The sequence below is a fragment of the Hyperolius riggenbachi genome, chromosome 10 (assembly GCF_040937935.1).
Source record: "Hyperolius riggenbachi isolate aHypRig1 chromosome 10, aHypRig1.pri, whole genome shotgun sequence".
In the NCBI taxonomy this organism is placed as follows: domain Eukaryota; kingdom Metazoa; phylum Chordata; class Amphibia; order Anura; family Hyperoliidae; genus Hyperolius; species Hyperolius riggenbachi.
In genome coordinates, this window is record NC_090655.1 from 104,821,177 (window position 1) to 105,109,534 (window position 288,358).

The 288,358-nt window shown below is 44.4% G+C and overlaps 3 protein-coding genes across 4 annotated transcripts in view; 1 reads left to right on the forward strand and 2 right to left on the reverse strand.

The window, feature by feature from the left end:
• Window positions 1–18,218: 18,218 nt before the first annotated feature.
• PDZD7 (PDZ domain containing 7) lies at window positions 18,219–177,650 on the reverse strand. The gene is made up of 16 exons (XM_068255441.1): window positions 177,578–177,650; window positions 136,889–137,297; window positions 132,315–132,455; window positions 127,110–127,284; window positions 114,512–114,688; window positions 112,318–112,465; window positions 109,176–109,236; window positions 102,288–102,785; window positions 97,991–98,182; window positions 87,112–87,275; window positions 68,211–68,302; window positions 57,635–57,726; window positions 41,597–41,668; window positions 35,893–36,513; window positions 33,901–34,001; window positions 18,219–18,639 (listed from the first exon to the last, which is right to left on the reverse strand). Exons 2-16 carry the CDS (start codon window positions 137,079–137,081, stop codon window positions 18,484–18,486), a joined length of 2,883 nt encoding a protein of 960 aa, XP_068111542.1. The 5' UTR covers window positions 137,082–137,297; window positions 177,578–177,650; the 3' UTR covers window positions 18,219–18,483.
• A 36,983-nt stretch (window positions 177,651–214,633) lies between these two features.
• LOC137534094 (proton channel OTOP1-like) overlaps window positions 214,634–288,358 on the reverse strand; it is a 666,091-nt gene continuing 592,366 nt past the window's right edge. Inside the window, exons 10-15 of the mRNA XM_068255447.1 lie at window positions 268,621–268,674; window positions 267,099–267,200; window positions 223,715–224,128; window positions 222,115–222,310; window positions 220,065–220,189; window positions 214,634–215,199 (exon numbers count right to left, since the gene is read on the reverse strand). Of these exons, the coding sequence (XP_068111548.1) occupies window positions 215,147–215,199; window positions 220,065–220,189; window positions 222,115–222,310; window positions 223,715–224,128; window positions 267,099–267,200; window positions 268,621–268,651 (921 nt within the window). The 5' untranslated portion in view covers window positions 268,652–268,674 and the 3' untranslated portion in view covers window positions 214,634–215,146. The remainder of the gene's footprint in view (window positions 215,200–220,064; window positions 220,190–222,114; window positions 222,311–223,714; window positions 224,129–267,098; window positions 267,201–268,620; window positions 268,675–288,358) is intronic.
• On the forward strand, window positions 237,968–272,168 carry SFXN3 (sideroflexin 3). Of its 2 annotated transcripts, XM_068255442.1 has the most exons (13): window positions 237,968–238,113; window positions 239,386–239,537; window positions 239,650–239,741; window positions 246,758–246,924; window positions 247,556–247,726; window positions 248,833–248,931; window positions 251,383–251,458; window positions 255,432–255,517; window positions 256,711–256,838; window positions 261,338–261,387; window positions 263,852–263,901; window positions 264,974–265,021; window positions 266,007–272,168. In XM_068255442.1, exons 3-13 carry the CDS (start codon window positions 239,721–239,723, stop codon window positions 266,101–266,103), a joined length of 993 nt encoding a protein of 330 aa, XP_068111543.1. In that variant the 5' UTR covers window positions 237,968–238,113; window positions 239,386–239,537; window positions 239,650–239,720; the 3' UTR covers window positions 266,104–272,168. The 2 variants fall into 2 exon arrangements, with proteins under 2 accessions (XP_068111543.1, XP_068111544.1); XM_068255443.1 differs by lacking the exons at window positions 239,386–239,537; window positions 239,650–239,741 and having other exon boundaries at window positions 237,970–238,113.

Below are 288,358 nucleotides of genomic sequence, written 5' to 3' on the forward strand. Positions count from 1 at the left end.
AATTATTCAGGATACCTACTTTTATGTTAATTTTCCTGGTTTCAGCATCAGAAACACCTTCCTTTAGCTATATATTCCAGTGTATTGTATGTAACCTTGCCTTCCCATGATGCTTAGCCTAGGCTGATTAGCTATGCAGAATTCTCACCCTCACAGTATTCTGAGAGACCAGGTATATTTTAAATTCTCAGAAACAAACATTTTGCAGAGATCACCTGGCAGAACTGAAGATGTTACCACCCTATAATCAATTCCAGAGTATAAATCAGGGAGAGGACAGCTATTACAGTGGGCAAAGACTGACTAAATAAATAATAATATAATATTGTTAAAAAAAAAAAAAAAAAAAGCAATTTTATTCGATATGTTATTTTGACCAGAGTTCCTCTTTGTAATTGGTAAAACTGTCACTGCTATTGTTACTCACAGAGCAGAAGATGGTTAACAAGACAGGGGAAGGTACTTTACTGACATTTTTTTTTTCTTTTAATCCTTGTTCAAGTTCACTTAAAATAAAAATGTCTTTTGCTCTGAATCAGACAGAGTAACCAAGCAGCTCAGGGTGACCCAAACTACTAGGAATGTGTAGGGGGATAAAAGGGGTCCCTTTTATCCCCCTACACATTCCTAGTAGTTTGGGTCACCCTGAGCTGCTTGGTTACTCTGTTGTACTCCTCCAAGCCCTATTTCATACAGCCTTATCAATCCCTGCCATGTACTGATGAGGACCAAAAGTCTGAAACAGGCTGTCTACATGTGGGTTTGATATGGCTGTGTAAAACTTAAAGCTATAGGCTTGCTATATACCAGCGGTTCTGGATGCTTGCTTGGCTTAACAAGGGCGAAAAGTGATAATTTGCATATTTAGTGGTAGTGCATTGTGGGAAACCACAAATGTTCATTTATAACTGAATTATTGCAAATTTCCTTCTGTTTTAAGAAGGCAATTACACCAAGCTCTGAATCAGGAAACGTGTGTTGCAGTATGTCTCCTCAGTAGCAATTACTGTATATTTTTGTTGCTTAACCTGTGACATTTTCCATATTCTCCCAGCTCAGAGATCTGCTGGTCAGAGCTACTGTTGTTGCAGTGAAGATTTAATGACGTAACATCCCATATCTGTAATTTATGACTGTTTTCTGCAGAGTCTGTATCACATCAAAGACCTGATTATCCCCCAGGGACTCTCCGGTTACTGGGGTAAGCTATTTCGCCTTATGGAATTATTGATCTCAGGTTGTAGTCACACGCTGGCAGGGAATGAAAGTGATGAGGTCATTGTAGTGAGATTACCTGTCAAGAATCTTTGGTAAACATTGCTGGGAAGTCTCAGCAATGCAGTGGGAATTCTTACTGTGCAGCATAATGCTCGGTTCCCACTTGTGTAAAAAAACATACCCATTCGGTACATTTTTACACCATCACTCAACACAGGAAGCCGATCCTAATGTTAAAAATAGCATCTGCTTCCACTTGCTAAAAAAGGAAGAGTCCAGACCGGATACGTTTTTCCAGATAAGCGGATGCGTTGCCCAGCCCATCCGTCCACGTGAAAACAGAATTGGTCCGCTTCAATCCAACCGAGCCAAAGCCGAGCTGCGCTGCAGATGGGAACCAAGCCTTATAGATACACTATGTAAAAGATGGGTTCAGTTCAACCAGGATTGTTAAAGGGAATCTGAAGTAAGAGGTATATGGACGCTGCCATATTTATTTCCTTTTAAACAATACTAGAAGTATGAGGACAGCGGAAGGTAAAGTATAACTGAACAGGGCATGGGGGGGAGGCATAAAACATTAGGGAAACAGCAGCCTGGGGCAGCGTGGTGGCACCACATGGCCGGTTCCTGCAAGATTTCATGCTGAAGTTTAAAGGGAATCGTCCTGCAGTTTATGGCGGCCAACAGATCTCTCTCCAATCGGAGAGAAATCTGTCTTAGTCGACCGGCAGCCAAAATCACTAGGTGTATGGTTACCTTAAAGCCTCATCTACACGGGTAGATGAGGCTCCGATGATCCTTATCAATCGAGCCGCTGATGCGGCTCGATTGATAAGATCCGACAGGATGGATCTTGCTTCCGCCGATTCCCTGCTCGCTCCCCGCTAGGGGACAATGGCAGGGAATCGAGCAGAAGATAAGCGGGGACGAGCGGGCACGAGCGGGGAATCGAATGCGGCGCGGCGAGTGGGGACGCGGCAGGCACGCGGAAGAGGCGATCCGGCGGCTAATCGAGCCGCCGGATCGCTGCAATCTCTAATGGTGTAGATGGGGCTTTAGACATACAGGATCTGCAGGGTGACGGGCAACTTGCATTGTTAAATTGTCACATTCCGTATTCCTTTCATCTCAGATTCCCTTGAAGGGTATGTTTGCTTTCACTAAGAAAAAAGTTCTCACTTTACACATGTTTAAGTTCGATATGCGTCTGATAGGTTTGGTAGTCTACAGCCATTCATGAAAGTTTGGCTCACCTCAGGGACTCTTGAGAGTTAGTAATTTGGAATTCACTTTAAGATCTTTGCTGACCGTGTACTACGGTGGCCACACCTACAATAAAATGATCTGATTTTATGGCAATTCGATAAAAATGATCCGATTTCCCAAAAAATCCAAAGCTTTTTTTTATTCAAGCAAGAAATCTGATCTGATTTCCCATTTGTATTCGATAGTCGATCAGGAATGGTTGATTTTTTCTTTCAATTTTTATGAAAATTAAATAGTGTAGGGTAGATTTTTAATTTCCTTGTATAATCCCAAGCAATTTTCTCAAGAGTTTTCAATCAATTTGTTTTTCCATAATTGGGGAAAAATTGAACACACGTGTGGTACATTGGTCAGATGTTTTAAATGTTCCAATCAATCAGAAAAATTGATTGTGAACCTTGAATTGAAAATAAATGTAAAAAATGGTATCGTGTATGTGTGTGGCCACCTTTACAGAGATTATCAATACAGTCTGCAATGGGACCAGTATGGATATACCCAGATGAAATTGTTTTAGCAGGACCCATCAATCCATGGAATAAATTGACAAAAACTGAAATGGCTACCTTATATTGTAGTCACCTGCTGTTGAGATAGAAGTTATTACTCCAGTGACGTATTGTATTGTATTGACCACTGCAATTTCTGAATGCACCTGCACTTTTTTGTATACAGGTAGTCCCCGGCTTACGAACGACCCGTCGATACAAACGCCCGTCAATCCGCCGCAATGACGTCATGAATCCGGGGACTACCTCTTGTGCCCCCTTTCCTAAAGCAGAATATGTCTCACCTCTTCCATGGCGGCTCCGGGCTCTCCCCTCAACGTTCCTCCCAGTGGCTTCACTAGCATCGAGTAATAACGCAATCAAAAAGAGCCCCTGCGGCTCCTTCTGATTGCGTCATTAGGCGACGCTAGGGAAGCCGCTGGGAGGAATGGTGAAGAGAAAGAGGACATCGCTGATTGGCCCAGAGCCGCCATAGATGAGGTAAGATTTGTTGCAGCTTCTGCTGCGCATACTCTGCTTTAGGAAAGGGGGCATGAGAGGCATGAAGGTGGAACAAGGAGACACAGGGGGCAGAGATGACACAGAGGGGGACACTGGAAGCACGGGACAGAGAAGGCACAGCGTTCTGGCTTAAGAACTGATTCAGGTTAAGAACGAACCTACAGTCCCTATCTCGTTCTTTAACCGGGGACTACCTGTACTGCAATTTTGTCGTTAAGCTGCATAATGCCAGATTTTTTTCGCTTTCTCCTTGTGTTCACACTATTATACAAGTTCTAAGAATATTTTTTTTTTATTTAGAAAAAGTGTCTGAAAGTGTTGTACTGTCATTCATTAGGTTTACTGGCATTTTTTCTGTGAGCCTCATCCATCACTGAGCTGTGCCTTACTGAGCTATCCAGGTTGCCATTTATCTTTTATCTTTGAGAGCTAGAGATAAAGCTGGAGAGAGCTTCTGTGTGCACTCTACAAAGACAGAAATGCGTTCAGTCTCAAAATCTGCTTACGTTTTGAACTAGATATTACATTATAATGCAAGATGGCAGTTTCCAGTACTATCTGAATGTGACAGCTGATATTGTAATTTTTACATGAATTGCATTAATTTGGGCCAAAGGAAGGTAGCATTACTATATAGTTAATAAGGATTTGTGAGACAGGAATTCCATGTTACTCAGGTTAATACTCAGGTATTTGATGGACAGCCATAGAGGCAGCTTACATGATATAAAGCCATTAGAGGCACAGATTAGGCTGTTACCAACATTTCAAAGCCAATGACAAGGATGGTTAAAAAGTATTTCAAATAAATTGGCGTTAAGCTCTTCCCCTCCTTTCTTGTGCTCTCTATTAGATTCTCAGCATGCTCTGTTTTGCATATGATGCTTATAACAGATTGAATAATGCAACCTGGATGCTGCACTGACTGAGTATCTTATATCTCAGACATGAGTCTTTTTCCTCTATAGTAAACTGACAATGCTGCATCTGGTGTTGCAAAATTGGATATCAAGCTGGATGGGAACCCATAATGCTGTATTTACACAGCATCTATACCAGTATGTAATTATTATGTGATGATTTGGGTTCTTATCTATGCAGTAGTTACAGGCTTGAACGGTCTAGACCATACAAGTCAAACTCTGGCCCGCAAAGCCATCACATTTGGTTTGCAAGTGGTCTCCCCACTTTGCATAATGTTTGGCCCACTCTAGACCACCAGGGAACCTATATTGGAGGTTAAGCCCTAGATCACCAGGAACTGTTGAAGTCATATGGAAGAGGGAAGCACTAGACACCAGGGAACTGTATATGGGAAGGGGTGGGGTCACTAGACACCAGGGGACTGTATAGAGGAGGGAGGGGAAGCCACTAGATGCCAGGGAACTGTATAGGGGAAGGGGGGGGGTCACTAGACACCTGAGAACTGTATAGTGGAAGTAGGGGAGCTACTAGGAACTTTATGGGGGTAGGGATTCAACACCATGGAACTTTGAAGGGAGGCGGTTAAAATTAGGCTCACTTTGTTCTTGAGTTTGACACCCCTTTTTTGTCCCCAGTCCGTTGTTCCAAGAAAGAGACAAGCAAAGTGTATTCCATTCTGCCCCGATTCACAAGCATGTAAACTGGGTGATTTGATTAGATCATAGGCCATCCACACGTTCCCAGTCATCCAATGCAAAGGCCTTTTCATCATTATTACTGTAAAGTAAACCAAATTGTTGTACAGCTTTCAAAGCAATGTAAACATGCAGCCAGGCCAGCTTGTTGCTGAATGAGGCGGCATTACTGTCCCTGCGTGAGTCCACCCAGGACAAGAGACTAATGATCTGTGGTAACCATAGTGCATTGTTGTTGCTTACCAGCTGCAAGATTACATTCAGGGGAGAACACAACTTCCCTATCATGCCAAGTTATCTGCCAGCGTCTGCTAGTCCCTCATATAACAAGACGTGTGGCCTTTCATCTGCTTTTGTGAAGACTTTATCTGGTTTTGGTCAATATTTTCTTTTTCTTTTTAGCCCTTACACACTTATTGATTATCTTTTGTGACAGATATGGCTGCAGATTATGAAAACAATTCCAAAATCTGGGCTCACAGCAGTAGTTACAGGCTTGTCTTCACAAAACTTCTCAAACTTTTCCCCTATATTTCACTCAATTCTACATCAGAAATGTGCTTAATAAGTTAAATGCAGGCACACCTATATTGTGTAGTGCTAAAGACTTGCTCACTGTCTGCTTTCTTTTTTAAGGTGTGCAAGTTTTTAATTTCATGTTTAAAATCCGCCTCCTTTTGCATCTGACTTCTTAATGATAAACCTTTTACCCTTCATGTCAGAAAGTTGCCTTCTTAAAACCAGGGCTGTGGAGTCGGAGCAATTTTGGGTACCTGGAGTCTGAGTCAGTGGTTTCAGTAAACTGATGAGTCGGATGATTTTTGTACCAAATCCATAGCCTTTGTAAAGGTTAGACTAAGGAGTCGGAGCAATTTTGGGTACCTGGGGTCGGTTGATTCATAAACAAGGAGTCGGGAGTCAGATGATTTTTGTACCGACTCCACAGCCCTGCTTAAAACAGAAGGTATTTGTAATAATTTAGGTTGGAGTGGGCATATGATGTCCTCCACAGTGCATCACTGCTGAATATGCATAGGGACCTTTTGTTGTCCCTAAAAGCTAAACACACCTCCAGAACCGCTGGAATGCAATGATGTCAGCTTGTGAATTGTACATTGCCACAATAATGCAACATACTTATGCTTGTCGCGGACTAGTTGATCCTCATCAGTGCATGGTGTAAATTAATATGTCTCTATGAGGTAGGGCTTGAAACACCCAGAGTTACAGATTGCCCAGCAAGCTCATGGTGAACCAGAACTCCTAGGAGCTAAAAGGACCAAAAAGTTCTAAAACATTTATCCTGCCTCTGAGGATAACATTAGTTCTAAAACATTTATTCTGCCCCTGTAATTCTTATAATGCTGGGTTGAGAATTAAAAAAAAAAAAAAAAAAAAAGGATTAATTGCTCTTGGTGACAAGCATAGATACTTCACACATATGACTTTTATTCACTTCACGGAGAGCTGGGGTAATTGTACCCTTTGGGTATAAGGTGGCCATTTTACCCAGTCATGAAAAAATGAATCTCTATTTGGAGAGCCCATGTGTGGGATTTTGTATCTAGCCTATTTATATTTTTCCTGGAGAAGACTTTCGAGTCTTCCTTGGACTGCAAGAACATCCAGTCAGTCAATCCTTTAAGAAATTAACCCTGACGGTTCATTGGAAAGAGTAATAAATAGTTAGAAAGATGCTGAAATACTTAGGACTTATATTGAGAAGGCAGGATTTATTGAAGACCCTGATGCTGGGAAAGATCGGACGCAAAAAGAGGGGACAGCAGAGAATGAGATGGCTAGATACTATCATGGAAGCAACAAACACGAGCTTTGACAAGCTTAGATAAAGGATAGAGGGGCCTGTCATGCTGTGGTTCATGGGATCGCAAAGGACATGACTGAATAGCGACTGAACAACAACAATTTGTATTTTTTACAAATGTGTATAAGAAACACTGGTTGATATAGTTTTGGGTACAGAAAGATGATGCTATTAATTATATTGATAATGCATCACAAGAATTGAGGCTATTTTCAGTAGAAAAAAAATGCTGAAAAAATGCTGAATATGCATTAGTTATAATATAGGTGTATTATTTAATATTTTCATTTGAGTTTGCATATAGCCTACATATATTTCAAGCATATGTAAGCATTTTAGCTTACATATATTTTAAGCATGCTAGGAATTCCTGCTAGGGCTTATTCTCATGGATTGCATTGTCTATTATTCCTAAGGAGATGAGACATATGGGGGGGGGAGGAAGGCGAAGGTTCAGCAGTGATGAGCCAGTTCTTCATGGAAACCTGCGGTGATGGCTGACACTGCTGAGGATCCTGATTGCTGGCATCTGGCAGTGCTTGCCAAGGTGTTCCAGTTCAAGAGGTTTGGTAGTGTTCATTTCTGTGGTGGGTCCCAACTCCAGGGCAGAATTTGGCAGGGTTTGCGTTCAGGAGACTGTGATGGCTACTCCAGAACCTTTTACTTTTTTCTGTTTTTGGGACAATTTTGCCTTGTGTTTAGCATCATTGTCCTGTTGGAAACGCTAAGTGCGTCCCGTGCGCAGCTTCTGAGCTGATCAGTGCAGAGCTGATAACTTGCTACATTGGTCTTGCCATCAACTCGGACCAAACCCCCTGTACCTTTCACCCCCCCCCCAAAAAAAAAACACCAGTGATGTACCTCCATGCTTCACAGTAGGGATGGTGTACTTTTCCTCATGGGTTGTTGACTCCTCTCCAAACATAGCATTTATGATAAAGATTAATTTAGGACTCCACACAAATTACTTTTTTTCCAGAAGTTTTGATGCTTGTATAGGTGCTGTTTTGCATGTTTTTAGTGGGCTATTTTGTGACCTTGGCACAGTAATAACTTTCTTCTGACAATATGACCAAACATTCCATTTCTATTTAATTGCCTCTTTATTGTGCATCTTGAAACATCCACACCACTTTCCCGTAGAGAAGGTAACCGAAAGTAACAGTCTTTAAAACTATCCTTGGTCTAAATATGTTTAAATTTTAGCTGGGGTGTAAAACCACAATCATGTCCTGTTATGCTATAATGTGACCCTGGAACTATTGAGTAAGTTGATTTTCCAGAAACTGCTTGTCTTCTGTGACTGGGGCTCCTCGTGCTGGACTCCTCCAGGCTGCTCTGTCTCTGGCCTGATGGAACTATTTATGGAAACTCTGGCACATGCTTACTGCTATGTATTTGTCTCCTCTGGAAAGTTCCCTTATTCAGTTTGCTACACTTAAGTCTGTTCAAGGGAAATACGCCCGGATAGTCCTGGGCGCAGCCATATGAGCTGGAAGTGTAAACCAGTTTAAGAAAAATATGTAAATTTCTACTGACACCCATTAAATCTTCTGGGCTTTTATTAGAACTGGTGATGGTTTTAGATAAACCTTTTTACTCTGCTTATTTTTCAGAGAGCCATGAAGTCTGGATAGTGAGCTGAACTCTGATAGTTGAACAAACAATGCCCCATGAAAGCGTGCAGAAGCTGGCCCTCTCAGTGGCAGAACATCATGCAGAAGCAGGGCCTCTCTGTGGTAGAACGTCACACAGAAGCTGGGCCTCTCTCTGGTAGAACTTCACACAGAAGCTGGGCCTCTGTATGGTAGAATGTCATGCAGAAGCTGGCCCTCTCTGTGGTAGAACGTCATACAGAAGCTGTGCCTCTGTATGGTAGAACGTCACGCAGTTGCTGGCCCTCTCAGTGGCAGAACGTCGTGCAGAAGCTGAACCTCTGTGGCAGAACGTCACGTAGAAGCTGGGCCTCTCTGTCGTAGAACAGCACGCTAAAGCAGGGCGTCTCTGTGGTGGAATGTCAAGCAAAAGCTGGGCCTCTGAAGTAGAACGTCACGCAGAAGCTTGGCCTCTGTGTGGCAGAACGTCACGCAGAAGCTGGGCATCTCTATGGTATAACGTCACGCAGAAGCTGGGCCTCTCTGTGGCAGAATATCACGCAGAAGCTGGGCCTCTCTGTGGCAGAACGTCACGCAGAAGCTGGGCCTCTCTGTGGCAGAATATCACGCAGAAGCTGGGCCTCTCTGTGGCAGAACCTCACGCAGAAGCTGGGCCTCTCTGTGGCAAAATATCACGCAGAAGCTGGGCCTCTCTGTGGCAGAATATCACGCAGAAGCTGGGCCTCTCTGTGGCAGAACCTCACGCAGAAGCTGGGCCTCTCTGTGGCAGAACCTCACGCAGAAGCTGGGTCTCTCTATTGCAGAACGTCATGGTGGAACGTCACATCTGAGCTGCGGTGGAGAGGGCAAGAAATGTGAGCTCAGTTTTATTTCCTCTAGGAGACCGTTAATAAAGGCTCAATCATCTAAATATGTCAGTTTTTAGGTATTTGTTATCCTTGCCTCCTGTGTATTGTAATCTACAGCAGAAATGTCTGTGGGCCTGAGTTCCATCATCCTGATATCTGCTCCAACTATGAAGAGGGCGTCTTCTCTCTGTGTTTGAGGACCAAGATTCACTAAAGCCCCTTGCATACTTAAAGCGTCATGTCACTGTACTCTCCACTGCTGCCGCTCATTGCAATGGCCATGGAAGTCTGAGACAGGCCACAATACTTGCGGTGCAACGCAATGCGACGGAAGTGGTTGGGCAACGCAGGGGCTGCGGTACCGCACAGCACTCGACTATATGGGAGACAATGGCAATGCGAACCAGCTTTAAAGATGTTAGCAGTGCAGTGATAATCAGGGGAATTGTGACATGTATAGAGCCGAGTTCTGGAATCTGCCACTGCTACCAGTAAGTGTCATAACGGCTGCAGCACTTCAACAGCAACATTGCCGGTATCTACCTACTACTCTTTAGCACCTTTCTGAATGTACCTGAAATGCTGCCCTGATAACTGATGTTATTGTACAGCTCAGAGATGCCTAAATATGTCTGTGTTCTGTATTGCATTTGGGTTATGATGGAATGAGGAGATTTGCTATTCCAAAAGGAAAAAATGCAAATGTTCCCCATGCCAAACAGCAAGTTCTATTTATACAAGATTTCCTGACATGGTCATTTATTTGTGGGAAAATGTCAGCAGCGTGAAGCCTTGTGTAGCAGTGCTGTGTAGAAATGTGCTTTGCTTTCATCAGTTACTGAGCGACTGTGGAACTTAATATCAGATGAAAGCCTTATTTATATCGGACCAGTGACAGTCTCCTACATATGGATACCATCAGCTTGGCTGGCCAAGTGACCTGAAACTGCAGCATGTGATCCAAACAGCAGAAAGGATCACTGGTTGCAGTCTGCCTCTCCCTCCTCAGGACTTCTACAACTACAGGTGCAATAAGAGAGCCAATGAGATTGCTACTGACCCCAATCAACTGCCCACTCCTTTTTGCCAGCTCCTTCTTTCATGTATAACTAACATTTCCAGGCAAAAGATTAGATTGTGGCCCTGCTTAAAGTGATCCTGTAGGAACTCGTTCCCTTCCTGTCTGGCTGTAAGGCTGTGTAGAACTGTGTACACTCCCTTACTACCTCAGCAGCACTGTCAATTTCCTGCCTGCCCATTAACCCCTGCCTGGCTTCCATACTGGTGCACACGCCAGCTGATGTCAGCTGGAAAAGAAATCGAACAGGAAGTGCCTTTATGGGCGGGGGAGAAGGTGTGTCCATTTAACACCTGCACCCACCAACTAACCAAGACTCGTCTGGGCGCATAGTGTTAACAGCCAGTGTTGCAGTGGTAGTAAGCCTTTACAGTATAGCAGATAGGAAGGTAGTGACCCTCTACAAGGTTACGTTAATCATGAATTGCACAGATCTCATCAGCACTAACAGTACTGTGGCAATATGGGTTAGTGCATTGCAAAGCCATCCTCTATAATAAGCCCTGTGTCCCTGCGTCCTTCCCTGTCCCTGTGTCTGTGCGTTTGCACTACTGCGCATGTGTGGCCTGCAGGCAGACGTTGGAGAGCAGGAGGACGGTGCAGGCCGCGCACGGCAGGGAGCATGGCTTGCAAGGTGGTGGTGGGGGGGTCGCCGCTGAGCCCAAGCGCCCGGTTTAAACGTGTGGGCTTAATGCCTAGTGTACATACAAAATGGACACTTTACACATTGTTTAACTTTGTCGAGCAATTGTGATGGTCAATAAGATTAAAAATTCTATGCAAATGTCTACAGCTTGGACATGGACCAATCGCATACAACAGCTGGCTTTATTGCATATACGCATAAAATCTGCATCAGCTGAGTTATTAGCATCTCATTGATTATCTCTGTTGAGCTATAGGGATAGTCAGTGAGAAGCAAATTGTTCCGAGATGATACAGAATTTTATGAATTTATACATCTCGAAAATGAACCAATTAGCCTCCGTATGATATGATTGGTCCATTTTCAAACTGAATACGTTTACATACCACATTCAAATGATCCTGCATCTTGGAATGATTTACATCTCATTGACCATCCCTATTGAGGATCTGCCAGGCCAGACTCTTAAGCCCAATCTACACGATGCGATTCTTTGTGCGATTCAATTACGATTCTATTTACGATCGGATTAAATCCGACATGTCCGATCGGGATTCAATTTGATTTGCCATTGCAAAACAATGGCAAATCGAATTGAATCACGATGTTTGTGTTAAGAGTTAATACTGGTTGAGAAGTTACCAGTTGACCATCTTTAGGTCACAAATAAATTCTTGATATTCGCATTTACCTGTGCAGAACACAGTGGATAAATCGGGTTACACACCTACCACTGATTAATTAGTTGTCAGCTTCTTGCTAATTGGTCAGTCGCTAGGTACTTCCAGTTCCTGGATCAGTGGAGACTTGCATGTTAGGAGAATTTTCTACTTTTTCCATTTGTATGTTCATGTATTCTTTAACTAGTTGCCGGCCGTGTCATGCCGATGGGCGTGGGCGCAGCGGCAGCCCCAGGACCGCCTAACGCCGATCGGCGTAAAGTCCTGGGGCTCTTTTTTGCAGGAGATGGCGCGCAGGCTGCATCTCCCGCCGCTCGGGAGACTGTTAGATGTCAAAACCGCCGTCTAATTAACATGTACAGCGCTGTGATCTACAGCAGCACTGTACAGGGGTTCCTGTGTCACACGGCTGTCCCTCTGGGGGACTCGGAAGCGATCGGCTGTACTAGGCTGAAGCCTATCACAGCCGATCGATGTGATAGGCAGACGGGGGAGGGAGGGTAATTTAAATAATTAAAAAAACTGAAATTAAATTAAAAAAATACAATAAATATTAAAAAAAACAAAAAACCTGAGGGCGATCAGACCCCACCAACAGAGAGCTCTGTCGGTGGGGGAGAAAAGGGTGGGGGGGAGATCACTTGTGTGTTGTGTCATGCGGCCCTGCAGCTTGGCCTTAAAGCTGCAGTGGCCTATTTAACAAAAAAATGTCCTGGCCTTTGGGGAGGGAGGGGGGGAGGTAAAGCCTGTGGTCCTGAAGAGGTTAAGGGCTCGTTTCCACTAGCGCGGAAATCGGGCCAAATTCGCAGAGTTTCCCCACAGGCAAATCACACGGGAAACACTGCCATAGGAAATAATGGCGCAGTCGGCTGAATCACTTGCCCTAGCGATTCGGCCAACATTGCCAACTGTTTCCATGTGGGAGGTAGCGAATCCCAAAGCCGCGCATGGCATGGCTTCTGGGATTCGTCTGCGTCAGTGCTGCTCGGATACCCCTTTTCACTGTCACTTTGCACGTGGCCCTTGGCACTTTGCACGTGGCACTTGGCCCTTTGCACTTGGCCCGTGGCCCTTTGCACTTGGCCCTTGGCACTTTGCATTTGGCACGTGGCACTTGGCCCTTTGCACTTGGCACTTTGCACATGGCCCTTGGCACTTTGCACGTGGCACTTGGCCCTTTGCATGTGGCCCTTGGCATGTGGCCCTTTGCACGTGGCACTTGGCCCTTTGCACTTGGCACGTGGCCCTTGGCACTTTGCTTGTGGCACTTGGCCCTTTGCACTTGGCACGTGGCCCTTGGCACTTTGTACGTGGCACTTGATCCTTTGCACGTGGCACTTGGCACTTTGCACGTGGCCCTTGGCACTTTGCACGTGGCCCTTGGCACTTTGCACATGGCCCTTTACACATGGCACTTGGCCCTTTGCACTTGGCCCGTGGCTTTTTGCACGTGGCACTTGGCCCTTGGCACTTTGCATGTGGCACTTGGCCCTTTGCACGTGGCCCTTTACACGTGGCACTTGGCCCTTTGCACGTGGCACTTGGCCCTTTGCACGTTGGCCCTTTGCACGTGGCACTTGGCCCTTTGCACGTGGCACTTGGCACTTTGCACGTGGCACTTGGCCCTTTGCACTTGGCACTTGGCACGTGGCCCTTGGCACTTTGCATGTGGCACTTGGCCCTTTGCACTTGGCCTTTGGCACGTGGCACTTGGCCCTTTGCACGTGGCCCTTGGCCCTTTGCACGTAGCCCTTTTCACGTGGCACTTGGCCCTTTGTACGTGGCACTTGGCCCTTTGCACGTGGCACTTGGCATGTGGCCCTTTGCATGTGGCACTTGGCCCTTTGCACTTGGCCTTTGGCACGTGGCCCTTTGCATGTGACACTTGGCCCTTGGCACGTGGCATTTTGCACGTCGCACTTTGTACGTGGCCCTTGGCACGTGGCAGTGCGTGGCTATTTGCACGTGGCACTTTGCACATGACACCTGCCACGGGCCACACAGCAGAGATACTAACTGTCACACTGGCACTGCTCAGCAGCACAGCAGTTCTGTAGTAAGCTAACACAGTACAAACACAGAACATTTATATTGCGCTTTTCTCCTGGCGGACTCAAAGCGACAGAACTGCAGCCACTAGGACGCGCTCTATAGGCAGTAGCAGTGTTAGGGAGTCTTGTCCAAGGTCTCCTACTGAATAGGTGCTGGCTTACTGAACAGGCAGAGCCGAGATTCGAACCCAGGTTGCCTGTGTCAGAGGCAGAGCCCTTAACCATCACGCTATCCAGCCAACCAGTAGTACTACTACTCTAACTACTACTAGCACTGACTGCAGTACTACAGTACTAACTACACAATAACACAGTAATCCTATGCCCTAATCCCTAACCTAACCTATACTGTAGCTAGCTAAGACACATAGCAGCCCTGCAGCACACACTCTGACTGTCACACAATGAAATCAAGCTAATCAACAATACAACAATAGTGTAGTGATAGTGAAGGGGTTAATCACTGAACAGCTTTAGGTTTATCACTCTGTACAGCACTTGCTAGGCCAGCAACACCGGAGCCTGTCTCTCAGTGGGTATTCACAAGCAAGGACGATATTTCTCATCATGGCAGCCCTCCTTATTATACAGGGGGGCTGGCCAGGGTTCCTTTCTGTGATTGGGTGCCAGGGCTTAGGCTGGGAGCCATCTGATTGGCTCAATGATGTCATCTCCTTAGTTACAGTATCTCAATAGTCTGATTTCTGCGGATATCCGGATTGCCTGCCAACTATCTGCAGATAGCTATCTGGGTTTGGGTCCAGGTATCCGGAATCCGGTCGGATAGCTGAAAAAAGTTTGGATATGCGGGTTATCTGGAATCCGGATGTGCAGCACTGGTCTGCGTACCTGCAGACCAGGAAGTGCCACCGCACTTCTCGCAGCCGAGAGTGGCGGCTAGAGAAACGTAGCCTAAAACAGAGGTTACAGCATGACGTATTTACATAAGATCACCTAGGTCCAGTATGATAGCCTGGGTTGGGGTGTTTTATACAAGGAAAAAGCCGCTACCACTCTTGTACACACTCTGTATATTAGAGTTGTATAAAACAAAAATCTATGCTTGATGTGTAAGTAAATTTACAGGTAGTGGACAAGGCCTGCAGGTAGCCTGATCATAGCAAATTAGGTAGGCCTCCCAGTGACAGGGTTAATTACAGAGCGTTATTTCCTGTTGACAACATCCCACTGCAGTCAGTGCAGGAAGTGAAGAGGGGGAAGCTTTTTATACCCTATACCTCCAGTTTACTCAGCTGCCATGCTCTGTGAGGTCATGCCAACCAGTCAGCAAATTTACAGATCCAAAGAGGTGTCAAATTCTGCAGTGGAGACATTGCTTGGGGTAGGTATTTTGTCTTTTATCTAGTCTTTTAAACTTTTGTCTAGGTTGACTTTAAAACAAAAACGGAGCGCTCCATGGTGCATTAACATAAAAACTTGTTTATTTCGCATTAAAAGTTATACTCACAATGTGCTAGTATAAAGTTCGCCTATCAGCGGTAAGCCCTTCTGCTTAAAGAGACACTGAAGCGAAAAAAAATATATGATATAGTGAATTGGTTGTGTACTATGAATAATTACTAGAAGATTAGCAGCAGAGAAAAAAAATTTCTCATACTTTTATTTTCAGGTATATAGTGTTTTTTCTAACATTGCATCATTCTATAATATGTGCAGATTACACAACACTCAGCATTCAAAATTAGTCTTTCAGAGCAGTCTGTGAAGTAATGACCTCTCCTCTAGCAGAGCAAAAGTAAACAGTTCACTTACAGTTGAGATAATAAAAGTCAGATAACAGCCCTCTCCACGACTAACTTAGTCGGAGAGCTTAATGGCTTGTTTGCATAGAGATAACAACTGGAGTTTCTCAACTCTTCCTGTACTGGAAACAATTAGACTGATGTATCTGATCTTAATGTTTTATTTCTTAGCTGTACTACACATACAAATCATAATATCATCATTTTTTTTCCCGCTTCAGTGTCTCTTTAACTCCCCGGCAGCTATGGCGCTCATATAGAGCGGTTCTGATTCTGATCATAGGTATTGCATAGTGGGTTGCTTAGTTACAACAAAAACCACCCACCCCCTATCCGCGTCAGACAAATATTTCTATCACCGCTGCAACTGGTTTCTGCACCATGGCGAGTCTCCCTATCGCTGCAGTAACTGTTGCTATGACTACGGTGAAAGGCTGCCAAATAAAGGGCGTGCTTAAAGGGACTCCGAGCAGTGCAGAAACTATGGAAAGAGGCATATCATTTTAAAGCTCTCTTTCTCCTCTTTCCAATGATATATAAACTGCCGCCCTACGCCTTTTAGTTTTTGCTATTTTCGTGATTGAAATTGCCGCGGCCGCGAAAATAGAGAAAACTAAAAGGCATAGGGTGTCGATTTAGGTGTCGCCAGAAAGAGGAGAAAGAGAGCTTTAAAATGATATCCATCTTTCCATAGTTACATTGTATTACACAGGGCGACTTTTTCCTAAAGTCAGCAGTTCCATTCTGCTGAATGGAGCTGCTGACACTGAATGGAGCTGCTGACACTGGGGAAAGTGTCGCCCTGTGTAATACAAGTAACTATGGAAAGATGGATATCATTTTAAAGCTCTCTTTCTCCTCTTTCTGGCGACACCTAAATCGTCACCCTACGCCTTTTAGTTTTCTCTATTTTCACGATTGAAATCGCGGCCGCGGCAATTTCAATAGCGAAAACTAAAAGGCGTAGGGCGGCGGTTTATATATCATTGGAAAGAGGAGAAAGAGAGCTTTAAAATGATATGCATCTTTCCATAGTTTCTGCACTGCTCGGAGTCCCTTTAAGCTTGCAGCGTCATCTGACGAAGGCGCAGAGCGCCGAAACGCGTAATGACGCAGCAAGCACGTTCGGACTAAGCCACGCCCACCCCCGAGAGACGAGCTACGGATCACATCAGGACCACGCTGCTGGCCACAGCGTGAGCGCCATAGCTGCTGGGGAGTTAAGCAGAAGGGCTTACCGCTGATAGGCGAACTTTATACTAGCACATTGTGAGTATAACTTTTAATGCGAAATAAACAAGTTTTTATGTTAATGCACCATGGAGCGCTCCCTGTTTTTGTTTTAAAGTTGCACATACCCCGGAGCTGTTTGGAGCTGAGCCAGGCATTGGGAACATAAAGACTGCAGAGGTTGTTTTTGAACGGCTGTTTGAGACCAGGATTGAAGCGTAGGGGTCGTTTGGATTTTTTGTCTAGGTTGCCTTAACTAGATGATAGGGTTACTTTACTTTCCCATGTGATTTCCATATTTTGCAGAGATGTCTGCCTATGAAATGTTTGTGGACATAAATTGGTATAGATTTATTGGACAGAGTAAATCTCACCTGGGATCCCCACCTTGCTGATCATAAACACCCAAAGTATTTGGGGCACTTTGAAAGTATAATTAGGAGTGACAGTAAATGTACAGATAGCTAGTTGATTGGTGCATATTACAAAACTTTGCAGTCTATTTTTCATAGATTTCAAAGCTAGTCTGGTTAAGGTGACCCAGTGGGAAATTTCATAGAAAAAAAGAAGATTCTCCTATCGCGGTACCCTCTACAACCTGAAGTGTTGTAACTGGGTGAATAGTGTGGGTGTAGTTATTACTATCTATCCAAAGCCTAAACGTTGTAGAGGGTATTGTCATTGGAGAACGGTTAAAACAGGAACCAATCACGTAAATGGAGTTTGCCGCTGGGTTCCTCAACCATACTATCGCCCATATATCTGCGAAGGCCTGACAGACAATGCATAGCAGTCCATGCACAACATTAAAGCACTTTCCTATTGATTGGTGAATAATCAATTGTTTGGATTCTAGTTATTAACATGTGTAGGGCTAATTAAATAAAGTGGTACACAGGATATCAGAGATATGTAAATGCATGTCAATAGAAGGATATCTTAGTCCTTACTAGATTCTGAACTTGACACTCCATGTATGTGGAGAGGTGTGCATAGGCTTACTGCACCTCCCCATGGCCTGGCATCTGCCACCATTGTAAATGGCCCCATTCTAAAGCACGGGTCGGGGCAGTATATTCGCGGTAGTACACGCGCACTCCTGCGAAAAGACGTAGCCGTTGCGTGCGGTCACCTGACCTGGACATACTAAGCGTCCGCATGGATACCTGGTGACCATGCGTGCCAGCTACATCTTACAGTGAGAGTGCGGGCGTACTACCGCGGACATACTGCGTCATTCCAGGCTTTAGAAAAGTGCAGTAAGCCTATGCGCATCTCCCCCCCAACAAACACACACACGTCAATTTCAGAATTTAGGACTAAGGTTTCCTTTAAGCAAATTGAACTGAGCTATTTTGCATAGAGTTTTATGGTGCAATAAAAACTTTATTGGTAGTCTAAAAAAAGAACATTACATATTATTTACACAAGTTACAAAAATAAAAGCATGGTCTTTCTTGTGGTCTGTTCCTATGTACAATTGATCATCATTGCGAGACAGTTCAGGAAGCACAGGAAAGGCTGAAGGAAATCCATTAGGCACTTGCAGTGAGAAGAGACAGCGCTGATTCCCGGCAGAGGCTGAACACTTGGTGAGTGCCAGTGGCAAAAATGACTGTGACACAGTCTGTTATTGCTGTTTTTCACTTTTCTTTGGAATTTTCACAACCAGTTCCATTGGTTCCTTTTGTTTATTGCTGTAGGACTGACGAATGACATCTACGGCCCGCTGGTGCGTAACATTCTGCAGCGTCTCCCCATCAATGGAGACCAGTTCATAGCCAGCCTAGACAGGTAAAAAACAGCCGTCATCACCATAGTCACCATGATTTCCGTATTCTGTTGCAGATATGCTTTCCTTCAAGTCCACTAAAGCCAAAAGCTCAGCATGGCTGGAAGGATACTATTTGCCAGGAAATCGCTTCAGGTTCCACTTAACTTTATTCATAGGCAACAACTAACCCCATTTACCCCTAATAAAATGCCCTCCCATAAAAGAGACAGAAAGGAGGATGCAAGAGAAGTGTGTGTGTGTGTGTGGGAGGGGGGGGGGGGGGGGGAGTGTCAAGATGCAGATGAGTGGTTGCAAAGGCTGGAGGTTACTAGTGAATACAGTAGGCTGACGTCCAATTTATATGTGAAGGGGAAAAAAATCGGAGGCTGTGAACTGCACACCCGAATCGCTACAGCCATGCATGGCACAACAAGAGGGATTCAGATGTGTTCTTGAATCACAGCAAGTTCCAGCATGCGTCTCACAACACACGCTGCCACAGTGGAAATGGGCCCTAAGGCCCCTTTTATACTTAATCAGTTGCTCTCTCTAATACCAATGATTTCCTATGGAACCTTTCACACTTAACTCGTTTTAACTGAAATCTTTTTCACAATGTACTGCTATGAAAAAACACTAACGCGTAATAACACATACTAACGCTGCGCACACCAACTGATTAAGTGTAAATGGGCCGTTAGAGTTTTGGAGACGAGCATCCACATTCACTTGTGCTGAAAGGGGCAAAGTGCTCCATACTCCATCAATGGACCTTTGTGGATTACGGAACAGTATTGCACCATTCAACCAAAAATTGTGCAGACTCACTACACTGTGCCACAGGAGGTGTGAAGGGGGGTGGAGTAGAGCCAGGGTTTATTTTTTCATTTACTGACCCAGTATAGCTGGCTCTTTGTAAACATTGTATTTGCACAACTGAAACAAATGTTTCTAACATGTAATGTTTAGATTTCAAGCTGAAATGATCACGGGAGAATTAAAACAGTTGAAATGGACGACCATCTTCCCAACGTCCTGGTCCTTGTAAAAATAGTTTTTTAATTTCTACTGGATTAAAGCGGACCTAAACTCAGAACTTCCTCTCTGCTCTAAAAGATACGCAACAGCATAACCTTTAAAGAGAAACATTTCTTTGTTACAGCTGCTAGAAATACTACAATAAATCTGCACTGTTTCTACTTCCTGCTTTCATGAAAGCAGATATATGGTTAACTTCCTGTGCTTTCAAATGAGCTTATCTGCTAGCAGTCAGGTGACCCAGGGGAGAGATCAAATTACAATTTTTGATTAGACACAGATGAGGGGAAATTAGACAGGCAAAACTCTCTAAATTCATACTGGGTGCATTTCTATAGGTTTTCCTTCTGTCCTGTGCAAGAGTTCAGGTCCGTTTTAATGTGGGATAAATCTCTGACAACATTCAATAATAATGTTTTCCTACTTTTTATTACACACACAGTTATCATATTTGCTTTTGTGCACAAGTAATATTGTCTGTTGACAAATTACAAGTTCCCAAAGTACAGTTTATCTGCTCTGAAAGCTGCCATTGTATTTTTAATTGCATAACTGCTGCATTTATATATTAACATCTATTAGTGACCACTTCACAGCTCTTTCTGCTTCTCAGTTCAGTACAGCTTAATTTTGAAAGTTTGCTAATGTTTACTGCATGTATCTGACAAAGGAATGTAAACAAAAGATAGCTCTTCAGATGCTGCCAAAAGCTGCCCACTGAAGCAAAGAGCTTTCCACTAAAGAAAGTGCTGTGTTTAACTGTTTGAATGCTGTTCTGCTACGTTTTTTGTGGTAGTAGATTTTATGCTGTATATAAACTTTTAGAACAAAGAGTAAATGCTGAGTTTCATACCATTTTAATGAGGTTTTACAGAGTAGCCAAGATAGCTCATGCTTACCTATAACCAGCGCTGTGTAATATGTTGGCGCTTTATAAATACAATAAATAATAAATAAAATAACCAGTAAGATATTTTAAAAGGCTTTAAAGTGACTCTGTAACAAAAATTACGTTTTTTCTACCATCCTACAAGTTCCTAAACCTATTCTAATGTGATCTGGCTTGCTGCAGCTCTTTCTACTATAACCATCTCTGTAATAAATCAATGTATCTTTCCCCTGTCAGACTTGTCGGCCTGTGTCTGGAAGGCTGCCAAGTTCTTCAGTGTTGAACTGTTCCTCTATGCACACTCCGGTGTGTGTTTTATTTACATAAGCCAGCAGCTTCTCTGCTATCTTATCAGTGATAGAAGAGAGCTGGATAAAAATCCTCCTCTGGAGGCTGTGAAAGGAGCTGGTCTGTCACATACTAAGGAATTAACGACATAGGCAGAGCTGTCTGCAGGAAGCCTGTAATGTTCAGTGCATGAGAGAAGCTGGGGACAGAAGGTAAACACACACAAGTGATCTCTTGAGATTCAGAAGTAAGGCTGTATACAGCCTGCTTGTGTATGGATGTATTTTCTATGTGTGGACATGCTGTACATCAACCTACTTCCTGTTTTGGTGGCCATTTTGTTTGTTTATAAACAAACTTTTTAAAACAGTTTTTGACTACTTTTAATGCGGCGGGGAGCGGTGAAATTGTGACAGAGGGTAATAGGAGATGTCCCCTAACGCACTGGTATGTTTACTTTTGTGCGATTTTAACAATACAGATTCTCTTTAAGAGACTAAAAAGCCCTCCTACTAAAATCATAGGTCTGTGGTCCTTTTAAGTCCCTTAACCACTTCAGCCTTCAGTCGTTTTCACTTTATGCATCCGAGCAATGTTCACCTCCCATTCATTAGCCTGTAACTTCATCACTACTTATCACAATGAACTGATCTGATCTGATCTTGTTTTTTCCACCACCAATTAGGCTTTCTTTGGGTGGTACATTATTCTAAGAGCCACTTTACTGTAAATGCATTTTAACAGAAAGGATAAGAAAAAAACGGAAAAAAAATCATTATTTCTCAGTTTTCAGCCATTGTAGTTTCAAAATAATACATGCCTCCATAATTAAAACTCACGTATTGTATTTGCCCATTTGTCCCGGTTATTACACCGTTTAAATTATGTCCCTATCACAATGTATGGCGACAATATTTTATTTGGAAATAAAGGTGCATTTTTTTCCGTTTTGCATCCATCACTATTTACAAGTTTAAAATAAAAAAAAAATAGAAATATTTAATCTTTACATTGATATTTAAAAAGTTTAGACATTTAGGTAAATATTTACATTTTTTTTTTTATTGTATTTTTTTTTTTTTATATTAAACATTTTATTTGGGTATTTTTGGGAGGGTGGGATGTAAACAGTAATTTTTTTTATGTCAATATGTGTTGATTTTTTTTTTTTTACATTTAGTTGTAGTCTTACTTTTTGGCCACAAGATGGCAGCCATGAGTGTTTACATGACGTCACTCTAATGGTGGCCATACATGATACAATTTTTTCATACAATCTTACCATTTCTATGTAATATAAGGGAACTGCCTAAATTATCCTTTCAGTATTCACTTAATTTTCCCCTCTACTACATAGAAATGGTAAGATTATACGAAAAAATTGTACCATGTATGGCCACCATAAGCGTAACATATACGCTTAGAGGGACTGCGGTGGAGAGGAATCAATCATCGGGCACCATGGCCCGATTGATTCCTGGGCTAACGATCCGCGGCCGGGAGCGCGCGTGCACACGCACGATCGTCCGCAGGAGCGCACATGGCTGCTACTTCCAGGAAGCTTAAATGGTTAATATCCCAGTGGTTCTGGGTCACAAGAAGTTTTCTGGTTACAGCATACCATTGGTAGCAATTGTGGTAAAGAAGCGTTGCTGCTACAGATTTGTATGTACGGTAATGCCTGGTACGCACCATTCAATTTGCCATCAGATTGATGGTCGAATTGATGATTTTAGGCAATTCCATTCGTTTTTCTGATTAGTTTTGCATGGAAGTGATTGGAAAATCTATCGGAATTCAGATCTAACCTGTCAGAAATTATCGATTCAACCATCAGTCTGACAGGAAATTACATAGTGTGTACCAGGCATTTGACATTAGCCAGTGAACCATTTAATGTTATAACTTATTAAGACATTGGCCTCAATTCTGGTAGAGGTTTCAAACAAATTACCTCATGTATGATAATTTACCTCATGAGGTAATGACATTTAGCAATTCTGGTAGGTTTTACTCATGTTTTACCTCATGTGTTAAATTGTGAGGTAATTCATGAGGTAATATGCATTGATTTTACTGAAAATAGCTATTCTCATGGAAATTAGTGGGCACATTAGCACATACATTACCTCCAGGTACAGGCATAAACTGATCAGTAAGTAAAATTTGTATGCATTTTGCAGTTTTTAGTGGAGTTCCTATTCAGGCTGAGTAATAGAAAAGAGTAAGCAAGCTTTCGGCCTTGCAGCCTTCGTCGGTGATGGCTAACACGGTACAATACCCTACTGCTACGAATAGAAAAGAATAGTAGAAATAAAACTCCAAATATTTATTGGATTTTTTTTTTATAGGGGATGACACACACACACACACACACACACACACACACACACACACACACACACACACACACACACACACACACACACACACACACACACACGCACACACACGCAAAAAGCATGGACCCAGCTACACAGAGACAGTGAACGCAGGCACACATACTTTTCATAGGTTGCTACATAATCAAATACACCTTCACCCTCAAAAAAAAAAATCTTCCAAAGACTATCCTAACTTATGGAAGACGATTAAAAGCTACTATTATTTATTTACTGCATGCTTACCGCTGAAATACTGCACGTTTTACCGCACTTTATGCATTTACCGCACGTTTGGAAATCCAGAAAAATCTTTCAGAATTAAAAAAAAAAAAAAAAAAAGTAAAATACCGCATGAGGTATTTTACCTACAAAAAATATTTACCTCACATAGCTACCAGAATTGATGCCAAATGCCAATTATGTTTTTTTCTGCAGGCTTCAGCCCTGCCTGTAATGCAGAAGAAATACAGCAAGGAAGTGGTGTTGGTACATAGCTGTCCTGCAGCCGTGTCTCTGGCCATCATATCCTTCCCCTGTCCATCCCCAAGTTTCAGTGTGTAACACCATCTGATGAACAGCAGTCAAGTAATGGCATAGGCGGGATAGATATGTAGGTTGGGGAAATCAGGACATAGTTACATGTCCTGCACCTACAACCATATAGCGGTTCTGGTTCCCTGCTGTTACTCTGCATTATGGGAGGGAGGGGGAACCCTGGAAATATGGCTTAGCAACATTTCCTCTCGCAAGAATTTCTTTCATCCTGATGGTTCCGTGAATTTTCGTAGAACCAGTTCTATGAACTGCATTAAAATGAATCATGGCCCTTATTCCCAGGTTGGGAGGAGCAGGTGAGGATATTTAAGTTAAAGCTTGTTAACACCTTTTTAGTTAGCCAATAAATGGTATCATCCTGATTTAAAACTAAATCTCAACATGTATCAGGCTGATTCTGCTTACCAAACTTTTTTGCTTTATTGCAGGGCAATTTCGGACTAAATTTCACATTTTACATTGAATGCCACCAAGATGTACCTATTGTCCTGCCGCCAGTGAGTTAATCACAGGGTGAGACCTGGGAATAAGGGGCCAGGAATCAATGCAATTTTGTAGATAAGGCAGTAAAGTTTGTTTAAGCAACTTCGTTTGCTTGGAGCACCATCTGCTGGTTACAAATATAATCCATGAAATAATATTTAACATAATGTACTTAAAACACTAAACCAGGGCAGTTTCTAGGCTAAATTGCACCCAATTCGAGGGTGTAAAAATTGGTTATCCAGGTATAGGTGCCCGCAGTATCTATTAGCCAGGTATAGGTCCCCCCAGTATAGGTAGTAGCTAGGCATAGGTGCTTCCAGTATAGGTAGCCAGGCATAGGTGCAGCCAATATAGGTAGGGAGGAATAGGTGTTCCCAGTATAGGTAGCTAGGCATAGGTGCATCCAGTATAGCCAGGCATAGGTGCTCCCAGTTGCATAGAGCTTAATAACTCACCTTCCGGCCGGGATCCACGCTTCTTCAAACTCCTTCCTCCCAGGTATACGTCGCTATGTTCGTAACAGCGCCCCCTGTGATGACATGCGTTTACGTCATCTGGGGGCGGTGTTACCAACGAGACAGACGCCTGGAAGGAGATTGAAGAAGCTTAGAAGAAGATTACGAAAGGCTGAGTTGTTATGCGATATGCCCGCTCTCCGCTGCCGATGTGTGCCCCTTGCCGCTCCCCCAGCGTGGTCACCCGGTCTGCCTGGCCCTGGAAACGGGCCTGCACTATACAATCTTGTTAAGAGAATACAGTATAGATGCTGTTGGGTACATCTGCTGCTGCTGCTGGTATTTAGACTCTGCAGGGCATTTGCCAATGACTTACCACTTACACATACTTGTGGAACAGACACTAGCAAGAGAAAGTGGTATTACAATAAAGTCTACTGCAGAGCCAGAAGCGATCATCTGGATTACTGCAGTTTCATGGATTTTGGTCTGCCTAAATCTGTTGACAATGAAAGTTATTTTGTAAGTTGTGCCCCAGAGATTTCCTATTGGTCAGTACAGCTGCAGTCAAGGCTGAATAGGGAGGTTCGAGGCTAAAGTTAGGCCATTTTTTCCAAGCAATTTTGAAGGAATGTGTGACTTTGCAGCATGCCTTCAAGCACAATTCCCCAGTAAGGCCCAGTGCACACCAAAACCGCTAGCGGATCCACAAAACGCTAGCGGTTTTTGGAGCTGATTTCAGAGCGATTCTAGGTATGTTTAGAGACGTTTTCTAAACACACCTAGCGGTTTTGGGTGCGTTTTTGGGTAGCAGATTACACATATTGTTACAGTAAAAGCTGTTACTGAACAGCTTCTGTAACAAACGAAGTAGCGTTTTTCAGAGCGGTTTGCGTTTTTCCTATACTTTACATTGAACGAAACGCTTCCGAAAACTGCAAACGTGCAGCAGGAGGCGCGTTTGCGGCTTGGCAAAAACCTCAAACCGCCGGTGTGCACTATCCCATTGCAATACATTAGCCAAGCGTTTTTACAGGCGGATGCGGCCGGCGGATCGCTCCAAAAACCGCTCGGTGTGCACTAGGCCTTAATGCTGCATAAAGCACACTTGTGATCTTATACGAATCCTAATGTTGCAGTGAGAACACTAAGGGCTCAAACCCACTAGCAGTGTTTCTTGCCAGCGGATTGCATTTTGAAAAGGCTTTCCCAATCACTTGAATGAAAATCGCTGCAATATCGCCACAATTCTCATTCAAGTGAATGGAAGAGCGTTTTCCAAACGCTGGCAAAAATGCTGCTCGTGGGTTTGGGCCCTTAGATTTTATTACATTGTCACAGTGCTGAGAATTTACAAAAAAGCTCAGCAGTGTGAACTAGCACATTGCAAGACCAGTCACAATTTGCACAATATTTCAGGATTGCTCTGACTTGCGGTCTCCACTGTGGGTAACCTCTGATTTTGTGTTGCTGTAAAGAAAAATGGTACATTTAATATGTTTAGGAAAACCTGCTTTTATCCAATTAAAGACGTAACTCACTTCGTTAGTGAATTTAATATAAAGAGTGTCCCACCTTTCCATGAAGATTTCATAGTAGTGTTATGGCTCCAGGGTCCCCCGTTCCCCCAGCCTTTAGTCTCCCGCCTGAAAGCGCCTTCTGCCATGAATGGCGCCTCTGAATCGGGCAATGGGCATTCCTGACCCAGGTACAAGGGAGGGTTTATAACAGTGGTCCTCGAACTAAGGCCCGCGGGACGACTGCGGCCCCATGAGGCTTTTTTACCGCCCCCCCCCCCCCCCACACACAAAATGTATTACTTATAGATGAGGTCAGCTAATAATAATGGTGGTCCACATATAGAATAGCAGTGCTGGCACCACCCATCCACATGGAAGCCAGAAAGCAGTCATTCAGTGGTTTCCAATAAAATTCCACATCAGGTGACACTGCTGTCCAATTGGACTGCAGGTTGTCACATGGGTATGCTTCACTGTCTGGCCCGCAAAGACTTCTACATCATTTTATGTATGCTACGGCCCCCCAGCTGTCTGAAATATGTTGACCGGGCCCTCCACCCAAAATGTTTGGGGACCCCTGGCTTATAATCTTGCACATGCCTGGTTCCAATGCAGTCATTTCTGGCAATGGGTGCTTCTGGCTGATTGGTTCCCAGGGCTGGTGGAATGGAGGACCCTACAGCCAAAATAGTGCTAAGAGACCTTCATGGAAAGGTGAAAAATAATGGGCAATCCGGTTGTAAAGTTACAGTTGTTATCATAAATAGAGGCTTCATTTTTGTCTTGATGCAACGTCAGATTTCATAACCGCTGCTTTTATCACATATCACAGCCCCAGACAGATTCCCCTGCAGAGGAGAGTACAGGAGTGCAGCGACTATCTTCATGCCCTCTTTCCTTCATGCTTCTGGCACTCCAAGCAGCAGTCTACTCGCCTCACCTAAAAGGGTCTTGTGAGTATCTGTGCATGCCAGCTGCTGTGATGTCAGAACGGCAAGACTACCAGCTAATCGTATGCAGCCTGGAATTGGGCAAGCCAGTATCAACAGATTTTGCATTATTGACCAAATTATGCAAAAACTTAGTAAAGATGATAAAGTTAGATAATTTTCTGTCTCAGGTCTCTTCCAATGCAATAAGCATGGGCAGAATTTTGCAACTGATGTCTCCACAACAACAGCTCAGCAGCTGTGTGCATTGATAGCCAGAGCCCTTGCTGGTTAGATGGCGTTTGGAGAAAGCCACAGAGGTACAACAGCAGATGGCTGGAGTCACGCAAACATGAGCAGAGGTGGCATGATCCACTGCCCAGAGTGGGAGATGGCACAGCATTTAAAGGACGACTGAAGTGAGGAGAATAAGGAGGCTGCCATATTTATTTCCTTTTAAATCCATTCCACTTGCCTGGCAGCCCTGCTGATCCATTTGGCTGCCAGGCAGCTGGTATTGCTGAAAGAGACTTTGTAATAATAATTTTAAAAAAAACCTCTGGGGATACTTAACTCGGGAGGGGGAAGCCTCAGGGTCCCAATAAGACTCCCCCTCCCCTGTAGCATCGGGGAATCCAGCGCTGGCTCACCCGAAAGGCACTCAACAAGGCTTGACAAGAGGGTGCAGGCAATATTTACCTACCGCAGTCCTGCACAGGCGCACTAGCGGTTTTTCACTCGGGTTAAGGCAGAAATAGCCGAACCCGATCAGATCTACTACTGCGCAAGAGCAAAGGACTCACTCCTGCGCAGTAGAGCCGACCGATTAGACCCGAACAAAGTGCAGCTAGTGTGCCTGCGCAGGATTGCGTTAGGTAAAGATTGCCCATGCCTGCACCCTCTTGTCAAGCCTCTTGTCGAGGGCCTTTCAGGTGAGCCAGCGCTGGATTCCCCAAAGCTACAGGGGAGGAGGAAGCAGGATCGCGGTAGGTAAATATTTACTTCGGGGTCCTGGCACTGCAACCGGGATGGAAGAGGACGGTGGAAGCCTCGTTAGGCTTCCCCCTTCAGAGCGAAGTATACACCAGGGGCCTTTTTTTGATACAGGTTTTCTTTGAAGAGTAACTGTTGGGCATACAATCAAAAATCACATTCATTATTTTTATCTGGTAAACAAGTAAGGATGCTAACTGGTCAATCCAAAAGTAAAAATCGCTCTTATTTTTCTTCTCCATAAAACATAATTCCCCAGTTTCCCTGGCTCTTATTTGGTACATCTCCTGCACAAAGGAAGTTGTAGGGCATGCTGGGTTTTCCTTTTTTCTTCTTTACTGTCCTCTTCAGACTTAACTAATGCAGCCTAATTGGCTGAAGCCTCTTTCTCTCCTGTTTTCCCCTCCCACACCTCTGTTCCTCTCTGATTGGCCTATAGTTCCCAATGCACTTTCTACTGCAGACCTGGGTGGGAGTGTCTGAAGATTGGGAGGGGACGGGCAATGATACACAGACAGAGTAAGGCCTGGAACCCACTAGAAGCGCTTTTCTGAGCGCTTTATGATTTGAAAAGCTCTTGCTAATGTAATGCTATGGGTGTGATCCCACTTGAGTGATGTGTTTTTATAAAAATCTCCCATAGCATTTGCAAGAGCTTTTTTTCAAATCACTAGCGTTTAGAAAAGGATGCTAGTGGGTCTGAGCCCTAAGGGAGGAAATTATGTCAGGGTTGGCTTCAAGATAGACAGACAATTCTCTTTTTTTCTATAGAAAAATCACTAAAATCAAAATGTGGACAGTGCAAAACATATTTTATGTAAGTAGAGCAAGTATTTATCTACTTATACAGGTCCTTCTCAAAAAAATTAGCATATTGTGATAAAGTTCATTATTTTCTGTAATGTACTGATAAACATTAGACTTTCATATATTTTAGATTCAAATATACACAACTGAAGTAGTTCAAGCCTTTTATTGTTTTAATATTGATGATTTTGGTATACAGCTCATGAAAACCCAAAATTCCTATCTCAAAAAATTAGCATATTTCATCCGACCAATAAAAGAAAAGTCAACCTTCAAATAATTATGTTCAGTTATGCACTCGGTCCAGCCCAGATGTTAGTGGGTGCGGATGTGTACACATGGACGTTTTATTGTGGATTCACATGTGGGTACCGATATGTAAAAATTTCTTTGTATAATTGATGAATCAATGAATTTGTGAATAGGGTGGGGTAATCTGGGGGTTCTGTAATTGCATTGTGTTCTTTAAATTTAAATAGCCCCTTGGAGAAGCGCAATGCGTGGAAAACTTTTGGTGTAATGACTATACACACAATGGTGTTTCTATACGTTCTATTATTGGCTCTTTACTCTGGATCTTTTCTCTATTCACTGGGTGTTCGATCCCTATTTTTCAGAATCCTGATAATTGTGTGATCCTTGGGAGTTTTTCTTCCCCTCTAGTAAGGGTGATAAGGTAACTCTGTCTATTAGGATCATTATGATCCCTCTAAGTCCTCCCCTGGAAAATGCTGATTGGCTGTATTCTAATGACAGATGATGATGTATGTTATATAAGGAGCTGTTTTTTATATGTGAACATATGACTTGAAAAAGCGGAGGATGTCCTTCCGCGAAACGCGTTGTCTTTTTATGCCCTTTTATTAAAAAATTCTTAATTTCTTCTAAGTCCTCTATGTGTCTGTGCTATTGCATCTTAACCTTCACTTCCGCATACTGTCTGCCTCCGTGCGGAGAATCAGACGCCGCTCACCACACCTTCTAGCGTGTGTTAGAGCTAGCGTCTTGATCTCCATAGAAACAGCCGCAAGGAGCCCTGGGACAAGTGACGTCACATCCGCCCCGCCAATACGGAAAGCCCGGTCCCCGGCTAGGCAAGAGTGGGACACAAGCTCACCGCGGCTGAGTACGCTGTGCCAGCCATACAAATACTAGGTGAGGCCTGTCCTATTGCAACTTTCTTCCTTGTTACTGAAAATCTCAGAGCGCTCCCTGTTCTCTTTTTTTGCATAATGTTTATCAGGACATTAGCATATTGTGATAAAGTTCATTATTTTCTGTAATTTGTTGAGAAGGACCTGCATATGTTGGGTTTTTTTCTGAGATAGTATGGCTGACAGTTCCACTTTAAAAGGAAATAAATATGGTAGCCTCCACATACCTCTCACTTCAGTTGTCCTTTAAAGGACACCTAAAGTGAGAAACATATGGTAACTGCCATATTTATTTTCTTTTAACCTATTTTGGTTCCTGGACGTAAAAACTACGTCCAGGAACCAGGCGCGCTACCGCGGCCGATCGCGCGCGTGCACGCGCACTTCCGGCCGCGGATTCGGTAGCCACGGAATCAATGTATCGGGCTATGGTGCCCGATCACTGATTCCTCTCCCCCGCTGAAAAAGCGACAGCTTCTCTCGGAAGCTGCGCTTTTTCTGGCCGTTCCCTCCCTGATGAGTCACTCTAAGCGTGTGTTACGCTTAGAGTGACGTCATGTAAACAAACTCATGGCCGCCATCTTGTGGCCAAAAAGTAAAACTACAACTAAAATTTAAAAAAAATTAAAAATAAAACACAATTACATTATAAATCTATTGTTTACCTCCCCACCCTCCCAAAACTACCCAAATAAAATGTTTACTATAAAAAACAAACAAACATTACAATAAAAAAAAAAACATGTAAATATTTACCTAAGGGTCTAAACTTTTTAAATATCAATGTAAAGATGAATTATCTCTAAATTTTTTTTATTTCAAACTTGTAAATAGTGATAGATGCAAAATGGAAAAAATGCACCTTTATTTCCAAATAAAATATTGTCGCCATACATTGTGATAGGGACATAATTTTAACGGTGTAATAACCAGGACATATGGTCAAATACAATACGTGAGTTTTAATTATGGAGGCATGTATTATTTTAAAACTATAATGGCTGAAAACTGAGAAATAATGAATTTTTAAATTTTTTTCTTATTCTTCCTGTTAAAATGCATTTACAGTAAAGTGGCTCTTAGCAAAATGTACCCCCCAAAGAAAGCCTAATTGGTGGCGGAAAAAACAAGATATAGATCAGTTCATTGTGATAAGTAGTGATAAAGTTATAGGCTAATGAATGGGAGGTGAACATTTCTCACATGAAAACGACGGAACGCGAATGGGTTAAAGAGGAGTGGTCAGCCATACTATCTTAGAAAAAAAACCAAAACACATATATAAGTAGATAAATACTTGCTCTACTTAAATAACATACGTATTGCACTGTTTTATTTGAGTGATTTTTCTACAGTAAAAAAAAAACAGAAAATCCTTCTTAGCATTTTCCATTATAAGTGTGGCTATTTTGAGGCCAATCCTGATGTCATTTCCTCCCTTACTCCCCTCTGCCTGATTTGCCCGCCCTTCACTATAGAAAGTGCATTGTCTAAGCATGAGAAATACTGGCCAGTCAGAGAGGAAAACAGGAGGGAAAAAGGCTTCAGCCAATCAAGCTGTATTAGTTATGTCTGAGGGGAAGTAGAGAAGCAAAAGAGGACAACCCAGCATGCCCTGCAACTTCCTTTTTGTGTACCAAATAAGAGTCAGGTAAACTGGGGAATGATCATTTATCAACAAGAAATGTAATAGTAATTTTAACTTTTGGATTGCATGGTGTATGGCCACCTTAAGGTTTTGCAGCAGATTCGACCATCAGATAGATTTCTGTCAGCTGCCTGTCTGGTCGAACCTGACAGGAATCTATCTGATGTGCGCAACACACTAGGAACAGATTTCCAATAGATTTCAGAATGAAATCTATTGGAAATCAATCTAAATGCATTATTGGACCATTAGATCCAATGCAACTCTATGGGCCATCAATCTGTTGCCAGCAGCAGATAGACCTAGATTTTCCATCCTGTCAGATAGATCAAATCGATTGCAAATCGATCAATTGGCTGATTTGAAAGAATCCATTTCTGATCGATTAATTCTATAGAATCGATCGATGGCTGAAATCGACCAGTGTATGGGCCCCTTTAGTGATGTAGCTTTCCACAATCTCACCATCTGCTAATAAATGACCCTGCGTGAAAAAGTAGTGTTTTTGTAGGGTGCGTTTGCAATTTTCAATTACGGTTTTGCATTTCTTTACGTAGATGCGTTTTCATGCGTTTTGCGTGTGTTTGCTGTTCGCTAATGTAAAATGCATATGCATTTTTTCTTTTAAATTTATGCAAATCGCTAGAAAGAGAACTGGAAGAGGAAAGACATCAGAGGTCTTCAATTTTTAATTTAAAAAAAGCATGAAAACTGCAATGCATATGCGTTACCATATACTTTTATTATGTGCGTGTTGGCAGCCAGCCTGCATATTATGCAACACTACCAGCATCTGCAGAACGCTTACCGTACAAACGCAGTGAAGCAGCTTCTTCTGCATCCCATAGACTAACATTGCTGCATAAAGCTAGCGGTTCTGCCATGTGTGTACCCGGCCTCAAGGCGTTTTCTGTGGTTTCACCAGCATGCGCATGAAAGTTGCTGCTGTCAAGAAGCCCAACAGTCTAGCCTGTTACCTGTACCTGAATGTGCTGTATGGTTTGCACCAGGGGCGTTGCTAGGATCCTAAGAGATCCCGGCACTTTTAGGCACTCCGGCTGGAAAGTGGGGGTGGCCATGCACCAGAATGTGGGTGTGGTCATGGGTGGGACCAAATTTACATGAACTTAACAGTAGTCTAAGTAGGCCTGCCCAGCAAAATGTTGGGTGAAGTTCCCCTCTCCATTAATACAAAAAAATGTAGCATATCACAAAAATAGGTGCCAGTTAAACATAACTAGGCAGAGATACCTGGCTTCTGTGCTGGCTGGTCTGACTTTCTACTGGTAGCATTCCTTGACCTTCTAGTGAACCCGCCTCCCATGCGCCCATGAGCCTCCCATTGAGGCACCACAACTCCCAGCATGCCCCATAGAGGAACCACAGCTCCCTACATGCCCCCACAAGGGCATCACAGCACCCAGCATAGCACCACAGCACCCAGTATGCCCACACAGAGGCACCCAACATAACCCTGATTGATGCACCACAGGTCTCAGCATGCCCACCATTGAGGCACCACAGCTGACTCTGCCTAGAGGACATCCGGGGCACGGGCCACTGATCTTTAGGGCTAGCAATGCCCCTGGTTTGCACTACCTATTCATTACACTGTGTGCATGTACATCTTCTCAATATACTTTTTTTACAAGAGTAAGTTTTGTTAGGTTTCTAAAATTTCCCTTTAAAAGACTACTTTAACTATAATTTTTCCCATATTTTAATGAAGTATAATCTGGTTTTGGTCACTTCCCTAATGTAAAAATCCCAATGTAGGGACTTTTTAGTCTTAAAGGGGACGGGGCAAACAACTGCTTCTACTCTCCACTATATTAATTAGCCACAAGTGTGTATTTGAGTTGTGACAAGTGCATTATATCTTCTAGGGGCAGAGCAGATTAGAATGAAAGGCCGGCAGGAAAGGGCAGCTGGCATCTGCAGCAGACAGTAGTTCAGACATCCAGTTGGGTACATAGTACAATGTGTAGGGTTCTTACTGTCAGGGTTACCCACAATGCATTGAGAGTGCTACAGACTAATGGCACCCAAGTGACTAATGAGATCATCAATTTTCTACTCATTTCTCCCCAGGAAGGTGTCTCCTACAAGTCAGTATAAGAGGAATACCTGGAGTTCACCGCTGAGAGAGGCAGCTCCGCCTGGGAAGATTTTCTCTATTTTCACCATGGGTTGTATTTTGGATTCAATTCCCCCAGAAATGCTGATTCCTGTAACCAATAGGAACACGTGAACAATATTTATTCTGAATAAACCTTTATCATGCCACTAATGTACAAGATGAATAATAACTCTCAGCATTGGTGCAGACCTCAGAGAACTGCCGTACAGTAGCTCATGTCAGTCAATTTGGCCAGAAACTGATTGCCAATTGGTTGCTTTCAGTTTCCATTTGCTACTTAATGCATTGTTTTGTATTTTTAAATAAATGTGAATATCCAAATATTTTCTGGATTTTAGTACATCTTGGGAGCTGCTACTGTAACTTTTACAACTATGTATACTGATATGCACTTGCAAAAAATATACTTACGTTTATATCCACATACCACGATTTCCGAAACTCAATGTGACGCACTGTGTGATGTCCCCATCTGTGCATTGTGACTCCAACTGGTCTCCAGCCCTGGCCGTGGGGGGGGTTCGCTGAGCTGGAAGGGGCATCCAGGAAGGGGGGGGGGGGTCAGACCCCCCTCTCTCACCTGGGTCCCTGCTTCCATGCTCCCCCTCCAGCTAGTTTCCTTAAAAGAATCAATCAGCTTGCGGCGAGCGGGGAACTCACTCACTTCCTTCTTCCACCGCTCGCCTGAAGTACAAAGTGTGGCGTTGCAGGAAGTCACGCGGCGAGTGGTAGAATGAAAGGAAGTGAATGAGTTTCCCGCTCGCCACAAGCCGATGATTTAAACTAAACTAGCTGGAGGGAGAGCGCGGAAGGTGAGGGGGGGTCTGACCCCCCTTCCTGCCGCTGTGTCCGCTGCCCCCTTCCTGGCTGCTACCCCTCCAGGCAAGGCTCCCTCCGTTTTTGTGTGCAAAGTTGCCTGTGAAGAGGGAGATCCGTTTTTGTATTGCCTTTCATTACCCCTCCGTGTATTCGGGGTCCGTGAAAATCTGCAAAATCCGGACTCTCCACAACGTTTTTTAAAACGGATCCCAAGGATCTGTTTTTTTGAAGTGTGTGAAGACCGCTGCTATTTTTAACATTCATATCTGTGACTCCAGTTTTGATCCGAGCCAAAAAACGGAACCACGGATACATTTTTTAAAAAAGTGTGAACCAACCCTAAGCCAAGGTTTCCCAAAACTGTTCTTAGTTCCCTCAAATGGTTGCGTATACTCTGGACATCGGCACATGCCACATTGCAAGTATCTCACATCTGCAAAACACGCAGTTGAGTCCAGTGTGCAGCCATGCATAATGTGTCTATGCCTTCTATGGACACATTCACACATCTGTTTTATCACTGCCCACTGGGTTACAACACATCAGTGCAAATTTTCCAAACAGCGGAATGCATGGTCATTTTTGAAATGAACAGCATGCCACTGGCCCTGCAATGGACCCACAACAGATACATGTATACATTCTGTTAAATGCTTGCATTAGGACAACACCTGTACATTAAAGGGAACCTGAGATATTGAAATATTGTGTATTTATACTTACCTGGGGCTTCCTCCAGCCTCATGAGGACCGTGGCCTCCCGCTGTGTCCTTTTCGGCCCCTCCGTTCTTGTGCTATGCTTTCCGGTAATGTGGCAGGCCACTCTCTTCTGCACATGTGCGGCTTAGCCGCGCCTGCAACCCTGGTCGCACTCCTGTGGCCAGGAGCATTCTGCGTGTACGCTCCCAGGGACGGGGGCAAGCTGCAAATGTACAAAAGCCCATGACTGGCTGCGACTGACTGGATTATTGTGAGTCATATCGGCAGAATGGAGGGGCTGAACAGGACAGCAAGGGAGGCCATGGTCCTCATGGGGCTGAAGGGAAGTCCCAGGTAAGTATAAATAAGCCACAGTGTACCATCATAGGTACACTTAGTTTACGGGGTCCCCAGAGACCGGTTTGGAAAATGCAGCTCTATGAGTACGAATTGCAGATTACCTAAAGACTGTTTCATTTTGGAGATGGCCACAGTTACCAGTTCATATTCTTCGTCTTTGCTTTCACTGAAGCCATTTTGTGAAATCTGCTCAGGTTCTTGATGACTGGTGTCTGGTTTTATAGGCTTTAGCTTAATCTCCGTGTTGGATGGATTCAGAGACACACCACCAAATATCTGTGACAAGATTGGCCTGGATTTCTTAGGCTTGCCAACTACGGAATACACCTCATAGTTTCTCTCTTTGGATTTGCTGCGTGTAGTTCTTGATACTTTTGTGTCTTCGCTTGTATCTTTCTGGTCCTTCCGTCTCCTTGTAGACTTTTTGTCACTGGTCCCTGAAGTGGAACCATCACTAGAGCCTTGAGACAAATCAGACAGCCTCTTAGGAGGTTCTGTAAGAAGCCAGTTTGATGGTAGTGGCCTGGAAGAGGACCTCTTTGCACTGGTACTCTGGGCATCAAAGGAATCGACTGGCACATCTTCAAGTGGGGTAAAGTTTCTAGAATGCGTTCCTTTGACATCTCTTGTGTCGGAGACTTGTAGCATCTCCATCTCTTCATGCAGCGACTTGCCACCATTCAAATCATCTGCCGGCTTCAGTTGGAAGGTTCCTCTGTGATCTTTAAATATATCAGTAAAATACTAAAATGTATTTATAATGTAAATATTCACCACAAGCTCTTTAGTTATCTAAAATTATATCACAAATACAAATTCAGAACATCTGGCAAAACACAAACCTGAACTGAAAATAAATTTATGAAAACATTGGCGTAAATTCACCAGAGAGGATTTACTAAGAGAAAAAAGGTAGGTAGTTTATCTCATGAGGTATTTTAACACTCTGGAGTCAATTCACCAGTGTGAGAGGACAGAGAGAAAAGTGTTCGATAGCAGGGGATAATGGAGAGATATGCATGAGGAAAGTGTGAGAAAGCAGAGAGTTAGGTAATCGGTATTAATGATTTACATGGGATACTTTTCCTCTCTGTAAGCTTGAAAGTGAAGCATTGTGGGTAGGAGGCGGAGTTTTACCACTACCTGACTAGAGTATTCCCGCCTTTTACTGCCGGATCATATCATAAATCATATCACGAGTGAGTCTGAACTTCTTCACCACCTCTGTCTCAGTAAAATTATCAAGAACTGTTCTCTCACGAAAAATACGAGGGGCGATTAAACAGACCCTCCTCCTGCGCCTTCGTCTCCTCATAATAGAAGCAAGCTCTAAGGCCTAGAGCACACTAGAGCGGTTCGGCTGCGTTTTGCGATCCGCTTGCGGCTGCGGATACGCTTGGGTAATGTATTTCAACGGGCTGGTGCACACCAGAGCGGGAGGCGTTTTGCAGAAACGCATACTCCCGGGCTGCTGCAGATTTTGGATTGCGGAGGCGTTTCTGCCTCAATGTTAAGTATAGGAAAAACGCAAACCGCTCTGAAAAACGGCACTTCAGAGCGGTTTGCCAGGAGGTTTTTGTTACAGTAGCTGTTCAGTAACAGCTTTACTGTAACAATACATGAAATCTACTACACCAAAAACGCTTCACAAAACCGCAAAATGCTAGCTGAAACGCTACAGAAAAATAAGAAAAAGCGTTTCAAAATCTGCTAGCATTTTGCGGATCTGCTAGCGGTTTTTGGTGTGCACCAGGCCTAACAGAGCAAGCTTAAAAGGCTCCATCTTCCACAGCAGCAGCTGCTGTGTGAAAACCACGATATCTCCAGGTTCATTCAGGGGATAAAGAGATGAAAAAAATAACGAATGGCCACACCCCCTTTCTTCCCTGGTGAATTGTGATTTGGAGAAAAACTAACTAACTATCACTTATTTATCTCATACTTATCTCACATTTATCTCTTGCATTTCTCTCTGTCGATATTTTCCCCTATACTTCTGGAGAATTGCTATTTGGAGATATCACAGGAGGTAAATTACCTCCCAAGAGATGAATAGGTTGGTAACCTCTGGTGAATTGACGCCATTATTTATGTATAGTATTAATGGTAAATAATAATAATAAAGAAAAATGTGCACTTAAACTGAAACTAAAAATGAGACTGTTCTGTAATGTTTTAAGACTAAATTTCTAAACAGCACCCAGGACAGTGTGATATAAAATCTGCTACATTCAGCTGAAAAACAAACAGAAGTAGAAAGGCACCTTGAACTTCCCCACACTAAAATCTTATCAACATTGTTTACAGATAAAAGTGGTTTACCTTATTTCTTTTTAAGAGGGCTGGCTGAGTTCAACTTGCTGCTCACCTAGTCACCTGCCTCATTTGCATAAATAACCACACTTTTTTTTTTAAATACTTGCAATGCAGGAAAAGAGAAAGAGCCCTTAATGCCTGGTACACAAAATGGAATTTTCGGAAAAGATTTACTATCAGATCGATTATTACAAACATGTCCGATCTGATTTCCAATCGGTTTTTCTATTCATTTTCTGATCACTTCTATAAAAAATCGTTCGAAAAATTGATCTGAAATCAAATTGGACATGTTGGAAATAATCGATCTCACAGTAAATCTGCCACAAAAATGTGTTGTGTATATCTAGCATAAGACAAGTTCTTAGCAGGACTAGTACTATATGTACCTATGTGTATCTAATCATATCACATGTCAGTTCAAGAACCTATTAAAGAGTCAGCACATCAAACTCCTATTTCAGTCACAGGTGGCGTTAGTGCTGAAGCACCCTCCTCCAAACCTTGGCACCACATGCCTATTGGGTATAGTAACAGTAAAGGTAGTCGTACTTCTAGCAATTCTGATTCAATCGACAAAGCAATTGACTTTATTAAGGAATCAACTTCAGTATGGTTGACCAAAAGTCGATCGACCAGTGGCCCACACACACTGCAGGCGATATCCTAAGCGATTCATCTTCACTAATTGAAATAAACGATGTGTCTCCATGCTCTGAATACAAAAATTGATTCAGAGTCTATCGAATGACATACGAACAGTAGCCGATTCCTGTGTGATCGGCCGATATCTTGCATCCTGCTCGATTGATTAAGCTGGTCGATTTGACATGTCATCGGCCACTTTTCATCGATTGGGAATTATAGAACACACTAGATTCTCTCTCGATTCTATAAAATAATCAAATTGAGTGGTCAATCGTACAGCCAAAGCGCTAGATGTATGACCCCTTTAGACCTTCCCATAGTTGCTACCTCTGTTCCCATCTATCTCAGATAATCCACTCTCCTACTACAAACATCATTGTTCTGGATCACATTTTTGCAATTACTGTATTGAATTGTAATCAGGAATGCAAGTGGAAAATGGGAATACACTGTCATAGCTACAACAGGTGTGCAGACTTAGCACTGCGAGCGCATAGAATTCATTACAATTGCTCTCTGAGAAAACTGAAACCAAGAGGCGGTTAAAGTTACCCGCATCTATTGAAACATTACAACTGGTTTTTGTTAGTCCATCCTTAATGGTTAATATACCTTTGTGACAATGCTGTGAAGGCAATAAAGCCAGACTCAGGTAAGCCATGTAAAAAAAGACATTTAGAGATGAACACCCCTCACACGTCATTCTGTGCAGAATCACCACAGTCACAGCTTTTTTTTTTTTTTTTTTTTGAAAGTGCAAGTGCTCCTCAAAACTCAAATTTTCTGACACGCATACACTCAAACTTGGGTCATGCCCTTTAAGTTGTAACTAAATCTAACCTAAAACCCCACTGCCTCTAGGGATACATAGGCCTCAATTCACTAAGCTTTATCAAACACTTTTCCGAATGTTTGATAATTTACCCCATGGGTAAAATCTCATTTTGAATTCACTAAGGTGTTATATATTTATCGAATGTTTTATCGATAAAATGTTCAATAAATCTATAATACCTTAGTGAATTCAAAATGAGATTTTACCCATGAGGTAAATTATCAAACGTTCGGTAAAGTGTTTGATAAAGCTTAGTGCATTGAGGTCATAGTGTATACTACCTCCAGTCCTCAATCTCGTTTCCTACCCATTCTTTAGATTGTAAGCTTGCAAGGGCAGGGCTCTCTCACCCTTTTGTGTCTTGGAATTAATTATACATTTTATTCATCATTTTACATTTGTCATTGTAATTACTATGTCTACCAATTCTGTATTTTTGAATCAGTGTCCATATTTGAAGTATACCATTGTCTGTATTATTATGTACCCTATAATTGTATCTTACTTTGCATGTTGCCATGGAATATTTTGGCACTATAATAATACTAACAGTTGTGACTATAGCCATATTCTCCCTCTATTCCACCGCACTGGATTAGACTGTGCACTGAAGGGGAGCCAGCTATGAGGTCAGGAGAGGTGGGAGCTCTGACACAATTTACACCCTGACGAAGAAAAAGGAACAGCAGTAATTCAGCGCCACGGAATATGTTGGTCCTTTATAAATAATAATAAAAGAAGGAATATACTGTAGGGTTCTTATGTAAAAATATTTTGGTTTATCATACAGAATCTCCTGGTGTAGAGGGAACACCTAAACTCAATGCAAGGTACAGTGCTTCCTAAGCTGTGGGCCACATTGTCATACTGTGCTAGGCTCAGGATTTCTCTGCAGAGTAGCATATATGGGGGGGGGGGGGGAGAGTTTAGCCTCTTTCTCATGGGAGGCTGAAGGCCAGGAACTTGGCCTCTGTCAGCTATTCCTGATTGCCGGTGGAGGGGAAACCCCTACAGAGTGACAACTGTGCTCAGATGCTGCATGTCTTGGTTTCTTGCCATCGGGCAATGCTACCGCATGGAAAATGCTGACATCAGGTGTTACATACCCAGCCATGCGGCTTCATGAATTTGCAACCAACATGTGTTCAAGCTGATAGATGGGTGGCTGAACTGCCCAACAAGCGTTTTGTTTTTCAGTAAACAGGATAGAATAAACATGAAGGAAAGGCATCTGTGTGCTCAACGGAACAGACAATAAAGTCTAAATCGGCCCTAGACAGGATAGCAGCCTATATTTGGTAAGATGAGGTGGGGCAGCCAGCAGACAATAGTTACATAGTTATTTGGGTTTAAAAAAGACATATGTCCAAGTTCAACCAGAGAACAAAGTAGGTAGGTATCTGCCCAGGCTACCATGTGGGGAATTTGGCTCTGCACAAGACCAGTCCTGTGTACACAAATTCACTGACAGTGTGGGCAGCAGTGCGGGTGGATGGCATTCCATACAGTCTAAGCTCACACAATTAGCCAGAAGGTGGAAGTGAAATGGGCTGGTGCTGAGGAAGAGTATATGAGGAAATCCATAGTTTGTCACAATGTGTAACACTTCCCCATCCTGTCCACCCGGAAGTCTGCAGAAAGAAAGATGACTATCTGATCAATACTGTCCTGAGAGTCCCCACCGCTGCTCTCTTTAGTCTATCCACATTCCATATTAACATCCAGTAATAGCGAAAATAAACATGAAATAAATACAACTAACTGTGGGATAAACTGTACTGGATATTGCTATCAACCAGCTTCCATAAGGTAAATTCCTGCATTTCCCCCACTGTCCCACAGGTAAGAGCATTCTGCAACTCACAATCAAGTGAGACCTCTACTGGCCAATCTTTATATTGCTCTACATTTGAACCGTGAAGATCATTTAGCAGCTAAACCCATAATTCAGAGACCTTTACCAATTTATAAGAAAAACGGCAGATACTAGATGTAATCTTACTGACCTGGAATGGGTGTGACGAGGTGTTTCTTCGGAAGCGTGTCATATCTGGCAGGTCTCAGAGCAGGAGAGGTTACTGGTATACAGAAACACAATGTATTATTAATGACATATCAAATGACTTACATACTGTTGTATGGTGTCACATGCCAACATTGTTAGGCTTTATTCTTACAGGTATTGCATTATGGGACTTTTTAATATTCAGTTCAAGAAAAGGACAAACCACAAAACCAAATTATTGTGCGATACCTGCAACAAATACAGCTATGTGTGGTAAATCTGGCATTTTTACAGTTAATAATAAGAATACGCCACTACCCAGGATGCATGTATAGGTGTGACATTTCCTGGTACAGTAATTCCCACAGTTTCCCAGTAGGGGGCCTCTAGACTATCCAGGCCCATCCTCTAGATTTTGGTTCTGTATCGCATTCTCACATTACCAATCTAACCATAGTGATGCCACAAACTGACAATCTGTCCAAGTTAGTTGTACCCTGAAGGTGGCCATACATACATCTATGAACTTGGCAGCCGATCGACCATCTGATCCGATAATTATTATCAGAAGAAAACCCAACCGATGATGCAACCAATTTCAGGCTGGAATTTGTCGCATGTATTGATCGGACATGCTGCAAGAAGTCGGCCAGTCATGGTCGATCGGGTGCATGGCAGTAACGGTGAGCGATATTCGGACAACTGACAAAACCTCTGCCGCTGTCCCCCCAATGTAAAATGTGACTGCCCGGTGCAGTATACTTTACCTGTCCGTATCCACAGCTGGCTCCGTCTGCAATCCACATAAACACGCCCCCACGTGGTTGCTGGAGTAACGTGGCCATGTGCGTGACTGATGGTCTGTGACTGACTGTGGGCTGATTGTTCCCCTCTCAGCTGCAGATGAGCCTTGTTTTATGAAACTGAATACTCTCAGGGTCTGACCAGTGTACCACCAAGTGGGGGTGGATGGTTAAGGGTTAATTGACATGGGGGGGGGGGCTTTGAAGGGGGTTAAAGGACCACTCCAGCAAAAAAAAAAAAGTAAGCAGAACTGACAGGTTTTGGGCTAGTTTTCCCCTCATGGGAGATTCTCAGGGTTTTCTTTGTTTTCAACAGCATTTCCAGAAAGACAGTTTAACTACCAAAATAGTAAAACACCAGCCAGCCACCCTACTCACTCACGCACTATTTTGTCAGTGAGACTTAGCAACTGCCATTCAGGAAATGCTTGTGAAAACAAAGTCCATGAGGAAATGGAATAGTCTAAAACCTGTCAGTTTTTCGCTGGTGTGGTCCTTTAAGGGTTAGGCATAGGTAGTTCAGTGTGAGAGTAGGGTTAGGTTTAGTCATAGTAAAATCTTGGTAAAGAAAGATTACTGTGATTTTACTATTGGAATTCAGTAGTAGAATATCGCTAATATTAACTATATTCTACTAGCCGCAATCTAATTCCAGGTGCCATTTATTTATGTATGCCTACAAACAAACAGCAACTGAAAACCGCCGCAGTAAAGGCCTGGCAGAACATTAAAAAGGAGGAAACCCAACATTGTAAGCAGAACTGACAGGTTTTGGGCTAGTGTTCCCCTCATGGGGGATTCTCAAGGTCTGAAATAGCAAGAAAGGGTCTGAAATAGCAAGCAGAAAACAAAGCCTTGCATAAATGTTGCCTGAATAGAACAATATATATTAAAAAAACTACATTGCTCACCAATCAAGTGCATAATGAAAACATTTAGGTCTGGTGCACACCGAGCGGCTTTTTCAGCGTTTCTGCAGCCGCTTGCGGATACGCTTGGTCAATGTATCTCAATGGGGTGGTTCACACCAGAGCGGGAGGCGTTTTGCAGAAACGCATACTCCCAGGGTGAGGCATTTTTTTGGATTGTGGATGCGTTTCTGCCTCAATGTTAAGTATAGGAAAAACGCAAACCGCTCTGAAAAACGGCAGTTCAGAGCGGTTTTGCAGGCGTTTTTGTTACAGAAGCTGTTCAGTAACAGCTTTACTGTAACAATATCTGAAATCTACTACACCAAAAACGCTTCACAAAACCACAAAAATGCTAGGTGAAACGCTACAGAAAAATAAGAAAAAGCGTTTCAAAATCTGCTAGCATTTTGCGGATCTGCTAGCGTGTTTTGGTGTGCACCAGGCCTTAAAGGGGAACTTCAGCCTAAACAAACATACTGTCATCAAGTTACATTAGTTATGTTAATTAGAATAGATAGGTAATATAATCTCTTACCCACCCTGTTTTAAAAGAACAGGTAAATGTTTGTGATTCATGGGGGCTGCCATCTTTGTCATGGGGGCAGCCATCTTTTTGGTTGAAAGGAGGTGACAAGGAGCAGGAGACACAGTTCCAACTGTCCTGTGTCCTGATTACCCCTCCCAGCTGCACACGCTAGGCTTCAAATGTCAAATTCAAAATGTAAAAAATAAAAAAAATAAAAAAATTGCACCAAAATAGCAGAACAAGAACAACAAAATTCGAAATCCCATCATGCTTTGCACAGCATCAGGGGAAAAAAGCCCGGGCAGTTTTCTTCTGTGCAGCTAAAAATGAGGCTTGTATAAGAGAAACAAAGTTCTGATACTGTGAAACTGTTAAAGAAACACAAAGCCTTTTCAGTGCTGCTGCTGCTGAGTCGATTTTTAGTCCGGAGGTTCACTTTAAAAGCAAAAATAGTTCTCTGCTTGAGTTTGTACAGTTCACAGTGTTAGCAATGAGGCTGCAATCACTGTGGTTAGGGGCAATGGGCTCTATTCACAAAACTTCTCATAAATGACTTCATCACTTAATTGATAAAAATAACCTTTCAGCACATTTACAAGCAAAATGATCACTCAAAGTAAGTTGTTACTGATTAACATTCATTATTCATTGCAATGTTACTTTTCTTATATTTTTTATTATATATTATATATTTTGGAAGCTTAAAAATGTAGCCTAGATAAGGTGTAAAACCGGTAAAAAAGCTTTGTGAATCATGCTTATTTGTGTTCCCTGTAAAAACAGGAAAAGGGAAAAAGCTGTGGATACGGCTAATGCTGACCAGACACCTGTACCAATGCTATGGTTTTACCCTTTCCAATCTAATTTTTAGATCACACACATCCCCAGCATTCAGGCTAAGTTCATGGTGGGGCGTTGCAATGCAACGTAATGGAGGCATTTTAATGCAGAAAGTCATACTTCAATAGTAAGTCTATGCGACAATCAGAGGGAATCCGGTGTGATGCAATCCAATTGATTACAATATCCCACAACACAGTGCATTAACAGGGCAGTTAAGCAGGCTTTCCATTCACTGCATGCAATGCAATGGTCGCATAATGTGCAATGTAACTTCTCCATATGTGTTTTTCTATATAAGGAACCCAACACAGTATCTACTGTGAATCTAGCCTTAATTCTACTCCACTGTGTGGGATGGGGGGGGGGGGGGGGGGGAGGAGGGAGAAGTCATTTTGGTTATCCCACGGTGCTGCAGCACGGGAGACAGTGGGGTCGCTATCATCTCTCTTCTAGAGCCATCAATCAGCAGGGGAGGGGCGGTGCCAGTACATATGCTGTCGCTGCGCCACGCGTTGCACGCACGCCAGCGTAATTATGCAGAGCAGCTTGGTGCCGCAGGGGATCAAAGTGTCGAAACTTTAATCTAAGTAACCTGACACTGGTCAGGTGGCAGAATCTCAAATGTGCCCATGTAATATTTATTTTATGAAGTGTAGTGTGGTCAGTAGTCTGAAGGGGCTGACGCAGTGTTGGATTATTTCCAACAACAGCACCCCCTATCTGCAGCCATTATGCTCCTTGTCGGATTATGTCCCACACTAGAGCTGAAGGGAGAAAATCCACTGTCGGAACGAGTCTTACACTGGATTGGAAAGGGTTAAGCATCATAAACTGCTCAAGTATGGAGTATTGTCGTGGCAACCACTGTGCAGTGCTGTTGTCATACACAACCTGACAGTAAATACTACAAAATGCTGAGGATTATACAAAATGGAAGATTATGACTGGATTCACAGTGGTCAGTCATAGTGCATGTGTTATGTGTGTGTGCTCCAAAAGAGGCTGGGCATAGACTTCAATACAAAGCCTGCATGCAGCGAGTTACAGTAACATGATCAGTTACAAAGCAGTATTGTGAACAGCCCCATAGAATGGGTAATGCGTTGACATGCAGAATTATTCTGTATCGCTATTAAGCACTATGAACTAGGCCTATGTGAAAATGTTGAATGTTTGCTGCAGTTTCGCTCCCTGAGGGCTCATTCACACTAAGGGCATTTTTGCCTTTTTTTCAAATGCGGGTGATTTTTAAAATCGCCCGTGTTTGATTCTCTATGACAGAGTTCACATCTGAGCGGTTTGTTTCCGATCCGCTCAGGGAAGCGCTGCATGGGCCATTTTTGAGGTGATTCCGCTTCAATGGAAGGTGCGGGGAAACCGCAAAACGCTAACAAAATTGTTTTGTGCAGTGATTGCGTTTGCATTTTTAGGAATAAATACATTGGACTCTATTCATAAAGCATTCCCGCATGCGGTAATGCTCAAAACAGCTGACTTTACCAACCGTTTAGCAAAGTGTCCATTCATAAAAGCTGTTTCCGCATGAAAAGCTACAATTCCTGAGCAGTGCGAGAAATGACTGCCTTATGCGGAGTTTATCACAACACATGTCAATACATAAAGATTAGAGCAAGCGGAATTGGGACGGAGAATACCAACTGTTTAGAAAAGGAGATAAGCCAGCGATAACGGGCAAGCTAATGGAGACAGACCTCCCAGGCAGCAGCAGTGAGAGCATAACAAAAAAAGGCTTTCTGGAATACCCAGGCTGTGTTTTTTAACCCCTTGGGTACCTGGTTTCAGATAAATTACACATCAGAAAGCCTGCATGTGCAACATTTCTTGTAGTTCTTCTAAGCTGCGGCAATTAAATAGATTGTTTAGAAAGACTAATAGACAGATTCAGAGAAGAATCAGGGCAAGGAGAGGCAGTTTTAAAAAAAAAATGCACATCTAAAGGGATGCTGGGGCTGCCTCCTTTATACAAACTCTGTCTCTGCACAGAGAAAATGTATCAACCCAGCTAGTACCGCTAGTTTAGTGCGGGAATTCCCCGACCTTTCATCGCAAGTGTAAACTTTTTTATGAATTAGCACACAAAAGTCTAAAATACCGATGCAGTGTTTTCCCTCCAAGATTTTTTTTCTGCAAATGTTTTATGAATAGAGCCCATAGTATTTAATCTTTTCCAGGTCAAAGAGTTCACTTCCTGACTTGCGTCAGGGAGTGAATTACAAAACCGCTCAGGAAAAACGCTTAGAAGACCGCTTAGCACAAAAACGAATCGCCCACCCAAGCGCCGGGAATTGGAAAAAAAAGACTCGTCAAAAACCACAAAACGCGTACGTCCACGCAAACGGAATGCAACGTGAACAAGGCCTGAATAAGTCAATTATTAAAACAATTTTCCACCTCTCCATTGACCATTAGAAGACATGTCCTGCTTATTGCCGTTTCATATCCAAACAGCTTTCATTTTTAACCACTTGCCGACCGCGCACTCATACCGCGCGTCGGCAAAGTGGCAGCTGCAGGACCAGCGACACAGTTCTGCGTCGCCGGCTGCAGGCTAATTAATCAGGAAGCAGCCGCTCGCGCGAGCGGCTGCTTCCTGTCAATTCACGGCGGGGGCTCCGTGAATAGCCTGCGGGACGCCGATCGCGGCTCGCAGGCTAAATGTAAACACAAGCAGAAATAATCCGCTTTGTTTACATTGTACGGCGCTGCTGCGCAGCAGCGCCGTAAGGCAGATCGGCGATCCCCGGCCAATCAGCGGCCGGGGATCGCCGCCATGTGACAGGGGACAGCCTGTCACTGGCTGCACAGGACAGATAGCGTCCTGTGCAGCCCAGATTGCCAGGGGGGACAGGGATGAGAGGGAGGGGGGGAATTTCACCGCGGAGGGGGGCTTTGAGGTGCCCCCCCCCCCGCAACACCCAGGCAGACAGGAGCGATCAGACCCCCCCCAGCACATCATCCCCCTAGTGGGGAAAAAAGGGGGGCGATCTGGTCGCTCTGCCTGCACCCTGATCTGTGCTGGGGGCTGCACAGCCCACCCAGCACAGATCAGCTAAAACAGCGCTGGTCCTTAAGGGGGGGTAAAGGGTGGGTCCTCAAGTGGTTAAGGGAGCTCATCATGAAATATTTCATAAAGGACATTTGAAAAGCGAGCAATATGGAGGCTGCCAGCTTTACTTTCCTTAGAAAATGTCAGGTGTTTGTCTTCCACATTGATCTGTTATTTCAGTTGTATCCAAATCATACACCTACAGTCAATATAAAATCTGTATACATGGTTTTCACTCTCATCCAGTCATTCACTGCGGCTTGTCCTCAATGCTCTGCCTCCACCCATCCGGTGCTGCCGCGACACATAAATGTGTTGCGGAACACCGGTTAGGAACCTCTGCATAGAAAGTTAGAGGCAGAGGAATAACTAGACAACCAGGCAATCAGAATTGAGAAGCAGGAATCTGCAATATCTTTTCTCATATACCTCATTTCAAGTTAGCAGTAATCCAGTAGAGAAGACACACACTGACCCGAAGAACAGGTTTGATTATTAGAGCCAGGGCTGTGGAGTTGGAGTCGGATTGGGAGTTGGAGGCGAGGAATTGGAGCAATGGGTACTTGGAGTCGAAGTCGGAGGTTTCATGAACTAAGGAGTCGGATGATTTTTGTACAAAATCCATAGCCCTGGTAAGTATAATACTAAGGAGTCGCAGTCGAGGAATTGGAGCCATTTCGGGTACCTGGAGTCAGAGTTGGAGTCTGATGAATTTTGTACCAACTCCACAGCCCTGATTATGGCTACATCCTTTAGGCCCCTTGCACACTGTGCGTCACAATGCCGTACTCTCCCCCGCAGCAGCTCGTTGAAAGGGACTTGCAAAGTGGACGAAACGCAACAGATATATTAAAATCGCCATAATACCGTGTCAAAGTTACGTGTTTCCGTATGAACCGTATCTCATGGATCATGCAGTATTGCAAGTCAATGGTCGACGCAGTGTGTGTGAACGGGAGCGCAGTACGCATGTGCAGACCGACAGAATCCCAGTGACATAATTCCTGCCCAGCAGGGAGTATGTCACTGAGTGGGAGGCGGGCATATGAATATGACCCTGACACCGCACTGTAGTGCTGGGTCATATGAAGCCGGATTTATGCAGTGTGGTGATAGGCTCCCCTGCCTCACGTTCACTGCACCTTTTAGGTGTGCAACCAGTCTTAGGCCTGGAACCCACTAGCAGCACTTTTCTAAGCCTTTTGTTAGCGCTTGTAATTTGAAAAGCTCTTGCTAATGTAATGCTATGTGTGTGATCCCACTTGAGGGTTTGTTTTTTTTAAATCCCCCATAGCATTGCATTTAGCAAGAGCTTTTCAAATCACTAGCGCTTAGAGAAAACTGCTAGTGGGCCCCAGGCCTTAAAGTCATTGGTTTTTTAGATTGCACTAGGATTAGCTATTTAAATTTCCCCCCCCCCCAAAAAAACTACCGTCAACAGCTTGTCAGTAGACTATTACTGGAAGGGACATCCCTTGCAAGAGAGGCACGCCTGGAAAATGTCCATTCGCCACATCTCCTCGCCTCTATTACGCTCCATTGTGCCTTTCCCAGCCTCTATACCGCCTATATCATGCCTCTCTGCTCTGTGATGGGAAGCAGAGAGGTGAGCTGCAGCATTGTGACCTCAGGGTGCAAAACTTGACACAGCAGCAGAGAGTGGCGATAATGGATGCTACCAGCTGGCCCCTGGATCAAGTAGTATGTTTTTTTTTTCTTTCATTTGATAAAATCATGCCGGCTAAGGTTCTCTTATAGGCTAGGTTTACAGTGGGAGCTGCATTGGGTTCCCTTTAAAAACAGAAACACTGTGGTATGAAAAGGTCACATTTCTGATCTCTGTGTCGCATAAAGTCAATGAAATGCATGCTTCGCTGCCACTGTTAATGCACGTTATGTGATCATTTACTGCCCATGGATACTGTTGTCTGCTGGAAAGCACTGGACTGGTTGCAATCCGAACATCACAGACTTACTACTGCAGGGTGACTTTCTGCGTTAAGATGCCTCCATAAAGTCATACTGTAACACCCCCACTACAGGACCTAATACAATCTAAAACGGAGCCAATCGAAATCAGCAACAACTGACTGAGTCACAACGGTAGTATATCTGACTAGTGCGGATGCACCGTACCGCTCATGTGGCCCTTCCCAGTCTCCTCTGCAATGCTGAAACACCACAAACCTGAGCGAATATAAATGTTGAAATATAGCTTGCATTATTATATAATGCATACAGACATTAAAATCCTAATACGTACATGGCTCTACACACTCAAAAACAAGCTATCCTACCAATAATAAGGGAGTGAGCGCCATTTCACAGCACCTGAGTAACCCTACAGCGCTACATTTTATGTATAAGCTGGCTGGAACAGATGTCACAGCTTTCCACATGGTTTCCAAGCCTACAGTTGGCCATTAGACTGCTTCAACTCATGTGTCATGAATGTTTGGTGTTTGGGCCTTTTGCTAGCAGAGACAAGCCTACAGTTCATAAACTGAAAGAGAATGCTGGTTGTTAGCTGGAGTGGTGGGCTGGTGGGTAAAGCTCTATGCCTTTCTGTAATTTGATGTTGTCATACCTTAATCTACGGGTCAAAAAAACCCAAACAATGCAGATCATCCAAAGGGTTAGCATGGAGGTAATGCTCACAGATTATGGCACTGGACTTCAGGAAGCTTGCTTGGCAACCTGGTTCAATTCCTAACTTGGGATCTTTCAAAGCAGTTGTGCTAGTGAAGCAGCAACAGCTTTGGGAGGTTGGATATGTATTACCTGAACAAGAAATGTTATTAATTCAATCCATGTACTGATTGGTAGCAGGAGCACATTCAATCTTAATAGCGTAATCAACAAGCTGCAAAGCCAGCCAAAGTGTTAGCATGGAGGTAAAGCTCTGGGATTGTAGAACCAGACCTCAGTGCATGCTTCACAGCTTCCCTGGTTTGAACCCTGGCTTGGGATGTTTCATGGCAGAATGGTGGCAAGGAGGTAAGAAAATAAAGCAAGACATTAATAAAGTAAACCTGCGGTGGAAAGAAAGGGTATGTATTGTGATCGCGGTCGCACGCATGTTAAGAATCTTATAGATCTAGGCGCGGCTGTGTTTTATGTATGTTTGAAGATTAACATGTGCAATATGCACTTATAGGAGGACAGATTGATGAGGCCTAGTAGAGCAGTGGCTGGGACAGAAGGTGATAAAGTGACTTGTCCAAGGTCACAAGGAGCTGACGTGAGGCTCAGACCCCACATCTTTCAGGAAGTCTTTCAGGGTACGCTGGCTGTCAGAGTACGTAACCTGCAAGGAGTGGCTCCTTCACCGGTGATAGCCGACATGGGATTAGAACCCACGTCGTTCAGGAAGTCTCACTGGCTACACTGGCCGTCAGAGTACTTAACCTGCGAGCTATGGCTGGATCACCAGTGAGTTTGTTATTATTTCTGGATCATGACTGTCTTAACTTCTTACTAGCAGCTACTGTTAATCTATGTACTGATTGGTGGCAAGAGCATACTCAACCTTAATAGCGCAATCAACAAACTTTAATGTCAGCCAAAGTGACAGCATGGAGGTAAAGCTCTGGGATTAAATAGCAAGACCTCAGTGCATGCTTCACAACATCCCTGGTTCAAACCCTGGCTTGGGATGCTTCATGGCAAAAATATAAAGTAGTAGTGCAAGAAATAAGGAAAACAAACCTGCGGTGGCAAGAAAGAGTATGCATTGTGATGCCAAACATTTTAAGAATCTTATAAATATAGCCTCACCTGGCAGCTCTATATTATATATGTCAGAAGATTAACTTATTTTAGCAATATGCACTTATAGGAAGACAGATTGATGAGGCCTAGTAGAGCAGTGGCTGGGACAGAAGGTGATAAAGTGACTTGTTCAAGGTCACAAGCAGCCGACATGAGAATCAGACCCCACATGTTTCAGGCTGAGCTGGTCCCCATAGTACTTGACCTGCAAGGGGTGGCTCCTTCACTGGTGATAGAACATGGCATTAGAACCCACGTCCTTCAGGAAGTCTCACTGGCTACAATGGCCTTCCTGCGAGCTATGGCTGAATTACCAGAAGATAACCAGATACACTGGCCTTCCTGCGAGCTATGGCTGAATTACCAGAAGATAACCAGATACACTGGCCTTCCTGCGAGCTATGGCTGGATCACCAGCGGATAACCTGTTTTTTCAGATTATGAATATTTGGATCTGCTACCAGTGTTTTCTGCTTTATAAACTAATGGTGAAGCTGCAAAGATGGTCTGGTGCTTAGAATCTCCAGGCACTGGACTCCGGTATCTCACAAGTATAGGAGTTCAAACTATATCCTTTATTATACTTGCTTTTAAAACATTTCTTGAAACACTGGCCTTTAGAGTACCTAACTTATGATTATGCTGTTGTTTTTTTAGTTCACAAATATTTGGGTCTGCTACCAGCACAGTTTCAGCTTCATCAACTAATGGTGAAAAAGACAGTAGCTATAAATATGGTCTTGTGATTAGAAACTCTAGGCAGTGGTCTCAGGTATCTCACTAGTATGGGAGTTCAAACCATATCCTTTCTTATACTTGCTATTAAAAGATTTTATTGCTTCAACGAATTACAGAATTCAAAACTCCATCTTCAATAACCATTCAGGTCAGGCTATTTAACCTCCAAGCCTCCCTTGTTAACAAATCCCCAACATTTTGATTTCTTCATACTATCTGGAGTTAGAAGACTCTTATACATGTGAAATACCAAAAGAAAAAAGTCAGCCAGGGTTGGCTTTATAATGTAATATAACCTTTTGGAGATGCTCAGCGATGATCCTGATTTGAATCCTGCTACTTCAATGCTTTTTATTTATTTATTTTTTATTTTCACGTGTGGAGCAATGGAGAGGTGGCATGTAAGCATTGCTTGGTAAAACATCAAGAACATTTTTAAAAGTCACTTCTATTTAAAAAAAATTCTGTAATAAACAAAAAATTCCTCTGGGGATACCTACTTTGGGAGGGGGAAATCTCTGGATCCTAAGGAGCCTTCTCATCTTCCTCTGTTGCTCCGTTAGCTTGCCCAGGTCCTCCGAAGTGTGGCGATGTAAATATTTACCTCGCCGAGATCCAGCGCAGGCGTACTAGCGGCTTTTCATTCAGGTAAGGCGGAAATAGCCAAACCCGATGGACCCGCTCAACTGCGCAGGCATGAGTCCTTTTGCTCCTGCGCAGTAGAGCGGATATGATCGGGTTCGGCTATTTCCGCCTAGCCCGAAGGAAGAGCCCCTACTGCGCTTGCGCTGCATTCTGGAGAGGTAAATATATCAAGCCTTGTCAGGCTTGTCGGGGGACTTGGGGGGAGGATCACAGGATGCTTTGGAGGAGCCAACACTGGATTGCCTGCAGCTACAGGGATGGGGGGAGAAGTCTCATTGGGACCCTGAGACTTCCCCCTCCCGAGGTAAGTACCTCCTAGGGCAGTGTTCCCCAACCCTGTCCTCAAGGCCCACCAACAGTGCATGTTTTGTGGAAATCCACTGAGGTAGATAATCAGCTCTGCTGAGACACTAATTACCCCACCTGTGATTGTGTGTAGTTTTCTGCAAAACATGCACTGTTGGTGGGCCTTAAGGACCGGGTTGGGGAACTCTGTCCTAGGGGACGTTTTTTTTTATTACAGAGTCTCTTTAATGTGTTCAGAAATCAGGCAGAGTTCCTATTAGGGTTGCCGCGATTTACCGGTATTACGGTATATCACGGTTTTACAATGCACGGTAATCACGGTAAGCACTTTTAGGAAATACCGTTTTTTGCTGTATTTCCGCATCCCCGCCACTGCTCCGGCATTGCCCTGCTCTGTGTCTCCCTTCCTAACAAAGGCAAGCTCCCAAAGCTTGTTCTTGATTGCGGGAGGCTTGCCGATATGAGTGCAGGAGCTGGGCGGTGATGCGCGTCCTGTAATGACGCGGCCACGGCTGGAGCGCACACGGCGAATGATTTTCCCGGCAATGTATCTGCTTGTGTTTTTTTTTTTTTTATTATTATTGTGGACTGTACCACAAAGGCAGAGGGGGAGTCACCAGGTCATTCCTGCAAAATAAATAGGCAAATGAGAAAAGGCTACAGCCCGTTCTCCCTTCTGCTAGATGCATGCAGCCCCCTGCCTCCCCCCCGACTGCAGAGCTGACATAAACACTGATACAGATCAGTGTTCAAAGGAATGTCCAGCGCTCCTCCCCCATGAAAATGATGAGTATGCCGCCCGCCTGGGAGAAGGAGCGAGAGACACACTGCACGTGGGGAGCTGAAGCTTGCGACACCAGATAAGCAGTGTTGCTGTGTGAGAGGTGCTGTGTTTGTATGAATGCAGCTAGTGTGTATATGTATGGCATGTGTGTGTGATGTCTGCCTGATGTATGTGTGTGTGGTGTGTGTGCTGTGTGTGCTGTGTGTGCGTGCGTGCGTGCGTGCGTGCGTGTGTGTGTGCTCATGCCCAACGCTCCCCCCTGTTCTACTCTGTCCCCCTACTTTTTAATGAAATCGCCCGCAGTGGCTTAGCACAGGACTTCACCTAATTCATGTCCGCTCCACCCATTTGCATTTTATTTTTCAGCTCTGGTATCCTTTAAAGGAAACCAGAGACGCAGCATAGTGAAAGTTTTATACATAACTGCGGCTTCCTCCAACCCATTATGCGCACAGATCCCTCCCTCGCCGCCATCCTCAGCCTCTTCTATCGCTGTTACTGAGTCCCGTAACTTTGGCCAGTCGCGGCCAGTTTTACGCATGCGCAGTGCACTCCCTCCATCTCTGGCAGAAAATAGGACTACGCCTGCGTAGTATTATTCTCTGCTGTAGAGAACGCACTACGCATGCTCAGACTGGCCGCGACTGGCTCAAGTTACCGGACTCAATACCAGCGATAGAAAAGGCTGAGGATGGCGGCGTGGGAGGGATCTGTGCGCATGATGGGTTGGAGGAAGCCGCAGTTATGTATAAAACTTTCACTATGCTTCACCAACATTTTTGAAGTGGACCTGAATTCAAAACGTCCTCTCTGCTCAAAGATATGCAACAGCAATTTCTTTCTTTGTTGCAGCCGATACAAATCCTAAAATAAATCTGCACAGTTTCTACTTCCTGTTTCATGGAAGCAGACATATTAACCTACTGTGCTTTCCAATGGCCTTATTATCTGCCCTCTCTGCCATAGGCAGTCATGTGACACGAGAGATTGAGATTTACTTTTGGTATTGTTTTTTTGACATGTAGAAGAGTAAATATTTCAAGCATGACAGGAGGACCCTAACCATTAAGAGTTTAATAAAGAAGAGTTTGCTCAACTTTGACATTTTCTCATTTTTATAAGGGTAATTGTAATGAGAATAATTGAGTAATACCGTATACCGTAATACCGTCATACCGTGGTATTTTTTTTGACGGTTATCATACCGTGAATTTTCATACCGTTGCAACCCTAGTTCCTATCACTACATGCAAAAGCGTAGACAAAGACTTTAACTAAGTAATGCTTTGTACACACCTTGGTAGATACGTGTGGAGGTAGATTTGGGTGTCATCTGCATACAGATGATAGTTAAAACCCATGGAGGAGATAACCTTGCCAATGGAGGATGTGTATAGGGAGAACAGTACAGGGCCAAGGACCGAGCCTTGGGGGACTCCCACTGAGAGGTGGTTGGGGGCAGACGAGGACTCATTGAAGGAGGTTGTGAAGAAGCGGTTGGAGAGGTAGGATGAAAGCCAGGTCAGGGCGAGATCGTGAATGCCCATGGACTGGAGGAGTAGGGGATGATCTACTGTGTCAAAAGCTGCTAGAAGGTCAAGGAGGAGGAGAATGGAGTATTTACCTTCAGCTATAGCTAAGGCAAGGTCATTGACCACTTTGGTGAGAGACGTTTCGGTTGAGTGGGCAGGCCGAAATCCAGATTGCAGTGGGTCTAGTAGTGAGTTGGCATTGAAGTACAGGGTCAGGCGTTTGTGAACCAGACGCTCAAGGAGTTTTGAGGCAAAGGGGAGGAGGGAGATAGGGCGGTAGTTGGAGGGTAGCGAAGGGTCGAGGGAGGGTTTCTTGAGCAGGGGCAGTATTGTGGCCTGCTTGAAGTCTGAGGGGAAGGTGCCTGTGGATAGGGAGAGGATTAAACAGGGTAGTGAGGACTGGGGCCAAATCCGTGAAGTGAGGCTGAAGTAGATCAGAAGGGACAGGGTCAAGGGGGAAGGTAGTGGTAAGGGAAGTCTGCAGTAGGTGGTTGACTTCCTCAATGGTAGTAGGAGTGAAGGAGGTGATGGGAGGATAGGGAGGAGGAGGAGTTGGTTGTGAGGGGGTGGGAGGTGAAGATTGAAGATTGGATATTTCCTGACGGATTGAGACTATTTTGTTGGTGAAGTGGGTGGCTAAATCTGTGGCAGAGAGGGAGGAAACGGAAGGTGGGGGGTGGGTTTAAGCAGGGAGCAGGGAATTGACATGTACATGCCTTTTTTTGTGTTGCAGCCACTGTGTAGCACCAGAGGCCAGAAAATTTGGCTTGTACACATGCCAGAAAAAAGGGGGCAGTAGTGGTCGGATAATAGATAATGCCAGTAGTGTTTCACTCAGCTGTTTTTCTTGCTTTCTTTTTTGTAAAGTGAATGTCACTCCACACAGATCAGGTGACAGATGGGTTTATATACTATTTGCAACAATAACTTCACAATAAAGGCCCTATACAGGGGGCAGAAGTGGTCGGATGCAAGAAAATGCCAGTAGTGGTGGTGAAGGATTATTGGGTTATGTAGTCGGTGCACTACTATGACCATCAGCAGACCAGTTTTCAACCACTAATGTGTGCACTGGACACAGAGAATTGCTAAATAACAATATCAAGAGAGGGGAAAAAACACTTATTGTGCAAGGTACTGTACCACCACTAACAGCAGTGTGTGCTCCCCTGTGTAAAACAGCTTAAGTGGTGCACTGTGCACAGTCAGACACACAGAACTTCAATATAATAATATTAAGAATACCAATGTACCAGCCCTTATAAGGGCTCTTGGGTGCTCAAGCCACTGTACAAACAGCAAGAAACTCAGTGGGGACACAGAACAGAGGCCTAACTAATGTTTTCCCTATCAGCAGCACAGCTCTGTCTAGTCTCCTTCACAGCAGCTGCAGGCAGACTGTAAAATGGCTGGCGTGCTGGCATTTTTATAGAGGGAAGGGGTGTTGGTCCAGGAGGGAGGGATAGCTTATTTGCTGTCATGTGCCTGCTGACTCTGGAGGGAGGGGTGAAAGTTTGGTTCCATGATGATGTATAAGGGGGTGGTCGAACGTGCCATGTGTTCACCTGTCTGATGCGAGCGAGAACACGTGTTCTTCGCTGGGAATTGTCTGCCAGCAAACAGTTTGGGCCATCTCTATTGTTTGAAAGGATACAAATATGGCAGCTTCCATATCCCTCTAATTCCATATGTTCTTTACAGAACAGGTCAATTGATATGATAGATTTTTAGATAGATATATTTCAACTGGTTTTAATAGTGAGAATAATTGAATTATTTAATGCTCTTTGCAAGAAGTTTTGAAATATTCTACTGTTACTTAATGTACTTTCTTTCCCTTCAAGTTGGCACAATTAGGTAAAACTTATAACCCTTCCTCCAGTGTCAGCACCCATAGAAACACCATGGTACCCATCAGTTTGAAACCAGTGCTTTGCAAGTGTCAACCTTAAACCACCCCTCCATACTGAAGGGCATGCACTGTCAGGCAAGCAGGACAAAGAGCCACACTCACTGTATTCTACTTTGAGGATACCAGTCTAGTCTATTATGGATACAAGCAGCCAGTGGGTGCCCAAACTCTGAAAAGCATCCAACGTAGAAGTAGTCTTACCTGACCTCATCTTGAGGGCATCATAAGCTTCCATCTCCAGAGAAATGACCATACTGTCAAAGCGTCCCAGATCTGTGAGTGCAATCAAGCCCCTGCGTAACATACAACAAAATAAGAACTATATGGCAGCATATAACAAGTACAGCTATAACAAATAATGGCATGTTAAAAGAAATCTTTAATTCCATGTCATGGCACTGTAGGTTTTAAATAAGCCCCTTACCAAGTTCAGTGCCAGAAGCTGGAAATGGCTCCTGTTTGGGTATGTTATAGCATGGATAATTATAGATATTTTTTTGAATTATAATTGACAACTCTTGCTTTGAACAACAGATTTGGATATACTCCAGCTGGGGAACAATTTTTAAACACACCAGTAAAATGTTCCTTGGGATGGCAGACTAGTTCCTGGTCCCATCACAAGTGTCCCTTTGTAAAGAGAGTATTTAGATATGCTGATACAATTTAATCCTTTGTATGAAATTATACTTCAGTTTAAAATGTAAACTTATCAGATCATTCCAGGCTTGGGTGGCCTTTTTTGTATTTTATTCACTTCAGTCACTCCAGGAAGTGTTTGAAGGTCCATTTAGCAATGTTTATATATGTCCTTTCCTTCCCTAGCTGGGATCGAGGTAAACGCTAAAGGCTGGTCAATAACTAAAGTGGGTTTGAAGGGAAGATTTAGCGATTCATCAGGTGGAATAAAACTTTCTCAGTTAGAGAAAAAGTAAAGTGAAATTCCATTTAAAGGGCATCCGAGGTGAAAATAAATTGATGAAATATTGTATCTACCCTTCTCCTTAAAATATCTTTTTTAGATATCCCGCAGTTTTTTTTTAAATTTGAATCTACTTTTTAAGATACACTGTTTCTTTGGCCCTGCTCAATGACACATTCATTGAAGAATGCTAGAGCTAAAATCTATGAACTATTGACCCTTTGTATCTCTTTCCTGCTCTCAGAAGCCATTTTCTGCCAGGAAAATGTTTTAAGGCTGCAATTCCCTATCAGTGAGGGCTACGCTATAGTCCGACCAGGATCTGACCAGACAGAAATAGTCACTTGCATACCTGATGTTAAAGGGACTCTGAGCCAGATGACTTCCAACAAAGTTGTGCTATGACCCCTCTGGAGGAGCCTCTTGCAATGGCCAGACGTGTCACTTCCTCTTCTTGCTTCATTCAGTGATGCACTTCTCTAACAGAGAAGACAGGGGTGACTCGGAAGTTATAACATAGCTAAGATGGCAGCCGCAATTTTTAAATTGAAATAGAACAAAAACTATTTGGTGTAGAAGGCGATTCAGGCATCATATGAAAGAAGAGAGCACAAGCTACAGAAAGGTATGCATCTTTAAGTACTTTGCAGGATTGGTCAGAGTCTTAAAGGCATACCCATGAGAGGTGCTCAGAGTCCCTTTAAACGGTTTCAGGCAAAGAGGGAAATAAAGGAATTTGTGTGCTTGGCACTGTACATACACGTCTATCTCATCATGTCACCTCGGATGTCCTTTAAGGTGGGGTCCCCAATTTTTTTCGGCCCGAGGACTTATTCCCAGTCCAAACATTTTTTACGAGAACTGGGGGAGGGATGAGCACGGTTTACCGAAGGGTGGGTGGGGGACTGGGTTGTCTGCGGTGCTTGAAACAGGTGGAAGGTGGTGCTAGGCACATGGAAAGCTATTGTGCCTCCTATACCTCCCACAATTTAAGTAGGGAAGGGTCTCCCCCCAAATTCACACCCCTCTCCAACATAGTGTCCCCTGTATTTCTTCAAAACTTGTCCCCCACAGCAAACTGTGGCCGGACTCCCCTCAACCAGCCCTTCAACCCTACTACCAGCAAGAGGTGGCCAGTTATCCAGCTCCAGCACCCCACAGGGAGAACATACCACAAAAATAGGTAGTATACAACCAATGTACTGTAGGCAGGTGTCAAATAATAGCCTAATCAAGCTAGAATAATATCTGTGTGTAGTACCCCTAGGTAAGACAGATGGCAATAACAAAGTGCATAGCGCCTGTGCAAAGGTCTTGCTGCAATATTAGACTATCCTGCGTAAAAAAAAAAAAAAGTGTTGAGTGCATGAAAGAAAAACTGGGCAAAATAATCAAGAGACAAGTGCATCTGTGCAACAAACCGGAAGCCCTCAACCATAGGACAATACATATAAAAAGGCTGTGTAGAAAACTAGGCTAACACAATAGTGTAGCAGTGAATTAAAAACATCAGTATCAGTTTAACAGACCGAGAAATCAGTGGAGTAGTGATAGGGTGAATAACCGGGTCAGTGAAAAATGGCACCCAGCACCGTTAGCAGGGGCGCCTCTAGCCATTTTGTCACTCCAAGCAAGAAAACCTGTGGCGTCCCCCCCCCTCCCGTGGTGGCCCCCCATGACAATCTTAAAGTACCCCTGACCCAGACCTTGGTCCTGAAATTTTTACTATCGATTACGTTATTGTAGCGGTGCGACTAGCACACAGCACCATCCGCCCCCTGTAGACCCAATTCTGCTCAGTCGTAATCTTCGACTGAGCAGAACGTCGAATATGGACGGGGAGGAAGTGGCAGTTCCTCGTCCCCTCTGCCCATCCATAATGCAGTCCCTCCACCTGACGCTCTAGTTCCGCTCATGAACCACTGCAAACAGCGGGCCACAGAGCTGCGCTGTGTGCGGACTTGTGATTATTGAGGTCGGATATCCTTCCAACCTCAATCACCACAAGACCGCACACAGCGCGCTGTGTACAGCAGATCATAACGGGAATTGAAGCGGCAGGTGGAAGGGGCTGAGTTGAGGACGGGCACAAGGAGGAAGAACTGCCACTTCCTCCCTGCCCATGTGTGATGTCAGATGGGGGCCGCAGGGAGTGCTGGAGGTGGGAGGATGACGCTGTTTTAGTCACACAGCACCAGGGAGGAAAACATTAAAAATACTGGCGTCAGGGGTACATTAATGCAGCAATGTTTCACCATTAAATAATCATAATGCTGCAATGTTTCACCATAAAATAATCATAATGCTGCAATGTTTCATCAGAAAATAATCTTAATGCAGCAATCTTTCACCAGAAAATAATCGTAACGTGCAGTATACGTTACCTGTCTGTGTCCGTCAATGGCTTTGTCTCCACACTGCCTCACATACACATGCCCCGCGTGGTTACCAGCGTATATGTGCGTGCCTGTGTGATGTCACATACACACCCACATATACACCGGCAACCACGTAGGGCACATGTATGTGAGGCAGAGCAGAGATGGACACTGCCAGGTAACCTCTACTGCACAGGGAACCTGGGGACACAATTTACATTAGGGGATAGCGTCGGGCAGTCAGATGCGGCGTCACAAGACCAATTCCTGATCAGTTTCAGCATGAAATTGATCGGGAATCAGCCTGTAGTGTATGGGCAGCTGCCAGATCTCTCTCTGATCAGATTCGTTCAGAGAGAAATCTGTCTCTTGGTTGATCTACCTATCATGGCTAGATGTATGGGCACCCAGAGCAAAGTCCTAGTTAGTTGCTCTAAGGGGCATAGCAACAGGGGGTGCAGAGGTAGCGACCTTATCGAGGCCCTTGGGCCAGGGGGGCCCTGAAGGGTCCACTCGCTATCACAGTATTAGCTCTCTGTTGGTCCTGTGCTGGTAATAATCACTTCTATAGATACTATGAATAGTGATAATCATTAACAAACTGCTTCCCATTTCCTTCTTGCACCTCTGACACTGTAGTTGCCATTGGCAGGTTTGGTGCGCCATATCAATTGTTATGTATAAAGTGCTTGGGGGGGCCCATGTAAAACTTGCACCTAGGCCCACAGCTCCTTAGCTACTTCACTGCTCTAATGTTGTGTGATGTTTAACTTCCCCACTGTTAGCATGTATGCTGCTTTTTATTGCTTCCCCTCCCCCCTCCCCAGCAGGTGACGGTCAGTGAGGGTTTTTATCAGGAGTGACGATCTCCTGGCAGCACACTGATTAGAGCAGGGGATGTGTGAGTCTACGGACAGGCAGCTGTGCACTGTGAGCTGCTCAGAGCTGTGTATATCAGCATCGGACAGCTCACATGCTACATGCCGATATACACAGCTCTGGGCTCACACAGTGCACAGCTGCCTTGTCCTCCTGTCTCTTCTGCACTGATCAGCATTGCTGCGCTGATCCCAGTCTCCCCCCTGCAGCTCATCTCACCTCTGCCTGCTCGTCACACAGGGGGCACAGGAGAAGCATAGTGGATTGGTCAGATAGCGGCAAGCCTAGGGGACCCGAACTTCTGGCTGGCGGGGGGCGGAGTTGGAGGCGGGGCCGCACGCAGCAGTAAACAAATCGTGCGGCTGCTGCTAGGGAGAGGGGCGGGACAGGGGATGAGGAGGAGGTGGAGTGCGTGGGACTCTAGTGAGAGGATCCTGGCAAAAAGTATATTGGCTGGGCCTGGGCGGGGGGGCGTGCATACAGGCGGCAGAGTCACGATCGGACACAAGCGCAGCTGCAGCTGACTGCAAAAGCGGCGATTAGCCGCAGTTTCCCCCCGCAGCAGCGCGCCCCCCCCCCCCCCCTCATGCCGCTCCAAGCAGCTGCCCTTAGTGCCAGTGGCTTTAGGCGCCCCTGACCGTTAGATAAAAATGGCGCCCCATTCACTTACATTATCAAACGATATTTATCGTTTTAAAAGGTTAAAAAATGGCGCCGACCTTTTGAACGAAATTTATCGTTTTAAAACTTTTTTTTTTGTCCTGCCTGAACGATATTTATCGTTTTAACCCCTGCTTTGCTGCCGTTTGGAAAATATCTGCCCGCCGGCTTTAATGTTTAATAGCAAAGCCCCCTTAAAAGCTAAGAACACCAAATTCGCAGGGAATGTTAAGAAGAAAATTGTGAACAAGAGGAAATTTTTTTTTTCAAAAAGACCTTATAGTTTTTGAGAAAATCGATTTTGAATATTCTTCTTCTGACCGTGGGAAAATTAAACGCCCGTCGACTTTAGCGGTTAATAGCAAAGCCCCTTTAAATGCCAGAAACACCAAATGTGTAGGGAATGTTGAGAAGAATAGTGGGAACACAAAGAAAAAAATTGTATAAAAAGACCTTATAGTTTTTGAGAAAATCGATTTTAAATCTTCAAAGAGGAAAATGTATCTATTTAAATCGCGCAATGACATTTCAGTGGAAACAATTCCCGCCGACTTTAGCAGTTAATAGCAAAGTCCCCTTAAATCCTAGCAACACCAAATTGGCAGGTTTTAAACATATATCGGACAGAAGGGGGCGCCATTTTTTTGCCGGCGCCATTTTTCACTAGACGCTGAATAACTGCCAGGATGGGAGACTCCTACAGTGAGCAGAACGGAAGAGAGCAGTGCAACAGACCACCTGGAGTGAGTAGCTAACCAGAAACGGCTGTAAGGAGAGGACATCGCCACCTGGTGACCAGAGCCGGGACAAGGTCCTCCAGCACCCAAGGCTGAGACACCAAAGTGCGCCCCTCCATCCCTGCCACCCGAGCCATCAAACACTGATTGCTATTAGATTAAGAGGCGCAACAGGGCCCACAACCTCCCCAGCACCTTAATATCTAGTTATCTGGCTTGCAGTCACTGCTATGTATCTCCTTTTCTTATTTCTTTCTGCTTCAAACACAATTAGGAATGACAGCTGAATGAATTCTGCGCCCCCTCTTACACTGCGCCCTGAGGCTGGAGCCTCTCCAGCCTATGCCTCGGCCCGGCCCTGCTGGTGACACTCTGCTGCAGGCAGCTCTGCATCAGTGAAATACAGTAAGAGAAAAAGATAGAGGCCAGGCCCACGGACCAACTCAAGACAGACTGTGGTCCGGCATTGGACCGCAGACTGGGGGTTGGTGACCCCTGCTTTAAGAGACGTATTTTAGTAGAGTTCTCTGAGGCTGGAAGGTCACTGTGGGATGAAAGCAATTATTATTCTTATTTAGTATTCATATAGCACTGACATCCTCTGCAGCACTTTATAGAATACTAGCAGACCCAAGCCTGTTTAAAAAAGGGCTCTAGGGTCTGTGTTTCTCACCGCCCACTCACACGCCCGCCTGGCTCCCTGGCCCCATCCTCCTGTCTGTGTGAGGCTGGGTCCGTGCTGCGCACATGCGCAGTAGCAAAAAGCACGGACCCAGCTACACAGAGACTGCACACGCAGGGACACAGGGGTTTTATTATAGAGGATATAGTCTTGTCACTAACTGTCCCTCAGAGGAGCTCACAATCTAATCCCTGCAATGTCCCTTGCAGTCTAGGGCCAATTTAACCACTTGATGACCCACCCTTTACCCCCCCTTAAGGACCAGCGCTGTGTTTAGTGATCTGTGCTGGGTGGGCTCTGCAGCCCCCAGCACAGATCAGGTAGCAGGCAGAGAGATCAGATTGCCCCCCTTTTTTTCCCACTAGGGGGATGATGTGCTGGGGGGGTCCGATCTCTCCTGCCTGCGTGTGGCTGGCGGGGGGCACCTCAAAGCCCCCCTCTGCGGCTAAATTCCCTCTCCTACCTGCTCCCCCCCCCGGAGATCGGGGCTGCACAGGACGCTATCCGTCCTGTGCAGCCAGTGACAGGCTGTCCCCTGTCACATGGCGGCGATCCCCGGCCGCTGATTGGCCGGGGATCGCCGATCTGCCTTACGCCGCTGCTGCGCAGCAGCGCCGTACAATGTAAACAAAGTGGATTATTTCCGCTTGTGTTTACATTTAGCCTGTGAGCCGCCATCGGCGGTAATCCCCAAGTAATGTAAACAAACCAATTTCCTGGGCTTCCTGCAGTAGTGGCTTTGACGTTTAGGAAGTGAAGTGACAATGGGGTTGACTGACTAAATGTCAGTAAAATTATCATATGCACATAGACACTGGTAAAATGGCTGTGCGCTATGTAATGTAATGCATGAAGTGCACATGGCGCAACTTGCATTATGTATGCAACCTGCAGTTTATTGTCACGGTACCCATTTATAGGTATATTAAAGTGACACTGAAGTGGAAAAAACGTATGATATAATATAATGAAAACAGAGCAGGGCTAATGACCATTTAAACTTCACTGCAATAAAAATATTATCTGAAGCTACCTGTCACTGTTTCTTTGAAGTATAAGTGCCTCAGAAAACCGCACTGTAGCCGACTAAACTGGTTGTAGAGCTCAAAGAAGCTCTTTTGCATAGATAATAAGTAAAGTTTCTTAACTCTTCCTGTACTGCAAACAATACTGGTTTCTACTAATGTTCCATTTCTTAGCTGTACTTCACATACAATGCATTATTTCATAAGTTTATTTTCACTTCATATTCCCTATAAGGCCCCAGGGTATTGGGAGGGGTGACTTATATCCTTATTGTACTCCTCCCTTATTACTGCTAAGAGAGCACCTGATACAGACCAGTTGATAGCTAAATGGTTTAGTGAACAAATGGATATGGACAAGGAGGAATGAGAGAATACGCCTCTATATCTGCTACTGGCAAACGCATATAATTTTATATTCTACAACAAGCACCATTAACTTCTAAACACCTAGCTGGGATTAAGCGTATATATCTGACACCTTCTGTCCAAAATGTATGTCTGTGAATGCGGATTACTAGCATCTTATATATTCTTGCTACATGAAATCTTGAACCAACCCTTGGCTTGTCACCCCAAGCACTGTCTTCTGGATATTTTTATAGAGAACTACTTTACAAAATTTGAGAGTACATTTCTCATGGAGACTTTGTTCCTAGCCCGGAGAACTACTACTTTAAAATGGCTGGCCCCAACGTCGCCCCAGTTAGTATGGTCTAAGTGGCAAAATTCTCCTCTCACCGCACAGAATGAGGCTCAGGTATAATTTATATGTTTATAATATGTTGATAATGTATAGAATTCTCACAGTGACTTGTTGGCGTTTAGATGTGCTATGGTTGTATGTAGTTATAGTTTTTGTTTCTGCTGTTGTAACCCTCTAAAAGAGGGTCACAAGATTTTGCCAATGTATTTCTATGTGTGAGGTAACTTTAGCATCTAAGGCTAAATTTCTCCTTAGATGTTAGCCTAATGGAACCAAAACGGTGCATGGGAGAGGAGTGGAGGCGCTGTAATGGTTGCATAGACTGTTGCTAAGCGACCAAAGCACACAGAGCAGTGGAACTTTCCAGAAGCCCCGCACAGCCTGTCATACATTACAGCACAGGCGCGGAGGGGCAGGGCGGGAGAGGTGTAGCCGGAGGGAACTGGCTAGAACCAGCCAGAGCGCGCCAAAGAGCCAGGAGAGCGAAACTTAGGTGTGCTACAGTGAGAAGTGAACTGACTTCTGACCAAGATACAGAGTCAACTTACCTTGGAGTACAAGTTTTGCAACAACTCTAAATTAGAGCTTATTCAACCTAAAAGTCAAAGTGCACTAAAAGAAGGTTATATTGTGGGAAAGTGATTTGGGTGGCATAGCTGGGTGCATTGGTCACTTTATATTTTATTTTGTTTACTTTTATTTACCTAACCCTTTTTGATTATTTGATTTATATTTTATTTGGTTTGTTGTTTTGGGAGGAGGCCCTATCCAGAAAGGTGGTGCGCGCCTGTGGGTTTGGTGGGATATTACCAAGGGTAAAGAGTTTGAGAGATCATCTGAGCAAAGTGAACGTCCTTTTGGGATCACCCAATGAACTGTGAAACTGTACAGTAACATCTTGAAGACTGCCACGAGTTCCCCCAGGTTTTGCTGAGCAATATAGCTTGGACTTGGTTACAAGGGACTGAGAACGGTTTAGGAACTGAATTGCTCAGTAGACTATCCCCTTCCCCAGCCCATTCCCCACTCAATGGTACTGTGATGTAAACATGCTGTGAAGTGGTTTATTATTGTACAAGAAGACCTTTGTAATTCAACTTTCATATATAATTTGTATGCAACTTAACCTTTTTATTCTGCAGTATTTACCGGTGCACCGCCTGTGAAGACTAGAAGATTGTGTATTTTGACCTGTGATGTGCAAGGGAGGTGTATTGTGTTGTTTAAGTGTTACGGGCCGGGCCGGCCCGCTCATGAGGCGGGGTGAAACTTTTGCCTCAGGCGGCAAATTTCCAGGGGCGGCACCCGCCCGTCCGTGGGTGCGGGGAGCCGGCCGCCGAGCTGGAGGGGTAGCTGGCAGGACGGGGGTATTGGGCCAGCGGCGGGGAGGGGGGTCAGACCCCCCCTCCCTCGCCTGGGTCCCCCGTCCTCCGCTCCCCTCCAGCCTTAAATAGAAGCAGCCGCTATGTGTTAGAGGAACGGGCGGGGAGGACTCACCTCTTCCTCGTTCCAGCGTGCGCTCCACTGACGTCACTTCCTGCAACGCTGCAGGAAGTGACGTCAGTGGAGCGCACGCTGGGAAGAGGTGAGTGTCCTCCCCGCCCGTTCCTCTTACACATAGCGGCTGCTTCTATTTAAGGCTGGAGGGGAGCGGAGGACGGGGGACCCAGGCGAGGGAGGGGGGGGGTCCGACCCCCCTCCCCACCGCTGGCCCAATACCCCCGTCCTGCCAGCTACCCCTCCAGCTCGGCGGCCCCCCAGAGCGGGGGGGGGGGGGGGCGGCGGCGGCGGCAATTTTTTAAAAATTTGCCTCAGGCGGCAAAAAGTCTAGGGCCGGCCCTGGTTACGGGTTGATTGAAGCTACAGTGACCACCGTTAGGTCACGAATAAATCTTTGATAATTTCATCTGAGTCAGTGTCTGGTGGATTCCTCTCAGCCGGAGCCCAGAGCTAACGGATAAAACGGGTTACACTATCATTACTGTCCTACAGCATACGACAATCATTCCTATAATGATATGCACATTGATAATAATTTTATTGTGTTTAATCAACTCACTGGATGTACAGTTATAGGTTGGTCGCTCATGACTATATATATTACTGTGTGACTTTTGCATGCCAGTTAAGACTGACAAACTGTTGTATGCTTTATACACTATGCTAATAAAAGTGTTTAAAAAGATATTGAAGTTTCTATTAGTTATTTAGGTTACAAGTGCAGCAAGATGAATACATAGTTATGGGCAGGCCTGGATTTACCTCACAGGAGCCTATAGGCACGGATGTCCTGGCACCTGGCAGACTTTCCCTCCATGAACCTAAAAACACCCGCCGAACCACAACACAAGTGTGCTGGCCGGCCCAGCTGTCACTTCTACCTTACCCATCATAGGTAGCTACAGGTGCTCCTTAGTATTAGGAAGCCAAAGGTACCCTCAATATTAAGTAGCTACAGGTGCCCCCAAATAATAGGTAGTCAGAGGAACCCTCAGTATTAAGTAGCTAGAGGTGCGCCTGACTGAAGGGAGATCTCGTCAGTGGAATGCTGGAAACAGGGTGAGTAACCTCTCATTTTACACTCTCATCAGGACTCTGCATAGGGAAGGAGGGAGGGAGGTGCTCGGGGAGGGGAATGACCTGCCTTTCCATCATCAGGTGCCTGTAGGCACATGTCTACAGTGCCTTATGGTAAATCCGGCCCTGATTATGGGTAAGTAGTTGCCATTATAACTGCATAATAAAAAGTTTGTGTGTGATTTGACTGGAGCGCCATTTATGCTCTTACCGTATATCTCTTAAGAGAAGAAGCTTCTCAGGACGATCCAAAATGGCAAGCAACGGTCTGACCAGATCTTCAATCCCCCCTTCCCGAATATACTGTAAAGGGTAGAAAACATAGGAAGCAGTTTTTTAAATAGGAAATCCCATTTTCATTCTAAAATTGTCAATCATTTCCAAAACTAGTGCCTGGTACACACAATGCAATTTCCCATCAGATTTGTGGTCAAATCGATAATTACCCACAGGTCAGATCTAAATTTCTGATTGTTTTTCAGATCATTTTTGTATAGAAGTAATCGGAAAAGTCAATCAGAAATAACAATCACATCCCCGTCTGTCCGTTTGTGTTAGACATGCTGTGGAATAGCTGGGCTGTAATCAAGCTGAAATAATGGCCACAATTCACTAAGCTTATCTCCTATCTTTAACTCCTCAGTGACCGCCTAACGCCAATTGGCTCCTCCAGTTCCCTGCCAAGTTATGGAGAGGGGATCTGTCAACAGCCTGCCAGCCGTGATCGGAGCTGGCAGGCGGTAGGAAGAATCAAAAAACGGTAAAATCAATTGTACATCGCTACGATCTACTGCAGCGCTGTACCGGGGACTTACCTGTCACCAAATTGTCCCCAGCTGATGCCTATGAGAGGCAATTGTAGTGGTTGGATCTTGAGGGGAGGGAGGAAATTAAAAAAAAGCTTTTTTGATAAAAAAAAAAAATAGTAAATAAAAAAAAATGACATCGCAGCAGCACTCTGATACCACCAATAGAAAGCTCCCGTGGCCAGGAGTGTCCTGCGCAGTAGCACTGTACAGGCGCAGAACTCTCACAGCAAAGTAAGCGCATTGGGGGGCACACGGGCAGCTGGGCCACACATGCATTGTAAGCCCTGACTGTCTGAATTACTGGGCCACCTAGAGGAGGATCCAGGTGGTGTGGGAACTGGAAGACAGCAAGGGACCAATCAGCTTGAAGGGGGCTGGAGGAAGCCTCAGGTAGGTATACATTTTTTCTTTCCCTTAGTCTCAGGTTACCAATAAATGCCAGAATTCTAAACTTTAACCATATCTGCTATTATCTCTTACCTCTACCGTATACAGAGCCAACCAAATCACTAAGGCTTTTTGCAATAAAAGTGGATTTTCCCTTTAACTAACAACATTCAGGGAGAGCTCACACATCTGTGAAAATCAATTATGATTTTCTACAAACAATTTTGAGTTTATAATATGCAGTCAGCTGACAGGAGCCGGCTATGGGAGATTGCACACAATGTGCAATTTTATGCTGCAGGCAGCACATTTTCTTCAGCATGGGGGAAACCCATTTATATGTGAACTAACCCATTGATTAACATGGGCTGCCACATCTGATGCAATTCCGCATGTGGAGAAATCGCACACAATCTCCTCAAGTGTGACCCCTGCCTTAGACAAAGCACTAGATTAAAGGCTTAGGTACTGAATGACCTGGGTGTCAAGTAAATAATGTGCAAAGCCACACGCGTGTCACGTTATATATGATCTAACCAATTCAATTTCAGTTCCCAGCTCCATTCACCAAACACGTGTCACATTATATATGGTCTAATCAACACGGATTCAGATCAGTTCAGATGGGATCACATGCAGTGGGAACAAAACCTTAAGGCAGAGTTCCCCAACCCTGTCCTCAAGGCCCACCAACAGTACAAGTTTTGCAGGAAACCACAAACATGCACAGCTGAGGTAATTAGTGTCTCAGCAGAGCTGATTAACTACCTGTGTGTATTTCCACAAAACATGTACGTTGGTGGGCCTTGAGGACAGGGTTGGGGAACTCTGCCTTAAGGTGGTCACCAATAACACAATCTTAATTGTTCAACCTTAAAGGATACACAAGGTGAGTAAATAAATCGATCTTTACTTACGCAGCCCCTGCAAGTCATGTGTGTCCCTCGCCGAAGCTCCGATCTTCTCCCACTGGCAGCCTCTAAAGATCGCTGACCCCTGGATTGGTGGACGGGCTTGCACCCGCACCACACGCAAACTTGTCCCCAGGAGTGTAATGCGCCTGTGCAGTACTACTACACAAACACAGTACGCTCCCGATGTTGCTGGTGCACGCTCACGCATGCGCATAAGATGCCGACCCAATGAAGTAAAATTGATAAAAATAATAAAATAGCCACTTGTAAGACATTTTGCCACACTCCCTTTGTTCTATACAATTATTCGTATAAGACTAGTTCTCTTCTCTCACATGGTTTCATGGGTTTGGAATGTGCTACTATGAACAATTTGTGCTGTCTTGCAGATAAGGGATGGCACCGTGTTATTCTAATCAGTCGAACTAACTTTAAATTAAACAAGCTACTATTGAAGCAAATACTTCAAATACTAAAATAATAATTAACAACTAACTGACTTTATCTATTTAAGCATGTATATGAATTCATGTATTAATTTATGCAGTATTCTGTGTTCCAATAGTTAGCTCAGATATTTTGTATGTATCCAATCATTGTCGGAGTAGGAAGAATGACTGTAATGTGGGAGTATATAACTTCTGTTCCGAGCTTTCCTACTAAGACATTGGCGTCAATTCACCAGAGGTTACCAACCTATTTATCTCTTGGGAGGTAATTTACCTCCTGTGATATCTCCAAATAGCAATTCTCTAGAAGTATAGGGGAAAATATCGACAGAGAGAAATGCAAGAGATAAATGTGAGATAAGTATGAGATAAATAAGTGATAGTTAGTAGTTAGTTTTTCTCCAAATCACAATTCACCAGGGAAGAAAGGGTGTGTGGCCATTTGTTATTTTTTTCATCTCTTTATCCCCTGAATGAACCTGGAGATATCGTGGTTTTCACACAGCAGCTGCTGCTGTGGAAGATGGAGCCTTTTGAGCTTACTCTGTTAGGCCTGGTGCACACCAAAAACCGCTAGCAGATCCGCAAAATGCTAGCAGATTTTGAAACGCGTTTTCTTATTTTTCTGTAGCGTTTCAGCTAGCATTCTGCGGTTTTGTGAAGCGTTTTTGGTGTAGTAGATTTCATGTATTGTTACAGTTAAGCTGTTACTGAACAGCTACTGTAACAAAAACTGCCTGGCAAACCGCCGTTTTTCAGAGCGGTTTGCGTTTTTCCTATACTTAACATTGAGGCAGAAACGCCTCCGCAATCCAAAATCTGCAGCAGCCCGGGGGTATGCGTTTCTGCAAAACGCCTCCCGCTCTGGTGTGCACCAGCCCATTGAAATACATTACCCAAGTGTATCCGCAGCCGCAAGCGGATCGCAAAACGCAGCCGAACCGCTCTGGTGTGCACTAGGCCTTAGAGCTTGCTTCTAATATGAGGAGACGAAGGCGCAGGAGGAGGGTCTGTTTAATCGCCCCTCGTATTTTTCGTGAGAGAACAGTTCTTGATAATTTTACTGAGACAGAGGTGGTGAAGAAGTTCAGACTCACTCGTGATATGATTTATGACATGATCCGGCAGTAAAAGGCGGGAATACTGTGGTCACGTAGTGGTAAAACTCCGCCTCCTACCCACAATGCTTCACTTTCAAGCTTACAGAGAGGAAAAGTATCCCATGTAAATCATTAATACCGATTACCTAACTCTCTGCTTTCTCACACTTTCCTCTTGCATATCTCTCCATTATCCCCTGCTATCGAACACTTTTCTCTCTGTCCTCTCACACTGGTGAATTGACTCCAGAGTGTTAAAATACCTCATGAGATAAACTACCTACCTTTTTTCTCTTAGTAAATCCTCTCTGGTGAATTGACGCCAATGCTATGATTTAGTGCATGTCTCCTGTACAGTAAACAAACCAATACTTTACTTCCAAGAGATCGATTTGTGGTATTTAACAATACCATCAAGGGGTTGGTGATCTTCAGAGGCTGCCAGCGGGAGACAGGAGAAGACTGTTGCTACGGCGAGGGGCACACGTGACTTGTAGGGGTTGATAGAAGCCCCAGGTAAGTAAAAATAGTTTTATTTACTCAGTTCATGTATCCTTTAACCACTTCCCTACCCTGGTCGTTTTCCCTGTTCAGCTCAGCTCTTATTACTTTGGCAATAACTTAATCCATAATTATCACAACTTTTTTTCAGGACAAATTAGGCTTTTTGTGGCTATTTGTTTTTAGTAATTACTTTATTTTCCATGCAATTTAAAAGGTAAAGAAAAAAAGTGAAAAAATACACAATTAATCCACTTTCCTACATTATAGCTTAAATGTAAACAATTCTATTGTACATTAACCTCCTGAGCGGTATGCCCGACACTGTGTCAGGCATGCCGCTCAAGAGGTTTTGCTGGCCTCAGGAGTCCCCCCCTATAAAACTATTAGGTTATCCAGCTGTATAAGGTGTTGGCTAGCACTAGGCTAGCTAGTACAGGTGGCCACAACCCCCTGATTGCCTCAGATCCCCCCCCCCCCCCCCGATCCATCCGCTTACACATTACCCAGTCTGGTTCCAGCAATTTGCGCAGCCTCCCCACACAGCTCTGGTCTTCTCTATGGGGAGGATCGGGTCTGCGCATGATGTCATAAAGTCATGTACGATCCTCCCCAAAGAGAAGACAGGAGCTGTGCGGGAGGCTGTGGCGCTAGCTAACATCTTATACAGCCAGATAACCTAATAGTTTTACAGGGGGAGACTCAGGCTAGCAAAACCTCCTGAGCAGTGTAATGTTCAGAAAGTTAAACCCACACATTTTATTTGTTTATCCCTCCTGTTTATTTAAACAGTTCATTTTGTTTTGATAATGCATTAGATGTAACAATTAAGTAATGCATACAAACTGCTACTGACTGCTCCTGGAATGTGTATTTTAAACTCGTTTACTAATTATCTCTGCCTTTGAATTCCCTAGGAGGAGGGGGGGGGGGGGGTTGCTGTAATTCCTTTTCAACTCTGTAGTGATGTTATCAGGTCAGAGATAAATAAACAGTGTTATCCATGATTTTGTAGGGAGGAGAGCGCAGAGACTTATTTTCATGTCATAGGGACAGAAGGTGGTTAACAAATATCAATGTAGTAGGTAAATCTTTGTATTATATGGAAGTGATAAGATTGTACAATCAAGATTGTATCAATAATGGACGTATTGTCTCATTGTTTTGGTGAACAGCAACCTTAGCAGAAAGATTTCATTACTGAAATTCTTGAAAAACTAGAGGGAAAAGTGATCTACCAGAACAATACACATCTAAAACATTAGCTGAATTGACATAACTGATCCAATCAGGTGATCTGATTCAAGTCTCATACTCAGCTCATTGGCTTCATCCTCATACAGTGGATCCTTGGTTTGCGAGTATAATTCGTTACAGAATCATGTTTGTAATACAAAGCACTCTTATATCAAAGCAGATTTTGCCATAAGGATTAATGGAAACTTGGATGATTCGTTCTAAAACCCAAAACATTTATAGAAATATATTTAATACAAAGTACTGTACTGTTTAAAATAAAAATGTAAAAAACGAGTTTCACTGTAACTAGCAGAATCCTTCCTGTTTGTTGGCTCGACACAACCTTGCAACCCAATGGAGCTCCCCGACCACCGGCTGTTTAGAAGGGACCAAGCAGCAGAGATGGCTGGCAGGACACGTGAGTACGACGTCATAGTGGCGATGTGGATGTGGGTGAAGTGGATGCAGCAACTAGACTAGAACGGTTACGTTTTTAAGCAAGTGTGAACCAGCCCTTAGTACAATTAAATACAATCTGAAGCGTCAAAGGGAAAAGAACCATTGGCTCAGTTGTGATGACATAACGTGCATATACAATAAGTACTGTGCCTGTATATCAGTACGTTGCTTATATATTAAGTCAAAATTTCATAAAAGAAGTCTTGGAAAGCGCTCTTAAACCCAGTTACCTGCAAGTCAAGGTTTTACTGTAAACTATTTCACTCACTGAATTTCTCCTGTAATGTATGCATAGAATTGATATGCAAGAACTATGGCTGTGCTCTGGCACCACCTGCTGGCAGAAAATGAATAGAACAAAATCTGATTTCAAAGGATTTCTGGCTCCCCTTAAATGTCTACATAAAGTTCCATCGTGGCTCCCCTTATTTGTGTATATAAAGTCTCTATTCTTGTTTAAGGCAGATGTCAGTGGTAAATCATACCACAAAACTCAGACTAGAAAATACTGCCATAAGACGGCAGGGGCAAGCAGGATCCAGGCATTACCCAAACAAGAACCCTAAGACCTATACAAATGCTCCTTCTGACACGTGGCTACAACCACAATCCAAAAGTAGTTTGCTACTATATTCTGCACAAGAGCCACAATGAGAGAAACCAGGAAGGCTCATCATGTCAGACCAGGGCCGGTTCTCTCATTAAGCAAGGTAAAACATTTGCATCAGGCACAAAGATTGCAGGGGCAGCATATTTGTAGTGTGTTTACACTAGCAGCATGCAGTCAGAGTAGGAGGAGAAGTGAGAGGAGAGTGAGCGAGGTGAAGAGGTCATCATTGGGAAAAAGCAACTTGTGCTGTGAAATGGCCCATACTCACGGGCAACTTTTTGGGCCTGTCGCCAGCACACGTGAGCGTGTGGGCGACAGGCCGGCGACAGCTCCTCGCCAGGTCCCTCCGCGTACACACGCGGAAGAGGGACCAGCGGCGCAACGGAAGCTGTCGCTGACGTTCCTCCTCCCCCCGCCGGAAGCTCCGCATTCCTCAATGGAGGTTGCTGTCGCTAGTCCGCGTACTCACACGGACTAGCGACAGTTGCGGCGGAATTGCGGCGGCAACTGTCGCCAGGCGATTGAGCAGTTCAATCACCTGGCGACATCAGCGACGAGCGACAGTTCGGGGTGCGCGCCTGTGCAACGGCGCATACTCACGGGCGACCTGTCGCCGCAACACGCGCGCGCCGCGTGTTGCAGCGACAATTGTAGCCCATGGGTATGGGCCATTAGGAGTCTGACAGTGAATGAAGAGGGGGGAGGCAGGAGAGCGGCAGTATTTCATTTGACTTGAACAGCAGAAGGGAGGAGGAGGCACTGCTGTCCTGACTCAGGAGAAATGGAGTGGCAGAGCGTGAGCAGTTTGTTTGTCACAGATTCACATCCAGACATTGTGTTGAGTTGCGCATGTCATGTGAGATAATTAAATGAAGAAGAGTAAATTGTTGGGTGCTGTGCGATCATTCCAAATTGGGGGGGGGGGGCTTGGGGGCTCCATCCTCAAGTTTGCTTCAGGCAGCAAAAAGTCTAGAACCAGCCCTGTGTCGGACAGAAGACTGAGCACTGAAATCCCTGTGATGAACTCCTTAGTTATGTTTAAAATTCTACTCCGCTCAAACAACCTCACAACTCCAAGCACTTTGCATGAAGACGCCTCACAGGCCACTGCAAATGTCACAAGCACCATGATTATGGAATTCCAAATATACCTACAAAACCTTGCCCTACCCGCAGAACTACTAGAATACATAGCAAATCCAAGAATTCCCATACCCCAACTCATGTTGCAGCAAAGCCTTGTTAAAAGTTTCTTTAATTATAAAGGTCTTTGGCTACAGATGAAAACAGCACAGAATGTGTGAATTCTTACCCGCTATTACTTCCCACAAGGAGACCTAGAGTCTGAGAGGTCAATATTATATACTACCAACCAGGGGCGTAACTAGAAATCACTGGGCCCCCCTGCGAAAATTTGGATAGGGCCCCCCTATAGGTGCCAAAAAAATCGTAATGAGGCAGCGTTTCGCCATAAAATAATCGCAATGCACCAGAAATTAATCGTAAAGTGGGCATCATTTCACCAGAAATTAATCGTAAAGTGGGCAGCATTTCACCATAAAATAATCGTAAAGTGGGCAGCATTTCACCATAAAATCGTAACATGGAGGGCAGTCACCAGAAAATCGTACAATGGGCAGCAGTCACCAGATAATCGGACAATGTGCAGCAGTCACCAGAAAATCGTAATGTGGGCAGCGTTCACCAGATAATCGTACAGTGTGCAGCAGTCACCAGAAAATCGTACAGTGGGCAGCAGTTATTACAATAAAATCCACCTGTAAAAAAAACCATTCAATCACCTGGCAGAAGTCTCCTTGCCTGGCCTTTGGCGCGCAGCTCCCCCAACGATCCTCCTGCAGCACATCACCCGCGCTGACAGGCAGAGAGCAGGGCTATGACAAGATGGCGCCCTAAGCCCTGTACTAGAGACACAAATAGTCTCCAGTGCAGGGCTTCGGCAGCCATCTTTCCGTAGCCCTGCTCTGCCTCCCGGGAAACTGCGGGCTGCGGGGAATGAACTGTCGCGGCGTCTATAAGACGCCGCGGCCAGTTTCAACACCTGGCTGGGGGGTCCCAGAATTGGGCGGGCGGCAGCACTCCCCCCGCACACGGCTGGCGGGCCCCCCTGCGGCTGATGGGGTCGCATCCCCGGTAGTTATGACGGTGCTACCAACGGTATTATTATATTTATTTAGTCTGTACAAAGAAAGTTTAGAACTCTTCCTCGGGCATAATGCAATACAAAACCCATACATTTCACTGTCTAAAAGTGTGTAAATATTGCAATGTTAACTCAAGCTTGGTGCACACTATGTCCACAGCCCTACACTGTGGCACGGATCAAACACAATTGTTAACTGCCAGCTAAAGCAATTTCCTACCTTTATCTGGCCAGCAGACGCCAGTCAGCCAATCAGGTGTACTGGCACACACCCTTTCCCTGCTGTACCAAATCTAGCAGGAATTGCATAAATTGGGTAGCATTCAGGTGGAAGGCTTCAGGTGGAAGCAATCGTTGATTGCATCTGTTACAGGGACGCCCCTTGTAGGCACATCTCCCACACGGTCCCCTCCCTAACCATTCACCTGTCAAACGCATCCCGGAAGCTGCAAAAAAACAAAACTTAAAATCACAAACACTGGTCCGCACGACAGCCGGGGGCCCCAGTCTCTCTCACTGACACGGATCAAAGACTGCAGTGATTTTTCACAAGTCAGTTATCAATGACCCATTCTGTTTTAAGGCTGGTGTACACCTAAAAGCATTAGCTTAATCGCAAACGATTAGGCGTTTTTAGAAGTGATTTTTCCAAGCATGTGACTAGTGATTTTCTAGTTATGGCTAACGATTTTGGAGCATTTTGGTGTAGCAATTTTTTTTTTTCACAGTAAAGCTGAAAGTGTACAGCTTTTGTTAAAAAGGGCTTGGAAAAAAGCTTTCTTTAGAGCGATTTTCGACTTTCTTATACAGGTAGTCTCCGGTTAACGAACAAGATAGGGATTGTAGGTTCATTCTTAACCTGAATCTGTACTTAAGTCGGAACATTGTGCCATCTCTGTCCCCTGTACCTCCTCTGTGCCCCCCTGTGCCTCCAGTGTCCCCCTCTGTGTCACTTCTGCCCTTTTACAAGTTTAAAAGCCATTTTTTCTGTGATTTTTTAAAAATCGATTTTCTCAAAAACTACAAGTCCAATTTGAAATTTTGTTTTTACTTGTTCCCATGGAAACAGAGAATCCATGTCATTCATATCGGCGGGTCGTTCATAAGTCGTGTGTTCGTAAGTCGGGGACTACCTGTACTTAACATTGAGGCTAAATTGCCTCAGAAATACTACAGGACCCGCATTTGCATTTGGGAAGAAAAAAAAAATCACATCGCACTGGTGTGATTTATCTCATACATATACATTAGCCAAGCGCTTTTCAAAGCACTAGCGTTTTAAGAAGCACTCAAGGTGTGCACCAGCCCTTAGTCTGTTGCGGTCCACTGCAGAAACATCTCACCGCAAAGTGAGATTGGCTTGCTGTTCATTTGATGAATGGTACAACTCCACTCTGAAATGCAAGCTGACACTGCATTGGAACCGGCTTACGGTACGGTACGTGTCAAAATGGATGTGGTATGGTCCAACACAATGTGAACCAATAAAACACTTCAGTTAACCCTCATTTTTCCTTTTTTCCTATCAGAGAAGTGAGAAAATAAAATGTACCCAGATACCTCATGGTGACCTAGACCTAACCCTTACTTTAAGCTATGCTTAACCACTTTGTCCTTTGCTACAGTATATCTACGTCAGCTGTGGCTCTCTCCAAGCCACAGCGACGTAGATATACTGACCTGCTTTCAGCCCTGTTGTGCAGGAACAGGTGCGCTTCAGAGCGCACCTCCTGGCACTAACAGCTGCAATACTAATTGGTGAAAGGGAAAATGTTCCCTTGTAGCCAATTATTGACCCCCCCGCGGATGAACGTTCACTGCTGTAGCAAACAGTGTGATCATTCATCTCTCCCCCTCCGTGGTCGGATCTGCTAAAAAAAATGATAAGAAAGCAGTCTGACTCACCTTTTCCTGTTCCAGCGACCAGCCTGCAGCCCGAGCCTCCGATCCCCGCTCTGCACGCAGCCCTGTGATGCTGAATAGCCGAGTCCCGGCTTGATGACGTCATCAAGCCGGGACCCGGTAACCGGCATCACAGGGCTGCGTGCAGAGCGGCGATCGGAGGCTTGGGCTGCAGGCTGATCGCTGGAACGAGATAAGGTGAGTCAGGCTGCTTTCTTATCATTTTTTATAGCGATCTGGCCACCGAGGGGGCTGCCTGGGGGAGGGGGGGGACATCTGGCTGGGTCATATGGGGGTGTGTGGACCCCTGGTGGGGGGTGGGGGGTAAAATGTGCAGCTGGGGGGGATAAAGTATGAGGGGCCACATATTTTTTTTTTCAAATGTAGAATTTTATACTGGGGGCAGATCTGGCTATAATGGTGGGGGGCCCTAATCCTGGGTGCACCTGCAAATCCTGAGGGCGCATCTGGCTATAATGGGGGACCACTATTCCTGGGGACACATATGGACACATGAGGGGCAGCAATCCTGGGGATACATCTATCTATCTATGCTGGGAGGTGCCAAACACAGAGGACACATTGGGCTATACTGGGGGGACTGATATTGGGGACACATCTGGCTATAAGGGGGGGTCTGATACTTGGGACACATTTTGCTTTCAATACTGGGAGACATAATACTAGTGACATGTTTTTATCTCCTGTGGTACTTTTTATTTTTAAACTGGAATTGATAAAAACTGAGAAAAAATGCATTTTTTTCATTTTCTCCCTCTTTTTCCCATTAAAATGCATATAAATTTTTTTTGGTCTAGGGATAAAATACCCACCAATGAAAGTCTAGTTTGTCCTGAAAAAACGATACCTAGATCATTTAGGTGTCATGAGTAAGGATAAAGTTATGGCTGATTAAAAAGGGACACCGCTAAAGTGTCAAAACTGCTCTGGTCAGTAAGGGGAAAACAAGGTCTGGATGGGAAGTGGTTAAAGGACCATCATGAAAAATCTTACAATTTGAAATTTCACGGATATGCATGCATCTAAAGCTACTTCTTACCATAAATGGACATGGCTTCTCTCAAGCCTAATACCTCCCTACTCACAAGAGATGCCACACCTTGGACCTCATATTTCATTTAAGACTCAATATCCATTGTGGAAATTAACCCTGTAGTTTATTCAGACCACCACACTATCCAGTTCTCCCTGATAGCACCAGCTGTAAAACACAGTAAAGGATCTTACAAAATATTGTTCCTTGAAAGGTCTGTCACCCCAACATCTTAAGAACAACCTTAATCTGGATGGCCTGATAGAACACAGCTTAGACCTCGACTCCACGGTCCTTAGATATAACTGCTATGTATCATAAGTCTGTCTCTATTGCTTCAGTGCTTAAAAGAAAAACATTCCCTAATTCTTCACTAAAAATATTACCAGGCAATGATCAACAAGAAAAAGCCCTCTTTTTTTTAATCAAAGGAAATTGCAAAAGCAGCCAACAAACCTGCCCAGCTATTCCACACAGCTGACATTCTATGCAATACATCTTGCCAGAACCCCAACATCACGTCCTCAAATGACCTATGTGAAAATTTGCCCTCTTCTTCACAAAGTCTCAACTATTTGGTCTACCATTAAATCCACAGCACCAAGAATTGATGCAAAGCCTCATCATGAATGCAAAAACAGCCTACCGCCATGGTCTGAATTTAAAGGTATTTAACACAGAAGACATCTCTAACATCCTTCTAAACCTCCGCCAGACTACCTGTGACCTGGACCCTGGCCCAACACAGTTTATGTTGGAAATCCCTGATCTGTTCAGGCAAGCATTTAAAAAAATAGTAAACTGTTCCTTGCAAGCAGAGAAGTTTCCTATCTGCTTGAAGGAAGCAATCATTAGACCACTAAAGAAAACAGACATGTCTCCAACCTCTCTCTTCTGGGAAAAATGTATTGAAAAGGCTGCGTATCTCCAACTTGAAGCCAGGCTTTCAAAAAACAAAATCTTTGACGCTCTGCAATCTGTCTTCAAGAAGCACCACAGCTGCAAAACAGCCCTTGCCCTTATATTCAATGATCTGCTCATGGGCAGACAGAGGCGAGTGTTCCATTCTGATACTACTTGATCTCTCAGCTGCTTTTGATACAGTCAGGGCCGGCCCGCTCATGAGGCGGGGTGAAACTTTTGCCTCAGGCGGCAAACTTCTATTTTTTTCTAAATTTTCCTCAGGCGGCAAAAAGTCTAGGGCCGGCCCTGGATACAGTTGATCATGAAATCTTGCTTAACAGGCTGCAAAAGTAATGTGGCATTAATGGTTTAGTTCTTCAATGGTTCTCCTCCTTCCTGGCTGGCAGAGCTCAAAGGGGAGACTTGGGGCCTTTCCAGTCAAACCCAGTACCATTAAAATATGGTGTGCCCCAGGGCTCAATACTAGCCTTTTTGTTGTTCACTATATACATGCTGCCACTTAGAAAAATCTTCCAAAAACACGGTCTGACATACCAATTCTATGCTGCTGACACCCAGCTATATTTTTCCTTCAAACCTGACATGAGAGACCCCATTCCAAATATAAACACATGCTTAGCTGAGCTGCAGGAGTGGATGAATGACAACTGACTTATACTAAATGCAGCAAGGTTGAAATCAGCTCACCCTTTGTCATTAGGGCAGTGCAGAACGTCATTGTGCGGAACCTTTTCCCTTAAAGAGGAACTCCAGTGTAAATAATGCAATAAAAAAAGTGCTTCATTTTTACAATAATTATGTATAAATGATTTAGTCAGTGTTTGCTCATTGTAAAATCTTTCCTCTCCCCGATTTACATTCTGATATTTATTACATGGTAACATTTTTACTGTGGGCAGGTTATGTAGCTGCTGCTAGCTGTTTTGGCTGTTAGAGACAGCTGTAAACAGCTACCGTATTTTCCGCCGTATAAGACGCACTTTTTCTCCCCAAAAAATGGGGAGAAAAAGTCACTGCGTCTTATACGGCAAAGGCAGGGAATACCCCGAGTTACGATCGCCCGCCGTTACAAACCGCCGACCCGCCGCATCAGATGACGTCATCTCCACAAGCGCCGGTCACTAGAGCAAGAAGTGAGGACATCGGCGATCCCCGGGCAGCGTGGATGTAGTAAGATACGCTGTCTAGAACTACTTTTAACAGGCACGGGGAGACACCGACCGGGTAGGGGGGGGGGCGGGACAAAGCGGGTGGAGCCACACGACGCAAGGAAAGACTTTATACGCATAAGCTGATGCACATATACTGGGCTTGTCAGAGCGGCCTCATAGGTAAAAGAAGGGGGGACACGGCACACCAGCGGAGACAGAGAGACCACATAGGGAGGCGAGGGGACATGTAATACGCAGGGAAATACAGGGGGCTGGACAGAGGCTACACAGGGGTCAGGAGGAGGGGGGGCAGTCACATAACAAGACAACACCACAGAGGACACCTGGGGAACAGAAGCTGCACAGAGCAGCCACACAGTGGGCAGAAGGGGAAGGGGGGCACCCAGCGACAGAAGAAGACACCTGGGGGCACAGGGGACACCTGGGTGCAGAAGGGGACACACAGGAGGTCAAAGAGGACAGAATGGGACTTCTGGGGACAGAAGGGGACACCATTATAAGACGCTCCTGGAATATGGACACACCAGGATTAGTATATATTTTTTCCCTGGATTTTGCCCTCTAAACCTGGGTGCGTCTTATATTCCGGAGCGTCTTATACGGCGCGAAATACGGTAATTCCTGTCTGTGAACCTTGTTACATTGTAACAAACTGCCAAAAATACCGCGGTCCCAGAGCTTCTTGTGGGAGGGGTTTCAGCACAAAATCAGTCATACAGCGCCCCCTGATGGTCTGTTTGTGAAAAGCAATAGATTTCTCATGTAAAAGGGGGTATCAGCTACTGATTGGGATAAAGTTCAATTCTTGGTTGGAGTTTCTCTTTAAAATAAATGGTGATGATAAAACAGGTTTTTATTATCGGAGGCCAGCGCCTAACAGCAAAGCAGCACCCAGTCACCCCCAGTGAGGTTAGGCAACTCAGAAGTTAGTAGCTTCAACACCGTGTGCAGTTTGAGTGTACTGATTGACAGAGAATAAAATGAATCACATTTCAGCTATTGTGAAACATTCCTTTTTATTCACCTAAAGAATCTTGCAAACATTAAGCATCTCATTCCTTCAGAGTATCTTCCAACCCTAGTTCATGCCTTTATCACATCACGGCTGGACTACTGCAATGCCCTCTACATACAAATACCTGAAGCATTTATGGAACTGCTTCACACCTCCCACAACCTCAGATCACCATCATCTACTAACGACCACCCCCAGGGTCAACTAAAAGCCTCTGGAGCCAGAGCCTTCATCATGCTGCCCCTACTCTTTGGAATGCTTTGCCACACCCAATCCAGACCGCTCCAACCCTGGATGTGTTTAAACAAAAACTGAAAAGCCCTTTGTTTAGTCTGCCATTCATGATCACATAACTTTTCCCCGGTAACACATCACTATAAACTGATCTGAGACAAGTTTATGCACTTTGGGTTCTACGTGATAAAATTGCTTTACAAATATTTTGTTGTTGTTGTAAGATGTACATTTGTTCTATAGTAAAATGCACCATAAACTACTTTATCCCTACGTTACTGTCACTTACAGTAGGTCATAAAAACCTGACAAGTTTTGGACAACCCCATCTGCTCACGAGGGATTCTCAGCATTTCCTTTACAGGGTATTATTTAAAAAAAAAGACTCCCTCGAAATAAAGAAAACACAAGAAGTCCCATGAGTAGATTAGTCAAAAACCTGTCGAATCTGACAGTTTTTTTTATTACCTACTGTAAGTGACAGCTGATAGAGAAAAATGTATAGCACACTTTACTCTGAGACAAATGCACATTTTATAAGCATCCATCCATATAGATCATGGTTCTTTGATATAAATTTGTCGTATTTATCCATGCCATCCACTTAAAAGGAGCAGAAACTTTGAAATGGCTTGAATATGGGATTGGCATGGCTCTGTAAAGGATCACACGCTGTGCACCAGAAGTTCAGTGTGCGCGGCTCTGTAAAGGATCACACGCTGTGCACCAGCAGTTCAGTGTGTGCGGCTCTGTAAAGGATCACACGCTGTGCACCAGCAGTTCAGTGTGTGCGGCTCTGTAAAGGATTACACGTTGTGCACCAGCAGTTCACTGTGTGCGGCTCTGTAAAGGATCACACGCTGTGCACCAGAAGTTCAGTGTGTGCGGCTCTGTAAAGGATCACACGCTGTGCACCAGCAGTTCAGTGTGTGCGGCTCTGTAAAGGATCACACGTTGTGCACCAGCAGTTCAGTGTGTGCGGCTCTGTAAAGGATTACGCGCAGTGCACCAGAAGTTCAGTGTGTGCGGCTCTGTAAAGGATCACACGCTGTGCACCAGCAGTTCAGTGTGTGCGGCTCTGTAAAGGATCACACGTTGTGCACCAGCAGTTCAGTGTGTGCGGCTCTGTAAAGGATCACACGCTGTGCACCAGCAGTTCAGTGTGTGCGGCTCTGTAAAGGATCACACGCTGTGCACCAGCAGTTCAGTGTGTGCGGCTCTGTAAAGGATCAAACGCTGCGCACCAGCAGTTCAGTGTGTGCGGCTCTGTAAAGGATCACACGCTGTGCACCAGAAGTTCAGTGTGTGCGGCTCTGTAAAGGTTCACCACGCTGTGCACCAGCAGTTCAGTGTGTGCGGCTCTGTAAAGGTTCACACGCTGTGCACCAGCAGTTCAGTGTGTGCGGCTCTGTAAAAGTTCACCACGCTGTGCACCAGCAGTTCAGTGTGTGCGGCTCTGTAAAAGTTCACACGCTGTGCACCAGCAGTTCAGTGTGTGCGGCTCTGTAAAGGATCACACGCTGTGCACCAGCAGTTCAGTGTGTTGCGGCTCTGTAAAGGATCACACGCTGTGCACCAGCAGTTCAGTGTGTGCGGCTCTGTAAAGGATTACACGCTGCGCACCAGCAGTTCAGTGTGTGCGGCCTCTGTAAAGGATCACACGCTGTGCACCAGAAGTTCAGTGTGTGCGGCTCTGTACAGGTTCACATGCTGTGCACCAGCAGTTCAGTGTGTGCGGCTCTGTAAAGGATCACACGCTGTGCACCAGCAGTTCAGTGTGTGCGGCTCTGTAAAGGATCACACGCTGTGCACCAGCAGTTCAGTGTGTGCGGCTCTGTAAAGGATCACACGCTGTGCACCAGCAGTTCAGTGTGTGCGGCTCTGTACAGGTTCACACGCTGTGCACCAGCAGTTCAGTGTGTGCGGCTCTGTAAAGGATCACACGCAGTGCACCAGCAGTTCAGTGTGGCGGCTCTGTAAAGGATCCACGCTGTGCCCCAGCAGTTCAGTGTGTGCGGCTCTGTAAAGGATTACACGCTGTGCACCAGCAGTTCAGTGTGTGCGGCTCTGTAAGGATTACGCGCAGTGCACCAGAAGTTCAGTGTGGTGCGGCTCTGTAAAGGATCACCGCTGTGCACCAGCAGTTCAGTGTGTGCGGCCTCTGTACAGGTTCACACGCTGTGCACCAGCAGTTCAGTGTGTGCGGCTCTGTAAAGGATCACACGCTGTGCACCAGCAGTTCAGTGTGTGCGGCTCTGTAAAATCACACGCTGTGCACCAGCAGTTCAGTGTGTGCGGCTCTGTAAAGGATCACACGCTGTGCACCAGCAGTTCAGTGTGTGCGGCTCTGTAAAGGATCACACGCTGTGCACCAGCAGTTCAGTGTGTGCGGCTCTGTAAAGAATCACATGCTGTGCACCAGCAGTTCAGTGTGTGCGGCTCTGTAAAGGATCACGCGCAGTCCACCAGAAGTTCAGTGTGTGCGGCTCTGTAAAGGATCACACGCTGTGCACCAGCAGTTCAGTGTGTGCGGCTCTGTAAAGGATCACACGCTGTGCACCAGCAGTTCAGTGTGTGCGGCTCTGTAAAGGATCACACGCTGTGCACCAGCAGTTCAGTGTGTGCGGCTCTGTAAAAGTTCACACGCTGTGCACCAGCAGTTCAGTGTGTGCGGCTCTGTAAAGGATTACACGCTGTGCACCAGAAGTTCAGTGTGTGCGGCTCTGTAAAGGATCACGCGCAGTGCACCAGAAGTTCAGTGTGTGCGGCTCTGTAAAGGATCACACGCTGTGCACCAGCAGTTCAGTGTGTGCGGCTCTGTAAAGGATCACACGCTGTGCACCAGCAGTTCAGTGTGTGCGGCTCTGTAAAGGATCACACGCTGTGCACCAGCAGTTCAGTGTGTGCGGCTCTGTAAAAGTTCACACGCTGTGCACCAGCAGTTCAGTGTGTGCGGCTCTGTAAAGGATTACACGCTGTGCACCAGAAGTTCAGTGTGTGCGGCTCTGTAAAGGATCACGCGCAGTGCACCAGAAGTTCAGTGTGTGCGGCTCTGTAAAGGATCACACGCTGTGCACCAGCAGTTCAGTGTGTGCGGCTCTGTAAAGGATCACACGCTGTGCACCAGCAGTTCAGTGTGTGCGGCTCTGTAAAGGATCACACGTTGTGCACCAGCAGTTCAGTGTGTGCGGCTCTGTAAAGGATCACACGCTGTGCACCAGCAGTTCAGTGTGTGCGGCTCTGTAAAGGATCACACGCTGTGCACCAGCAGTTCAGTGTGTGCAGCTCTGTAAAGGATCACACGCTGTGCACCAGCAGTTCAGTGTGTGCAGCTCTGTAAAGGATCACACGCTGTGCACCAGCAGTTCAGTGTGTGCAGCTCTGTAAAGGATCACACGCTGTGCACCAGAAGTTCAGTTTGTGCCGTTCTGGCTTTCAGAGGCATAAAGAGAATATTTGCATATTCAGCACTGATCAGGGGCAGAACTACAAATCACAGGAACCCCCAGCAAAACGTTGATGCCCCCCAAAATGAATACCCTTTTCCTTGCCGACCCCTGGTGACCCTCACAGCCTGGGGCCCATCTTGCAAAGGTCATCATAATCATCACACCCATAACAATTATAACCACAAAAACACCTGATCTGAAGGATGGACCCCTTTATCAGAGGGAGAGAAGTGGTAGTTGGGGCCCCCTTACAGCTCTGGGCCCCCCTGCAGTTGCAGGGGCTGCTCCCCATAGATACGCCGCTGGCACTGATGCAACATGGAAGATCTTACCTGCTAACCTAAAGGACAACTGAAAAGCGAGAAACATGGAGGCTGCCATATTTATTTCCTTTTAAACAATGCACATTGCCTGGCTGTCTGGCTGATCCTCTGCCTTTAACACGTTTAGCCCTAGACCCTGAACAAGCATGCAGCAGATTAGGCGTTTCTGACATTATTGCCAGATCTGACAAAATTAGCTGCATGCTTGTTTCTGGTGTAATTTAGACACTACTGCAGCCACATAGATCAGCAGGACTGCCAAGCAACTGGTATTGTTTAAAAGGAAATAAATACGGCAGCCGCCATATCTCTCTCGCTTCAGGTTCCCTTTAAAGCTGAATTATTGCAAATACTTTATGTTTTAAGATGGCAAATGTACATTTAGAAGTGAGACATAAAATACCCACCCTTCTACAGTGCCGCAATACAGCTGCTACCTCATCTTCATTGAGAAGTTTTCGAGCCATGTCCTCCATCACAGCCAGCCTGTCCTCCAAAGTCATGTCCCCATTGTAGATGGCACTCAAATCTCTCTGTGCCCCAGAGAAAAATGGCCGACTACGCGCTTTACCTAATTAAGAAAAGAAATTCTCAGAATACATAAGGTGTTCAAAGAGAGGGAAGCTACTACCAGGCCTTAGAGGCTGCATGAGGTTTGTGCGTTAGTGTGGATTTTCTGTATTTGTGTAGACTATGATTGACCTTTACATAGGGATGAGCGTAATGACCTAATTACGAATTTCCGCGAAATTACTACAATTACGATTTTAACAGTAATCGGAATTTCGTAATTTTCCTCTCTCTCTCCCTCTCCCTCTCCTCTCCCTCTCCCTCTCCCTCTCCCTCTCTCCCTCTCCCTCTCCTCTCCCTCTCCCTCTCCCTCTCCCTCTCCCTCTCCCTCTCCCTCTCCCTCTCCCTCTCCCTCCTCCCTCTCCCTCTCCCTCTCCCTCTCCCTCTCCCTCTCCCTCCCCTCTCCCTCTCCCTCTCTCTCTCTCTCTCTCTCTCTCTCTCTCTCTCTCTCTCTCTCTCTCTCTCTCTCCAGAGATCTGTAGTATTTCAAAACCATACTCACATTCATGACATGTCCAGGGATCAAACCCAGGCCAACCACATGGAAGACAGCTATGCTCACCACCATACCACCAAACACACACTAAATAGACTGCTAACCTAAATCTTACTTGTAGACAGTCATATGAGACACATGCTGGGTGCAGGGCTTTGTGATTGGACCATGGACCATGCGATAGAGTGAGGTGCAAAAATGAAATCATGCCTAGCAGAGGATGGTTTCACAATGCTAAATGCTAGGCTGGCTGTGGTGCAATTGGTTAGTGCATCTGGCTGGTAACAGCAAGGTTACAGGTTCAATTCCATCCAGGCATGTCTTTTCCTTTTGCGTTCAACAGTTGTCCAAACAGAGCCAACAGAGCCCCAGATAGCCATGTAGAGTTAGGTCACAGCTAGCCTGGCTGTGGTGCAATTGGTTAGTGTGTCTGGCTGGTAACAGCAAGGTTACAGGTTCGATTCCATCCAGGCATGTCTTTTCCTTTTGCGTGCGCGCGCTGCGCCATTGAACCCCATGGGGTATTTTGCGTGCGTAAAACTTTACGCATGCAAAACTTTGTGCTCGGTGTTTGGACAACTGTTGAACTCAAAAGGAAAAGACATGCCTGGATGGAATCGAACCTGTAACCTTGCTGTTACCAGCCAGATGCACTAACCAATTGCACCACAGCCAGCCTAGCATTTAGCATTGTGAAACCATCCTCTGCTAGGCATGATTTCATTTTTGCACCTCACTCTATCGCATGGTCCATGGTCCAATCACAAAGCCCTGCACCCAGCATGTGTCTCATATGACTGTCTACAAGTAAGATTTAGGTTAGCAGTCTATTTAGTGTGTGTTTGGTGGTATGGTGGTGAGCATAGCTGTCTTCCATGTGGTTGGCCTGGGTTTGATCCCTGGACATGTCATGAATGTGAGTATGGTTTTGAAATACTACAGATCTCTGGAGAGAGAGGAGGAGGAGGAGGAGGAGGCTGCTGGCTGTGCTATTCATTTTAGGCATCTAGAGGGATACAAACCCTTACAAACGTGAAAAAGTAAAATTTCGGTTGGAGACACGAAATTCGTAATTACGGGAGTGAAATTTCGATTACGAAATTGTAAATTACGATTTGAAAATTAATTACGAAATTACGAATTTGGGTCGTAATGTTAAATTTCGCATTCGTAATAAAAGCAGTTCGAAATTTCGAAAATTTCAGCTCATCTCTACCTTTACAGTAACCATGGCCCTAATGGACGGCTCTCCCTACTGAGGTGTACAGATGCTAAATACAAATGCCAAACACTATGATCCTCATCCTAACTATGATTGTGCTGGCATTATACCAGGGCCATGTTCTTTTGAATACTGGTTCATACTGACATGTACTATACTGCTTTGCTACTTGCTCCATTCTTGATGCTGAGAATGGCTTCCTTCAGTTGATTCTGGGTTATTCACAAGTTGATTGAAATCAACTAGTCTGGCTATCTTCATGACGACCAAGGATGTGACAGCTGCTAACAATCACAATTTTCCCCTACAGAAGAGATCACTGATTAGATTTCAGAACTGGAGAATTTTCAGAAACGTTACACCCAGGGCCAGATTTACCATAAGGCACAGTAGGCACGTGCCTACAGAGGCCTGATGATGAAAAGGTGGCTCACTCCCCTCCCCGAGCGCCTCCGTCCCTCCTTCTCTATGCAGAGTCCTGATGAGAGTATAAATGAGAGGTTACTCACCCGCCTCTCAGCATTCCACTTACAAGATCTCCATTCAGTCAGGGGCACCACCTCTAGCTACTTCATACTGAGGTTCCTCTAGCTACCTAATACTTGGGGGCACCTCTAGCTACTTAATACAGAGGTTCCTCTAGCTACCTAATACTTGGGGGCACCTCTAGCTACTTCATACTGAGGTTCCTCTAGCTATCTAATACTTGGGGGCACCTCTAGCTACTTAATACAGAGGTTCCTCTAGCTACCTAATACTTGGGGGCACCTCTAGCTACTTCATACTGAGGTTCCTCTAGCTATCTAATACTTGGGGGCACCTCTAGCTACTTCATACTGAGGTTCCTCTAGCTACCTAATACTTGGGGGCACCACTAGCTACTTAATACAGAGGTTCCTCTAGCTACCTAATACTTGGGGGCACCTCTAGCTACTTAATACAGAGGTTCCTCTAGCTATCTAATACTTGGGGGCACCTCTAGCTACTTCATACTGAGGTTCCTCTAGCTACCTAATACTTGGGGGCACCTCTAGCTACTTAATACGGAGGTTCCTCTAGCTACCTAATACTTGGGGGCACCTCTAGCTACTTCATACTGAGGTTCCTCTAGCTATCTAATACTTGGGGGCACCTCTAGCTACTTCATACTGAGGTTCCTCTAGCTACCTAATACTTGGGGGCACCACTAGCTACTTAATACAGAGGTTCCTCTAGCTACCTAATACTTGGGGGCACCTCTAGCTACTTAATACAGAGGTTCCTCTAGCTACCTAATACTTGGGGGCACCTCTAGCTACTTCATACTGAGGTTCCTCTAGCTATCTAATACTTGGGGGCACCTCTAGCTACTTAATACAGAGGTTCCTCTAGCTACCTAATACTTGGGGGCACCTCTAGCTACTTCATACTGAGGTTCCTCTAGCTATCTAATACTTGGGGGCACCTCTAGCTACTTCATACTGAGGTTCCTCTAGCTACCTAATACTTGGGGGCACCACTAGCTACTTAATACAGAGGTTCCTCTAGCTACCTAATACTTGGGGGCACCTCTAGCTACTTAATACAGAGGTTCCTCTAGCTACCTAATACTTGGGGGCACCTCTAGCTACTTCATACTGAGGTTCCTCTAGCTACCTAATACTTGGGGGCACCACTAGCTACTTAATACAGAGGTTCCTCTAGCTACCTAATACTTGGGGGCACCTCTAGCTACTTAATACAGAGGTTCCTCTAGCTATCTAATACTTGGGGGCACCTCTAGCTACTTCATACTGAGGTTCCTCTAGCTACCTAATACTTGGGGGCACCTCTAGCTACTTAATACGGAGGTTCCTCTAGCTACCTAATACTTGGGGGCACCTCTAGCTACTTCATACTGAGGTTCCTCTAGCTATCTAATACTTGGGGGCACCTCTAGCTACTTCATACTGAGGTTCCTCTAGCTACCTAATACTTGGGGGCACCACTAGCTACTTAATACAGAGGTTCCTCTAGCTACCTAATACTTGGGGGCACCTCTAGCTACTTAATACAGAGGTTCCTCTAGCTACCTAATACTTGGGGGCACCTCTAGCTACTTCATACTGAGGTTCCTCTAGCTACCTAATACTTGGGGGCACCTCTAGCTACTTCATACTGAGGTTCCTCTAGCTACCTAATACTTGGGGGCACCTCTACCTACTTAATACAGAGGTTCCTCTAGCTATCTAATACTTGGGGGCACCTCTAGCTACTTCATACTGAGGTTCCTCTAGCTACCTAATACTTGGGGGCACCTCTAGCTACTTAATACGGAGGTTCCTCTAGCTATCTAATACTTGGGGGCACCTATACTTGGGGGCACCTATAGCTACTTACTATTGAGGGTACTTCTGGCTACCAAATACTTGTAGCTACCTATGATAGGCAATGAAAGTAAGGAAGGAGTGACAACTGGGACACTTGCAGTGTGCTTTGGTGGGGTTTGTAGGTTCATAGAGGGCAAAGTCTAGGGTGCTAGGACATCTGTGCCTATAGGCTCCGGTGAGGTAAATTCGGGCCTGGTTACACCTCACACTTCATAACACACTGCACAACTGAATCATGCAGCTTTCACACCTATCCCTGCAATTTTCAGTCGCATTTTTTCAGTTTTGCAATTCTGCGTTTTGGGATTTTTTTTCAGTTCTGAATCTTTTATTTGTTTGCATTCTTATGTGATTTTTCCACGCACACCAATTAAGTTAATGTACATGAGAAAGTATCTAATTATTTCCAAAACTGAATGTAATTTCCATGTATCTAATGCAATTTTTCTGCATTTCCACTGACTTGCATTGATGCATGAATCACATTTCTGTTACCAAAAAAAGCCTACATTTTCTGCAGAAAAAACACATTCTGAAACATCACAGAACAAAGCAAGTCTAACGTGATTCTGTTATGTGTGAAAAGGGCATAAAGAAGAAAAACATTACAATTAGTTAGCATGCATGACACAAAAGTAACTTAAAGGGAACCTTAACTGTTGTTTAAAAAAAACTAACTTATTTGGGGCCTCTACCGGCCTCCTGCAGACATCCTGTGCCTGCCCCGGGACAAACCAATCCTCCGGCCCCCCGCAGTGAGCTAGTTTTGTTTCTGGCCAGTCGTTGGCCACTGCACATGCGTGCCCCTGATCACGCTCCAGACACCGGCCTGCGCATGCAGCGGCCCGCCGACTGGTCAGTGGCCGGAAGCAAAACTGGCTCACTACGGGGGACTGGATGATTGGTTTGCCCCGGTGCAGGGCACAGGATGTCTGCAGGGGGCCAGTAGAGGCCCCAGGTAAGTTAAAACAATTTTTTAACAACAGTTAAGGATCCCTTTAATGATAAAAACATGCGGTACCATCACATATAAAGATGCATCACTGCTAATCATTAAATATCAGCCAACAGCTGAAATAGACAGTACACAGAGGCAGCAAATACACTCTGGCCAGTACTAATTAACAGAGTCATTTGGAACATGTCTAAAAGTAATAATACCTGTTAAACAGCTGAAAAGTCTGATGTAGTTTTAACATCAAACTCTTGGAAATCCGAAGGCTTTCCATAATGGCCACTGTGGTTTTATACCTCCAACTTTAAAGCCTCCCACATATGCATATTATAGTAAATCTGTATTAATTAGCAATGCACAAATTAATATTATTCGTCTGTACTCCTTGGAATAAATATGTTTAGAGCTCCTGTCTGGTTGATGTCAGACAGCAATGAGTAGCTTCTTATGGGTAGGGAAGGAGGAGTTCCTTTCTCAGAATAGACCAGATCACCTGATCCAGCCCCCCTCCTCCCACTGCACTCTTTGGGGCCAGCACTGCAACCAGAGATCCACCCAGTTTAGTGTGTAATGAATCGTTTAACTTTTTCCACACCCTCCCCATAGTCTTTATAAAAGCCTTGCATGCCTCTTATTTCTTGCTCTGCCTTCAATAATAAAACGTTTCCCACTTTTTAATAAACATACTGGGGCAGGTTAGGGAAGGGTAAATGCATTATTGCACACGTCAAGGGGAAATTATGCAGGAAATTAGACTGTTTATTATTTTTTTCTTAGCAGCACAGGGGTAGCTCCATGTTCACAGTGGAGGACAAGATGGTCTCAGCTCCTCCCCATCTCCTGTGAGTTATGATGGGATGGTGAAGGAGTTTGGGCAGTTCACAGACTATTACTTAATGTCCGTACACACGCCTGATCAAAGGCAACGACGGGTCCGTCGTCACCTCCTGCTGGGCGTGTTTTCAGCAGACAGTACAGCGTGTGTACAGTCTGTCGCTGGACTGATAAGGCTGTTTCTGAGCGATCTGCTGGCCTAGTATAACCAAGCTGCATCTGATATTAACATAGAAAGTGGGTTTTAGAAACCCAGGTAATTAAAACATGAATAATGCAAATATGGTTTACATGCAAACTCACAAGTCTTTGTGCATTGAACATTATGACATATTCCACAAAATATGCAATCAAAATGAATTTAATATCAAGGAATATGACTGGGTAGATTACCCCAGCAACCCAAAATGCATCAGTTAAATACACAAAAGATTTATTTTGTGGAGGGGTTCAAAATATGAATATAGATATACAAACTACACTTTTTTTAAATGTTTCTTAGAAAAACCTAAACAATATTCTATGGTCCTAGCAAGAGCCAGCAGTGTCATATCATCCACAAGATTAACAGGGATGATGCCAACAGCCTGGTGGAGGCTCGCCTGCCTGGCTGAAAAACCCTCTAAGCACATGTACCCACCTCATTAAAATGGCCAAGTGCACAGCAGGGGGAGAAAACACTTTACTATGTCTAGGATCTTAGCTCACCCTTGGCAAGAGAGTACTTACCAATATACATGGCACAGACTACTCAGCAAGCTCATGGTGAACCAGAACCAGAGCCAGATGAATGCTAAATGGGGCCCTAAGCAAAGTAACTGATTTGGGCCCCCCACCCCCCATATTAGAATGAGAAGATGCAGCTGCTGTGTGCACAGTAACATGCCGGACACACCGGGCAGCCGCTCTACTGGTTGCTGTGGGCAACAGCCCGCTTTCCTCTGCGGGTGCACAATGCACGGAATAGCAGTGCCAACATGCAGAGGGATAGATGAATGGCCGGGACGTTGTCACTCGGGGCACCCCTGTAAAGAGGGTGCCAGATATCACAGCAGCAGCACTTTCCCCCTGCATCTCCAGCCTGGCAATAACAGAAAGCTCTGGACACCGCCAACCCGGAAGCCGCCCCCCCCCAGACAGAATTACATTACCCCCCCCACCACCGAACAACCAATTTCCTCCCAAACTAGACAGCCACATCCACCATGCAGCCTCCACCCCTGTGAATACGGTAGTCCTGCGGGGAAGGCAGCCACAGTGGGGAAAATGACAGCACCAGATGACTCGCATTCACCTATTGCGATCCAAGCAATAGAGGTCCCATCATCCGGAGCCCATCTGTCTCCACTAGAGTGCCGCTGCTCTGTTACTACTACTATTACTACTTCCTACTTCCTGTCTGATCTGAGAATCAGGAAGTTCAGAGCAATCGGTGGCACCGTAGAGGAGACAGATGGGTTTCAGATGATGGGCTATCGCTTGAATTATGAATAGGTGAGTAGGCGTTTGTCATCTGCTGCTATCATTCCTGCCTGCTGCAGCTGTGGTTCTCTGTGGGAAGGAAGGGAGGAGTGGGCAGCGGCAGAGCGCACAGTAGCAGGAGAGGGACCCAGGAGGAGAGCCCGGCTCTGAAGACAGTCAGCAGCGGGCAGCGTCCTTTGACAGGATGGCGAGGACTGGATTATGTGCTGATGGGGCCCCTTTGACTCTGAATGGGGCCCCAAGCGACTGCTTCTGTTGCCTGGTTGGTAATCCGGCCCTGACCAGAACTCATTGGAGTGTGTCCTTACACACTCCAATTAGTTCTGGTTCACCATGAGCTTGCTGGGTAGTCTGTGAAATGTATATTGGTAAGTACTCTCTTGCCAAGGATGGGCTACACAGGACCCAAAAGCCCTCCTACTAAAATGCTATGAAAAACAAACGTTTTCCTTCTTAAAAAAGCATGTTGGATTATTGTGACTCTGTACAATTAACAAGCAGACACATCACTGCATTCCAGTGGTTCTCGAGGTGCGGTTAGCTTACAGGGAAAACAAAGGATAATTTGCATATTCAGCAGTGATGCATCGTGGGAGACATAATATGCGCACTCCAACCTGAATTATCACAAATACCTTCTGTTTTAAGAAGGCAAACTTTTGTTTTTCATATAGATGTTAGAAGCGTACATTTGGCTAAGGTCAGAAACTCTAAATTCACAGTTTCTTTATAGACACCAGTATAGACACCAATACATTTAGGTTACCGTATGTGAAAGGCACTGATGACTGATGCTATAGCCACCAGTGCTGTGATACTATCCAATGGTCCAGGGTAAGGATACTCTTGTACGCTCCGGATCTCTGCCAATTTTTGCAGAATTACCCATAGAAATCCGTGTGATAAGAAATTCCTTCTTCACAGATTATTGCTCTCTCCATGTGAAGTACCAGATCTCTGAATCAGGGAGAAATGCTCCAAATGGCAAAACAAGGCGAAAGCAATTGGATAAATACAGGGGCTGCCATTGGTGATCTCCAGATAATTGCTGCTTTTCTGGCTGTCATGCTGATCCTCTGCTTCACTTTACCAGACCTCCTATACAGATCAGGTGTTCAACTTTCTTATTCTGCCTAGTCTTACAAATGCTGCTACTTCCCGAGCATGCTTATAACCAGGCTGAGGGCGACACCCAGATCAGGAACCAGAAAAAAACAGAAAACACAAATAGACACTCCAGGTCGCCCCCAGCTGGCTGAAAAATAGGCATGAGATCACTAGATTGCAGATCACTGTTTAAGGATCAGCATTACAGCCAGGCAAGAACTGCCTTTCAGAAGGAAGTCAGAAGTGGCTGCCTGCATTTGATTCTAATGACAAGCTTCCTTTTAATGGTTTAGTAAAAAAAATTCCTTGTCTGGTTCTTATTTGCTTTTTATTTGGTGCCCTAAGAACTCAGTTTCAATGTAGTTGTGATATGCATCTTTATATGACTGCTGGGCAAAACCACAAACAAGTCTCCAGAAACCGCAGGACTGAATTACCCTTCTTCAGACTTCTGATCATAAATTTCTGAACAATGTTAACTAAAAGAAAAGGGAACACGATTACAGCTTTGAATCATGAAAATAAAGCATAGTAATGTCTGAACACAAAACATTAATTTGGCTGGCTAAGACTCTGTCCTTGCATACACCTCTAGTGAGACACTTGTACCAAATATGCTTAAAATACCCCCAGTGTTAGATTGTACCAAATATGCTTAAAATACCCCCACAGTGTTAAGCCCCATCTACACGATGCAATTCTTTGCGCGATTTGATTACGATTCTATGTACGATCCGATTAAATCCGACATGTCCGATCGGGATACGATTCGATTCAATTTGTTTTGCCATTGTTTTGCAATGGCAAATCGAATTAAATCGAATCGAACCCCGATCGAACATGTCAGATTTAATCGGATCGTAAATAGAATCGTAATCGAATCGCACAAAGAATCGTATTGCGTAGATTGGGCTTTAGATTTTTTTTATGAACCCGCACTGGAGGTGTAGACCACAGTTTGCTCCCGGTGGCCAGCGCTATTGGTCAATTAAAGTCAATAAAGCTGCATACCAGCATGTTAGGGTTATTACAGCAGGTGATCAAAGTGCTTTACAATACACGACATACATACAGAAGATAGGATAAAAATGGTTTTGTCTTATCAGCTGAATGATCGTTTGTACACACGTCTGACTTGACGTCCAAACGACCGGTCTAAAACACCGGTTGTTTGGAAAAATCAGACGTGTGTATGTAGAAATTGGATACACTCTGAACCGTACTTTGGTTAACAGATTTCAAAAGGAAAAAAAAAAATCTGTGCTTTCCATTCTGAGCGGAACATTGGCTAACTAAAAGCACACCTAACAGCATAGGGGAAAACCAAATATAGGATCAGGAAGGGAGAGAGCTAAATTGGATTGGTCAGTAATCCTTCTTACCAGTGATAGCTTAACACTGTGCAAAGTGTCTCAGTGCAGTACACAGGCCTGCTCACAATGCTGCTGAATAGGAAAAGTGTTCAAACAAGACTGAGGACATTTACCTAATGTATAGCACGTAATATGCTGTGTGTAGTATGTAAGAAGTTTCAGGTCGTGCGTGTGTGCGTGTGTGTGTGTGTGTGTGTGTGTGTGCGTGCGTGTGTGCGTGTGTGTGTTTTAGACAAGCTTGTAAACTACGCCCCTATTTTATATACTGTACTGTGTGAAACCCACAATGTCTTTTCTAAAAGCATTTAAACAAGTGTTACTTTAGTGGCTGGCTAGTGTAATGGTTTATGGCTCTGCCTCTGACATAGGAGACCTGGGTTAAAATCTTGGCTCTTCCTAGTATTCAGCAAGCCAGCACCTATTCAGTAAGGAGTTCTTGGGCCACACCTAACTTTGTTAACATTGTTACTGCCTACTGAGTGCGCTCTAGCGGTTGCCTCACAAGCGCTTTGAGTCCAACAGGGTAAAAGCACTATATAATTATTATTATTTTTATATACCTAGAGCCTGTTTTCAAAAGGGCTTAGGTCACTAGTAACATTATATTATGAGACCCTTTGAAGGACACTTTCCATGTGAATCGCTCAGTGTTTCCTGTAAAGAGCTGCATTGTATGTCAATGCTCCATACTTAACAGGAAAATAAATGCTATTACATAAAACATGCAGCACATCACATATATCTTGTGACCAAAAAAAAAAAAGGTGTATCATATAGCCCAAATTTAGCGCCAAGACACCCACACCTAAATACCTCAGCTGTGAAGGACATACAGTAACCCTATAATTTGGCTCCCTGCATTCAGGCTGATGAAGAGGAACTGGTGGAAAACTTCATACCTTTCTCGGATTCTCCACGTCCCGGAGATCCAGCTCTCCTCTTTGAATCAGGGGTAGAAGCTGCTCTGCTGCTCTCTCCATTTTGTTTCCCACGACTGCCCTTAAAAAATAGGTTCATAAAAGTTTTGGATCGCTGTAGGCCAATATCTTCTGGTGCAACTTTTTTCTCTTTTTTCTTCTTCTTTCGAGCTTCTGTATAAAAGCACATATTGAATAGTGGAATTAGGAAGCTGCCTTTAGCACAGAGAAGTCTGAGTGATGTTTCTGCCAGCGTCCCCATGCAAGGAGACAGGATTGTCCTGAACACTAGGAAGACTCGCCATTTCTTGGTGAGCATTATCACTGCTTAAAGTGAACCAGAAACGAAGCACCCTCATGTATTTTACCATATATATCAGTGGGAACATTAGAGAAAACACCTACCCTGCTCTATGTTTCATTCTTCACTGTTCAGCTTGCTTCTTATCAGCCCTGATAAAATTCCCGACTGAGCATTCAGTCTGGCTTTGTTCAGGAATCTTTATATTATAGATGAGTCATTATAGCAGAGCCACAAGGGGGCAGGCTTGGGCTTGAAAGACACCAGAGAAGACAGACTCAGCTATGATGATTCCTGAGCAAAGCCAGACTGAATGCTCAGTCAGGGATTTTATCAGGGCTGATAACAAGCAGGCTGAGCATTGAAGGATGAAGCAGAGAGCAGGGTAGGTGTTTTCTCTAATGTTCCCACTGATATATATGGTAAATACATGAGGGTGCTTCATCTCTGGTTCACTTTAACTTTCTGAAAAATCTACACCCCTAGACTATTAATTCCAACTTCCAAGATAACCTATCTTAATAGCACTCAAGATTAGTAACAGACAGGACATTTCCACAGAAATGTAGAAATATAGCCAATGAAAGCCTAATTATGCCTATTGACTAATCGACTGAAAGTTCATTAATTAATTGCTGACTTTGATAAGCTGAGGGCTCGTTTCCACTATCGCGAATCCGCATGCGTCCAAAGCAAGCGGATTCGCACATGCAATGCAAGTGGATGGGCCTGTTTCCACTGTAGCGTTGTTGAGGTGCGTTTTTTTCAGCGGTGAAAAAACGCACAAAAGAGCAGCAGAATTCGCCTGCGAGTGGAATGCATGCGAATCGCATGCAATGTATTTAATAGGAAAATCGCATGCGGTTTCCCCATGCATTTTTTGCCTCGAATTCGCATGCGAATTCGCATAGGTACGAATGTAAATTCACGCAGGCAGTGACATGGTTAAAATCGCATAAACCATCACCTATGCGAATTCGCATGCGAATTCGCGGCAAAAAACGCATTGGGAATCGCATTCACATGCGACTTCATCAGCGGTGGAATCCAGGCGATTCCGCACCGCAATAGTGGAAACGAGCCCTCAATTTCTTTCCCTCCCTGGCTCTGTGGAAATGCATTTACAGGGAATTTTCTTTTTTTTTTTGCTCATCAATAACATTATTAAAACCACAAACTAAAATTACAAATACATTTTCATTTGAATTATTAATAACAAGTGTACAACAAAAGAGTTCCTAACTAAAATAGGAAACCCAGTTTCCTAAAAAGATATCATAAACACTTATATAGAATTATATCCTAAACACCTTTATAGAATTATGGTCATTTTATATATTAAAAAATTGCAGATACCTTGACATTTTTTTTAATCTGTCACTTACTTTCTAGGGTTAGAATGATGATGTAAGTGACAGATAAAAAAAAAATGATCTGCAAGTTTTATTTTATTTTTAATATAGCAGTGACTGCACAATACTATTACCAGTGCCATGGCTAAAACCAGCTGGATTGGGCGGGAACCTATACTCCTCCTGTGCCATATGCTGAACTTGGTATGTACATAGGTTCTGAAAATACAAGAGATTATAGAAGAGCAAATGTACAACAATTTATTATATCTGAGAACACATTGTGGTCTTTATAGTGTTCTTCCTCTGTACCACAATTTACCTATTGACCAATTATTGGTCTGAGCCATGCTTATGCTCTTCGAGTCCTACAGGACAAAATCACTTTACAAATGTTATTTTTTGTTGTTAATTATGGGAGTGGCAAATGCTAAAATAGGCAACAACAATGCAAAGTAATTTATAATATATAATAGAAAAAGAGGGGTTTAAAGATCTGACCACTGCTCGCAATTTAATGAACAGGGAATAATTAGTAACTGGAACATATTTATGCACAAATATGTACTTAAAGAAAACCTGAACTAAAAATTAAAAGTCAAAACAAGCATACACAAGTCATACTTACCTTCCGTATAGTCTACTCCTCAGTGTCTTTCTCCTGTCCCGCATCCTGTTTGTTCACTGTGATCAAGGGAATTTTCTGTCCTCCATTTTGAAAATGGCCATTACCCTTAACAGCTTTCTGGTCAGCACACAGTTAAACTGTAACATCGCCCACTTGAGCCATAGGGAAACATGGACATTACCTGGTACATCAGTTTTCCTCTCAGCTATAACTGACAGCAACTGATATTTTATTGACAGCAACTGATATATTTCAGATCTGACAAAATATTGTCAGAACTGGAAGGGATCACTGTCAGAAGAAAATGGTGAGCTTCTGAGAGGAACTGATGGCAAGGTAACTATGTAATGTTCATTTAAAGTTACCTCATGTGTTTATTTTAAATATTTTTACTCAGTACAGGTTCTCTTTAAGAACATGGATCTACCCACTCCTAACACACTAAAATCCAAAAAGATCACACGATTATCAAATAGACTTGTAATCTCTCTGATTAATGTAAATGGATGAGATAACATGCAGATTTATCATTACACCACCATCTAATAATAGTAACAATAGAAACTATATTGCAAGCGAACAAATCTCACAGCTAAATCAGGCAGTTGCAATGTAAAAAAGATTAAACAACAGATTTCTTACATCATTCTAGTTGTGTGTTAAAGAACACAGGGATGAACACTGGAATGGAATTAAAAGTAGATGCTCAGATACAGCTAAGGAAGGACTTGTAAAAAATAAGACAGACAAAGAAAGAAGCGGTTTTGTAACCACAAATCCCAAGACCTAAGGGAGGGAATAATAATAAACAGGGCAGTTTCTAGGCCATACAGCTCCCAAGGTGGGGATGTAATACACGATAGAGATGCGGTAGCCAGAGATGCCTCCCAGTGTTAGGTAGACCCCAGTATAGCTAGCTAGAGGTGGCCCCCAGTATTAGTTAGCCAGAGGTAGCCTCCCACCCTGTATAGGTAGCAACAGAAGCAGGCCCGTTTCTATGGGCGGGTGGGGCGGGTTACCGCCTGGGATGCTGTGAGGGAAGGGGGCGCAGTAAAGGAGGAGAAAGCAGCGGCACAATGGAACTCAGCTGTGGTTGAAGGAGTCCCGCTTCCTCCCTCCCTCTCCTCTTGTCTCTCTCCGTGCAGCCCCCTCCACTGCTGAAATATCCAGTGGTAGCTGCTGGGTTCCTCTCCACATCGCCGCTCACAGGAAGTAGTGTAACTACTACTTCCTGTGAGCAGCGATGTAGAGAGCAGTCCAGCTCATGAACATCGCCTGGAGACCGGAATCTGAGGTATTACACACACTCCGCCGCTGGACATTTCAGTAATGGAGGAGGACAACCTTTACCTGGCTGACCTATACTTGGGCACCTATGCCTTGATAACCTATACTGGATGCACCTTTGGCTGGCCAACCTATGCTGAGGGCACTTATGGCTGGCTAACCTATACACAGGCACCTACGGCTTGCTAACCTATACTGGGTGCACCTATGGCTGGCTAACCTTTACTGGGGCACCTATGGCTGGCTAACCTATACTGGGGCATTTCACAAGCATCTGACTGGAGTTCTGTAGTAGTCTGAAGAATTTCATTGCAAAACTCATGAGCAGAACTTTTTCTACAGTGTGCCCTGAAGGAGGGCTGACAACTGTGGAGAGCAACATAACTAGGAAATTATAGTTCTGTGTTAACTGCCAGGGACTTCAGCATAAAAACAATGTTAGTGGTTGTGTGTGTGTCACTAAATATGGATGAGGAAAACCACTCAGTTCCTGTGAGGGAGTAACCTGACATAGGAGAGTATCAGGTAATGAATTGGAATATTTTCTGTCTCACGTTGCACAGAAAGTACAAATGTATGCTTGGTATATAGTGATTCCAGTAGCTCCTTGGGGTCATTCTGTGCTCTCATGTCAGTGGGTTAGTGGTTGCATATTACAAGTGACCTGCCATATAACTTACAGTAAATACTATACTGTTACTATAAACTCACCCCAAAGAGTAATGTAACTCTGAGATCTTTTTATAGGCTTCCGAGGTTTGCTAAGTGCCAAAAGTAATGCAGTTTTTGGAGATTCTGAGCTTGGGAAGTCTCCGGATGGCTTCTTCTGCCTTCTCTTTAGTGGGGACTCCAGCAGGCTCTCTGAGCGTATGGCGGTGTCTTTTAGAAGAACAGGAGGATGGACTGTCCTTTGAGTCTCACTTGTTACCATCCCTGGTTTCTGAGCTCCTTCAGGATCAGACAATGCAGATGTAGATCGATGAAGGTCTGTCTGAATAGCGGCCTCTGTTCTGCCCAAAAGATATGCATCAAGTGAAGTTTCTGTAGAAATGCCAACATCCATCAATCCCGGTTCAAACATGGTAGGACTGGATATAAGTGCTTGATGATAACCATTAACAATTCCTTGATGGACTCCAGAGGAATAAGAAGAGATAGAAGAGCTGGTTTCAGAGGCTTGAGATAGCTGCTGCAATTGGCCATTGGTTACTGGTACAAAACAAAAGGAAAATGACACATTAAACTTCATAGATAAATATATGATATTTAAGATATCAGAAACATCTGTCTAAGGCCTCTTGCACACTGCAAGCAAATCAGATTCAGATTCAGATTTTTAATCTGTTTTTACATCCGATTCCGATTCAGATTTTTAATCTTAACTGCATGCTGCGTTTTTTGATCCGTTTTTCTGTTGAATGTATTCAAGGAAAATCGGAAACGGAATCGGAATCGGAATCGGAAACGGAATCGGAATCGGAAAACGGATTTGCAGTGTGCAGGGAGCCTTAGAAGAACAAATATCCATCAAATTCTGCATAAGCAAACGTATAGTTTGGTTGAAATAAAACTTTTAAAATATACTTTTTTTTTAGTTTAAGACAAACATATCTATCTATCGGAATTTTTGTCAGTGGGCTGCGTCCGTGTCAGATGCCAAGTGCACAGGCATGGAGCTATGACTATCACCACTTGTGCAGGTGGATATGGGCAGACATGCGCGCTGGATGCCATTCTCGTGCCCTTTTTTGAACCAGGCCTGAATTACTAGTTTATATATAAAGCATTTGGAAAAATAGCCAAATTTAAAGCAGGACATACATATTTAATATCAGTAGGGGCACTCATTTAAAACTCACACTGAAAAGTTGTCCATGTACTGTTGTCTCCAAATAAGAATCATCTCACAAAATAAGTCCTTCCCTTGTTCCTTCTTCAAAACAGAACTAAAATCAGTAGAGCTCATGGTTTCACGAACTTAATTCACAGGAACCCCGTCTCTGCCTATATCAGTTCCAACTTCCAGCTAGACATTAGTCTAAAGGTAAGCATATGCTTAAGATTTTCCTCAACCAAGAAATGTCTCAAATGTTGTAAAATATTTCAAAATTCAGGTTTGTCTTCGGTGAAACTCTACACTTTCTACAGGTGTGCTTCCGGCACTGACCTGTCCTTCAATGATCCCATAAGATGGATCACCCTCGCCTAGGGATGATCAATGATATGCAAATGTTTCCATGCTTATGCAATAGTATATGCAAATATATGCAGTTTGAAAATGGATCAATCAATTTAAACCCAGCTTTAATTTGATTGGTCCATTTTCAAACTGCATATATTTGCATAAAAATGTACATAGATTTGCATAAACTCAGGTAAAAGTTGCATATCATTGATCGTCCCTACTCTCGAATGCCTTTGAAGTCTAAACAGCAAGACACCTCCCATTGATTCTACCTCCTCCCCTTTCCATAAATTAGAATACGCCTGTCTATATAGTGCTCATTCCTAAATGGTCACCCAAGATGATCAGAAATGATGGTTTCAAGCAAAGATTTGTAGCTTTGGACTGAAGTGTCAGATTTGAAAGAAATGGAGGACTGCAGCTACATGGGCTCACCTATGGGTTAGGAACAGCCATATGGCAATAATTCTTTTGGGATGGGTGGCACCCTGGGCTTCAGGTGGGCATTCAAGCCAACCATATTATGCTCCATAATGAAACATCTCCAGAAAGTGGTACCCAGTGTAGAACTTTCCCCCGACCCCTCTCAGTACACTAATGGACTAACAGAAAAATATGTGAAGAAGCCAGGACCCTCCTGGCATCACATGGAGAAAATGATCTCTAATCATTAAAGGGTCATTACAGCGAAAAACTGTACACTTTAAAATATGTGCAAACATATACAAATAAGAAGTACATTTTTTCCAGAGTAAAATGAGCCATAATTTACTTTTCTCCTATGTTGCTGTCACTTACAGTAGGCAGTAGAAATCTGACAGAAGTGACAGGTTTTGGACTAGTCCATCTCTTCATAGGGGATTCTCAGCAAGGCTTTTATTCTTTATAAAGATATTCCTGAAAAAGGATTTAAACAATAATGCTGGCCAGCTTCCCTGCTCGCTACACAGTTTTTTGGCAATTGGACGGAGCAACTGCCATTCACTAAGTGCTTTTGAAAACAAATATATCCCCGAGAATCCCCTATAAAGAGATGGACTAGTCCAGGGCTGCCCAATAGGTCGATCGCGATCTACCGGTAGATCGCGACCACCTCCTCGGTAGATCGCAGCCTCTTGGCCGCATCTCATTAAATTTTGCGGCCAGCAGCTCATCATGTTTAGCTGCTGGCCAACAAGAATGCACTGGAGACGGGGAGAGAAGACGCGGCGAGCAGAGAGGGAGGAGAGAGGCGGCGCGGCCGCTACGTCATGGCTGGGGGCGGCGCCGGGCAGCCTGCAACGTGCGTGCTGGTAACATGCCCGGCGCCGCCCCCAGCCATGACGTAGCGGCCGCGCCGCCTCTCTCCTCGCCGCATCTTGCCGTCTTCTCCCCGACATTCATATTGGCCAGCGGCCTGCCTGCCGGAGGTTCCAGGAGTCCAGAGGACCCTGGCTAACCTACGCTGCAGGTACCTATACCTGCAGAGCCTGCCTTTGGGGGGGGGGCACTGGGGCGGTCGCCCCAGGCCCCGCGTCTGAAGGAGGCCCCGCATCTGCAAGGGATTCGGATTCTCTCCGTGAAAGTATTTTGTCACGGAGAAGCAAGCAGGAGAAGACTGGCCAATTACAGCAGCAGCTTCCCATTAGCCAATGCTGGAGCTGCTTTGGCCATCCAATCATAGAGGAGTGAGGGAGGGACAATATTTTAAAGAAGCGCTGCCGCTCAGCTGATAGGCTGCCTGTCTGCCTCTTTCATCCCTGCAATCATTGTCATCCGTAGCCAGCAAACTTCAGCCCAAAATTTTGTCCCTCTCAGCCTCCCTTTTATTTCCCCCTCTCTGCAGCTCACAACAACCTGCTGTGAGATCTTCATGCAGGGGATTTCAGGAGGAGCGTGGTGGGATCTGATCCAATTCATGCAGGTAGACCATACTTCAGTAATTGATTTGCTGCCCCATGATTGTACTGTTGTCTGTCACTGACATGTGCACTCCTCCCCAGCTCGGGCTCCTGCAGCAGGATGACTGATGACAGACTCTGTGTGCTGTCTCCAGGCCCCCCTCTCTCTCTCTTGCTGGGCTGGCTCTCCCCCTCCTCCTCACCATGGCTGGGTGCTCCTAGCAGCCTCTTTCTCTTCTGTCGCTGCCCCACACTACAAGCACAGTGTCTGGCTGCTAGCTGTGTGTAATGGCCCATACTCACGAGGGACTTTTGTCGCCTCAACACGCGGCGCGCGCGTGTTGCGGCGACAGGTCGCCCGTGAGTATGGGCCGTTGCACGCGCGCGCACCCCGAACTGTCGCCCGTCGCTCTTGTCGCCATGCGATTGAAAGTTTCAATCGCATGGCAACAGTCGCCGCCGCACCTCCGCCGCAACTGTCGCTAGTCCGCGTGAGTACGCGGACTAGCGACAGCAACCTCCATAGAGGTAAATGGAGCTTCCGGCGGGGGGAGGAGGAACGTCGGCGACAGCTTCCGTCTCGCCGCTGGTCCCTCTTCCGCGTGTGTACGCGGAGGGACCTGGAGAGAAGCTGTCGCCGGCCTGTCGCTAGCACGCTCACGTGTGCTGGCGACAGGCCACTTCTGCAGCCCGTGAGTACGGGCCATTAGACCACAGCTAGCAGACTCTGTGCATGAGATCAGGGGTGTCCAGCGTCTATCTAGCACAATCCCTGCAGCCAACTGTCAGCTGGAGCTTCCTCACTTGCACAGCATTTTCCGTTGCTGTAGCTGCAGGAGAATGTTAATGAATGTGGTGAAAGAGCATGAACTGGTCACACACAGCTGCTGGCTGCTAGTAGTTGCACTCCCCCCATGTTGGCGAGAAGTTCCCTTTCCCCTTTTCACTCTGCCTGCGACAAAGTTTCCTCACATCACTGATTACAGGAGGTGCAGGAAGGTCCCATGGGGTCAGTATGCCTCTCTTCTGAATACACTGCCACTTTAGGCTTATTAACCTGAATAGCCTTATTTTAGCTTGATGTTATCTGTCTGCTTGTATTCCCAGCAGTCAGGAGCTTCTCTGCCTGTTGCAGGTCCCCTTCTCTGCCTGTTGCAGACTTGATCAGAGAGGAGAGTCCTCACATATATGTGCACATTGGTTTGACATTGCAGCCCAATCAATCACCTAGCAATTGTTCTGATCAATTCCTCCAACATGCCAGCCCAAAAGTCATCTCATGTGTACATAGCATATTCTGTACTTTGTGTATACTGTAATTTCAGTGTTAGCCATAGGAACCATTTTACCTAACTACGCCACTATGTGTGTGTGGATGTATCCACGGCATATGTGTGTATGTGTATTTACAGCATATCTGTGCGTGTGTAACCACAGCGTGTGTTGTATCTACAGCATATCTAGGCCCCGCATATGACACCTGCACCAGGCCCCGCATACTCTAAGGCCGCCTCTGTATACCTGGCTAAGCTAAACTGAGGGCACCAATACCTGGCTAAGCTACACTGGGGGCACCAATACCTGGCTAAGCTACACTGGGGGCCCATATACCTGGCTAACCTAAATTGGGGGCCCATATACCTGGCAAACCTACACTGGGGGCCCATATACCTGGCTAACCTACACTGGGGGCCCATATACCTGGCTAACCTACACTGGGGGCCCATATACCCGGCTGACCTACACTGAGGGCCCATATACCTGGCCGACCTACACTGAGGGCCCATATACCTGGCTGACCTACACTGAGAGCCCATATACCTGGCTGACCTACACTGAGGGCCCAAATACCAGGCTAACCTATACTGAGGGCACGTAACCTATGCTGCAGGCACATATACATGGCTAACACGGGCGGGGGGGGGGGGGGGGGGGAACGCGTGCTTAGCATTTGGGACGTTGGTAGATCTCCTGGCCTCGGCAAATTTTAAAGTAGCTCGCGAGCCGAAAAAGTGTGGGCACCCCTGGACTAGTCCAAAGCCTGTCACTTCTGTCAGATTTCTACTACCTACTGTAAGTGACAGCAACATAGGAGAAAAGTAATGTATGGCTCATTTTACTCTGGAAAAAAATGTACTTCTTATTTGTCTATGTTTGCACATATTTTAAATGTTACAGTTTTTCGCTGTAGTGCCCCTTTAAATATATGCATGCCATTTCTGTCATGCTAGCAGTTTTTCTTTTAAAGGAATACTGTAGGGGGGTCAGGGGAAAATGAGTTGAACTTACTGGTCCCCCGCAGACATCCTGTGCCCGGGCAGCCACTCACCGATGCTCCGGACCCACCTCCGGTTCACTTCTGGAATTTCAAACTTAAAAGTCTGAAAACCTCTGCCTCTGTTGCCGTGTCCTCTCTTCCGCTGATGTCACCAGGAGCGTACGGCGCAGGCACAGTATGGTCTGTGCTTGTGCAGTACGCTCCTGGTGGCATCAGCTGGAGCGAGGTCACGGCAACGCAGGCGCAGAGGTTTTCAGACTTTAACTACTCTAAGACCGCTCCATGCCAATGGGCGTGGCCGCAGCGTCAGCACCAGGCCCGCCTAATGCCAATTGGCGTCATGTCCTGGAGTCAGCTACTAAAGGAGATTACGCGCATCTCCTTCTCGGGGGCGGAGCTCCGCCCTGCCTTCAGCGACTGTTAGACGGCGTGATCACCGTCTATTTACACGTACAGCGCTGTCAACAGCAGCAGCGTTGTACTGGGGACAGCCGTGTGACATGGCTGTCCCCTCTTGACTGTCGGCGGTGATCGGCTGTCATTCGTTGAAGCCTATGACAGCTGATCACATGGATTGGCCAGCGGGGGGAGGGAAGGAGGGGGAAATATATATATAAATTAGCAGAATATATATATATATATATATATATATATATATATATATATATATATATCTCAAAATGTATTAATAAAACAATTGATTACAAATAAACAAAAATAAACATCCAAGGGGGTGATCTGACCCCACCAACAGAGAGCTCTGTTGGTGGGGAGAAAAGGAGGGGGGAATCACTTGTGTGCTGTGTTGTGCAGCCCTGCAGCTTGGCCTTAAAGCTGCAGTGGCTATTTTCATAAAAATTAGCCTGGTCTTTAGTGGGGGTGGTCCACTGTGGTCCTCAAGTGGTTAAAGTCTGAAATTCCAGAAGTGAACCGGAGGCGGGGCCGGAGCATTGCTGAGTGGTTGCGCGGACACAGGATGTCTGCGGGGGACTATTAGAAGCCCTGGGTAAGTTCAACTAATTTTCCCCCGACCCCCTACAGTTTTCCTTTAATTAAAGACAACTTGCATTGCCAGAGAAATTAAGAATGGGCATGTTGTAACTTTATCAGGGGCTCTAAATATTCAAGAGTGCTATATATAGCCAGATGCCAGAAATCCTTATATCTAAAGGTAACCAGTTACTTCAGAGAGAGATCTGTGGGTAGGGAATCCCCAGCAACATCATCACTCACTGGCTCTGCTGCCCGGTACTTACATCGATTAAACCAACAATACTCTGCGATCATCTCTTTGTAGGCTGGGTACATTCCCATCTCCTGAAAAATACAGCCAAGAATTAGAAAGAAAAGGAACACACACCTGTCAAAACAAAATAGACTGCAGAAAGTAAAACCTGATAGCCCTGTGTGATGAATAATGCATGCCTCTTCACAGATGAAACTCAATATGCAGAGCCTTAAGTAAGTGACCCTGCAATGCCTTGAGATGCGGCTGCATGATGCTCAATGATTCCCTTCCGTTCAGTGTGGAGGTAATTAGTGGCAAGTCATTTACCTGGGAACATGCTCTGTTTTTCACTAATGTCACTGCCCGGCCGGCATACAGCTCACTCTAAACAGGGCTTTCTACTTTAAAGAATTACAAAGTCTGCACTTTTACCAGTGTCTCCGGAGAGATGTGGATGTGGCCACTGCTGAACTTCTGCTACAAAAATGCCAGTTTCCTGCTGATGTCATTTATTAGGCAAAAGCAATATCTACCGTAAAGCTAAATACTCACCTAATGATGCAGGAAGATGGATCACAGCAATGCCCCCCGATCCATCTTCCTGCCAGCGGGTACACGCGGCGGAACTCAATGGATGTGAACATGAGTTCAAGTGATTCTGTAACACTTCTGTAACACTTCCATGACTTCAAATTTTCCTGTTTAATTTAATGTCTTGTCTTGAATCTTCCTCAAAGGTCTACACCATTCATGGGGTGCATTTTAAGCAGTGCAGTGGTCCTCTCAGTACACAACAAGGAGGGGGGGGGGGGGGGTACATGAGCAAGGGGAAGCTAATTCTGTACATGCTAATCAATCCCACTTGCCACTCCCTGACAGACATTATTGCAATATATAACATGTTGTGCTCCAAAGAGCAAGCCAGAATGTCTGTAAGATGCAGCATGCAGATGTATATGCAATATATTTAACTAATCAGGCAAGGATTGTTTTATTGTTAGTGACAGGGCGGACTGACAACTCATGGGGCCCCCGGGCAATAGGAGATTATGGGGCCCCCATACCAGTGTTTCCCACCTTTCACGTTATATTTTTACAGACTAAGATATAATAATTTATTGACAACAGTAAATATGTTATATTGAGATATTACACAGTGACAAAAACCGCGGCGCGCCAAAAAATGGGTGTGGTCACGCAACAGAATGTGGGCGTGGTCATGGGTGGGGCAAAATATACATGACCTTAGCAGTGGTGTAAAAGGTCTGCTGGGGAAGTTTGAACTCTGCCATAGTGCTTCCCCCCAAAATACATGTAATCTGACAGCATTTCACCAAAAATCCATGCAATTTGGCAGAGGTTCCTCCAAAATACAGATAATATGGCAGTCGTTCCCCCAAAATAGACGTTATCTGGCAGCAGCGGTTCCCCCAAATATACATAATTTGGCAGCGGATCACCAAAAATACATGTAGCAGCAGTGGTTCCCCCAAAATACACAGAATCTGGAAGCAGCAGTTCCCCCATTATACACAATCTGGCAGCGGTTCCCCAAAAATACACATAATCTGGCAGCTGTTTCTCAAAATACACTTAATCTGGCAGCAGCAGTTCCCCAAAAATAGTTAATCTGGCAGCAGTTCCCCCAAAATAGGTGCCCCCAGTATAGGTAACCAGGTCAAAGGGTATCCCCAGTGGAAGTATCCAGGTCTATAAGTTTTCCCAGTGCAGGTATCCAGGTCTATAGGTGTCCCCAGTATAAGTAGCCTAATCTACAGGTGTCCTCAGAATAGATAACCAGGTCTATAGATGTCCCCATTTAAGATAGCCAGGTCTATAGATGTCCCCAGTTAAGATAGCCAGGTCTATAGCTGTCCCCAGTATAGGTAGCCAGGTCTACAGGTGTCTCCAGAATAGGTAGCCAGGCCTATAGGTGTCCCCAGTACAGATAGCCAGGTCTATAGGTGTCTCCTGTATAGATAGCCAGGTCTTTAGGTGTCCCCAAAAATATGTAGCCAGGTGTATAGGTGTCCCCAGTATAGCCAGGTCTATAGGTGCCCCCAGTATATGTAGTCAGGTGTATAGGTGCCCCCAGTATATGCAGTCAGATGTATAGGTCTCCCCAGTATAGCCAGGTGTATAGGTCTCCCCAGTATAGCCAGGTGTATAGGTGCCCCCAGTATATGCAGCCAGGTGTATAGGTGTCCCCAGTATAGCCAGGTTTATAGGTGCCCCCAGTATATGTAGCTAGGTCTATAAGTGCCCCCAGTATATGTAGTCAGGTGTATAAGTGCCCCCAGTATATGTAGTCAGGTGTATAGGTGCCCCCAGTATATGTAGCCAGATGTATAGGTGTCCCCAGTATAGCCAGGTTTATAGGTGCCCCCAGTATATGTAGCTAGGTCTATAAGTGCCCCCAGTATATGTAGCCAGGTGTATAGGTGCCCCCAGTATATGCAGCCAGGTGTATAGGTCTCCCCAGTATAGCCAGGTCTATAGGTGCCCCCAGTATATGCAGCCAGGTGTATAGGTCTCCCCAGTATATGCAGCCAGGCTTGAAGGTGTCTCCAGGAGGGGAGACAGCCAGTGAAGGAGGGCGATGGGCATAGCAGCGGAGAAGGGGGGAAGTTTCCCCCCCCCTCCTCTCACCTTGGGGCCCCCCTTCCTGGCTCTCCCCTCCGTAATCTGTAAGACAGCTGGAAGCGGCTGACAGCGGGCGGAGACTTACCGCTGTTCAGCCACCGGAGGCATCGCTGATCTGTGTGCAGCTAGTCTGGGCTTCTCAAGCCCAGACTAGCTGCACACAGATCAGCGATCCCTCCGGTGGCTGAACAGCGTCTCCGCCCGCTGTCAGCCGCTTCCAGCTGTCTTACAGATTACGGAGGGGAGAGCCAGGAAGGGGGGCCCCAAGGTGAGAGGAGGGGGGGAAACTTCCCCCCTTCTCCGCTGCTATGCCCATCGCTCTCCTTCACTGGCTGCCTCCCCTCCTGGCTGCTCAGGGTTCTATGGCGGGTGGCGGGCCCCCCCTGACCACGGGCCCTCGGTCCGTGCCCGAGTGCCCTAATGGTCAGTCCGCCCCTGGAGGTTACTCTTTAAATCTGCTAGACTAGCATTGGTAGTGCTTCATGATAGTAAATAAGTCTTTCCAAAACAGTGTCAGCTGAAAATACCTTGATTGTGAGCATGATGTGAGTTAACCCCTTTAGCACTTCGACTGCCTTGCTATGGCTTATGTCCTCAAAGTTGACTCCATTGGCTGCAAGAACTTGGTCACCAACTTTTATGCCCCTCTCCTCTGCTATTCCACCTGGGTCAACCCTGAAAACAAAAAAGAAATAGAATGAACACCAAAAAAGAAACACCAAAAAAGACAGTCAATTACTGCCTTGAAGTCTATATAAGAGTCTGTGAAGCTAAAGAGTAAGTGTGTGTGTGTGTGTGTGTGTGTGTGTGTGTGTGTGTGTGTGTGTGTGTGTGTGTGTGTGTGTGTGTGTGTGTGTGTGTGTGTGTGTGTGTGTGTGTGTGTGTGTGTGTGTGTGTGTGTGTGTGTGTGTGTGTGTGTGTGTGTGTGTGTGTGTGTGTGTGTGTGTGTGTGTGTGTGTGTGTGTGTACACAATACGTATGTATGTATGTAGTTGAGAGATGAAGCCGGCACCATCAATGAAGTATCATGCTCTTTTATTTTTCATAGTAATCCGTCACACTGATATGCGACGTTTCGGGGGGGATCCCCCTTTCTCAAGCGAGTGACAGGATATACAAGTACAAATATACATCTCAATTTATATATAACCACCATGTGTATCACCAATCATTGGTCAAAGATTTTAGACCAATCGCACAGTCAGATAGGTTGTGCGGACCTGATAGAGAACTGACAGATAGAGAGGGAGCCAATAGAGAAAGAGACACTCACCCGTATGTCAAAGCCTAGGACGGGCCAGTCACGCCGCTTCCATGTATGGAGGACACCTTCTGTGGCCAAGGTCCGCCTCCGGAAGGCGGGCGGATCTCCCACATTGGTGCGCGGCCGGGGGAGCGCCACGTACATGCACGTACATGCGTCACTGCATGCGGCGCGCCGCTTCCGCGTTCCACTCTGGCCTCGCTTGTGCTCAGCTCTTCCGGAGTTGGACGCGTGGCGCTCCCCCGGCCGCGCACCAATGTGGGAGATCCGCCCGCCTTCCGGAGGCGGACCTTGGCCACAGATGGCGTCCTCCATACATGGAAGCGGCGTGACTGGCCCATCCTAGGCTTTGACATACGAGTGAGTGTCTCTTTCTCTATTGGCTCCCTCTCTACCTGTCAGTTCTCTATCAGGTCCGCACAACCTATCTGACTGTGCGATTGGTCTAAAATCTTTGACCAATGATTGGTGATACACATGGTGGTTATATATAAATTGAGATGTATATTTGTACTTGTATATCCTGTCACTCGCTTGAGAAAGGGGGATCCCCCCGAAACGTCGCATATCAGTGTGACGGATTACTATGAAAAATAAAAGAGCATGATACTTCATTGATGGTGCCGGCTTCATCTCTCAACCACTGCACATCCGTTTGGTATACGGACAGCCAGGCACATCACACTTGTCCTAGGAAGGAGTGCCTCCTTTTCGCACGTTTATCTGTATGTATGTATGTATGTATGCACATACAGTAGTGTCCAAAAGGAGGGCACAGTGGAGGCGCAAAGGGACAGAGGGAGACACAGATGGCTCAGTGGCAGCACAGGGGGACACTGTGGAGATTAGGGATGGTCGGAAATGCCATTACTGATTACCGCTACCACTTTCCGCATTCCGATGCAGATTTCTGCCATAAATCATGGAAATTTCCGCCTACTTTAACATTGATTTTCTCAAAAACTTTTTGAAAACCTTTTGTTCACAGTCTTCTGTTTAATAAACCCTGAACATTTGGTGTGTCTAGGACCTATGGGGGCTTTGCTATTAACCACTAAAGCCGGCGGCTTTTGACTGTAATGAAGAATGCAGAAAATCTGCATTATCCGATATGCGGTAATTTTAAGCCAATCAGAAGACTCAGAATTAATAAGCTAATCAGAGAATGTGGAAATTTCTGCCTAAATACCCATTCTCTGATTGGCTTATTCATTCTGAGCCTTCTGATTAGCTTAAAATTACGGCTTAAAAAAAAGATTCCAAAAGACCTTATAGTTTTTGATAAAATCAAGGTTAAAGTTGACGAAAATCAGCGAAAATCCGCCGACCGCACTTTTATTACCGGTTTCCACATTCAGATGCGGAAATGCAATTTCCGATCGGAAATTTCCGAATGAGCATCCCTAGTGGAGATAGTGCTTTCCCCTCCCGCTCCTCACTCATTAAAGCACACTTACTTGGAAACAAAGATTCCAAGACCATACTCCTTCCCCCCTCGAATGTTAAATCCCCAGCAAGTGTCGTCAGACGAGGTATAGAGGTGAATAATCCTTCTCATCCCATCTTCAGAGCTGCTGTCTGATGGTGTGGAGCTGCCTTTCTCTACGATAAGCCTCTTCTTCAGCACATCAACCCTGAAATAACGCATTGTAACAATGTTATAGCACAGATAATAACCTAAAGAACAGCAGTCTCCTCTAGCTATACATTTGAAAGACGTAGAATATTAAATCACGTCCAGGCTCATTCCATTATCAACACAAATAGTATCTTTATTCCATATAAATCTTTGGGTACATCCAGTATCATATAAAACCCATGAAAAATCACACACTGCATACTGGAATGAGCCTGGATGGTCACACACTGCATACTGGAATGAGCCTTGATGGTCACACACTGCATACTAGAATGAGCCTGGATGGTCACACACTGTATACTAGAATGAGCCTGGATGGTCACACACTGCATACTGGAATGAGCCTTGATGGTCACACACTGCATACTAGAATGAGCCTGGATGGTCACACACTGCATACTAGAATGAGCCTGGATGGTCACACACTGTATACTAGAATGAGCCTGGATGGTCACACACTGTATACTAGAATGAGCCTGGATGGTCACACACTGCATACTGGAATGAGCCTTGATGGTCACACACTGCATACTAGAATGAGCCTGGATGGTCACACACTGTATACTAGAATGAGCCTGGATGGTCACACACTGCATACTGGAATGAGCCTGGATGGTCACACACTGTATACTAGAATGAGCCTGGATGGTCACACACTGTATACTAGAATGAGCCTGGATGGTCACACACTGCATACTAGAATGAGCCTGGATGGTCACACACTGCATACTAGAATGAGCCTGGATGGTCACACACTGCATACTGGAATGAGCCTGGATGGTCACACACTGTATACTAGAATGAGCCTGGATGGTCACACACTGCATACTGGAATGAGCCTTGATGGTCACACACTGCATACTAGAATGAGCCTGGATGGTCACACACTGTATACTAGAATGAGCCTGGATGGTCACACACTGCATACTGGAATGAGCCTGGATGGTCACACACTGTATACTAGAATGAGCCTGGATGGTCACACACTGTATACTAGAATGAGCCTGGATGGTCACACACTGCATACTAGAATGAGCCTGGATGGTCACACACTGCATACTAGAATGAGCCTGGATGGTCACACACTGCATACTGGAATGAGCCTGGATGTTCACACACTGCATACTAGAATGAGCCTGGATGGTCACACACTGTATACTAGAATGAGCCTGGATGGTCACACACTGTATACTAGAATGAGCCTGGATGGTCACACACTGTATACTAGAATGAGCCTGGATGGTCACACACTGCATACTGGAATGAGCCTTGATGGTCACACACTGCATACTAGAATGAGCCTGGATGGTCACACACTGTATACTAGAATGAGCCTGGATGGTCACACACTGCATACTGGAATGAGCCTGGATGGTCACACACTGCATACTGGAATGAGCCTGGATGTAATTTACCATCATTCTTTAGGAGGTTAAAATGTAATGAAAATCACCCATGCTCTCCATTCATTTGGGTAACCATTGCACTTTGAAAAATACCCCTAGTTCTACAGCAGAATTAGTGTTAGATTTGTGTGTGTGTGTGCTTTTTGTTATTATTTCTTAATTTGAATGAAATTGTTTAAAGTATACATCTAACAAGCAAAATAAATAAATACAAAAATCAGATTTACTTACGTGGAGCTTCCTCCAGCCCTTGGAAGCAGCGCCAAACCACCCATCTTCCAAGGAGGGGCATCCCATCTCTCACCTCCAATGGCCACTGAGTGCATCCCCGTACTGTCCGGCGCGCAGGCAGTACTACACTCTGCAGACTAGGGTGACCCACGCACTGAACACAGGAGAGCGGTGTGTGTTCCTGCCTGCTAGCACATATACAGGAAGCTCTCCTGCGATTAGTGCAGGGGTTAGGCTGGTCTGCAGAGTGAAGTACTGCTGTCGTCCGCAGTACTGAACAGAGCGAGGATGTGGACTCTGTGGCTAGGGGAGATGAGGGAGCGGGGGGGGGGGGGGGGAGCTGGCTTCCTAATACTGGAGCACCTATGCCTTGCTACTTATACTGGGGGCGCCTATGCCTGGCTATCTATACTGGGGGACCTATGCCTGGCTACCTCTACTGGGGGCACCTATACTTGGCTACCTATACTACGGTACCTATCTTTTTCTTGGGTCGCACTGCAGCTATACCTCACACATTTGCCTCAGGCAGCAAAGTCTGGACCTGGCCCTGCCTGGAACCCTATGTGTCCCTCGCCGCAGCTCCGCTCTCAGGGGAGGGACACATAGGCTTCCAGGGGCTGGAGAAAGCCCCAGGTAAGTAAATCTGATTTTTTTTTATTTGTCAGATGTATCCTTTAAGGCAGAGGTCACACTTGCTCAAAATGTAAATGTACATAATGCTTCCCAATGCATTGTCACAGTGCAGTGAGAGCAATGTGTGGTTTACCACGTCAGTAAAAAAAAAAAAAAAATACAATATATCAGCACTGCTGCGTTTTTTCGCTCATGCAATTCCCTTTTGCCATTGCCAATAGTCAGCTGCTCTCAGTTGGTGGTCATTTTTTTTGCCGACTTAAGTGTGACCCCTGCCTCAGATTATTTTTTACTTCCCAGAGTATGGTCACACACGACCAAATTAGAGAAAATATTTTTGTTTTCCTACCAGACAATACATTGTGCAGGTAACTTTTTTGTTTCCTCCTTGAGTCTTTCTGAGATGACTGCTATTTGCATCAGAAGAATATGTCTATTTTTTAAGTAATATTCTTGAGTTTCCCACGCATGCATAATAACTTTACATCTTATGTGCCATTGATTAAAAATGACAATGTTTGCATGGCTACTGCTTCATATGCTTTTTGCATCATAAGCGTTTTGCTGCACAATAAGGGCCGGTTCAAACTAGAGATGGCCCGAACCAAACTGCGTTCGCGAACTTCCGCAAACGTTTGCGAACATGCGAACGTTCGCGAACCGCAATAAACTTCAATGGGGAGGCGAACTTTGAAAACTAGAAACATTTATGCTGGCCACAAAAGTGATGGAAAAGATGTTTCAAGGGGTCTAACACCTGGAGGGGGGCATGGCGGAGTGGGATACACTCCAAAAGTCACCGGGAAAAATCAGGATTTGACGCACAGCAGCGTTTTAAGGGCAGAACTCACATTGCATGCTAAATTGGAGGCCTAAAGTGCTTTAAAACATCTTGCATGTGTATACATCAATCAGGGAGTGTAATTAGTGTACTGCTTCTCACTGACAGACCAAACTCACTGTGTAACGCACCGCACACAGCTGTTTGTGTAGTGATGGCCGTGCTGGACTGGTGGGCACCATGACCAGAGTGCAGGCCATGATGGTTTTCAAGCACATATGGTCAGGCTGAGGTAGCTGAATGACAGAACAACAGTGACCGTATCCAGCTGATCGAATTTGGTCTGTCCACAATGAAGCAACAACCTTATTATCTATTTTCTTGGGTCAGGTGTGCCCCCCAACCCCAACACACTCACATAGCCGTCAGTCATTGCTTCATTGTGATACGCAAGCCCCTTCACCGCCGCAAGGTAACAATCACGAAGGGGAATCTACACATGGACATGCCTTTTGTTTTGTTGTTGCAGCTGCAGTGCAGCCAGAAACATTAGGCAGGCATGTACACGCACCAGAAAAATTATTATAACAGCCACTGCTAGCATTAAAAATTCAGGAATCCGTCTGGAGTCCTGGTGAACCCTGTTGGTGGTGGCAGTCAAGCGGCCTGCAGGCAGAGATGCTGTGTGGGGACCAACTTAGTCTTGGGGCAGGCAGCCAGGCATGCAGGCAGAGATGCTGTGTGCGGTGACTGACTTTGGGCGGGCAGTAACCCTCCGGGATCCATGCCTCATTCATTTTGATAAAGGTGAGGTACTGAACACTTTTGTGACCTAGGCGACTTCTCTTCTCAGTGACAATGCCTCCAGCTGCGCTGAAGGTCCTTTCTGACAGACAGGACGCTTGAGGCAGGGCAAGACAGAAGTTGGATGGAAATTGTGACAGCTCTGGCCACAGGTCAATCCTGCGCACCCAGTAGTCCAAGGGTTCATCGCTGCTCACAGTGTCTACATCCACACTTAAGGCCAGGTAGTCGGCTACCTGCCAGTCGAGGCGTTGGTGGAGAATGGATCCGGAAGCACTAAGGCGAGGCGTTGGACTAAAGAATGTCCGCATGTCCGACATCACGGTGAGATCGCTAGAGCGTCCTGTCCTTGCCTGCGTGGACATGGGAGAAGGTTTACTGGCAGTGGTACCTTTATTCCGTTGTGCTGTGACTTCATCCTTAAACGCACTGCATAGCATAGTTGCCAGCTTGTTCTGCATGTGCTGCATCCTTTCTGCCTTCAGGGGAATTGGTAACATGTCCGCCACTTTGTGCCTATACCGAAGGTCTAGTAGCGTGGCCACCCAGTACAGCTCATTCCCCTTGACTTTTTTTCCCCTCTTGAAGGTGTCCCTCAACAGGCTGGACAGCATGAAAGACGCCATCTGCACAGTTGGATCCAGACGTACTATCCAACTTCTCTTGCTCTACCTCAGTGATGTCAGGTAAGTTCTCCTCCTCCCCCCAGCCACGAACAATACCACGGGAGCGTTGAGCAGCACAAGCCCCCTGCAACGCCTGCTGCGGTTGTTCTTCTGCTGCCTCCTTCTCCTCCTCAAAAAAACAAAAAAAAAAACACCTTCCTCATCATCTGACTCCTCTTCCCAATCCCCACACAACTCTTCCTCCTCCTCCTCCCCTGTGCTGCCGCAGGTGTTAAGGAAACATTGATTCTAATGAGAATTGATCCCACAATGCTTCCTCCTGTAACTGTTCCAATTCACGCTCATCCACAGCTTGATCCACCACTCTACGCACGGCACGAAGAAGGCATACGGGATCAAGTCGCTGATGGCGCCTTCACTGCGACTCACCATGTTTATCACCGCCTGCAAGCATTTCGCATGAGTGTCCAGTACTTCGGCCAGAACATCCCCATCTCCCAAGACTGTGTCCTTTGCCTGTAGTTGTAGAGATACTGTTGACGGCTTTCTCCTGTTGTACCAGGCGGCCGAACATCAGGAGGGTCGAATTCCAGCGAGTCGGGCTATAGCAAATCAAGCGCCTCACCGCCAAGTGTGTCATGGCCGTGTAAGGCCGCCACACAACTTCCTGGCCTGCTTTAGGATGTCCTGTAAGCCTGTGTACTTAGACACAAATCTCTGGATTATGAAATTGAGCACATGTGCCATGCAGGGTACATGTGTCAACTTTCCCAAATTCAAAGCCGAAATGAGATTGCTGCCGTTGTCACACACCAAGTTGCCAGTTGGTGCGGGGTCAGCCACTGATCCACTTGTTAAGAGCAGCCAGGAGAACTGCTCCAGTGTTACTCTCTGCTTTGAGGCAAGACATGTCTAAGATGGCGTGACACCATCGTACCTGGCATGCAGCATAGGCCCTGGGGAGCTGGGGCTGTGTAGCTAGAGAGGAGATCGCAGCACCAGTAGAGTTGCGCTGCCACTCAGCCAAGGAGGAGGAGGACGACGACAGAAGAGAATGTAGCAGGAGGAGAAGGAGAGGAGGTGGCAGCATCCCTGCCTGCAAGCCGTGGAGGTGTCACAAGTTGGTCTGCTGCACAGCCACGTACTCCCTGCTTGCAATCGGTCACCAGGTTGACCCAATGGGCTGTGTAAGTAGAGTTGAGCCGAAATTTTCGTAATTTCGCATTACTATAATTACGCATGAGAAATTTGCGATTGCGATGCGAAATTACAGTAGCGTAATTGCCATTAAAATCGTAATTGAAAATACCGTAAGCGTAATTTTCAACACGTAATTTCGCGTTTCGTTCATGCCGTAATTTCGCATTAAACGCTACCGTAATTTCGCGTTAAACCGTAACGCTCCGTATAATGTAAAAAAGCCGCCGAATTTAAGGGTTAATAGCAAAGCCCCCTTAAATGCCAAGAGCCTCAAATTTGGAGAATATATTAAGGAGATCAGGAGGAATAAGAGGAAATTTTTTTTTTCAAAAAGACCTTATAGTTTTTGAGAAAATCGATGTTAAAGTTTCAAAGTAAAAATGTATACATTTAAAAACCCGCCGACTTTAACGGTTAATAGCAAAGCCTGCTTAAAGTTTAGGAACACCAAATTCCCAGGGTATATTAAGGGGATCAGTGGGAATAAGAGGAAAAAATTTTTTTTTCAAAAAGACCTTATAGTTTTTGAGAAAATCGATTTTTAAGTTTCAAGGGCAAAAATGTCTTTTAAATGCGGAAAATGTCAGTTTTTTTTGCACAGGTAACAATAGTGTATTATTTTCATAGATTCCCCCAAGTGGGAAGAGTTTTACTTACTTCGTTCTGAGTGTGGGAAATATAAAAAAAAACGACGTGGGGTCCCCCCTCCCAGACCTCTTTAACCCCTTGTCCCCCATGCAGGCTGGGATAGCCAGAATGCTCCGCACCGGCCGCGTGGGGCTCCGCACCCTGACTATACCAGCCCGCATGGTCCATGGATTGGGGGGTCTCTGAAGGGGAGGGGCAGCCAAGCTTTCCCCTCCCCCTCCGAGCCCTTGTCCAATCCAAGGACAAGGGGCTCTTCTCCACCTCCGATGGGCGGTGGAGGTGGAGGCCGCGATTTCCTGGGGGGGGGTTCATGGTGGAATCTGGGAGTCCCCTTTAAAAAGGGGTCCCCCAGATGCCCACCCCCCCTCCCAGGAGAAATGAGTATAGAGGTACTTGTACCCCTTACCCATTTCCTTTAAGAGTTAAAAGTAAATAAACACACAAACACTTAGAAAAAGTATTTTAATTGAACAAAAAACATAACCACGAAAAAAGTCCTTTAATATTCTTAATTAACCATTAATACTTACCTGTCCCTTTAAATAAATGATCCCTCGAAATAGCCTCGGAAATGTTCTATCAGTTACAATGTAACAAAGTTATTACAATGTAACAACTTTGTTACATTGTAACTACGCCGCACCCGACGTCACTCGCCGCTCAGCCGCCGCATACGCGTCTGCGCTGCACAGACCCGACAGAGCTCTGAGCTATATAGCTCAGAGCTCTCTAAGCATCTTTGAATTTGGGCTCCAAGGAGCCCCATTGATCCTTAGCAGACCAATGGGGTTCCTTCTGATTTGGGAGAAAGCGGCTGAAGATGATGCAGCTGAAGGAGGAAGAGGAGAAGGAGGGTGGCTTTGCTTTTGTGTGCTGCTTTTTCTCAGGTGGTCTTCCCATTGCAGTTTGTGCCTTTTCTGCATTTGCCTTCGTAAGGCAGTTGTCCCTACGTGGGTGTTGGCCTTTCCACGGCTCAATATTTGGTGGCAGAGAGTACAGATGGCATTGATCTGATAAAAGATCAGAGCAATGCCACCCTGCTGAGCCACCCTGGGGTGTGGACACTATGGTGGCGTCAGCAGCTGATGTTGAAGGGCATGTTGGCTGGCTGTCCATAAGTGGCGATACATGGCGCCGGACACTGCCACCAGCTGTTTCTGACGACAAGCTCCCCCTGCTTCTTTCAGCAAATCGTCTCCTCCTACTCCTCTCTGACTCCCCCTCTGAACTGTCCCCCTGTTCATCTCCTCTATTGGGAACCCACGTGGCATCCGTATCATCATAATCATCATAATCATCCTCCACAGCTTCGCTTATATCAAACACCTCCAAAACTGCAGCAACAGCAGGTACTTCATCATACTCCTCCTCACACGTTACGTCCATAGTGTTGCCTAACTCAGACATATGAGGTTGTGTAACTTGCTTAGTGCCTTCATCTTGTTGTAACAATAATGGCTGTGAATCAGTAATTTCCCCACCAAATAACTCCAGTGATGTGTCAAATGTAGCGAATGTGGTACTTGGAGTAGCGCTGGTGGCTGCGGAAGATGAGGTGTTCTGTGTTAAATAGTCAACCACGTCCTGACAATCTTGGGAGTTTATGGGACGTGCCTTCTTCTGAGCACTGTACCTTGGGCCAGGGCCGCACAAAATCACTTCAGCACGACCTCGAACAGACCTGCCGGGTGGCCTGCTTCTGGGTCTGCCTCTGCCTGTTTTGTCCATATCGGGGAGGATGAAGTGAAAGGTATGCACTGACTTGACTAATACAATGTGCAGTCACACAGGTGCAGTAAAAGGTATACAGTGACTGGTATTACAATACAATGTGCGGCTGTCACACAGGTGCAGTTAACAGGTATGCACGGACTGGTATACTAAACAGCGTGCGGTCACACAGGTGCAATGAACAGGTATGCAGGGATTGGTATTACAAATGTGCAGCTGTCACACACAGGTACCGTGAACAGGTGCAGTGACTGGTGGTATATTACACTGCTTGCGCTCACGTAGGTGCACTGAACAGGTTACAGGTATGCACTGCAGTGATTGGTATTACAAATGGGCAGCTGTCACACACAGGTACCGTGAACAGGTGCAGTGACTGGGATTACAAATGTGCAGCTGCCTGTCACACACACACACAGGTACCGTGAACAGGTGCAATGACTGGTGGTATTAACAATGCGTGCACTCACGTAGGTAGGTAGGTAGGTGCACTGAACAGTGAACAGGTGCAGTGATTGGGATTACAAATGTGCAGCTGCCGGTCACACACACACACACACACACACACACACACACACACACACACACACACACACACACACACACACACACACACAGGTACTGTGAACAAATGCAATGAATGGTGGTATTAACAATGCGTGCGCTCACGTAGGTAGGTAGGTGCACTGAACAGTGAACAGGTGTAGTGATTGGGATTACAAATGTGCAGCTGCCTGTCACACACACAGGTAGTCACTAAATGTGCTGGGCCTGGCAGTGGCACAGTAGGAATTACCACCTAGGGGCCAAAGGCCAGCTGCGACTGACTGACAGGGCTGTATATAATGCAAATGGGCCACAAAAAAAATAAAAAAATAGATCACAAGAACAAGATTAGCTCTCAGAAGAGCTGTTGCGGGGTGTTTTTTTAGCAATAAGAATCAGCAAGGAGCATCCAACCAGATCCATGGTCGGCTTTGTTCCATAGGCCTCATTCTCAACTTTCCAAATCTCAGAACAAACTACTGGGACAAATTTGTAATGCTGCAAAGGCTCTACTCGCTAAGACTTGGAAATCACTTCCCCCTTCCAGAAGCGAACTTATAAATAGAATTCAAAGTATATATGTGATGGAAAGAATCACTGCAACAATTCGAGAGCCCACTCCCCAATTTGACCTGATATGGGATCCTTGGGCAGCATGGTTGACTTCACAGAATCTCCAGTAACCCCACCCCCTTCCAAATCTGATCGCTTTAAAGCTATTATATTGGTATATGATATTCTGTTTTATCACTGCTGTTGTCACCCTCTGGACAATGTTATTCAAGTTTGTTTACTGCTGTTGTATTCCTGATACTGTTGTTATATGTTCTTTATTCTTTTTGAATAATAAAAAGATAATTGCAAAAAAAGAATCGGCAAGGAGCAAGCTAACAAGCCTACAAGAGCCTAACTAAGCTTTCCCTTTCTCCGCGATCGCGAACCACCGAAGTTCATCGGATCCCGTTCGCTGGCGAACCATTTGGACCATCTCTAGTTCAAACTTGTTTTAAAAACGCATCCGTGGGATATGTTTTTAAAGCTCTGCACAAATGCAGGAAGTGGATTCTATGTTAAAAATAGGACCCGCTTCCACTTGTGCAGAAACACGGATCGCACACGGATCCACGTGGCATAGAAGGAAAACCTAACGGAGAGTCCGGATTTGACACTTTTTTTCTGGACTGGAGGGGAAAACATGTTCAATGCAAGCCTATGAGAATGGACACTGTCCCCTCTCACTAGGCTAGTCGCCGCATCCGTTTCACACATTTCTGCTGCATCCCGTCGCCCAGCAGACCTGGGAAACTTAACAGAGTCTAAATTACTCCTGATCTATCCCGTTCGATCGGGAGCAGATTGGACATTTAGGAAAGAATAGTCAGATCCCGTCAGTCGGACAGGAAATTGCATTATGTGCATGATGCCCTACCATATTAATATACTGTATTATATACAGTGGTGTGAAAAACTATTTGCCCCCTTCCTGATTTCTTATTCTTTTGCATGTTTGTCACACTTAAATGTTTCTGCTCATCAAAAACCGTTAACTATTAGTCAAAGATAACCTAATTGAACACAAAATGCAGTTTTAAATGATGTTTTTTATTATTTAGTGAGAAAAAAACCTACAAGGCCCTGTGTGAAAAAGAAATTGCCCCCTGAGCCTAATAATTGGTTGGGCCACCCTTAGCAGCAATAATTGCAATCAAGCATTTGTGATAACTTGCAACGAGTCTTTTACAGCGCTCTGGAGGAATTTTGTCCCACTCATCTTTGCAGAATTGTTGTAATTCAGCTTTATTTGAGTGTTTTCTAGCATGAACCGCCTTTTTAAGGTCATGCCACAACATCTCAATAGGATTCAGGTCAGGACTTTGACTAGGCCACTCCAAAGTCTTAATTTTGTTTTTCTTCAGCCATTCAGGGCAGCACGGTGGCGTAGTGGTTAGCTCTCTCGCCTTGCAGCGCTGGGTCCCTGGTTCGAATCCCAGCCAGGGCACTATCTGCAAAGAGTTTGTATGTTCTCTCCGTGTCTGCGTGGGTTTCCTCCGGGCACTCCGGTTTCCTCCCACATTCCAAAAACATACAGATAAGTGAATTGGTTCCCTCTAAAAATTGGCCCTAGACTACAGTACTTACACTACATAATATAGACATATGGCAATGGTAGGGATTAGATTGTGAGCTCCTTTGAGGGACAGTTAGTGACAAGATATATATATATACTGTACAGCGCTGCGTAATATGTCGGTGCTATATAAATACTAATAATATTAATATATATATTAATATATTCAGACGTGGATTTGCTGGTGTGTTTTGGGTCATTGTCCTGCTGCAGCACCCAAGATCGCTTCAGCTTGAGTTGACGAACAGATGGCCGGACATTCTCCTTCAGGATTTATTGGTAGGCAGTAGAATTCATGGTTCCATCTATCACAGCAAGCCTTCCAGGCCCTGAAGCAGCAAAACAACCCCAGACCATCACACTACCACCACCATATTTTACTGTTGGTATGATGTTCTTCTGCTGAAATGCTGTGTTACTTCTACGCCAGATGTAACGGGACACGCACCTTCCAAAAAGTTCAACTTTTGTCTTGTCGGTCCACAAGGTATTTTCCCAAAAGTCTTGGCAATCATTGAGATGTTTTTTTAGCAAAATTGAGACGAGCCTTAATGTTCTTTTTGCTTAGAAGTGGTTTGCGCCTTGGATATCTTCCATGCAGGCTGTTTTTGCCCAGTCTCTTTCTTATGGTGGAGTCGTGAACACTGACCTTAATTGAGGCAAGTGAGGCCTGCAGTTCTTTAGATGTTGTCCTGGGGTCTTTTGTGGCCTCTCGGATGAGTTTTCTCTGCGCTCTTGGGGTAATTTTGGTCGGCCGGCCACTCCTGGGAAGGTTCATCACTGTTCCATGTGTTTGCCATTTGTGGATAATGGCTCTCACTGTGGTTTGCTGGAGTCCCAAAGCTTTAGAAATGGCTTTATAACCTTTACCAGACTGATAGATTTCAATTACAGTACTTTTGTTCTCATTTGTTCCTGAATTTCTTTGGATCTTGGCATGATGTCTAGCTTTTGAGGTGCTTTTGGTCTACTACTCTGTGTCAGATAGCTCCTATTTAAGTGATTTCTTGATTGAAGCAGGTGTGGCAGTAATCAGGCCTGGGGGTGACTACAGAAATTGAACTCAGGTGTAATAAACCACCTTTAAGTTATTTTTTAACAAGGGGGGCAATCACTTTTTCGCACAGGGCCATGTAGATTTGGAGTATTTTTTTTCTTACTAAATAATAAAAACCATCATTTAAAACTGCATTTTGTGTTCAATTAGGTTATCTTTGACTAATAGTTAACGGTTTTTGATGAGCAGAAACATTTAAGTGTGACAAACATGCAAAAGAATAAGAAATCAGGAAGGGGGCAAATAGTTTTTCACACCACTGTATGTAGCTGAGGGATACCTTTCAGGAATCCCACCCTTTGAAAATCCTGGGTTTGCCCCTGTAATGCTATGCTATATGAGGACTGGTTGCTAGGTGTAACTTGTGAGCAGCTGTTAAGTAATAATCATGTGTGCTGGGAAGATCCCCAGTGAGGCAGTGAAGTGTATAGGAGCTGCATGTCTCCGGTCAGAGTTCACACAGACCTGAGCCCTGTACTATGCGGAAACCCTATACTGTGTTCCTCTAATGAACCTGACACGCTCTCTTTGGTCCATAGAGGTGACACATTGTGATTTTTGGTTACCTGGAATGGCTGACAATAGCCCAGGGAAGGTGAATGAAGAGGACGGCTCTGCTTACCATGTGGTCTTTTCTCTGGAGAACTTAATCCCTGGCACTTTTCCCATCCGTCTCACCATCATACGTAGACGGTTGTTCCCGGTCAGCACTTTGACTGCACTTCCCATGGTGATGCTCTCTAGACTGATACCATTCACCTCTGCGATCTTATCTCCAACACACAGCCCTGACAGATCTGCATGCAGATAGAAGGAGGTTACATGCGAGGCACAACCGGACTCACTGTCACCTTATTCTCTATTCAAATAACAATACCACAATGCATTTATATCAGCCTTTAAAGTTATTTTATAATAATCTATTTTCATGCTCAAGCTCAATAAAAACAACCTATTTTGTATTTGCAAACTGTCTGCTTTGACCAGTGTTAAATTGGAACACTCAATAAGATGCAAATAATTCTGAGTTGATGCTATTTTTATGCTAACCACTTAAGCCATCGGTCGTTTTCACTTTATGCATCCGAGCAATGTTCACCTCCCAATCATTGGCCTATAACTTTATCACTACTTATCACAATGAACTGATCTATATCTTGTTTTTTCCGCCACCAATTAGGCTTTCTTTGGGTGGTACATTTTGCTAAGAGCTACCTTACTGTAAATGCATTTTAACAGCAAGAATAAGAAAAAAACTGAAAAAAATTCATTATTTCTCAGTTTTCGGCCATTATAGTTTTAAAATAATACATGCCTCCATAATTAAACCCCACGTATTGTATTTGCCCATTTGTCCTGGTTATTTCACCTTTTAAATTATGTCCCTATCACAATGTATGGGGACAATATTTTATTTGGAAATAAAAGAAAATTTTTTCCGTTTTGCATCCATCACTATTTACAAGCTTATATATATATATATATATATATATATATATATATATATATATATATATATATAAAATATTTCATCTTTACATAGATATTTAAAAAGTTTAGACCCTTAGGTAAATATTTATGTGGTTTTTTATTTTTATTGCAATTTTTTTTTCTATTAAACATTTTATGTGGGTATTTTTGGGAGGGTGGGATGTAAATAGTGTTTGATTTGGGGAAATATCCGTATATTTTTTTTTTTACTTTTAGATGTAGTTTTACTTTTTTCTTGAGTTTGTTTACATGACGTCACTCTAAGCGTACAATGTACACTTAGAAGGACATAGGAATCAGAAAAAGCGAAGCTTCCGAGAGAAGCTGTCGCTTTTTCTGCGGTGGAGAGGAATCAGTGATCGGGCACCTTGGCCCAATTCATTGATTCCTGGGCTAACGAATCCGTGGCCAGGAGCGCGTGTGCACGCACGTGATCGGCCGCGGGAGCACACATGTCCTCCTTGACGTACAACTACGTCAAGGAGGACAAAGTGGTTGGACACCTGAATTAAAAGGGATTTGGAGGCTGCCATATTTCCTTTTAAACAATACCAGTTGCATGGCAGTACTGATGATCTTTTAGGCATCAGTAATGTCTGAATCACACACCTAAAACAAGCATGCAGCAAATCTAGTCAGTCTTCAGTCAAACTCCTAAGTTGCATGCATTTTCAGGGTCTATAGTTAAAAGTATTAGAGGCAGAGAATCAGCATGACAGCCAGGCAATTTGCATTAAAAGAAAATACGGAAAATATGGCAGCCTCCATATCCCTCTCAGTTCAGGTGTCCTTTAAACAAATTTCTGCAGCTTGAAACGACCAAATGTTACATTTGATTGGCCCATCTGTGTAAATTAGAATACAATTTTCATTTTGCATGAATTCAGAATTATTTGCATCTAATTTAGCATCAAAGCTTCTTTCAGGAAGCATGGTCTACCCCTCCTACCAGTTATCAAAGGTCAACAGTGTCTTCCCAGGAAGAATCCACCCACTAAACTGATCAGCAAGGCAACTGTTACCTGTGGATTGGCCAATCTTGTAATCAGTTTCTTTAGTTATTGTTCTTACTTAATACCAGACAATAATGAAAATAATGACCAGTGGAAGGGTTTGAAAAATAGTGTAAAACAAAAAAAATAATAAATAAAAAGTTGCTGCTGACTACTTTTCAAGGATGAATACGAAAAATGAATATAAAAAAAGAAAAAAAGAAAAAAGAGGAACACCCAAAAAATTAAATATGTAAAAAACATTTTAAAATGGGAGGTAGTGGTGGACTCACCTCCCAACATGACACAATTGGTCTATTATGAGAAAGCACAAAACTTTTTTTTGCCATAAACTCCACTTTGAAACGTGTTTCTCAGGTTAGTACCAACTTCAAGCAACAAAAACTAGGTATACATGACAAATGCCCCACATGCTGGGATGGATTCTATCAGATAGCTGACCTAAATACATGGCATGATAAGCTAACAACTTTAGCATTTCAAAGGGAAAAAAAACACAAAAAAAGCTGTTGGCACCAGCTCCTGCTAAGCAAAGTATCTGCAATGCAATTACTGATACTAATGATAAATCAACCTTCTTGACACCTAACACTAACCTCTACCCCAACACCAAATCTCCTTCCATGCCTACCCCTAAATCCCCCCACATAAACACATTCCTGACACCTATCCCTAATCTTCCCCATGGCAACACCTACTTTATTGCTGCATTAACAACTCTCCTCCATGTAAACCCTATCATGATGCCCAACTCCCCCCCCCCCCCCCCCCCCACCCCATAGAAACCCTCATCGTGATGCCTAACCCCAACCGGGGCAGTTTTTTGGCTAAATTGCACCCAGGGCGAGGGTGTAGAAATTGCACCCTCTGTGCACTCTCGAACTCTTACCAGGGCCGGATTTCTGGCAAGGCCACATAGGCCATGGCCTAGGGCACCAGAAGTTTAGGGGTGGCTCAGTGAGGGGCAGTAAAGCTATTCTGTGCAGCCATCCCTATCTACAATGACAGCTTTAACCTTTGAACTCTCTGTCCTGTATTTGTGATGGCCCTGCAAGACCTGTAAGCGCTATCCTGCAGGTACACATCAGCCTAACTCTCATGATGACACAATGGGTCCATCATTAATGAGATGGCAAACATACCATAAAAGTTCTTAAGGAAGACATAACTTATGTTAACTTAAGTAGAATTCTCATGGGGGCACGCAGAGATAACAACCATACAGACAGTATAGTTGGCCTTGGGCGGTAAAAAGTACAAATCCGGCCCTGACTCTTACTCTTTAGGTACAGTCACACAGCCACAGGTCACAAGTAGATCTGCTACTTACTAGTGACCAGCCGCTCATCCAGGAGGAAGAAGGGACCAGAAAAACACACAGGCGAAGAGAGCCCAGAAAGCCGACTCCTCCATTGGCGCCACGCACTGAAAGCCTGCAGTACTGCTACAGGACATCAGGTGTCATGATGATGACTTGACGTCTGACGCAGCAGCCTAGGAGGAGTCAAGTGAGGTGATTGGGCAGGTAATCTTCTTTCTACTTTTTTTTGGCTGGACTGCGTGTCACCAGCTCCCTAGCGGTTATGTCCATGTGCTTGCACCCCCCTTCTCCTACTTGCCGGTCTGCGCCCAGGGCGGTCGCCCTGCCCAAGCAACGGCCCTGACCCCAACATTCCTCCTAATGTTCTTATGTGATCCCTTCATGACACGGAGTTGAAACTTTCCATCTGACATGTCTGGACGAGGCACTGCTGTCCACCATACTGATGCTCACTGGCTGTATTAGTTAGATATTGATACCCATAAGAACTACCAGTGGTCAGCAGTTACTAAAATACATAAAGCAGCTCCCCTGGCACCAACAGTCATGGTCAAAAATCCCTGAAATGCCATTTTTTCTTGTCATCTTACCATTAACTGAAGCTCCTGACCTACATCTGCATGTGTCATGATCTGCATCTGCTGATAACTTTAACTCTCTGGATGAACTTCCTATGTCTCACCAGCAGATGTCAACAGTCCAAATCCAAATAAGCTTTATTGGCAGGACCGAATACATTTAGCATTGCCAAAGCAAAACAAAATATTAACATGGGGGGGGGGGGGGAGGGATTGTGTGAATAAGGGAAAGATATTGGTATACAGTCCATAGGAGTGTGGGGGATGTAATGGATGGTATGGGGGGGGGGGGGGTATAGGTATACAGTCCATAGGGGAGGGGAGTATGGGGTTATACAGTCCACGTAGTATCATGATCCTCTCAGTTGGTGGCAGGCAGTGATATATCGGGTTGCTATTTGCACAGTTTTTTCCTCTTCCCCCAGTAGGATATAGAGTTTCCTCTCCTCGTCTGTGGAGGTGAAATCTGGGATGTGGGCGGAGAGTCTCTGGAAGTGGGCGGTCCTCAACGGTGTATATTTGCTGCAGTGTAGCAGGAAGTGGGCCTCATCCTCCAGGACCTCCCTTCAGGGATTGTGCAGCCTGAACTGCTCTCTGCCCACCAGCAGAGGTCTCTACTTCAGGAACATTTCTGTTGCAGACTGCTAATGAAAGCAGATCTGGGATCACATGGACATTGTCATCTGACCTCCCAGCACTCCATATAATAAGTTTCCTGGTCCTGATCCCTGTGTTCTAGCCTTCCCTGCTTCGCTCTTGTTACCTGCCGTGTATGACTTTTTGCTATTCCTTGACTAATCTTTTGCCTAAGTGATTATATCACTGTATGATTCTCTGGTTTGACTTTGCTTGTACGACTACCTGTTGCCTGTCGATGTATGGTTAAGTTGCCTTGTGTGTATGTATATATATATATATATATATATATATATATATATATATATATATATATATATATATAGTATATAGTTTATGTGTTATATAATAACCAGGTTCCAGGGTTTAGTGTGCACATTAGTGATACTAGTGCTAGTGCTAGTATGGTTTCCTTTTGCAGTTGCATATTTTCTTATTTGATTGCCTGGTTTCCGTGCATGAAGTCAATGTACGTTTTGATGCTATTTGCTTAATTTATGTTACAATAAACCTTTGTTATTTTTTCCTTATTCCTGGTCTGAGTCTTGGTATATTTCCACATTAGTGACAAACCTGAATTTCTTGCAATTCCTATGCACTGTACGTGATGTTTTATGTTACCAGTGCAGAGGTATCGTAACAGCATGACTTTATGTATTAGGATATGCTGCCACATGATTGGTTAATTAGATAATAGCATGCATAATCAGATGTATAAGTGTCCCTAACAAAGGGATCAGTGGGTAAATGCACACAATGATTCACCTATATATCCAATTATCACTTACCAGCGCTGCTTCCTTCTTCCACCTTACTGACAAATATGCCAAGGCCATGCTCTGAGCCTCCTCGGATGCTGAATCCCAACCTTCCATCGGGAGTTTTGTCAACTGTGATGGCAAGGATTGAATCACTCTCATCACTGGTGGCTGAAAAACAAGTAAAACATGTAAGCAAGTACAGTATAGTGAGTAATGAAACATCTTCACACTAATATCTGCCATAGACTGGCACATCTAAACAACAGAGACAGAGGATGAGAGATCTCCTCTATGTGGGCAAGATCATCATACTGCTGACATTTCTTTGAATTCTGGAGAGGTCTGTGACTTTGGAGCACACACAGTGGGGTAAATGAATAAAAGGGAATGGGCTTATTACCAACCTGTGTGGAGAGGAAAGGTGGCCTGCCACTCTCTGAGGATCCTGCAGGGCTAATGTTACTGTAATATTATACACCTCATATCATATATAGCAGGAGAACACCCTTAGCTCTGGCACTAAGGTGTAAAGCTAATGTTCACACACTGCCTTTTCCCCTGACAATTGTCAGCAAGAAAGATCATTTGTGAAACTAGAGTAAGTACAGGCTTCCCTGATTGAAAAAGGAAATTAGGGCGTAAGCAGCGATATGGAAAAAGGGTGCTGCCATAGGATTTATTGCTAAAAGCTACGATTAACAGCAGTGCAAGGAAATTGAGCTCCTGACAATGAGGAGGACGCGATTAGCACCACTGCAGGGAAATTTGGGCAACTGGACACAATTAGCAACAATGATGGACGCCCGAAGCCACAATCAGCTGTAATTAAGTGAAAATTGGGCGCTCCATGTTACGGGAAGGATTAGCTGTAGAAAAAGTGACATTTGGATGCCCAAGGCTACCGATAAAATACCTAGCCCCAGGGCTACTCGCTATGCAAATTGCGGCTATAAATAGCATCAGCATCCAATGTTCACCTTTTTTTGCGGCTAAACGCAATTTTGCGCAAATTGTGGTTAAAGGGAACCTAAACTGAGAAGAATATACATTTTTCTTTTTAAAAAAGATACCAGTTGCCTGACTCTCCTGCTGTTCCTGTGCCTCTAATACTTTTAGCCACAGCCCCTGAACAAGCATGCAGATCAGGTGCTCTGACTGAAGTCAGACTGGATTAGCTGCATGTTTGTTTCAGGTGTGTAATCCAGCCACTCCTGCAGCAAAAGAGCTCAGCAGGACTGCCCCGCAACTGGTATTATTTAAAAGGAAACATCCATATCCCTCTCAATTTAGGTTCCCTTTAAGGGCTAGGCGCCACAGGTGTGAAAGGGAGTTAAGGGTTAGGCTTCAATAAGGGGGTGGTTAAGGATTAGGCATTGGTGGTGATGGTAGGGGAGAGTTAAAGGTTAGGCATCGGTAAAGGGAGCAAATTCCTTACAGCAAGACCTAATGCTAGGACTGATCAGTGGCAGAAGGTGACAAGGCCGCTAGAGAACACGTTGGCTTGACACCATCAAAGCTGACACAGGATTGAGCTTAAAGAAATTCTGTAGGGGTGGGGTGGGGTGGGGTGGGGGGGGGCGGGGAAAATGAGTTGAACTTACCTGGGGCTTCTAATGGTCCCCAGAAGACATCCTGTGCCCGGGCTGCCACTCACCGATTCACTTCTAGAATTTCAGACTTTAAAGTCTGAAAACCACTGCGCCTGCGTTGCCGCATCCTCGCTCCCGCTGATGTCACCAGGAGCGTACTGCGCAGGCCCATACCATGTTGGGCCTGCGCAGTACGATCCTGGTAACAGCGGGAGTGAGGACACTTTAAAGTCTGAAATTCCAGAAGTGAACCGGAGGCAGGGCCGGAGCATCGGTGAGTGGCTGCGCGGGCACAGGATGTCTGCGGGGGACCATTAGATGCCCCGGGTAAGTTCAACGCATTTTCCCCCGACCCCCCTACAGTATTCCTTTAAGGCAACTGGCAGAAATGGTACAAGATCAGACAGCATGGAGAGAGCTAACCCATAGAATCGCCAAGAGTCGGATACGACTGAATGGATAACATCATTATCATCAAAGGGAGCATTAAGGGTAAGGCATCAGTAGAAGGAGGGTTCTGTGTGAAAGTAGGGTTAGATTAGGTCATAACAAAATATTGGTAAAAATACCAATATTTTACTATCGCTATGAAGTAGTAGACTATGGGTCATTGTACTGATCTTCTTCTAGCGGCAATCCCCTACAACTTTTTTTCCAGGTGCCTTTTTTACATGGATGCACCCCCCAAACCACTGATGGTGCTGTTGCAATGCAAATAACCAGCTTCTGCCATTCTTCTACTGTAGTGAATGCAGGAGAGTACAGCTCAATGGTCTTCTCTCACCTCTCCATAGAACAGAACAGACTGCTAAGCTGTGGGTATGCACACAGATCAATCCAAGAACGTTACCTTTCTGATTGGCAATCGTGAGAATGTAGCATAGTAGTATAGATGAGCCTTTTTCTGCATGCATTTTTTTCCCATTAAAATTTCCATTCAAATACAAATATTAGCATGCGCTGGAATATTGCATGCACAACTTTGACCATTAATTTTAATGCAAAAAAAACACAGGGTTTCTGCCAAAAACTTGAAGAGTGAGGAAATAGTGGCCCGGCAGAATAGGAAAATTAAATTAATTTTTAGCACAATTTTGTGTTAAAAAAACAACAAAAAACTTTTATTATTACCAAATGTACAGTATATTAGACCATTACTTGACACATTTTGGTAAGTCCAGCAAAACTTTTATGAAAAGTAATTGAATCGCTTTTAGGTTTAGACATTAATGCGAGTTATTTTGATGGGACAGAAAACTTACATGGCTATACAAGCTGTACACTGACTAGTTCACATTGTACCACAGAGTCCTACTGCGTGCATGAAATAGAGGCGCTATTAAAAATGGGCGCAGGGTGAGTCTATAGAAGTTAAACCCTAAGTACCATCATGAATTGGGTGCCAACTGAAAATGAAAAAAATATTTGCAGTGGTAATGATGATAGTAAAACATTGGTAAAGGTTACAGATATTCTACTACAGCTGGGGTGCCCATTACATCGATCGCTATCTACCAGTAGATTGCGAACAACTGCAAGGTAGATTCCGACTGCAGAGCAGCACATAGCGTGACAGAACGTCTGCTATGACGCGGCCTGATGCTCGTCATTTAGGCATCGTCATGGCAGGGGTGGTGCCGGGCACAACACTTCCGCCCACACACACGCACATCTGTCTGCTCACCTGCCCTGCCTGCACACACACTCACCCAACCACCCACACGGCACGACCACTCACACGCTCCCTCGGCTACTGGCTCACTTGTTACTTTGCCATGAAGAAGGAGGAGCTGCGGCTGAAGGAGGTGAGACTGGGAGAAGCTGGAGACAGTGCAGCTGGAGGGAGGTAAGCGATCACTATACTGTGGGCACCTATACTTAGCTACCAATACTGGGGGCACCTATGCCTGTCAACTTACACTGGGGGCACCTGTACCTGGGGGCAGTTCGTGTCCATGAGTGGGGGGGGGGGGGGTTCAAAGGATTCTGCAGCTACTTGCTATACTTAGCATTTGAGATGTTGGTAGATCTTTTCACGAACTGAAAAAGTGTGGGCACCCCTGTGCTAAAGATAAACCTAACCCTACTCTCTCACAGAACCTTCCCCCCTCCAATGCCTAACCCTAAAACCCCACTTCCCGACACCTTCCCCCACCAACATCTCTACCCCTGACGTAATTAACGTAGAACCAAAAAACAATACATTTCAAAAACAAATTTCAAAATTATACCTTTCAAAAACAAAAAAAAACTGTGGTTGGACAGGCCTGCTATTTATCAGGCGCCAAATGTATGCTTTTGGTGTCCAATAGCCTTTATTTGCATTAGTGCCTATGGGGCTCTCAAATTGCCTATTAGCTGTCCAAATTTCCTGCAACCCCCATATCGCCTACATAATCCTTTTGGCCACAACCCCCATATCATCTAAATAATCCTTTTGGCCAACACAATACAGAAACATTGGGCATGATTCACTAAGCTGCGCGAGTTAAAATTCTCAGCGTACACTATGGGCTGTGTAGCGTGCGCTGCTAGCTTACACACATTTCCTTGTATTTAGTGACCACTCCTTTACTAACCGTCCTGAGTCTTGTCGCGTCCTGTAGCTCTTTAAGACATGGCAGTCACTTGACAGGCAGCCTATTGGGCCAATCAAAGTGCGGGAATCACATCCTAAATAGTTACAGGACGCGACAGGGGTCCGGACGGGAGCAAAGGAGCAGCCACCAAATACAAGGAAGCACGCGTAGGTTAGCAGTGCACGCTACACAGCCCATAGCGTGTACTGAGGATTCAAACGAAGTTGCGCTGCTTTAGCAGCACGCTTAGTGAATCAAGCCCATTGTTTTGTTTTTTTTTTACTTTTGTGTAAGAATGATATATTTCAGAGAACTTGAACCATATGGAAGAAGGTAGAAGCATGAACCAAAAATGGAGCAGCACTGCCTAATCTCCATATCCTATTTTATAATCCTCTTCATACACACAAACAATGAGGGTTTTGTTGGTTACCTTCTAATGGGGAGTTTATCAGAATGACCCTTCCCATTGGAGAAGTAGCTCTCATCCCTTTGGGGTGTCCATTCCCCGGTCTGTTCAGCCTCCGGAACAAATGCCGGGCTTTAAGTGAAGAGTCTCTCCTGGAGGTCCCAGGGTAATCATCTTGGGTCATCTCACTGTCATCCACTTCAATAGCATGTGCCATGGTGGCGGAGCGTGACAGCAAGTCATAGGGATCCTCAACCCTGATATATGGTCTTGATGGAGAAATGAAAGAGTGAAATGCAGAGCCCCTTCATGTCATCTCCCACCAGAAGATGAGGAACATACTGAAGGAGAACAGCATGTCTTCAGACTATTTCCAGACGTTCTGAGGATTCCATCTTGGTTTACGGAATTCAGCAGCTCACTCTTCTTCAAACTACAACAAAAAAAAAACATACAAGTTAGACTCTGCGTAGATGGTTTCTTTATTTTTATTTTTGTCTGTAACCTCATGTAAACTTTATATTGAGTCATTTTTGAGTTATTAGCATTTTGAGATTTTCAGCATTTGGGTTAAAAAAATAAATTGCAGTAGAAACTAATAGTAAACTAATAAAACATAGTGAACTTGATTTACTAAAGCTACTTACTCACTTTAGATTTGGCAACATGAAGAAGGAAACATGTCTGGTTCTGCTGATTGACTAATAGTAAGTGCATAGAACAATTACCATACTTCACTGTGAGAAGCAAAGTCCACCACAGCATGTTGTGCAAAAGACTATTGTCTCCGTAGCATGGATAACGTGGTACTTACTTTGCAGTGATGCTGGGTATTTCGATGCGGCATTGGCCTCTGGGTGTTGGAATGCGGCACACGGCCTGATGACCGTTTCACAATACTTAGCTTCCGCTAAAGCTGATGTGTGCCTAGAGCATGTTGACCATTGCTTGGATTGCGGTCACATCACCCCTGCATAGTGTTTAGGCTGGTAGCTTGAACGTTTACTGTGTGCCTACTGACCCCTACACACTTTAGATTTTGACTGAAACAATTATTCCTGATCATCTCAGCTGTAAATGTGTGTACAGGTGTCCCCCAATGTAGTGGACTTCCTCTTCAGTGATCTGGTGGGTCAAATTGATGTCTCCCAACCACTATCGCTCCTTCAGGCACTCCCACCTCTTAATTCACACCCCGTCCACCTCCAAAGAAAAAAACAGATTGCAAAGCTAGGAGACAAACAGCCAGTTCATACAAGAATCATTACTAAACTAACGTCTAAAACAATGACTAAAGATTGTTTTGGACAGTAAAGGTTGGAAATATGTACCTGGCTTAAGGCATCTCCAATACGGATAGCGGATATCATAAATACAGTGCAGATATCATAAATTATCCAACAAACCTGGACTGAATTTATTTATTTTACTAATTGTCTGCTCCCACACAAGTCTCCCTTACACATGATACATTATGCTGGGCATACACGGGTCGTTTGTTATTATCAATCGAGCCGCTGATGGCTCGATTGATAAAATCCGACATGTCGGATAAGCACCTGGATCGATTCCGTGCTCGATACCTGCGGGCGGAACAATGGGAGAAAACAAGTGAAAGATAAGAAGCGCCCGCGGGGACAAGCGGGAATCGATCCAGGCGCCTGCGGGGACGCCCCTGTATCGAGCCAGCGGCTCTATTCTGGTGCATAAACGAGCCGTGTATGCCCAGCATTGGATCTACCTTACACAAGAGTCTACTTATGTTTGATGTTGAGTAGTTTCTGCTCCTTGGAGTGTTCAAAAATTAATATCAGATGTACTGTTCTTCCAATCTTTATTGTATATTTATTATTTATTGTGTATTGCTTCTCTGCAATGCTGTGATCTGTACTTGTTGAGAAAAATGATCTCCATAAAACTTGAAAAAGAAATGTGTCTACTGTTAAGTGGTAGAAGATCAGAACCACCATTCAGGTTGTCAGACAAATAGGGGAGGTTGCTGAATGGTTTCTAAATACACAGTTGAGTCTTGTGTACATCCTACAGATAGATTTGTTTTTTTTTTCTTTTCATTAAAAGCACAGGTACTCCTGTATTTATTTTAAGAACCTCTGTTGTGTATACTACGAGCAACTGTAATCGAAAAACCACTCACATGCAGGAATTGTTAATTTATAAGAAAGGCTAATTTTAGGTAAATGGGCCCCAAGCCCCAATACTGTTACCCCATATATCCCAGATTAGGTGGCCTTTGTGTACTTTCCCTTATTAACAAGATAGCATTATTACGCGACCCTTTACTACCCTCCCTCCTCCACAAGATAGCAGTGCTAGGTGGCCCTTTGTGCCCCCATCCCCCAGAAAGCATAGCTCCCAACTGTCCCTCTTTAGGAACCCAATCCCTCTGTCCCTCTTTCCTCCTCATTTGTCCCTCTTTCAGGACGGATGTATAGATATATGTATTTTACTACTGAAAAATGTGTGGACTCTAAACTTTATTCCTATCATTTAAATTGATATATTTCTTATTTTCAAATGTTAATATAAAGGAAAATTAACCAGGATAGAAAGGACTCAGTGCCACCATTAGGGGGGGACAAACACTACAGTGACGGGCCCCAAGCTCCCAGGGGGCCCGGGCCCCCCCCTCTGACGTGTGGCACCTGTTGTATGTGTCCCTGGGTCCCGCTCTGGTCTCTCTCCCTGCTTCTCTGAGCCGTAGTTAGAGCAGGCTACAAGAAAATGGCTGCAGATGTCCACAAATGCAGACATCGGTAGCCATTTTTCTGTAGCTTTGCTCTAACTACACTGGACTGGAGCACTGGCCACCCGCAGCTACAACACCAGCGTTTATTTATGCCCCGACCTTCTGTCAGCAGCGGCAGCCAGCTTCAGGGCGATGCTACATGTGAGTGCAGCGTGCTAGGCACTCAAGTCTCTCCCCTCCGCCCCCTGAAGCTGGCCAGCCAATAGACAGGAGGGAAAAGCTCTGCTCCACGCATCTCCTCCTTTTACGCAGTGTTTACTGTGTGTAGCCACGCCCCTAACCCCACCCACTGCCCATCAAGCCTGGTGTCAGGCTGGACCATGCTGCTGACCCCTGGCCCCTGACTTTAGAAGCTGGCCAGTCTGTGCCCCCCTGCATCCCCCCTGACGGACAGCAGAGCAGGAGAAGAGAGAGCCAGCTCCAGCCAGAGGGACAGGATAGAATTCCAGGAGCACAGCAGACACGGCTGTCATGTGAGCAGAGAGCTGTGTGAGGAGCCCCCCTCTGATGACTGGGGAAGGTATTGCTATAAAGTGCCTGTGTGTGACTGCCCTGCTAGTCTCTGCTCCCATATGCCCCATCTCCCTGTCTCCCTCCCTCCTCTTGTATTCCTCCTTCCCATGCTTCAGCATGCCCCCCTGTCTGTTTCTCCCATTCACTCTGACTGTCCTCCATTTCCCAACAGCTCTCCTTCCTATCTACCTATTTCTTCCCCACTCTCCTTCTGTACCTCCTCTCTTCTGTGACACGCTCCCACTTTCCTGATCTGTCTGTTATCTTCTACTGTCCCGCCAATCTACCTGCCTTCTTTCTGCTAGGTTTTTTTTCACTTATCTTTGTCTCATTATTGTTATGTATTTATATAGCGTTGACTGTTTCCGCAGTGCTGTATAGTATATTGTCTTGTTCCTTAAAGGGAAGGTCTGTGCTGGAAATAAACAAACTGCACTTACCTGGGGCTTTTTTCACCTCGCTAGGTCGGCTTCCGGGTCGGCTTCTGTGCGCTCCACGGCGGGGGGTCACGTGGTGTAGGGACGTCATCGGGTCTCTACTGCGCAGGCGTAGAACTACTGCGCCTGCACAGTAGAGACCAGATGATGTCACTTACACCACGTGACACCCGCCGTGGAGCGCACAGAAGCCGACCTGGCGAGGTTGGCTTCTTCACCGCTGGACACAGGGAGACGCAGGAGCTGCGGGGAGGGCACCGATCGATTGCCAGGAGCTGAAAGAAGCCCCAGGTAAGTGCAGTTTGTTTTTTTATTACCGATAAGATGCAGATAGTGCCCTGGCTGTGATTTGAACCGGGGACCCAGCACTGTAAGGCAAGAGCGCTATTGCCTTATAGCCCTAAGATTATAATGCATTCTTATTTAGTATTTATATATTTTGCAGCGCTGTACAGACTATATTTTCACCCGCACCCGCCCACCTCGCTCGCCCGTCCAGCTCCCTGGTCCCAGCTGTCAGTTACTGCACATATGCGCAGTAACAACAATCCTGGGATACAGGGACAAAACTGCTGGACGCAGCGACACTTAGCTTTTATTAGGTAGGATGTATTTATATAGCACTGACATCTTCTTCAGCACTTTACAGAGTACATAGTCATGTCACTGACTGTTTTTGACCATTCCAGGTACCAGAGCTCTGTGTGCCACAGGTCTTCTCCACCTTCAGTGCCGCTCACTGAACTTCCTGATTAGCGGAAGTACATTGAGCAGCATTGAAGGCGGAGAGGACCTGTGGCACGCAGCGCTCTGGTATCAGGAACATGGAAATCAGGTGAGTCATTCGCCGCCCACTGCCACTGCTAACCTATACTGGGGCAGCTATACTACCAATACTTCGTCAACTATACTAGGGCAACTATTCTACCTATACTGGGGGCAACTAGACTACCTATACTGGGGCAACTATACTAACTACTTACACTGGCGGCAACTTTACTAGCTAACTATACATGGGCAACTATTCTAAGCTACCTATACAGGGGGCAACAATATTGGCTAGCTATACTGGGGTTAACTATACCTGGATACCCTCTACAGGGGGAACCTATACCTTGCTACCTACCTACCTACCTATACTGAGGGTGAAAATTTGGGGTGTTGTGCGATCATCCATCATTCCAAATCGGGGCGGGGGGGGGGGGGGGCTGGGGGCAGTTCAGCGGGGGGCCCAGGTCTGATGATGTGTGAGGGGCCCCAAAATTTCTGATGGCGGCCCTGAAAGGACTAGTGTGGTTTGAATTATATAACAACATTTTTCTTATTAAAATCTTTAGGCTCGGTGCACACATAACATAGCGTGAAAGGCTGCGTTTCATGTCATGTTTTATGTTAGTGCTGTGTGCGTTTTTGCTGCGTTTGCATTCGCGTTTTTTTTTTACTGCTGATGTGTTTAAGCATTTTTCTTGCGTTTTAATGCATTTGCGGTTCATATATACCAAGATGCATATGCGTTTTGTATACGTTTTTCCTGCATTTTTTCTTTTGCGTTTTATGCAAATCATTAGGAAGACAACAGGAAGCAGAAATACATCATAAAACAGTTGTGGAAAAGCGGCCCATAGACATGGAAAAAACAGCATGGAAAACGGCCCATAAACTTCCATTAGCGGCAAAAATGCAGGGTTTTCCACAACGCTAGCGTTTCTGCTATGTGTGCACCTAGCCTTATGGTATGCATGACTAGGGGTGTGCTGGGAGCCTGATTAGAGTATGGCAGGAGCGTGGTTAGGGGTGTGGCAGGGGCATGGCTTAAAGGGAAGCTCCGCGCTGCCCAAAAAAAAAAAACTGCACTTACCTGGGGCTTCTTCCAGCTCCTGGCAGTCGATCGGTGCCCTTGCCGCAGCTCCTCTCACTCCCGGTGCCCAGCGGTAAAGAAGCCGACCTCGCCAGGTCGGCTTCCTGTGCGCTCCACGGCGCAGGTCACGTGGGGTACGTGACGCCATTGGGTCTCTACTGCGCAGGCGCAGTAGTTCTGCACCTGAGCAGTAGAGACCCGATGACATCACGTACCCCACATGACCCGCGCCGTGGAGCGCACAGAAAGCCGACCCAGAAGCGGCTTCTTCACCGCTGGACAACGGGAGTGAGAGGAGCTGCGGCGAAGGCACTGATCGACTGCCAGGAGCTGGAAGAAGCCCCGGGTAAGTGCAGTTTATTTTTTGGGGGCAGCGCGGATCTTCCCTTTAAGTGTCCCTCTTTCTTATCTCAAAAAGTTGGGAGGTATGCAGATAGCAGTATTAGATGGTTTTAGCCTCTCTGCGACTGGCTAACCTAGGAATGGCGGCCGCTGAGTGGCTCTCTCGTTCTTTAATCACGCCATATGGCATGATCTCACAAGGAGTGAAATTTGCAGGGAACGAGCGCTCGCTCCCTGCAGTAAACACAGGGGACTGCCGCGATCAGCCTGCCAGCCGTGATCAGAGCTGGCACGCTGCTATTTACATGATAAATTATAAAAACCGTGTACAGAGCTGAGATCTAGCGCAGCGCTGTACAGAGGACAGCCTTGTCACTTAACTGTCCCTCCAAACGGCTCACAATCTAACCCCTATCATAGGCATATTCCTATGTATGTGAAGTGTAGGGTTTGTGACGTAGTCTAGGGCTAATTGGGGAGGGGGGGGGGGGGGGGTGTTTAATAAAATAATAGTTTTTCTTTAAATCATTTGTAATTGATAATAATAATAATAAAAATTGCAGAAGCAAATACCCCCAAAAGAAAGTTCTATTTGTGAGAAGAAAAGAAGGTAAAATTCATTTGGGTGCTAAGTTGTATGATTGAGCAATAAACCGTTAAAGTTGTGAAGGGCTGAATTGTAAAAAAAAATGCTCAAGTGGTTAATTACCTGTCCACACCCCCCCCCCCCCCCCTTTCCCCTTCTGCTAGCAGTACCATCTCATATTATGTGGCTTTAGTTACCCCCAGTACTAATCAGAAAAGTGTCAGACCCGGTACACACGGATGGGCTATGCCTGTGGCAGTCAAGGAAAAACATTTTCAACCAGGGGATTTTTCTTTACATCAACAAGAGCAGATCACCGGAAATGATCGTTCAGGCCCACCAATAGAGGGGAAAATGATAAGCAAATTGATCTGACCAAAATAATTTGGATTAACAGAATGATTGTTAGAATGATCGTTCATTGTCGATCCGCACTATTAACGGTACCCGATCTGATTGATCGTAGGATCATTCAAGATATTGTACAGTTAATGGACCCCTTCAGTCTTCATAAATACACAGTCAACAAAGCTGGTCATGCAGAGGTTATCACAAATATTACTAGGGATGACTTAGAATTTAGCTTCCCTTTAACACAACCGCTCCCCATTCACACCTTTGACCTAGTACCATTAATGAGTAACACAACTCTGGGGAGAAAATATGTCTAATTGGGCAGAAATCTTATATTTTTCACTTTGGGTGCACTCAGTTTTGTTGCTAGCAGTTTAGACATGAATTCAGGTATTCATCTATGGGGTAAAGAAACCCCTATAGATGTGACCTGAGGGCATGGTCCAGGTACGTGGGTATGAGTTTGTCATCTGGTGGTCCACCAAGGAACAGATTTAACTCCTTTTTTGAGTATTTGGATATGAACGACAGAAATATGCTGTTTATGGGTGAATGAGGAGGTGATCAGGTCTATTTCTTAGACCACTCAATAGAGGTACACAATGGTGTGTTCATTTCAAAGGGACATAGGAAGAGCACGGCCACAAACTCTTGTTCTGCATAGTAATAGTTTCCACCCCCCACATGTGAAAACTGTATAAATATAGCCAATTTTAAGGTTAAAAAGAAATCATAGTCAGGATGGAACAAGACTTTGAATCTCAGGCTGGAGAAATGAAGAATAGATTCCTACAGAGAGGTTATGCTAAAGGATACCAAAGCCAAAACGGGGATGGGGGAGAGCTTGGGGTGGAGCAGGCATGTATGGGGAGCTGTCCTGATGGCCATCGCTCCCCCTGTTCTTCTCTGTCTCCCTCCTTACATGCCTAAAGCTGCTCTGGCAGCCTCTTCTGGGTCGCTGGAGTTGGGCACCAGTACGCAAACGGTAACCCGGCAGGGCACGTCCCTCAGTGTGCAGCCGCGGCCGGGAGCGCTATGCGCATGACGTAATGATGATGTCATGCCCAGAGCGCTCCCGGCCACAGTCTGAGGGACAAGCGCAGCCGGGTTAGCTCCTACGTACTGATGCCCGACTCCAGTGACCCAGAAGAGGCTTTAGGAGGGGGACATAGTAGAACAGGGAGAGGTGGCCATCAGGACAGCTCCCCACATATGCCTACTCCCCCCATTTCTCTAAACCTTTTCGGTTCTGGTATCCTTTAACCAGGAACTTGATGCAGCCCTAGATAGAGTGAGAACATTAGATAGGCAAGGACTTTTGTAGAAGGAATGTAGGCAAAATGCTAGTTTTGTTATGACTTTTGACTACTCCCCAATGGCCAGCAAGATTAGGGAAATTGTTGGTAGAAATTGGCACATTTTTGAACAGGATACTGGGTGTTTGGCCAAAAAAAGTCCATCAACTACCAATGTTGGTCTACAGAAGGGGCCTTACATTTTGGTTGCTTATTACTAGAAGTGAATTCATTAAACCACAACCGAAGTCATGGCTTGGTAATCATACAGTACAAGGATGCAGTCCATGTGAATACTGTCCCAAATGTGCTCATGTCTTAAGGACAAAGAATGTAAAATTTAGTGCAATGGATTTCCAAATTAGGGATTTTGTCACCTGTAGGACCGAGTTTATCGTCTATGCTCTCCTGTGTCCCCGTTTGTTCTTCTACATAGGGGAAAACTACTTGCCCAATGAGGGAGAGACTAGTTGAATGCATAAGGAAAAGGTGGTATACCAAGATTAGTGGAACACTTTATAGATGCATTCCAGTAACCATTCCCACTTAAAGATGGTGGGGTTAATGTTGGTTGCAGTCCCCAGGAGGGGAGGCACAGACTCATCTCAGAAAGAGTCTGCCTGGATTTTTGGGACTAATGCAATGGGCCCACTGGGCCTAAATGACTGTAATGATTTAAATGCTTTCTCCCTTGGCCTTCCTTTGGTAATGGGTACCCCTCTCTCCTTCCTTCCATTCTAAAACTCTAGGTTGACCTTTTGTTTAGAACACTACTTCTCTGTTTCTCTGTTAGTGTGTTTAAATTTTGTCCGCATACTTGCTCTACCTGAATAACTTACTATGCATTCTGATTATCCACCTGCCTCATTGTTGGGTGCTCTGGTGTTTTAGATTGGTCCACGGGCACTGGTTGCTCTACTGGGGCGATCTCCAGGTTGGTGGAGGCGTAAGCAGCCATTGGCTGTTCCCCTAAAGCTGTGCTCACGTAGAGATGCACGAAGAGGGGACAGCGAACTGAGCCCAAAATTGGGTCAGGTGGAGGATAGAGGTGTGTGCCAAGAGGGTTTTAATGTGCATGCCTCCTCCTTGGCATTGGAGCCTTATCCCTGTCACGGAGCAGAGGGGTCTGTGATGTAGCATTTCATGCGAAACAAATTGTTGACCGGGGGTCTCTGTGAGAGAAGCCACCAGGATGGGTGATGTACTTTTACATGTGCAAAGGTGCAATGCTGTCTTATGTTTTCACTGAATATTGCTATTAATTGGATGTCGTCTGTAGCTGTGAGTTTGTACTTTGTGTCTAAGGGCCTGAGCCCACTGATGCAGTTGTGTCCGCTTTTCAGTTACACATCAATGTTACAGATGCTGAGATGTCCTTAGAGTTTAGACATTAATGGCTCTGTGTTAAGTAATTTGGTGGAGCATCAAATTCACACTTATACAGATGCACACTGACTACTTTACATTGTATCACATTTTCATATCTTCAGTCTTGTCCCATGTCACAGAAGCAAACTACTAGTTTTGTTGTTCGAATTCTGGTTGTTGCTATATTCATCCTGAAAATGACTTTGAATTCAGAAACAGTCGACCCGAAAAACACCTGAGCAATGGGCGCGGATATTCACTGTTAAATGGCAATGCCCCCATACATGCTATAATCACCAAAATTGCTGGTTATGTTATAGAGGAACTATAAGGAGAGGGCATTTTTATTTTACATATAAAAAAAAAAAAGAAAAAAAAAAGGAAAAGTAAGTGTGTATTATGAGAAGTAGAAGAGATAGAGTAAGAATATTATGTTCTCTTTTTTGCTTGCCAGTGTGGTGTAGAAAAAAAATGCCTCATGTAGCATGAGATGAATCATGTTTACTACTAGTATGCAGAGCTAGAGGGTTTTGTTTTTTGTTGTTGTTGAAGACACGCCCCTTTTCTTCTTAGATAACCAGGTTTATCCAGATTGCTTAGGGCAGGGGTTCTCAAACTGGGTGCCGCGGCACCCTGGTGCGCCTCGGGCACCTTTCAGGGGTGCCTCGGCATGCATCACCATCCTTTATGTAATACCATCAGATAATGCAACCGCGCATTGATATACAATGTGGCGGAATTACCTGCTAGTTAACCTTTAGTCCCTGCAACCATAGTTGAAGTTGAACATGAGAGGAATCATGGTGTCTAATAAGCATCATTAGCTACTTGGAGTGGGTCATCGCCTGATAAGGGTCATAACGGCATTTCGGTAGTTGTTTTTGCCGAGGGGTGCCTTAAAAAAAGTTTCAAAGCCATCAAGGGTGCCTTCACCCAAAAATGTTTGGTAACCACTGGCTTAGGGCCCTGTTTTACACTGAAAATGGCTGCAAAATCCTTAGTTTTTTTTGCCATGATTCCTTTCGAGATTCTTGCTCAGGGAGGGATTCTCGTTCTCTGAATAAGAATCGCAAATTCAGTTACTGCAATTTTCAGTGTGAAACTGACTGGTTTTCACACTGTGTTATTTTCTGTTATTTCTCTGCTCTCCACTAGGCTGCTATGCTGATCACATTTTCTATAGTATTAGATTATGGTACTGATATTTAAAGGACAACTGAAACTAGAGGAATATGGTGCTATATTTATTTCCTTTTAAAGGAGTCATCAAGCAACTCCTGCTACCCAAAGTACTACTTATCCGAAGCTTCCTTCAGCCATAGACCCTGAACAAGCAAATTTAGATCAGGTTTTTCGGGCATTATTGTCAAATCTGACAAGATTAGCTGCCTGCTCGTTTCTGGAGTTATTCAGACACTGCAGCCAAATACTACTACTGCAGAATTGCCAGGCAACTGGTATTGTTAAAATAGAAATAAATAGGGCAGTGATCTGCAAACTTGGCTCTTCAGCTGTTAAGGAACTACATGTTCCACAAGGCATTGCAGGAGTCTGACAGCCACAGTCATGATTCATAAAGTCAAATGCATTGTGGGACTTGTAGTTCCTTAACAGCTGGAGAGCCAAGTTTGCAGAACACTGAAATAGGGCAACCTCCATATTCTTCCCATTTTTTATTCAAAATATTTAGTTGCACTACTCTGACACATACAAAGATAAAAAAACACTCCTTCAAGCCTATGAGCATTTCAGTGCATGCTTTTCACACTTCTCTTTTCATAACTACAATAATACAATACAATACAATAACATTTGTAAAGCGCTTTTCTCCCATAGGACTCAAAGCGCATAGCTGTGTCTCAGATTAATACAGGGTTTCAGGCTGGGTTGTGTTACAGAGGAGATAGTCAGATGCTCATGAATGCCAGACTGAAAAGGTAGGTTTTCAGTTTAGACTTAAATGCTTCCAGGGATGGGGCTGTCCTGATTGGGTGTGGAAGGGAGTTCCAAAGTGTAGGGGCAGCATGACAAAAGGCTCTGTCTCCAAAGGTTTTGAGGTGGACTCTGGGGGTGACCAAGGTGTTACGTCCTTTTGATCTAAGATTGTGGGGGGTGTGATGTAGTTGCAACAAGTCCTTCAGGTATCCAGGGCCCAGATTGTGCAAGGATTTGAATGTCAGTAAGCCAATCTTAAACAGAATTCTCCATTTTATCGGTAGCCAGTGGAGTGAGCTCAGGGTTGGTGTTATGTGGCAATGGCGGGGTTGGCTCGTTAACAGCCTTGCGGCGGCATTCTGTACTAATTGCAGGCGGCGTAAGTCTTTCTTATGCAGGCCTGTGTAGAGGACGTTGCAGTAGTCTAACCTTGATGTGACGAAGGCATGAACTAGGGTTGGAAGATCCTCTGAAGGAATTAGGTGTTTAATCCTTGCAATATTCCTTAGGTGAAAGAAGGAATGTTTCACAACAGCTGAGATTTGATTCCTGAAGCTTAATTTCCCATCAATCAGTACTCCCAGGCTGCGCACACAGTCTGAGTTGTTCAGGTCTGAGCTCCCTATCCTTAGCGGTGTTGGTTGAGACTGGAGCTGCTTTGCTGTTGAGCCCTGGCCCTCGATAACAAGAACCTCAGTTTTGTCAGCATTAAGTTTTAGCCAATTATTATTCATCCACTCCTGAAGCTCAGCTAAGCATGCGTTTATTTGTGGAGTAGGGTCTGTGACATCAGGTTTGAATGACAAATATAGCTGGGTGTCATCAGCATAGCAATGATATGTCAGGCCATGTTTTTGTATGATTTCTCCAAGTGGCAGCATGTATATGGTGAACAGTAAAGGGGATAATATTGCGCCCTGAGGTACACCGTATTTTAGTGGTACAGGGTTGGAGAGGAAGGGCCCTAAGGCTACCCTTTGTGTTCTGCCAGCCAGGAAGGAGTTGAACCACCGGAGAACAATGCCATCTATGCCACAGTACTCTTGTAGCCTGTTGAGTAAGATTTCATGATCGACTGTGTCAAAAGCCGCTGAGAGGTCGAGCAAAATCAGGATGGAACATTGACCCTTGTCTCTTGCAATGAGCAGATCATTGCAAATCTGGGTGAGGGCTGTTTCACAGCTGTGATATTTCCTGAAACCAGATTGAAGAGGGTCAAGGATGTTGTTTCTGGAGAGCTGGCTTCAAGTTGGAGGTAGACAGCCTTTTCAATAACTTTTCCCAGAAAGGGGAGGTTTGAGACAGGTCTGTAGCTGTTTAGAGCATCTGGGTCTAAGGATGGTTTCTTGAGTAGAGGCCTGACGATTGCTTCTTTCAGAGTAGAGGGAAACCACCCTTCTTGTAAGGAGCCGTTGACTATTTTGTGGAATGCCGGTGTAAATAGTTCAGGGCATTTCAACATGAACTTAGTGGGGCCAGGGTCCAGATCGCAGGTAGTCTGGCGAAGGTTTGAGAGGATATCCAAGATGTCTTTTTCAGTGATTACCTTAAAATCAGACCATGGTGGTAGGCTATTTTTGCACCTGTTATATGGCTCTGCATGGGTTTCTGGGGCTGTGAATTGAATGGCAGATCGTATGGAGGAGACTTTGTCTGAGAAGAAGTGGGCAAATTTCTCGCACAGTTCCTGTGAAGGTCTGATGCTGGATTTCCTGCAAGATGGATTGCAGAGACTGTCAACCGTGCGGAAGAGTTGGGCAGGTCTGTTGGCTGCATTTGAAATTTCGTGAGACAGGAATAAGGACTTCTTTTTGTTAATCATCGTTTGATATTTTTTCAGGTGAGCAATTAGGGAAAGTTTTTCATCAGGAGACTGATGTTTGCGCCACCTTCGTTCCAGTCTGCGTCCCTGTTTCTTTAGTTCCTTTATAGAGTTGTCAAACCAGCGAGCGTGATGTAATGGTGCGGAACGTTTAATCTTTAAGGGAGCTATGGCGTCAAAAGCGGCTGAGACATCGTGGTTATATTTAAGGACCATGGATTCAAGGCCTAAGTTGTGATCTGTCAGTCCACCTAGATTGAGGCTCTTCTGAAGGTGTTGGGGTGTCAAACCTTTCAAGGAACGATATTTTATTAGTTCTTTCACTTGGTGTTTTGTAGCCGGTGCTGTAAAGGAGAAGTGGACAGTGTGGTGGTCTGACCAAACTACTGGATCAATTTCCACATTGGATATTAGGAGTTCTATATGGAAAATGAGGTCCAAAGTGTGTCCTTTTTTGTGGGTAGGGAGGTTGACGGCTTGAGAGAAGCCCAGTTCATTCATGGAGAGAAGTAGCTTAGTTCCAAATTGGGAAGAGTGTGTATCGACCCGTGCGTTAAAGTCTCCAAGAATTATCCACCTAGGGTGTTTCAGTGTTATGCAAGATACAAGTTCTGCTATTTCCTTGAGAAAAGCTGAGCCAGCGTCAGGGGGTCGGTAGACAAGCAGTATGTTTATTTTTTTTCCAGCTGAGAGCTGGGCTGCTAGACATTCAAAAGAGTGGGTGGGGGCTACAGCAAGGGGTTTAATATTCAAACTGGATTTGAAGCACAGAGCTAATGCTCCGCCCTTGCGGTTTTGCCTTTCACAGTGTAAAACTGAGTAATTGTCTGGTACCACAGCTGCGAGAGTGGGTCCTGAGTTCTGATCCAACCATGTCTCTGTAATTAAAGCTAGATCTGAAGCCTCTATTAGATCATGAATAACTGCTGTTTTGTTGTTTATGGACCTGGCATTGCAGAGTACTGCTTTAATGTTGTTTCCCTTAACTTTGAGGTCTGTGTTCCTAGCTCCTGGCTGGGGGTTGTAATCAGGAGTGTGGCAGCTGTCTCTGTTATCTGGGTCCTTTACTGATGCAGCTGATTTATAGATATGTGATGATTGCTTTGGCTTTGATTTATGGGTGCCTGCACCTCCTCCCCTCTTCCCCCGCCTTGTTTTCTTGAGAATCCCAAAGGATTTTAGAGGGGTAATCAAAGCAGAATCTATTTGTAAGAGTTTGTTGGGAACAGAGGTTGCAATATAGCATCTCAGCTGAGTATTTAAGGGCTGGTTCAGACGGACGCTTGCGGAGCGTTTACCGCAAGCGTTCGGACCGTCGCGGTAAACGCTCCCATTCAATTGAATGGGAGCGTTTACACCAAGCTTTTGCGCGCTTTTACCCGAACGCGGCGTTCGGGTCCCGATTTTCGCGAGCGTTCGGGCTGCCCCTGGAAGCAACATGTAGCTTCCAGGGAGCGGCCAACCGCGACGGCTAATGTTCCCCTACGGGAAAAAAAAACCGCAACCGCATCACGACGCGACCGAAGGCTACTGAAAGCCTGACCGCGCAGCCGCCGCAACGCCCCCAGACGCGATGCTACGCAGACGTCCGTCTGAGCCAGCCCTTAATGGTGGCATTTGGACGGCTGATAGACACCCTGCTTTCAATCAAAGGGAAGGGGTCTTATGCAAGCTGTACTTCTCAGAAAAAAAAGGAGATGCTGCAGATTAAAACAAATTAAGACAGTTCCTTGTTTCAATTTAAAAAGTTTGGAATAAATGTAGAAATAGGATAGTCATAACATAGAAAGCTCACAAGGTGTTTTTTGCCATTTCCGTTACTTACAGAAGATTCAGGAGCTGAGGGTTGAAGAAAGTTGAAGAATTTCAAAGTTTGAGGTCAGCTCCTAGCAGGCTAGGCATTTTCAGTCCAAGTCCAATTTTAATCCAGTTTAAATCTCAGCCATCCAAAGTGATCCAAAAATTTCTGTATAACTAGGGTTATACAGGTGGCAGCCATTAGCAATTCCTCCTTTGCTGGACACCATCTACTCCACCAGTTTGCCAGATTATGTCCCGGCAATATTAAAGGAAGGGAGGGGTTTCTCCAATAAATGTAAAATATTTATTTCTGAAATCTTGTATTTTTAATTTGGGTCCACTTTAAGGCCCAATTTCTCAGCACTCTTGCCTCCTACACACTACAAATTTTGAGGGTAGGAAGGGGTCCCCCGAACTACCTCTATGCCAAATTCTGCAGTTGTCCTGTCTTTCTGGTTCCTAAGATAAGGTATATCAAACCTATCTTGTGAACCAGTGGAAGCTGCAATTTGGCACAGAATGTAGTTTGGCGGGGAGGGAGTCCCCTCCCTACCCACAAAATTTGAAGTATGTAGGAGGCCCTGTATGAGTGCTGAGATATTGGGCCTTAACCATTTTAGCCCGCGGGTATTTTTCACCTTATGGAGAGGAATTTTCACATTTCAGCGCTCTTCCCTTTCATTCCACAATAACTTTATCACTACTTATCACAATGAAATAATCTATACCTTGTTTTTTTCTGCCACCAATTAGGCTTTCTTTGGGTGGTACATTATGCTAAGAATTATTTTATTCTAAATGCATAATGGGAATAATAAGAAAAAAATGGAAAAAATTAATCATTTCTCAGTTTTCAGCCATAATAATTTTAAAATAATACAGGCTACCGTAATTAAAATCCAATAATTTTATTTGGCTATTTGTCCCATTTATTGCAACGTTTAAATTATATTCCTAGTATAAATGTATGGGGACAATATTTTACTTGGAAATAAAGGTGGATTTTTTCAGTTTTACATCCATCACTAATTTTTAGCCCATAATTTAACCACTTAAGCTCTCAGTCGTTTTCACTTTATGCATCCGAGCAATGTTCACCTCCCATTCATTAGCCTATAACTTTATCACTACTTATCACAATGAACTGATCTATATGTTGTTTTTTCCGCCACCAATTAGGCTTTCTTTGGGGGGTACATACCTTACTGTAAATGCATTTTAACAGTAAGAATAAGAAAAAAAATGAAAAAATTCATTATTTGTCAGTTTTCGGCGATTATAGTTTTAAAATAAAACATGCCTCCATAATTAAAACCCACGTATTGTAATTGCCCATTTGTCACGGTTATTTCACCGTTTAAATTATGTCCCTATCACAATGTATTGCGACAATATTTTATTTGGAAATAAAAGAGCATTTTTTAAGTTTTGCATTCATCACTATTTACAAGCTTATAAAAAAAATTACAGAGAAATATTTCATCCTTATATAGATATTTAAAAAGTTTAGACCCTTAGGTAAATATTTATGTGGTTTTTTTTTTGTTTATAGTAATGTTTTTTTTTTTTTTTTTTAATTAAACATTTTATGTGGGCATTTTTGGGAGGGTGGGATATAAAAGTGTTTTATTTGGGGAAATATTTGTGTATTGTAATGTTTTTTTACTTTTACTTGTAGTTTTACTTTTTGGCCACAAGATGGCAATCTTGAGTTCGTTTACATGACGTCACTCTAAGCATACAATGTACGCTTAGAGGGACATAGCTTCAGAAAAAGCGAAGCTTCCGAGAGAAGCTGTTGCTCTTTCAGCGGGGGAGAGGAATCAGTGATCGGGCTCCAAAGCCCGATATATTGATTCCGTGGCTACCGAATCTGCGGCCGGGAGTGCGCGTGCATGCGCGCGATCGGCCGCAGGAGCGCGCCTGTCCTCCTTGACGTTTTTATACGTCAAGGAGGACAAAGTGCTTAACCACCTGGGCGGTATGGACGAGCTCAGCTCGTCCATCACCGCCGGAGGCTGCCGCTCAGGCCCTGCTGGGCCGATTTGCGCCAAATAAAGAGCAGCACACGCAGCCGGCACTTTGCCAGCCGCGTGTGCTGCCCGATCGCCGCCGCTCTGCGGCGATTCGCCGCGAGCAGCGGCGAAAGAGGGTCCCCCCAGCCGCCTGAGCCCTGCGCAGCCGGAACAAAAAGTTCCGGCCAGCGCTAAGGGCTGGATCGGAGGCGTCTGACGTCAGGACGTCGGCTGACGTCCATGACGTCACTCCGCTCGTCGCTATGGCGACGGTGTAAGCAAAACAAGGAAGGCCGCTCATTGCGGCCTTCCTTGTTTATTCTGGGCGCCGGAGGCGATCGGAAGAACGCCTCCGGAGCGCCCTCTAGTGGGCTTTCATGCAGCCAACTTTCAGTTGGCTGCATGAAATAGTTTTTTTTAATTTAAAAAAAACCCTCCCGCAGCCTCCCTGGCGATCTTATCAGAACGCCAGGGTGGTTAATAATAATATGCCATCTTGACATACATATAATAATTTTTTTATTCCCTAAAGTCAGTAGGTGTAATTTTACTATTTGGCCACAAGATGTCCCCGCTGAGTACTTCCTATTTGCGTACAATAAGTACGCTATAGGAAGTAATGTGTTGCTAACTAATTGTTACTAGGGATGTAATTCATTGTAACTATTGTGACTTTTGTCCCCTGCAGCCAATCCCCCCTGTTACCGACAACATCGCGATCAGCCCCCCAAGCTGCAGGGACGGGAATATCTCATCCCTGCGGCTGTAGCAGTTGCAGATGTGAAGCTCACGTCCCAGCGGCAGAAATGGTTAAATAGCAGCAGCATCTATTATGCAAATCAGGGAGGAGCTGCATGTGATGTCATTACCCACAAGGCTGTGCATCCAAGGCTGATTTTTAATTAGGCCTAGGATTAACATCAATGAGTTGGAGAGGTTTCACCTTTTTAGCAGGCTTTCCATTGGCTGCAGGGCTTTCTCCACTCTAAGGAGTTTTTTTGTTTTTTTACAAACCCGCCATCAGCTTCACGTTAGTGGTAAGTTCATTTAGACATTACAGTTCCTCTTTAAATTAGAACAGTGGAAACAAGGGGGGGGGGGGGGAATTCTTTCACTGGTATTGGCTTTAAATGTAATAATGCAATAAACAGTGCATTCAATCTCTGCAGCCAATCATCTACATCATAGTTCCTTGGAGTGTGGCTCAGTAAGAATAGCCATCTCATATGCACAAGAGGCCCTCCTGGAAGACATACCTAATGCCATGAAATATTCATGGGAAACTCGGTCTTGCTTTACCTGCGATGTAAGCAGAGCTGATCAACAGCTGTGTTTTTGATACTAAAATGGGCCTTACAACTCAGGCTGTTTACATGACAAAGTGACCCAGACATCTCCATGAACTGGCTACACACATCACACAAATATATTACAGTCCACCTTTCAAATGAACAAAATACACGTTGCAAACTATTTTTTTGTTTTTTGTTTACAAATACTCCTTGATCAGTGTTTATCAGCATTACCCAGTTATGAAAATCGTCATCTCCGGTAATTCTTAACACATATATTTGTTAAATGTATTCAATATTTGTATATCAATACCATTCTAATACTCCCGCATGCTTTTCATTAACTAAATATTCTTATTCAGTTGAGCAATAAATGCAAACAATGTGATTTTCAACACCAGGCTGCCACGTCTTAGGAGACACATTCTGCATGCATAGCAGCAATAAGAAAATGCCTGTAAAAAAATAATGGATTTGTTCATGCACATTACTGTGGGCCTATAAGTACTCCATAAACAATGCGCTTTATAGGTCCAATTTAAGTGATCTAGTAATCTTATCCTGGATTTTTCTTTTAAATATGCAGACAGGTGTCAAACCATTTTTTAACCAATCAGACCATAAACAACTATTACTAAAAGGTTAGTGAAATACAGTTGTGCTCAAAAATTTACATAACCTGGCAGAATTGATGATGGTTTCTAAAACATTTTTTTATAGAATGAATGATAAACACAAAAACTTTTCTTACACTCATGGCTAGAGGTTGGCTGAAGCCATTTATTGTCTAACAACTGTGTTTATACTTTCTGTTTTAAGAAAAAACTTTTGTTTTCCATAGCATTTTAGTAAGAGGGCCTTTTGGTCCTTTGTAGCCCCTTACAGACTCATAAGAATTCTGGTTCACCTTGAGCTGGCTGGCTTCTCTGTTATTCTTTTGAAATCATAATCACTACACAAACTACTGAAATGACCCTGATCAAAAGTTTACATACCCTGGTGATTTGGCCTGATAACTAGACACACACATATGGCTATTAAAGGTAACCATCAACTCCTGTGATCTGTTCGCTTGAAATTAGTGGGTGTGCATAAAAGGTTGGCCTCAATTCACTAAGCTTAACTCCTGTCTTTAATAACTCTTCAGAGCTGTTTTACAGTTATCACAATTATATCACTATGGTGATAACTGTAAAACAGCTCAGAAGAGTTATTAAAGACAAGAGTTAAGCTTAGTGAATTGAGGCCATATGTGTTTCTGGACTCCTGACAGACCTTTGTATCTTTCATTCAGTGCTGCACTGATGTTTTTTGGATTCTAAGTCATAGGCTGGGAACACACTAGGTGTTGCATGAAAGGTTGGTTTTTGCTGCATATGCGTGTGTGTTTTAATTGTGTTTTTAGTGTGTTTTTTTATATGCATTTTATGAAAATCACTAGGAAGTCAACAGGAAGTGGAAATACATCAAACTTGTTTTTTATACAAAAATGCAATAAAAAGGCTATACCTCTGCATCACCATTGACAAACAATATGTGCGTTTTAGATGAGTTTTGGAAAAATATTCAAGGAATTATGAATGCCAATCAACAGTGGAAAATTAAAATTATGAAGTGGAAAATTATTGGTTCTGTTGAAACCAAACCAAGTTCAGGTAAACCAACTAAAATTTTAGCCACAACTGCCAGATAAATTGTCCTAGTGAATGATCTTTTTAACATTGGATTTCATCCCTTACTCGGGGAAAGGACTTCCTTAAACTCTCCTCGACGTTTTGAGGACATGTGCCTTAGGAATCCGCCTGAGAGTGGAACTATCTCCGCCATCTATGTTAGACTTTTATGCACTGACTTCATGCAGCACCCCTTTTTTCTAAAAATGCTCAAGCATTTGAAACCAAAATTGCTGTGCTTTGTGCTCAGCAAATTTACCAACAGTTCATGCATTAGGCCCATAGTTTGATGGGTGTGATGTTTGGAGCATACTTGCAGCATTGGTTGTGCCAATGATGTCAAGGGAAATACGGATGCCAGACTAAACTCTGTGGAACAACTCATGACAATCTAGCTTTAACCAGTTGAAGACTGTAGGCTTACACCCCCCTAGTGACCAGGCTATTTTTTACAAAATGGTGCTCTGCAGTTTTAATGGCTTGCTGCAGAGCCATACAACTACACACACAAATCAATCTTGTCCCCTTTTCTGCCCACCAACAGAGCTTTCTGTTGATGGGCTCTGATCACTGCTAGAGGCTTTTTTTTTTTAAATTAATTTTATTATTTTTCTAATAATTTTTTTTTTACACTCCCCCCGCCAGCCAATCCCTGCTATCGGCTGTCATAGGCATCAGCCTATGAGAGCCGATCGCTCTTGAGCCTCTTCAGGGGACAGCCAATTGTCCTTACGCGGTCCTGGGGTAGCCACCGCATTCGCGCCTTTCGGTGTGACGCGGTCTTTAGGCTGTTAAAGGAAATTTATACCCTCTCAAAAAAAGAATATGAACCTGGAGAAATACAATCAACTGACACGTTCTTCCACTTGTGTGGTTTTCTGTTCCAAATCATCAAGCTGTGCAGTTTGCACATGACAATATTTACAGATCAGGATAATAGACAATACTCTGCATCACCAACGTTGGACTGACAGCTAAATCAATTTCTATATTTTAAAAGTAGACAACTGCTGCGGTCATTAAGTAGCCATCTCTCTCCTACTTAATATGCAAAAAGAATGATAAGGACGCCTTAAAGGAATCTCCTATCTACAGTGGGATGCAAAAGTTTGGGCCACATTGTTAATCGTCATAATTTTCCTGTATAAATCGTTAGTTGTTACGATAAAAAATGTCAGTTAAATATATCATATAGGAGACACACACAGTGATATTTGAGAAGTAAAATTAAGTTTATTGGATTTACAGAAAGTGCGCAACAACTGTGTAAATACAATTAGGCAAGTGCATAAATTTGGGCACTGTTGTCATTTTATTGATTCCAAAACCTTTAGAACTAATTATTACAACTCAAATTGGCTTGGTAAGCTCAGTGACCCCTGAACTACATACACAGGTGAATCCAATTATGAGAGAGTATTTAAGGGGGTCAATTGTAAGTTTCCCTGCTCTGTTAAATTTCTCTGAAGAGTAGCAACATGGGTGTGACCCGAAGACAAAGATTGTTAGGGGAAGGATGCAGAAAGTTGTCTCAGAGATTTCAGCTGTCTGTTTCCACAGTTAGGAACATATTGAGGAAATGGAAAACCACAGGCTCAGTTCAAGTTAAGGCTCGAAGTGGCAGACCAAGAAAAATCTCAGATAGACAGAAGCGACGAATGGTGAGAACAGTCAGAGTCAACCCACAGACCAGCACCAAAAACGTACAACATCATCTTGCTGCAAATGGAGTCATTGTGCATCGTTCAACCATTCGGCGTACTTTACACAAGGAGATGCTGTATGCAAGAGTGATGCAGAGGAAGCTTTTTCTCCACCCACAGCACAAACAGAGCTGCTTGGGGTATGTTAAATCATATTTGGACAAGCCAGCTTCATTTTGGAATAAGGTGCTGTGGACTGATGAAACTAAAATTCAGTTATTTGGGCATAACAAGGGGCGTTATGCATGGAGGAAAAATAACACAGCATTGCAAGAAAAAAACCTGCTACCTACAGTAAAATATGGTGGTGGTTCCATCATGTTGTGGGGCTGTGTGGCCAATGCAGGGACTGGAAATATTGTCAAAGTTGAGGGACGCATGGATTCCACTCAGTATTAGTAGATTCTGGGGACCAATGTCCAGGAATCAGTGACAAAGCTGAAGCTGCACCGGGGCTGAATCTTTCAACAAGAAAACTGTTAGGCTTGGTGGTGTATTCTCCACAGTCAGCATGCAACGCATGAGCTGACGTGCAGGAGGTACACACACTAGCACCAGGAATCAGGATATCCCTAGTATAGTGGAGGGGAGGACTGACTCCAATAGGAGATTGTGGCGCACAGAGCCGGTGCAGATCCGACAGCCACAAACAATACTTTCGCGATAACGTCTCAGCGCAAGGTAGCACTGAGCGCATAAACCAGAACTGAGGGGATCAGGACAGGTAGACAGAATGAACGCTTGCTAGCTAGCTGCTACTTAGTGACAGCAAGCGTCCACAACAAGACAGACTGGAATAAGGCAGCCAATGCCTTGCAGCGATGGCGTGCCTCACAAAGACAGGACAGGATAGTCAGGAAATAGCAGGATCAAGATAGATGAACGTAACACAGACAAAAATACAATAAGTATGTTTTCCTAGCGTATTACAATTACAGCTATCAATGAAACTATTTGTAACGTCTGACTAACATATGTATATATCGGCAATGAACCGATATATGACATAAGCAGGAACACTGACTAGGACTGGAGCAATACAGGGAACAGGACTCAGAAGGATTCGCTATCTCTTCGCAGAGATGAACGCAATCCACAAACGGTAACAGAACAGGATTCAGAAGGATTCGTTATCTCTTCGCAGAGATGAACGCAATCCACAAACAGAACCAGGAGCAGGATAACTAACTCAGCACGGGTGATCACGATACTCGCAAACTACCAAAACGTGCTGGAAAGCTGACTAACTGAACACAGGATATAAACAGTTCGTGTACGTATACATCAGAGACACTGATGTATCAACGTAACACGAATACAAGGAAAATAATAAAACGTGCTGGTATGCATATACAGTGGAGGAAATAATTATTTGAACCCTTACTGATTTTGTAAGTTTGTCCAATGACAAAGAAATGAAAAGTCTCAGAACTGTATCATTTCAATGGTAGGTTTATTTTAACAGTGGCAGATAGCACATCAAAAGGAAAATCGAAAAAAATTACCTTAAATAAAAGATAGCAACTGATTTGCATTTCATTGAGTGAAATAAGTTTTTGAACCCTCTAACAATAAAAGACTTAATACTTAGTGGAAAAACCCTTGTTTGCAAGCACAGAGGTCAAACGTTTCTTGTAATTGATGACCAAGTTTGCACACATTTTAGGAGGAATGTTGGTCCACTCCTCTTTGCAGATCATCTCTAAATCCCTAAGGTTTCGAGGCTGTCTCTGTGCAACTCTGAGCTTGAGCTACCTCCATAGGTTTTCTATTGGATTAAGGTCCGGAGACTGACTAGGCCACTCCATGACCTTAATGTGCTTCTTCTTGAGCCACTCCTTTGTTGCCTTTGCTGTATGTTTTGGGTCATTGTCGTGCTGGAACACCAATCCATGACTCATTTTCAGTTTCCTGGCAGAGGGAAGGAGGTTGTCGTTCAGGATTTCACGATACATGGCTCCGTCCATTTTCCTGTTAATGCGATTAAGTTGTCCTGTGCCCTTAGGAGAAAAACACCCCCAAAGCAAAATGTTTCCACCCCCATGCTTGACGGTGGGGACGGTGTTTTGGGGGTCATAGGCAGCATTTTTCTTCCTCCAAACACAGCGAGTTGAGTTAATGCCAAAGAGCTCTATTTTGGTCTCATCAGACCACAGCACCTTCTCCCAGTCACTCACAGAATCATTCGGGTGTTTATTGGCAAACTTCAGACGGGCCTGCACATGTGCCTTCTTGAGCAGGGGGACCTTGCGAGCCCTGCAGGATTTTAATCCATTGCGGTGTAATGTGTTTCCAATGGTTTTCTTGGTGACTGTGGTCCCTGCTAATTTGAGGTCATTCACTAACTCCTCCCGTGTAGTTCTAGGATGCTTTTTCACCTTTCTCAGAACCATTGACACCCCACGAGGTGAGATCTTGCGTGGAGCCCCAGAGCGAGGTCGATTGATGGTCATTTTGTGCTCCTTCCATTTTCGAACAATCGCACCAACAGTTGTCACCTTCTCTCCCAGCTTCTTGCTAATGGTTTTGTAGCCCATTCCAGCCTTGTGCAGGTCTACAACTTTGTCTCTGACATCCTTGGACAGCTCTTTGGTCTTTCCCATGTTGTAGAGTTTGGCGTCTGCTTGATTGATTGATTCTGTGGACAGGTGTCTTTTATACAGGTGATTAGTTAAGACAGGTGTCCTTAATGAGGGTGACTAATTGAGTAGAAGTGTCTAACCACTCTGTGGGAGCCAGAACTCTTAATGGTTGGTAGGGGTTCAAAAACTTATTTCACTCAATGAAATGCAAATCAGTTGCTATCTTTTATTTAAGGTTATTTTTTCGATTTTCCTTTTGATGTGCTATCTGCCACTGTTAAAATAAACCTACCATTGAAATGATACTGTTCTAAGACTTTTCGTTTCTTTGTCATTGGACAAACTTACAAAATCAGTGAGGGGTCAAATAATTATTTCCTCCACTGTATATTGGCAATGAACCAATATATGATGCAAGACCAGCAAAGTATCTTTAGAACAAGAAACACGATCTGGGGCTGAAGCAACAGCAAGACAGGCTTAAACTGAAGCTATGATAACCCGAGGAGTCCTGCAGGAAGCAGATCTTTATACTGAGGTCATCCAATGAGAGCAGACATGCAGATTCCCACACAGGTGAATGATAATCAGTCACAAGCTGACAGCAGGGAAAGGCAGACAAAGCTATGCAGCTTGCATGGAAAGAGATCAGAACTGCCTGAGCTGCAGCACTACTACTGCCAGCAGTACCTGCTGCAGCAGCGATCATGACAAAAACGACCCTAAACACTGCTCAAAATCCACTAAGGCATTCATGCAGAGGAACGAGTACAACATTCTGAAATGGCCATCTCAGTCCCCAGACCTGAATATAATTGAAAATCTGTGGTGTGAGTTAAGGGAGCTGTCCATGCTCGGAAGCTATCAAACCTGAAAGAACTAGAGATGTTTTGTAAAGAGGAATGGTCCAAAATACCTTCACCAGAATCCAGACTCTCATTGGAACCTACAGGAAGCGTTTAGAGGCTGTAATTTCTTCAAAAGGAGGTTCTACTAAATATTGATTTCATTTCTTTTTGTGGTGCTCAAATTTATGCACCTGCCTAATTTTGTTTAAACAATTATTGCGCACTTTCTGTAAATCCAATAAACTTAATTTCACTTCTCAAATATCACTGTGTGAGTCTCCTATATGTTATATTTAACTGACATTTTTTATCGGAACCACCAACGATTTATACAGTAAAATAAAGGTGGTTAACAAGGTTGCCCAAACTTTCGCATCCCACTGTAACTGTACTATCCCCCGCTCTACTTACCCAGGGCTTCCTCCAGCCCCTGGTAGTCGCTATTTCCCACGCCGCATCTCCCCTCGCAGTCACCAGTGCAGAGGTTACTGTGCCTGCGCGAGCATCTCTGTCAATCACCTCCACATGGTCCGGAGTGTACTGCGCAGGTGCAATAGTTCTGCACCTGCGCAATACAATCTGGACCATGTGGTGGGGATTGAAAGCGGCGCTCGTGCAGGCACGTTAGAGGACGACCTCGAGGTCAACCTCTGCACCAGTGGGGACCCCGGGGCGGCAGCTGCGAGCGGATATGCCGCGAGGGAGATATCGGCTGGAGGAAGCCATGGGTAAGTAGATTGGGTGGTAGCATAGTATGGTTGATGATTCCTTTAAAAATCTGAGATTATTCATTTTTAGTTGGAGTATAGACACATGAACTAAGGGAAAATTACCTACTTTATTCTTACCTCCCAACCTTGAGACACAAGAAATAGGGACGCTCTTAAAACATGACCACACCTCTATTCACACCCCGACACACTCCTAGTCACACATCCCACAAAAAATTCATAAGCAAAATACAAGCTTTCTAATTCAACCCTTTCCATTGTCGTTTGTCTTTCTTCATATTAACGTTTGAAAATAACCAATAAGTTGAAGGGTAGGAATAAGGGATGGTTCTGACAGACGCTCGGGGGTATAAATGCATTGATTCAGGAGGGGAGACGAAAGCAAGGCTTAAAAAGATCAACCACCATTTCCATTCATATGTAAGCAGTTTGCTGTTTCTAACGATGGTACTGGGAATTTCCCATCATACGCGTAAACCAGCGGTAGATCCACGGCTGGTCCTAGACTTTTTGCTGCCTGAGGCAAATTTGTGGGGATGCGCCCCCATCTCCCCCCCCCCCCCCCCCAGATTAGGAATGATCGCACAGCACCCGACAATTTTCTCTGCTTCATTTAATGTTCTCACATGACATGCTGCAGCTCAACACAATAGCATACTGGCTGGATGTGAATCTGTGACAAACAAACTGCTCACGCTCAGCCACTCCATTCCTCCTCAGTCAGGACAGCAGTGCCACCTCCTCCCTTCTGCTGTGCAAGTCAAATAAAACACTGCTGCTCTTCTGCCTCCCCACACCTCACTCACTGTCAGACTCCTCACACAGCACAACAAGATGCTTTCCCCCCCAATGCTGACCTTTTTACCTCACTCTCCTCTTGGTTCTCTCCTACTCTGACTGCATGTTATTAATGTAATAACACAGTACAAGCATGCTGCCCCTGCAATCTCTGCATCTGATGCAAATGTTTCACCTTGCTTCATGAGAGATCCAGTTTGTCTCATCCTAGATGCTACCTGCAATGTCCAGGATAGGCTACGTTTGGCAGTTCCGTGTCCCCCTGTGGGGGTCAGAACACAGTGGCCAAAAGGATGGGAAGCCCCGCTGCAGCCCCAACGCCCCTGTGAACTAGGCCTAATGCTCTGAGTCAATTAAAATACAGTTTTCAGTAGAAAAACACATATATTTATATAGATATATGGATCAGTACTGAAAGATGCACAAATGAAGAAGGAAAGGGTACAGAGGGACTTGGTTTCCAAAAGGGCAGTTGGGACATGCTTTATCCAATAATTTAAGTGTAATGTTTAACCACTTAAGGACCCTTGACTTACACTCTCCTAGTGACCAGACTATTTTTGCAAATTAGGCCACTGCAACTTTAAGGCCTCGCTGCAGGGCTGTACAACTCAGCACACAAGTGATTCCCCACCCTTTTCTGCCCACCTACAGAGCTTTCTGTTGGTGGGCTGTGATTGCTCCCCAATGTTTATTTATTTTTTTATATATTTGTTTATTTTTTTCAATAAATTTCTTTATTTTTAAAATTCCTTTTTTAACCCTCCCTCCCCCCACCAGCCAATCAGCGTGACCGGTTGTCATAGGCTTCAGCCTATGACAGCAGATCACTTATCTGCCACCCAGGGTGACAGCCGTGTCACAAAGCTGTCCTCAGTACAGCGCTGCTGTAGATTGCAGGGCTGCACTATGTAAATAGATGGATTGCGATTTCGCCGTCTAACAGTTTACCAGTGGTAATAGCCGCTGGGAGACTGATGACGAAGCTCTGATGACGGAGCTTCAAGCGGGGGATGCGCGCGTATCAGCGCGCACGATCCCCAGCAAAACAGCTGGGTGTGGCAGCTGCACATTTGTAATACCAATCACTGCATACCCACCTGTTCAGTGCACCTACCTACCTACGTGACCGCACGCAGTGTTATATACCACCAGTCACTGCACCTGTTCACGGTACCTGTGTGTGTGACAGCTGCAAATTTGTAGCTGTGTGACAGCTGCACATTGTATTAATTGTGATACCAGTCCCTGCATACCTTTCACTGCACCTGTGTGACTGCACATTGTATTAGTCAAGTCAGTGCATACCTTTCACTTCATTCCCCCCCCCTGCCCCCCGATATGGACAAAACAACAGGCAGAGGCAGAGCCAGAGACAGACCCAGAGGCAGGCCACCCGGCAGGTCTGATTGAGGTCGTGCAGACGTGATTTTGTGCGGCCCTGGCCCAAAGTATAGTGCTCAGAAGAAGGCACATCCCATCAACTCCCAACATTGTCAGGACGTGGTTGACTATTTAACACAGAACAACTCATCTTCCGCAGCCACCAACGCTACTACAAGCACCACATCCGCTGCATTTGACACTTCGCAGGAGTTATTTGGTGGGGAATTAATTGATTCACAGACATTATAGTTACAACAAGATGAAGGCGCTAAGAAATTTACACCACCTCATATGTTTGAGTAAGGCGACACAATGGACCCAACGTGTGAGGAGGAGGATGATGAAGTACCTGCTGTTGGTGCAGTTTATGAGGTGTCTGAGGCAAGCGAAGCTGAGGAGGATGATTATGATGATTATGGTGATACGGATGCCATGTGGAATCCTAAGAGACAAGATGACCAAGGGGACAATTCAGAGGGGGAGTCAGAGAGGAGTAGGAGGAGACAAGTTGCTGAAAGAAGCAGGGGGAGCTTGTCTTCAGAAACAGCTGGTGGCAGTGTCCGGCGCCATGTATCGCCACCTATGGACAGCCAGCCAACATGCCCTTCAACGTCAGCTGCTGATGCCACCATAGTGCCATCACCCCAGGGGGGCTCAGTGGTTTGGAAATTTTTTTGTTTGTGTGCCTTAGATCAGAGCAATGCTATCTGTTCTCTCTGCCTCCAAAAATTGAGCCGTGGAAAAGCCAACAGCCGCATAGGGACAACTGCCTTACAAAGGCACATGGAGAAAAGGCACAAACTACAATGGGTAGAGCACCAGAGGAGAAGCTGCACACAAAAGCAAAGCCACCCTCGTTCTCCTCTTCCTCCTTCAGGTGCATCATCTTCAGCCACTTTCTCCCTTGCACCTTCACAATCACAGCCACCCTCCTCCACTCAACCTCTCACCTTGAGCGGTTCCTGCTCCTCTGCACACAGCAGCAGCCAGGGAAATCTTTGAGTGGAAGAAGCCAATGTCTGCCAGTCACCCCCTTGCCCGGCGTCTGACAGCTGGCTAGGCGGAACTGTTATCTCGCCAGCTGTTACCATACCAACTGGTGGACTCTGAGGCCTTCCGAAAATTTGTGGCCATTGGGACACCGCAGTGGAAGATACCAGGCCGCAATTATTTCTCAAAAAAGGTGATACCCAAACTGTACCGTGAAGTTGAAAGGCAAGTGGTGTAATCTCTGGCACACAGTGTTGGGTCAAGGGTCCACCTGACCATGGATGCCTGGTCTGCCAAGCACGGTCAGGGCAGGTGCATTACTTACACAGCCCATTGGGTCAACCTGGTGACCGCTGGCAAGCAGGGAGTACGTGGCTGTGCAGCGGACCTAGTTTTGACACCTCCACGGCTTGCAGGCAGGCCTGCTGCCACCTTCTCTCCTCCTGCTACATCCTCTTTGCTGTCGTCCTCCTCCTCCTCGGCTGAGTGGCAGTTCAACTCTACTAGTACTGCGATCTCCTCTCCAGCTACACAGCCCCAGCTCCCCAGGGCCTATGCTGCATGCCAGGTACGACGGTGTCACGCCATCTTAGACATGTCTTGCCTCAAAGCGGAGAGTCACACTAGAGCAGCTTTCCTGGCTGCTATTAAACAGGTGGATCAGTGGCTGACCCCGCACCAACTGGAGATCGGCAACATGGTGTGTGACAACGGCAGCAATCTCATTTCGGCTTTGAATTTGGGAAAGTTGACACATGTATCCTGCATGGCACGTGAGCTGAATCTCATAATTCAGAGATTTGTGTCTAAGTACCCAGGCTTACAGGATGTCCTGAAGCTGTCCAGGAAGGTGTGTGGGCATTTCAGGTGGTCTTACGCGGCCATGGCACGCTTTGTCGATATTCAGCGGAGAAACAACTTGCTGGTGAGAGGCTTGATTTGCGATAGCCCGACTCGCTGGAATTCGACCCTTCTGATGTTCAACCACCTGCTACAACAGGAGAAAGCCGTCAAACAGTATCTCTACAACTACAGTCAAAGGACATGCTCTGGGGAGCTGGGGATGTTCTTGCCAAAGTACTGGACACTCATGCGAAATGCCTGCAGGCTCATGTGGCCGTTTGAGGAGGTGACAAACCTGGTGAGTCGCAGTGAAGGCGCCATCAGTGACTTGATCCCATATGCTTTCTTCCTGGAGCGTGCGGTGCATAGAGTGGTGGATCAAACTGTGGAGGAGCGTGAATAGGAACAGGAGGAAGAGTTGTGGGATCAATTCTCATCAGAACCAGATGTTTCCTCAACACCTGCGGCAGCACAGAGGGAGGAGGAGGAGGAAGAGTCGTGTGGGGAAGAGGACTCAGATGATGAGGAAGGTGTCTCCTGATTGGCTAAGGGGTGTATCTACCTATTACTTAAACAGCAGCTCCGGGACACCTCGGCAATGAGGCGCCAGGTGTTACCCGGACGTACTGCTGGTAAGTTAGCAAGATTATTGTTAAAGTAATTATTTTTTTTCCCCATCTTGCTACAATTAATGATTATTTTTAGAACAATTCCTTGCTATTTTGTTTACAATATAATCACAGCTCCCCCAAACCCACTCCACCCCGTAACTATTGGGCAATTTTGTATATACTATAACCCCAGCCCTCCCCAAACCCACCCCACCTCATAATCATGGGTTTATTGTTCCATTACACCACTCCTCGTTTTTCTATATACTACAACCCCAACCCTGGTTAATAGGTCCCCTGTATATTATTGCACTACCACCCAGGTGCGCTGATATCCTATAAATAGCCCTGTATCCCCTTTAATTATATCTACCTACCATTCATTATAGAACGCCGCTCTCCCCACACCCCTCTAACTATTGCCTCCAACAACTTCCACACTACTATTTCTCCTCCTCCATCAGCATACATACCACCTACCCCTATATTATACTTGGACATACAGATTACTGAAAACGCTGACGACTATTGTATTATTTATTACTTTTTTATCAGGAATTTCGGATACTTATTATGTATGTATGTATGCACATTGTTCGGACATACATCAATTATGCCTCTTGTCCCCAGTTGTGTACTACTACTAGCTATTGCCTGATGAAGAGGGTTTAGGCTTGCGAAATGCATTGTGAATATTCCTTGGAGTGTAATGCAAAGAGGTGGCGCCACTAAGGATCAGCTGTACACCTCAATGTCCTTCTCCCAGTTAGAACAGGTAATGTGGGCTTAACATCAGTCTCTCAATATACTGATAGCTAATAACATATCCTATATCAGTCCTTTCAGGCCATAAATGGAAATAAAAACAGTTTCTTAAAGTGACTTGATCGCCTATCTTCAAAAATCCTTCAATTTTCTCCTCGATGGTAATAGGTATCCTCCACCACACCCTTTGTGCCAAACTCACCGTCCACCTAGACCCTCAGACAGGTCTAGTTACGCCTTGGGACTATTACCAGGTTGTCCCCCACCTCCCTGGCACGGATAATGATGAATCACCCTTGTCCCTCTCTTCACCGATCAGCGTCTTCTTAATATATATTACTGGACTCCCAAAACCTCAATAAAAAGGACCTCTCATAGCGTAATACTGTATAGCATTTATTACTTTAAAACATAGATTGCACTCACGTTTTCCAAGTTAAAATCAAAGCACAGAGTTTTTCTTGAGGCGGGCTCTCCCCCGCTATTGTTGGCCGCAGGCAGGCTGGTTGCTGTAGTCCCTCCGTGTGCTACACCGTTGGTGCGCGCTCCCCTCCGGCTACACTCCACATGTTTCGTCATCAAATGACTCATCAGGTCCCTGATGAGTCATTTGATGACGAAACATGTCGGGCGGAGCCTAACCACGCAAGCAGGAAGCGATTACCGAGCGGCAGGCGTCTCACGTGGAGTGTAGCCGGAGGGGAGCGCGCACCAACGGTGTAGCACACGGAGGGACTACAGCAACCAGCCTGCCTGCGGCCAACAATAGCGGGGGAGAGCCCGCCTCAAGAAAAACTCTGTGCTTTGATTTTAACTTGGAAAACGTGAGTGCAATCTATGTTTTAAAGTAATAAATGCTATACAGTATTAAGCTATGAGAGGTCCTTTTTATTGAGGTTTTGGGAGTCCAGTAATATATATTAAGAAGACGCTGATCGGTGAAGAGAGGGACAAGGGTGATTCATCATTATCCGTGCCAGTGAGGTGGGGGACAACCTGGTAATAGTCCTAAGGCGTAACTAGACCTGTCTGAGGGTCTAGGTGGACGGTGAGTTTGGCACAAAGGGTGTAGTGGAGGATACCTATTACCATCGAGGAGAAAATTGAAGGATTTTTGAAGATAGGCGATCAAGTCACTTTAAGAAACTGTTTTTATTTCCATTTATAGCCTGAAAGGACTGATATAGGATATGTTATTAGCTATCAGTATATTGAGAGACTGATGTTAAGCCCACATTACCTGTTCTAACTGGGAGAAGGACATTGAGGTGTACAGCTGATCCTTAGTGGCGCCACCTCTTTGCATTACAATTTTTGATAAGGGAGGAGGCGAACAGGGGGAGGCTGTGCCAAATAAGGATATAGAGTGGTTAATATTGGTATTGTTCAATCTGCAAGGCACATCTGGTGCCAGCGCGCGTGTGTTTTGGTATATATTTCTTGGAGTGTACCAATAAATCTGCTTTATTTTGAATACACAGCTTGTTGTATCTGCTTGCAGGAGGTAAGTCCACCACTGCCTCCTAAGCACTTTTAAACTTTTTAATAATTGATTTTATTGTTTTGGCGCCTCTGTCATCTATTACATTAGATTTTTCCCCGGGACTTTTGGCATGTATCCCACTCCGCCATGCAAAAACTCAGATGTTAGACCCCTTGAAACATCTTTTCCATCACTTTTGTGGCAAGCATAAATGTTTCTAGTTTTCAAAGTTCGCCTCCCCATTGAAGTCTATTGCGGTTTCGAGAAAGTTCACGCGAACCAAACTTTTCGGAGTTGCGTGTACCGAAAATCGGAGGTTTCGAGCCATCTGTACTCTCCACACTCCAGCGGCGTAATTCCCCTTTCTTTACAGGCCTGGTCTCCATGGCTCCTGTGGCATATCATAGTTATAAAAGTTGCTTGAACAATGGACGGGATATTGGATTGTGTCACAAGAGTCAGTCACTAAAGTGCGGAGAGAAGTGTTACCTCTCCACTGCGCAGTTAAGGGGGCCCACAGCTCATCTCCATGAGGCCTGTAGCAAGAATACCTATTGCAGCGCAACCGGCTAGTTAAAATATGGGCAATGTAACATTACCAATATTTTACTATAAACTAACCTATCCCCTATTCTTACACTAACCCTCCCTTCTAATGTCTACTATTAACCTCCCTTCTACTGTCAATCATTAACCTCCCCTCCTAGTGTCCAACACTAACGAGCCGGTGCACAAATGACCGAAGCTCAGTTGGCCGATTGGCTAGTAATAGGTAATTGGCCATCAAAAGTACTAGCCAATTGGTTACTAATAGCCGATCAGCTAGTTTAACTCTAGCTTATGTTTGGCAATATAGTAGCCTACGTTTGGCGATACTGAGCGCATTGTGTGCCCAACTCACCTTCCGGTTAGTGATAACTAGCATTGGAGTCTATTAGATGTCTGCTGAAGTGGGCATCCAAATGACAAGATCCGCATGGTGGAACTTAATTCATCACCGGCCCCTATAGTGATATACCTACAATACTACTTACCTTAGTAGAGGTAAGGCCCTGGACAGCATAAAGCCTTCTCATTCATCTGTATGGCCCGTCAGGCCAACGCTGTCTTCCGGTGTGGTTATTTGACTCACTAAGTTGATGGGCTCTTTGAAACGACTCTCCTCCCTCAGTAGTTCTGAGGGCGAGCGCATCCCCATTGTACATGAGTTACTGGTCCATGCATGTGCAGTGGGGAAGTGTTCATCCTCAGGAACTACTATGTGATGCAAGTAGTTCTGAAGAGATGTTCAGCCGAATAGCTACAATCGAGGACAGTGCTGGAAGGACTGGCTAGATGGAGGATAGAAAAGGCTATAAGATACTAGATCCTTCCCTCTAACACAACCACCAAACCTGAAGTGGGTTTTCTCCCTTCCTGTTTGATTTAAGTAAATAGCACTGGAAAATAGTTTTTTCTGTTTCTTTATTTCAGGCTGCAAAGCGACACAATGGATATGGCTGGGTAGTGTACTGGTTCACAGGGAACCTAAACTGAGAAGGATATGCATTTTTCCTTTTGAAATAATAACAGTTGCCTGACTCTCCTGCTGATCTTGTGGTCTCTAATACTTTTAGCCTCAGCTCCTGAACAAGCATGCAGATCAGGTGCTCTAACTGAAGTCAGACTGGATTAGCTGCATGCTTGTTTCAGGTGTGTAATTCAGCCACTACTGCAGCATAAAGAGATCAGAAGGACTGCAAGGCAACTGGTATTGTTTAAAAGGAAACATTCTCTTTAAGGGCACCACCTTTGACATGGGAGACCAGGGTTTGAAATTGAATCCTGGTTAGGGTCAGCACCTATTCAGTAAGGAGTTCAAGGCAAGACTCCCAAACACTGCAGAGTAGCCTCTTGAGCGCGTCCCAGTGGCTGCAGCTGGAGCGCTTTTAGTCCGAGAGGAGAAAAGCGCTATACAAATGTTCAGATTTGTTTGAATATATCTTGCTCCCATGCACTGGCTGGGTCACTGAGATCAGGGAAGAAGATGGGAGCACATAGATTGCTGGAAAAGCTCACTGGCTAGACAGACGAGTTTGCTACGCTGCTGAATACTCTGCATGGGCTGCAGAGAACCACTATTTATTTATTTATTTATTGTATTTATAAAGCGCCAACATATTACGCAGCGCTGACTATTTACTTGGGGGGGGGGGGGGAGTGGCCTGGGGTTCTGCTAACTTTCCCTGCAGCCCCGGGCAAACACCCTGCTGGGGTGGGTGGGGGGTCAATGTGTCAGGAGAGCCTAATACAATTTTCGCTCAGAGCCCCACTGTGGATAGAACTGGCACTGGGGCTACAACCCACTATCATTCAGCTATATTATAGCCAGACAGGGATGAGCGATGGATTCAAAACGGATGACATCCAAATCGGTTTCATTTGGATTTTATTCTCCTAATTATTGCACCTGAGCTGGTGTGTGCGGGTGGGGGGTTAAGCTTACCCAGCAGACGTCTTTACCCATCCCATGGCGCCTCCATCTCTTCGTTCCAAGCTGCGTCATGTGACTACAAACACTTCCTCCTTAAACCAGGAAGGAGGAAGTGTTAGTAGTCACGTGACCGCGGCTTGGAACTCAGGGTGGGGGGCGCTATGGGAAGGGTTAAATAAGATGCTTGCTGAGTAATTTTAATGTCTCCCCCACCTGCTCAGGTGCAATAATTAGGAGGATGAAATCCAAATGAAACCCATTCGGATTTCATCCGTCGCTCATCCCTGTAGCCAGAAGCCTCTCGGTGGCCAGCAGACGGAAGGCTGACCTGTCTGACAAGAGAGCAGTTCAGTGATTTGTGTGAAAGAGGACTCAATCAGATCAGCCATTGCAGACAGAGATGCACAAAAATGAACGAATGACTCACTTGCTTAATGACACGGAATAGTTTCAAATGTCTGTGATGAGCACCAATCTCTCCATAAGTAGTTTTAACTATGAGTGAACCACTTTCATTTCGACAAGACACAATGGCCTCAATTCACTAAGCTTATCTCCTGTCTTTAATAACTCTTCTAGAGTTATCACCATAGTGATAAGGCATGTAGGCCTCAATTCACTAAGCTTATCTCCTGTCTTTAATAACTCTTCTAGAGTTGCTACCATGGTAATAAGGCATGTAGTATTCAGGAAACATTTTACCTCAGGCAAACCTAAAGTTAACTCTTCTGTCTTTAAGTTAACTCTTTAATCCTTAAAATAACTCCAGAGTTAAAGACAGGCTGTTCATTAACTGCATGTGAAAATAACTACAGAGGAGGTAAATTAACTACAGAGGAGGTAAATTAACTACAGAAGAGGTAACGTAAGGAATGAAGAGATAAGATAACTCTCTTACTTGCCTTATTATCTCCAGCATGATCTTAGTGAATTGAGGCCGTAGTATTCTGGAAACATTTTACCTCAGGCAAACCTAAAGTTAACTCTTCTGTCTTTTAGTTAACGCTTCAATCCTTAAAATAACTCCAGAGTTAAAGACAGGCTGTTTATTAACTACGTGTGAAAATAACTACAGAGGAGGTAAATTAACTACAGAGGAGGTAAATGAACTACAGAAGAGGTAACTTAAGGAATGAAGAGATAAAATAACTCTCTCACGTGTGGAGGTAAGTTATCTCTTGCCTTATCTCCAGCATGATCTTAGTGAATTGAGGCCATTGAAGGGGACCTGAACTCAGAACTTCCTCTCTGCTCTAAAAGATAAGCAACAGCATAATAACCTTTAGAGAAAAACGTTTCTTTGTTACAGCTGATACAAATCCTGCAATAAATCTGCTGTGTTTTACTTCCTGCTTTCATGGAAGCAGACAGATTAGAATCCTGTGTTTACCAATTAGCTCTCTGCTATGGCAATCAGCTGACACAGCTGAGGGATCAAATTACAACTAGTGCTTAGTGACAGATGAGGGGGAATTAGGCAGGCTAAATTCTCTAAATACATTCAGGGTGCATTTCTCTCTGTTTTCCTTCTGTCCTGTGCAAGAGTTTAGGTCCACTTTAACATTTAGCAGTCATTTTTCTCATGTTTTTGGACTGGTCTGGACATATACAAAAGTGCCCAATGTATTAGGCTCTAAACACCTAAAATAACAAGCACATTCATAGCATCTGCCTTAAAAGGAACGCAAGGTGAGCGATATGGAGGCTGCCATACTTATTTCCTCTTTAAACAATACCAGTTGCCTGGCAGTACTGCTGATCTTTCCAGTCAGTTGTGTCTAAATAGCACACCTGAAACAAGCATGCAGCTAATCTTTTCAGAATCTGCATGCTTGTTCAGGGGCTACGTCAGTGTTTCTCACACCTGTAATGGGGACTTGCCAACGGTGCATGTTTTGCAGGCAGCCTCACCTATGTACAGGTGGGGTAATCAGTATCTCGGCTACATGGAATCCACCCAGCTGAGACACTAATTACCCCAGCTGTGCATAGATGAGGATCCTGCACAACATGCATCAGTGGGGAGTCACAGGTCTGAGAAACACTGGCCTTAGGCCTCTTGCACACTGCAAGCAATTCAGATTCAGATTCCGCTTTTTAATCTGTTTTTACTTCCAATTCAGATTTGCAGTTTGCTCCTTGCACACTGCAAATCTGAATCTGAATCGGATGTAAAAACTAATTAAAAAGCGGAATCTGAATCGGAATCACTTGCAGTGTGCAAGAGGCCTTATGCTAAAAGTATTAGGCTAGGTTCAAAGTGGGATGTCATTTTCCAGCGTTATAAAATCAGAACACAGGTTACCGCACTGCAATGTTAAGGCTATGTGACATTTACAGTGCGACGTTAGCGTTGTGTTGCAAATGTTGTGTTATGGTAATGGACTGTTACAGTGCGTTACCTCTAAATGAACATGTTAACAGATACAGGGAAGCATACTTTTCATTGCCTGTATGCCTCACTGCACCTTCTGTATGCCTCACTGTACCTACTGTATGCGACATTAACGCGGTGTTAATGTGTGCTGCAACTTTTTTGTTGAGTTGTGCTGTAATTTTGCATTTCAATATTAACATCACATCACAACGTCCCACTGTGAACCTAGCCTTAGGACTGGAACCCACAGGAGCGCTTTTGGCAGCGTTTTGGCAGCACTGCGATATGCTAGCACTTTGCCAAAACGCTGGGCTAATGTTAATGGATGGGGCAACTTCCACAGGAGCGTTTGCGTTTCTCAGAAACGCAAACGCAGGACATGCAGCATTTTGGGAGCGTTAGCGCTTCAATGTAAAGTATTGAACCGCTAGCGGAAACGCTCAGCAAAACCTAAACTGAGCGGTTTTGCTAGCGTTTTGCGGTTCAGCACACTGTAACAAAATGAAAAATAATTCACAGGACCAATCAGGATAAAAACGCAAAACGCAAAACGCTAGGCACCCGCTGGGGAAAAAAATACAATGTTGCAAAACACGACCAAAAACGCGCATGAATCCGCTTGCAAACCGCTCAGACAAAACGCTAGCGGTTGCGTTTTGCGTTTGCGGTTTTCAGTGGGTTCCAGGCCTTAGAGGCAGATGATCAGCAGGACTGCAAGGCAACTGGTATTGTTTAAAAGGAAATAGATATGGCAGCCTCCATATCGCGCTCACCTCGGGTTCCCTTTAGGCTTCTTGCACACCAAGACGTTGCATTAGGTGCCACGTTAAGGTCGCATAACGTGCACCTAACACAATGTATGGTGCTGCAAGAGCCGACGGTAGAGTGAGCCGCGTTAGGCGGCTCGATTCCTATAATGTCTCCCAGAGTGGCGCTGATTGGCCAGCGGGACCACGTGATGCGGAGCGAGACACTCGCCAGTGCAGTGAATATTAAGTAGCCATGTGCGCGGCTACTGTAGCTGGCTCTCCCCGCCTCCTTTCCGCCACCCACTGCGCATGTGCAAACAGTCTAACGCGGCTATAGCCGCTCTAACGCCGTAGCATGCTGCACTTTGCGCAGAACGTGCAGCGTTACATGTAACGCAACGTGGGCTGTGTGAACAGCCCACTTGTGTTACATTGCTGTGCGTTGGGGGAGCGTTACAGGCTGCACTAACGTGCGCCTGTAACGTCTTGGTGTGTAAGCAGCCTTAAACATTGGGAAAAAAATTTAAAAAAATTTACAGGATTTGCAATTACACCTAGCCAACCTAGTAATTTCAAAAATACTTTTAGCCATACACCCTACTACAACAGTGTCCTGTTTCCCTTCCTCCAACTACCCTAGAACAATAAATAAAGTTTTGACTTCCACTTTTAAACGCACTGAACTTTTCACCTATCATGAGTATTCCATGCTGCTGATGATTTTAAGTTAGAGCTGAGCTGACATGTGACTAGAGATGGTCAATGATATGCTAATAATTCAGTTATAATAAAACAGACTGTACACTCTGTAAAAGTGCCGCAGATGTTGGAACTATATAGATGCTAAGTAATCTTTAATAATAATTTCCAAGTCATCAGCTGTATGTTTGTGTGTCCGCTCCGATGTGATTGACAGCGATGCTAATTGGACGGCGCCTGACCTCCAAAGAAAGGGCGCGTGTACTCCTGCCCTGCGCATGGTAGCGGATGACACCGGTTAGTAGCAGTGGCGTAACTAAGGTGCTTGGGGCCCCTGTGCGAGTTTTACATGGGGCCCCAAAACCTATCAAGGACAGCTGCAGTGTCCGAGAGGTGTAATCAGAGTAAGAACATAGTTTGTTAAGAATTACCACCAGGGCCGGATTTAGGCCACGGCCTAGGGCACCACAGAAGGAAGGGCACCACCGCAACAGGCTAAACTAGCGCAGGATTTGCAAGCTGCAAAGCAGGGAGATCAGGCGAGCGCCTGACCGTGGTACTCTGCTACTAGCTGTCTTTGCAGCAGCCACTTTGCTCTCTGTGCACGTTTGCATTGTGGCTGGCAGCTATAGACTTGGGCAGCATTGGAGACAGAGGGGAAGAGGAAACTTCTGCACTGTAGATGAGCGGAGAAATAAGTGACACTGATGGCTGCTGCGGTGTGAAGGCGAGCTGGCTACCCATACCGAAAGGGGGCAGGGGGAGGAGCTGTTAGGGAGTAATTTGGCTACTACTGGAGGGAAAGGGGTGAGGGGTCACCTGGCTACCTATACTAGAGGGAAAGAGGGAGTCGGGGTCATCTCGCTAACTATACTGAAGGGGGGCGGCTGGTGACAGTGGCCTAGGGTGGTAAAGAGTACAAATCCATACAAATGTTCATTATCAGTAGAACACCAATAAAAAGATAACAAGATTGAGGAAGGAGGGTCCCTAGTGGGCCCCTTTGGCCCAAGGGCCCTGGTGCGTTCTCAGCCTCTGCATCCCCTATTGCTACACCACTGGTTAGTAGTAATAATGATAATAATAATGATTATGTCAGCTAAGACTCGAACACTGTTTAAAAGGTAGTTTCCATATAAAAGTAATTTTCCAGAGTCTGCACACTATGCAGCTATAGCCTTTCCCTGAGTCAGCTCTCATTAGAATAGCCCTAGCTAGATCTGCACAACTTTACTGGCTGCTGCACAAAGAAGCTGTTTAAAAATACATGCAAAAACAATAGATAACAGATGCCAAACACACACTCTACAGACATAAAGTAAAAGCACTATGTGAAATGGCAGAATGTATTGCCACACTTCTAATAAACACAGAACACTGCTAAATATATCTCTGGTATGGAGTCACAAATGGTCTTAGCAGCGCACTGCATCAGAGAATTAGGCATGATAATATTTACTATGCAATCTACAGGTGCAACTAGACTCAGCAAGCAGCCTAGCCTGGGACTGGGTACAGCAAAGTGCAGACATTATACACACAGTTAAAAGCTAAGCTTTGCAGACAATATTCTATAAACCATATAATAGAAAAAGAACAAAATAGAATACACGCTTACTGGATGCCGATGTTCGTTCTCTCCAGAAGATAATCTATTGCTGCCCTGTTTCCAGCGAGCGTTGTTACATCACCTGTCAGCACTGTCCAGCAGAGAAGATTCAGCTCAGGATGTGCTCCCTCTAGTGGGCATGCCTGAAAGCGGATCTCTTTAATATGGTAGAAGTTACCAGACAGAAAGCAAAATTAGGGCCCTTTTCCACTAGCAGTCGCTGGCTTTCACGCTGAATGCTAGCGACTGCTGAATCGCAAAAGTGCAGGAAACCTCCAGCGGTTGCGTTCACGATTTTGCTATGCTGTAGTGCATAGCAAAATCGTGGCAAATATCGCTCCGCGGCGCGATCGCGTTTGAGGCATAAACGAATCGCGGTAGTGGAAATAACCTACCACGATTCCTATGTTATTTAGCAAACCCTAGCGATTGTAAAATCGCTAGCGGTTTGCGATTTTGCGATTCAGCTTGCGCTAGTGGAAAAGGGCCCTCAGAGTTCATTGAGGCCTGTGGAACCCACTAGAAAGCGCAAAGCGCTATCGTAATCACAAGCGATCTATGGTAGCATTTTGCAAGCGATCTTGGGAGCAATTTCCCTGCTCTTATACAATTCATTAGAATGAAAACACTCCCAAAATGCTGCATGTCCTGCCTGCAATTGCGATTTCCCTAATCTCAATCGCGCTAGTGAAATCTGTCCCATCAATTTATAGTAGCAGAGCGTTTAGGGAATTCGCTAGCGATTTAAAGTGCTTCCTAAACACTAAAAAAAAAAAAGCTCTAGTGGGTGCTCCAGGCCAGCACACTAGGCAGTGCAGAAAACCCAGTGCTGGGCCGAAATTACGCATTACGCTAATTACGCATCGTAATTCATTACAAATGCACCGTAAGCGTTACGTGTAAGGTTACGGTATCACACGTAATTAATTACGCGCAGACCGCAAGTTACGTTATTACGCGTATCAAATTACGCGTAAGACCGTAAACTCCTATTGAAATTACACAGTTTGCCGTAATCGCGTAATATTACGCTCCCGTATAATATAAAAAAGCCGCCGACTTTAAGGGTTAATAGCAAAGCCCCCTTAAATGCTAAGAGCCTCAAATTTGGAGAATATATTAAGGAGATCAGAAGGAATAAGAGGAAAAAATTTTTTTTTTCAAAAAGACCTTATAGTTTTTCAGAAAATCGATTTTAAAGTTTCAAAGGAAAAATGTATACATTTAAAAATCTGCCGACTTTAACGGTTAATAGCAAAGCCTGCTTAAAATTTAGGAACAACAAATTCCCAGGGTATATTAAGGGGATCAGTGGGAATAAGAGGACCTTATAGTTTTTGAGAAAATCGATTTTTAAGTTTCAAGGGGAAAAATGTCTTTTAAATGCGGAAAATGTCAGTTTTTTTTGCACAGGTAGCAATAGTGTATTATTTTCATACATTCCCCCAAGTGGGAAGAGTTTTACTTACTTCGTTCTGAGTGTGGGAAATATAAAAAAAAAAACGACGTGGGATCCCCCCTCCCAGACCTCTTTAACCCCTTGTCCCCCATGCAGGCTGAGATAGCCAGAATGCGGAGCACCGGCCGCGTGGGGCTCCGCACCCTGACTATACCAGCCCGCATGGTCCATGGATTGTGGGGTCTCGGAAGGGGAGGGGCAGCCAAGCTTTCCCCTCCCCCTCCGAGCCCTTGTCCAATCCAAGGACAAGGGGCTCTTCTCCACCTCCGAAGGCCGCTGTCCACCCCGCCCACATCTGTCACCCACATGTGGGTGACATGTGGGAGAGGCGGGGAGGGCAGCGGGAGCCGGCGGGACTTAGCGTCCTGCACGGACCCGACAGAGCTCTCTGAGCTGCATAGCTCAGAGCTCTCTAAGCATCTTTGAATTTGGGCTCAAAGGAGCCCCATTGGTCCTTAGCAGACCAATGGGGTTCCTTCAAATCAGAATGTGTATGCGGCGGCTGAGCGTCGAGTGACGTCGGGTGCGGCGTAGTTACAATGTAACAAAGTTGTTACATTGTAATAACTTTGTTACATTGTAACTGATAGAACATTTCCGAGGCTATTGCAAGGGATCATTTATTTAAAGGGACTGGTAAGTATTAATGGTTAATTAAGAATATTAAAGGACTTTTTTCGTGGTTATGTTTTTTGTTCAATTAAAATACTTTTTCTAAGTGTTTGTGTGTTTATTTACTTTTAACTCTTAAAGGAAATGGGTAAGGGGTACAAGCATAAACTGAGTCCCACGTCATCCTCCCGCGTTCTGCAGTTCAGCCCCGGTAATAGGCTCAGTGTAAATGAATGGGACAGACTCCACTAGAGCGATTGCAATTAGGCAAATCGCAATAGCAGGACATGCAGCATTTTGGGAGCATTTCCATTCTAATGTATTGTATAGAAGCATGAAAATCAATCCCAAAATCGCTTGCTAAGGGCTACTGGCTACTGTATAGCGCTTTGTGCTTTGTAGTGGGTCCCAGGCCTCACACTGATAGCGCAGCTTCTGGCACTGATACAGTTCATCATGTCCTAGCATTTTGCGAGTTGTAAAATGCCAGTAAAGCCTCATATACACTCTATGACGTATTAGCACACATCTTCACACACGAGGTTTCTGATCTATATTATGCATAATGCACTATATGTGCTAAAAATGCATGTAACATGGTAACATAGTTTGGTTATAAAAAAAAGACAGTAAGGGCTGATTTACAGCGGGATGTTGTGTTGTAACGTGACGTTAAAGTCACAACACAGCATTACAACGCAAAAAAAAATGGTTACCATCGCTACAGTAGGCACAGTAAGGCTGGTTTCACAGTGGGACGTTAAAGTCCCAAGTTACAGCAGCCAGTAACTCAGCCTAACTCACAGCACTGTAAAATCTATTGTGCTGTTCACAGTGCACACGTTGGGTTTCATAGTAACGCAGCACATTTAAACAAAGTGCTGCATGCTGTAGGTTATACTGGGCTAAGCCATGTTAGACTGTTTGCACATGCTCAGTAATGTTGGAGGAGGAGGTCTCCCCTCCTCCTCCACAGCCAGCCACATGGCTAATTAATGTTCACTGCACTGCAGAGACTCCTGGTAGGACTGTAGTGTTGTCTGGATCATGAACGAATCGTTCATTTGATCCGGATCTTTTTTGTGAGTCGAATCATCCGGATCATCACAATGAAAGATTCGGTTCACAGTGGATGTCTGTCTGGAAGAAACAGGAATATACAGAATGTACAGTGCAGGGAAAGTCCTGTCCTGCTAGTCATTTCACCCAGTCTGCTTCCCTAGTAAAATGATTCAAATGATTCGGTTCAAAGATCCAGAATTTTTCAATGATCCGATTCAAATGATCCGAATCCTTAAAAAGATCCGGACTTCCTATCACTAACCTGGAGCGGCTGCTTTTAGAGCCGCATAACGCAGCTCAATCTAACGTCCAACTTCAACACCACCATAGGTTGCGTTAGGGGCACGTTATGCGACCATAACGTCCCCTAAAACGCAACTTCTTGGTGTGTAAGTAGCCTAAAGCATACAGGCAATGAAAAGTATGCGTTCCTATACCCGGTAACGTGTACATTTAGAGGTAACGCACTGCAGCTTAATAGAATAGACTGTGTAGAGTAAGCTACATGGAAGGGGGTAAAATTGCTCTGTGATCTTGCCTTTTCCAAAGACTTATCTTTGAGCTTCAGAACTTCAGCCTCTCAAACTCTCAGAACTGCTCACTGCTGCCTGGAAACTGCTTGCTATGCCACTGTCCGTGGAAAAGAGGCCAGAGGCTACATTCACAGTGGGACGTTGCAGAGCTGTGTTATAAACTCTTTGGGCCTTTTTCCACTACACGCAGATTGGATGCAGAAAAACTGACTCCAATGAATGCCTATGGGAAAATCTGCATCAGAAAGATCGCGTTTAGTGGAAACAGGCCCACAGGCATTCATTGGAGTCAGTTTTTCTGCATTCATTCTGCATCCAATCTGCGTGTAGTGGAAACAGGCCCTAAGGCCTCTTTTCTACGGACTGTTGAGCTGTGTGCTCAGCAAGTAGTTGCAAGGCAGCAGTGAGCAGTTACCAGACAGCAACAAGCAGTTACCAGGCAGCAGTGAGCAGTTGTAAGAGTTTAACCACTTGCCGACCGCCCACTGAACATTGGCGGCGGCAAAGTGGCAGCCCCAGGACCACGTAACGCAGATTGGTGTCGGGTCCTGGGACACTGTGTTGCCAGGGATCGCGCGCTGGGATGGGCGCGCATCCGGCGGCAATAGGCTCCACCCACCCGCGACTTCAACCCGCCGGCAAATCGGAAGTGCCGGCGGGTTGTTAACCCGACGATCACCGCATAGGAAGCATATAATACGCTTTGTAATGTTTTCAAAGTGTATTATACAGGCTGCCTCCTGCCCTGGTGGTCCCAGTGTCAGAGGGACCACCAGGGCAGGCTGCAGCCACCCTAGTCTGCACCCAAACACACTGATCTGCCCCCCCCTGCCCCCTGATCGCCCACAGCACCCCTCAGACCCCCCCCCTGCCCACCCCCAAGACCACTGTTTGCACCCAATCACCCCCCTAATCACCCATCAATCACTCCCTGTCACTATCTGTCAACGCTATTTTTTTTTTAGTCCCTAAACTGCCCCCCTGGGGACTCCTGATCACCCCCCCCACCCCTCAGATTCTCCCCAGACCCCCCCCCCTGTGTACTGTATGCATCTATCCCCCCTGATCACCTGTCAATCACCCGTCAATCACCCCCTGTCACTGCCACCCATCAATCAGCCCCTAACCTGCCCCTTGCGGGCATTCTGATCACCCACCCACACCATTAGATCGCCTGCAGACCCGACGTCAGATCACCTCCCAAGTGCACTGTTTACATCTGTTCTCTCCTCTAAACACCCACTAATTACCCATCAATCACCCCCTATCACCACCTGTCACTGTTACCCATCAGATTAGACCCTAATCTGCCCCTTGCGGGCACCCAATCACCCACCCACACGCTCAGATTGCCCTCAGACCCCCCCTTATCAATTCGCCAGTGCATTATTTACATCTGTTCTTCCCTGTAATAACCCACTGATCACCTGTCAATCACCTATCAATCACCCCCTGTCACTGCCACCCATCAATCACCCCCTGTCACTGCCACCCATCAATCAGCCCCTAACCTGCCCCTTGCGGGCAATCTGATCACCCACCCACACCATCAGATCGCCTGCAGACCCGCCGTCAGATCACCTCCCAAGTGCACTGTTTACATCTGTTCTCTCCTCTAAACACCCACTAATTACCCATCAATCACCCCCTGTCACCACCTGTCACTGCTACCCATCAGATTAGACCCCTATCTGCCCCTAGGGCACCCAATCACCCGCCCACACCCTCAGAACGCCCTCAGACCCCAGCCCTGATCACCTCGCCAGTGCATTGCTTGCATCTATTCCCCCCACTAATCACACCTTGAGACACCCATCAATCACCTCCTGTCACCACCTGTCACCCCCAGCACACCTACCCATCAAATCAGGCCCTAATTTGCCCCGTGTGTGCTCCTGATCACTCGGCCAAACCCTCAGATCCTCCTCAGACCCCCTTCCGATCACCTCCCCAGTGCATTCATTGAATCTATTTTCCCCTCTAACCACCCCCTGAGACACCCATCAATCACCTCCTGTCACCCCCTAGCACTCCTATCCATCAGATCAGGCCCAATACAACCTGTCATGTAAGAGGCCACCCTGCTTATGACCGGTTCCACAAAATTCGCCCCCTCATAGACCACCTGCCATCAAAATTTGCAGATGCTTATACCCCTGAACAGTCATTTTGAGACATTTGGTTTCCAGACTACTTACGGTTTTGGGTCCGTAAAATGCCAGGGCAGTTTAGGAACTCCACAAGTGACCCCTTTTTAGAAAAAAGACACCCCAAGGTATTCTGTTAGGCGTATGAAGGGTTCACAGAAGATTTTATTTTTTGTCAAAAGTTAGCGGAAATTGATTTTTATTGTTTTTTCACAAAGTTTCATTTTTCACTAACTTGTGACAAAAATAAAATCTTCTATGAACTCACCATACACATAACGGAATACCTTGGGGTGTCTTCTTTCTAAAATGGGGTCACTTGTGGCGTTCCTATACTGCCCTGACATTTTAGGGGCCCTAAACCGTGAGGAGTAGTCTAGAAAACAAATGCCTCAAAATGACCTGTGAATAGGACGTTGGACCCCTTATGCGCACCTAGGCTGCAAAACAGTGTCACACATGTCATATCGCCATACTCAGGGAAAGTAGTATAATGTGTTTTGGGGTGTATTTTTACACATACCCATGCTGGGTGGGAGAAATCTCTCTGTAAATGGACAATTGTGTGTAAAAAAAATCTAAAAATTGTCATTTACAGAGATATTTCTCCCACCCAGCATGGGTATGTGTAAAAATACACCACAAAACACATTATACTACTTCTCCTGAGTACAGCGGTACCACATGTGGCACTTTTTTGCACCCTAACTGCGCTAAGGGGCCCAAAGTCCAATGAGTACCTTTAGGATTTCACAGGTCATTTTGAGACATTTGGGTTCAAGACTACTCCTCACGGTTTAGGGCCCCTGAAATGCCAGGGCAGTATAGGAACCCCACAAGTGACCCCATTTTAGAAAGAAGACACCCCAAGGTATTCCTTGAGGTATATGACGAGTTCATAGAAGATTTTATTTTTTGTCACAAGTTAGCGGAAATTGATTTGTATTGGGTTTTTTTTTCACAAAGTGTCAATTTCCGCTAACTTGTGACAAAAAAAAAATCTTCTATGAACTCACCATACTCCTAACAGAATACCTTGGGGTGTCTTCTTTCTAAAATGGGGTCACTTGTGGGGTTCCTATACTGCCCTGGCATTTTAGGGGCCCTAAACCGTGAGGAGTAGTCTAGAATCCAAATGCCTCAAAATGACCTGTGAATAGGACGTTAGGCCCCTTAGCGCACCTAGGTTGCAAAAAAGTGTCACACATGTGGTATTCCCGTACTCAGAAGAAGTAGTATAATGTGTTTTGGGGTGTATTTTTACACATACCCATGCTGGGTGGGAAAAATCTCTCTGTAAATGGACAATTATGTGTAAAAAAAAAATAAAAAAAAAATTGTCATTTACAGAGATATTTCTCCCACCCAGCATGGGTATGTGTAAAAATACACCACAAAACACATTATACTACTTCTCCTGAGTACAGCGGTACCACATGTGGCACTTTTTTGCACCCTAACTGCGCTAAGGGGCCCAAAGTCCAATGAGTACCTTTAGGATTTCACAGGTCATTTTGCGACATTTGGTTTCAAGACTACTCCTCACGGTTTAGGGCCCCTAAAATGCCAGGGCAGTATAGGAACCCCACAAATGACCCCATTTTAGAAAGAAGACACCCCAAGGTATTCCGTTAGGAGTATGGTGAGTTCATAGAAGATTTTATTTTTTTGTCACAAGTTAGCAGAAAATGACACTTTGTGAAAAAAAAAACAATTAAAATCAATTTCTGCTTACTTGTGACAAAAAATAAAATCTTCTTTGAACTCACCATACTCCTAACGGAATACCTTGGGGTGTCTTCTTTCTAAAATGGGGTCATTTGTGGAGTTCCTATACTACCCTGGCATTTTAGGGGCCCTAAACCGTGAGGAGTAGTCTTGAAACCAAATGTCGCAAAATGACCTGTGAAATCCTAAAGGTACTCATTGGACTTTGGGCCCCTTAGCGCAGTTAGGGTGCAAAAAAGTGCCACACGTGGTATCGCAGTACTCAGAAGAAGTAGTATAATGTGTTTTGGGGTGTATTTTTACACATACCCATGCTGAGTGGGAGAAATATCTCTGTAAATGGACAATTGTGTGTAAAAAAAAAATCAAAAAATTGTCATTTACAGAGATATTTCTCCCACCCAGCATGGGTATGTGTAAAAATACACCACAAAACACATTATACTATTTCTCCTGAGTACGGCAATACCACATGTGTGGCACCTTTTTGCAGCCTAACTGCGCTAAGGGGCCCAAAGTCCAATGAGCACCTTTAGGCTTTACAAGGGTGCTTACAATTTAGCACTCCCCAAAATGCCAGGACAGTAAACACACCCCACAAATGACCCCATTTTGGAAAGTAGACACTTCAAGGTATTCAGAGAGGAGCATAGTGAGTCCGTGGTCCGTGGCAGATTTTTTTTTTTTTTTTTTTGTCGCAAGTTAGAAGAAATGGAAACTTATTTTTTTGTCACAAAGTGTCATTTTCCGCTAACTTGTGACAAAAAATAAAATCTTCTATGAATTCACCATGCCTCTCAGTGAATACTTTGGGATGTCTTCTTTCCAAAATGGGGTCATTTGGGGGGTATTTATACTATCCTGGAATTTTAGCACCTCATGAAACATGACAGGTGGTCAGAAAAGTCAGAGATGCTTCAAAATGGGAAAATTCACTTTTGGCACCATAGTTTGTAAACGCTATAACTTTTACCCAAACCAATAAATATAGGCTGAATGGGTTTTTTTCAATCAAGAACATATTTGTCCACATTTTTCGTTCTGCATGTATACAGAAATTTTACTTTATTTGAAAAATGTCAGCACAGAAAGTAAATAAAATCATTTTTTTTGACAAAATTAATGTATTTTTTGATGATGATAATAAAAAGTAAAAATCGCGGCAGCAATCAAATAGCACCAAAAGAAAGCTGTATTAGTGACAAGAAAAGGAGGTAAAATTCATTTAGATGGTAGGTTGTATGACCGAGCAATAAACCGTTAAAGCTGCAGTGGTCTGACTCTGAATGGAAAAAAAGGCTCTGGTCCTTAAAGAGAACCCGAGGTGTGTTTAAAGAATGTTATCTGCATACAGAGGCTGGATCTGCCTATACAGCCCAGCCTCTGTTGCTATCCCAAACCCCACTAAGGTCCCCCTGCACTCTGCAATCCCTCATAAATCACAGCCGTGCTGTGAGGCTGTGTTTACATCTGTAGTGTCAGTCTCTGCTGCTCCCCCGCCTCCTGCATAGCTCCGGTCCCTGCCCCCGTCCCTTCCCTCCAATCAGCAGGGAGGGAAGGGATGCAGGCGGGGACTGGAGTTCTGCAGGAGGCGGGGAGAGCAGCAGACTGATACAATAGAGATAAACACAGCCAGCTCTGACAAGCTGTTTGTCAGCAGCAGGGCTGTGATTTATGAGGGATTGCAGAGTGCAGGGGGACCTTAGGGGGTTTGGGATAGCAACAGAGGCTGGGCTGTATAGGCAGATCCAGCCTCTGTATGCAGATAATATTCTTCAAACCCACCTCGGGTTCTCTTTAAGGGGTTTTATGACTGCAGTCCTTAAAGGGACACTTAAGTCAAACAAACAAAAATGAGTTTTACTCACCTGGGGCTTCCAATAGCCCCCCGCAGCTGTCCGATGCCATCGCCATCTCCCTCCGATCCTCCTGGCCCCACCGGCAGCCACTTCCTGTTTCGGTGACAGGAGCTGACAGGCTGGGGACGCGAGTGATTCTTCGCGTTCCCAGACACATTAGCACCCTCTATGCTGCTATATGGTATATGATATATGCTATAGCAGCATAGATGGCGCTATTGTGGCCAGGAACGCGAAGAATCACTCGCGTCCCCAGCCTGTCAGCTCCTGTCACCGAAACAGGAAGTGGCTGCCGGCGGGGCCAGGAGGATCGGAGGGAGACGGCGAGGGCACCGGACAGCTGCAGGGGGCTATTGGAAGCCCCAGGTGAGTAAAACTCATTTTTTATTTCTGACTTAAGTGTCCCTTTAACCACCCTGGCGTTCTATTAAGATCGCCAGGGCGGCTGCAGGAGGGTTTTTGTTTAAATTTAAAAAAAACTATTTCATGCAGCCAACTGAAAGTTGGCTGCATGAAAGCCCACTAGAGGGCGCTCCGGAGCCGTTCTTCTGATCGCCTCCGGCGGCCAAAAGTAACACGGAAGGCCGCAATGAGCGGCCTTCCGTGTTTTGCTTACTTCGTCGCCATGGCGACGAGCGGAGTGACGTCAGCCGACGTCCTGACGTCAGCCGCCTCCGATCCAGCCCTTAGCGCTGGCCGGAACTATTTGTTCCGGCTGCGCAGGGCTCAGGCGGCTGGGGGGACCCTCTCGCCGCAGAGCGGCGGCGATCGGGCAGCACACGCGGCTGGCAAAGTGCCGGCTGCGTGTGATGCTCTTTATTTCATCAAAATCGGCCCAGCAGGGCCTGAGCGGCACCCTCTGGCGGTAATGGACGAGCTGAGCTCGTCCATACCGCTAAGGTGGTTAAGTGGTTAAGAGGCATTTCACTGCCTATCAACAGTTCATGGAAAAGAGGCCTTATATTGCAGCTTACTGCACTGCAATGTTAATTGTTTGGGATGTTCACAGTGTGACGTTAGCGTCGCAATGTAATGTGCAGCATTATTGTAACGCACTGCTGTAGTGCGTTACCTCTAACCGGGTACAGGAAAGCATACTTTACATTGCCTGTATGCTTAACTGTATACCTACTGTATGCGACGGTAATGCATCGTTAATCTGCATTACCACCTTTTTTTGCATTGCGTTGTGATGCTGCGTTGTGACTTTAACGTCACATCACAAAGCAATGCCCCACTGTGAATAAGCCCTCATTCTACAAAAAGTTGCATTGTTTGCTGTCTGCCACTCCTGGAGAGATTTCCCCATTTCCTTTCTGGATAGGAAGTGATGGAAATTCTCACAGATGGAGATATAAAACAGTTTCTGTATCCAAAATGAAAAAGGTAAAATATTAAAGGTTTGCTACAAATCCTTGTAATGTATATCGAGGAAGTGAAAGCATTGCATTTATCTTGATAAAGATGGATTTTTGCTATTTGAAGTGCTGTAAGGTGCTATGGGTGTCGGCACCAAGCAGAATCCATTAGTAATTTCAACACCAACCAAATCTGATATTTTGCCTTTGCAGGTTTTCAGTCAGATTGCATTTTTTGGTCTTTGCTGTATTTCTAGATTATTCCATAACATGACTTGTACAGCAGAATTCCTGGTTCCACATAACTGCTCCAGCCATCACAAAACCAGCAGCTGTGCGATATCTGCAAAGTGGAGAAAATGAATAACGATGGGAGGTAAGATTCTAACTTTTTAAGTTTGCTATACATTTCATGCAGATTGTAATTGGGAGAGTCGTATGCAGTGGTTGGTGATTTGGATTGTCCAATTTCAAACTTTATGGCCCGTTGCACACCAAAACCCGGTAGCAGATCCGCAAAATGCTAGCAGATTTTTAAACGCTTTTTATTTTTATGAGGCGTTTTGCGGATTACTGCTGCAGATTTCAGTGTAGCATATTTCATATATTGTTACAGTAAGCTGTTACTGAACAGCTTCTGTAACAAAACCGCCTGGCAAACCGTTCTGATCTGCCGTTTTTCAGAGCGGTTTGCGTTTTTCCTATACTTAACATTGAGGCAGAAACGCCTCCGCAATCCAAAATATGCCTCACTCCGGGAGGATTCGTTTCTGCAAAACGCCTCCCGCCGTGTTGTGCACACCCCCATTGAGATACATTACCGTAGCGTATCCGCAGCCGCAAGCGGCTGCAAAAACGCCTGAAAACCCGCTCGGTGTGCCCCAGCCCTGTATCAATGTTTGCAAAATCTGCATCAAGCCAGAAAAATACGTCTGTGATTGATCATAGTCCAGTGTTTCTCAAACCTGTCCTCATGTCTTTTCAATGGTGCATGTTTTGCAGGCAACCTCACCTATGCATTAGTGTCTCAGCTGGGTGGATGCCATGTAGCTGAGCCACTAATTACCCCACCTGTGCAGAGGTGCGGCCAGGGGCAAACGCAGGATTTTTAAGGGGGGGGGGGGTTCCTGAAAGGTCCAGAAGCACGTATGTCCCCGAGTGCTTCTGAATACAGGTGGCTCCATACTGCCCATGCACAAAAGTGCGCTGGCGTATTACGGAGCTGCCTATCTTTGGAAGTACTCAAGGACACGAGTGTTTCTGAGGGCTTCTGGTAGCAGCAAATGTGAACGGGGTACAGCGCTGGAACAACTCCCCAAGAGAGAAACAGGAGATAGACTTAGTTTGGACAATTCAGTGGAATATGCTACATAGTGTCACATAGCGCGATACCCATATGATGCAGGGATATATGCATCTGCGGAAGATGGCGGCGCTATATAAATACTAAATAATAATATTTTGCCTCACCAGGATTGCACTTTTATTTAGCTTTCCTGTATGACAAGAACACACAGCCAGCTCTAGGGGAAGAGGGAAACAAAGGTGAATGAAGGAGGGATGCTGCACACCAAGAGGGCTTCTGAGCGTTTTTCAAATCAACAGTGATTTGAAAAGCGCTTGGCTAATGTTACCCTATGTGGGTGTTCCCACAGCAGCGTTGTGATTTTTTCAAAATCGCAGGTATACTGCATGTAGCATGTTTTTGAGCAATTCATTCAAAAATCGCTCTGAAAATCACTTCACAAAATCACACTCACAAATTGCTAGCGATTGCTATTGTCATTTTGGCGTTGCACTAGCCCAGAGAGAGGAGTGGAGAAATTGAGAATAGCCTGAGATGGAGCAGAGAACTTGTCTGTATTGCAGTCCCACATCAGACAGGCTACTTGCCTGTAATCGGACTCCTGTCCCTGTCAGTCTCTCACACAAGTCAGAAAGAAGCCCTCCTGGAGTCTAGGGACTGTCAAAAACTTTTCAGCTTGTTAAACACCTTACTCACACATGCAGTCATTATAACAATGGGGAGAGACCAGACAGATGTTTGCCCACGGACCCTGAGTCCAGGCAAGCTCAGCATCATGCTGTGTATATTTACCAGCTTGCCTGCACTCTAATTTCATCATGTCGGACACTTCTGTGCTGTGGAGAGTCCAGGACTCCATAATCAACATTCTCTCACTGCAGGCTGCATCTTCTTGTGAGGGAAGCTGGGCTGCCTCTCTCATTCTATTAGCTGGAGGGAAGCTCCAGAAGTAAGAAGGGAGGGAGAATGAGGCTGTTTATATTATGCTGGCTTCCCTGGCTGAATACACAGCTCAGTGCAGGGGGGAGGTTCCAGACACCCGGAATAGCCCCCTCAGTTCGCCAGTGAAAGCATACATCACTGGGAGCATACATATGAAATCGGCTCCTGTAGACTTGGGCGCAGGATACAGCCTGTATATGGCTGATCCTGCTTCTGCACAAGTCCGGGCCGTGTTAATTACTATTCCCCCTCCAGGCCGCCATGGATAGTGGGGGAAATGATATAATTCGGCTTCCAGCGATTGCTGGAGGCCGAATTATTGCGTCTTCTGACGGAGCCGACGTTACTCACTGAGCGCCGCTATAGAAGTGATTCTTATTCTAGTCTATGGTGGCACCGGCTGCGCCCAAATCTACCTGCGCTGAAAAGCACTGCTACGTCATTGGGGAGTCACAAGGACAGGCTTGAGAAAACACTCTATCATTCCTATGGGCAATTCAAACTATAAGTACCTTCATCATGGCATTGTTGGAGGGAGTGGAGACACCAAAATCTGACCACTGGAGGCTCTATGGTTAGGAACACACTAGGCAGTGCGGGAAAGGTAGCATCTTGCTGCATACGTGTTTGTGCGTTTTCTATGCGTTTGCATATTTGTTCCACACATGAGTTTTTCTTGCATTTTGAGTGTGTTTTAATGTGTTGTCAACAGGTAGCGGAAATGCATCAAACTTTTTTTAAAAATACGTACAAAACGCACTACAACGCAATACCTCTGCGTCACCATTGACATTATGTGCGTTATAGATGTGTTTTGGAAAAATATGCAGCAAGACCAGCGTTTAAAAATGCACATTGCAGAACGCAAACATATGCGTTTTTTCATGCTGCCCATTGACTTGCATTATATGCGTTTTCCGCAACGCTAATGACCTAGTAGATGCAGTAGTGAGCAATGTTGCTATTTTTGCAGATGATACAAAATTGTGCAGAATCATCAACTCTCAGGAAGATAGTGTCATATTGCAACAGGATCTGGATAGGATGGCTATATGGGCACATACATGGCAGATGAAATTCAATGTTGACAAATGTAAAGTCATGCATTTTGGTCGTACCAATGGTCTAGCACCATACAAAATAAATGGGATACAGTTGGGAACATCAAACTTGGAGAAGGACTTAGGAGTACTCATCGACAACAAGTTAAATAATCGTACTCAATGCCAAGCCGCTGCAGCTAAAGCGAACAAAATTTTGGGATGCATTAAAAGGGAAATAAAAACTCGAGATGCTAGCATAATATTGCCCCTGTTTAACTCTCTAGTAAGGCCACATCTGGAATATGGAATTCAGTTCTGGGCACCACATTACAAAAAAGATATTGCAGTTTTAGAGCAGGTGCAGAGACGAGCTACAAAATTGATACGTGGGATGGAAGGTCTCGCTTACCAAGAAAGGTTAGATAAACTGGGTTTATTTAGTCTAGAGAAAAGACGCCTTAGAGGAGATCTAATTAACATGTATAAATACATTAGAGGGCAATATAATAGCTTGGCGGATGAGCTTTTTGTCCCTAGGCCTTCTCAAAGGACTAGAGGACATGAGCTGCGCATGGAGGAAAAACGTTTTAGCCATTTATTTAGGAAAGGGTTCTTTACAGTAAGAGTGGTTAAGATGTGGAATGCATTGCCACAGGAAGTCGTTATGGCAAACTCTATACCTGCATTTAAAGGGGGCTTAGATGCTTTCCTTGCGTTGAAAGACATCCATGGCTACAATTACTAGGTTATGCCTAATGATGTTGATCCAGGGATTTTATCTGATTGCCATCTGGAGTCAGGAAGGAATTTTTCCCATTTGGGGCTAATTGGACCATGCCTGGTAGGGTTTTTTTCGCCTTCCTCTGGATCAACAGGGGTATGTGGGGGACGGGCTGGAGTTGTACTTTGTACTGGTTGAACTCGATGGACGTATGTCTTTTTTCAGCCAAAATAACTATGTAACTATGTAACTAATGTTTTTGCCTAGTGTGTTCCTACACTGAGTGATACCGGACAGCAGGTGATTCAAATCAACAGCACACACTCAGGCTAGGTGCACACTGCATTGCGGGGAAACGGTGCGTTTTTGCCGCTAATGGAAGTCTATGGGCTGCAGGAAAAACGCATATCAAAATCGCATATGCGTTTTTGATGCGTACGTTTTCAAAAACACTGGTTTTGTTGCATAATCTTCAAAAACGCACATAATGAAAGTCAATAGCGATGCAATGTTATGTGTTTTTGGTAAAAAAAAATGTTACTCATCTGTTAGCCGGGCGCATCCGGCAGGCTGTTAATTCCAATCATAATTACAGTCACGTAAGAAAACTGTGAATGTAAACGCCGCAGGTGGCGCTAATTGCATTCCTTGTTAAGGTGACAATATGTATATTAAAGAAGAGAGTTAATTAAATGACAAATAAGCCGGCGGCACTGTAACAGATCAAGCCGCCGGCTTGCTTCGTGTCTCGCTCTCCTCCCCCCTTGTCCTCTGTTGTAGAGAGCCTTGGGGAGGGGACTCGTGTCCCCCCAGAGTGTTCATCGCAATAAAAGAAGCAGGATCCCCTGCCTCGACGAACGACTCTGGGGGGACACGCATGACCCCCCCGCCCCCCAGGGCTCTATACGAGAGAGGGCAAGGGAGGAGAGCGAGACACGAAGCAAGACGGCGGCTTGATCTGTTACATTGCCGCCGGCTTATTTGTCATTTAACTCTCTTCTTTAATATACATATTGTCACCTTAACAGGGAATGCAATTAGCGCCACCTGCGGCGTTTACATTGACATTCACAGTTAGCCGGGCGCATTACATACATCCGTTAGCCAGGCGCATCCGGCCTTTACATTCACAGTTTTCTTACGTGACTGTAATTATGATTGGAATTAACAACAACAGCGCCACCTGCCAGATGTGCCCGGCTAACGGATAAGTACCAAAAAAATTGTTTTATGATGTATGTACACTTCCTGTTGGCTTCCTAGTGATTTTCATAAAACGCAAAAGAAAAATGCATACAAAACACATATGCGTTGTGTATGTGAACCGCAAACACATTTTAAAAAATGCACGCAAAACACTTGAAAAACGTATCTGCTGTAAAAAACTGCTAATTCAAACGCACCAAAAATGCTTTAAAAACGCACACAACATAAAATGAAACATGACATAAAACGCAGCCTTTCCTGTCATGTTATGTGTGCACCCAGCCTCATAATTAGATCTTTAACTTGCCAATCTCCTTCATTAGCGAGTCACACACCTGCAGTCAGTGGAGCTCTTCATAATTATTCTCAGTCAGTGGTGTGGAAAGTATTGCATCATTAGAGATGGACCGAACCTCCAATTTTCGGTTTGCGAACCACACGCTTAAGTTCGGTTCACGCGAACTTTTGCGAACTGCAATAGACTTCAATGGGGAGGTGAACTTTGAAAACTAGAAAAATTTATGCTGGCCACAAAAGTGATGGAAAAGATGTTTCAAGGGGTCTAACACTTGGAGGGGGGGCATGGCGGAGTGGGATACACGCCAAAAGTCCCGGGGGAAAATCTGGATTGGACGCAAAGCAGCGTTTTAAAGGCAGAAATCACATTGAATGCTAAATTGCAGCCCTAAAGTGCTTTAAAACATCTTGCATGTGTATACATCAATCAGGGAGTGTAATTAGAGTACTGCTTTACACTGACACACCAAACTCACTGTGTAACGCACCGCAAACAGAGGGTTGCGTAGTGACGGCCGTGCTGGACTGGTGCGCAACATGGCGAGAGTGCAGGCCATGGCGGTTTTCAAGCCCATATGGTCGCCGGGCTGTGGTAGCTCAATGATAGAACAGTGACTGTCCAGCTGATCAAATTTGGTCTGACCACAATGAAGCAACGACCTTATTATCTTTGGTGTGCCAACCCCCGAGACACTCATATAGACGGCGGTCATTGCTTCATTGTGATATGCAAGCCCCTTCACTGCGGCAAGGTAATGATCACAAAGGGGAATGGGCACATGTACATGCCTTTTGTTTTGTTGCAGCTGCACTGCAACAAGAAAAAATAGGCAGGCATGTACACGCACCAGAAAAATTATTATAGCGGCCACTGCTAGCAGCGGCCTTAAAAATTCAGTAATCCGCCTGGAGTCCTGGACCCTGTTGGTGGTGGCTAAGAAGGCAGTAAAGCAGCCTGCAGGTAGAGATGCTGTGTGGGGAGCGACTTAGTCTTGGGGCAGGCAGTCACACGGTGTGCAGGCAGAGATGCTGTGTGTGGGGACTGACTTAGTCTTTGGGCAGGCCTGAGCGTGCTTTGCAGACAAGGCTTCCGTGGTCAGATGGACCCTTGACCCAACGCTGTGTGCCAGAGATGTCACCACTTCCCTTTCAACATCACGGTACAGTTTAGATATCGCCTTTTTTGAGAAAAAATTGCGGCCTGGTATCTTCCACTGCGGTGTGTGGCTTTGCTTTTGTGTGCGGCTTTTCCTTATGTGGTCATCCCATTGCAGTTTGTGCTTTGTAATCATGTGCCTTCGTAAGGTAGTTGTCCCTACGTGGGTCTTGGTCTTTCCACGGCTCAATTTTCGGTGGCAGCGAGTAGAGATGGCATTGCTCTCATCTGAGGTAGACACACAAACAAATTTCCACACCGCTGAGCCCTGGCGTGATGGCACTTTGGTGGTGGCGGCCAACTGAGTGTTAAGTGGGGTGCCAGAATCAGAGCAGAAGGAGGAAGATTTGTCACGCTTCCGTGCAGAAGCTGAGAAAGATGAAGTGTTCTGTGTTAAATAGTCAACTACGTCCTGACAATATTTGGGGTTGATGGCACGTGCCTTCTTCTGAACACTGTACTTTGGTCAAGGGCCACACGACACCACAACAGCGTGACCTCGAACAGACCTGCCAGGTGACTTGCCTCTACCTTTTGTTTTGTCCATATTGGGGAGGGATGAAGGTATGCACTGACTTGACTAATACAATGTGCAGTCACACAGGTGCAGTTATCAGGTATGCACGGAGTGGTATATCACACTGCGTGCACTCACGTAGGTAGGTGGGTGCACTGAACACAACAGGTAGGTATATGTAGTGATGAGGTGGGTGCACTGAACACAACAGGTAGGTATATGTAGTGATGAGGTGGGTGCACTGAACACAACAGGTAGGTATATGTAGTGATGAAGTGGGTGCACTGAACACAACAGGTAGGTATATGCAATAATGGGTATTACAATGTGCCCCTGTCACACACAGACCGGTAGCGGGCAGGCACAGTGACACTGCGTGCGCTCAGCTCACGTAGGTAGGTGGGTGCACTGTGAACAACAGGTAAGTAGGTATATGCAGTACTGGGTATTACAATGTGCACCTGTCACACACACACAGGTAGTCACTGAATGTGCTGGGCCTGGCAGTGGCACACACACAGTATGAATTATCAAGGCTGTCTATGCAAGTGTCAGTGGGACACACAGAAAAAAAATAGATCACAAGAACAAGATTAGCTCTCAAAAGAGCTGTTGTGGGGTGCTATTTTAGCAATAAGAATCAGCAAGGAGCAAGCTAACAAGCCTACAAGAGCCTAACTAATCTTTCCCTATGAGAGTCTGCAGCAGCAGCTGTCCCTTCTCTATTTACTGCAGGCACACGTGAGTGTAATGGCCGGCGATGCCTGCCTTTTTATAAGGGGGGGGGAGTGGCTCCAGGAGGGAGTGTAGCCTGATTGGCTACAAAGTGCCTGCTGACTGTGATGTAGAAGGTCAAAGTTGACCCTAATGGTGCATTATGGGGGCGAACCGAACTTCCGGTAAAGTTTGCGGTTTTCCACAATCGCAAACCCCCGGAAGTTCACCGGGAACCGTTCGCCGGGGAACCGTTCGGGCCATCTCTATGCATCATCCAGTAGAAATATAAAGAAGGAATCCGTAATAACTTCCATTACTCTTAGTTGAGGTGTTCACGCATTCACTAACGCCTGGGGCCCACTGGAGTGATTTCAGCAGCGTTTTGGTATTGCCAGCAAACCCAAAAAGCGCTATGCCTATAAAAAGGGGATGAAGTTGAGCCCACTGGGGTGATTGCGATTTGGCCAAATCATAACCGCAGTGCCTGCACATTTTCCTTGCGATCGCAATTCAATGTTAAAGAGGAACTTCAGTCTAAACAAACATACTGTTATTAAGTTACATTAGTTATGTTAATTAAAATAGGTAATATAACCTCTTACCCACCCTGTTTTAAAAGAACAGGCAAATGTTTTTTCATAAGGGCAGCCATTATTTTGGTTGAAAAGAGGTGACAGGGAGCTAAGACACAGTTCAAACTGTCCTGATCACCCCTCCCAGCTGCGCGCGCTAGGCTTCAAATCTCAAATTCAAAATAAAAAAAAATCCACCAAAACAGCAGAAGGAGAAAATCAGAAATCCCTTCATGTTTTGCACAGCATCAGGTGAAAAATGCCTGGCCAGTTTTCTTCTGTGCGGCTAAAAATGAGGCTTGGGTAAGAAAAACAAAGTTCTGATGTTGTGAAACTGTTAAAGAAACACCAGGCCTTTGCAGTGCTGCTGAGTAGATTTTTAGTTTGGAGTCCAAAAAAGAGATAATAGAGAGATGGGCACATCTTGTTTAACAGACATTCATCTGCAGATCAGATCCACAAGGATGGATCTTAAGATCTGCAGATGATTGTCAGATATGCAGATTAATGTCTGTTAAGCAAGTTGTGTATGAGGATCTGCAGATATCATACACTATGATCTATGAATGCATTTTGCAGGAACGGATCTTTTGCAGGAACGGATCTTTTGCAGATACTGATCTTTTGAATGTGTACAGCATTATCTGATGGGGAGTTCAGCTCAATAGAATATACAGAGTATGGCTCTCATACTACATGCAAGGGGATAAAATCTTTCAAGTGTGTACACACCATTAGGCTGCATACACACATCCAATCTTAATCTGCAGATAGGCCAATGTTACCACTGCCATGTAGTATGGGGGCCAACAGATTTTGAATACTATGAACAGACTGTACAGGTATGCTCTCATACTACATGGAAGCGCTAAAATTGGCCAGTTATCTGCACATAAAAACTATCAATGCGACGGGCACTTAACCACTTAAGGACTGCAGTGTTAAAACCCCCTAAAGACCATGTAGAAGCTTTCCAGAGGCGCCAATAGAATAAAAGTCACTTAAACGAGCTTAAAACCGATGGGGCAGTGGTGGGACTATCCCATCCATGCAGACAAAGCAAACAAAGGAAGGACTGTGGCATCAACAGTCAAACAACAATTTTATTTATACTCCACGGTAAAAATAGGCAACGGGTTTCACGGGCTCAATCCCGCTTCATCAGGCCAATCAAAAAGGAGCATACAGCTTAACCTCTTGACGACCAGCTAACGCCGATTGGCGTAAACTGGTCGTCTGCGGGTTACCATGGAAACGGCCGCTCGATCGAGCGGCCTTTCCATGTCAGTTCACGGAGGGTGTCTCCGTGAACAGCCGGAGAGCCGCCGCTCGCGGCTCGCCGGCAATATGTAAACAGGCGGGGAAGAAATCCCCGCTGTTTACATCATACGGCGCTGCTGCGCAGCAGCGCCGTAAGGCAGATCGGCGATCCCCGGCCTCTGATTGGCCGGGGATCGCCGCATTCTCATTCGCCGGCATCTGTTGTAGGCGGCGCAGGACGGATCTCCGTCCTGCGCTGCCCATAGGAGGAAGGGAAACGCCGGAGGGGGACGGAGGCGGAAAATGGCTGCGGAGGGGGGCTTTAAGGAGCCCCCCCCGCCGAACGAACAGAGCCGGCGGCGATCAGACCCCCCAGCAGGACATCCCCCTAGTGGGGAAAAAAGGGGGGGTAGTCTGATCGCCCTGGCTCACTCCTGATCGGTGCTGCGGGCTGGAGAGCCCAAGCAGCACCGATCATTGCAGGAAGCCCTGGTCGGCAAGTGGTTAACAGCATCAAAACCACACTGAGGCGCTCAGTGTGGTTTTGATGCTGTTAAGCTGTATGCTCCTTTTTGATTGGCCTGATGAAGCGGGATTGAGCCCGTGAAACGCGTTGCCTATTTTTACCGTGGAGTATAAATAAAATTGTTGTTTGACTGTTGATGCCACAGTCCTTCCTTTGTTTGCTTTGTCTGCATGGATGGGATAGGCCCACCACTGCCCCATCGGTTTTAAAGAGACTCTGTAACAAATTTTTCAGCCTTAGTTCTTCTATCCTATAAGTTCCTATGCCTGTTCTAATCTGCTCTGGCTTACTGCAGTCTTTCCTAACTGCACTGTCTCTGTAATAAATCAATGTATCTTTCCTCTGTCCTGTTTGTCGGGCTAAGGCTTGATTGTGTGGAATGTGCAGGGCTGCTTGTGATTGGTAGAAGCGATACACACCCTCTGCAGGCCCCCTGCACACTCTGAATGACTCACACACTATGCTTAGCTGAGCCTATTAGAAGCTGGTTAGTTTGTTTGTAAACACTGCCTAAAACTGTTAATTACAAGCCAGGATTGCAGCAGAGAGTGGCAGAAACAGCACAGAGGGGCACAGGAGAAAATAATGAATAGAATGGTATGCTTTTTATTGTAAGAATATTAGAGTACAGATTCTCTTTAAGCTCGTTTAAGTGACTTTTATTCTATTGGCGCCTCTAGAAAGCTTCTACATATTGCTAATCCACCCTTGGTGGAGGGTTGTACCCATCTTCTTCCCATCTACAGAGAGCGACTTTTAATCCTGAGTGGGGTCAGGTTAATCTCCCCACCTGCCTTCACAGTGGTTGCCTAATGGTAACCCTGGTTTGTGAGTATTAAATTGTTATATTACTCATTATTAATTATCATCTATACAATATCACACTATTGGGCTCTTGGTGTCCCCCCTCCCTTTACCCCCTAAAGACCAGGCCGTTTTTCAGAAAAAGAGCCACTGAAGCTTTAGGCTACTTACACACCACGACATTGCGTTTTAGGGGACGTTATGGTCACATAACGTGCCCCTAACGCAACGTATGGTGGTTGTCACAGGAGGCCCTTTGGTCAGATCGCAAATTGCCTTCCAAACGGTGCCAGCGCACGGATCGTGCGAACTCTGGTCGCAGTCAATGCGCAGGAACCGTTGGGGAATTGGCCGCAGACAAACCAGAAGGGAGCCTGTGAGGTACGGTAATTACAACCTACACACGATTCAGGGTATAACTGCCACCACCTCGGTTACCATGGGCCCGAGGAGCCCGCTGACTGACTAGTTCTGTGAATAAAAACGATTAAACACACTCTATTCTGTCTAGCCAACAACAAACAATAGTAGTAGCGTCTCTCCAGAGACCTGGGATCAGTTTCTGTGTATGGCTGAAAAGCAGGGTCGCGGAACAGTGAATGACTTTGATAAAGTCTTTTATTCACAGGCAAAATAAATAATTAATATATACAGACAATTATTAAAATCAACAATTATTAAAACAGTAATAGCCAGTATGAAATAAAAAGGGAGAAAATACTTAGGGTTTGTGGAAATATGTCCTTTTGTGGGAAAATCATCAAGTCCTTGGTTTCAAGTTTGCAAAGTTCTTTGTTCCAGAGATAAATTCAAAGTTCAGCAAGATTTAAAATCCAAACAAAATGGAGGATGCCCTTTGTTCAGTTCCGACAAGATGGCCGCTAGCCATGTGCCCTTTGTTTCAGAGCTCAATTCAAAGTTCAGCAAGATGGCCGCCAGCCATGTGTCCTCTGGCTGGCAGCAGAATGTTCTCATATAGATGGAATTGGAGGACTGCAGGCGGAGTCCCTTGCAACCACTTTTGAACAATGTCCATCTTTGGGTGGAGCCTCAAGTACAGCCCAGGGGTTGGACAGGGGCGGTGAGCCCCCTGGCTGAGTGCTCTATGCCCACCAAATATGACATTTGTCATATCTCGGCTTATGCTTTCCTCACACACATGACCATCATATATTCATATTTCTCAGACTAGGCCAGTTCATATGATACCAAACTTGGACATGTTTGCATGCCCGCTTAAAAAACAGTGGAATCCCCCGAATTCTGGTTATGCCAGTGGCCCCAATTTAATATCAAAATACTCACAAGATCCGGACCAACAGAATGATATAACTTCCACAGCTCTCCGATGTATGGTACTTCTAAAACATGCGTAAAGATCATAACTCTATGTTTCCCTATTCTGGCTGAATGGTTCCGCTAAGTCTGCCTCCTGCTGGGATTAGCTTCCTTGGCTCTGAAAAGACTCCTGGTTTGTTAATTAACATCTGAGTGTTACACCTCTGGCTTAATTATCAAGTCACAGGGCCAGGTTTCCTACCAGCTGGTAAAGGTGGGGGGGGGGGGGACTGCCTTTTTAAAAAACCAGGAATGTCAGTCTCTAATTGCTTGCCCGACCACAATCAATGGCAATCGGCGCAATAAACCGAGTGCGTTCTCGTTTCTCACAGCTGTTCCGTGACACCTCCCCTTCCTGATGCTGTAAGGGGGTTGTCAACTTGTCATCAAGACATCCTCCGTAGCAGCCATTGGCGCTGTTGGGTCTAGTTCCCCCTGACACCGGGACAGCCCGTCGGGGTTCTGGTGTCGGCTGCCCGCTGCGTGTCGGCCAACCTGGCTGACGAGTCTTGAGCTGCCGGCACGGCGGGAAAACCCATTGGCGCCTGCGGCTCGGTTCCACTGGACAGGTCGCAGTCTGCTACCCTCAGGTTTGACCCGACATGGACCATTCTGGACAGGGCGTTTGCACCACTGCTGTCAGATGTGATGTCTGCCAGGACTGCTGACAACGGGCAGTGGTGTGGGTAGGTCAACAGCCAGCCCAATCAGGGGTTCCCTGCTAAGCAGCTGTGGACCTAAGAGAACCCCACGGGAATCCCTGGACCTTCCCAGCTCCTGACAGACGGCACATGCTTTGCAGTAGTTTGCTACATCCCTGTTCATCCTGGGCCAATAAAACTGTCTCCGAAAACGGGCAAGTGTCTTGCGGACACCAGAGTGTCCTGTCAGGGAATTATCATGTACGGATTTCAGCACATGTCCCCTGAACGCACTCGGGACCACAAGCCATTTGGTATTCGCATGTGATCTACTGGTAGGGGGCTGTACAGACTCGCTGTACAGTCTCCCACCTTCCCAGTACACCTTGAAAGCGGCCCCGTCTGCGAGGGACTCAGAGGCTTGCTGCCTGAGCACCTGCAGGCTTGGGTCGCTTTGTAGTGCTGCTGTGAATACGCTGTCAGTTTCAGCCAACTGGCTCATGTTACACGAGGCCAGCGGCTGAAAGGTCTCATCCCCGCGGTCAGAGGAGGGGGAGGAGGCCAGAACCCCCTCCACCTGTTCTGAGCTCGGGTTCTGAGCAGTACAGCTGCGCGGTACGGCTAGCACAGGTACACCTTCAGAAGGCCACAGACGGGCATTACTCAAATCATCGTTGCATGCATTAATGACATTGACAGGTATAGACATTTTTTCATTACAGACAGGTTGTACAGTAAACTCAGGTACAGTTACATCATCATCACAACAGACAGTCTGTATATCAAACTCAGGTGCCTTTGAAGCAGGCACTATTGAACCGGGTACCCTTGAACTGGGCACATTCAACCCACCTCCCCCTGTTGCTCCCCCAAGTGTATAAAGTACCTGGTGGTGGGTGGAGAGTCCGTCTCCTTCCGTGAGCGACAAGGCGGTTGTGGCAGGTTCGTAGTAGGACACAAGCTTGCCCAAATCAGTCCCCAGCAACACAGGGACTGGGAGATCCTTCACAACCCCAACAACCCTTTCTTGAACTCCCACCCCCCAGTCGATGGACACCCGAGCTTGGGGAAAGTGAGAAAGAGTGCCCTCTACTCCAGTAAGGGCAAGGGATCGGCTGGAGCTGATGCTCTCCTTTTGCACAAGGTGTGAATGAACTAACGTGATGTCAGCTCCAGTGTCTCGGAATCCGGTGACAACTTTGTCGTTCACTCTAACAGGCTGCTGCTGGTCGGTTTGGTCGCGGATTTCCTTTCCGCGGGCAAACAGAACAAAATCTGATGATTCAGGCTGTGGTTCGCTGGCGGGTTGCCTCTGCTGTGGGTGAGGTACAGGTGATACAGGTGCTGCAGGTGCTGGTGGTGTCTGTCTCCGCTCCGGACAGTCTAATTTCATGTGTCCGGGCTGGCGGCAGTAGTGACAGGTGACCTCTCCAGGGGCTGCAGGACTGGGTGCAGCAGCTGTGCTGGGTGGCCTCGGTGGCTGACGGCTCACAGGGGCAGGAGAGTCTGCCGCGGTATTGAGCTGACCTCCTCTCCAGCTGGATGGGACAGTTCTGCATGCATCAGGCACCCGGGTAGTCGCAAAAGTCTCAGCGAGGTCTGCAGCGACAGTTGCTGACGCCGCCTTGCGCTCTAGCACAAACTGTCGTACATCAGCAGGGCAAATGTTCAGAAATTGTTCCAGGACTATCAAGTCCTCCAGGACACCATATGACCCTTTGGTGAGGCCTAGAGTCCACTGGCGGAGTGTGGTGAGCAAGCTACTGACCACATCTCGGTACGAATCAAAAGACTTTTTCTGCTAGGCCCTGAACTTTTTGCGATAGGCTTCTGGCGTCAGCTGGTATTTAGTAATGATAGCGTCTTTTATAGCAGCATAATCATTATGCTTTTCCGCAGGTAACTCTGCGAAAGCATAAAGCGCTTTGTAGCGCAGCAAAGGTGTCAGATGTCTGGCCCACTGGTCTTGGGACAGACGACACTGACGGCATGCTTTTTCAAAAGAGCGCAGAAACAAGTCAATGTCCGTGTCTTTTTCAATATTAGCAAATTTAAATTTTGCACTTAGGGGTGGTGCAGCTCCTTCAGCAGGGAAGCTGGGCGAAGAACTCTGGCTGGCCTGTTGCACTTTTGCCATGTTTAGCTCATGCTGTCGTTGGCGCTCCCATTCTCGCTCAGCGGCATCCCTCTCCGCGTGGCGTTTTGCAGCTGCAGCAGCAGCAGCCTGGCATTCCTCTCGCATGTACTGCAGGTACTTGTCCAGGTCCGTCTCCATCAACTGTCGTAATGCCTGCTGCATTAGCGGATCAGTACAAACGGACAGTCCAGTACTGGCCAGTTCCGGGCGAGTACTTTTAGAAACTCTGGGATTGGGGACCATACTGACATTCTCCTGCGTAACTGTTAATGCAGGGCCCTCAGGATGCACAACCTCTGTACGGTCAGGATTCTCAGTCTCTGGTTCCCTTCGGTTTGAGTCAGATGGGCTGGTATCCACTTCAGCAGACACATCCAGCTCCCGCAGTTGCTGTCTATCCCATCTGGACAAGTCTGCTATCAGGTCCCGTTTGTTCTTGCGGAGGATGTCAATGCCCCTCGCTTCGCAAAGATTTTCCAGGTCTGCTAGGCACATGTTCTGGTAGTTCCCGGACATTTCCATGCCAAATAAAATAAAACTTTTGGGGAGGGGTACTGGCTACACAGTCTCTCTGTATATATAAAAAATATATTGCCTTCCAGCTACACCAACGAATTAGTTCGTTTCTGGATAGCGCTAGCGCTATCTTGGATACTTTTCAGCACAACACAGGTCCCACCCGCTGCCAAGCACTGTCACAGGAGGCCCTTTGGTCAGACCGCAAATTGCCTTCCAAACGGTGCCAGCGCACAGATCGTGCGAACTCTGGTCGCAGTTAATGCGCAGGAACCGTTGGGGAATTGGCCGCAGACAAACCAGAAGGGAGCCTGTGAGGTACGGTAATTACAACCTACACACGATTCAGGGTATAACTGCCACCACCTCGGTTACCATGGGCCTGAGGAGCCCGCTGACTGACTAGTCCTGCGAATGAAAACGGTTAAACACACTCTATTCTGTCTAGCCAACAACAAACAATAGTAGTAGCGTCTCTCCAGAGACCTGGGATCCGTTTCTGTGTATGGCTGAAAAGCAGGGTCGCGGAACAGTGAATGACTTTGTTAAAGTCTTTTATTCACAGGCAAAATAAATAATTAATATATACAGACAATTATTAAAATCAACAATTATTAAAACAGTAATAGCCAGTATGAAATAAAAAGGGAGAAAATACTTAGGGTTTGTGGAAGTATGTCCTTTTGTGGGAAAATCATCAAGTCCTTGGTTTCACGTTCGCAAAGTTCTTTGTTCCAGAGATAAATTCAAAGTTCAGCAAGATTTATGGCTGAATGGTTCCGCTAAGTCTGCCTCCTGCTGGGATGAGCTTCCTTGGCTCTGAAAAGACTCCTGGCTTGTTAATTAACATCTGAGTGTTACACCTCTGGCTTGATTAGCAAGTCACAGGGGCAGGTTTCCTACCAGCTGGTAAGGGGGGGGGGGGACTGCCTTTTAAAAAAAACCCCAGGAATGTCAGTCCGTGTCACATGGCTGTCTCCTGTACAGCGCTGCCATAGATCGCATCGCTGTACCCTGTGAAAGACAGCAATTTCGCGGTCTAACAGTCTCCTAGCGGTGATCGCTGCTGGGAGACTGAAGGCAGGGCGGAGCTCCCCCTACCAAGCGGAGATGCGCGTGCATCAGCACGTGCGATCTCCTGCAAAACAGGCCTGCAGGACCTTATGCCGTTTGGCGTTAGGCAGTCCTGGGGCTGCCTCCACGGCCACGCCCATCGGCATGATGTGGTCGGCAAGTAGTTAAATCCAGATAAGTCGCAGCAGACCCAAACTTGCAGATCCGTTCTAACATAGTAATGTGAATGGATCCTATTGATTAACATAGGATTTGTTTGCCTCTGTTCCAGCCTGTTGCACTAAATGCAGAGCAGGATCATCCACCAGGCAACCTAGACAGGGGCCTAGTAGGTATCAAGGGGCCCACCTGTCACCTTTGCTGACCTCCCTCCACTTTAGCTTGCCAAAAGGACCACAGAGGGGTGCCAAATGTACTACCTTGCCTAGGGACCCTTTACATCTTAATCCATCTCTGGATAAACTGACTGGTTTAAGGCCAATATCAGCCAGGCCTAACTAGGAAATATGGATGGATGTTGAGCAGAAAAGATTTTAAATGTAAGAAATATGTGTGAAGTGTTGTGGTAAGCAGAGTGTCAGTAACTTTTCCTATCCATTAGCTGGATTACAGTGTCTTGGATGAGTGACTCAGAGCTAATGAATTAATCATTGTACTCCCACTAAGATCTCAAGTGCATTGCATTGTGAGACACGTACACAAGGCAGAGCACCGCAAACACTCCAAACATGTACTCGTCATCTCAAGGGGAATTTCAAAACTGCAGCTACTAAATTCATACACTAGGGAAGCTAAGAATACACAGAAATAAAATGATGGCAACTCCTCTGTCAGTTGGATACTGTCTACTACTACCCAACTGACATAGTGTAACGATTGTGGAACTTTCCCCGTGATCAGCGCACAACGCGTGCGCTGACACGGCGGAAATCCTCCACAAGCGTATAATTTGCAGGAACCCAGCAAAAGGTGCTACGCACCCGTAGAGGGAAAATTCCTGTCGGCAGATGGCGCTGGGGAGTGCAGAGGAACCAATCCTCTGTACCTCCACAAATGTCAGACAGGAATTGTACAAAACGCAGAACGCAATCGCAAGAGAGGCGATTGCGAATGAGAATGAGCAAAGGGACAGGTTGTATGTGTGTGTGCCAATCCAGTCGCCACCCCGCAACCGCACACACACAACAGCAGATATGAAATAGGAACGCGATCGCCAGAGGTGCGATCGCCAGACAAGACACAAGGCAGATCAGAACAGAATACGAGGTTAGCAAAGGCACAGCAAATAATACAATGAGGAGATACGGAAAATAACAAATGCTATCTAACCGCGAACACCGCACTCATTCGCAACAGTGCACGCGGTTATGCGCGGTCTCCACGTGATAAGCACAATAGAGACAAGCACGCCTAACTAACCATTAACAGACAAACATGAAGCAGAGGACGCGAGCGCTTGCTTAACGGTTACCTCACCGAGCCTCCAGCAAGCGTAGCAGACAGACACACGAAAACAGGGACAAGCGAGAGATAGGATCCACAGCACTAGCGAAAAATGGCTAGCGCGATCCAAGTACAGAGTAGCAGAACAGAAGGATCCCCAGCGCCAGCGAAAAGTGGCCAGCGCGATCCCAGAAGACAGAACAGAAGGATCCCCAGCGCTAGCGAAAAGTAGCTAGCGCGATCCCAGGAGACAGAACAGAAGGATCCCCAGCGCTAGCAAAAAGTAGCTAGTGCGATCCCAGGAGACAGAACAGAAGAGATAGCTGGTAGCAACCGCTGCACCAGCTATACTCCAAGAACAGAGATCAGAACCATTTCCTGTCAACCACCATAGGGACAGGACAATGGCAAACAGGCAAGACAAGACAGAACAGGCAATACAGATAATACAATTCTAACAGCACTAGGGAAATCTGCCTAGCGCAGATTTAGGAATTACTCTAAGCTGATGTTCAAACAGAGAGCAAGGCTGACACCCCACCAGGAGTGTTACATAGGACGAAATCCTTATGAACAGCGAAGCATTGTGGGAAAGACATAGTACTTATAGTACACGCCTCCAATGAATGTGGCCAGGCAATTTGCATGACAACATATGCAAATTCCTCTGCAAGCACAAGCTGCAAAACTGACAGAAGCTCTTCTTTCCAGAGTCCTGCAGCATGCAAACCTACACAATGGTCAAAAGGCTGGCTGCCTGCACAGGCAGCTGAGCAAATCATCACAGTACCCCCTCCTCCAGGGTCGAATTCCAGACGACCCTCAAAACTGCTATTAGCAACAGACTCAAACTGAAGACTCATGAAGGTCGGGGCAGCCCGACAAGGTCCAATTCCAGAGTCAGTCCACCCGAAACCGACCTCATCGGAAACAGAAGCCACCGAAACATGCCCATCAGTACTACCAGTCTCAGTATAACACCCATCAGGACTGTGACCGCCAGAGAAGAAGCCATCGACACCCTCCAGACAATACCCACCACCTTCCAAGGAGCGTCCGAAAATACCAAACCTGCCACAATACCTGTTCGAAGTGTCCCTTACAACACAAAAGCCATCGTTGATCTTATCCAGGGGACCAAGCAAAATTTCTCCCGGAATCTCCCAGAACCTTTTGAAGCTCCACAGAGATCCCAAGAGGGCAGAACAATCACCAGGCTCACATGGAGAACTACCAAGAACCCCCATGGAACCAATGACAATTCCGGATTCAGAATTACGAGGACACCCATCAAGATCAAGACTTTCAGGGACCACTTCTGGGCATGCAAGCAGGCAGGCTAAATCAGAACATGTCTCCACCGAGGAAGCATCTGAGTATGCTGGTAACCGAGGCACACTTGGGCTTTCTGGGTCACAGAGCACACTGGGGTACACCAGCACAGGAGAAACCTCAAGACATGTCGGGGAACTGCCAACCTCAGAGTCCGGCATGAGGAAACCAAAACCAGGACCGGGCAGAGAATCAGCACGAGCATTGGTCTCAAGCACTGGACTTTCAAAAGAAGACTCGGATTCAAATTCGGAAATTTCTGTGACTGCAATATCATCATTGACTACACATGACTGAAGCTCCACCAGAGCTGAAAAGGTAGCCAGCAAGGCAGCAATGCCTACGGAAGAGGGCAACACCTCAGAAGGACTTGGGGGACTGGAGACATCTCCTACAAGTTCTGCACCCTTTGGGAGGAACTCGGGGACCTCCAGAACATCAAACAAGACCTCGGGAACATCATTTTTCAAGTTTTCTAGGAAGGATTCTGAACTATCCATGTTACAGGGCAGAACTGGAACTTTATTTTGTGGACAGGGCAGATGTCCCAGGAATGGTTCCACCATAACCTGAGACTGAACTTCATCATAATTAGCGGGATGTACAGGAATGTTTACTGGAACACACACTGACTCCCTAACTTCATTCTCACTGTACCCAGAATTCTGTGTGGCAGTCAAACTAGCTTGTAACTCCAAAACTGCAGAAAAGCAGGTGAGTATAGTGGCAGTACCTAGACGAGCCTCTAGGGACACTGCAGGGGATTCTAAGCAAGGCCATATTGACTCATCCAGAGTACAGGGTGCAGAATCAGCACTTCCCTCAGAGCAAGAAAGGGGCTCACAAACGTCAGTGTGAAAGGAAAACATGTTTTCATTCATGGTACAGGGCAGGTTCAGAGAAAGCGTCTCTGAATAAGGCAAAGAAGGTTCAGCATCAGATTCGCAAAAACGAAGCGATGTCTCACTCTTAGATTTGGCTAACAATGTCGAATCCGAGGAATCAGAACGCAAAACCTGCGAATCAAAATTCACTTTAGGTTGTGAAACTGACGCTTCTATAGCGCAAACCTCCGCGATCTGCGGAGCAGACTGCAAGGCATCTAGGACCGAAACGCTGGAGCAACTGTCCCCAGACAACGGGCCCTTACAGGTGTGAACAGGGTGAGACAGAGACTCATCTGCAGAAGAAATGGCGACATCAACAGGATAAACTTTATTAGGCATAATAATTTTACTTTTGACGCTGCATAGTCGAGAAATTTTCCCCATAGCAGGGTCACAGACGGAAGATCTCAAAGATCTGTTTCTAAATGACAAAGGATCCCACACATCCTTGAGGAAACCGGCAGACTCCTGCCGATCACAATCTGCAGGAACATCCGAGAAACAGGCATCAGATCGCACAGATTCAAACTGCACACTGTCAGGAGCGAATCCTTCAGGATTCGCACAGGAATCAACCACAGCGGCACACTCATTCATTTCAGATTGCACAAAGTCAAGACTCTCATGCTTTACCCCAAAAAGGCAGGAACAATCATCCGACAACGATGTCTCTTTATTGGAATCAATTGGTTGGTGTGTGTGCAACTCATCCAAAATCGTTTGCCATACATAGATCACCAGATCCACATCATCCTTGTCACATTCATCGGAATCAATCAGAAGGTACATAGAATCAAGACAAGCATTCAAGACATCTTCGCTTTTTGCGATGTAAAAATCGCAAAAGGCTTTCCAATCAAAATCGAATTCCTCCAGCAAGGCCCCAACATCCCAGGAAGCAAATGGGGGTTCAAACAGGCCAGTATCCAGATAATCTCCATAGGGGTGGAGTTCAGGAACAAGAACAGATTTTTTAACTGCTTTAATGTAGTGTGCGATCCTACCTATAGCAGGATCCACATAAGCTTTGGATTGGGGCAAAAAAGCCGGAGACGGAACAACATCATTACAAACATCAATAGGGAGTGTTTTATTCCGATGCTTGCGTTTTTTAGTTTTTCTCTTTTTCGCCACTTTGCATGTCTGCTGTTTAAAACCTGAAGTGGCAACAGACACATTGAACTGATTGTCATACTGAAAGGTTTTGCATGGAAGGGAAAGATCAGCTGACTTATCAGCAGCTACACACTCAATCAGAGCAGGTGGTAAGCCAGGCAGTTTAAACCAGTGAGAGAATATCTCTGCAAACAACTGATACAGATTACCATTCCAAGAATTGATTTTTAACAGATTATATGCCCAGGTGAACAAATCGTCTTTTAAGAGCACATAGGCAAACAGAAGAGCCGACGTGGACGGATCAGAAATCTGAAAGGTGAGATTCAGGCAAAACCTCACACATTCAGAAAGAAATTCTGCCTTGGTCTCTGAATTAAACCTTTTAAAGCTCTTAAAGACACAGGACCCAAACTCGACAAAATCGTACAAATCGGAATTTTCCGTCTACACTGGGGTTTTGGGTTGGGCTGTTCATACTGTAACGATTGTGGAACTTTCCCCGTGATCAGCGCACAACGCGTGCGCTGACACGGCGGAAATCCTCCACAAGCGTATAATTTGCAGGAACCCAGCAAAAGGTGCTACGCACCCGTAGAGGGAAAATTCCTGTCGGCAGATGGTGCTGGGGAGTGCAGAGGAACCAATCCTCTGTACCTCCACAAATGCCAGACAGGAATTGTACAAAACGCAGAACGCAATCGCAAGAGAGGCGATTGCGAATGAGAATGAGCAAAGGGACAGGTTGTATGTGTGTGTGCCAATCCAGTCGCCACCCCGCAACCGCACACACACAACAGCAGATATGAAATAGGAACGCGATCGCCAGAGGTGCGATCGCCAGACAAGACACAAGGCAGATCAGAACAGAATACGAGGTTAGCAAAGGCACAGCAAATAATACAATGAGGAGATACGGAAAATAACAAATGCTAGCTAACTGCGAACACCGCACTCATTCGCAACAGTGCACGTGGTTATGCGCGGCCTCCACGTGATAAGCACAATAGAGACAAGCACGCCTAACTAACCATTAACAGACAAACATGAAGCAGAGGACGCGAGCGCTTGCTTAACGGTTACCTCACTGAGCCTCCAGCAAGCGTAGCAGACAGACACACGAAAACAGGGACAAGCGAGAGATAGGATCCACAGCACTAGCGAAAAGTGGCTAGCGCGATCCAAGTACAGAGTAGCAGAACAGAAGGATCCCCAGCGCCAGCGAAAAGTGGCCAGCGCGATCCCAGAAGACAGAACAGAAGGATCCCCAGCGCTAGCGAAAAGTAGCTAGCGCGATCCCAGGAGACAGAACAGAAGGATCCCCAGCGCTAGCAAAAAGTAGCTAGTGCGATCCCAGGAGACAGAACAGAAGAGATAGCTGGTAGCAACAGCTGCACCAGCTATACTCCAAGAACAGAGATCAGAACCATTTCCTGTCAACCACCATAGGGACAGGACAATGGCAAACAGGCAAGACAAGACAGAACAGGCAATACAGATAATACAATTCTAACAGCACTAGGGAAATCTGCCTAGCGCAGATTTAGGAATTACTCTAAGCTGATGTTCAAACAGAGAGCAAGGCTGACACCCCACCAGGAGTGTTACATAGGACGAAATCCTTATGAACAGCGAAGCATTGTGGGAAAGACATAGTACTTATAGTACACGCCTCCAATGAATGTGGCCAGGCAATTTGCATGACAACATATGCAAATTCCTCTGCAAGCACAAGCTGCAAAACTGACAGAAGCTCTTCTTTCCAGAGTCCTGCAGCATGCAAACCTACACAATGGTCAAAAGGCTGGCTGCCTGCACAGGCAGCTGAGCAAATCATCACACATAGCTGTCTACTGCTAACTGACACAGAGCTGTCTACTGCTATCCAACTGACAAAAAGCTTCTGACTAAAAAATGACTTTTTAAGATATTTCACAGTTTTATATTTAAATCTACTTTTTACCTCCTTAGTGGTAATCCCGAATCAGGCTCGGGGTGGAAATCCCCAGCTCAGAGCGGTAATCCTGGTGAGTGAGTGAGTTATATGCCGGAGCTGTTGCAGATCTCTCTGTGGTATGTTTTTTATTTTTTTTCTTGTTTTTAGGGTCTAAAAGCTTGTGAAAAAATTGCATGGCTTTAGACCCTAAATCTGGAAATAATCATAACGCCAGGGAGGTTAAAGGGACTCAGAGATGACATACACTACAGCTCTGATACTTACCCGGGGCTTCCTCCTGCCCCATAAACACGTTTAAGTCCCACGGCGTCCTCCTGTGGTCTGCCGTTCAGCCACGGTGAGCTCCGTAATGAGGCTCAGTGATGTCATTCCGGGTCTACTGCGCATGCACGGGAGGTCTGCACATGCGCAGTAGACCCTGACTGGCATCGACTGAGGCTCATAACAGAGATCACCACGGCTGAACGGCAAACCGCAGGAGGACGGCGTGGGTCTTAAACATGTTTATGGGGCGGGAGGAAGCCCCGGGTAAGTATCAGAGCTGTAGTGTATGTCGTCTCTGAGTCTCTTTAAAGAGAACCCGAGGTGGTATTTAATGATGTTAGTTGGACACAGAGACTGGTTGTGCACACTATCACCAGCCTGTTGCCCTATGGTGTGCCCCCAGGACCCCCCTGCGCTCTGCTATCCCCAGCGCCGTGCTAGCGACACACAGCGTGTCGCCAGCAGGCTGTTTACATGTGACTGTCTGTCAGCGCCGCTCCTCCGCCTCCTCTGTATCGGCGCTACCCACCCGCGTCCCTTCCCTCCCGCTGAATGGAGGAAAGGGACGCGGGCGGGTAGCGCCGATACAGAGGAGGCGGGGGAGCGGCGCTGACAGACAGTCACATGTGAACAGCCTCGCTGGCACAGCGCTGGGGATAGCAGAGCGCAGGGGGGTCCTGGGGGCACACCATAGGGCAACAGAGGCTGGTGATAGTGTGCACAACCAGCCTCTGTGCCCCACTAATATAATTAAATCCCACCTCGGGTTCTCTTTAAGTTTTTTACCATTTTATTGTTTTTCTCAATGACACATTCATTGAAGTATGCCAGAGCTAAAATCTATGAACTATTGACCCTTTTTATATCTTTCCTGCTCGCAGAAGCCATTTTCTGCTAGGAAAGTATTTTATAGTTGTAGTAATTTCTTATCAGTGAGAGTTACACTGTAGTCTGACCCAGTCCTGACAGGAACTGCCACATACTTGCACACAGCATAGTTATTTGTGTGCTAGGCACTGTACATACACGTCTATCTCATCATGTCACATGTCACCTTGGGTATAATAATGGGGCGCCCTAGAAATCACAAATTAAAATCAGTTGAGTGCTTTTGTAGCAATTTTTTCTGAATTTTCCAAAGCGATTTCTGGAGATTTTGTAGTGTTCAAAGCTGTGAAATATGCGTTAGGCTGTGTGCATTTACATCACGTGACTCATGGACTTCTATCATGTTCATTATATCTGTCTATTGTAAATTGTCATTAAAAGCTAAGTTTTATGGCACTTGTGTGTTATTATGAGCCTTTAAAGCTTGAATTTGTTTTTGTTTTTCCAACTTATGCTTTTTGATTTCTATGCTACTTGTATTGCATTTTACAATTTTCATTATTCCAAGGCTTTATGTGCACAGCAAGTGGTTTTGAGTAGTTAAAGCACTGCAACATCGCTTTGTACAGTGATTGAAAAGCGATTTTGCAGCGATCCTATACTTTGTATCGAAGGGCAAATGCTCCAACTTTTCTGTAGGCACAGCGATTGTGGGAAATCGCAATGGCTACTGTGGAATTACCTCCATTGACTTTCATAAACCTAGCACCTGTGGAATTGCCAGTGATTCCAAAACGCTGCTGAAAAGACTCTTAGCTTTCCCGTACCCACTACATGATTTTTCTGATGACCGGCAGTTTTCTGAGCGATCGTTTCCACAATCTCATTACATGGGTACAGGCGCACTATTAAGGAAATTATGCTTGGTGGTGCACAGCAACCATGATTGTTGCAGTGGATTGGATGCCCGTTTCCACTATAGCGTTGCGGAATCGCCGGCGAATCACCGCAGGCAAATCGCATGCGGGTGCGATTCCGCATGCGTTTTTTGCCGCGATTTCGCATGCGATTTCGCATAGGTAAGGCTGTATGCAAATTTAACCATGTCACTGCCTGTGTAAATTAACATTAATACCTATGCGAAATCGCATGCGAAATCGCGGCAAAAAACGCATGGGGAAAACGCATGCGATTTCCCTATTAAATACATTGCGTGCGATTCGCCTGCATTCCACACGCAGGCGAATTCTGAGGGCCCTACCCTGCAGATTTTTTCTGCATAGAAAAACGTGCGGGGAAACGCACAAGTGGAAACAGTCCCATCCACTTGTACTGACTGTGCGAATCCGCATGCGGACAACGCATGCGGATTCGCGATAGTGGAAACGGGACCTTAGATCCCAGATGACTCCTGTGCAAAGTACCATGATTGACTGAACTCTTGTTCGCGTCCGTCATGTGCTGTTGCGTAAACCCACCAGCAGGCAGATGAATCAAGAACAGTCTTCGTCATGGGACATCCATAGGATCCATCTTCCTGCCTTGTGAAGGGAGTATTCAACTTTAGACATGGGATTGTCTAGAGCGGAACATAAATATGGGAATGTACTGAAAGTCATCTCTTGTATGTGGGAACTCCTAGAGTTTTGTTTAGAAAATGCAATGAAGGAATGCAATTACTGCAGCACTACAAACAGGAGACAAAGATAAAATAGAAGACTGTTTATTCAATTGAAATATTTTACATTGGCCCCCGCTCTTCCTACTAACAGTGGTGACTATAGGGAGGATCTATAGCTGATCTGGTTACTTTACAACTGATATTCTTCTACATTGTGGGCTCTAAGCTCAGACCTCAGGTCACAGATATGTCCCAGTCTCCCTTTGAAAGTTATGGGAATGCTAAACTATATACAAAAAAAAAGGAACCAGTGTCTGGTATCAAAGGGCTTTTCTCACAGTCCTGGATAGTGATACCAGCAGCAGTCATCTCATGAATGTGATGGGATGTCTTTGAGTTGAAGTGGAAGTGCTCAGTGACAGGAATGTCAATGCTTCAGAAAACAAAGGTGTCAGCAGGTTGTTCAGTGGGCAGCTGCTTCACATATGTTACAATAGGCTTCAAATAAGCTGGCCACGGAGTGCATGCGATAGAAGATCCCCAGGGGGAGGGAGATCTTTACAATGATCACCCATAAGGTGAACCCGTAGAAGGACTGTTCAATCTGGCTCACCAAGTGTGGACGAGTACCATAGGCATAGAGGATCCAGACCTGCCGAGGGTACAAAATGACATCAATAGGACTTTGTAACAAATAAATACACTCAATATAGAATTGAATCATAACTGAAATAGGGGTTATTAGCAACATGCAAGCCCATTTAGTTAAAGAAAGACAATTAATGAGGAATGTTCGCTTAAAGGTAAATGTGATAAAGAGCCTGCCATATTTATTTCTAAACAATGCAAGTTGCCTAGCTACCGTCCTGATCCTCCAATACTTTCAGCCATAGACAAGCATGCAGATCAGTTGATGTGACTCAAGTCTGACTGGTTTAGCGGCATGCATGTTTCAGGGTTGTGACTCAGACACTACCGATACCAGAAGATACATAGGATTGTCAGGCATCTGGTATTGTTTAAAATAAAATAAATACGTCAGTCTCCAGCATGTAAATAATTTTTCTAAATGCAGTTTAATGTTAATATATAAGGATGTGTGTCAGGTCACCCTAGCCAATCTGTCTGTGCTGCCTCACTTGTCGGTGCTGCATCATACATCATCACTGTAACTCTCTCCATGCTGCCTCAGTGTCTCAGTCCTATACTTGCTTTACCTTCAAACCTGCCGTTGTATTTACTTCCACAGTCTGCTTAGGGATAGTCAGCAAGATGTAAATAATTCCAAGATGATGCAAAATGTTATGCTAACTATGCGCTGATCTCTCTGCCCCGGGTCCCGCACTGATCTGGAGGTCTGTCAGTCGCCGCGCTGATCTGGAGGTCTGTCACAGTTGCCACACTGATCTGGAGGTCTGAACAGGGCAAAAGAGAGGGCGATAGCAAGGCATTTTTCAAAGCGGCAAAGGGGGATGTCGGGGGGGGGGGGGGGGAGGTACAGATCCTGGGGCCTGGGGCAATTGCACCTTTTGTCTTTTATTGTAGTGCTGTCTCTGCAACCCTCTCTGCCATTCCAATGACCACTCAAAACAACTAACCATCCATAGCTCTAAGACTTCTCAAAGGCTGTCCCCAATCTCTTGGATTCCCTACCCCATTCTCGTCAAACTTATGTATATGAAGTTGATCCCACCTCCTAGATTGTAATTTGTATTTGTCAGTCTGCTTGTCTTCATCACTTTATAGCCTTCATACACTATTAAAGTCTGAACTACAAAACTGAAGGGAAGTTAGGGAAATTCAGATTGTACATTTTGATCTTCTAGAACGGTATTGATAAATGAAAGGCAGAATACCTGAATAAATGCTATAAGCAAATGGACCATAATCTTTTCTACAATTATTATACTGTATTTAAAACTCTTATCAGTAGAAACAATGCTAAATGGTCTAGCCAGCTTTTTTTTTTTTTTTTTATAAATAAGGCCTTGTTTGCACTAACAATTTTTTTCTTGGAAAGAAAGAAAAACGTGCAAAAAGTATGCAAATTTTTGTATGCAGCTAGCATAAATAACTCTTCTGCTTTTGAACATGTATGCAAATTTTGCATTTCTTGTGCTGAGCCATTGCGAATCATTATGTGCAATTCAAATGCAAACATGCTGCAAAATGCAGCAGGCTGTTTTTTCCCTGCAGCAAAACGCAAACAAAAATTTGCAGGTAATGGAAAGGAGCCCATTGCATTTATTAGCATGCAAACGTTTGTTCTGGAGAAAAGCTAAAAAATACAGCATACATGAAAACTAGATCTTAGTCAAATGCTTACAACAAATGAATAAAACATCACTTACTGATATATTGTAACAGATTAAAAGAATTGAGATGTTTTGCAGTATCCTGCTCCTGATTCTGAAAAATGACATCTTCCCTTCTTCCTGTGATATCTGTCTGCTATCATTGGGATCTGTCGCAATGCTTCTAAACAGTGCATTCTTGGGGTTGTCTGTATTTAAGTTCACTAGAGTTTTAGGGCTCCGTAGACTAGTATTACGATTTACATAAGAATGTGCATTGCCACAATCTGCAGACACATTACGTATTCCATGCTGGGTAGTCTTATTTATTGCATCTTGGGATAGACAGAAGATCCCCAACTTGCGTGACAGAGAAGTATTAGTTTGGGCTGGTTCTGAGTGAAGTGCCTTAGTGATAAAGAGATTCTGACCTAGTATCTGGATGGTTTTACAGAGAGAAAAACAGAGATCCAGGATATAAAGGTTCCCTTCGATGTGCAGGAAAAAAATGGCCACCAAGGAGAACACCGAAACCAACAATGGACCGCAGGAGCTGCCTAGGAGCAGAGTAATGTCAAGACTTCTTACCACACTTTTGGACTTGACGTTTAATGGAAGCCCCTTCTGAAATTTGCAGGTGATAATACCAATCACAGAAGCAATGAACATAGCAGACAAGAGCACAGAGTTAAAGAGATAATAGATGCGTAAAGCTTCTGGAATTGTTGCTGGGACCTTGGCAAGAACACCAAATGAAATCATGACTCCAAAAGTTGCTGAGATGGCAAACGCTCCTAAAATCAAACCTATGAAGGCCCCCTTGATGTGCAGAGTGCCTCTGTGTCTGTAAACTGCTGCTGTGCACGTTGCCTTCCCAGTGTTCTTCCAGATTACATAGATCATTGTGGAGGAAAAAAGGCTGAACTCGATATTGAAAGGGTGCAGGTAGGCTGCTCCTTCAGAGAAGATGTGGCAGAGATCTGTGCTGCACACACAGCTGTTTGTGTACTGCTCCGTAGCTGAAATGCCAATGAAAGTCACTCAGAGTCAGTGTAAATCAGCACTAATCCAAAACTTCACATATACCCTTTATTTGGTCTAGTGATGATCATGTCTATAGAGTTCATGGTAAAGCATGTAATCAATTTGATAGATTTGATTTGAGAGATTATAATTCGTTGTTCATGATTATATATGAAAGCTGGAAAAGATCACTACAGAGTTTTCAATTCTATTGGCTGATCAAACTGATCACAAGTTCCTTTCTGAGTTCTCGTAGACCGATGTATTCCTAATGTGGTCAATACTAATCAACTAGTAGGTCTGGTCAATGAAATGCAAATAATTTTGAGTTGATGTGGGACTATGCAACTTTTGTATGCAAATTTATGCAACTTGAAAATGGACCGATCAAATTTTATCTCAGCAGGATTTGCCACATGCATTTGCATTCAAAATTTGCATAACACTCAATTCAAAATGATTTGCATCTCATTGACCATCCCTAGTCTTAAGTCAAACTGGCAAGCCAAGTCATTGGGTTTTCTGAAGCATAGCTACATTAACCCTACATTAACATATTAAAGTTTCAGGGTGGGTTTATACTTTGCATATTTAACCTCCTTAGCGATAATCACGAGTCCAGCTCAGGGTGGAAAAAACATGCCAGGAGCGATATCCACCGAGCTGAACTTGATAGCCGCTGGGAGGTCTATGCAGAGCAATGCACACAGCAGGCATTTTAACTTCTGACGTCGGCCGCCATTCTTCTTCTTCCCCTCTGAAGCTCTGCTTCCCCCTGGTGAGATTAACATCTGTTGTCATGACGACAGTTGGCATTCTCACTATAGGATTACAGTGCCACCCGGAGGACGGAGAGAAAACTGGAGCGCTGGATCTCATGCAAAAAACAAAAATTGCACTGCTTTTAGACCAGGCATGGGCAAACTCGGCCCTCCAGCTGTTATGGAACTATAAGTCCCACAATGCATTTGCCTTTATGAGTCATGACTGTGGCTGTCAGACTCCTGCTATGCATTGTGGGACTTGTAGTTCCTTAACAGCTGGAGGGCCAAGTTTGCCCATGCCTGTTTTAGACCCTAAAATCCAGAAAGAATCATAATGTCAAGGGGGTTAAGGTAACTTTGTTGTACATACAGCAGCCTCCCTCTTCCAAGTGCAGCCCCCCCCCATTCCATGTGCAGAAACATTCATTTTATGTGCAATACACCCTTCCATAAGCAGCCTCCCTTCCACATGAAACTCTCCCTTTGGTGGCATTTCACTCCTTCCTTGTGCAGCAATAGCATGTGCAGCTTATAGTCCACTTGCTGTCCTCTGCTCTACATGCAGCTGTCCAGACCATACGCTCCAGCACTGGCCTCAAAGGACAGAGAACCAGAAATAGCACTTGCAGGAGCCCGAGAGCTGTCCTGCAGTGTACATAGTACAGAAGCCTAATTAATACTGAGAAGCACCTCTGTTTAACCCTACCAGGGGAAGGGCTACCTCTGGCTACCTTATACTGGAGCCACTCTGGCTACCTAATACTGGTATGCTGGTGGTCATATCTGGCAACCTATACTGGGGCGCTAGCTCTGGTTACTTAGCACTGGCGGTGCTCCTGGTTACTAAATACTGGGGGAACCTCCGGATACCTAGTAGTATTTGAATAACACCTCTGACTACCTAATACTTAATTGGGAAGCCATGCCCGGCTACCTACTACTATGTGAGGTCACATCTGGCTACCTAATAATTTTTGTGGTGATTCAAAGGACAACCTAATACTACTAATTTTGGAACACATCTGACTACCTAATACAAATATCTAGGGGCACATCTGGTTACCTAATACTTCTGTCTGGGAGAAAGTGTGTGTGTGTGTGTGTGTGTGTGTGTGTGTGTGTGTGTGTGTGTGTGTGTGTGTGTGTGTGTGTGTGTGTAAATAGGGAACCCAAAAACTACTATCTGGGGGAGGTGATGAGGGAGCACAAAAGCTACCTAATACTACTATCTGTGGAAGGCATTATGAGGGCCAAACTCTCCTATTTCTGTAACGTCAATGTTAAGAATGTTTAAATCAGTAGCATATTAATAATCCTAGTGCAACCTTACCAGGCATGTTTATGATAACAACATCCCCCCAAATTCACAGATCATAAAGAAAACCTCTCCTATGAGTGCACAGACTATATAGTATTATACTTTAACTAAATCTTACATTCAAGAAGGTTCAGTTTCTTCTGTTTAATGTTATAGATCTCTTCCAGTTGCTTCATGGATTCATCAAGGACAACACTCATCCACATTAATATATTTGTAGCCAGGGTATGCATCAGACCAAACCTATAGTCAAGCAAGACAGAACCTGAATGCAGAGATCCTTTAACTGCAGTTTATGCCAGGACAGAGAAAACACATTAACTCACAGCAATCATTATTAAACAGAGTTTAAATTAATTTGTTATTAACAGGAACTCAATAAAACACATTCAATCATAACGTTTTTCTCTTTTAGCTATGAAAGGAGTGGTAGTTTGGGTGAAATCTAGGGATGGCTATTGAGATGTTAATAATTTCGACATGCATGTAAACTTACTGCAAAGTGTTGCCGCCAATTAAATTCACTTCCTGTCAATTGCTGCGTACAATCCCCATAGCATCTCATTCACCATCTCTGTTGAGAGTTCATTTTTATGTTGGTATTCAATTTTGAGAGTCCTGCTACTGCGATCTACCCTTTCTAGGATTTTTGCCTTCTACGTTTCTCTACACTCCCCCCCCCCCCCCCCAAAAAAAAAACAATGGTGGTGCCATTTTCAGCCACAACTGTCCGTTTGGCTAAATTGGGAACACTGTAGCTCCAGTGAAATCATGCTGGGGCTTCCTGTTTGGTGTCTTTCATCTTCTGAGGGTGGACTGCTGCATCAATCCACACTAATAACCCGTTTCTGATGACAACTGAAGGATAGCTTACCCTTTGCAGAGGGGTGTGGATTCACTAGTGTTGTGATTCAGGGGTTGGCTCTTTGGTTGGATGGGGGAGACGTGACTTTGAAGTTGAAGACCTCCTATAGGTAAGTAGGGAGTGGTGTTCTTTATCTAGAAAATGAGCTTTTTAACGCTATGTTCACACAAGGGTGTTGCTGTGCGTTAACGCAATGCAGTTATATTGTAATGGTAAGTTCACATCTATGCGTTAGCAGTGTGGTGGCATGCTGTGTAGTACCGGACAAAGAGCCATAGTTTTCATTAACAGTATGCATCACTTTATGAGTGGCATTACATGTGTAATACAATGTGACTTTTTCCCTCTTTTGTATCGCGATCCTGTTTTTACAGGGCATGCAATGCAAAGCCCCAGTGTGAACCTAACCCAAGGTTTTGGCAGGAGATGGTTTCTAAGGCCTCTTTTCCACGGACAATTGAAAGGCAGTTGCCTCTCAAACTCTCACAACTGCTTGCTGCTGCCTGACAACTGTTTGCTGCTGCCTGGTAACTGCTCACTGCTGCCTAATAACTGCTTGCTGAGTACACAACTCAACTGTCCATGGAAAAGAGGCCTCAATCATTATAGAGGAACTGTCACGAAAATCTTAAAATTTAAAAGTTATACAAATAAGAAGTACATTTCTCCTATGTTTCGGTCACTTACAGTAAGTAGTAGAAATCTGACATTACCAACAGACTTTGGACTAGCCCATCTTCTCATAGGGGGTTCTCAGGGGTTTCTTTATTTTTAAAAGCACTTAGTGAATGGCAGTTGCTCCGTCCAACTGCCAAAATAGTGTGCAGTGAGCAGGGAGGCTGGCCCGCATCTTTGTATTACTCATTTTCAGGGAATGTCTTTATAAAGAATAAAGGCCATGCTGAGAATCCCCCATGAAGATATGGACTAGCCCAAAACCTGTCGGTAATGACAGATTTCTACTACCTACTGTAAGTGACAGCAACATAGGAGAGAAGTAATTTATGGCTCATTTTACTCTGGGAGAAATGCACTTCTTATTTGTATGTATTTTAAATTTTAAGATTTTTGCGACAGTTCCTCTTTAAATGCAGTTTCTCTGAATAATGTTTAGAGATGTAAGTATACAGTTTTCCTGGATTTGGGCTCTAACCAGGTCTCTTCCTATGGTATTAGAATAAAATACAGCAACATCTGCTCATCTAACTTAAAACACATGCTAAGCTTCATATGACTGGCATTAAACTGATCAAATCCCACTCTGTACAGTATAAAACATGCTCTCAATGTCCATGGCCTTTACCTGTTCAGACACTGCTTCTCCTGGATACAGACTTTGGCATAAAATGTAAGCAGAGAGACCTGGAAGACTGTGAAAACCGCCTGCACAACTGGGAATGAAGTGACCACTATAGATGTGCAGTGGTGCAGCTCATGGTAATAGCCAAGTGTTAAACAGTCCAGAACCAGTGTGGCCAAGGCAAAGAGGCACAGTCCACCTGCAGGATGGAAGGACAGGACATTCCAAGTAAAAGGCAAGTATAATTAAAGGGTACCTGAAGTGACATGATTAGCTAAATGTATGTACAATCTTTATGTACAGTCCCACTTAAACGTAGACTGCATTCCTTTTTCTGTTCCATGTAAGGTAGAAGAATCCAGGGATGTAAATGCAGCTAAAACCACATAACTCTCACTGATAACTGGAAATAAGTCTCATGTGTCACAGAGAAAACAACCTCTCAAAGAGGGACTAAACTCTGACATAACATTTAGAAAAAACATTTTCCTACTTTTTTTTACCCATACAGTTATCATATTTTCTTTTGTGCACACATATTATTGTCTGTTTACAAATGACAAGGTCCCAAAGTACAGTTTATCTACACTGAGACCTGCCATTGTAATTTATTGCATGGCTGCTGTATTTATATATTACATTGTATCCAGTGAGAATGTGTCTTCTCTTGTGTACATGTTTGGCTCGTAGCAAGAAGAAAGTTCCGCAGCACCACATCACTGTATTTAATTGATCTTTAATGAGATGAAAACAGAGAAGTTGTCACACAGCCACAGGCGCTGTTTCTGACTCTCGGCCCTTTCTCAAGCTGTGTAGGCTCTCACACAGCTTGAGAAATGACAGAGTCCGAAACAATGTCTGCGGCTGCGTGGCAACCTCTGTTTTTATCCCAATAAAGAGCTATTAAATACTCTGATGCGGTGCTGCAGAACTTTGTTCTTGCTACATTAGACCCTGGTGGGCTACAGCGTTTCTCTGCTCTAGTACACGTCTCTCCCCATTGGGTGCTGGTCCACTCCACTGCTACCACATTTGGCTTGTATTCAGCTGTGACACTGCTAGCAGTGTTTATATTATCTTGTTTGTTTTCCTATCAGCTACTATTGTTGTAATCACCTCCTCAAGTTCAGCAACAGCTCTAAGCTTCCCACTGAAGAGTGCTGTGTTTAACTGTTTGAATGTTGTTCTGCTACCAGTGTTCTGGTAGTACCTTTTTTGCTGTTAAGAATCTTTTAGAGCAAAGAAGAAAGTTTCATACCATTTTAAGTGCAGGCAGCAAATAAAAAGTTAAACAGTTCAAGATTCACTTTATTTTAATTTCATGTTTTCTTTCAGGGGACACTTGCCACATACTGCAAGCACAGTATGGCGTGCTTGTACACAGCAGCGAGCAGGGCCACAAACTAAAGACGATAACGACCAGCATTGGCGGGGTCGAAGAGGACTCGGGAAGCCTCGAGACTATCCAGATATCACTATTCTGGCACAAAGGATTAGTAGATGTAATATACAGGTGTACACTGTTGAAAATGGCAGCATGAGCTGTGAATGTTGCATAGTGCCTGCTCAGCCAACAAACGAGCACTTTTCTGAACACACATACCTTTCAGCCAGCTCGCTCCAGCCTGGTGATCCTGATACATTTTCACTTTCTTATTCTTAGCAGCCGTCCAGCCGAACCACAGCATCCAAGCTGAGGAGGTGAGCATGAGTATGGTGAGGAAGCCATGCACATTGTGAGTCTGTGGGTTGTGATAATGCATCTCTGCTAACAGAACTGCACTGCCAAAGAAGGTGAGCAGAGCCAAGTAGAGCAGAGAGAGGTGTGTAGTGGTTCTGGGATAGTCACCACCATCCCAGGTCTCTTGTTCATCCTCTAAGCTGCTGATACTGAGACTGGAATATAAGGCATTGGGAGAGGAAGAAGCATGTCTAGAAGGGACGGCAGCAGCTTTTGATTGGTGGCCTCCATTAGAAATCACTGTAGCATTATTTGTTTCTCGAGTCATTATTTCTTCTGGGGGAAAAAAAAGTTTTTCAAATTCAAGTTACATCATGAAAAGTGGAATTCAATAAACATAGCAATATAATGCCTTTTCTGCTATCTATTGAATGTAAAGCCCTGGACACGCCCAAAGAAAGTTCCCTGTGAGAGATCACTATCTGATCCCTCCAGTGACAAAAGGGCAATTGGATAACAGCCAATGACTGGCAGCAGCTTTGGCATGATCAGTGTGTTTGGGTCACTGTGCAGAGCCATATGCACAACCAGGAATATTATCTAATGTAAAATCCTGTCTACCTTCAATACTAGCAACATGATAGGCTGAGGTTTGAGTTTGAGCTAAAGATTGAGTTAAAACCTTATTCAGGGATATCAGGTGGATGCATAGAGTATAAACTAAAAATTACGAATAAGAAGCAATCATCTATCTACACTACAGACATAATTGCTGTTCGTTTAGAAAGGACTTCAACTGTTAGTATAGTTATACCATTAATATACCAATTAATCATTCAGTCAAATAAAACCACTGAACGTCTGTTTCAAACAAATCATTAAGTTAGTGAGGTGTAAGAATCGGTAAAAGATCTTACTGAGCATTGTGTTATGTATCCCCTCTGTGCAAGATGTGATTTCATAAATGTAGACAAATAGCTCCACTTAGCTGCAGTCTTACCTTAGTGCACAGTGTGCTGATCTTTGTAGCTTGTTCCGGTGCTTTAAATGTTCCACAAATAAGTCAGATAAACTTCAAGGTTCTTCTAGCTGATTAGTGCGCACAATGCCGTGACTTTATTGGAAAACTAGTGGTATAATTAAGAGGAGGAGATCTTAAAACAAACACCTCCTCCAACTATCAAATGCAAAGTCTGTGCAATAATATTATGGGGATCCTAAAGCCCTAACTATAATTTTTATAATGGCATTTTATAGAAATTCAGCTATAAAAATACTTTTTGGGGTAGATATAAAAATGTAACCTCAGGGTCAGTTTACACTTGCTAGAGTGGCAGCATATCTGTATAGTTTGGATACTATATGGATGAAAAGGTCAATTGCAGTATTCACTGCTCTCGGATGTGGATTTGAGCCAGCCAATTGGATTAATGGCATTGTTGTCCAAAAACATCATGCTTTGTACATTGACAATGGACATGTGAGAACAAGCCCATAAGAAAGTATGGGGACATTATACATGTCCATAGGCCTGCTGCAGTCCGGCAGCACATCTAGTGTGAATCTGAGAGAGCCTAAGCACTTTGAGTCCTATGGGTGAAAAGCGCTATAGAAATGTTATTGTGTTGTTGTAGTGGATCACTGATGATGATGAACAGCATCTCATTATAGGCCGGTTGATAGGGTCACATGGTACTGCAGTGAGCTCCACATTATAAGGAGGGGAGGGCTGACTGCAATCTCTGCTGCAGCCATGTCTCCCAAGTGACTGAAAACAGCCACTGAAGGAGATCTTATGGTGCCCAAACACGGTACAGTAAAAATTTTCAATTTTCCCGTTTATTTGTCCAAAACAATCGAATTGAAAATACATTTTCTTTTCGATCAAGAAAAACAAATGCTTATCCCGTTTTTTCAATAAAAATCTGATCAGACATGTTGAAAAAAAACGTAATATTCGATCTAATGGAATAATTGAACAAAATTATCTAATGGAAAATTGTACCATGTATGGGCACCATAACAAGCCCAAATCTCTATGCACTGAAGACACTACTTGCAAATAACATTTGATTTAGGAACAGAAGACTGTATTACATGAAATAGGAAAAAACATGTGCCCCTAATTGGGCCTTAAATACATCAAAGGATGATGATGCTTCCATACTTATCCATTTATAAAAGAATGTCTGCTTGTCATGCTGATCCACAAGCTTCAGTAGGATCAAACATTGACACACAAGCAAGCAGTCAGTGCAGTTTAAATGGATTTAAAATGTACCAGAGCTGACCAACAATAAAAGTTGTATACATACCTGGGGCTACCTCAGATTTCTTGCTCGAATAAAAAAAAATGCTTTTGATTTTTTTCAGGAAATCTCTTTTTTATCGAATTGCTATAAAATCTGATTGTATCGTGTGTGGCCACCTTAACAATAATTTGATATACACATGGTGGTTGTCTCTTATCTGAAGTAGAACAAACTTACACTTGTTTTCCTTGTTGATACAATCAATTCCGATCAACATGACTGAAGAAATAAGAAAAAGATATCTATGAAACTATACAGGTTTGCTCAACAAAGTTTAAAAAGATATGTGTTCAAACAACTTTAATAGGCTCATTGGACACATACCGTAAATCAATCTAAAGGTGGCCATTAACAATTCAATTTTCCAGACAATCGATCGTCCGATTCATTTGTAATATCAATTGGGAATGATCGTTCAGGCCCAGAAAGAAAGCTTCAATCCAATTTGATTAGATTGATGGAATTGATCTGAAAAATGGATCGAGTCCATCAACCTGATCTGATCTGGATAGCAGTTTTCCTTTCAATAGTGGTCCCGAACAATTGTTTCTGACCGATAATACAATCGAATCAGACAATTTGTCTGGACATTTGTATCATTAATGGCCACCTCTGTAAACAAATAACCACACATAAAAGCAATTATATTGTACATGATCTGTTATATGGATATAATTAGGCCCAATAACCAATTACAGAAATAATCCGGACACATTTTGTTGTTAAAAACAACATCCTCAGAGGCTTGTGGTACTGACACCCGAAGAAGATGGATGACAGAAAGTCAGCAGATCTACAGGGAAATAGGGAGAATAGGGATGGTCAATGAGATGCAAATAATTTTGAGTTGATGCATCATTATGCAAATTTTGTATGCAAATTTATGAAGCTCAAACATGAACCAATCAAATTATTCTGAGGAAACATTTGATTGGTCCATTTTCAAGCTGCATACATTTGTATACAAAATTTGCATAAACTTTTCTTTTAGATCTCCGGTTTTCTTGTAACCATTCCAAATCAGTGTGAGTTCCGTGAACCTCGGGCTTTTTCCTGGAATTTGTTATTGAGCCTAATCATGCCCACATACTACAGTTCATATACAATATAAAAACATTTATGTACAGTTACATATATACTGCTGCTGGGTAGCCATAGGCACAGCTGATGTGCCTATAATGGATTTTAAAATTGTTGGAACACAGATGTTTTGCTAAACTACAGTGGAATGCGAAAGTTTGGGCAACCTTGCTAATCGTCATGATTTTCCTGTATAAATTGTTGGTTGTTACGATAAAAAATGTCAGTTAAATCTATTATATAGGAGACACACACAGTGATATTTGAGAAGTGATATGAAGTTTATTGGATTTACAGAAAGTATGCAATAATTGTTGGAGGTGCATAAATTTGGGTACCACAAAAAAATAAACGAAATCAATATTTAGTAGATCCTCCTTTTGCGGAAATTACAGTCTCTTAACACTTCCTGTAGGTTCGAAGGAGAGTCTGGGTTCTGGTTGAAGATATTTTGGACCATTCCTCTTTACAAGACATCTCTAGTTCATTCAGGTTTGATGGCTTCCAAGCATGGACAGCTCTCTAACTCACACCACAGATTTTCAATTATATTCAGGTCTGGGGACTGAGATGGCCATTCCAGAGTGTTGTACTTGTTCCTCTGCATGAATACCTTAGTGAATTTTGAGCAGTGTTTAGGGTCGTTGTCTTGTTGAAAGATCCAGCCCCGGCGCAGCTTCAGCTTTGTCACTGATTCCTGGACATTGGTCTCTAGAATCTGCTGATACTGAGTGGAGTCCATGTGTCCCTCAACTTTGACAAGATTCCCAGTCCCTGCATTGGCCACACAGTCCCACAGCATGATGGAACCACCACCATATTTTTCTGTAGGTAGCAGGTGTTTTTCTTGGAATGCTGTGTTCTTTTTCCTCCATGCATAATGCCCCTTGTTATGCCTAAATAACTAAATTTTTGTTTCAGCAGTCCACAGCACCTTATTCCAAAATGAAGCTGGCTTGTCCAAATGTGCTTTCGCATACCTCAAACGGCTCTGTTTATGCTGTGGGTGAAGAAACGGCTTCCTCTGCATACAACTTCTCCTTGTGTAAAGTGTGCCAAATGGTAGAACGATGCACAGTGACTCCATCTGCAGCAAGATGATGTTGTAGGTCTTTGGTGCTGGCCTGTGGATTGACTGACAGTTCTCACCATTTGTTGATTTTTTTTATCTGAGATTTTTCTTGGTCTGCCACTTCGAGCCTTAACTTGAACAGAGCCTGTGGTCTTCCAATTCCTCAATATGTTCCTAACTGTGGAAATACACAGCTGAAATCTCTGAGACAGCTTTCTGTATCCTTCCCCTAAACAATGATGGTGACAGTGGCGGACATACGGCCGTGCAGGCCGTGCCGCCGCACGAGGGCCCCTGAAGTTCCGTTTTCTTCAGGGGCCCATTAAGTATTTTTTTTTTAATTTTTTTTATTATTTTATTCCCCGGGGGGCCCCCCGATTCCTATCCTCCCTCCCTCCCTCACCTCGGGGGGCCCCCCTCCCGATATGCGCGGCGGGAGAGCGAGCGAGCGAGCGGCAAATGCAGGAAGTCTTCAGGGCTCTCCAGGCATCCGCTAGAGGCCCAGCCGCTTAGTCTCCAATATGTCTCCAGTTGGAGACATATTGGAGACTCAGCGGCTGGGCCTCTAGCGGATGCCTGGAGAGCCCTGAAGACTTCCTGCATTTGCCGCTCGCTCTCCCGCCGCGCATATCGGGAGGGGGCCCCCCGAGGTGAGGAAGGAAGGGAGGGAGGGAGGATAGGAGTCGGGCCCCCCACCCGGATAGCTACCCACCCGGCTACCTAACCACCTACCCACCTGGCTACCTACCTACCCACCCACCAGGCTTCCTACCTACCCACCTGACTACCTAACCACCCACCAGGCTTCCTACCTACCTACCCACCCGGCTACCTACCCACCCACCAGGCTTCCTACCTAACCACCCACCCAACTACCTAACCACCCACCCGGCTACCTACCCACCCGGCTACCTACCCACCCACCAGGCTTCCTACCTAACCACCCACCCAACTACCTAACCACCCACCCGGCTACCTACCCACCCGGCTACCTACCCACCCGGCTACCTACCTACCTACCCACCCGGCTACCTACCTACCTAACCACCCACCCGGCTACCTACCTAACCACCCACCCGGCTACCTACCTAACCACCCACCCGGCTACCTACCGGGCTAGTTACCAACCCACCCACCAGGCTACCTACCCACCCACCCGGCTACCCACCCACCCACCAGGCTACCTACCTACCTACCCACCCGGCTACCTACCTAACCACCCACCCGGCTACCTACCGGGCTAGTTACCAACCCACCCACCAGGCTACCTACCCACCCACCCACCAGGCTACCTACCTACCCACCCACCCACCAGGCTACCTACCCACCCACCAGGCTTCCTACCTACCCACCCGGCTACCTACCTACCCACCCGGCTACCTACCCACCCACCAGGCTTCCTACCTACCCACCCGGCTACCTACCTAACCACCCACCCGGCTACCTACCTACCCACCCACCCGGCTACCCACCCACCAGGCTTCCTACCTACCTACCCACCCGGCTACCTACCTAACCACCCACCCGGCTACCTACCGGGCTAGTTACCAACCCACCCACCAGGCTACCTACCCACCCACCAGGCAACCCACCCACCCACCCACCAGGCTACCTACCTAACCACCCACCCGGCTACCTACCTAACCACCCACCCGGCTACCTACCTAACCACCCACCCGGCTACCTACCGGGCTAGTTACCAACCCACCCACCAGGCTACCTACCTACCCACCCACCAGGCTACCTACCTAACCACCCACCCGGCTACCTACCGGGCTAGTTACCAACCCGCCCACCAGGCTACCTACCTACCCACCCACCGGGCTACCTACCTACCTACCGGGCTAGTTACCCACCCACCCACCAGGCTACCTACCCACCCACCCACCCACCCACTCACCCACCCACTAGGCTACCTATCCACCCAACCACCCATGGGAGCTGCGCGCCGGATGGAGGCTGGGACAGGAGGTCTGCTGCTGCAGGTGAGTAAATGTTTTTGTTTTATTTATATTAGCAGGTGTATGTTCTGGGCAGGTCTGCCACATGATTGCATGTATTTTCTGGGCATATTTGCCGACATGATTGCACGTATTTTCTGGGCATATCTGCCGACTTGTTTGCACGTATTTTCTGGGCATATCTGCCGACTTGATTGCATGTATTTTCTGGGCATATCTGCCGACTTGTTTGCACGTATTTTCTGGGCATATCTGCCGACTTGATTGCATGTATTTTCTGGGCATATCTGCCGACTTGATTGCACGTATTTTCTGGGCATATCTGCCGACATGATTGCACGTATTTTCTGGGCATATATGTGTATTTTCTTGAGAAAACCTGCACAATTATGTGAATTTTCTGGGGAAAGGGTCACCAAAACTTGGGCCCACTGTCTTTGCGTTGCACTTTTCAAGGGAACCTGAGGTGAGAATAATATTGAGGCTGACATATTTCTCTCCTTTTAAGCAATACCAGTTGCCTGGCTGCCGTGCTGGTCCTCTGCCTCTTATTCTTTCAACCATAGACCCTGAACAAGCATGCAGCAGGTCAGGGGTTTCTGACAATATTGTCAGAACTGAGAAGATTAGCTGCATGCTTGTTGCTGGTGTAATTCAGTTTATTACTGCAGCCAAATAGATCAGCAGGGCCGCCAGGCAACTAGTATTGTTTAAAAGGAAATAAACCCTCACCCCGGGTTCGCTTTAAGTTACAGTTAGCTCCGCCCTCATCCGGTCATTGCCACGCCCATTTTTTGCCGCGGCGCTATGCGCCGCAGGCTCTATCCACTATTATTTGCGCGCAGGTTGTAGCCACGCCCATATCTTGACGCCGCAGGTCATAGGGGGCCCACAATTACAATTTTGCACAGGGGCCCACTGCTGGCTGTGTCCGCCACTGGATGGTGAACATATGTAATGTATGCAGATCAGGGGTCACTGAGCTTACCAAGCCAATTTGAGTTCCAATAATTAGTTCAAAAGGTTTTGGAATCAATAAAATGCCAACAGTGTCCAAATGTGTGCACCTGCCTAATTCTATTTACACAATTATTGCACACTTTCTGTAAATCCAATAAACTTCATTTCACTTCTCAAATATCACTATGATATATTTAACTGACATTTTTTATCGTAACATCCAACGATTTATACAGGAAAATCCTGACGGTTAACAAGGTTGGCCAAACTTTTACATCCCACTGTATTTATTTTGTTGTGCATTATATTCATTCATCTTATACCTGTACTTTAATCATTCATAGTTTTGTTGTGTTATAATTCAGTTGTGAAATGTTGTTACCTTAATACTTGTTTGTTGTTGGATCAGCATTGAGCTGGGCTTCTCTGCCATTTTGGTACTTAATCCAATACTATGACAATCATCCCTTGGTTCCTTGGAGTAGATATACTAGATTTTACTTTGTACTAATAGTACACATAACATCTGACACATAATGCTAGTGATGCAAGTGTCACTATATTAATAATTTGTGCCCCATGACATTATTATATATAGCTGCAACATTTTCTGTAGTGCTGTACAATGTACAAAAACATACAATAATGGGACACATAAATACAAGAGCAGCTCAACAAATTATACCATCAGGACAACCAGTTACACAAGTACAAGTACAGATGCATACAATTGATGTGTATCAATATGTAGTAAGAAGAAAACAACAGTACCTGGCACCAAATGCAGCAGGGCAGAACAACCGGAGCTGGGACACAGAGCATGCACATCCAAAGTCCTTGTATTATCCATTAAGGAAGAGAGAGAAAATGGGGCATCACTTCATAAAATCCCTTTATTCCAGTTGAGAGATAGCACGTACAAAGCAGTGGGGGTATCCAGTGCCTCACAGCTGTTTCGCTGGGTTAAACCAGCTTCTTCAGAGGCAGAATGTACTTCTGCCTCTGAAGAAGCTGGTCTAACCCAGCGAAACAACTGTCAACTCAAGCACTGGATACCCCCACTGCTTTATACCTGCTATCTCCCAACAACTGATGTGTAGTTTGAAAAAAATCAACAATACTGATAGATGTTCATGTGATAAAATTCGCAGAAAAAGAAAACACAAGGGAGACAACCCTGCCCTTGTGAGCTTACAGTCTAGAGCAAGGCCTGGACAAAGTTTAAGCGGGCCACCGGCTGTGGACTTGAAGAGTTGTGAGAGAGTTGTTACATACATGCTGGCACATCCTGACAGCATGTCGCGTGTCACCTGACGCCACTGTGGCCATGGTGAGCCAACACTGGTAGCGACGATTAGGTGTGAGTGAACCCTCTCTTTTCGCCCGCTCGCAACTCTGCAGGAGAGGAGGATAGAAACTCGCCGTCCAGTGGATTAACAGTGTGTGTGTGCCATAGTTTGCCCAGCGCTGATCTAGAGGATAGTCGGGTGGAAACACTGGGGAGTAGACAAAGGGGTTAGCAGATGAAGTAGTGATCTTTAAATTATAGCTATAACAAATTATAAGCTTGTTTGAACAGGTACGTTTTGAGGGTATGTTTAAAAATGTCCAGTCTTGTAGCAAAATGAACAAGCTGTGGGAGAAAGTTCCAAAGGAAAGGTGACACTCATGAGAAGTCCTGGATGTGAAAGTGAGAGAAGGTTGTTATTGGCTGATAATGAACAAAGATTATGCAGTCAGTCAACTAGTGAGGCACGTAATAGGGTCACACATTATCAATGTGTGTAATAACTTTCACATTATGTGTATTAGGCATTATGTGTAATACTTTTCATGCAGTTTAGTGAATCTACTTCCTTGTTTGGTTATCATTTGTGTTATCAAATTTAGCCATGTAAATTATAAAATATAAACACAAAAATATCGCCTGGCAGAATAGAACTTTGTCAGGTCAATGATAGCTACATAGAAAGACTGAGATGCTCCCAGAAGACATTGGAAGTGTTGCATGGAAAAAACAAATGCACTGTTGCATTGGTAACATTTTACTTGTGTATTACAGTACGGATTGTGCTCATAGCTGAGGGCTAGAAAGCTACAAAGTAACAATTCTGCAAAACTGAGATGCCAATATAGGCATCCACATTACACATTGTAATTATAATTTGTATTGTGACCCTCAGCAGTACAACAGCTTTTCCCATAATTAATGCTATAGTGACTAATGAAACAATCTATGAAAAACATATATACTTGTCTGTAGTGGTGTGTAAAGCAAGGAATGTATTAGCAGACCTGTAAAGTAACTATAAACAATTATAAAGGTTTGACCTGCATAGCTGAGAGGAAAGTGGTGTTTCTTCTGACATATGGTAACTAAGGCACAAAAAGATGAAAGTTATAAGAACACAACCATTTTCTCCAGGTGACTGTATTCCATAAATAGCAGCTAGCGGAAATATTATGCAAGGTGTGCACAGTGTTTAGTTATCTAGCAATGATTAACAAGGACAAAAACTTCCTGTTATCACTCATCAGTCTTTGGTTTGACTCTTAGAAAATAGAGGACGTAATAATGATGAAATAAATAGTTTTGTTAATGCAAATAAAAATAAACAAGGTGTACAAGTACTCATTATTTTCATCTTGTTTAGTATTAAAAAAAAGGTATTTTTTATTAACCCAGAAACATGAAATACTTTAGATGAAATTTGTATATTTGATACCGGTTACATTTTTGTACATTTTATTTTAGTACGGCAGTAAACAGCTCTTTAACATTACAAAAGCCAAGTCTCTTACCCTGGTGACTAGGAACAAACAGATAAATAATCCACTTAAGTAATCATTTTAATAATTTAAATTGATAAGCACATTTTTGTATTCAAATAGTAAAAGTTATAGAACCTGACTTTTTATTGGCCTACAGTAAGGGCCGGTTCACACTACAAGAGCTTTTCAAAGTGCTTGCTAATGTAATGCCATGCATCATACAGTGGCATAGGAATAGGGTTGTAGAGGTCTCAACCGCACCGGGGCCCTTGGGCCGGTGGGGCCCCGTAGGGCCCTCCCTCAACCGCAGTATTACCTCTTTTTCGGTCCTGTGCTGGTAATAATCACTTCTATAGATGCTTTGAATAGTAGTAATCATTAACAACCTGTTCCTCATCCCCTTCTTGCATCTCTGACACTGTGGTTGTCCTTGGCAGGTTTTGGTGCACCGCAACAATTGTTATGTATAGTGTGCTTGGTGGGTCCAGTGTAAAAGTCGCACTGGGGCCCATAGCTCCTTAGCTATGCCACTGAACATATACATAGCATTACATTATCAAGTGTTTTTTTCAAATTCCTGGTGTTTAGAAAAGTTTTTGTAGTCTAAACCAGTCCTATAAGCTATTTTGGAAACAACTCTTATTGTTTTAAACAGAAAATATTAGTGTACCAAAAAAAGACCTAGATAAAAAGTTACTTAGTTCAGTAGAGGGCAGTAGACAATGGCTTGTTGAATAGGTTTATGCGGCCACACTATCTGTGTATGAGTGCCTCCATGGCCACACTGTGCAGGTGCAAGATGAGCTGTGCAGTAACATGAAGCCACTCACGCACTGATCTTTCTACTGTGCAGGCCATCAGTGCGCCTGCACTCATTCTCGGGCTGGAGAAGAAGAAGAGGGTCCCGGCGACCAGCAGTGGGCTCAAGAAGGATTGGAGAAGCATTCGAAGGATCCAGAAGCTTCTCTCTACTGGTGTAAGTATCTTTTTTTTCTTTTTTTTTCTTTTTAAATTACAGGTTTACTTTGAATTAATTATACACATAGTTTTAGTAGCTTTTCAAAGAATAATAAAATTGAGCTTAGAAAACTTGCTTGAATAAAGGCCCATCAAAATGATGATGAAGCGCTAGCGCGTCCTTAGCAAGTGTGCACTTAGCTGTAAAGCTACATAATTCTTATAACTGGAGCTAGAAGCCCTGCACTGGTGGACACCATTCAAGGTCAATGCTGGGGAAAAGTCACATCATACATTATGCCTGCAGTGCAACGCATACAGTGAATGAAAAGTATGCTTCACTGCAACTATTAACATGCGTTATGCGTCAGTGCACTGCATGCATTGCATTATTGTCAATGGATATGTTGCATAGCTAACACGCCAATATGAACAGTAACATTACAATATAATTGCTTCGCGTTAGCAATGCGATTATATTGTCCGACACAATGCAACAGTAGGAAAGTAGCCTAATTTTCAATATAACCCAAGCAAGAATTTATTTATTTTATATATTTATTTATTGTATTTATAAAGCGCCAACATATTACGCAGCGCTGGACATTTGCACACTTATCTCAACAGCTTTTTTTTAAAACAATCCGCTTGCATTGTGCTGGATCACAGAGAGGGTATGTTCACACTGTGGGTTGATAATTGCGAATGAACTGCCTATAAAATTCTATGTTTGTGTTCACATCTCAGCATTATAACGTTATAACGGACCATGTTATCCAAATTAACTTTCTACAGTGAGTTTATGTATAACGTGTGTAATGCTGTGTTGAGCAGAGTGTGTGTTGCGTTATGTCCGGGCCATTACACAACGCCCATAGTGTGTATTTACCATTGTGTTCTCTTGTCTTCTGCCCTGTCCTCCAGCCCTGGAGAGCCTCAATTAATAAGGACCAGGGCATAATTTTATAAGTAGAAGACAGTATCACAAAGGTGTAATGACCTGAGATAGGAAGATTTGGTGATGGGATTTGTTGAACTTGGCACCCAATTCTTTTAACACCGGCAGTCCTAATGACAACATTCATATATAAATAGATTCTGAAGTCAGGAAGGTCAAGTGAGGTAAGGGATTAAGTATCAGGGTTTGGGAACAGTGTTGCGTAGTTCTGGTTAGGTTTATTAGTTAAGGTGGTGTAAAAGTAATGAATTTGGTCGGAGTTGATGGATCAGGACTGAAGCTATTACTCATAGACTTAACCACTTAATGACAACTGGATGGATATATTTGTTCAGTGTAGTGGTGGAGAGTGTACCACCAGTTTGTTACTAAATGAGGTACATGTGGTATCATTGTAACCATGCGATAAAAAATAGATAGGGGCAAACTTAATCCAATATAAAAAAAACCAGTCCGACGAAGGCTTTTTATAAGTCGAAAGCTCACTGTTTATCCATCTCTAAGTTAGCCAATAAATGGTATCATCCTGATTCAAAACTTCTTGCAATATAAGAAAAGTCATTTTCAAAATTATGATCAAACTTGTCATATGTAGTAACATTTTTACCATGATAAATAGTAGAATAGAGTTTAAAGAGTTTTATGGTTGAAGCCCATGTCTAGTGTATTCTTTTTAGTCACAAACAATCAAAAGTAATTACATTTTCACACCTTTTGTACCAAATTAAAAAGACTTGTAAAATGAAAACAAAGTGACAGGATATAACAGAAAAAAATATATAGTTACCTTATGAACTTGGCTTTTTAAATATGTATGCCATGAGAGTATATTAATATTAATATATTTAATATTTTTTGGTATTTTTTCAATTGCAGATTGCAAAAGTTATTTTAAACAGAAGATTAAAAATAGCTGGACACCATATAATGTGGTTATATTAACTTACCACGTAACTATTGAAAATATTAGATTTAGATTTTTATTTTTCTTATACTTATTCCCCTTTTTGTCATTTGAATGTACAGGGGTAATAGGGGATGTCACCACCCCTCCATCACAATGAATGTTTATGTTTCTAGATATGTTTTTATTGTGCCTTTATTACGTAGTGCAGTATTTCAGTGTATTGCTTTGTACATCCTAGATACTGCCATCATTTTGTATTTTTTTATTTTTGCCTGAAGAAGCAGGAGATTCCAGTAAAATATGTTAGAAGTGGAGTTTTTATGTCTGATTAGAGTTGTTCTTGAAATAGACTATATGTGTCATATACCTGGCGGTAAGTCCACCACTACCTCCCTTTTAAATGATTTTAGTGAATTTTATCTTGTTGATGCCTTTGCTGACCTGCTTATCATTGCATTGCTCATCATCCACCTTTGATGGAGGGGTGCAACTCCTCTTTCTTTCTACAGAGAGCGACTCGCGAGAGAGTGGGGACGGGGCAATTCTCCCCACCTGCCTGTTCATTGGTTGCCTAGGAAGTGGCCCACCTTTGTAAGAATCACTCTTAATCAATTATGATAAAACTATACACCAGTACTTACAACACTATATCGGTGTCTTGGTTTTTCCCTTTTATATATTAAGCTGCGGAAGCAATACTAGTGCTGCTGCAATACATGACTGTGTCCTGGGCCAAGCCATCTGCCTTAATTAAGGGAGGTGATAAATACAGTTTACAGAGCTGATGACCTCTCTGCACTTGTCAATTTAAATACAGAAGGTACACCTGTGATGACAGAAATCTGGAATATACAAAGCTGAATTAATGCCAGAAACATATTGGCCAGCAATGAGGTTTGCTAACTGGTGGACAGTTATTATTGAAGCTACATTTTCATTGCTTGTTTCATTAACAATCTGCATTGACAGCTCATATTTTGCACCTGATTGTGATACACAGATCACTCTGCTTGTAAGGCAGGAAGCAGCTGGTCTCAGCCAGCCTCCCTCCTCTATGTGAGTCAGTTATTCTTGGACAGCCAGCCCATGTGTTCTGCTTCACACTCCCACTGAGTCTTGTGCGTTTCCACTGACTGCAAACCAGCTCAACCAGTCACAGGCATTCCTCCTGTTTATCCCTGCTGTATTACTTATGTATTGGCTGTCGGAGAGGCAGGGAGGCTTTGCAAGTTAGGTTGTCCCCCCTCCCATGTACTGTACAAGCTTCTGATGTCATTGAGAGGTCACTGCTTTCACTGGATGCTATATAGTATTTGACTTCAGAGCAAGGACACAGAAAAGCGTAAGTGTTTCATCCTTAATTCTATGCAGTGGTGGGTGTCATGTCTAGCAACATAGACTATGTCATAAGTCTGTATGAGTTTGTATCAGATCCAGGGCATGCTACTTCAACAAGCTGTTTTAGCACCGATAGGGTCACATTATATATAGCTCAGGCACAGTGAAGCTGTAATGGGTACATGACAGTGGCTGAGCCTTCTAATTGTGCTATACTGGGAGGATCCTTTGCATCCATTGTTTCCTAGAGCACTTTAATTCCTACTACTCGTCTCAATAAAATGGATTATAAGGAGATTAAAAGCCCAAGGCGTGAATACTAGCCTCTGTACAGAGAATTCTGTCAATCAGGGATTACCCAGCTGTACAGTGACGGTTGTAAATCTAAAAGAATAGGTTGTCTCTCTCATACAGGCGGTGTCTATTGTGAGTCCAGCATGGCTAAAGATTACAGTATATGAAGATGTAGCACATACACAGTGGCGTAGCTAAGGAGCTATGGGCCCCGAAGCGAGTTTCCCATGGGCCCCACCTAAGCACTCTATACATAGCAATTGATAGGGCGCACCAAAACCTGCCAAGGACAACCAGGTGTCAGAGGTGCAAGAAGGGGGTGGGGAACAGTTTGTTAATGATTACTACCATTCAAACCATCTATACAAGTGATCATTAGCAGCATATGACCAAATAAAGATATAATACTGTAGTTGAGGCAGGGCCCAACGGGACCCCTCTGGCCCAAGGGCCCCAATGCGGTCGCAACCTCTGCAACCTGTATTGCTACGCCACTGAGCATACAGTATCCCAGAGCAACCAATCAGAATATACTTTACTGAATCCAGAATAGTTCAAGGTTCTGATTGGTTGCCATAGTTTGATCCTTTAGCTATTTATTATGAGCCATCTTGAACATAGCTTTACCCACAGGTCAGTATTACTTTTGCTGCATACAGTGTATGGCAGCTAAGTCTTGGTTTGTTGTACTAGATTCCCAGGTTTAAGTCTCAGACAGGACAATATCTGCATGGAGTTTGTATGTTCACCCTGTGTATGATTGAAGTTTCCTGCAGGCTTCCTCCTCCCACAACTCCAAAACCTACTAAAATAACCTATTTGATTACTCCCAAAATTGGCCTTAGACTATGGCAGGGATTATATTTTGAGCTTTTCTAAAGGACAGTTAATAACGTCACAGTACTATGTACTCTGTTAAGCTCTGCAGAAGGTGTCTTGTTATATAATGTATAACATCAGCTATTTTTTGTTTTATTTTTAGACAGAATGGGGAAGATGTAGATCTTGTTAGTTTTCTGTCTATTGCTTTTTGGAGAGATTCTCTCTCACTTTCTGCGCTACAGAGATGGGACATTTCCGATGTTAGTTGTCATCAGAACAGATGCGCCATTGGGAGAATAAGAGGAAGTAGGGGTATGTTTACACTATGCATGTTGCAGTATAACGCAAGCTATAATTGCCCAGCAACGTGATACAATGTTCCACAATGGGCGCATTGATATGTTTTGCCTCTGTAATGCCTCAGATTCCATTGAAAGAGTGTGTGCTACCGGACACTGTGCAAGTTCTGATTGGCGACGTGGTCACTGCGTTGTGATGCACGCATTACCAGAAAAGGTTAGTTTTAAAATCAGAAATGTGGGGTGGATTCAGTGTGAACTCACACAAAATGATATTTCAATAACAAAGCCTTTTTCAATACATAGGGGCAAATGTATCAAAACCTCTGCAAGGGAAATTGGACCAAGACTGGTGAAATAGTACAGATGCCAACAACAAGAATTCTGATTGGTCGCTTTAAGTAACTGCTCCATTTTAGCACTAGTTTCTCTCAAAATGTCCTTGCATTGGTTTTGGTCAATCTGCCTCAGTAAGGCCCAGTGCACACCAAAAACCTCTAGCAGATCTGCAGAGCAGAGGTCTTTGAGGCAGATTTCAGAGCGATTCTAGGCATGCCTAGCGTTTTTCTGGAGCGTTTTTGTGTAGCAGATGTCAAATATTATTACAGTAAAGTTGGTACTGAACAGCTTCTGTAACAAAAACGCCTGGAAAACCGCTCTGATCTAGCGTTTTTCAGAGCAGTTTTCCACTTTCCTATTCTTTAACATTGAGGCAGAAACGCCTCAGAAATCCCAAAAATGCTGCAGCCCGGGTGTTTGCGTTTCTGGAAAAAAACGAGCCGCGTGCACCAGCCCATTCAGTTTCATTAGCCAAGCGGTTGTCCCCCTGCAAGCGTTTTAAAAAACGCTTCAGAACCGCTCTGGTGTGCACCAGCCCTAAGTGCAGGTTATGTTCTAAAGAAGATGGGCTCTGAGGTAAATATGTTGTAGCTAACAACATTCAGTTATGCGCAAGGAATATAGAAAAACAGGAACTCCTCTGCACATGACTGGATATTTAAAAGTGAAAGCATTTCTAATTGAGCACATTTGCAGCCAGGTCACTGCAGTGCAGTTCATCTCTGTACTAGTTAACCCTTTTTAACTAGTAACTGAAGCGATCCTTGTTTTCAACATTTTCAACAGCTAGAAAGAGGATGTGGATAAAAAGAGCTTTTTACGTGAAATCTTTCCACGCTGAACTGTACTGGCAGTTAGGGTGGGGTCTTGGCACAGATCAGAAGAATGTTCTAAATGAAAAACAACTTACTCATAGCAATTCTGTCTGCCTCACAGGAGTCATGCCCACTCAGCGCTCTCTGAGGGGAACAAAGGGGTTTCACATCTATTAAATACAAAAAGATTTAATATTCTTAAAGATGCCATTTTTTCCTTCGTATTTTAACTATGTGCATGCATGTGTTCTGAAGGAAGCAGCTGGGCTTTTTGTCTAAACTTTTTAGTTTTTTTTTTACTGATATTTGGAAGTTGAGTCAGTGGGACCTAACAGTACAGTGATATTCCTGCTGTATTGTAACATATGCAGACAAAAGAATGATTTCTAACGGTAAACCTGACACCACCATGATCTGAGCCAGGAAGCTACGGCTCTCCCCCCACCTTACAGTCGTCATGGAAACAGAACATACAGGCATACAGAAGGCAGCTGAATGGCTTGGCTGTAACATATGATACAGTTGCCATCAATAATACTATGTTACAAAACCACTTATTGCAGAAAGATCTGGAGACTTGTGGTCCTCCTCGTTCAGGTACATCCAGGTCTGCTCAACACAAACCCATACATACACAGAAACGAACTGCAAAGCAGCCACAAAAAAAGCAATCCATTCAAAATTAAACACCCGTCCTAACTGACTAGAGAGTGATATGGAAGCTGCCATATTTATTTCCTTTTAAACTATGCACATTGCCTGGCTGTCCTGCTGATCCGCTGCTCTAATACTTTTAGCCATAGACCCTGCAAAGCAAGCAGATTTGATATTTGACTTAAAGTATACCTGAGACGAGAAGATTCTCACTTACCTGGGGCTTAAGGGGGCTTAAAAAAGATGTGACCAAGAATTGAATTTCATCCCAATCAGTAGCTGATACCCCATTTTACATAAGAAATCTATTCCTTATCACAAATGGATCACCAGGGGGCGCTGTATGACTGATATTGTGGTGAAACCCCTTCCACAGTGTGATGTCAGGACCATGGTCCTGGCAGTTTCCTGTCTGTGAACCTCATTGCATTGTGGGAAATAGCTGATTACAGCTGTTTCCAACTGCAAAAAAAAAAGCAAGCAGCAGCTACATCACTTGCCAGCAGTAAAAATGTCACCATATGATGAATGTCAGAATGTAAATCAAGGAGAGAAAAGATTTTACAATGGGCAAACACTAACTAAATCATTTATACATAATTATTGTAAAAACGAAGCACTTTTTTATTACATAATTTTCACTGGAGTTCCTCTTTAGGAACAATAAGGGTATAAGAGGCGCCCTGGTGTAATAAAAGCATCTAAAAACAATTTAAAAACGGGAAATAAATTTGAGGTGGCTTACCTCAGTGACGAAAAAATCTTTGTATTTTACAAAGGTTTTTATTAGTAGCACAGGCAACGCGTTTCGCGGGTCAGAGCCAGCTTCCTCAGGCCAATAACAGTGCCAAACTAAATGACAGATTCAGCAAAGGGAGGCTCCCTTTGCTGAATCTGTCATTTAGTTTGGCACTGTTATTGGCCTGAGGAAGCGGGCTCTGACCCGCGAAACGCGTTGCCCGTGCTACTAATAAAAACCTTTGTAAAATACAAAGATTTTTTCGTCACTGAGGTAAGCCACCTCAAATTTATTTCCCGTTTTTAAACTGTTTTTAGATGCTTTTATTACACCAGGGCGCCTCTTATACCCTTATTGTGCAATCATACCCCCTTACCTCACCCGTCTGAGGGGTGGGTACAGACCACACGTGGCCTCGACCACGGCGGATATCTGTCCCCTTTCTTTTACCAAGGAGAGCAACCGCATCCAGGTCCCTAGGGACCACCCCGAGTGGAGTCGGGTTTGTTGTCTCCCCCTGCTTCCTGTGGTCGGTTGCCCCTCTGCAACCCACCTTTGTGAGTAGTGTCTTACTTTTATTACGTTCAATTGTTTTTGACATACTACACTATTGGGCTCCCACTTTTGTCTCCTGTATCTTTTCACTAGAGGGTGTTTTTGACACCCACATCCCACTACGTCCTCTTTAGGAAAGCCCCAGGTAAGTATTGAACTTGAGACGCTTCTCATCTCAGGTTCCCTCTACCTGGGGCTTCTACCACCCCCTGCAGCCGCCCTGTGCCTGCGCCATCACAAAGCGATTCCAACAGTCCCAGGCAGCGACCCTCTGTCATTCGGATGCTCGGCCTTGGTCTGTGCACCACCTGATTGCGTAAAAATCTCTACTGCGCATGCATGGAACGCTCCCGGCGACAAGAGCGTGATCGAGGACGTGCATGGCCACAGCAGCGCATGTGCAGTGGCCATCGACTCGCCAGCCGGCCGGCCGGCCGGGGTACTGGAGGATCACTTTAGTGACAGCGTGGGCACAGGGTGGCTACAGGGGTGGTTGAAGCACCAGGTAAGTTATTTTATTTTTTTTGTTCCGTTTAGGTTCCCTTTAACTGCATTTGCCGCATGCTTGTTTCAGGTTAGTGATTCAGACACCACTGACCAGAAAGGTCGGCAGGACTGCCAGGCAACTGGTAATGTTTAAAAGGAAATAAATATAGCAACCTCCATATCCCTCTCAGGTCAGTTGTCCTGGAAGTAAATGCAAAACAAAAACAAGCAAGATTCTGTGTAGAAAGGCAGCTAAAGTCAGAACTTCCACTTTGCTGTAAAAAATAAGCAACGGCATAATAATCTTTACAGAATAACATTTATTTGTTACAGCTGATAGAAATACTGCAATAAATCAGCCGTGTGTGTACTTCTTGCTTTCATGGAAGCAGACATAGGGTTAACATCCTGTATTTACAAATTAGTGCTGAGAATCCTGTGCTGAGAGATCAAATTACAGTTGTGATTAGTCACAGATCAGGGGGAATTAGACAGGCTAAACACTCTAAATAGATACAGGGTGGAGTAATCTGTGTTTTCCTTCTGTCCTGTGCAAAAGTTCAGGTCCATGTTAACACTAAATCTGTTTCATTCTTATTTGGCACCCCCAGCAGTTGTCAGTTACTTGTTGGCAAGTATTTTTATTAAGTTGATCTGTACTGATATTCAATAAAAATAAATCATAGCTGAATTGTGTTAATTAAATTACTTATCTCTCTAAAGTAGGTATACTGTATCTATATACTGTTCTGTTTACATGGAATTTCCAGGCAGAAACAGAGTTAATAGACAAACTCTTCTGGGAAGGCTGAATTGATTTTAATTGCGAGATAAAAAGCCTGAAATGGAAATTCTGTGTAAAGCAGTCTGGGCAGGATTTCAGCAAACTGGTCTTGGAACATTGCAGGGGCCTGGAAAAAATGAGGAATTTGGCCGTATGTGTAGGAAGATCAGATACTCACGGCTCAGCAGAAACAAAAGTAGAAAAGCACATCAAATCTTATACAGTATTTTAAGACTGGAAGACCACCAGTGTCTAGATGGGTCTAGCAAGGTAGTTTCCCAGTAGGGGGGCAGTCTCTTTGGTAAAGTTGGCAATATTCAGGCCAATTCTTAACATGGAAAAATGCTACAGACATTGTAATGATTGCTTGTCCATTAATCAGCTGTCTCTAGGGCTATCAGACAGTGATGGGCATGAATAGAAGCTGAAGCCCTACAAGACAGCATTGTTGGTACAGTATATGAGCTTACTACTTAGTTCTATTGTCTCCTGCACAATAAGGCAGGTTGCCACAGATACCAAATACATAATCATTAGGTGCTTCCATTAAAGTCTTACATTCTGCAAGTGCTATGGATTGTTGGATGACTGAATTTTATACCCATCATTAAAGGAATGAACATACTAGCAGGGCTGCTCATCCAGATTCCGGATATCCGGGTAACCCGGATATCCCAACTTTTTTCAGCTATCCGGCCGGATTCGGATTCCGGATACCTGGGCCCAAATCTGGATAGCAAACCGCGGATAGTTGGTCGCATACCCGGATATTCGGCGAATATCCGGATCCGGATACTGTAACGAAGGAGATGACGTCCCTGACGTCGTTGAGCCAATCAGAGGGCTCCAAGGGGCTCCCAACAGAAGCCCTAGCAACCAATCACAGAAGGGAACCCTGGCCAGGCCCTCCTGTATAATAAGGAGGGCTGCCATGATGAGAAATCTCATCCTTGCTTGTGAATGCTCACTGAGAGACATGCTCCAGTGCTGCTGGCCTAGCAAGTGCTGTATACAGTGATAAACCTAAAGCTGTTCAGTGATTAACAATATAACAAGAGTGTAGTGATAGTGAAGGGGTTAATTAGGTAGCTAGCTTGATTGCATTCAGTGATAGAGTGTGTGCTGCAGGGCTGCTGCAGCTGCTATGTGTCTGTGTGTGAGCTGTGCACAGACCAGGCCAGCTGCTGCCTGCTGGCCAGCTAGCCTTAGCTACAGTATAGGTTAGGGAATAGGATTACTGTGTTATTGTGTAGTTAGTACTGTAGTACTGCAATCAGTTCTAGTAGTTGTTAGAGTAGTACTACTGTGTTAGCTTACTACAGAACTGCTGTGCTGTGAGCAGTGCCAGTGTGACAGTTAGTGTGCACTAGTGTCTTCTCCTCTGCTGTCTGACTGTCACTCGGCACTTGGCACTTTGCATGTGGCACTTTGCACGTGGCACTTTGCACGTGGCGCTTGGCATGTGGCACTTTGAACGTTGCTCTTTGCACTTGGCAAAGTGCCACGTGCAAAGTGCCTCGTGCCAAGTGCCACGTCGGCATGCTCCTGGCAGACGTTACACCTGCTGCTGCTGCATTGCCCTGCTGCCTGTGCCGCTTACACCGCCAGGGTGCCACATGCCACTGCTGCTGTGCTGATACCACCTATATTTAACCCCCAAAAAATGGCTGCGTAATTTTTTGGAGGTGTCTGGGCTGTAAAAAGTCATGTCCCAGATGTGCAGTTGGACTTTGGACACAATGTGGGCTGCACGACCACTGTCTGGAACCTAGCCCTGATGTTAATTGACAGCCATTTTTTTGGGGGGAGGGGAGGATTTTAAGTCCTCACATAATCAATTAGTGTTTTCCTTTAAAAAAAAAAAAATGATGCTACGTGCCTCATTTACCCTAAAAACGTTTTTAAAAAAAGCACTTTAAAGGCCACTTCTGGTTTTGCTATCCGGATATCCAAATCCGGCCGGATACTGAGGTCGGATATCCGATTCGGATCGCAAAAATTTGAACTCGGATATCCGACCCGGATCGGATATCTGGGTATCCGGATCCGATTCGGATCCGGATTTTGAAAAGGGGTTATCCGAGCAGCACTGCATACCAGTCCCCTAGCTGTAATGAGGATCCTCTAACAAACAATGCTTTCTGCAGATTCTACTAATGGGGGTAAAGTTGCATTAAAGTTGAGTACCTGAAGTGACATGTTACATGAGACAAATGTGTGTACAGTCCCAATCCTGATTAAAACAAGACTGTCTTGTCTGTTTTTTTTTTCTATTTTACTTAACTATTTCACTGTAATAGTTAAGATTTAAGAGCTCTAAATAAGTTTCTCTGCAGTTGAACAGTAGTGTAACACTCATTGATAAGTAATTAAAGCATGTAAACCGCCTGTGTGGCTGATAAAATCCCATCTGAGAGCAGAGAAGAGATATCAAAGTCAGTAGTTCAAGATTTGTCTGTATGGGAGCTGAATAACATTTTAAAACTACCCTCATGTGCCTGAGACAGTCAATACTTTAAATGTATATTTCAACTTTTCTATACAAAATAATACTGTGGCATTCCAGGAAAGTCTAATGTAGGATTAAGATTATATATACATATTGTTTCTTATAAATTCATTTTAAAACGTCATATTTCTGGATGGTCAGTGAAAGATGATTTCTGATTAGCTGTTGGTTATAGAATATTTGTACATTACCCTCTTCAGCACTGAATTGGCCCGACAACCTTATTTAATAAGTCATAAGATAGTGCTGCCAATTAAATTAACAAATCAATTTGAAAGCTCCTTGATTTGCTTCTAATGAATAAAGATGACAGTTGTGTGTCTTGTTTTTTTTTGTTGTTGTTGTAATGCAGAAAATGTCTCAAGACCTCCCTTTCAACATCAACATCAAGGAGCCGCGATGGGACCAGAGTACATTTGAAGGGAGAGCTCGCCATTTCTTTACAGTGACAGATCCTCGTAATGTCCTGCTGGGGTCTAAAGTGCTGGACGAAGCAAAAAGTATTGTAGAAAACTACAGGTATGTTGACTTGCATCTAAAATATCTCAGCATTGAGCTTTTCTAAACAGAATCTTATCAGGAAATCCAGTTGCGTGTTTACAGTTTAGCTCTGATCTATGTAATAGTCATTTGGTTTTTAGCCTACCATAGCATTGAATCACAGAGAGTGTTTGGAATTAGTTTGTACTATATAGTGGGAGCACCTGGAGAATTTGTAGAGTTTCTGTAAAGTACCCAGACCAAGCTGGCAAGGGTGCTATATGAGTTAACAAGGAGGATTTTTGTGGAGTTATTATGAACCCCATGTGGTGCTTCCTTATAATCTTGTATAGGAGTTTGGTGTGGAGAAGCCATGATTGCAATGCCCATAATGATATCTCTGGAATCCTGTCCAATCTGAATGCCAAGTTATCCAAAGGTGCAGAACTAGACTTACTTTATCGCCAAAGCTTAAAACTGTTTAAGTTTTTCTTACTTGTAAAAGAACCACTATTGGTTTTTCTATGCATGACCGAAATGCAGACAGGCTCTCTTTGTTTGTGACCAGAGCCAATGGAAGTGAAAGTACATCTATAATTAGAAGTGAGGCAGGAGTGATGTAGCTATTTTAGCAGAGTCTATTAGATGTGCATTTTTTAAATTTTAACAGAAAAGGAATACCAACACCAGGGCTAACTGAAGACCAGCTATGGAGAGCCAAATATGTCTACGACTCTGCTTTCCATCCGGACACAGGCGAGAAGATGGTCTTGATAGGACGGATGTCTGCACAAGTTCCAATGAACATGACCATCACTGGTTGCATGCTGACATTTTACAGGTGTGTCCTCATACTTTTACCTTGCCAGAAAATTATTGTATTGGTAGAGTACCTGAAAGGAAATACAGCATAATAAAAAAGGTGTATATATAGTACTAATTCTATCTAGAACAGGCATGGGCAAACTTGGCCCTCCAGCTGTTGAGGAACTACAAGTCCCACAATCCATTGCAGGAGTCTGACAGCCACAGTCATGACTCATAAAGACAAATGCATTGTGGGATTTGTAGTTCCTTAACAGCTTGAGGGCCAAGTTTGCCCATGCCTAATCTAGAACTCCTCTGTTCCACCTTTTTCTTATTTTGGTTATAAGGCTTAATAATCCGGTGCTGTAAATCCAGGTCTCTATTGCTTGAAGAAGTGAGAAATGAAGGTGTGTTTGAAGTTCTTGAGTGATGGCGAGTGCCGAATGGTTTGTAGAAGATAATTATACAGGAGAGGAGAATCTCATGTGAAGTCTTGATTACAAGTGTGGATGGGGGTGTCAGATTGCACTAAAACCATTATTTGAAAAGCAGGGGCTTTTTCGCTACTTTATAATGTCGTGATGTGCAGTAAGGGCCCTTTTCCACTAGCAATCGCTAGCGTTCACGCTGAACGCTAGCGATTGCTGAATCGCAATTAGCGGCGATTCCCCGACGTTCGCGGCCGCGATTTTGCTATGCTATGCACTGCATAGCAAAATCGCGGCAAAAGTCGCTCCGCGGCGCGATCGCGATCAAGTAAAAAACGAATCGCGGTAGTGGAAATGACCTACAGCGATTCCTATGTTAAAAAGCAAACCGTAGCGATTGTAAAATCGCTAGCGGTTTGCATTTTTGCGATTCAGCCAGCGCAAACGCGCTGGTGGAAAAGGGCCCTAAGAGGAGTGTTCTACATGATGGTGGGAAACACTATTGGCTACAATCTGAGCCCCACTTTATAAATAAATATTTATAAACGTCAATGAAGTCCTGATAGATGCAAATTTATGAAATGGAAGTTATGCTAAAATAGCTTGTTACTTTCTGAATTAGCCCTGAGAAACAAAATAAATGTTACAATGCTATAGCTATGCCAACGGCTCCTGCAAATGAGCTTATTTCAATCATCTGTTTCATTTACAGAACAACCCCAGCAGTTATATTCTGGCAGTGGGTGAATCAGTCCTTCAATGCAATAGTGAACTACACCAACAGAAGTGGAGACGCACCAATCACTAACAGGTAACACAAACCCTACTGTGCACTTCTCTACAGACCTTCCAGCAATCAGTAGCAATAACACTAGTTTCATTATTTCATACCCTACACACATTATCACTTTTATCCATTTTGTAGACAAAATGCAAATACTTAATTGGCAAATGCATATCTCTAGAGGCAAGCAACATGGCTACCAGCAAACCTCTGAACATTTCCCACTGCGCATTTTGTATATATGTACTATATACAGGCATAACAAGATGCTTATGTTTTGGAAAACCGCTTTTACCCTTCAGGAGAGGTCCTGTTGTAGCATTGCCAAAAGCATAATACCATATGCAAAGAACAAGCCATTTTGTAAATATACTACCGGCCACTGGAGTCTCACCAATGAGATACATGGGGAGGAGTCACAGAACTTATGCCGTGAATTATGTCTCCTTACCTATTTCTTACCTAATCTATAAAATAAATATTTATCAATTGAATAAAAACCATTCATATTTCTTTTCAAATCCATTGTTCCCCTTCATCCCCCACCCATGGAAGCTGCTCTGTCATGGCCGGCACCATCGTCCTCCTTCCCTCCGTCATACACACAAAACGCATTGCTCAGCTTTTGCCCAGTCTTTCAAAAATATACTCCAGAGGCAAACATTTTTTTATCTCACAAAAGAAAAAATATTCTGATATTCTGATATTCACCACATCAGTCAATGATTCTTTATATACCATAGGATATTCAATTCAATTGAGGAAACCACATCTTCATCAAACCACATCAAAAGATGTATCCACTTCAAATACTGTATACATAAGAAACAAGGGGGTTGATGCACAAATTGCAGTAATATTGCAATGCACAGAAATTGCACAGCAATATTACCCTTACTACAGGCACTGTGTACCGCAAGTTACACTAAAACATGAGCTGCAGTACTCAACTAGTGCGACTGTTGCTATGATAAAGCATGTTACTAATACGTGTTACCGTTAGTAGCGTGCGTTACCTTAGCAATGGCCACACAAGTCAAGTACCGCTGGGTCACACTAATAGCATAACTTGTACACAGTGCTTGGTAGTAAGAGTAACAGTGCTGTGCTATGTCTGTTCACGGCAATATTATCACAAGTTTGTGCATCAAGCCCAAGGGCTCTAAACTGTGGTAAAATTGCTGTGTTTAGGCAGTGCATGACAATTTTACAGGGGTTAAAGACAGGGGGACAGCGCAATGCCTGTTACCGGGGTAACCGTGGTCATGGTGTTCTATAGTGTTCTTTTAACTCAGGCAAACTACGGTGTATTAAGAGTAATTTCAAGGTAGGAAAGGTCTAGCTACAAAACATTAGGGGTAACTGTGGGCCTTTCCCAACAACAGCGGTGCAAACCACTCCATACTGCTTTCTGGCCAGACTTCGCATTCAGTCACTGTCTCTGATTATGTGTTTTGGGAGGCAATTAAGGATATTCTTAGTGGTGTGCCACTTCACCAATACAGGCAGGGCCGGGCCGAGGCATAGGCTGGAGAGGCTCCAGCCTCAGGGCGCAGTGTAGGAGGGGGCGCACAATTCATTCAGCTGTCATTCCTAATTGTGTATTAAGCAGAAATAAATAGGAAAAGGGGATGCATGGCAGTGACTGCAAGCCAGATAACTAGATATTAAGGTGTTGGGGAGGTTGTGGGCCCTGTGGCCCTCTTAGTCTAATATCAATCAGTGTGTGACGGCTGGGGTGGGAGGGATGGAGGGGCGCACTTTGGTGTCTCAGCCTTGGGTGCTGGAGGACCTTGTCCCGGCTCTGAATACAGACCATGATTAAGAACAAGGATATATCTCAAACATATATAAAAAAACAACTTTAAACTTTAATATTCCACAAAGTGCAAAAAATTGTATACAAAATACTTCAGTTAGCAAATCCATCCACAGACATAGATCAGCAGTAATTATAAGTAAGTTTATTTTTAAGGAAAATCGCCTGCCACTTATAATTATTGCTGATCTATGTCTATGGATGGATTTGATAACTGATTTTTCATATGATTTTTTATTTGTGGAATATTAAAGTTTAAGCTCATTTATTTTTTGGTTTCCTGATTTTTGGATTTTTGATTGAGATACAGATCATTGCATCTAATCATAGGCTTCTGATTCAAACAAAGCACTTGTTTACACTGAGGATAGTGTGGAGCAGAAACACAAATAAAAATGTTAGCGGCTACCTTTTGTCACAGACAGTTTCCCTTTCACTGGCATAGATTGTAGCTGTACTGCCGCACGCACTATTACAGGCAGTGGCAGTGCTGCATTGTGCACCACTTTTATTGTAAACATGACCTGAGGGTCTGCAAAACTTTAGTTTATCTCTGCATATCTTCAGCATCCCCCACATACAGGGAATAAATACTAGTGTTTTTTATTACTTTGTGTGAAATAAAACAGATACATCTTTTCTTTCCCTCCCTCTTGTAGTCAACTGGCAACAGCCTATGTAAGCGCTACTACAGGAGCTGTTGTTACAGCGCTGGGCCTGAAGTCACTGACCAAGGTAAAACACTTGTATGAGATGAATACTATCTGTTAATCCTACAATCTACTGTATATCGTACATTATGCACAGACTAAGCTGGAAAACTGCTGTGGCTGTAGTGGATGGGGTTTGATTATTCTGTACATTATATTAAAACTCATTCCAAGGCTGCAGGGTTTGAGCATGACTGTTTATGATGCAACTCACTCACACCTTCCCCATGGTCTACACCCCTATAAAGTTACCTCACTGTTCACCCACCTACAGAAAACACCCTTAGTTACTTACCCAGAAACTCAATGGCACAAAAAAACAAAACAATCTAACCCCCACACAGATAAATTATGCATAATTACAACAACATGCCTTTATTTTGCATAAGTCACACACACTTTAAACTAGCCATCGCTTTTCCATTTTATTTCCAAGCCTGTTCTCTTACAGTCGCCCTACCACATTGCATATACAGTCATGGGTGACATTTTGGATCCACACATATAACATCATGGTCTTTATCCAATTACCTTTTTCACTGAGTTTTCTCCCAGGAGATAATTTTCATCTTATCTGATGAATAACTCTCAGCAATTTAAAAAGTAGGTAAAAAAAAGTAATACCGGTAAACTTATTTTGAGTAATTTCTTACATGGTGGAAGCTTTAAGTGTATTTTAATGGGAAGGTTTGGAAATATCTTCTTGGAGAAAACTAAGGAGAAATGTTAATAGAATATAAGTCTATATCTTAATCATGCTCTGTCTATATACCACCTCAAGAAACAAACTACTATTTCTACACTTGAATGGTGTATGTGTTGTGGTAACAACACAGCAGTCTTGAAATCATATATAGAAAAACAAAAGTTTGCTTTCTTAAAACAGAAAGAATTTGCGATAATTCAGGTTGGAGCGAGCTTGAGATGTCTCCCAGTGCATCACTGCTGAAATCATATATGTATTCCCAGTTCCTGTTAGATTTGTGAGAGGGTTGGTAATATACCCTTATTACATTCAATATAACTGGCTGCGACACTCAGTAAGTGTATGCAAAAGTGCATAAATACCAAGAGTCCTTGTGATTTTTGCCTATAGATACTGTGAGTTCGCTGTGGGAATGTCCTTAATGTAAAGCAATAGAGTAAACCGTTTCACTGCGCTCTCCTAGAAGATCTAAAACAGAAGAAACATACTGCACATAGCGTAATCCTGCCTCTAATATAGTTTCAACACCACTCCATAGATGTGCTGTACAGACACTAGTGCATCCTCCACCAACATTGAAGGGGCTCACCAGATTCCAGCCACCTCTTTTTTCAGGTGGGGCTCAAGCTCAAATCTGTGTATTCACCAGGAACCTTCAGTGAATCACACCATCCAGCACGGTAGAAATATATTTATTCTTCATAAAACTTTAAAACAAACAGAACAAGCTACTCATGGCGTAGTATGTCATAAACACAGACTCATCAGGGGCTGATTGGAGGACGAAACGCGTAGGGCGGAGCCAGTGCGCGTGACGTCATTCCGTACGGAAATCCGCGACGGGGAGCTGGAGCATCACGGGAACCTTCTGTAGTGCGGGACGTCGCCGGGGAGTCGTAGGCAAGCCCAGATGATCTTCAGCTTCACCGCTTAGATGTGCTTTTTGTCTCCTTCTAGCTTGTAAGTAGGCCATTGGCGCGAGAGGCGCAAGTGTGGATTAAGGTGTTTATGACATACTACGCCATGAGGAGCTTGTTCTGTTTGTTTTAAAGTTTTATGAAGAATAAATATATTTCTACCGTGCTGGATGGTGTGATTCACTGAAGGTTCCTGGTGAATACACAGATTTGAGCTTGAGCCCTACCTGAAAAAAGAGGTGGCTGAAATCTGGTGAGCCCCTTCAATGTTGGTGGAGGATGCACTAGTGTCTGTACAGCACATCTATGGAGTGGTGTTGAAACTATATTAGAGGCAGGATTACGCTATGTGCAGTATGTTTCTTCTGTTTTAGGTCTTCTAGGAGAGCGCAGTGGAACGGTTTACTCTATTAATATACCCTTACTGGTGCTAATACTCAATTATTTTGCCTTTGTAATGGTATTTTCATCTGATTTTAGAATCAAAATTTTAGAATTTTGCCTAGCCCTGAGTTCCTCCTCTGGCCTCATCAGAGTATACACGCTGCTGTGTGCATTTTGGCAGCAGTGCGATGTGCACTGCTGCATGCATTTTTCAAGAATTGCAGCGCTGGTCCATTCACTGTAGTAAATGGGATCAGCAGCGCAGATGGTGTGCGATCGTACGCGTTGCGATTGCACAGCCATCTGCGCTAATTGATGTGAACGAGGCCTAATCTTTTATCCTTCCTAATGCCTGTTCTGAAAGTGAACCCAAGGTTAAAATAAACTGATAAGATACAAATTTTATCTATCCTCCTACTCCTAAAAATTACTTTTAGATATCTCATGGTTTTACTGTATGTTTTAAACATTTACACGGTAGATTTATTGTTTTATTGTCTCTACTTAATGGCAGTCTATTGAGAGTCCCAGAGCTAAAATACATTATTGACTTTTACTTATTAGTGAGGGTTACTCTATAGGTTAGGTATAGGTTAGGTCACTTGCCCGGAGGTCTGCCTCACCGTGGCGCAAGTGTCTAGTATAATATACTTTGCATGCAAACCATATTGGAAGCTAAAGTACCTCCTAGTTTAATAAATGTTAGCACTTGTCTTGGATGCAGGGCATGCATTTTTCAGTCTGGCAGAGGCGGTGTATGCCTGTGCGATTAACCATTCAATTGCAGCATGTGTTTAGGGATGCGCAGCCTTCCCCCCCCCCCCCCCCACCTTTCCTTAACTTTGTAACTATGTAACTGTCAGGTTAGCTGCTCCCAGCCCCTCCTCCTGAGTTTCCTGTTTGCATGATAAGTAGTAACAGATTTGCATATGATTTGCATCTGAATTGAATGCGAAGTGTGTAGAAAGTCTATATAGGTGCTACACACTGAGCTGGTGGTCATTTCAGATGCAGCCTTAGTGGTATGCGCTAGCGTTCTCCTCGTCATTACTCTATAATCAAACAAGGGATCGACAAGAGAGAAACTGCTACGGTCATGCCTAAATGGTAACTTTTTCAAGCAGTAAAATACAAAAAGAAACACAAGCTAGGTATTTGTTTGGCACTGTACATACACATGTTTATATCATCACATGTGACCTCAGCAGGGCCAGATTTCATCTCAGGAGCCTATAGGCACAGAAGTTCTGGTGCCCTAAACCCCGCCCTCCACCGAACCTGCAACCCTTAAATCCTTATGCGATTATGGGTTTTGCCCCCAGGCAAACCACTTGCAAGTGTGCTGGCTACCATCAATCCCTGGCTGGCCCAGTTGTCTATCTCTTATCCCCCCCTTCCCCAGTCAAGTATGCCTATGCTCACCATCCTGGAACCGCATAGAGAGTTGGAAGGGCAGGTTGGATAGTCAGACACATACCATCAGCTGCTCTCAGTGATGCCAGCACAGCTCCAAGATGGTAAGCACGAGTATACAAGTCAGTGAGATCTGCCTCTCAGCTCATGCTAAGTCCTGCCCTACACCTTGGGTACACTTTAACCTCCCCTCAATTATACAGTAACTCCTTTCTGACACCTGAGCCCAACCTCCCTCCCTAATGTTATCCTTATCCTGACACCTGGTCTGAACATTCTACATATCTAAAACCAACCTCCCCTTCCCCTAACCTAACATTTCAGATCTTTGGCAGCAGGTGTAGTTAGTATCAGCACACCACAAGTAATATCACAAGTATCAAAGTGTCTTTTATTCCAAAATCTGCAGTCAAACCTGAAATCTTTATCTAACACTATTAATTTGAACTCCTCTTCACCTTCCTTCGTCTTCATTGCTTGGGGTTTCATTTATATCATAGCTGAATGAAGCATGCTACATTGATATCCTAGCTCTTCAATGCACAAAGAATCTCCTGTATAATTTTTTTTTTATACAGCATCTGCCCTCCCTGGTTGGTCGCTTTGTGCCCTTTGCTGCTGTAGCAGCTGCCAACTGCATCAATATCCCATTTATGAGACAACGGTAAGTACTTTTCTTTATACGAGACATGTAGATATCTGGTTCGGTCTATTGTGTTAGGCCTCAAGATATCCCCACTTCCTTCATCTTAATCATGCTTGGAAATCACTGCTTTTGTCCCATGTGACCTGTATCTGCTATGCAGGTTAAAGGGATGAAAGACACATCTGACTGCTTCAGAATTTATCAACGTTCTGTAGCTGATTAATGGGAGAACACAGCAAAGATCATGACCAGTGACAGCAATTTTGGTAGCCTATGGCAACATGGCAATTTCTGTGCACTATTGTCACAGACCAGGGGAAATGACAGCACTGACCTTGTTAACAGCTTCAGTTCTTTTCTAAAGTGAAAAAGATCACAAGGGCCAGTGATGGATTTTATGTAGAGGACAAAGTATATGCACAGAGGTGTGATGCCTCATTTTGCATTTAGTGGCAGTTAGTTTCTGCACCGGTACCACTCTCTCGCTATGCAATGTCATCTTCATCAATGCTTTCATGGTCATACTGTAACTTAACTTTTGCAATGTGAACACATGACTGACTGTTGGTGCCATTTTGTTTCCAACTAATCAATGGTATGGCCTTTCTCCGCAGCTGAGGAGCCCGCTATACTATCCATACCCCCCCCCCCCCCAACATTAAACCACCCTTCCATTGCCAATTGTTTCCACAGGGAGAATATACCCATATTCCCTCTCTCTATCCCTGTCAAAATGGCAGAGAAGAACAAAACAGCAGCAGCACAGTCATGCTAAGAAGTAAACTAGGCATTTATGGCAATTTTATACCAATTTATTTTTGTTTGATGACTACTGAAAGTGAGAGGAAAGCAGATGGATAATAAAAAGGGCATGGACAGTGGCTTTAAGACACTCCATCCAAACCTCAAACTTGTCATAAATTGATCTCTAAGAGCTTAAAGGAAAAATAGTTTTGACTACAAAGATAGAAAAAAAAATCTAGATCCTGTTCTTAGAATCTGTTCATGTATGGGAACATGGGATTTTGGGGCATTTTGTATACTAAACGGTATACTGTCTCTATGGTTACAAAGAAACTAAATTTCAGGCTTCCTGGCTATTTCAAAAATCTTAGCACGCAAATAAAAAAAATCCTTAAATTGCAAAATGGCATATTTAGCAATTGTGTTATGTCAGTTTTTAATAAAGTTGTAATTTATTTTTTAACCAGTGAATTAAAACATGGAATCCCCATCATGGATGAAAATGGAAATAGACTAGGAGAATCCACAAAAGCTGCCCAGCAAGCCATTGCCCAGGTAGTGGTATCTCGGATTGGCATGGCAGCACCAGCCATGGGTAAGTAAAACTCAGTTTTTTAAAGGTTTAAATAGCCAGTAAACCCATAACAGGTGTTAGTGCTGAACTAGTCAGCATTAGCCTATTAGTCTTCCCTCTGCCCCTATGTTTAGTTCTGCCTTGCCATAGTTAGTGGGGTGAGACCTGATTTTGCCATCCTAGTTTGCACAGTATAAATGTATAGCTGGCTAGCGAACTCGTTAAGGGTGCTGCCTTTGATGTAGGATTTGATCCTTTTACCAGGGTTTACATCTTGGCTCAAGCCAGTACAAAAAAATGTAAGGAGTCTTTGAGCAAGGTTCCCTAATGCTCCTGGTTGCCCATGGTGAGCACCCTAAGTAGCTGCAAGAAGCGCTGGGCTGCTGGTGTGACAAAAGTCAACCCTCACTTTCCCCTTATGAAAAACTGGCACTGGATGGTTGTAGAAATAAAAAAAAAAGCAGTGCTTAGGTGCTTTTTATTTATATCTCTTTGTACATGGGCTTAGATTACTGTACTGCTATTACTGGACAGGCTGTACTAAGATATGCTTAAAGTAGAAAAATGCTGAAATGTTAAGCCGAATTCCCACTTTTATTGACTTCTTTGACATTTCACGGACTAAATTGAAATTTTACACCCCGTACAGGTCTCTAATAGTATTTTCCATTAATAAAAGCTAGTAAATTGCTCTAAAGGTCATAAAATACCAGCACAGATTCCATGCTAACATTACATTGACATATCACTTCAAGAAATGGTGGAATTAATTTTCCTATATTGAAAATGTTTTATGGTGGTTTTCCTTTTTTATCTGAAAGGTAGAGGGCACTGGCTGATATCCACTAGTACAAAAAACATGCTCCCTCCTGCATCACTAATACAGGAACACAGAGCTCCCTCCTGCATCACTAATACAGGAACACTGAGCTCCCTCCTGCATCACTAATACAGGAACACTGTCTCCCTCCTGCATCACTAATACAGGAACACCGAGCTCCCTCCTGCATCACTAATACAGGAACACCGAGCTCCCTCCTGCATCACTAATACAGGAACACCGAGCTCCCTCCTGCACCACTAATACACGAACACCGAGCTCCCTCCTGCATCACTAATACAGGAACACCGAGCTCCCTCCTGCACCACTAATACACGAACACCGAGCTCCCTCCTGCATGACTAATACAGGAACACCGAGCTCCCTCCTGCATCACTAATACAGGAACACCGAGCTCCCTCCTGTATCACTAATACAGGAACACTGAGCTCCCTCCTGCATCACTAATACAGGAACACAGAGCTCCCTCCTGCATCACTAATACAGGATACACCGAGCTCCCTCCTGCTCCACTAATACAGGAACACCGAGCTCCCTCCTGCTCCACTAATAGAGTAACACAGAGCTCCTTCCTGCATCACTAATACAGGAACACCGAGCTCCCTCCTGCATAACTAATACAGGAACACTGAGCTCCCTCCTGCATCACTAATACAGGAACACAGAGCTCTCTCCTGCATCACTAATACAGGAACACTGAGCTCCCTCCTGCATCACTAATACAGGAACACTGAGCTCCCTCCTGCATCACTAATACAGAAACACCGAGCTCCCTCCTGCATCACTAATACAGGAACACTGAACTCTCTGCAGCTCCACTAATACAGGAACACCGAGCTCTCTCCTTCATCACTAATACAGGAACACTGAGCTTCCTCCTGCATCACTAATACAGGAACACCGAGCTCCCTTCTGCATCACCAATACAGGAACACCGAGCTCCCTCCTGCATCACCAATACAGGAACACCAAGCTCCCTTTTGCTCCACTGGCACAGGAACACCGAGTTCTCTCCTGCTCCACTAGCACCTGAACAGTGAGCTCCCTCTTGCTTCACTGGCAGAGGAATAGCGACCTTCCTCCTGCTCCACTGGCATAGAAACACTGAGCTCCCCTCCTGCTCCACTGGCACAGAAACACTGAGCTCCCTTCTGATCCACTGGTACAGGAATGCAGAGATCCCTCCTGCGTCCTCCTGCTCCACTGGCACAGAAACACTGAGCTCCCCTCCTGCTCCACTGGCACAGAAACACTGAGCTCCCCTCCTGCTCCACTGGCACAGAAACACTGAGCTCCCCTCCTGCTCCACTGGCACAGATACACTGAGCTCCCCTCCTGCTCCACTGGCACAGAAACACTGAGCTCCCCTCCTGCTCCACTGGGACAGAAACACTGAGCTCCCCTCCTGCTCCACTGGCACAGAAACACTGAGTTCCCCTCCTGCTCCACTGGCACAGATACACTGAGCTCCCCTCCTGCTCCACTGGCACAGATACACTGAGCTCCCCTCCTGCTCCACTGGCACAGATACACTGAGCTCCCCTCCTGCTCCACTGGCACAGATACACTGAGCTCCCCTCCTGCTCCACTGGCACAGAAATACTGAGCTCCCTTCTGATCCACTGGTACAGGAACACCGAGTTCCCTCCTGTTTCATTGGCATAAGAGCACCAAGCTCCCTCCTGCTCCACTGGCATAAGAACACCGAGCTCCCTCCTGCTCCACTGGTACAGGAATTGCATTGCTAAAAAACTGAGGGTAAAGGTGCTGGACTAGTCAAGCATGTCTCCATACCTAAACCCTATTGGGCATCTGTGGGGCATAATCAAACAGAAAGTAGAGTATCGCAAGAACACTGACATCCACCAGCTTTGTGATGTCACCATGGAGGAGCGGAAGAGGATTCCAGTGGCAATCTGTGAAGCTTTAGTGAACTCCATGCAGTTTAGGCAGTGCTGAAAATAATGGTGGACACACAATATTGACACTTTGGGCACAATTTTGACATTCTTTACTTGGGGTGTACTCACTTTTGTTGCCAGCAGTTTAGCCATTAATGGCTGTGTGTTGAGGTATTTTGATGGGACAGCAAATTTACAGTATTATACACGCTGTATACTGACTGCATTTCAACTTTACTGGTCTAGTAAAAAAAAATGCTGGCTGCATATAATATACTGTTAATAATGTTTTAGAGCAAAGTTGAAATGCAGGGTTATATTCCGCTTTAACATTGTATTAAAGGGTCACATCCTCACAGTTGTACCATGAATAGATATAAAACAAAATACTTACAAATGTGAGATACTGACTGATATACTGCATTTCCCCCCCCCCTAAAATATGAAATACTGAAATTTTCTCAATTTAAGTGCATTTTAGTTCACAGCAATGCACAGTTTAAATTTCATACTTCACTGCTTAATTATCAGTTAACAATTTCCCTGTGATAAAGAACCCCCCTCCCTCTTCATATGGGACATATGCTGTTCAAACATTGTAAAGTGATGGGTTTATCTAATGCAGTGCTGTCCAACTGGCGGCCCGCATCCGGCCCGCAAGGCCTCCTGCTGCGGCCCCCCGAGTCCCCAGAGCTGAGAGGACTTTTTTTAATTAGGACTGTTTATTTTTTATTTTTTAAATTCCTTTCCCCCATGCTGCGGCTGCCGGACTGTAAATATTTACAGTCCCCCCCCCCCCCTCGTTCTCCCCCATGCTGCCACCACTCACACACCTCAGATCGGCGGCAGGCAGGAGATAGCAACCAGCCAGACCGGCGCATAGCAGCCGCACGGTGGACTTCAAGTGCTGGACTTGACCGATGATGTCACTTCCTGCATTTAAATTCACCACGTGGCTGCTATGCGCCGGTTTGACTGGCTCCGATCTCCTGCCTGCCGCCGATCTGAGGTGTGTGAAAGGCGGCAGCACGGGGGAGAACGAGGGGGGGACTGTAAATAATTACAGTCCAGCAGCTGCAACATGGGGGGGGGGGAACGAGGGGAGCGGGGGCGTGTAAATATTTAAATTTAAGCAGCCGCAGCATGAGGGCAAGGGTTATGGTGAAATCTGTGACCAATCTGATTGCATTTTGTGGGGAAATCTGCAGCCAATCTGACTGCATTGTGTGGGGAAATATGCTGCCAATCTGATTGCATTTTGTGGGGAAATCTGCGGCCAATCTGATTGCATTTTGTGGGGAAATCTGCCGCCAATCTGACTGCATTTTGTGGGGAAATCTGCGGCCAATCTGATTGCATTTTGTGGGGAAATCTGCAGCCAATCTGATTGCATTTTGTGGGAAAATCTGCGGCCAATCTGAATGCATTTTGTGGGGAAATATGCTGCCAATCTGATTGCATTTTGTGGGGAAATCTGCGGCCAATCTGATTGCAATTTGTGGGGAAATCTGCAGCCAATCTGATTACATTTTGTGGGGAAATATGCTGCCAATCTGATTGCATTTTGTGGAGAATCTGCTGCCAATCTGGTTGGACTTTGTTGTGAAATCTGCTACCACTCGAATTGCATTTTGTGGGGAAACTGCTGCTAGACTTGAGGGGGGGCTGGGTTGGGGAGGTCTTCTGGCCCTCCACCATGTGGTCTGGAAAAAAACGGCCCTCCATGCCCGCAAAGTTGGACAGCACTGATCTAATGAATATTACTTTGTATTCCTCAGCCATCCCACCAGTCATTATGAACGCCCTGGAGAAAAGAGCATTTCTCAAGGTAAGACTTGGAGGATATTTTGCATACATACCTTCACATTTCTGTTACTGAATCTGAAATTATTATTTCTTCTTTTTTGTGAAATCAGTGAGTAGGATAGAAAGGAGGGAAATTTCCTGAGTAGAGTCACAGGCAGCAGTAAAAATATAACAGACAAGTTCATGTTACAGGTAAAAACGGAACACAGTTAAATGCAAGAATGGACAGGAAATGCATACTATGTTATCAATAGGTTGTGTTTGTACTGCCAAACGGAACACAAATACACAACGCAATCGCCAGACTGCAAATGCAAAATACCAACCTGCTGCATTTTTCTGCCGCCGCAATACAAAATGCTGACCTCAAACATGAATCAAACCCAGTGCAAACCTATGGGAATGGACGTGTAAGTTCCCATTAGGCTTCCCGCTGCATGCAAAATGCTCGACTGGCCCGTAGAAATTCAGTGTCACTGTCCCCGTGACCAGGAAACATAGGGTTTCCTGTTGGTTTGCAAAAGAGCCAATCGGAATCATCCTGCAACAGAAAAAATTCTTGCTGGTTCATGTGGACCAATGGGAATTCTCCCTGTTGCTGGGTAGGATTTACATTTTTTCAAAATAGAAAATTTCTAAATCAGCAGGAAGCCCCATGCTTCCTGGTCTACGGGTGAACAGTGATGAGCTGGGACGGCGCAGCTTACGAGAAAATCATTGGAAGTACCAGCAGACAGTTGAGAGAAGGGGTGGCAATGCAAGCACAGCAGCCACTGTAAACAGCGTTAGCGCATCCACTGAGGGTCTGAATGGATGTGCTTATTGCGCCATTTATGCATACTCTTCGTTTGTGGTATAGTGTGAACCTAGCCTTAATTCCATCTTCACTCTTCACTCTAAAGGAAAAGATGTTTTTATTGCATTCTGTTGCAACTTTTCATCACTCTTTTGTCGTTTCCCACCCATGAAAGTAATAAAGATTATGCAAGTCTCACACTGGGAACACAGAAGATAGTAAATACCTCGTAGAGGATTTAACATTACCTGGTACGATCCAAATATAGTAAAAAAAAAAAAGTTTTTGCAACCAGTACTAGCCTTGCAGTACTGGGGTCCCACGTACAAATCTGGACCAGGATACTATCTGCATAGAGTTTATATGTTCCCACCTGTGTTTGTGTGGATTCCCCCATATCCCAAAAACAAATGGTAAGCTTACTGACTTTGGAAGGGACAATGACAATGGTACGGGCTAGATTGTGGGCTCCTCTGAGGGACGGGAACATGACTATGGAATCCATGAAGCACTGCGGAAGAGATGTCAGTGCTATATAAATACACAGTAATAATTATAATGCTGAATATATTTATTACACATCTTATTTTGTAATTAACAGAAAATCTTGGACAGAGAAATATGAAGATGGCTAAGGCTGACTTCTTTCTGAACACAATAATGTTACTTGTATGGCTTATGGACTGAGTCAGTCGCTGTATTGGTGGCTGAGTTAGTCGCTCAGAACGAAGCATTGAGGTCACAGGCAGCACCTTATTTGCTTCCTGATTTGGGCCCACTGACTCACTGTGAAGCTACTAAATCATATGACCGTCAGGAAGCAGGCACGTCAGAAGGACAGGCTAGCAGTGGCAGCAAACATATGTCTACCAGCAAAGGCTACTTTTAACTTGCTTGAATGATTCATTTTCAGAAAATGTCAGGTTCAAAGTTCTCTTTTGTTGTAATTGTGAAAAGTCTTTAGTTTAAAAAACATATTTATAAAACATTTACCTGCTAATTACCTATTGCACTGCACTTAAAGCAGACTTGAACCATGTTTAACAAAATAAAGTGCTCTGACACTCACCTTCTCAAGCCAGGGCAGAGGACTGCAAATAAATGGCCTGCAGTTAGCAATAACCATGGGCAGCACAGTGGCGTTAGTTGTTAGCGCTCTTGCCTTGCAGCGCTGGGTCTTTGGGTCGAATCCCAGCTGGGTCAACATCTGCAAGGGGTTTGTATGTTCTCCCTGTGTCTGTGTGGGTTTCCTCCCACATCCCCAAAATATACAGACAAGTTAGTTGGCTTCCCCCTAAATTGGCCCTAGACTATGATGCATGCACTACATGATGCATACATATTGACTACATACATACATACTGTATATACATATGACTATAGTAGGGATTAGATTGTGAGCCCCACTGAAGGACAGTTAGTGACACGACAATATACTCTGTATAGTGCTACGTAATATGTCAGCGCTATATACAGTAAATACTTGAATAAAACCATAATAACTATCATGAAGCCAGAAGCAGGGTGCTATTTAGCCCAACATTTTCACTGCCCTTTTTATGACGTCTGCCTTTTCCCTTTGATCCTTTAATGAAGCACTCAATGTTTTGAATAGAGGGATTGCATATTAAATATGTAGAAAAGCTGCTTTAACACATTTATTTTTTTCTGTTACCTCTGTTCACTGCAGCGCTATCCATGGATGAATGCACCACTTCAAGTCGGATTGGTTGGCTTTTGGTAAGTACTAGCCATGCTGGTCAAGTCTTCAAGGCTTTTCCTATATAAGCAGGAAATGTCAGTGACTTAGTTGGACAATGAATAGTAGTAGAAAGTATTGAAAAAAATGGTTACCAGCAAAGACAACAATTTCCAGATACGGAAGCTCTGGTACTTAAACATGAGTTCAAAAGTGAACAAAAAAGGTTCTTAATACAAGGTTATGATTGCACTGAAAGAGGTGTTGAATTCATGCACAGATTCTTTCATATGCATTTTCTGAACATTGCTTTAAATTAATTTTGCTTTAAAATAGTGTATGAAATGGAGCAGTTTTGCTTATATAAAATTAAAGCAACCCTATCACGTAAAATGTAAATTACATGTATATGCAGCTATGTGACAGACAGCTATGGTAGTCTATTAGCCAGCAGCCAGACTTGGCTACAGCGAATAGAGCAATCTTCCTACTGTATGTCCCAGCCTCACTGATGCATTTTAGGTGCAAAGGCTGTGCAAGGTGTCCCATCTGATCCCACAGAATTGCTATTACAGCAGAAGTTTGCTGAAAAACAATGCTGACCATGAGAGAAATAAATGCCCTGAATTGTGACCCAAGTGTGCTCTGTGAGCGACAGTCTGACATATGTGTGTATGAGGCTTTGGATTTTGTAGATTCTTATTTATATTTTTCCATGACGATAGTGCTTTAATGCCATCTATTGAATATTTTTTTTTCTATTCTAATTGATAATAATGATTATTTACATATCCGTTGCATTCAGAGTGCATTCATAATGGGATTTGAGTCAAGCAGCACAGGGCCTCATATGAATACAAAGGTTTTTTGTTACAAGTGCAAGATATAATCAAAACTATTTATACTAATGTTATTCTTATCAATGTATATATGCTGTACTGTACCAATGTCTGTGTCTTGAGATACATGTAAACTATTTGGATTGATCAGTCCCATGATGGGTCACTTCAGCTGTATTTACATCTCTAGCTTTGAATTAGTTACCCTATGTACATGTATTGGGTTTGTCATCTATTCAGTGTGAATATATTCTTCTGTCTTCTTTTGTTTTAGTTTGGTGTTTGCTACACCTCTTTGCTGTGCACTGTTTCCTCAGAAAAGGTGAGTAACAATCTTGGAAGGGAATATCTACGTTGTTCAATTGAGCTTTTTACAAGTGAGGGAATACCTGCATTATTTATACACTTATCATCATATCCAGGCCTAAACTGTAGCAGGCACAATGTACAGATACACCTCTGGAGGTGTAAAAGCAGCCCCACAACCTTATAATGCCATGGAACACATTATGCAGACTTCATTTATTAAAAGATGCATGATAGAAGTTATGAAATGCTAAACCATTAGGGTAAAGATGTAAGAACATCTCTATGTTGTGAAAAGTGGTTTTGAAGGCCCCATGTCTGTGTAAGGATGGTCGTTCCAGCATGATAGATGCTCTCTTTCATGCTTCTTGGTTACCGTTTGTATTTGTATTATAGTTTGTTTAGCTCTATTTTGTATTCTACACAGAACCACATGAAATGTTACAAATTAACATTTCAGTTGTTAGGACACTTGACCTGTAGCTCTATCTAGTAAAATTGGTGAGCACAAAACAGTGGCAGTTTACTTTTGGTTCAGGTCTCTAAAATACATCAAGAGCAAAGTTCTCACCCTGGAGACAACTTATCTGTCTTGCACAGCAGGAAAATTATACTTCTAAAGCTTGCCAATCAAACCAACTGGTTTGTCTGAATAAAAAATAATAAAGCATTTAAATAAGTGTATGCTTTAGAACTGTAACTACAAAAAATATACAAAACAAGAAGTAAGTAAACATGGGCACTAGACAGGGTTGTCCTCTTTCTCCCCTTTTATTTGCAATAGCAATTGGACCATTGGCCTGTTACATTCATTTACATTGCAGTTGTTTGTAGTGTTAAAAAGCTATAACTAGCACATTTCTGCTAGGAACACAAAATGGATTCTGCTGCAAATCATGTACAAACTACTGCAAAGTGCACCCAAATTACTTGCCTAACTGGATTACACCTTTAAAATATGTTGGTGGTTTTTTGTTTATTTCTGTCTATTTTACGTTTAGCTCCATGAAAGTGGCCAGCCTTGAACCAGAGGTCCGTGACCGCATACTGGAGAAAAGCCCGAACACACAGATTGTATACTTCAACAAAGGACTTTAGGCGAGGACCATCCCATCAGACAGTACGAATTGGTCAATACATGAACGACACGTCTATAGAATTCACTTTACAAGCTGCTAACACAAAACTTATGGTTCCAGGTGGGAGCACCCTCCTAATGATCTCAGGTATAGCTAGAGGCGGTATGTGGCTTTCTGATTTGTGTATTTGTGGCTTGGCGGTTTCCTGGAGAGTTTAATACATTCCGGTTTCTAGTGAGATCTCCTCCAAGATGTATTATATGAAGGATCTACTGGCCTTTGAAGAAGAGCATTTAAAAGAGATGGCACAATATATATATTCAAGATAATGCATTTCTGCTACACAGCTATTTGTTCATTTTAATGGTTTCTTTGCAGGAAGGAACTAGTATAACCAAAATGCAAATATAAAGCACTGAAGAGGAGATATATAATCCTAGCAACTTTTTTTTTATTTTTTATCTCTCATACTTAATGTGCATTAGCTTTTCTGTAGACATTGGTATATATCATTACTTAGTCAGAAATAGGGAGACGTTGTGCAAACACTACAGTTTTATGGGGTCGAACTAGATTTACTTCCATTGTTACAGTCAGCATATCCCCAGAATTAAGGTTTCAAATCCATCTGTATGAGCCTGTTTCCACTAGGCTACATTTCCCAATTGTACCCCCATGCTGATGCCAATTCTCATCAGATTCCCTCTAGCTGTGGCATGCATGGCTATGGGTATTCAGATGTGATGTGAGGAAAAATGCAGCAGGCACAATTATTACCCTTACGCATGCCATTCGGAAGCAGCTTCGATAGGATGCAATTCCACAACCCAACTTGCATGTGGGCAAATGCTGAAAATCAGCTATAGTGGAAACGTAGCCTAACACTTCTCACTGTACACTCTACACTCTAGGAACAAAACTTCCATTCAAAGTATTATGTCTCAATAATGTGATACAACCAATGACAGGATAGTGTAAGGTAAAACAGGAGTCATCAGTAGCTCCCTCTCTTACCTTCTTCTGTCAAGTTACTGCAGTTTAAATGCGAAACATCCTGACAGTAGATGTGTCTGAAGTGTATCATACTGAGCCGCCACACAGTCACTGCCAGGATACCTGCAAAACATCCAGAAGCAACTCATTGCAACATATTTATTTATAGCTGATGATTTTGACTGTTCCAACTCTAAGCTGTGTGAATGTGCATACATTTGGCTGAAATTTGCATAAACCTAAAATGATTTGCCCATCTCTAGTCAGTAGTTAGAGTAGTATATTATAAAATGCACCAGCTTATGAATCCTGGGTCCCTTCACATAAGTTAGACCCTTCAGAACATGAAGTAATCACTTACTCACCAGCCAAAGGATACACGAGGTGACATGTTACATGATGAGATATACGTGTGTCTATCTCCCCCCCCCCCCCCAGTAGTCATTATTCGGTTCACCCTGCGCCCAACTCTCCAGGCGACATTCCAATACGTTACTTGTACTCATAATTTTTTTCCCCTCGTTTATTGCTCGGTTGATAAGTATATTAAAGCACATAGGACTGAAGGAATACAATTCATACAATGTTACAGTTTTCCCCTCCTGTTTACGCCTTTGTTCTTGAGTATAGTGAAGCAAACAAGACTTGGGACATGGAGGTTGATTTCCAGGTGAGAGCACCAGTATTTATGCAAGTAACATAGCACTCATAGAACATAGGGCAAGTTGCATTATTTACACAATGTGTGTGTTGCTAGTATAACGCATGTTGTGCAAATAGTGTAATGTGCATCATAGGAGCAACAAAATTGCTGTGTACATAATGCCAGTAGGGCTATGTGTGCAATGCATAAAAGATTACTTGCGTAAATCCCTGTAAAATTGCTGTACGCTGTGTGTATATGGCAGTTTTACTGGGGTTTAGCAAATCACCTCCATAGTGACCGATACTGGCAGCAGAATCCTAGATTCACATGTGCTCTATGTGACGCATTACCATTTGAAGGTGAGACAGCTTTTTGTCTTGGTAAGGGGAATTGCAATTATGTAACCTTACAAAATATTGATGAAATGTAGATGATGGCTGCAGTTGTGTGAAGCTGTATTTTATATTTACAGGTTTTCTTTATAATTCATATCAGTCTATCTAGGTTAAACTAGCAACCGTTTTGTTGTAACGTTCATATTCTGATGAAAAAAAAAAGTGAATACTACAGGTGTCCCCCCAACATCTCTGCCATTGTCCTCCTCCCCCCCCCCCCCCCTACTATCTACAGAACAGCACATGGTGTTTGGCAGATACCCTAGTAGTGTGTCTCTACAGAGACCATGAATTTTGCATTAAAAATGGTTTTAATCAACAGAAATTTAAAACTGTGTGCATAGCTTGAAATTAACAGTTGACACATATATGAGCTGATCTTTTTTAGCACAATTTCACAAAGCTTGCATTTTGATTGAAACTAAACTCACGAAAATTTGCCTATTTCAATTCATAAGCACTGCTAAAGTCATCATTAAAAGGGAATACAAGCACTACTTACCACATTCTAGATGCTTTTGCTTCGAGGTCATTTTATAAGCAGCTACTGTATCAGCTGTTTTAAAAATAAACCAAATAAAATAAATAGAGGAAATCTGGTTTTAACATGCACCCCTACTAAGCATAAATCCCGTAAATGAACATGATAGGTGTTACTCCATTCCTTTAGAGGTCACCAAAGTTGTATAAGACTCAGCTAATCAAGGAAGCATGACTATTCCCTCTATGCAACAATTACTGCCCAAGCTTATCTGAGTGGTGCTGATAGGTCAATTGTTCTGGCCAATCAGAATAAGTATCCCGCCTCCCTCGGGGAAGATTTTGGAAGAGTAGGAGCTATTCTTAGTCTCAAGTGTAGCTGCCTCCCCATGGGAATTATTATGTCTGTGTTAGAGGCCGAGTGAACCTCAAAACCTAAGCAAATCATAATCGTAATGTTTCAATAGAAGTAATGGTAAACTTAACTGTTAAAGAGTAACTGTCAGGCTGCAAAAGCTAATTTAAACCTCTATTCTCCTGTGTTAAACAGTTTAGAAGGAAGCCAAAAAGGCAATACTAAAGTTAAAAATCTCTCTTACTTTTGATGTGTGCTGAACAGCAACGCTGTTATTCCCAAGCTCTCAAGTAGGACGACAGGCCGCATAACATACTGCAAAGCATTCTGGGGCTGCTTCTCCCCACCCTGGGTCATCCCCTTCATTTTTCAATCACACCCTAAGGCTGCTAGTGAGAAGTTACAGGCTCAAGTTACAGCAGCTTGTAAAGCAGCCCAGCTCACAGCACTGAAAAATCACAGGCACTTGTTCCGTTAGAGTATACTGCATGAGTCCGCTATTGTTCCTAGCCACATGGCTAATTAATATTCACTGCACAGTAGTGTTGTCCATTAGGATTTTTTTTGTGAGTCGAATCATCAGGAAGCAGGGAGGACATGACGACACAATTGGCTTCATAGGAGACAGACAAACATGGAACCTGCCATGAGCTGTCAGGAGCATCATTCTCTGCAAATACTATATAAAAATTCTGTGAAATCCAAACGTGGACAGTGAAATGCATATGTAATGTAAGTACAGCCAATATTTAGCTACTGATATATGTGTTTTTTTTCTCTGAGACCTTATACCTAACAGCTCCTCTTTAAGGGGAGTCAACACTCCAAAACATAACTAACTAAATTCCCAGGGAAAACCTGTCTCTGGTAAGATGACCAGCTGGGGAAGGGTCATTTATGCATCCTTGAGAAAGGCGGTTTACTAACAAAAACAGGCCAGTCCATCCTGTGTCCATTATAGCCAATTTTTGCACTTGTGATCACTCATATTATACCATATTGCTATGACACTCTTTGGTGCTACTTGTATTACATCTATATTGGATTATATGCTACATGTACAGGATGTTGTCTGCTATGTGGAGCACTCCATATTTAAGTGAGATCTGCCTGTTTACTATTCAGCACATACTGGCAGGACTTAGCAATTTAGGCTGCTATCGACTTGTGTATAACTCAAATGTTGTATCATTATTGTGGATGATTATTATAACCAGTATATATAACTGCCACCCATACTAACTATAGCATGTTGCTTTTCTCCGTGGCACACCAGCTTTAATGCAATAGGCTCTTCTTTCTGTTTTTATTTTGCAAGAATTTCTCCCACTGCATTTTGATGAAATCGTGCAAATCTGCAATATTTTTTTGCATAATCACAGCAACATTGGCTCTGGTATAGTGCAATTCATTTAGATTCCATCAACTCTATTGCTTTATACATAAAATGCATTTATATATTGTACATTGATTATCATGGTCTATTGACCTGATATAGTTCTAATATACTGTGTCAATACCCTGCTTGTGATTTTATATAAAGTTCATCAGTAAATGATTTTTAACAGAGTCCAACACATATGTATGTTTTACTATAACAGGTGTGAGTAAAGCATTTTGCTAGTGTTTAATCTTCCTTTTCTGGTGGTTTATCTTATTTTTTTTCCTTGAAAGTTCTTCTGTTACAAAAATATCACAATGGTTCCATGACTGTGAGGATATTCTTCAGCCAGCTTTATTAGCAGCACAGTACATAGCCAGACTGTCAACGTTTTGGGCTGTTCAGTCTTCCTGAGGTGCAAAGGTAGGGCAAGCAGCATGAAACATGGTTTTTGGAGTTAGGAGGATACCCCAATGTCAGATTACTTGTGATATGAGATGTGGTTTGACCAAATCCACAGCTTTCTTGTAAGCTTTTCTGTCATCACTAGCCTTATTATTATTATTATTAGGTATTTATATAGCACTGACCTCTACCACAGCACCTTACAGATCATGCAGTCTTGTTACTGACTGTCGCTCAGAGGGGCTAACAATCTAATCCCTACCGTAGTAATATATATATCGTAGCCTACGGCCACTTTATGGGAAGCCAATTAACCTATCAATATCTGGATGTTTTTGGGATGTGGGAGGAAACTGGAGTGCCCAGAGGAAACCCACGCAGACACAGGGAGAACATACAAACTCTGTGCAGAGAGTACCCTGGCTGGAATTCAAACCGGGAATTCAGAGCTGCAAGGTGAGAGTGCTATCCACTACGTCGTTATGCCTCCTTATCAGCCAAAGGCAATTGCAGGGGATTTTGGGTTATATCCAGGCTTTGTTTGGGTGCTGATGCTGGAGGGGACAGTCTAGAGAAAATTACTAAGGAAACCAATCTTAGCTGTGTATTTCAAGGAACATTATTTACTACTCTCATCACCAATAATCATATGTCATTATCTTTATGATTAATAATTTTTGCAACTAAATATTATATGCACAGAACAGGCTTCTTCTATATGAATGTTGAGGGTTTACAAATTGAGCACAGGCCATGGACTGCAGAAAATGTAAAGGGTGGTCCTGAAGATCTAAGCATAAAAGGATAGCTCAGGTGTCCCTGTTCAACAAATGTAACAGTCACCAGCTTCATCTGAATGTACAGAGAATTCTGCTTAAATAAGTGAACATTCAAGTCACATGGTTGGCTTGGAGGGTCACCAAGACATGCTTTGAGTGGAAATCTGATCCTAAGGAGCACACATAAGCAATAAGACCCAACCGAAATTCCGTCCTTCCCTACCATGAAAATAAAAGAATAGTGGCTAAAAATTCCACTTTAACCTCAGCTGCTTGTAACTATTGTTTGAAAGTAAACAGTTCGGTGCTGTCTGGCTGCAAAGCTATTTACTTACACAGCAACCACTTATGGAAAGTATGTATACCGTTGATAAACTTCAGGTATTTTCTGTAGCACAAAGGATGTCGAATACAGTATATTTTTCTTTTATAAAGTATTTGTGAACAGAGAGCGGTGGTATAGATGTTGTAGTCTGTATTTAGTGTATGAATTTAGAGTAAGAAGACATGAAGAATGGAAACCCACAAGAATTAAATGTACCTCAGCCATTCCGTATCTGAGATTGGAACATGTATAAATCAGAATATATTCATGAGAATGTGACCTTATGTGGCTCTGAAATACCAATAAAAATATCCTGCAAAACAAAGGAGCATGCAATTTTCTTTAAAGAATAAATATTTCCTTCAGCAGTGAGGGATGGGGGTTATTTAAAGGGAATGCATTGTTTTTTTTTCTTGATTAAAGTAACAGTATGATAAACACCTGTAAAAATATTCATGTGAACACATACATACAGTAAAGGGTTATGAGTTTGTCCCTCCCTGTGTAAATTGGCCTGTAAATGACATAATAAATATAAAATATAATTATTTTCAGTGCTGCTCATCCAATATTCGGGTATCCGAACTACCCAGATAATCCGAACGTTTTCCGCTATCCGAACTTTGAATAGGAATTCGGATTTCTTTGTAAATCCGAATAGCACTATCCGAGCAAACTCGGATTTCCATGTGAAAATCCGAAATCTGGACAGATAGTCAATTAGGATATCCGAGCAGAGGCCTTCAATGGCAAAAATCCCTTTCAGAGGCATTCAGTCCTAGAGAGAGAGAGAGAGAGAGACAGAGAGAGAGAGAGAGAGAGAGAGAGAGTTTTAGAAGCAATTTAAGCCATTTACAGGCCACTTCCGATTTTCTATCCAGATATCCGAATCCGATATCCGACAGGATATTGGGTACGGTTATCTGATTCTACTCGGAAACCAAAAAGTTCGGACTCGGATATCCGATTCTGAGTATCTGAGTATCCGGATCCGAATTCAATTCCGATTTTGAAAAGGGGTATCCGAGCAGCACTGATTATTTTACACATGTCACTTCTATCCAGCAGGTGGAGCTTTACACATGAATGTTAAAGAGACACTGAAGTGAAAAAAAAATGATATAATGATTTGTATGTGTAGTACAGCTAAGACATAAAACATTAGGAGCATAGACATAAGTCTAATATTGTTTCAAGTACAGGAAGAGTTAAGAAACTCCAGTTGTTATCTATGCAAAAGAGCCATTGAGTTCCACGACTTTCAAAGTCACAGAGAGCTCTGTCTTCTGAAGCTTATTATCTCAATTGTCTGTCAATGTCTTTTCTTTTTCTCTGCAGAGAAGGGTTCAAAAGTTCACTTGCCTGCTCTGTAAAATCATTTAGAATGCTGTGTAATGTGTAAACTGCAAATATTAGAGAATGATGCAATGTTATATAAAACACTATATAACTGAAAATAAAAATGAGAATATTTTCTTTGCTACTAATGTTCTAATAATTATCCGTACTACACAACCAATTCATGATATCATAATTGTTTTTTCGTTTCAGTGTCTCTTTAAGAAAATTACTTGTTACAGGCTTTTTTTCCTCAGAAAGTTTCACAATCTCACCATTCACTTCCTTCTTCCAGTTTAGTAAAAGAGACAACGCCTATTAAAGTAACCGTAAAGCTGGAGCAATATGGAGGCTGCCATCTGTTTCAGTTTGAAAATGTTAGTTGTCTAGCTATTGTGCTGATCCTTTATCTCTCATAGAGCCTAATGCTAGGTACAAACCATACAATTTTCTGGAAGATTTACCTGCCAGATAAAAAAAATTTCCAACATGTCCGATCTGAATTTCGATAGATTTTCTGTTTCTGTTCACTTCTATGGAAATTAATCCAAATTCAGATTGGGCATGTTGGAAAAAATCGATCTGGCGTGTAAATCTGCCAGAAATTGTATGGCGCGTACCTAGCATAAAGCATGAATTATGCAATGCTAGGTTCTTTACTGGCTTTAGTACCAAGAATACTGCCAAGCACTACCTAGAAAAGGATTAAAGGGAACCTGAAGATAGTTAAAAAAAAAAAAGAAAAGAAGGGTTTCACTTACCTGGGCCTTCTGCCAGCCTCCTGCAGCCGCCCTGTGCCCGCACCGTCACGGAACGATCCTCCGGTCCCCCGCCATGGCTAAGTTGCGCTATCGCTGAGAAAACCTCGTACTGCGCCCGCGCAGGACACTCCCGGCACCGGGAATGCCAACGAGGACACACAGGCGGAAATCAGCGATACCGAATCTGCACCGCGGTGGAGGATTGTTGAGGACAAGCACAGGGCGGCTGCAGGGGGCTGGCAGAAGCCCTGGGTAAGTAAAACTCTTATTTTTTTTTTAAACTATCTTCAGGTTACCTTCAAGATGAAATGGGGCCCTAGGCAAGATAGCACTTTTTGCCCAGCACTGATGGTCACCTGGCCTTTTTAGTTACATTTGGTGGGGACTAGCATGCACCAGTCCGCTAGGCTCTCTCCAGACCCCAGGCAGATGCCTGGAATTTCCTTGTGGATCACCCGGCTCTGGCGCTGCCTGTGCAAGGCAATATTAGGTTCATGCATCAGGCACACAGTTTCTAAATCAATGTTTATGAATACGTATGCTGATCAAGTAATGTGACTTCAGTCTAATCAGTGGCGTAGCTAAGGTGCTATGGGCCCCGGTGCAAGCTTTACATATCCCCCCTTCCTTAAAGAGAACCCGAGGTGGGTTTGAAGAATATTATCTGCATACAGAGGCTGGATCTGCCTATACAGCCCAGCCTCTGTTGCTACCACAAACCCCCCTAAGGTCCCCCTACACTCTGCAATCCCTCATAAATCACATCCACGCTGCTGACAAACAGCTTGTCAGAGCTGGCTGTGTTTATTTCTATAGTGTCAGTCTGCTGTTCTCCCCGCCTCCTGCGGAACTCCAGTCCCCGCCTGCATCCCTTCCCTCCCTGCTGATTGGAGGGAAGGGACAGGGGCAGGGACCGGAGCTATGCAGGAGGCAGGGGAGCAGCTGAGACTGACACTACAGATGTAAACACAGCCTCACAGCATGGCTGTGATTTATGGGGGATTGCAGAGTGCAGGGGGACCTTAGGGGGGTTTGGGATAGCAACAGAGGCTGGGCTGTATAGGCAGATCCAGCCTCTGTATGCATATAACATTCTTTAAAACACACCTCGGGTTCTCTTTAAGCACTCTATACATAACAATTCATATGGCGCAACAAAGCCTGCCAAGGACATCCACAGTATCAAAGTTGCTAGAAGGGGGTGGGGACGAAACAGAACAAAACGGGGCTGGGAAATTTGGGCGCAACATGTGGCGCCATAGGCCATAATGTGAATTACAGCTATAGTAGTGCTCAGACAGTAATTTGGGTGCCATCAAAAGTTGGAGCCCAAATTACTTTAAAAACTGCGTAATTCAGCTGCCGGCAACAGCTGGCAGCCAAATTACATCTTTCCCCTAAGTCCATGGCAGCCTGGAGGGGGAATAGTAATTAACGCCGCTGCAACTTTTGCAGGAGCAGGGTGAGCAGTTTTTGGCTTCACCCTGCGCCCAAATTTCCAGGCGCTGCTTTTGCTTGTATGTAGATGCGAACAGTTTGTCAATGATTACCCCTATTCAAAGCATCTATAGCAGTATTGAATACCCCACCACAGGTCAAATAAAGAGCTAATACTGCAGTTGAGGGAGGGCCTCTCTGGCCCAAGGGCCCCAGTGCGGTCGCAACCTCTGCATCTCCTATTACTACGCCACTGAATCTAACTCTATTGCTGCATCTATTATGTAAGCAATTTAAAAAAAAAAAGAAATAAGAAATTAATCCTGAAACTGTAAAGCACTGTTTTGTGTGTTGCAAAAAGCATGTAAGGTATCATTATGATAACTAAGCCTTTAAAACATGAACAAGGACTATTTTCCAGCAAGGATTGGGACTCAGTTCCTTGGGCAACAGTTCAGAGTTGAGTCTGTACAGATGTGTCACAAGCCTGCAGGCTAGTGACTTGTCCTGTTGTTATGGAGACGAGGAGGGAAAACAGTGAGGTGAGTAGAACTATGCCCTTGGCCTGTGCTTAGCCGAGATGATCCACCAGGCTGATCATTCCCCAACACATTGAGGGCTGCTGTACACACATAATAGTCTCAGTCCCAACGGTCACCTAAGCCAAGAACTACCGTCTTTCCCTGAAAATAGTACCTACTCCAAAAGTAAGACCTAGCTTATATTTCAAGCAAGCTTGAAATATAAGCCATCCCCGGAATATAAGGCCTAGTTGGCCGCCCAAAGTGCCCCATTTGCTCCCCCCCTCCCTATGTAGAGTGGTGAGCGGAGCGCAACCTATAAAGCAAACAAGAAACTCACGGGGTTCCGAGGGGCCAGCGTTAAAACCTCTCTTCAGCAGCGCGCGGCTTCCTCTCCTTGACAACGGCTCTTGTCATGTGATGCACGCACGTCCCGGCGCGTCACACGGTGTGACGCGCCGGGACGTGCGTGCATCACATGACAAGAGCCGTTGTCAAGGAGAGGAAGCCGCGCGCTGCTGAAGAGAGGTGTTAACGCTGGCCCCTCGGAACCCCGTGAGTTTCTTGTTTGCTTTATAGCTTGCGCTCCGCTCGCCACTCTGCATAGGGAGGGCGGGAGCAAATGGGGGACTTTGGGCTCCACTCGCCACGCTGTAGAGGATGCTTGGGGCTGCCGCTGACTACACGGGGGACACATCTGACTACATGGGGGGCACATTTTACAAGAGGGAGCACATACAGTAGTGTCACCCCTCATAATTATAAGCCCTCCCTGAAAATAAGCCCTAGCACATCTTTTAGGGGAAAATTAATATAAGACAGTGTCTTACTTTCGGGGAAACACGGTACAAGGCTATAACTAAACCTGAACTGAAAATAAGCCTGTGAGATACTTAAAATTGCATTGTAAACAGCAGCAATGACAGGCTGTTTCACTCAGTTGCAAAACGACCCTGAACCTTCCAGCGTTAAAACCTTATCAGCATTGTTTTTATTTATTTTTTTCTTACAAGCTTTGTTACAATCATTTCACACACTTTCCTATTTGAAATGTTTAATTTGTTTTGAACAGTAAAAATTAAACATGTCACAACAAACTGTGTATCATTAGACTAAGTCCACGCACACATTAACGTACCAGAAAATACATCCTCTTTCATGGTGCTCAGGCATGCAAGCGTAATGACTTTGGTAATATAATAAAAATCAAATGCAGCCGACTCAATCAAGCTTTAGCAAGCAACTGAACAGCGACCTCTAGAGGCCGAGTATAGATAAAGAACCAGAGTAAAAGTGAAAGTAAAAATAGAGATCATTGCCTATATGCAATTATTTTTTCCCCTGAGTTGTCTCCTAGGAGATAATTTTCATCTTCTCTATAAACTAAATTTTCAGCATTTTACAATTGAAAAAGTACCCAAAAGTTGGTGAAAAAGTACTATGTAATTTATTTTTTGTAATTTCTTGCTTGCTGGTAACTTAAAAAACATTTTATGGCAAGTTGTAAAAATATCACCTAGGAGAAAACTCAGGTGAAAAGTGAATTGCATATGGGCCCAGATCTAAGAAGAAAAGTCTTCTCCAGGGGTTATCCATAGCAGCCATTTTTATTTTCAACAGTTTATGAGCTGTACACATCTTCAATTAAAGTTTTTTTTTCAAATGGATCAATCAATTGCAAAATAGCTGCCCAAAGACAATACCGAATGTCAAAAATGTACCAAAAAAAAAAAAAAAAAGATTCAGAAAAGTATACATTTTTAGAAGAAATTAGTAGGTTGCTGTGTATCAGTATAGGGAAGTAAATAATAAATCTGATTTGTCATTACACTACAACTCTGCGCTGTGAACAATCAGATACATACATCATCTGCTCATCTCAGTATTTGGTATCTAATGACAACATCTAACCTTGATGTTTGGCAAAAGTCATTCAATAACAACACACAATAGTTTCTGTACTAATCCTGGGCAGTCATTCATAAAAATGTGACAAAAACAGTGGCAAAATGTCTTTTTAGACAATGGCTTCAATTCATCAAGCATTACCGCATTCGGTAATGCTGAAAACAGCTGACTTAACGAAGCACTTTAGAAAATGTTAATTCATCAAAGCTGTTACCGAATGAGAAGCTGAAATGACACAGCAATGAGATAAATTACCGACATGTGCTCAACAAATGTTAATTCATCAAGGTTCCCACATTCGCTAACACATTCAGTGTTTATCTCAAGCTCTCCCCTGTCGTTACAGGCTTCGAAAGCCTTCTGTGTGAATGTTTTCATGATTAGCAGGAGCAGGCAGCCAATAGAAACAGCCCCTGTTCTCCTGCAAGTGCCGCTGATAGGTCACACAGGCTTCTCCACACAAGCTTTCAGACCCCCCAAGCAGTGAGCAGAGAGAAGGGGTCAAAAGATATCCCCAGATTCCCTTCGGTGGTGTAACCCTTTCAGGCCCTGTTTGATAATGCAAAGATGCTGGTGGTGAAATCACCAAGCATGGCATTTGTAATGTCTCCAGGAAGTTCATCTACGTTGTGGCAAATAAATAAAATGTTAAGAAAGACTGATCGACAGATTCAGAGCAGCAGAGGCAGTATAAATAACAGTAACTATAACACGTTTACATGTAAAGGGATGTCTGGATGCCTTCTATTGTTATCAGCTTGTAACAACACACGGACATTCCAAGCTGCTCTGCACCACTCTGCGGTTATCGAACAGCCTTTGATGAATTGAAGCCTAGTAGTTCGGTAACTTAACGAACCTCTACCACACATGGGAAAATATTGATGAATTAGCACAGTGAAGTGTAAAATACCGAATGCGGTATTTTAAGGACTGGGGTTTTGTTATCGAACACCCTTTGATGAATTGAAGCCAATATCTGATCTTTCCTTGTGTAAAGCTCCTTCAGTTGTGTAAGGCGCATCAGTGCTGCGGCGGGTTCCATCGAAACGACGTGCAGCAAGCAGTGCATTTACAGGGGGGAAAAATGAATACGTATGACGGACAACCCAGTATGGCGCTTCTCCACGGTAGAACTAAATAAAAATCAAACAGTGGTATGCCAACTATGGCCAGCAGAGGGCAATCTAAAACAGAAATAAAGAAGTTTTGTTTGTACACAGTGGTAGTATTTATGGTCAGGTTGATTCAGACTCTCACCCTGGTCCATTTGCAATTCACTTATTCTCCTGAGCTTTCTCCTAGGTGATATTTTCAATCTTGTCAATAAAATGCCTTTTAATACACCAACAAGCAAATAAAGACACAAATTAATTTTAATAATACTTCTCCACCTACCTCTTGGTACTTTTTCCAGTGCAAAGTGCTAAAAAGTTATTTTAAACAGAAGATGAAAAATGATCTACTAGGAGAAAACTCAGGAGAAAAAGTGAATTGAATATGGTCCCCTGGCCCATATGCAATTATTTTTTTCACCTGAGTTATCTCCTAGGAGATAATTTTCAACATCACTGTAAACTAAATTTTCAGCATTCTACAAATGAAAATGTACGCAAAAGTTGGTGAAAAAGTACTATCAAAATTATTTTGAGTATTTTCTTGCTTGCTGGTGACTTCAAAAGCATTTTATAACAAGTTGTAAAAATATCACCTAGGAGAAAACTCAGGAGAAAAACTTAATTGCATATGGCCCCCTGTGTCAGCAGCAACATACATGACATACATTTGCATATGTTCACACTAGAAGTGCAATTACTTCCCTGTACTGAAGGATAAGCATCTGAAGATGTTCATTTTCATTATATGACTCTTTTGCTTAAACATTTTTTTAAAGGCGTTATCAGGAGAAAATTAAGAAAATAAGTGCTACTTACCCGGGGCTTCCTCCAGCCCCAAGCTCCCAGCATGTCCCTTGCCGCAGCTCTGCAGTCAGCCGTTCGCCGCAGCTCCGTCCCGGTCCCCGGCGATGACGTCAGGCCGACCTCCAGGTACTGTAATGCACCTGCACGAGCGGCGCTGTCAATCACCGCCACATGGACAGGTACAGCAGTTCTGCATCCCCATCCACTTCTTGCACCTCTGACTCTGTGGGTGTCCTTGGCAGATTTTGGTGCGCCATATCAATTGTTATGTATAGAGTGCTTGGGAGGCCCAATGTAAAACTTGCTCCGGGGCCCACAGCTCTTTAGCTACGCCACTGGCTGGTCACCTTGATTCTCCATAGGCTGTATTAGCTGCATGCTTGTTTCAGGTGTGTCATTCAGACAATACTGATGCCTAAAAGATCAGCAGGACAGGCAGGCAATATGCATTGTTTAAAAGGAAATTAATAGGGCAGCCTATATATTTTTATCACTTAGACATGCTTTAAAGGACACCTGAGGCTGGTTTCACACTGCAGATTGGCAGCAGCCAAAAAACAGGCCTTTGGGGATTACTGTGTTTCTACGCTGCCATAGAACCGTGCGGTAACGTAGATTTGTGTCGGGATGCAGTGAAAACATTTCCGGCGTATCACGCTGCACTGCTTTGGTATGCTCGACCTCATAGAATTTCAATAGGCTGCAGTGGGGCACAGCCTAGTGTGAAAGGCCCCTGACATGTTTATTTCCTTTTAAACAATACCAGTTGCTTGGCACCCTGATCTTTCATTCACCAGTAGTGTCTGAATCACACACCTGCAATAGGCATGACTTGGGCGCAGGATATAGCTGATATATGGCTTATCCTGCTGCTGCACAAGTACTGGCGGTGTTAAGTACTTTTACCTCTTCAGGTCCACGTGGACGGTGGGGACTTATGTAATTTGGCTTCCAGCTATTGCCAGCTACTGCTGGCGGCCGAATTACAGTGTTTTAAAAGTAACTTCAGCTCCGTCTTCTGGCGGCTCCGAAGTTACTTACTGTGCGCCGTTATATCCGTAATTCCTATTACAGTCTTTGGTGGCGCCGGCTGCACCCAAATCTCCTGCGCTGTGTGTTCCATGCAGCTGATCTAGTTAGATTTCAGTCAGAAATTCCTGGTCTACATGCTTGTTCAGGGTCTATGACTAAAGTATTAGAGGCAGATGATTAGCAGGACAGCCAGGCAATGTGCATTGTATAAAAGGAAATAGGTGTGCTTTTATCTCTGCTAGCAGTGTGAGGAGGTGGGCTGGATCAGGTGATTTATTTTGTCTTGAGGGGAGGGAAACTCTGACTCTCTGGCAATAAGGAGCTACTACATGCAGCCTGCAAGAAGCCAGACGGGTATTATCAATACGTTCTTTTCAAAAGGATGCAGGCGTGCAGTGCACAAAACTGTATGCATTGCTATATAATGCAAATTCCTATCGTGCACATAAAAAATTTGGGGTGCTGAACTATTAAAATGTATAAATCTCCTTTCCATTAAATGTAATCTTTAAAACACACAAAATAAATAGTTACATCAATTTTATTTCTTTTGGACACTTTTCTACATGCAAACAATCAAATTGAACAGGAAGCATGTCTCATATGTGACCACGATTAAAGTGACAATTCCTCTAAGGGTGGCCACTAATGATCCAATCTTTTTCATTTAATCTTACCAAATCTATGTAGTAGAAGAGTAAACTGATGGAATATATTAATTGGATACTATAGGCAGTTCCCTTATATTAGATAGAAATGGTAAGATTGGATGAAAAAGATTGGATCATTAGTGGCCACCATAACTTTAGCTGAGGTGCAGTGCCCGCTCAGAGAAAGGGAGTTAGTCTCTGCACTCTGCAGAGTGATTTCAGCTACTAGTTTATGAGAACACTTATGAAGAATAAAGGAACAAAGGCACAGTCTCCAGCAGATGGCATGTTTCCAAGGCACTTGAGCTCTGTCAAGATGAACTCTGAGGCCGTCAGCTTCCTTCCAGCTTACCCTGACGTGACTCCTGCAATAATCGCTACTATTTATTTCTCTATTGAACTCCTGAAGAAAGAGCCAGCGTAGCCTTTTGTACGGTTATTACCCCAGGGAGGCCTGATCAGAGTGTCATGGAACTACACAATCATCTTGTTATTTTAAGGGAAAAGACCCGTGATTCCAATACATTAAGCCAGGCATGCAGCTATCAAGTGACCCTGCCACGCAGCACTCAATTACTGTGCACGTCAGTGTCACCTCCTGTGATGGGCGCGAGATGAAATGTCACCCGTGTGTCTTGTATTTATTTAAATGCCACTGGGGCTGCATCTGGAGAAAATGAAATTACATATTAAAGGTCATGAGAAATAATAATTCCTTGGGGTTGTGTAGATTATCACTTAACTCCTTATTTGCTCTAAAGTCTGGACGTCTTTTGAGATGTCCTGAGGCGTTAATATTACCCATATCTAAACCGTCATGGCAACACTGATTAAATATATCCTGAGCCTACAGAGTAACATAGGATAGGATGAGGCACCTCAGTCTATGACAGCAGATATTCATTGTTTGTTAAATCAAATGCAAACAATATTATGTACAAGGTGGAGGGAGATCATGCATGTCTACATATGTAAAAGTTCATCATAAAGTTTATCCACAGGTAATGATTACTTACCCAGTGGAGTAAACTATTGAGACATGGATTCCAGTGAAAATGTTATACTACCTCTTCCCTGGCACTGTATGTATAATGATAATCACATGATACAGACCCCAAAACTGGCTTTCCAAGGACAGCCAATGTGTCAGAGAGCTGCCAGAAGAGGAAAGGGAATGGTTTGTTAATGGTTACCACTATTGAAAGCATATAGAGTTGAGCATTACTACCACAGAACCGGTTCGAATCCCAGCCAGGTCAACATCTGCAAGGAGTTTCCAGGGGGTTGAACTTCCTGTGGGTGGTCCTATATAAGGGGTGGTGTGGTGGTGGGTGGTTACACCTGATGAAGGGTCAGAGTACCCGTAATATGTAGTGTGTGCTGTTGCTTGAATAAAGAAGTCAAATGCAAGCTTGGAGCCTGTGGAGTGCCTTCTTCTACACATTGGACAACATCTGCAAGGAGTTTGTATGTTCTCCCCATGTCTGCGTGGGTTTCCTCCAGGCACTCTGGTCTCCTCTCACATCCCAAAACCATACAAATAAGTTAATTTGTATGGTTTTGTGCTGTGACCGACGCTTGAAGTTGGCAGAGTGGGCGCGTGCAGGTGACGGCTGGAGACAGGTGGCTACTGGGGGAATACGCAACATACGGCTCGCATATACAAGCTCTGACAGCAGCGGCCGCATTGGAACACAGAGTGGGACGCAGGAGCCCGGAAGGGAAGTGATGTCACTCCCAGCTAGCCAACCACCCGGAAGCCGAACAGCCGGAACGAACGAAGCTGCAAGAGGATTACAGGCGGACGCTATACCGGAGGAAGCGGCGAGACGGAGCTAGAAAAGACTTTTGCTTGCGAGGCTACCGGCCGGAGCCCGCATGGGACACTAATAAAGCTGCAAGACGCGTAAGTGACTGCAGCGCTCCTCACTGAGGGGGGTAAACTTTCCTAAAAAACGGATGGGATTGAATTATATATACAAAAAGACTTGCCTAGAATACTCATTTGCATGGATTCTCTATGAGATTTTTACATGGGAAACATTTTTAACAGAGATTCAGGTGGCTCCATTGTGTGCATGGTAGTATGTATGCGGACATGAATGGGGCTTATTGTCTAATTTTATCTTTATAAGATACGTGTAGGAGTTTACAAATGAGAAATTTGTTGAGGAATTCCTGAGAAATAGTGTATGATTTTTATGATCTTATTCTTTTATTTTGAAACAAACGGAATCTTATATAAAGATAAATAAACATACAAGCAATTAAAAACTTAGATACGAGCGCTGTTCTCTTTTTTCTTTTTTAAATAAGTTAATAGGCTTTGCCCTAAAATTGGCCCTAGACTATGATACATGCACTGCACGATACATACATAGACATATGCAGGGTCGGACTGGGACACTAAGGGCCCACCACGAAAGTTTCAGCCTGGGCCCCCCAATCTTCTCTCCTCCTCCTCCCCCCCCCTCCCCCATTTTGGGCTCACATACACATGTACGCTAGAAATTTTGCATGATTACGGTAGGGAATAGATTGTGAGCACTTCTGAGGACAGTCTACAATAGGGATATGTCCACATGTGGCGCGCTCAGCGCGCTGCAGCAAAAGTTAATGGGTGTCACCATGCACTGGAACATGGGCGTGGTCATGATGGGTCATGGGCAGACTTAAAAAAAAAAAAACAGACACACAAATAAGTAGAGGTGTTATTCACAGAGATTAGGTCTGATCAGATACATTTTAGATAAAATAATTAAGTAGTTACATGCCTCATGATAATTCATCAAGTAGACAAATGGCAGCAGATTTCCCGACAAAATGCAATCAGATTGGCGGCAGATATCCCCACAAAATGCTATCAGATTGGCGGCAGATATCCCCACAAAATGGAATCAGATTGGCGGCAGATATCCCCACAAAACATTGGCCACAGATTTCCCCACAAAGTGCAATCAGATTGGCGGCAGATATCCCCACAAAATGCAATCAGATTGGCGGCAGATATCCCCACAAAATGCAATCAGATTGGCGGCAGATTTCCCCACAAAATGCATTCAGATTGGCGGCAGATTTCTCCACAAAATGCAATCAGATTGGCAGCAGATTTCCCCACAAAATGCAATCAGATTGGATGGCAGATATCCCCACAAAATGCAATCAGATTGGCGGCAGATTGGCGGCAGCAGATTTCCCAGTTTAGGTAGGCAGTTATATAGGTGTCCCCAGAATAGATATACCCAGGTATATAGGTGTCCCCACTTTAGGTAGGCAGGTTCCCAGTTAGTGGGGGCCCCTATGCTGGAAGGGGGGGCAGTGGGCATGGAGCTGCGGGGAGGGGGGAAGCCTCCCCCCTCCCTCACCTAGGGCCCCCCTTCCACGCTCTCCCCCCAGTTAGGTAGGCAGGACTATAGATGCCCCCATGCTGGAAGGGGGGGCAGTGGGCACAGAGAGGCGGGGAGGTGGGGAAGCCTCTCCCCCCTCCCTCACCTAGGGCCCCCCTTCCGCGCTCCCCCCTCCAAAATTGGAGTCAGCAGCGGCAGCGAGCTGGAATCACTTACTGAGAGAAGAGCTCTGCTTGCCGCTGCTGGTCTGGTCTCCATCTCCTGCATCCTGCACTGCACTGTCCAATCACGCTCTCACAGGAAGTACTGTGCAGAAGACCAGACAAGACCAGCGGCATGCAGAGCTATCACTCTCGGTAAGCCGTTTCGCTGGCTGGCTGCAATTCTGGAGGGGGGGAGTGCGGAAGGGGGTGGGCCCTAGGTGAGGGGGGGGGGGAGGCTTCCCCCCCTCTCCACCGCTCTGTGTTCACTTTCCCCTCTTCCTGCGCTGTGCCCCCCTCCTTATCAGCACTGGGGCCTCCAGGAGCCGGGGTGGCCGGGGTCCACCGATGGAAAAATCGGTGGTTCGGTGGCTCAGTCCGAGCCTGGACATATGACTATGGTAGGGACTAGATTGTGAGCCCCTCTGAGGGAGAGTTAGTGACAAGACAATATACTCTGTACAACGCTGCATAATATGTTGGCGCTATATAAATAAATAAATAATGCAAAGGATGGAGGAGGGCCCCATGTGGGACCCTTAGATCCTGTGGCACTAATGAGGTTGCAACCTCTGCATCCTCACCCTCATCCAAGATGCAGTGGTTGTTTCAAATCTCTTTTTACTATCTTCCATCATGCTGGAATGTTGTGACCTCCTGTCATACAGAATTGTAGTTATCTTCCAGGTCCAGCAAGCCACTCTGCATGCAGGGGAACAGGCAATCTGCTATATTATCTTTAATACTATGATTGGCTGTTTATTAGTTCTGATGAAATAAGAGGAGGTGTGGTTAGATCAGTTTCCCATGATCTGTTTCAGTGGGAACGAACATGATTGGTTCATTTTTAACCTCCCTAGCGGTATGGACAGAAATGTCCGTTCAAAAAAACATGCTGTGAACAGTATAAACATGCATACACATCAATACTCTCCTGCACTGTATACTAGACCCTTGCTTGACACATTTTGGCAAGTTACAGGGAAAAAAAAGTTTTAAAAATACATTTTATCACTGTTTGCACAGAAATCCTGGGGAAATTGAACGCTGGGAAGGTTAAAGGACCAATATTGTGAAAAATTGTATAATTTAAAATACATACATATAAAATGTAGATTTCTCTCAGAGCAAATGCACTATATATTACTATTTTCCTATGCAGCATTCACTTACAGTAGGTGGAAGAAAGTTGACATATCTGACAGGTTTTGGACTAGTCCATCTCCTCATGAAGGATTCTCAGCATCTCCTTTATTCTTTACAAAGCCACTCTCTGGAAAGGATCTGTACAAAGATGCCAGTGAGCCTCCCTAGTCGTTTGCACACTATTTGGCAGCTGGACTGAGCAACTGCAGATCAGTAAGTGCTTTTGTAAATAAAGAAATAACTGAGAATCCCCCATGAGGAGATGAACAAGTACAAAACCTGTCAGCTTTTCACTACTTACTGTAAGTGATAGAAACAGGAAAAATGTAAAGTGCATTTTACTCTGGGAGAAGTATAAATTATTATGCATGCATTTTGAATTGTACAATTGTTTATGATCGTTGTCCTGAAATTTGGATATCAGTGGTTCCATATGTGTGGATTGTGTGCACATTTGACGGTGGGTCAGGCTTGAAAAACGAATGTCAGGTCTGAAATCTCTCTTCTGTTGATCTAACATTACATTTCAATGTTCTTATAATAAAGGAAGAATTTTTTGGACGGTGATGGCCTCACCATGGACTCTCCTCTTTCATAAATATACTGTATCTACGTTATCTTCCTCTCCACACATTTTGTAGGCATGCAGGTGGTGAGCTACATAACTTCCAATGTTTCCAAGGTATAAATAACTAAGCTACAGCAACAAGAGGGAGATTCACCCACCACAGGACCAGGCTGCCAATGAAGGAGTCTGGTCTAGGTTCCTGGAAGGCACTCTCCTGAGGTCTCCACTGGTCAAGACTCCCTCCACTGCAGAGAACTGAGCCCATCCTCACTTTCATCAGTGATTGCACCACAAAGCTAAACCTCTGCTCTCAATTCTACTACTTCAATACAATACATGAAACGTTAAGTCATCGTTAAGTCATCTACACGGTACAATTTTCTGTCAGATCAACGGATCTATTAGATCATTTCCATCCAGTCCAATTGGATTCCAATAGATTTGGGGTACTTATCAATGCAAAATCTTTTGCAAAATTGATCAGAAACAATTTGAACGTCTACACACGATGCAATTTCTTATCAGATCACTGGTTGATCTAATGGAAAATTGTACCATGTAGCTGAGGCTTTAGTCTTGCGTTTTCTCACCTTATTTATTTCTGGCCTTAGGCCTGATACACTAATGTTAGGTTTAAGCCTGGTACACACTATGCAATTTCTCGACAGATAGATGGGTCTAATAGATCATTTCCGCCAGGTCAGATCTGATCGGATCTGACGGAAATTATCTATTTTCCCATCCATCTGATGGAAAATTGTATGGTGTGTATCAGGCATAAGGCTTCTTTGTGCTATTGATAATTCACTTCCAGTACCAACATGCACTAATAGATACTGTATTTGGACAGAGCTGCTTAGGTACTTTGTTTTACTGGTCCAAGCCCTATCCCATAGAGCCATATCAATCCCTGCCATGTACTGAGGAGGACCAAAAGTCCAAAACAGGCTGTCTACATGTTGGGTTTCTGTGGCTCTGTAATTTGTATAGCTATAGACTTGCTATATACCAGCGGTTCTGGATGTAAGCCTGGCTTCAGAAGCATAAAGAGATAATTTGCATATTCTGTAGTGGTGCATTTTGGGTAACTACAGATGTTCACTTAAAGTGGAATTATCGCAAATTCCTTCTGTTTAAGAAGGCAGACCACACTAAGCATTGCTTTTTAGTAGGAGGGCTTTTCAGTCTCTTTTAGTCCCTTATACTCTCTTTGTGGTTTTGGGTCACCCTGGGCTGCTTGATTACTTGTTTACTGCAGTAGTAAAGAGAGATTCCTGTATCCTCATGAATCTTTACCAATCCCACAGATGTAGCTCTTTAAAAAGGTGGAACGTTTATTTGTAATATTTCACGTTCCAAAAACCAATTTTATTCAATATAAAGGTTCTCAAGTATAAAATATACATTTTTAGAGTTTTAGCCTTTGTGACAAGCAATTAGTCAATGTTTTTTTCCTATATGGTTAATCGATGAAATCATGTTAATGTGTGAAATTGCTGCAAGGCTAATTATCAATATATAAATGTCAGCTAAGTCCATCCCAACACAGAGCCCAACTACAGATTCCCTCCCCTTAATAAATCACAATATTTTTAATCACATGCTAAATATGGGCAGCCCAACAAATCATTTATCAAGTCACTGACAGCCTCATCACATTCGACGCTTGAGCAGCCAATAAGTTT

What these genes read in the sequence shown, in the direction of transcription:
- PDZD7 (XM_068255441.1), bottom strand. Translation starts at nt 137,081, where the DNA reads ATGGCACATGCTATTGAAGTGGATGACAGTGAGATGACCCAAGATGAT. An exon ending in GATAAACTCCCCATTAGAAG is followed by an intron (nt 132,456 to 136,888) that starts GTAACCAACAAA and finishes CTTGTTTTTCAG; the next exon opens with CCACCAGTGATGAGAGTGAT. An exon ending in CTTGGAATCTTTGTTTCCAA is followed by an intron (nt 112,466 to 114,511) that starts GTAAGTGTGCTT and finishes TTTTGTTTTCAG; the next exon opens with GGTTGACCCAGGTGGAATAG.
- SFXN3 (XM_068255442.1), top strand. Translation starts at nt 239,721, where the DNA reads ATGCACGCATTACCAGAAAAG. An exon ending in TGCACGCATTACCAGAAAAG is followed by an intron (nt 239,742 to 246,757) that starts GTTAGTTTTAAA and finishes GTTGTAATGCAG; the next exon opens with AAAATGTCTCAAGACCTCCC. An exon ending in AGAAAAGAGCATTTCTCAAG is followed by an intron (nt 261,388 to 263,851) that starts GTAAGACTTGGA and finishes TGTTCACTGCAG; the next exon opens with CGCTATCCATGGATGAATGC.